Source organism: Lepus europaeus, chromosome 17 (genome assembly GCF_033115175.1).
Source record: "Lepus europaeus isolate LE1 chromosome 17, mLepTim1.pri, whole genome shotgun sequence".
Lineage (NCBI taxonomy): Eukaryota > Metazoa > Chordata > Mammalia > Lagomorpha > Leporidae > Lepus > Lepus europaeus.
This window is the reverse complement of record NC_084843.1, coordinates 77,142,082-77,383,594: the sequence shown is the minus strand read 5'-3', so window position 1 is coordinate 77,383,594 and position 241,513 is coordinate 77,142,082. Positions and strand designations below refer to the sequence as shown.

General features: G+C 46.1%; 4 protein-coding genes, 1 non-coding gene and 1 pseudogene across 8 annotated transcripts; 3 read left to right on the top strand and 3 right to left on the bottom strand.

The window, feature by feature from the left end:
* The first annotated feature begins 24,956 nt into the window (after positions 1–24,956).
* Positions 24,957–25,185, top strand: LOC133776471 (small nucleolar RNA U3; annotated as a pseudogene).
* A 5,694-nt stretch (positions 25,186–30,879) lies between these two features.
* PARG (poly(ADP-ribose) glycohydrolase) lies at positions 30,880–156,474 on the bottom strand. 3 transcript variants are annotated; one of them, XM_062215170.1, is made up of 18 exons: positions 156,394–156,474; positions 148,112–148,178; positions 145,990–146,976; positions 144,637–144,820; positions 137,638–137,760; positions 137,433–137,516; positions 131,839–131,913; positions 99,135–99,227; positions 96,051–96,208; positions 79,273–79,352; positions 75,101–75,161; positions 71,622–71,697; positions 66,796–66,943; positions 55,546–55,624; positions 53,976–54,084; positions 44,034–44,139; positions 33,417–33,545; positions 30,880–32,863 (listed from the first exon to the last, which is right to left on the bottom strand). In XM_062215170.1, exons 2-18 carry the CDS (start codon positions 148,147–148,149, stop codon positions 32,709–32,711), a joined length of 2,685 nt encoding a protein of 894 aa, XP_062071154.1. In that variant the 5' UTR covers positions 148,150–148,178; positions 156,394–156,474; the 3' UTR covers positions 30,880–32,708. The 3 variants fall into 3 exon arrangements, with proteins under 3 accessions (XP_062071154.1, XP_062071152.1, XP_062071153.1); XM_062215168.1 differs by having other exon boundaries at positions 155,975–156,452; XM_062215169.1 differs by having other exon boundaries at positions 156,255–156,451.
* Positions 156,475–156,532: 58 nt separating this feature from the next.
* On the top strand, positions 156,533–176,738 carry LOC133776325 (mitochondrial import inner membrane translocase subunit Tim23). The gene is made up of 7 exons (XM_062215174.1): positions 156,533–156,760; positions 158,978–159,036; positions 165,126–165,219; positions 165,739–165,823; positions 167,980–168,038; positions 169,761–169,871; positions 176,275–176,738. Exons 1-7 carry the CDS (start codon positions 156,655–156,657, stop codon positions 176,388–176,390), a joined length of 630 nt encoding a protein of 209 aa, XP_062071158.1. The 5' UTR covers positions 156,533–156,654; the 3' UTR covers positions 176,391–176,738.
* Positions 167,300–167,506, top strand: LOC133776428 (small nucleolar RNA SNORA74). The gene has a single exon (XR_009868376.1). It is a non-coding gene; the product is annotated as a small nucleolar RNA SNORA74 (small nucleolar RNA).
* A 464-nt stretch (positions 176,739–177,202) lies between the features above and the next one.
* Positions 177,203–201,531, bottom strand: NCOA4 (nuclear receptor coactivator 4). Of its 2 annotated transcripts, none has more exons than XM_062215171.1 (10): positions 201,423–201,531; positions 186,337–186,491; positions 184,063–184,203; positions 183,791–183,879; positions 183,422–183,530; positions 182,797–182,886; positions 182,188–182,331; positions 179,570–180,568; positions 179,123–179,263; positions 177,203–178,835 (listed from the first exon to the last, which is right to left on the bottom strand). In XM_062215171.1, exons 2-10 carry the CDS (start codon positions 186,475–186,477, stop codon positions 178,830–178,832), a joined length of 1,860 nt encoding a protein of 619 aa, XP_062071155.1. In that variant the 5' UTR covers positions 186,478–186,491; positions 201,423–201,531; the 3' UTR covers positions 177,203–178,829. The 2 variants fall into 2 exon arrangements, with proteins under 2 accessions (XP_062071155.1, XP_062071156.1); XM_062215172.1 differs by lacking the exon at positions 201,423–201,531 and adding an exon at positions 193,171–193,261.
* A 2,085-nt stretch (positions 201,532–203,616) lies between these two features.
* MSMB (microseminoprotein beta) lies at positions 203,617–214,345 on the bottom strand. Its single transcript, XM_062215175.1, has 3 exons — positions 214,278–214,345; positions 211,803–211,908; positions 203,617–203,830 (listed from the first exon to the last, which is right to left on the bottom strand). Exons 1-3 carry the CDS (start codon positions 214,339–214,341, stop codon positions 203,701–203,703), a joined length of 300 nt encoding a protein of 99 aa, XP_062071159.1. The 5' UTR covers positions 214,342–214,345; the 3' UTR covers positions 203,617–203,700.
* Positions 214,346–241,513: the final 27,168 nt, after the last annotated feature.

Genomic DNA, 241,513 nt, shown 5'->3' with positions numbered 1-241,513 from the left:
AAATGCCGCTGGGAGCCGAATGGCTGGGGTCGGGTCCCTGTGTGACTGATGTGACTCAGCGGCTGGATTGTCGCTCCACTCTGTCCTATTAACAGTGCAAGAGTATGTGCAAGTCCTTCTGTCTCACCCAGCACTTGGCAGTGTCTGCACCCTGATGTCTGCCAAAATAGCAGATGCCATGGCCTGTTGTTTTTATTTATTTACACTTACTTATTTGAGAGGCAGAGGCACAGGGAGAGAGAGACCGGAGACAGACGGAGAGGGAGTCCTTCCACCCACTGGTTCACTCCCCGGATGCCCATGATGCTGGGCAAGCTGGAGCTTGGAGCCAGGAACTGAATCCAGGTCTCCAAAGTGGGCGGCAGGGGCCTAGCTATGCAAACTGTAACGCTGCCTCCCAGGGTTAGCACATTGGTGGGAGGCCGGGATCCCGAGTGGAATCAGCCATGAACAGAACCCAGGCACTCCAACGTAGGATGTGGGTGTGTTGGTACCACTTGGCCAAACACCACCACACCCCAGTTAATCTGCGCTTTTCTGATCATCAAAGATTTAAATCACAGAGTATCCCGCTGTTGTTTGTCAATTTTTCTACTGGCTTTTGTCCTCAAGCATATGCAAGAGTTCCCGGTAAAGGAACATAACACAGCGATGGTTCAAACCACCATCAACTCTCCCCCAGGATGATTGCACAGGCGCCTGCCTGCCCTTGCTGCTTCCATACTTGCACCCCTGAGTTCGAATCTCAACACAGCAGCCAGACCTACTCTAAAATACTTCAGGCATGCTTACCGTGTTGAATGAAGACAAATAGAAAACCGAAAGAACTATACAGTGCACAATGTGTGGCCATTAAAAACACATGCCCACAAGACGACAATGTGCATTTCACAGTAGCAACCACGTGAGTGTGATTGCCTGTGGGAAGAAGAGGATGAGAGATGTGGCTCCAAGGTAATCAATTATCCAGATCAAAGCTGATAGGGTTCCCATGAACACGGGAGTGTAATTAACTCCACTCTCTCTACCTAAGGTCCCCAAAAAGTTTATTTGGAGATACTTTGGGGTTCACCTGGTTAAGAACCATAGTTGTTTCATTTAATATTGTATTTTGTCAGCACTTACCACAAAGCCCAGTTCTTAGTATTTTTCAGTAAATATTGGTTAGATGAATGAATGAATCAATAAATGGACACGTGATTGGGTCTGAAGGAAGAGGCTGTTTGTTGGTTGCAGAGAGCAGTGGGGATTTCTTTGGTTGCCAGCACCAAAATGAGCCATCATGCCTAAGCTTAAAAAGCAGGTGAATGTGAACACTGCATGTGAAGAAACTCAAAGGATGAGAGGAAGCTTAAGAATCAGTCTTGGGGCTGGTGCTGTGGCATAGCAGGTGGGGCCACCGCCTGCAGTGCCGGCATCCCATGTGGGCATGGTTTTGGTCCCAGCTGCTCCACTTCCGATCCAGCTCTCTGCTACGGCCTGGGAAAGCAGTAGAAGATGGCCCAAGTCCTTGGGCCCATGCACCCACACAGGAGACCCAGAAGAAGGTCCTGGCTCCTGGCTTTGGATTTGACTTTCAAACAAATAAATCTTTTAAAAACAACAACAACAACAACAACAAAGAGTCTCACAAAGCAGGGCTGAGCCCAGAGAGGATCTGCCTCTTTAAGGCCTGGTGATATTCAAACTCCAAGTTCTGGGAAGAGAGAAGTCAATGATTTGGCTTGGCCTGAAGTGGCTGGAGAGGCCACGAGTCAGCCACGTGTGCCACACGTGGAGTGACAGGCAAGGCCAGTGGGACCGCAGAAGTGGGCGTGGATGCTGGGAGGAGAAGTCGGCTTGCACACCCAAGGCCCCCACAGGCAAGGCAGAGCGGCATGAAGGGCTGCAATGGCAGTGGTCAGGAGGCCTGCAGGGGCTGGATACTGGGGTTGGGAGCCTGGGGCTTTTGCACATCAGGTTAGGGGATTTGGACTCACTGGGGTTCGGGTAATGGTACAGGTCTCAGGAGCAAAGTTGCATTGCGATTTCCGGCACTCCTGTCTCCCAGCCCTCATTCTTCCGCAAGCCAGTCCAGAGAAGCAAGAATTCCTCTTCCCCAAGGCCGGCCCTACCCATGGATAATGCTTCCTGGGTCTTCGAGTTTTCATCTGAGTCCTCGAGCCCACATAAGACTGTGATCAAGTGGATTTATTATGCTTTTCGCTTGTTCATCCGTCTTCTGTCATGGAAGTGCTCACCATGAACCTTATTATGAATAAGAAACTGATTAACCTCCTCTCTCCCCTGCACTCAGCCGGCCGAGAGGCCCCAGCAGTGTTTTAAGCTGTGAACATAGGAGACCTGATTCTCTTTCTCTGGCAAGTGCAGGGAAGATGGAGTGCTAAGAGGTGAGAAAGCAAGTCTCTGCAGGTGAGAGGTAGGAGAGACGGCGTAAGGGAGACGGGTGCGAGCGGCATCCGGGAGCCAGCTCCCAGGGCTCGGTGGCTGTGACTGGGTATTGGTGGGGGGATCAAGGATAACCCCGTGTGGCCTCAGTGGAGTGCTCCTGGGAGCCGGGAAGCAGCAGGCGATGCAGCCTGGGGCAGACAGCAGAGACAAACAGCTCAAGGAAGATGAAGAGAGACGTGGAGCGGCGGTCAGGAGCAAGCCCTGGCACATCACAGGTTGCAGTCTCAGGAGGAGCCAGGGGGCCACAGAGGGAGCAGGAGAGACCCATTTCCTGCAGGGAAGCTGAGTGGGGACACACAGAGCAGCCAAGGACAGAGCCACCGCCGCCAGCGCTGCCAGCGCGGGAGCCCGCGGGGGCTCCCAGCCTTCCAGTAATTGATGCTCTGCTAATTACATTGATTAAAGTAAACATTTTGGGCAATCAAGGCTCCCATGGGGGTGGCTGTTATTTTCGGGCGCCTGCCAGGGAGGACCTGAAGCAGCGGGCGTGGGCTCTGCAGACTGCTGGATGCGCCCACCCACCTGTCCTCCGGGCCCTTGTGCGCCTGTGCGCGACGCGATGGAGCGTTTTTTTTTCCTGTGGCTGTAAACAATTTAAGGGGTACAAGGGATCTTGAGAAAGCTCCCAGAGAAATGGACGCGATGGGACGTCGTGCGTGCCCGTTGAGGTGTTTTGGAGCTAAAATGAATTTATCTTTGCATTCCGTTTCCCAAGAGTTGTTCACAGGCCTTGGTACTGGAAGCTACGGAGCACCTTTTCCCTCACCTTTTCCCTTCTCCAGAGACGACGGCTAGTGCAAAGAACAGTACAGACTGTTCACGGACTTACGTACCACTGATTGTGCAAATACACGCTCACAATACATGAGACGCCGGGAACGCAGCCCTGGCGCTGGCTTTTTCCCCCTTGTCTTGAAATCTGTATATTTAATCTCAGTATGTGTAGCACTGCCTCTTTTTTTTAAAGGGCATGTTGTATTCATGGAAGTGGTGTATAGTAACTATAATTCACTTCTCTCCCATTGGGTGATAATTTTTATATTGACACCAAGAAAGTCCCTCTAAATGTGTTCTTTTTGCATGGGCACAGTTGTTTTAGTAACATTAATTGCTAGAGTAAGTTTAACACTAAATCAAAAAATGTAAGTGCTTTGGGGCCGGCACTGTGGGGTAGCGGATAAAGCTGCCGCCTGCAGTGCTGGCATCCCATATGGGCACCGATTCGAGTCCTGGCTGCTCTACTTCCAATCCAGCTCTCTGCTATGGCCTGGGAAAGCAGTGGAAGATGGCCCAAGTCCCTGGGCCCTTGCACCCATGTGGGAGACCCAGAAGAGGCTCCTGGCTCCTGGCTTTGGATTGGTGCAGCTCCAGCCATTGCAGCTATTTGGGGTATGAACCAGCAGATGGAAGACCTCTCTCTCTCTCTCTCTCTCTCTCTCTCTCTCCCTCTCCTTCTGCCTCTCTGTAATCCTGCCTTTCAAATAAATAAATAAATCTTTTTTTTTTAAAATGTAAGTATTTTATTATTTAATACGGACACTCTTCATTAAAATGTATGCTTCCCTGTTAGTCATGTGAATTTCCACTTCCTTATATCCTTGCAGAGTCAAAAATTTTTTTAAAGCTTTATTTATTTATTTGAGAGGCAGAGTTACAGACAGAGAGAGGGAGAGACAGACAGAGAGAAGTCTTCCATCTGCTGGTTCACTCCCCCAAATGGCTGCACCAATCCAAAGGCAGGAGCCAGGAGCTTCTTCCTGGTCTCCCACATGGGTGCAGGGGCTCGAGCACTTGGGCCATCCTCTACTGCTTTCCCAGGCCATGAGCAGGGAGCTGAATCAGAAATGGAACAGCCAGGACATGAACCAGTGCCCATATGGGATGCTGGAGTCACAGGCAGAGACTTAATCCCTACTATGCCAGAGTGCTGGCTCGGCAGAGATGATATTATCAGTGCCATCTGATGGGTGACCCAGGTGCTTGGGCCCTGCACTTGCATGGGAGACCAGGAGGAAGCACCTGGCTCTTGGCTTCGGATCGCCGGCATAGTGGCCATTTGGGGGGGTGAACCAATGGAAGGAAGACCTTTCTCTCTGTCTCTCTCTCTCACTGTCTAACTCTACCTGTCAAAAAAAAAATCTCATTTAGTTTTAGTTTGGACAAAACTGACACATTATATGGCACCCCCTAAATATGTACAATTTTTCTAATGAGGAGCTTGTTCTTTATTATTCTTATGGAGAGAGAGAGAGAGAGAACGCACCATCGCACCATCACCCATCTGCCTCGCACCCCAATTCCACAGAGGCCAGGACTGGATCAGGCCAAAACCGGGAGCTGGGAACTCCATCCAGGTCTCCCATGTGGGTGGTAGGGACCCAACCACTTTTGAGTCACCACCCCACCTCCTTTGGTACACAGCAACAGGAAGCTGGAGTCCAGAGCCAGAGCCAGGAACTGACCCCAGGCACACCAATCTGGGGTACAGGTGTTCCACACAGTGTCTTCAATGCCAAACCGGACGCCTGTCTCAATCTGTACAGTTTGTATGTGTCAATGTAAAAAACCCAGATAGCTGAAGTTGGAGATCTTATTAGATTATGATTTGGTGGAGTTTAAAAAACTTCTTCTTGATAGTCTTGGTCCATTTTTCTGTTGAGCTGTTTGCATTTTTCTTGTGTATTCGGAGTAAATCTGTTTATATTCTGGATGAGAATACTTTTGGGGCATTTAGCCTAGCTCACAAGGTGCCCGTCAGAATGCCCGAGTTTGATTTTCAGCTCCAGCTCCTGGGCTACAGCCTTCTACTGATGCGGAGAGGTGGGAGGCAGTGGCGCTGACTCAGTGGGTAACTGGATCCTGGCCACACAAGTAAAAGACCTGGACTGAGTTCCAGGCCTCAGACTCAGCCCCGTCCTGACTGTAGGCATTTGGGGTATGAGAGAGCCAGCGATGGGAATCTCTCTCTCTCTCTCTCTCTCCACCTACATATAATATATAAATGAATAAATACAATCCTTTGCTTGTTATAAATGTTGCAAACATTCCTCCCAGCCTGTCCCTGTCTCCCTCAGCCCCAAGATTCATTTATTTATTTGAAAGTCAGAGTTACACAGGGAGCAGGAGCGGGAGACGGGGGGGGGGGGGCGGAGAGAGAGAGAGAGAGAGGAGAGAGAGAGAGGTCTTTCATCCTCTGGTTCACTCCCCAGATGGCCACAATAGCCAGGGCTGGGTTAGGCGGAAGCCAGCAGCTAGGAGCCAAGAGCTTCTTCCGGGTCTCCCACATGGGTGGCAGGGGCCTAAGCACTTGGGCCATTTTCTTCATCTTTTCCCAAGCCATTAGCAGGGAGCTGGATTGGAAGAGGAGCCGCCTGGACAAGAACCGGCTGGTGTGGCGAGTAGCGGCTTTACCTTCTACACCACAATGCCGGCCCCACATGTCCCTCTCTCTTTGTGTAGGGGCACGTTGGTCATGTATTAATTTATGCTGGTTATGGGCTGAGTTGTATCCCTCCCCCGCCCAGCTGTCCTGTGTCGCTAGCCCACTCCCAGTACCTTGGAATGCAACAGTATTTGGAGAATGAGATCTTTAGGGTGGCCCTGAGCTAGGAGCGCATGTCTCCTTATGTGAAGAGGCGAGCAGGACACAGGGAAGACACAGGGAGAAGACAACCACCTGTCAGCCCAGCAGAGAGAAACCTCTGGAGAAACCCGCCCTGCAGGCGTCCCAGTCCCAGACTTCTAGACGGTGAGAAATGCGGTCGTTGGAGGCAGCCAGTCGGCTGTGCTTGGTGCAAGGCTCGTTCCCTCCCTTGAGACCCCTGTAGCACCCGGGCTTTCCACTCAGCCTGCACTGCCCCTTTCTCCTGGGTTAGGGCTACGGTGGGCTGCGCGAGGGTTCAGCCTCAGGGGGCAGGGATGGTTTTCCTCTCGGAAGGCTCCCACGGAAGTCTCCTTGCTGTTTACGGGTGCACTTCTGGGGCTGCCTTTCTCCATCCTCTCATTATGTTATTATGTCTAGGGGAGCTATCAGAGGAAGAGGTCACCACCCAGAGATGAGGTGGAGGTGATGTTTTAATCAACAGGATAACCGCAGCTGGAATGTCGGCACGAGGACCAGCGTCTGGTGTGTCTCTTCCAGGCGGACTTCTTCCCAGTCCCAACGTGGGCTGTGCTGACTGTGGTCTCTGGCCAGGCCCCACACCACTGCTGCTCATGTTTCTCCCAGGACTCCCTGTCCTGCCAGGCTATGGGCTGAGATCCACCCAGATGTCCCTCATTTAATCTTCGCCATCTTCAGGGATGCTGAGGTCACCGGGACACTCGCAGGGGCAATGTCGTTGTCTGAACCAGTGAAGGAGTACCAGAGTGAACTCTGAGACTTCCAGCTCCAGTCCCAGCCCCCAGTAAGGCCGCTGGGAGCTGGGCTCCCATCGAGGCCCTGGTAGGTGCACCAGGTCACGGGACACGGTCAGGTGCAGAGACAGGATGCTCCCAGCACAGGAAGGCCTCCCGTTACCTTTGCATTGCTGCACCTGTTTCGCCGGCTTTACTTCCCCACCGGCCATCCGTCAGTTCTCCGTCACCTCATCATTCCAGACTGCGATCTGTAAACGGTCCCCTCCAGCGGGTCACCTTTGGGATTGGCTGTCTCCCCGATCATTATGCCCCCCGGAGGTCTCTGCAGGCTGCCGTGTGCCATCAGTTGTCCGTGCCTCATTTCTGCTGAGCAGTACCGTGTGCAAGGGATGCATCACAGAGTGTTTTCCCGTTCACTCGGCGAAGGGCATCTGGTTGGCTTCCAAGCCGGGCTAGCATCAACAGATGCAGCGGGAATATTTATGCACCGGCTTTTGCATGAACTTAAGATTTCATTTCTCATCTCACTGCCTACGAAGGCAACCACTCACCCATATGGTGGTTGCACGTTTAGCTTTTGAAGAAGCCTGCCATACTCTGGACCAGGCTACATTCCCAGCAGCGGTAAATGCACCAGGCATCCGGGTTCTCTGCAGTGTCGCGAGCACGTGGTGCTGTCACTCTTTTCTTGTGTGTTGTCCATCCCCCCGGGTATGTAGCACTGTCCCACTGCACGTCCCTGTCTGCTATCGTTGCCCCGTGTAAGAATTTTTCACCTCCCCCTAAACCCTGAAGATGTGCTTTTTTTCTTCTTAAAATTTGTGTTGTTCGATGCTTCGCATTGAAATCTGTCGTCCACTTGGAGTTAACGTTTGAGGCGTGAGACTGCGGTTGGGATTCCAGTCGTTGCACGTGGGCTGCCAATCACTCTGGCACCATCTGTCTAAAAATGTTCTTCCTCCTCCACTGAATTGCTTTCACCCTTGTGGCAAAAATCATTTGGGTGTATGTGGGTGGTTGTCTCTGGGGTGAGCTTGGTCGAGATCTAATTTACCTGCAATACATTTCTCTTGTTTTCGCACCCACATAACCTCGTGCAACCATCAGCACAATTTTACATTTCATCACCTCCAATGGCACCTTAAGCCACCTTAAGAAAACCAAGCCTACTAAACAGCAGCTGTGGGGGAGGCGTTGTGGTGCAGCCACCTTGCCACACCAGCATCCCACATACGCTCTAGTTCGTGTCCCGGCTGCTCCGCTTCCGATCCAGCTCCCTGCTGATGACCTGGGAAAAGCAGCGGACACCCGTTCTGACCCCTAGAGCTCGGAGAGCCTCGCGGGGTGCGGCGGGAAGAGGGGTCTTTGGGCTGGGGTCCTGGACGTGGAGAGTGTCCCCAGCACGAGCTAGAACCAGCCCCTTCCCAGGTGTGCAGCGTACAAGGCGCTTCCTCGACAGCGGCGTCCAGAGGATAGAGGGCGGGGAGCAGAGGTCAAGCGGACAGAAGCGGGGGTGCGCGGGGCGGGGACACAGCGACCTCCTCCCTTTCCCCCTTCCCAGGCCGCACGCAACCTGAGCCCTGGCAGCTCTCCCGGGCCGGCCTCGGGCGTCCCCTGGCGGGGACACGTGGTAGCGCGCACGGGTGCCGCGGGCGGCCCAGAGGCTTACGACCCCGTCCCGCTGCCGCCAGCTTGGCCCTCACCGCTGGGTCAGCTGCGCCTCGCCTGGGAGGAGGTGGTGGCGGGAGGGCTCCGGGGAGACCGGGCCAGCCCACCCCTGGGAGCATCCCCGGGGTTCCCATTGTGGCCCCCAAGGTGGAGAGGCTTGGCCGGCCAGGGGGAAAGCTGGGGTCTCTGTGAAAGGGTCGGGTGGGGACTGAGTTTCCTGAGATGTGAAGGCACGTGGTCACTTGGGGACAGGGTCCGAGGCAGGGCCAGTTAGCCAGACCCTCACTCCTGGGGCCTGGGGGTGCCGGCGGATGTGTCAAGGAGGGCTGCCTGGATCTGGGGACAAGGAGGCTGGTCACCACTCTGACTCCTGCGGGTCTCTTGCAGCTTTAACATCCTTGTTGGGAGGTCTGGCCCCATCAGGTACCACGTGGCAAGATCGGCTTTCCTGGAGCGTCAGTGCCCCTGCTCCAATGCCCCCTTCCGGCCTAGGCTGGGGAAACCGGTGGGGGCCCTGGTGCTCCAGGGCGGGACACAGAGCTGTTTGAGCATCCTGGAGGCTCTGCAGGATTTTTTTTGACAGGCAGAGTGGATAGTGAGAGAGACAGAGAGAAAGGTCTTCCTTTTTGCTGTTGGTTCACCCGCCAATGGCCGCTGCGGTCAGCGCATCCTGCTGGTCCGAAGCCAGGAGCCAGGTGCTTCTCCTGGTCTCCCATGGGGTACAGGGCCCAAGCACTTGGGCCATCCTCCACTGCACTCCCGGGCCATAGCAGAGAGCTGGCCTGGAAGAGGGGCAACCGGGACAGAATCCGGTGCCCCGACCGGGACTAGAACCCGGTGTGCCGGTGCCTCAAGGCGGAGGATTAGCCTGTTAAGCCACGGCGCCAGCCTCTGTAGGGTTTAAGTAGGAGACACAGCCCGATTCTGTTGCAAACAGTCTTTGCGGGTAGCAAGCAAGGCAGAGAGGCCAGGAGGGAGGTCCCCCAAAGCTGGGGAGAGGGCAACACCCAGGAGGCGCAAGGGGCCCCGTTCCCACCTCCTGGGAGGCTGTGCCTCTCGCAGTGCTGGGCGCTGATGTGTTTCTGAGACCAAGAGAAACGTTTTCTCATTACCCAGGCCGCTGAGCTCCCCGGGGAGAGCCACCGCAGAAGCTGCTGCCTGGGTGATACTTCTGGAGCGCCATCACTTCTGCAGGTGCAGGGGGGCCCCCAGCCCTGAACAGACGGAGAGGGCCAGACAGGCAGCCCGGAAGCATCACACAGAAAGACAGGGGCGTAGCGAGTGCATCAGGGAGAAGGCAGCGTCTTCCCAGAGTCATTTTTCAGAGACTGTGGTTTTTTCCTAAATTGCAGCATGGACATGTGCTCATTAGAGAAAAAGTTAAAAAGCGCACAAAATCCGAACCTTTCCGCAGCGCCTTTCAAACTTCTAACAGAACGTGGTTCTGCCGGCTTCACAATCTGCAAAGGCCCTCTGGTTTAAGATCGTCTCAAAAGCATTTGCTGTCACGTGCTAAGCTCCCAGGTCAGCTTACATGTCAAGCTGTTGAATGGGTCGCCCCAATCCTGGCCTGCCGGGTTCAGCCAGTGCTGACCCACAAAATGCAGCCATTGACAAATGGTGAATTGCAAACACTGCTTGGTGGTCTACTTGCCTTTGGCAGGAGTTTAGCAAACGGGCCTCCTGACACACGCTCATTTTATTCTGTTCTGGAAAAGCTTTAGGCAACTGTAAGACTACGACTCCCTGGCAGGATGACTGATTTCCGGGGGAAGCAAGGAGGAAGTGTGGGCTGAGGTTAGTGCATCAGGTCCAGAAAGGCGCCTGTGTTGTGTGAAGACTGTGGGCTGGAGCCAAGAGCCTTCTGGAAAAATCAGTGCCTTTGTTGGTTGGGTTGATAAGGAAGAACTGAGATCCCAAACATCAGAGAGACATTGCATCATCGTTGTTGTTGTTGTTGTTATTTTGAAAGACACAGAGAGAAACGGGCAGGGAGAGCTTCCATCCAATGGTTCACTCCCCCAACGCTTGCCACGGCCAGGGCCATGGAAGCCAGGAACACGATCCGGATCTTGCGCGTGGGTGGCAGGAGCCCAGCTACCCTCGCTGCCTCCCAGGGTGCACATTAGCAGGACGCTAGAGGCAGGGATAAAGCCCAGGCCCTCGGTTGTGGGACTTGGGCATCTTAACTCCTAGGTGAAACGCCCAGCCCCATCGCATTATTTAAACCGCACCAAGGAGGAGTTTGTGACACTTATCCTCAGTGGTTGGCTAAGGAGAGGAAAGGGGGTATTTGCCGTTCTCCACACCATACATCAGAGCTAGAAAAGGTGTCCTGGTTGAACCCTTAGGCAAGAGGCCATTTGGTCTGAGCACAGACCCAGCAGCAGTGTGCCCAAGACCTTCCAGGAGCCGCCTCTATCCTTATTCTTCAGGTTGTGATCCCCAAACCTAGACGCCTCAGCGTCACCTGGGAGCTTGGTAGCAACACAGCATCTCTGGCCCCACCCCAGGCCGACCAATCAGAATCAGGATTTAAAATAGCATCCCCAAGTGATGTGGCCGCTAATGTGAGACGCGCTGCTATCTGTAGCCTCAAGAACCCTTCAGCCCTTCAGAGAGAAAGCGTGCCCCAGGCATGGCTAGCCACAGAAAAGATGCCACACACCCTCACGTAAAGGCTTGGTGTTCAGTGAGTCCATAGATTAAACCCAAACTCCTTCCTGAATATTTTTTAAAATTTGACAGATAGAGTTAGACAGTGAGAGAGAGAGAGAGAGAGAAAGGTCTTCCTTCCATTGGTTCACCCCTCAAATGGCCGCTACGGCTGGAGCTGTGCCAATCCGAAGCCAGGAGCCAGGTGCTTCCTCCTGGTCTCCCATGCGGGTGCATGGGCCCAAGCACTTGGGCCATCCTCCACTGCCTTCCTGGGCCACAGCAGAGAGCTGCACTGGAAGAGGAGCCACCGGGACTAGAACCTGGCGCCCAAATGGGATGCCGGCGCCGCAGGCAGAAGATTAACCAAGTGAGCCATGGTGCTGGCCCCCTTCTTGAATATTAATACTTTGAAGAATCTCAGCCTTGGGGCTGGCACCGTGTCGTAGTAGGTTAAGCCTCCACCATGGCATTCCATATGGGTGCTAGTTTGAGTCCCGGCTGCTTCTCTTCCAATCCAGCTACCTGCTAATGCACCTGGGAAAGCAGTGGAAGATGGTCTTGGCACCCACGTGGGAGACCTGGAAGAAGCTCCTGGCTCCTGGCTTCAGATCAGCCCAGCTTGCTTGCTTGCTCTCTCTAACTCTGCCTCGCAAATAAATAAATCGATCTTTAAAAAAAGTAGGATCTCAATCTTTGGGAATCCCTTTTTCCCACTTCCCAGGAGGCAACTAGTTGTCTCCCAAGTGTCACTAGGGAGTATCGCCACCATGCCTTGTATGGATCACCACGGGGATATGAAAGGCTCTTCCCTGTGTGTGACTCACGGGCCGACCATTTCTTCTTAGGAAGGTTTGCATTGCGTGAACATAGGCTTTTTATGTTTTATTTTTAAAGACTTTAGCTATTTATCTGAAAGACAGAGGGAGACACACACACACACACACAGAGAGAGAGAGAGAGAGAGAGAGAGAGAGAGAGAGAATCTTCCATCTCCTGGCTCACTCCCCAAAGAACTGAAACAGCTAGGGCTGGGCCAGGCTGAAGCAAGGAACCAGGAGCTCCATCTGGGTCTCCCACAATGGATGGCAAGGGCCCAAGCGTTGGAGTCATCCTCTAGGGCTTCCCAGGGGCGCATTAGCAGGGAGCTGAATTGGAAGCGGAGCAGCGTTTTGACTCAAACCAGCAATCTGCTAAGTGGCGGCTTACCTCACTGCACCACATCCGCCCTCCTTCTCACTCTGGAGTGCTCACGATGCAAGAGGCACGCGAGCCCAAGCTGGACCGCTGGACCTGCACAAACTTCCCCTTTCTTCCACCGCCCTTGGAATCCAACATCAAAAACCAGGACATGTGGGTTAGCTGGTGTGTGATGCAGATAAAATCTGGGCCTCCACTCAATAAGCAGACTCTCACACACGGGAAACCCTGAAGGCACTTAGGAGCAGGTAGTTGCTGGCTGTTCTCTTAAGTACCTGTTTCCTGGCATTAAAAGCAACCAGCAACCTGTGTCTGCCTTCGGAAGTAAAGTGATTGCCCATAATAAAGGAGCTACCGTGAAGAAAATAAAAACATAACAGCTTGGGGCCAGCACTGGGGTGCAGTGGGTTAAAGTCCTGGCCTGAGGGGCTGGCATCCCATATGGGTGCTGGTTCGAGTCCCGGCTGCTCCTGTTCCGACCCAGCTCTCTGCTGTGGGCTGGGAAAGCAGTACAAGATGGCCCAAGTCCTTGGGCCTCTGCACCCACGTGGAAGACCCGGAAGACGCTCCTGGCTCCTGGCTCCTGGCTTCGGATCGGCGCAGCTCTGGCTGTTGCGGCCATCTGGGGAGTGAACCAGTAGATGGAAGACCTCTCTCTCTGTCTCTACCTCTCTCTGTAACTCTGTCTTTCAAATAAATAAAATTAAATCTTTTAAAAAATAAAGATAACAGCTTGGCCCAGTTCTGGCTGCTGCAGCCATTTGGGAGTGAAGCAGCAGGTGGAAGATCCTTCCTCCCTCTCTCTCTTTTTTGAATTAATAAAAAATAATAAATAATTTTTTAAAAAGAAAAGAAAAAGGGGTAAAAACAGCACCAGAAAAAAAAAACTCCTTTTCTCCTGGCACATTAGCAAGAGCAGTGCAAAACACGTGCAACTGAATTTCAGGGACTGGAAAAAGAATGGAGGCTGGGGAGCCAGCGTGAGTGAGGGTGACAGGAAATGAGTCCCCGTTCCTAGGTAGGGTGCTGCTGTGTGCTCAGTGCTGGGGACGCCGCGATGAAGCCAGCGCCGCCCTGCTGAGCAGGACGGTCAAACATGACACACACACAAGAGCGAGACTCCCAGCTCGGGACTCCGGATCCTGAGCCCTCAGAGCAGTGCCAGGCACAGGAGCAGTGTCGCCCCCTGGGAGCTCACTAGCAGGCTCGGGACAGGATCTGCCCGCTCCAAGGAACCCCAGTGTTTCAGCAGCCCAGCTCCAGTGTGGTGTGGGCTGGGGGCAGCAAGGCTGTGGGTGGGGGGGCGGGCCTTGGAGCTGACTGGCATCTCGGCAGCAGGGAAGGCTTCCTGGAGGAAGTCACAACCAGCCGGGTCTTCAGAGATGAGACAGAAGCTTCTGATTTGTTAAGAGGGGGAAGGGAATCGCACGGAGAGGAGGGGGAGGAGGAGCGGGTGGCAGCCTGCACAGAGGAAGCTGAACTGGAAACACAGGCTGGCATCTGAGCATTGGAGGGCCTGTTTTGTTTGTTTGCCCGAGGACGGAAAACAAGCAGGGCAGGAGGACATCTTCCCAGTGCTGATGGTGGTCAGCGGCTAGGTGTGCACGGCCTGAGCCGCAGCGGCACTGGGTCTTCGGGAGAAACCATCAGGGAAGACTGGGGTGCCTTGGGTGCTGCTCACCCGCGGTGGGAGGGCTCGTGACCGAAAAAAAAAAAAAAATCCCATCTGAGGACATTTCTTTTTCAAAGGCAATTAAGGCAAGGGAATGATTAACTTCATTAATTAAAGCCAAAGCCAGAGGGAGCCAAAAACAGCAACTGTTGAATCTTTCAAACAACCTCATAGGAGCCAAAGCAGTGGGTGGGTGTTGGGCACAGCAGCTCAGCCACTCCCTGGGATGCCCCCAGCCCGTATCTGAGTTCCTGGTTTGAGTTCCGACCCCTCTGCACGCGATCCAGCTCCCTGCTAATAACACCCCCCCTAAGAGGCAGCAGGGGATGGCCCAAGGACTTGGGTCCCTGCCACGCACACGGGAGTCCTGGACCCAGTTCCAGCCTCCTGGCTATGGCCTGACCCAGTCCTGGCTGTTGCAGGCGTTCGGGGAGCGAAGGAACTGGCACGGCAGATCTGTCTGTCCGTCTCTTTGCCTTTCCTTCCTCCCTCCCTCCCTCCTCTCCCCTCCCCCCTCCCTCCCTCCCTCCCTCCCTCCCTCCCTCCCTCCTTCCTTCCTTCCTTCCTTCCTTCCTTCCTTCCTTCCTTCCTTCCTTCCTTCCTTCCTTTTCTTCCTTTTCTTTCGATTGATTTATTTGAAAGGCAGAGTTACACAGAGGCAGAGAAATAGACAGAGAGGTCTTCCATCCGCTGGTTCACTCCCCAGTTGGTCGCAACAGCCGGAGCTGCATTGATCCAAAGCCAGGAGCCAGGAGCTTCTTCCGGGTCTCCCAAGCAGGTACAGGAGCCTAAACACCTGGGCCATCTTCCACTGCTTTCCCAGGCCATAGTAGAGAGCTGGATCGGAAGTAGAGCAGCCAGTACTTGAACTGACGCCCACAGCACTGGCCCCTCTTTGCCTTTCAAAAAAAAGAAGATGAAAGAAAAGAAATTTTTAAAAATTTTTGAAAAGCCAAAGCAGACAGAGCAGGCTGCCTCCCTCTGGCTGGTTTCTAACACCTGCTGCAGTGCATAGCGGGCCCCTGAGCCCTGTGCCAATGTGCAGGTTTCCGGGGGCAGGGCCCTGGCTGCAGGTGTGACCACCCTCCCCTTGCAGGCCTGGGTGGCTGGATCATCTCGTGGTGAGCAAGGGGCAAAGGGGAAGCCACGAGGCTTTTCAACATGGAGAGGACATTTGCCATGCTGCGCCCTAAGAAGGATGATGGATTGGTTTAAGTGGTCCTGGGTGTGTGGCACGATGACACAGCCCGATCTAGCATGGACGATTCAGGCAGCTCCCTCTTTTAGAGACCGCATCTCTGGCATCTGAAGGTGGCTTATAGTCGCAAGGTCCTCGGGCCACTGGGACTGTTGACTGTGTAGGGGGTGTGGTGCAGAATATGTGAGAAGCAAACAACAGCTAGGTCTGAATTATACTGCAGTGTACAAAAGTGGGAAAAAAATCTCTGGAATCTTTTTAAAAAAATATTTATTTATTTATTTGAAAGGCAGAGTTATAGAGAGACAGAGGCAGAGAGAGAGAAAGAGATTCCATCTGCTGGTTTGCTCCCCAAATGGCCACAATGGCTGGAGCTGGGCTGATCTGTATCCAGGAGCCAGGGGCTTCTTCTGGGTCTCCCACGTGAGTACAGGGCACAAACACTTGGGTCATCTTCTGCTGCTTTTCCCAGGCGCCTTAGCAGGGAGCTGGGTCAGAAGTGGAACAGCCAGGACTCGAACTGGTGTCCACATGGACAAAGCTGGCACCACAAGCTTTACCCGCCATGCCACAGTGCTGGCCCCGCCCTGGAGTCTTCTACTACAACAGCCCGCTGGATGCTGGTCCTCTGATGAAGCCTGCCAGCACTCTGTCCTGATTTGCTCCATAGTTGTATGGGATTGCTGTCATTGGCCCCAGGTTCAGCCGAGGACCCTGAGCCCAGTGAGAGGGTGGTTCTGAGGGGTCCCCAGCCAGGTCGTGTAGAGCTGGGATCCAATCCCCGGGCAGCCTCGTGGTTGACTCCAGCCCATCCCCAGGTTCCCCAATGCCTGGGGGGCGCTGCCCTGCTGTTCAGAAGTCCCCAAGAGACTTCAGGTTTGCAGGAGGTTGTCCCGCCTTCAGAGAAGTCACGTGACAGGCAGAAAAAAAAACCAAAATCACACAGGCAAAACAGATTAATAGAATAATGACTGCTAAATAAACTTTGTAAATCATATATAATCACATGTAACGGTTTAAAAAGTTTTTTGGAAGACACACACACACACACAGAGAGAGAGAGAGAGAGAGAGAGAGAGCGCTTCAATCTGCTAATTCACTCCCCAAAGGGTTGCAATGGCCAGGGTTGGGCTGGGCCAAAGTCAGGAGCCAGGAACACAATCCAAGTCTCCTTTGGGGTGGCGGGAATCCAATTACTTGATTCATCACTGCCTCCTGTGTGATGTGTCTTAGCTGTTAGGTTAAAGGCCTGTTCCCAACAATGAATTTTTTGCTTAAAGAGCTTTGCTGTACAAAAGACTTCATTCAACACAGGTTTCCTATGCCTACTTTCTAGATGTACTTACAGTCATCTGTCATTTGTAGTTTTCTGGAACATAGCTTTCATGCCCATGTTTTACAGAGAATTTCCCATAAACCCGAATCTGTGGGTCCATTTGATTCCTTGAGGCATTAGTCATGGCAAATCAATAAACATGCTCGCAGCGCTTCCTCCTGCAGACAGTGAGCTGAATCCTGGCAGGCAGACAATGCATGGGGAGGGGACGCAGCTCGGAGGGGTCTCAGCTACAGGGGGAGACAGATCCAACAGCAGGGCTGGGCTATAGAGGCGTGAGCCCCACAACAGAGTACTGGGTTCCGGCCCCAGCTCTGGCTCCCGACCCCAGCTTCCTGCTAATGTACACCCTGGGAGGCAGCACGGACGGCTCAAGTAACCGGGTTCCTGCCACCCACAGGGGACACCTGGACTCAGTTCCTGGCTCCCGCCTTCGGTCTCAGCTGGGGCCTCCTGGGGGCATCTGGGGGGAGTGAAACAACGGACACAAGCCCCCTCTCTCTGCCTCTCAAATAAATAACAACATTCAGAAATCTAACGAGTGGAGAATCAAGTAAAAGAAGTTCGCTGCTGGGGCTGGCGTGTGTTGCAGTCCCAGCTGCCAGGGGCGCCTGCACGCCGCATCTGAGCGCTGGCTCCAGCCCGTTCGTCTGCTCCCACCCAGCTTCCTGCTGATGTGGGTGGGAAAGCAGCAGATGAGGGCCAAGCACCTGGGGTCCTGCTACCCATGAGGATGAAGCTCCTGGCTCCTGGCTTCAGCCTGGCCCAGCCCTGGCTGTTGCAGCCATCTGGGGGAGTGAACCAGTGGATGGATGATCTCTGTGTCTCTCTCTCTCTCCCCCTCCCTCCCTCCCTCCTTTTCTCTCTCTGTCTCTCCCTCTCTGTCATTCTGCCATTCAAATAAATACATGTTTTTAAAAAAAGAAGTTTTGGGGCTGATGCTGTGGCATAGCAGGTAAAGCCGCCGCCTGCAGTGCTGGCATCCCATATGGGCGCTGGTTTGAGTCCTGGCTGCTCCACTTCCAATCCAGCTCTCTGCTACGGCCTGGGAGAGCAGAAGAGGATGACCTAAGTACTTGGGCTTCTGTGCCTGCATGGAAGACCCCAGGGAGGCTCCTGGCTGCACTCGGATCGGTGCAGCTCTGGCTGTTGTGGCCATCTGGGGAGTGAACCAGTGGATGGAAGACCTCTCTCTCTCTTTCTGCCTCTGTCTCCCAGTAACTTTGACTTTCAAGTAAAAACAAACACAAAATTTTAAAAAATTAAAAATAAAAAGTTTGTTGCTGGTATTTAAATTTTTAATTAAAATAATGACAATTGTACACATGTGTGGCATAGGAAGTGACATTTCTATGCATCTATGCGATGTGTAATAATCAGACACGGCACCTGACCTATCCAACACCTCGTGCATTTCCCATCTCTTTGTGTCGGGAGCATCCAAAGGCCTCTGCACTAGCTGTTTGGAAGTACACAATGAATTGCTGTCAATCACAGTTATCCTCCCGTGGTAGAGAGGAGAAGCGAGGGTTATTCCTCCTCTCCAACGGCCATTCCTTTTAATGTTAATGACAGAAGAAAACAGAGGGAGAGACAGGTTTTCCTGGACACTCAGAGGATGCTCAAGCCAGGGACCTGGGACGGAGGACTGGGACGCTGGGTTTAAGGGGGCCGGGAAAGCTTCACACAGCCAAGACTCCTTGCTGGATTGAGAAGGGGGATAAGAAAGTGTCTTTATCAGGCCCCAGAGGAAGATGCAGGAAGGGAAGGGGGCTAATTTGAATTTAAAGGCACATTTGCAAATACTCTTAGGAGAATGAAGCCAGGAGAGGAAGACTGGAACCATGCTATGCAGAAAGTCCTGGAAGACCCAGGTGGCAGCTGGGACAGGCTCATGAGGCGTGACAACCACCAAAGGCTTTCCTCTGTTTAAAAATTGTCCTTCTGGGGCCAGTGTTGCCGTGACGCGGGTTAAGCCACCGGTTGCAAAGCCGGCACCCCATGTGGATGCTGGTTCGATTCTTGGCTGCTCCACTTTCCATCCAGCTCCCTGCTAATGTGCCTGGAAAGGCAGCAGAAGGTCTTTGGGCCCCTGCCACTCTCGTGAGAGACCCAGATGCAGCTCCAGCCATTGTCCCCATTTGGGAGTAAACCAGTGGACAAAAGATCTCTCTCTCTCTCTATTTCTCTCTCTCTCTCTGTCTCTGCAAGCCTGTCTTTCATATAAATAAATACATCTTTTTTTAAAAAAATAAACAAACAAAAATTAAACTCACCCCTCCGTTCCAGTGGATGGTGCTGGGACAAGTGGACATCCACCTGCAGAAGAATGAACTTCATGGCCGGCGCCGTGGCTCAACAGGCTAATCCTCCACCTTGCGGCGCTGGCACACTGGGTTCTAGTCCCGGTCGGAGCGCCAGATTCTATCCCGGTTGCCCCTCTTCCAGGCCAGCTCTCTGCTATGGCCTGGGAAGGCAGTGGAGGATGGCCCAAGTGCTTGGGCCCTGCACCCGCATGGGAGACCAGGAAAAGCACCTGGCTCCTGGCTTCGGATCAGCACAATGCGCCGGCCGCAGTGGCCATTGGAGGGTGAACCAACGGCAAAAAGGAAGACATTTCTCTCTGTCTCTCTCTCTCACTATCCACTCTGCCTGTCAAAAAAAAAAAAAAAAAAAAAAAAAAAAGAAAAGAAAAGAAAACTCTTTACACTTAACATTAAAAAAAAAAGAAGAAGAAGAAGAAGAATGAACTTCAAACCCCTTACCGCACACCATAATTTCCTAGGTGAACTTTGGTGAAGCAACTTTCATAACCACAGCACCAAAAGCACAAGTGACAAGAGGAAAATCGATGAATTGAATTTTGTCAAAAATTTTAAATTTGCCCTTCAAACAAGATCACCAGGAGATAGAAAGGACAACCTACAGAGGGGAGAAAATATCTGCACAACATATACCCAACCAGGGATTTACCGGCAGAATCTTTCTTCAAAAACTCTCTTGCAGTGGGCATTTGCTCTAGCAATGTGTTCCTCCTTGGAGCGCCTGGGTCTGACCCTGAGCCAGCTCCTGATTCCAGGTGCAGCCCAGGCCCGTGTAGGTATCTGGGGGAGTCAACCAGCAGGTGGAAGCCTTGATCTGCCTCCCTCTCCAGCTGTTTCTGTTTGTGTGTGTGTTTTCTGCCTCTCAACAAAACACTCTTACAGCTTAATAAGACAAAACATTTAATAACGGGCAAAAGATTTGGACAGACATTTCTCCCTCCCCCCCCCCAAAAAAAAAAGAAAATGTCCAGTAAGCACATGAAATGACGCTCAATATCATTAGTCATTACAGAACCACAACCAGGGAGACCCCACTTCGTTCCCACTAGTGGCTGCAACAAGGGACAGAGAGTTATAAGAGTTGACAAAGCTGGAGAGAAATCACAGCCCCCATGCACTGCTGGCGGGGTTGTGAAGTGGTGTGGAGGGCTTTGGAAAACAATTGAGCCTCAAAAGTGTCAAGCATATATTTTCCGAGTGACAGAGCACTTCCTCACTCTAAGACTTGAGCATGAATGTTTGCAATGGCATCACAAAAGCCATGATGGGTGGGTAAACGCAGAATGGTTTATGTAAACACAGTATGGTTTCTTTCTTTTTTTTTTTTTTTTTTTTTTGACAGGCAGAGTGGACAGTGAGAGAGAGACAGAGAGAAAGGTCTTCCTTTTGCCGTTGGTTCACCCTCCAATGGCCGCCGCGGTAGCGCGCTGCGGCCGGCGCACCGCGCTGTTCCAATGGCAGGAGCCAGGTGCTTCTCCTGGTCTCCCATGGGGTGCAGAGCCCAAACACTTGGGCCATCCTCCACTGCACTCCCTGGCTGGCCTGGAAGAGGGGCAACCGGGACAGGATCGGTGCCCCGACCGGGACTAGAACCCGGTGTGCCAGCGCCGCAAGGCGGAGGATTAGCCTGTTGAGCCACGGCGCCGGCCCACAGTATGGTTTCTAACTATGCAATGGAATACTATCAATCCTTGAAGGCTGACTTATTTACGCCACAACATGGATAAACTTCAGAACCCTGTGCACAAGGTGAGAAGCCAGACATGGAACACCACATAAAGTATGATCCCATGTTTATCAAATGTTCAGAAAAGGCCCCCATACAGAGATGAAGGACTGGGGGTGAGATGGGAGTGAGTGAACATGAAGTGTCTCCTTGGGATAATAGAGTTATTCTAAGGTTAGATTAGATGGTTGGACAACTCTGTACATAAACTGGAAATCATTAAAATCGGCACCTAGAATAGGTGAATTTTCATGGCATGTCAACTAGATGCCAATGAGGCTTCCTTCTTCTCTCCCTCTCTCTCTCTATTTATTTATTTATTTAACAGGTAGTGTCACAGACAATGAGAGGGAGAGACAGAGCAAAAGGTCTTCCATCTGCTGGTTCACTCCCCAAATGGCTGCAATGGCCAGAGCTGGGGCGATCCAAAGCCAGGAGCTTCCGGGTCTCCCATGCTTTCCTGGGCATGGCAGAGAGCTGGATTGGAAGAGGAGCAGCCAGGACTTGAACCGGCACCCATACAGGTTGCCGGTGCCACAGGTGAAGGATTACCCTCCTGCGCCATGGCGCCAGCCACCTCTCTTTTTACCTCATTCTCTGTGCAACTCTTAGGTACAGGTGAGCACTGCAAACATCAATTTCGAGGAAGCATGGAGGTTACCACTCCTCGGGCCAGTCAATTGTGTATTTCCAGCTTCCCCCGAAGGCTCCGCCACACATCCAGTTCCTGTTCCCAGTCACAGCCCCTCTTTCTCTAAGCACCAGCTGTGCTGGTGTTTGTGGTGGCCTCTCTCTCTCACCTCTATAGTTTTCCACTAGCATGCATCCCTAAACCCATAATTCACTTTGCTTGTATATACATGTATAGGCATAGCTATTCACCCACTACACACATGTCTATGACTGACTTTTGTCATTCAAAATAATGTAGGAATGGAGTCTAAAATAGGGGCAGGTGTTTGGCACACAGGCGAAGTCGCTGCTTCAGGTACCCACATCCTAGGTCAGAGTGCCTGTCAGAGTCCTGGCTCCTCTGCTTCTGACCCAACTTCCTCATGCATGTGAATCGGGACCTCCATCCGGGTCTCCCACAAGGGTGGCAGGGGCCATCACGTGCTGCTTTCTCAGGTGCACTAGCAGGGAGCTGGGTAAGTGGAGCAGCCAGGACTCATCTGGGATGCGCGTGTCACAGGTGGTGACTTTACCCGCTGCGCCACAACGCCAGCCACTCCTGATTTTAATTTGTGTTTTCCTGATAACTAATGTTATCCGGCACCTTTCCTTAGTGTATTGGCCATTTTGATTTACCCTTTTATCATTGCCTGTTAGAACTGGTTGCTCAATTTCCTACCAGGTTTTGTCTGTCTCTTTCTGATCGGTAATACGTTGCTCTTTGTATTCTGAGTATGATTGATTTCACCTATTAGATGTGTTGTAAACATCTGCTCAGGGCCTGGACTTTTCACCTGCAATTGATGTATTTCTGATGAAGCTACAACTATAGGTTTAATGCAGTCCAAATCATCACTCTTTTCCTTCATGTTTGGTGCTTTGGGGCATCTTGCTTAAGACGTTTTCATCTAACTTGAGGTCAGGAAGATGTACTCTTTTTGGGATTCTAGAAGCTTCGTTCTTTTGATCATAAAAGCTGTACTTATGATCCACCTTAAGTTTATTTTTCTGTATAATGTGAGGTTAGGTGTAAGATTAGTTTTTATCCATATGAATAGTCAATTATCCAAACACCCTTTTTAAAATTCATTTATTTATTTATTTATTTATTTTTTAAATTTTTTTTGACAGGCAGAGTGGACAATGAGAGAGAGAGAGAGAGAGAGAGAAAGGTCTTCCTTTTGCCGTTGGTTCACCCTCCAATGGCCGCCGCGGTAGCGCGCTGCGGCCGGCGCACCGCGCTGTTCCGATGGCAGGAGCCAGGTGCTTCTCCTGGTCTCCCATGGGGTGCAGGGCCCAAGCACCTGGGCCATCCTCCACTGCACTCCCTGGCCACAGCAGAGAGCTGGCCTGGAAGAGGGGCAACCGGGACAGGATCAGTGCCCCGACCGGGACTAGAACCCGGTGTGCCAGCGCCGCAAGGCGGAGGATTAGCCTGTTGAGCCACGGCGCCGGCCTAAAATTTATTTTAAAAAAATCTCTTCCCCTTTGCTTCATAAAATATTGTTGCATTGAGTCTGATGCCATCTAACTTTCTTGCTCTTATAACTTACTTGGCTTTTAGGTCCGGAGGCTCTGAGATTTTTCATCTTTTAAATCTAATACTGTTACCACACTATGTCTTGGAGCTGATCATTGTAATTGGGTGCTCACTAGGTTTTTCCTATACGTAGACCTAAGTTTTCATGTACCTTTGGAATAATTTCTTGGGTTATAGTTTTAAATCATCTTAGTTCTGTTCCACTGTTCCATTTTCTTTAGATTCCTAATACTTGTGTATGTGTGTTGTATCTTCTTTACCAGTCAATCACTTTCTTTATGACACCCCCCCCCTTTTTACTTTCTTAATCTCATTTAAAATGTTTTCTTGGATATTTTCCCAATTTTCTTTTTGAAGATTTATTTGAAAGGCAGAGAGCCAGAGAGCGAGAGAGCGAGAGAGAGAGAGAGAGAGAGGCTCTTTAGTCTGCTGGTTCCTTTCCCAAGTGCCCACAACAGCTTTCTGTATGCATTAGACATTGCCCCTTAAATACTTTGTCATCCAGGTCATTAAACAGAGCTTAATATTTCCTTACAGTTTGAAATGTAAAATCTACATACCAGGAAATGCATACATTGGGCTGCATGTGATCTATTTTGACCTTTGCATACATCTGTGAAACTCCAACCCTTATCCTGATATAGGAAATCACCATCATCCCAGATGGTTTCTTACACCCCCTTCCCAGTAAATCCTCTATGCTAAATTTTGCTTCATTTGTCCCTGTGGATTGGTTACGATTACTCTAGAATTTTATCTGAACAGTAACATACGGCATACATTCCTGTGTAGGCTTATTTAAGATTCACCCATTTTTTTTTTTTTTTTTGACAGGCAGAGTGGACAGTGAGAGAGAGAGACAGAGAGAAAGGTCTTCCTTTTGCCGTTGGTTCACCCTCCAATGGCCGCCGCGGTAGCGCGCTGCGGCCGGCGCACCGCGCTGTTCCGATGGCAGGAGCCAGGTGCTTATCCTGGTCTCCCATGGGGTGCAGAGCCCAAACACTTGGGCTATCCTCCACTGCACTCCCTGGCCACAGCAGAGAGCTGGCCTGGAAGAGGGGCAACCGGGAGATTCACCCATTTTTAAAATTATTTATTTGAAAGGCAGACACACACACACACAAACTTCCATCCACTGGTTCACTCCCTGAGATGGCCTTAATGGCTGGGGCTGGGCCAAGTCGAAGGCAGGAGCCAGGAGCTTCATCCAGGTCTCCCATGTGGGTGCAGGGGAGCAAACGCTTGGGCCTTCTCCTGTTGCATTAGCAGGGAGCAGGATTTGGAAGTAGAGCAGCCAGGACTCCAACAGGCATCCATATGGGATGTTGCTGTGGCCAATGCCGGCCCCATCCGTGTTGTTTATACTTCCTCAGTAACGCATTATTTTTTTATTCCTGAGTGGTAAGCCTGAGCTATGGATTGCTCCTTTATTCTCCAGCTCACGGGCATTTGCACAGTTTCCAATTTGAGGCTCTTAGGAAGAAGCTGTGGGCCCGTCCACCCCCACCGTTGCTGACGACCCCTTATGCGAGGGTCCCAGCTCCTCGTGGGATTTCAGGCAAACCAGGAGGGGGCCTGGGAAGGGAAAGGAATGTCCTGGTCTCCCCCAGCTTCCCGGAGGAAACAGAACCCAGCACAGGTAGGGGCTGCGGAGCAGGCTCTGCCCGTCCTCTTTGATCTCTCCCTGTGGCTTTCGTTCAGAAAAGCAAACACTGGCCCTGCAACCCCCAGCCCCCCAGCCCACTCGCGGCAGCTGTGGGGCGCCCCCTTCCACTGCCCTGCAGGAGCTGGCACCCAGGCTGCTTCCTGTCGCTCTGCTTTCAGCTGGGGGAAGGCACTGCATGCCGGCCTTCTGCTTCCGGCCTCATCGCCTGAGCCTGCTTGGACCTCCTGTCTCATCTCCGGGGCCCCCTGCCCCAGGGTTCCTGGGGAAGCAGCATTGCAGGTGCCTTCTGTCCTCCCAGCACAGGCCCACCAGCACTCTGTCCGGGATGTTCCCAAGGCCAGTGAATTCTAGAACTCCAGGACATGGAACAAGTGCATGTTGAATTGACTTACTAATAAAAAATTTCTTATCGATGCATCCAGGTCCACAGAACCAGCTTCCTTAGACTAGTGGGAACGTCTCGTGAGCCTCGCCATTAAGAGGTCCAGAAAGACGGCACTTCCTGGGATCATTTCCATAACCCGTTAACCAGAGAAGCTGCTTTGAATGTGTGGAGCGCCTGAAGCCAGGTGGAGGAGGTGCCGCGTGGCCTGCCGGGAGCCACGACGGCTCCGGGTGCCTGAGTGTGACTTTGTGCAACTGCCATTTGTCACAGACGATCCACTGATGCTTGTTCTCTGTTCTCAGGAGAGGAGGGGGTGTATGCAGTCTGAGTCGTCTCTGTCTACTAGGATTCATTAGTCAAGAAAAGAAGCCCAGGGGCCGGTGTTGTGGTGCAAGGGAGTCTCTATCCCTGACACCAGCATCCCATATGGATGCCTGCTGGAGTCCTGGCTGCTCTACTTCCAAATCCTGCTCCCTGCTAACGCACCTGGAAAAGCAGCAGAAGGAGGTCCAAGTGTTTGCACCCCTGCCACCGACATGGGAGACCCAGCTGAAGCTCCTGGCTCCTGGCTTCGACTTGGCCCAGCCTGGGGTTCAATTCCCAGCTGTTCTGCCTCTGATCCAGCTCCCTGCTAATGTGCTGGGCAGGCAGCGAAAGATGCCTGGGCCCCTGCCACCCACCTAGGAGACCTGGATGGAGTTCTAGGCTCCTGGCTTTGGCCTGACCAGCAGAGGGAAGATCTTTTTCTCTCTCTCTCCCTCCCTGTCACTCTGCCCTTCAAATAAATAAATCTTTTTAAAGAAGGCCAGGTTCTCCCTTGTTCAGTGCCAGCTCAAAGCCGAGAAGTGTGGCCCCATAATCAGTTAATACGGCTCTCCATCTCTCTCATTTTTATTATGCAGAGTTTTGAAAATTTTGTGTAATGACTTAGCAATTTTGGGTTTACCAAACAGTTGAGCAGACAGTACTGAGTTTCCCTGTACCCCTTCTTTCAGCTTTCCCAATTGTTATTACCTTGCATTAGCTTTGTAGGCTGAGCCAAATTTGATATACTCTTACTAACTCCCTTGGTCTTATTAGGGGTCCAGTTTGCCTTGCACAGGCCCCCAGAGTTGGCAAGTGCATAAGTCACGTATCCCCCAATTACAGTGTCCTACAGAGTGCTCTCACCGTCCTGAAAACCCGGTGGCCCAGTTCTCACCCCTCCCCACCTCTCTCCCCACCCTAACCCCCTGGCAATTACTAAGTTTATTGTTTTGCTGTTTCCAGAAGTCCTGTAGTTTAAAAGCGTAGCAGGTAGCATTTTCAGATTGATTTCTTTCACTCAGTAATGTGCATTCCACCATGCATTTTCAGGGCTGGGTAGCTCATTTCCTTCTTTTGCTGAATAATAATCTGTTGGATGTATCCATTTATGCATCCATTCACCTACAGAACATTCTGGTTGCTTCCAGATTTTGGCAATGGTAGACAGAGCTGCTGTAACTGTGCGCAGGTTTTGTGTGGACGCTTTCAATTCATTTACATAAACACTAAGGAGTGTGAATGCTGGATCATATGGTAGGAGGATGTTTAGTTTTGTAAGAAACTGTCAAACTGTTTTCCAAACTGGCTATGCCATTTCGCAGTCCTGCCAGTAAAGAATGAAACACTTGGAATACTCGGTGTTGCTAGCGTTTTGGATTTAGACCATTTGTATTATTTTTTTTTTATTTGACAGGTAGAGTCATAGACAGTGAGAGAGACAGAGAGAAAGGTCTTCCTTCCGTTGGTTCACTCCCCAAATGGCTGCTACAGCTGGCCCTGTGCCAATCTGAAGCCAGGAACCAGGTGCTTCCTCCTGGTCACCCATGCGGGTGCAGGGCCCAAGAACTTGGGCCATCCTCCACTGCCCTCCTGGGCCACAGCAGAGATTTGGACTGGAAGAGGAGCAACCAAGACTAGAACTCGGCACTCATATGGGATGCCGGCGCCGCAGGGCAGGCGGAGGATTAACCTACTGAGCCATGGCGCCGGCCCCTAGATTTAGGCCATTTTTGAAAAAGATTTATGTATTTATTTATTTGAAAGTCAGAGTTAGAGAGAGAGGGAGAGATAGAGATCTCCTATCTTCTGGTTCACTCCCCAAATGCCCACAAAACCAGGGCATGGATAGGAAAAAGCCAGGATCCATGAATTCCATCTGGGTCTCCCATGTGGGTGGCAGGGATTCAACTATTTGGCCTCCCAGTGTGCATCAGCAGGAAGCTGGAATCAGAAGTGGAGCCAGGACTTTAATCTATATATTCCCAAGCAGTGTTTTAACTGCTACCTAAAACACATGCCCCAACCATCTCTTCTTTTCCTTCATTAAAGATATTTATTTAAAAGGCAGAGTTAACAGAGAGAGAAAGAGAGAGGGAGAGACAGAGTGAAAAAGATCTTCCATCTACTGGTTCACTCTCCAAATGATCACAATAGCTGAATCTGGGCCAGGCTGAAGCCAGGAGCCTGGAATTCCATCTGGGTGCCCCATGTGGGTGGCAGGGGCCCAGGCAGGCACACTAGCAGGGAGCTGGATGGAAAGTGGAGCAGCCGTGCTCGTGTGAGATGCCAGCATTGCAGGCAGCAGCTTAACCCACTGCATCACAATGCTGGCCCCTGTGTCTTTAATTTCTAATTCTACTTGTCCATTGCTGGTATACTGGGAAGTGACTGGCTTGTACACACTAACATTGTATCCTTCGACTTTGCTATCATCTATCAGTTTCCACTTTTTGAGTCAATTCTTTTGGATTTTTCTATATAGATGATTGTCCTTTATGAAGAACAGTTATATATTTTTTCCCTTCCCAATCCATGTCACTTCAATTTCCTTTTCTGGCCTTATGGTATTAGCTAGAACTTCCAGTAGGTTAATAGACATGGTGAGAGGGGATAGCCTTGCTCTGCTCCTAATTTCTCACCAGTCAGTATGATGTTAACAGTAGAGCTCTTTATCAAGTGAAGGAGGTTCTCCTATCGCTAGTTTACTGGATTTTCTTTAAGAAATCATTAAGTGGCTACTAGATTTTGTCATCTACGGATATGATCATGTATGATCATTAGCCTATTGATGTGATGGATTACGCGAACTGATTTTTGAATGCTGAACCAGTCCGAGAAAGGGGGCGGGAAGAGAAGAAGAGAGAGAGAAATTAAAGTTGATTCCATCCACTGGTTCATTCCCCAATGCTCACAAGTCAGGAGCTGGGAACTCAACCCAGCTCTGCCATGCTGGTGGTAGGGACCCAAGCACTCAAGCCATCACCTGCTGTCTCCTAGGGTCTGCACTGGCAGGCAGCTGGAATTGGGGAAAAAAACCACTTGGTTTTTCTGCCGTGTCTTCTGTTTGTTTCAATGTGTTCATTTTCTTTTCTTGGATTTCTTCTGGGTTAACTGACGTGCCCTCCCCACCCCCCCTTTTTGAGAATTCCATTTTGATAAACGTATGTTAGTTTTGATTTCTGTTGTGCAGCCTTCCTAGGGGTTGCTCGATGTAATATGCTGTCTATGCAAAGCTGAGCCATCTGCAGGTGTCCCCAGAGCAGCTTGTGTGAAGACCTCTTCCTTTCCCGTGAGCCCCTCACTGTCCCAGAGGTAGCTGTCAACCATCTCCTCCACACACGCTGAGAAGCACAGGCAGTTCAGTTTCCTTTCCACACACCTCACTCAGTAACTGGAAGCGACGTAGAGCCTACGCCTATTGCATTTACCCATGTTTTTTGTTTTTCCTCCCCAGATTCCTTCTTTCACCATTTCCTTTGTTTCAGAACTTCCATTAGCCATTCTTTTAGTCTGTGGGCAGTAAGTGCTCTTGGTTTTCTCTAAGAAAGTTTTGATTTCCTCATTATCTCTGCAGTGTTATGTTGTTGTTGTTGTTTAATTACAGGCAGAGTGGATAGTGAGAGACAGAGAGAAAGGTCTTCCTTTTTGCCGTTGGTTCACCCTCCAATGGCCGCCGCGGCTGGCGCATCACACTGATCCGAAGCCGGGAGCCAGATGCTTCCTCCTGGTCTCCCATGCAGGTGCAGGGCCTAAGCACTTGGGCCATCCTCCACTGCACTCCCAGGCGATAGCAGAGAGCTGGCCTGGAAGAGGAGCAACCGGGACAGAATCCAGTGCCCCGACTGGGACTAGAACCCGGTGTGCCGGCGCCACAAGGCGGAGGATTAGCCTATTGAGCCGCAGCGCCGGCCTGCAGTGTTCTGTTTGCTGGATACAGAACTCGGCGTTGACAGAAACACTGTTGGGGCTTCATTCTAGCCTTCCTGAAGTCTGATATCTGTTGCTATCTCAATTGTGTTTGTCCTATAATCTGTCATTTTCCCCTCCTCACACTTTAAAGATTTTTTTTCTGTAGTTTTCAGAAATTTGGATATGATATGTTATGGTATGTAATTTTTAGGGTTCAGTCTTTTGGAATTCACTCAGCTTCTTCTATCTGTAGGTTTGTGCCTTTTGCCAAATTTGGGAAATTTTAAAAAATTGTTTCCTTGAACAATGCTTCAGTCCCCATGTTCTTTCTCTTCTCCTTTCAACATGAAGGTTTTATTACTTCATTGCAAAGACAGAGTAACAGAGAGAGACAGAGAGACCGTCCAGCTACTGGTTCACTTCCCCAAATGCTCACAACAGCAGGAGCCTGGAACTCCTTCTGGGACCCCCACCCCCAACAGAGGCGGCAGGCACCCAAGGACTTGAGTTATCACCTGCCACCTTCCACGGTACACATCACTAGGAAGCTAGGTCAGCAGCACAGGTGGACTCAAACGAAGGCACTCCAGTACAGGACGGCCGAGTCCTAAGCAGTGGCTTAAGCACCATGCCGGTGCCACCAAGCCCACCCTGGGAACAACTGCTGGACCTCTAGTGGCAGGTGCTGGTTCTCAGCTCCCTTATGAAGTATGGAAAGGACATCTGGTCGACCCATCGTGTTACGAGTTAGGATACTTGTTTATACGACACTCCCCAGAGAAGGTCGTGGAGGGGAGTCCAACACTGGTGGTGCTGTTCAAGCTTCTGAACCACTAGCCTAAACATGCAACTCACTTCTGCAGGCTGAGTACAGGGACGTCAAGAGAAAATGCTATGAGTGGGCTTCAGTTCTCAGAACCTTCAGGGTCGATTTGGGCTCTCTGGAGGGAAGATGGAATTAGGAAAAGGAAACAACACCAGGACCTCGGAAGCTGGCAAAGATATGGTGCCTTGTCTGCACACCTCACATCGAACGGGGATCAGTACATCCACACACAAAAGCTCCCCACCCTGCCCTGAGGGTCTCAGACACACTCTGAATGTTGTGACTGAGCACCTGTGCAAACATCTCAAATGGAAAGTGGCTTCATGGGGGCCGCTACGGTGCAGCGAGCTGGGCCACTGCTTGCTGTGCCTGCCTGCCTGCTTGTGATTCGAGTCCTGACAGCTCCACTTCAGATCCAACTCCCTGCTAATGGCCTGGGAACGCAGTGGAGGATGGCCCTGCCACCCACCTGGGAGACCCGAATGGAACTCCAGGCCCCTGGCTTCCGCATGGCCTAGCTCCAGCCATTGTGGGATCCCTGACACCCACTTGGGAGACCCAGATGGAGTTCCAGGCTCCTGGCTTTGGCCTGACCCACACCCTGACCGTTGCTACCATTACCATTTGGGGAGTCAACCAGCAGTTGGAAGATCTGTCTCTCCCTCTAACTCTGCTTTTCAAATAAATACAATAAATCTTAAAAAGCAAAAAAAGTGAGCTGGGAGTGTGTGGTGGCATTTGAGCCTAGCTTCCCTGACTGAAAACCTCATGCCCTTTCCACGACTGCCCACTGCTCTGTAAACTGTCACTGTATCTGTGGGAGTGGGACAGGATCAAATAGGAAACCCAAGAGTATCAAACCGAGAGCATCCTCTCACGCCTTGGTACACTAAGGAGGGGAGGAGTCAGCAACATGAAATAAAACAATAAACTCAGATGACAGAGAGCAAGAGGCTATTAAACACCTCAGAACAGAGACACAAGGGTTAATTAGATGTTTGATTCTTTTATTTTTGCAGAAGGCATTTAAGGACAAAGTAACGAGTCCTCTCCACTTTCTCCCCCGCCAAGTTCTGTCCATGTCCCCACCTGCATCAGCTGTCTCTCTGCCAGAACAACTGGATTCCTCTCAGGAACCCTTGACAGCAAGGAGGCGGTGGGGTCGACGGCCCGGCCACTCACCCTGCGCAGCACCAGGGGCAGTCTTGGCTTCTGTGTTCTGGAATGGTAGGCTCAGGGCTCTGCCAACCTAAATTTAGTGATTTCTCTACCATGAAACCCATCCACTCTGTTCAGGAAACATCTTAAAGAACTGTTCCCTTGGTCTTATGGTTAGACGAGCAGAGCATAGGGATGGCAAAAAACGTGGAAAGGAAATACACCCACGAATGCTTACCCAAGGCATAGAGTGGGCTGGGAAGGACAGAGACATGAGTGCTGGCAGGGGAACGGCAGAATCTGCACGATGATGGGATATCTTAGCCTGGTAAGAGCTCCATCGGTGACAAGCGGCTGCTTCAGGAGCCAGATCTTTACACAGAGAGAGTTAGGGACCCTGGCTGAGGACCCCCTCTCCCTGCTGCGCTGACAGTGGGAATGCAGACCACCTGCTGAGGCGCCTCCTGGGTAGCCCTGCGTAAAGCGTGGGGACTGCTCTGGAAATCTAAGTGCGCGCTTCTGTAAGGCAGCTCTGCTTCACTTTAACAAGTGAAAAAGCATCATCAGTTACGCTCGGTGCCAGCCTCAAACGGACACAACTGTCAACGAGGAAAGCCTCAGCCTGTCGTCCGTCACTACTCCAGTTTTACTTGGAGTTTATCTGCTCACATGTCGACACACTGAAGTGGACATGTTCATGTATACATAAAGCACAGATGATACGGGGGTTTCTGATAAATGATTTCTCAATGAATCTGTTAGCTACATAGCCTGTGAACAGCACAGAAACTCCAAGAGGCGCAGATCAGCGTGAAGTTTCCAGTTCCCAAACTTTGGTTGTGAGAATGTACCTAAAGCACCACAGAGCAAACGTGGAACCTGACTTTTACAAAGGAAAAGAATCTCAAGAAACAAAACCTCCCTCAATCTGATTTCTTACACCATCGGAGGAAAGCCCTCTTTTACTCCACATTTCCTTTCATCTCAGTCAGTCCCCAGAACCAGTCATCAACAACACTCATCAGGGGACAAGGACTGAGAAACCTTACAGGTAAAGGGCTCCAAGGAACCATTTCTGGATATTATCCTGTCATAAATAAAGAACTGTTTTAACCTAGAAGGCCTGCATTATGCCAAATGTATGAAAAAACCTCCAATTCTTAATTTTCAAAATTCAAACAGTGCAAGCATAACAAAAGCTGGGGTGAAAGGCTCACAGGGAGATTTTTAGCAAACCCAGTGAAACAGATTCCTGGATTTCGACTTCTTCCCTGGCATGGCTGGCATCCGCTGGCTACAGAAGCAATCTGTAAAATATATGAGCTCATATAGGCATGGAGACAGAGACAGGCTGGGAACAACCCGTTGTGGCTTTCCACAAGAAATGAGATGGGTGAGAGAAAGAAGATTCAGAGAATGAAGATTGAAATACAAGAAAATGGAAAGAAAACACAACTAGGCCCACCTTAATCAGGATGGAGTGGCGCTTAGACTGACAAGCCGACCGCCACACACGTGGGAGGGACACCACGTCCTGGATTACAAATGTGGATTATATACATATTTATATTAACTTGAGTCAGTTCATCCATTCCCCTGACAATTCAAACAGCAAGTCTCTGGAGAGAGGCCGGAGGAGGTTCTCTTTGTTGGCTCATCAGGTCGCTGGCCTTTGCCCGGCTGGGTCGGGGGTCTCTGTGCAGGACTCAGCTGCATGGTATATGAAGGGGTACAGCTTGACGTGCGGCCCGGGGGCGGGGCAGTTTCTGCACTCTTCGTTATAATACCGCAGCAGCAGCTGATACACTTCTCCTGGAGGGCAGAGGCCAGAGCAATTCAACATTAACGTTTGTCAATGGAAAAAAGTTCAAAAGAACACTTCAGTTTCTCCTTGACCTAAATGAAGGATGATCAGACTTGGGCTTTTGAAAATACAGCATGAACTTTATATGTTTAGAGGGTTTCCCAACATAAACCTAAAAACTTTAAAACCACCTTTAAGAAACTACTGGTGCACACAGGATCTCAGCAGGCACTGACTTGGGAGCTCACACGGCATCCCAGCTCCAGGGGCATGCCCACATATCTGCTGATTGGACCGGGGGGCCTCTCGGTCTCCCCCATCTTTATTTTCCAGAATGGGCACTAACTTGGGCTTCTTGGCCTGCTGTTAATAAGATGACATACTCAAGACTGCAGATGAACCTGCCAGAGATAAAGATGGCAAATGCTGCCACTGAGAAGCCTTGTCCTCCCCCGTCAAAGCCGTCTTCCCCACCGCGATCCATCTGGGTTCAGCAAGTGCTCCTCCTGGACGCGGGGCGATCCATCTCGATAGCGACTGTCAAGCCCAGCTGCTACTTACCAACAGTCAGTTTCCTCTCAGTGAGGAAAGTGTGCATGCTGTAAATGTCTCTCATCAATTCCGAGTCCCCGAAGGTGAAATAAACCACGTCTCGCTCGGCTGCAGCAGCTGCCAGGATCTGAAGTAAGGCTGTGGCCAAGAGAAAAGACACAGCTACGTTACGGCACCCCCCGGCTAGATGCCCTCAGCTCCCTCAACCAGCTACATGACAGCTGGTGTGGCTACAGCTTTATCACAAACCAAAGATGTGTCAGTCTAGTATGCGTTATTAGAAATGGTGACTGCAAGGGCCATGGACTCAGCTAACTGGTGCGTGCCTGCCCCTCGCGGCAGCCGGCTCCAGTGGACAGCAAAGGTACCACTGCCCAGCTGGCCCAGCTGCTCTCAGGCCTCATTGGGGGGCAGAGGTGGTGCAGGAGTGCACACAAGGAAGTCAGTTCCCAACACTGCCCAAGTGTTCCACGGAGGCCTGGCCACTGGGGTGGACGCATGCTCTCAGACTTCGGCTGTCCTCTTTATCTGACACACGAAGCACCAGAGTGGAAGAGACCAGGCTTATCTTCCCAGACTGGGGTCTGGAGTTAAGGACCAGGTGCACTCCAACCACTAGGCAGAAAAAGATCCTTCTTGTTCTTCTTTCTTTTTTAAAAATTATTTGAAAGGCAAAGACAGAGATCTCCCATTGGCTGATTCACTCCCCAGATGCCCACAACAGCCAGAGCTGAGCCAGGTGGCAGTCAATCTGGGTCTTCCATGCCAGTGCTAGGGACCCAAGTGCTTGAGCCATCACCTGCTGTCTCCATGGGTGTGCACTAGCAGAAAGCCGGGATTCAATCCCCAGCACAGAATGTGGGGATCCTAAGTGGCGTCCTCACATCTGCGCCAAACATCTACCCCAAGGTTCTTCCTATGCCAATGTGCTCTGGAGCTTGGGATGGGCCAGGGTACCCAGAATGTGTAAGTGTGCTAGATTTTGCTCTCCAAATAAAGTGAAAAGGAAGAGGAAGAAAAACCAAAACCAAAAGACAAGCAATGGTGATTACAAGATGGGTATATTATCTAGCCATGCGACTCCAGAGCTGCTGCTGCGAATACTGTTAAACTGCAGAATCCCCACACTGGTGTCTTTCTGGATCACCAACAGAGGAAAGTACTTTTAAAGCTCAAAACAAGGCACGAAGGTGGGATTTATATTCACTTCTATTAATCTGGAGCTAAAAGTTTGGTGTTTGTTGCTTGATTTGATTATTTTGTCATATTACGTGGCTGCTGGTCTTTTGCATCACAGGCCTATCTGGGAGGGATTAATTCTCTCATTAACCACACTGCAGTCTCAAAGTGCGCTCCTCCTGTGCTCCCATCTGCACCTGAGCCCTGTAGCAAGGAGTCAGTGTCACTGGAGGCACTGGGCAGTAACTCTCTGGTGTGCTGGGACAGCAAAGTGGAGCCACTACCTCCAGGACCAAAGTCACAAATCACTGAGCCTCAAGCATCTTTCCAAAAATGAAGCTCCTTTATAATTTTTTAAAAAAAGTTATTTGAAAGAGTTTCAGACAGAGACAGAGAGCGACATCTTCAATCTGCTAGTTCACTCCCCAAATGGCCATAATGGCGAGGGCTGGACCAGGCTAAAGCCAGGAACCAGGAGTTTCCTCTGGATCTCCCAGCTGGGTGCAGGAGCACAAGACTTGGGCCATCTTCTGCTGTTTTGCCAGGCACATTAGCAGAGAGCTGGATTGGAAGTGGAGCAGCTGGGACTTGAACCAGCATCCGTATGGGATGCTGCAGCTGCAGATGGTGGCTTAACCCACTGCACCACACTATCAGCTCCTAGAATTTTAATCTTGATAAAATTTATTTTGAATAACAAAACTGAACATAGTTACAACAAATGTCCTTTATTAAGCTATGTTATCTTTTACTCCCTAAAATGGAAAATGGGAACTAAATATAGTCTTGATTTGTAAGATCATGTGACACACTTGTACACACTCAAGAAATAAAAACAGTAAGAATGGGAATAGGGGAAGGAACTAAAAAGTGACAGTAAACTAAAACAAAGAAATCTGATTTTAGTTCAAACAGTACAGCTACACTGAAGGGTAATGAATGAAAAAGAAAAGGAAGGAGTAGTGCCAGTAGCTTATGAATACGTATTTGACTACATTCTCTCATCTCAGGCAAGGAGGGAGGAATGCCAACACATCCCCAACTGCTTTTACTAGGGCTGTTTGCCATAGTAGCACAGGTGACAAAGCATTCTTTTTTTGAAAGATTATTTGAGAGGCAGAGTTACAGACAAGGAGAGTGAGAGACAGAGAAGTCTTCCATCCCCTAGTTCACTCCCCAATTGGCCGTAATGGCCAGAGCTGGGCTGATCTGAAGTCAGGAGCCAGGAGCTTCTTCCACGTCTCCCACATGGGTGCAGGGGCCCAAGCACCTGGCCCATCCTCTACTGCTTTCCCAGGCCATAGCAGGGATGCTAGATCAGAAGTGGAGCAGCCGGGACTTGAACCAGCGCCCATTAGGATTCTGGCGCTGCAGGTGGAGGCTTAACCCACTGTGCCACAGTGCCGCGCTGACAAAGCAGTCCTGAAGCGACTACACAGTATACTAGAGGACTAAGCGAATGAGCAAATATGCTGCTGTTGTTGGGAGCAAGTGGTTTCACTAGGGAAGAATCAACACACAAACGTGGAATGGGGGAAGACGAAAGGAACTCTGTGGGGTGGGCAGATGTGGAGGTACCAGTGTGCACGCAGGATGTCTAAGTATGTCTGTTGGCGTGAGGATTTCCTCTGTCTGCTGAAAGGGCCAAATGCCAGACACCACTGCGGCAATGAGCACACTCAGTGTCCAGATCTCCCTCTCTAATTCCATTCCTCCTGAGAGGAACAGGACTCCTGGTGGAAAAGCCTGATGCCAAGGGAGGGACAAGAAAGGTACACAATGAGCCAGAACATTTTGTTACAGCAGAAAGTAAAGAAGTGCTCAAAGACAAGATGGAGGGAAAACTGGAAGGAGTTTATCCCCAGAAAATGGGAGCCGGCTCGAAGGAACGCCCTCCTTCCCACATCTGGTCGAGCAAAGCATCTCAACAGTAAGTGAGGAGTTACCAACCACTGTGAAAAATGAACCTGAGTCTGTCTGATGATACAGAGATAAGCAGAGGAGAGAAGCGGGGCTACTGCTCCTAACAGAGTTCCAGACTCATGGCCAAGTTGGAGGGAGTTTCAGAATGGCAACATGCTCTTTGCAGCCACCACGGTAAAGACTGGGGGAGGCAGGAATCACGAACAGGTACTCCATCCAGGGGAATGTTTGTCTCAAAGTGTCTTCCTATAGATGGCTTATTAGTTACAGGGAGGAAAAAAAATCTCAGCAACTACGCAGTGCAGAAAAGGGGTAACACTCTGCGTGATGGAAATGCTGATCACCAATGATGTCAGACGGCCTTCAAGTGCCTCCCGACAGGACCAAGAACGCGGCGCTCTGACTGAGAACGCGTGACCTCAACCTCGTCTGGAGGAAGCAGTCGCCGAGCTCAATGTGCATACTTGCAACTTGTCAATGTCATAGAAGACAAAGAAAGGCTGTGAAAACTGTCTGGATTCAAAGGGAGGCTCAAAGACATGACAAGTAAATGCAGTACTGGCTCTAGACTGTGTGCCCGAAAGGAAAAAGGCCAAGAAAGGGCTTTATTAGGTCATCTGACAAGATGAGAAAGAGTAGATAAAAATACAAACGTACATTTCCTGCTTATATATAAGAATATTTTTCCTTAGGAAATACACATTGAAGTACTGAGGAAGGAGGGCGTATGTGTGTAACTTATGCTCAAATGGTTGAGAAAAACAACTGTCCATGTGTATACATAAATACATCTACACACATAGAAGTTTATTATTTTTACTTTTGGTAAATCAAATAATTCTTAAATAAAAAGTTTTAAAAATTATGTAGGAAAGAAAAAAATTTGAAGTAATAAAATTTGATATAGCTGAGTATTCTCAAATTTGGGAAAGAATTTATGACATTGTAATATGTGTGAGATTCTAAAATACATCAAAGTATGCCCTAACTTCCAAACTAATATTTATTGAGTATCCACAACATGGGAGGTGGTATGACTAGGTCTCATTAATTTCAAGAGTGCTGAAAGTAATTAATTTCAAAACAGAGGTAAGTTTTAATTAAAATTGCTCAACCAACTTATGCTCACATTAAAGCTTCAGTACACACAATTTTAAAAGGTTCCTAATTAACCTAAACTACATATAAAAATGGAAACTAATGAATTGTCATCTTCCTCTACTCAGAGGTATCACTTCTTAACTTTTAGTGAAAATGAAAATTTGGCTGTGTTTCCTCTTGAAAAAAAGAGAGACCGAAAGAAAAAGGCTTTTTAGTCCTATTTGCTACTAGGTCACTGGTCATTTGTCATTTGGGAAAATGAGGTATTAATTAAAAACACTTAAAATAGAGTTTCTTGTAGGATGTATTTATTGTTCAAATGTTCTGTAGGTCACTTTGCCACTGTAGACAGGCAATTGGCGCTAAACTTGACAGAACTACCCCTGAGAGGGCTGGATCCTAATAAGAGAAAGGAAGTGAAACCAGTGCACATGACGTCGATGACCTCACACCCACTTCTGTTTGCGTCCACACCGTAAGAGGGGTGAGTTGGGCCAGTCAGGGCCAGCAGACAGAAGGCCCACATGCAGTCCCCCTCATCTACAGCTATTTGCTCTGTAACTCAGCCAGTCATTATCTCTCTTGGCCTTGTTTTCTCTCAGCTACACGACGAAGGGGTACAGCCAATCCCTAAGGATCTTTTCAAACTTCAGAATTCCATAACCATTGTTACAATTTTTCTATCTGTATCAGATGTAAGACTGTAAGTGCACAAATGACATTTCCAGAGAGATAAATTAATGTTGACCTTACCCACACCAGTAATCACTGACAAAGACGTTCTCACGCAGTACTGTTTTCAGACCTCCTGTTTATGAGACGCTCCAGAACTCTGCAAACCTCGAGGATTGTGCCTCATGATTTAATTGAACTCTCTTGCACCAAAAGTCAGATGCGAATCAATCACAAATCTAATAGGATGTGTGGACTGTTTCCAAGTATGATATAAAAGCATCAAATTCTAACTTCAAGCACAACTAGGTGCCAAAATAATCACTTAAATTGACCTGCAGGGAGCTTGGTTTTAATTTTCTTTTTTGGCATCAATGTGAAGCTATGAAGAGAATGCAAATAGGTATGAACAACATTAAAAAAAAAAACAAAAAAACCCACACAATTCCTAGTGTCCTGTTGCAACAAATGAACCAAGCAGCATATGGGTTAGAAGACAGAACTCATACCACAGAGTGGTCTGAAGCCACCAACACGTAACATTGGAAACAACTGCTAACACAGAGCTCTCCCAGCACCACAGGAGAGGGCTGGTTGCATAGTGCTAGCCCAGCAAAAGACCCAAATTCACAATTCCAAGTATAGTTTCCACTGATTAACACCATAGCCAAGTTGAAAAATACTAAGCTGGACCACTTGAAGTCAGGGACAACTTGAAAGAAGCTCCAGAAATAAGGAGGGTTCACATTCACTCAAAGTGCTTTCCCAGGGCCAGCACTGTGGCACATCAAGTTAAGCTTCCAGTTTGCAACTCTGGCATCCCATATGAGCACCAGCTCCCTGCTAATGTGTCTGGGAAAGCAGTGGAAGATGGACCAAGTCCTTGGGGTCCCTGGCTCCCACGTGGGAGACCCAGATGGAGTTCCCAGTTCCTGGCTTCCATTTGCCCCACCATGGATGTTGTGGCCATTTGGGGAGTGGACCAGTGGATGGAAGATCTCTCTCTCTCTCTGCCTGGAGTCTCACAGGGAGCTCGGAAAGAAGGGGCTAGGCTCAAAGTCCCTCGGCCTCCCAGAGTCCTCTCTCTCCTGCCCTCTGTGTCTTACTGGTTGCCTGGGCCTCAAAGTTGTGAACAAATGTCTGCAGAATGGAACGACATGAAAAAACTCCTGACAGTTGTCACAATAATGTACACTTATATTATTTCAAAATTAAATCAGTGCAAGCTGCTGAACTCATGAATAACTACATAAGAAGAACATTACAGAACACTCAGCTCTATTTCTGATAAGAAAAAATACCTCTTTAGGGATTTACAAATTACCATGTCCCCCTTGTGTGAACACTTTTATCAAAAGTTTTTGTTGGGGCCGGTGCCATGGCGCAGTAGGTTAATCCTCCGCCTGCTGTGCCGGCAACCCATATGGGTGCTGGTTCTAGTCCCGGCTGCTCCTCTTCCAATCCAGCTCCCTGCTGTGGCCTGGGAAAGCAGTACAAGATGGTCCAAGTCCTTGGGCCCCCGCACCCACGTGGGAGACCCAGAAGAAGCTCCTGGCTCCTGGCTTCGGATCCGCGCAGCTCCAGCCATTGCGGCCACTTGGGGAGTGAGCCAACAGATGGAAGACCTTTCTCTTTGTCTCTCCCTCTCACTGTCTGTAACTCTACCTCTCAAATAAATAAATAAATAAAATCTTTTTTTTTAAAAAAAGTTTTTGTTGGGGCCACTGCTGTGGTGTAGTAGTAGGTTAAGCATTCACCTGTGGCACTGGCATCCTATATGGCTGCCAGTTCCAGTCCTGACTGCTCCACTTCTGATCCAGCTCCTTGCTAACGCACTTGGGAAAGCAGTAGAAGATGGCCCAAGTGCTTGAAGCCCTATAGCCACATGGGAGACCAGGAAGAAGCTCCTGCCTCCTGGCTTTGGATGGGCCCAGCTCCGGTGTTGTGGCCATTTGTGGAATGAACCTGTGGATATAAGATATCTTTCTCTCTTTGTTTCTACCTGTGTCTTTCAAATAAACAGAGAGATATGTTCCATCTGCTGGTTTACTCCCTCAATGGCCGCAATAGCCAGGTTTAGGCCTGGTTGAAGCTAGAAGCAAGGAACTCAAGCCTGGTGTCCTGTGTGGGTGGCAGGAGCCCAAGTACTTGGGCCATTATCCACTGCTTTCCTAGGCACTTTAGGATGTAGCTAAGCGCAAGTGGAGCAGCCAAGACTCAAACCAGCACCCCAATATGGTGCTGCCAGTGTTGCAGGCAGCAACTTAACTTGCTGTGCCACAGTGTCAGCCCTGTCATCTAACTTTTAAAATGGCTTTCGCAGCACATCCACATTTCCCTCTGACTTCACAATACTCCAAACATGTCTTTCCATGTCAACAGACATTTCCATAATGGTTCTTAGTGGCTACATATTTCTTTTCTTTTTAAATTTTTGACAGGCAGAGTGGACAGTGAGAGAGAGACAGAGAGAAAGGTCTTCCTTTTGCCGTTGGTTCACCCTCCAATGGCCGCCGCGGTAGCGCGCTGCGGCCGGCGCACCGCGCTGTTCCGATGGCAGGAGCCAGGTGCTTATCCTGGTCTCCCATGGGGTGCAGAGCCCAAACACTTGGGCCATCCTCCACTGCACTCCCTGGCCACAGCAGAGAGCTGGCCTGAAAGAGGGGCAACCGGGACAGGATCGGTGCCCCGACCGGGACTAGAACCTGGTGTGCCGGCGCCGCAAGGCGGGCTACATATTTCATTACATAGATGGACTATATTTCTTTTCAAGAATCAGTTTCAGAAACCAATCCCCCATGGAAAGACATTCCGACTACTTCTAATTTTTAAACAATTATTCCAGTGAATGCAGGAGTTATCAAGCTATTCCATAGCTGAGATCTCAATAACAGAGAAAATGAATTACACAATGGAAATCTCTGAACACCACACTTGATCACTGGAGCAAGGAAAGCCACGGTCCAAGAGAAAGGCTTTTAAGACACAAAGAGAGGAAAAGAAATGAACACATTTATAAAGCTTTCCAAATTGTCCAGCACAAATGACCACAGTTTACAGTTTGTGGCATACCTGGTCCCTGGATTGATGGCATGAATCTGGTCATTCATTTTATTTAAGAGAAAAACAAAACAAAAAAAAAGTGTCTGTCATAAGATCAATAAGCTCAGAATGAAAAACAGCTTTCCTCAAGCAAATTCAGAATGATGAAGAATTTCACAAAATAAAAACTGGAAAAAAAATCACCATCTTGTTTTTGTCTTTGAAGAAAATGTGGGTGAAGATGTATAGAATTAGGGACTAGAGATGATTTTTCTAAGCACAAATTAACTCAGTATAGCAAAAGCCTAATAGGTTGAGATAAATGAAAAGCTGAGGAAAATCTATGACAAACAATTAATGCTTCTTAATATACAAATGGTTATTACTAGCCAATGAAAAATCAAAACTAATCCCAAAGAGATAAATGGGCAGAGGGCATGACAAAGCAATTCACAGAGTAAAGAAAAAATATCAAATAAACACATAAGATTGTTGAACCTCAGATAAATTTAAAGGACTGTCACAATCCACCTTGGTGAGGCTGCTCATATAAATTGGTATACCCTTTCAGAGAGCAACTGAACCCATATCAAAATATAAGTACACATATTCTCTGAATCATTAATCTTCTAAAAAACTTTCCTAAGAAGGTAATTATATATAACTTATTTATAAGGTAAGTAGTATTGCTTGTTATGTAAGAAAATAAACCAACTAACTGTGGATGCGGAATCTGTAAAATAAATTATGGCAGGTATGTACAAACAACAGACTACTCTATAGCAATTTTACCACACTAACTGTTGGGGAGGGCATTTGGCAGTGCAGTCAAAACGCTGGTTGGGATGTCTGCATCCTTTATCACAGTTCCTGGGCTGGAGTTCCGGCTCTGTTCCTGGTCCCAGCTTCTTGCCAATACAGCCCTGAGAAGTAGCTCAAGTGGTTGGGTCCCTGTCACTCATGTGGGAGACCCAGATTGAGTTCCTGGTTCCTGGTTCCTGCTCTAGCCCAGTCTCAGTCACTGTGGGAATTTGAGGAATAAACTAGCCAGATGGGAGCTCTCTGTCTCTCTGATAAAATAAATAATATGCCAACAGTAGATCTATGTTTCTTGGTGTTGAAAAGTATCTGTGAGATTGCAGGATTTTCAGAGAGAGGTTAGAGAACAGAATATATGTCTTGTTACTATTCAATGTTTTGTTACACAGAGATGTGTGAAAGGACAGCTGCCAAAAGGCTCATGATGAATTCTGGTTATTTTTACATAATTCATGGTATTTTTCTGAACCCTCAAGAAAAAAGTCATTTTTATAAAAATAATAATAAACATTTTATTGTTGGGAGGCAGGATGGTTACATTATGACAGTCTCGATTGTTCTATTCCCAAAGAGATGGAGTTCATATCTAGTTTGGTCTAACAAGGGCAGCTGGCTGTTTTGCTTGCCTTTATTGTTACCTTGATAACTGTGATATAGCAAAGAATTTATATAGTCTTTGTCCTGGGTTTCTAGCCAGACTTTCAAACGCCCTTTGTTACACTAACAAGGTGACTCAGAGCCAGGCTCCAACCTCCTGGGAGGAGGAGGAGCAGCGCTAGAGATAGGGCTCACACCTGCATGGCCAGTGAGCTGATCAATCACGCCTACCTAACGAGGCCCCCGTGAAGACTGAACACTAAAGGTCAGGCAACGTCCTGGTGAACACCTTGACAAGCCAGGTTAGTGAGGTACCCTGACACCGGGTGTGTCGTTTATAACAAAACTACAACCGGAAGGACAGGACTCCTGGCAATCTACTGCACTCCAGCCGGCGGGTCAGAAGCGGCGCTGGCCTGGCTCTTGTAGCTGCAGTCTGAATGGGCCGCCCCAAGGGAGTGGGCGGGGTGCTAACTCTAGCACATCGTGAGTGGGGTGGAGCCACTGGGATGACACAGGAGCAGTGACCATGCTCATGATGCTTGGATAATATGATTTTCTCTAACAGACACTTTCAAAAGTAACACAGCAAAACAGACAAAAAACACACAAAAGTAAAACTAATGTCACAGTCTGATAAAGGCCAGTGTTTGGCTGATTGGATTGTGTGATTTTTCTACGGCTGGCAATAAAACACAGGAAACATTTATCCTTCTTGGGCACCAAACACCTCCTTGCTGGGACCATTTATGCAGCCCTCCCAAGCTGTACTCACAGCACTGGGTACCTCTGCCACAGCGCTTGTTACTCTCTACAGCACTGTGCCCCAGCCGCCGTGCCTCTCTCCTAGGCTGCTCTGTGAAGTCCAAAGAGGGGCGCATCTGATTAATCTCTGCTGAGAACATGGCAGATGCCCCTCAAGTTTACTGGACGACCGAATGAGTCAATCAAATAGAGCCACGTGTAAAAATCACTCCAGCGAGGAAAAGCACGAGAGTGGGTGCTTTAGTTTGAAACCTCACAGTCATTCTGGACTCTTCCCTCCCCTGACGTCTTCATATTCAACCACACACTGTGTATGGTAGCTCAGATAAACCGGTGGCCTTTACAGGGAGACGGTGAATGAAACAGAGAATTTCTTTAAGCAAAGCTTCAGAAAAGAAGAGTGTCAAGTGGTCTTTTTCCTTTGCTCAGATTGCTGTGGTCTCGTACCAAGCGAAATCTGGCCTGAAGGACAAACTGATTTTCCCCTGGTCAGAATACTCTTGTCCTTCTCGACAACGGTTTACGCACCTTTCAGCCGAGCATCGCCCCCGAAGGCACCACAGCCCCAGTTTCCCGTGGCCACTGCAGAAAGATTCTCTGAAGAAACTCCAGGGCGGAGAAATCCACAGTAAGCCTGCAGGATGAAAGAAATATCAGCACATGAGTGACTCGCCACCGGGAGTGTTTCTGACTGATGTCCTGGGATCAATTTCCATGATCAAGCTTATGTTCTCTGGCACTCTTTTTTTCTTAGGGACCAAAGCAGAAGGAAAAACAAAGAAAGAGAAAAGCCTGGGTTTTCTATAAGGAAGACAGTAAGAAATGATTAGATTCTAACATTTATTTGTTTTGGCGCTGGACAAATCAAATCCTTTAAACAAGTCCCGGTTTCTTTTTTGGATTCAAGCAAACAGAAATGGAAATACCAAAGGTATTTTAAAAACTGATGGAGTCCCAATGACAAACTGCCAGGGACTAAAACTAGCAGAGAAGGCACTTCTTAAAACACCCTTGCTTTGGAGGCTTCGGGCTAGCATGTTTTCATCAAGGCAGGGCTACCTGTCACACTTCCTCAGCACCTTCTCCCTGACACATGAGGACTACATCAGAATAGGAATAGGCATTTAAACATGCTTCCAGCCACTCCCATGGCTTAACAGAGAGCAAGCTACTGTCCAAAAGAGGAATGTCTACACCTTTAAAAAAAAAAAATTATTTATTTAGTTTGAAAGTCATAGTTAGAGAGAGAGAGGAATCTTCCATTTGCTGGTTCACTCCCCGGATGGCTGCAATGGCCAGCACTGGGCCAGCCAGGAGCCAAGAGCTCCATCTGGATCTCCCACGAGGGTGGCAGGGAAGGAAGCATTTGGGCCTTCCCCCACTGCTTTCCCAGGCTCTTAGCAGGGAGCTGGATCGGAAGTAGAGTGGCTGAGACACAAACCTGCACCCACATGGGAATCTGGTGGCATCACACGTGGCGGCTTTACTTGTGGCACCACAGTGCCGGCTCTGGGCTTCCTACACTTGACGATCTTTCAAGATGACCTCTCAGATCTCTTTTAGCCCTAGAATTCCTGTTTCACAGCTGTTAAGTTTGAATATAAAAAAATTTGCAAGAAATCTGAGAAAAGTACAATCTATTCCGGGGATGTTGGCTAAGTAGTAATTAAATGAGTGACTCATTTTGTTTATGAGAAGGCTACAGTTGAAGGTTCTAGAGTTTCTGATTTCCATTCCTTTTGCTGGCAGCCTAGTTGGTCTTTCTGCCTCCTAAGGCTTCTTAGTTTCCTGAAACTATCAGACTATATTAAGAGGTTTAATATAATAGCTAAGCAGATCTCCCCTAGCTTCTCTCAAGTACCAATCAAAGGCTAAAATACAGCCTATGTACAATAGTAAATAAAATTAAAAGAATGATCTGTGACAAATGTTCCCAGAGAAAAACCGAGGATAAAGAAAGATGCTTCTGTGAAACCCACACATAGAAATATAGTAAATTGCTCTCTGAAGCTTCCACAAAGGCATAAAAATTTATTTTACACACTGTCTGGATGGATTAACAAGGCTGTTCCTTCCACCCCATCCTAGACTGTAAATTCTGACGGATATTAATTACAAGTTGCTGCCAGACCATTATTCAACACCGTGGAACCGACTGACACAGAACTCACAGATCACCCATATAATCAGATGCATGGAGCTTCTGAAAATCTCTTTCGGGTCAAAAATATCAGGAAGTCAGAGAGCACCATTTTTTTAGGAGTGGATTCTTGAAAGATAGAGTCTGTGTCATTATACTAACAAGGGGAAAATAACCCGTATCAGAATAAACCTAACTCTGCCACTTTGCTTCCTGGATCAGAACAGGGTCAGCAGGCCTCTGAGAACACGGCTCTGTTTTACACGACCAGAATGGTGCTGGTATCTTCCTCTCTGCTACCTCTAAGTAACAGGGCTAGCCTGACCTCAGTGAGCAAACACCGCCTAGGGAGGCTAAGGCCTGACAATGGAGAATTTGAAACGTTTGAATTGTCTGAGGAAAAGTCTAAGACACAAGCACTAACCCATATTCTTGAAAACTGGCCCTAACAAAAAGAAACCATGAAACTAACATTAAACTGCATTTAGTGATTTTTAACAGGTAATATCAGATGGAATTTTAAAAAATTAACCAGCAGGTAAAGCTGCCACCTGCAGGGCTGGCATCCCATATGGGCACCAATTCGAGTCCCAGCTGCTCCATTTCCGGTCCAGCTCTCTGCTATGGCCTGGGAAAGCAGTAGAGGATGGCCCAAGTTCTTGGGCCCCTGCACCCGCTTGGGAGACTTGGAGGAAGCTCCTGGCTCTTGGCTTTGGATTGGCCCAGCTCAGCCACTGCGGCTATTTGGGGAGTAAACCAGTGAATGAAGACCTCTCTCTCTCTCTCTCTGCCTTTCAAATAATCTTAAAAAAAGAAAAGTGAACCAGGGGCCAGGGTTGTGGTACAGTGGGTTAAGCCACCAACTGGATGTAAGGCATCCTGTATTGGAATGCCAGCTTGAGTCCTGGGTACTCTTACTTCTAAGCCACTTGCTGGTGCTGCACCTGGGAAGGCAGCAAAGGAATTTCCATGTACTTGGGTCCCTGCTGCCCAAGTAGGAGACCAAGATGGAGTTCTGGGGCTCCTGGCTTCGACCTGGCCCAACCCTGGCTGTTGTGGCCATGTAGGGAGTGAATGAGCAAAGGAAGACCTGTCTGTCTCCCTGTGTCCCCTTCTATCGTGGCTTTGCTTTTCAAATAAATAAATAAATCTTAAAAAAAAAAAAAAAGATTTTGTGGCTCTGCCCTGGTCTCCAGCATTTCAGGAATCCTCTTCTTAGAGTAGGGAGAAGACTAGGCTGACCCATTTTCGGGGACTCAGGGAAGTTTACTGCAACCAACCCTTCCTGTCTTTGGGTTCTGCACCAGTGATTCAACTGAAAGCAGATCAAAAATATTAGAAAAAAATTTTTGTACTGAATCTGTATGGACTTTTCCTTTTTCATTATTCCCTAAACACATGGGTGCAGGGCCCAAGCATTTGGACCATCTTCTGCTGCCTTTTCAGCTGCATTAGCAGGGAGCTGGTTCGGAAGTGGAGCAGCTGTGCCACCATGCTGGCCCGGAGAACCTTCCCTTTTACAGTAGGAATTGAGTTTGCAAGAAGGAAACAAAGGTCAGACAAGGACAGAGACCCTGGTCCACTCCACAGGGACAGGTGCTGGGAGTTCGCAAGAGCTCCATGTTGGCAAGTACCTTCTCTTCTCCAGGCAGAGCCAGGGTACCTGAGATTCATCAGAGTGACAACAGTGGAAGAAAGCCAGCTCCAACTCTGGCACACCCTGACCTGGTATTCAGCCATGACAGAGCAATGGCTTTTACTAACAGCTTAACAGGAAGCATTCATGCCTCAGGATAAGAAGAAGAAAATACCGATGACTGCCCACCCCCACCCCATGTCAGAACCTGATGAGAAGGGAAGAGAGGGAAGAGAAAAGAAACTTTGAAGGTCAAATGTTAAAGAAGTAAGAGGAAAATATTAGAACCCAGAGTTAAAAATTAGAGACTGGCTAGGAAGTGGTGAAGACAGAGATGTAGAAAGGGAATACAATGGCAAAAGAGACCAAGGACAACAGGTGTGACAGCCCAGGGCTCAGAACTGCATACAGGAGATGGTACTCAGGGTAAGGTCTGGCACACAGTCACTTCAGGAAGAATTCTGGCTTCAGCGTCAATTTTAGCAGGCCCTAAGCATATACAGTTAACGCCCTTCACTATTGTGTAAATACATTATACTGCTTGCCAGATAAATAATTTAGGAATTATTGTTCATGAAGTCCATCTAGCACATGTTAACTAAAATTAACACATGGTTGATGAGATACTGACTTCCTGAGTGCTTTTTTAAGTATTTTGTGATATAAAACATGATATAAAGACCCTTAAGGATCTTCCTAAATAGAATGAATATTAATCAAGAGTCATATTATCTCAGACATAGTAATAACATTTCTATAAATTTCTTCTAAATAAACAGCACCTATAAAAAGATGCATATTCCCATTTTAGATATAATTGAGAAAAACCTGGAAATACCTAATTGTTCAAAAATAGGACAGTAGTTTAAAAGCACAGTCTATCTATTAATCCAACCAATATTACTAAATATTTTATTATGGAGATTATTAGAAACTATATATAGTTAAATGTGATAGTAATTATAAATAACTTGAGCAATTATATGAAACTGAATTTTCTGTGGAAAGGCCTATAAAAATGTAAACATCTGTTTGAAAGGTAGCATTTTGGATAACATATCTTGTCTTTAAAATAACTGCCGTATTAGTACACAGTCCTTGCTATTTGAAAATGCAAAACAAGGGGCAGGTGTGTGGCAGAGCAGTTAAACTGCTGCTTCAGATGCCTGCATACCATGTTGGAGAGCCTGGTTCAAGTCCTGGCTACTCCACGTCTTTCTTTTTTAGAATTTATTTATTTTTTGAAAGGCAGAGTTACGGGGTAAGGGTGGAGAGGGGGAGGGCAAAGAAATCTTCCATGTTCTGTACTTCCCAAATGGTTGCAGAGGCCAGGGCAGGGCCAAGCTGAAGCCAGGAGCCTGGAACTCCATCCAGATCTCCCACGTGGGTGCAGGGGCCCAGGGACTTCGACTATCTTCCACTGCTTTCCCAGGACCATTAGCAGGGAACTGGACTGGAAGTAGAGCAGCTGAGACTTGAACCAGTGCCCATCTGCAGATGGCACCTTAACCTACTGCACCACAACTTGGGCCCTGGCAACTCCACTTCTGATTCCTACTAACGTGTACTCTAGAAAACAGCACATGATGGTGTGAATACTTGGGTCCCTGCCACCCATTTGGGAGGCCTGACTGAGTTCCAGGCTGGCTTCTGTCTTTGGCCTGCCCCAGCCCTGGATGTCAAGGGCATTTGGAGAGTGAACCAGTGGATGCAAGATCTGATTTTTTTTTTTTTAAATGTTATTAATTTGAGAGGTAGAGCTACAGAGAGAAAGGTCTTCCATTCACTGGTTCATTCCCCAAATGGCCACAGTGGCCAGAGCTGGGCTCATCTGAAGCCAGGAGCCAGCAGCTTCCTCCAGGTCTCCCATGCAGGTGCAAGGGCCCAAGCACTTGGGTCATCTTCCACTGCTTTCCCAGGCCACAGCAGAAAGCCAAGGTTTCTGTTTCTGTGTCTGTCTCTCAAATGAAATGAAAATAAAGAAAAATTAAAGAAAACAAAGTGCAATATAAAAAGAAGTCTGCAGCCCTGTTTTCTCAGGTGTAAAACCGAAGGCTGAATTAAGTCTCCATGACTACTCTGATTCTATATATTAAGAAATTTTAAGAGAAAACTCATAGAAATGACATTTTGAAAAAAAATTTCATTTATTTCATATTTATTTATTTGAAAAGCAGAGAGAGAGAGGGAGAGAGGAGAGAGAGAGAGGAGAGAAGGAAGAAGAGAGGGGAAAGGGAGAGAGGGATATCTTTTTCATTTGCTGGCTCACTCCCTATTACGCCAGGGCTGGGCCACGCCAAGGCCAGGGGCCTAGAACTCAGTCTGGGTCTCCCACATGAGCAGCAGGGACCCGAGTACTTGCATCATCACACTGCCTCCTAGGGTGCACAATGGCAGGAAGCTCGGTTTAGTCCGAGACACTCGGGATAGGATGATGGTGTCCCAAGTGTCACCTTAATCAAACACCTGTGTCAAACATCTGCCCCAGAAAGGATACATTTTGAACTAAGATTACTGAAAAGTAACAAACACTTCAGAAAAAGATCATACATGAATAGATACTGAACTTAAAAATACCAGTGGCAAGTACTGACTGGTTTGTTATCCCCTATTCCAAACTTGGTGTTGGACAATAACAACATTAAACACATTAAATTAATTAAGAAAAAAGTCCAACAGTGATGATTCAGTTTGTCTAACTTCTGCTCCAGAAGGTTCCACAAAATATATTCTTCATTTACTCTAACCTAAACAAGTCAAATGTGGCTACACACAACTTCTCACAGGCGATGTCTTCCTTCCCGTACAGAGAGCTATTTGCTACTTGTACAACTTGGAGTCATAAATCTTGCCAGTGCCAAAGCTAATTCTCCTCTGGCACGTCACCCAGCTGATCCCCCACAGAACTAAACACTGCCTCGTGGTATCAGTCAGATCAAGCCATCAAGCGAGAAGGATTCCTTCCTTGTAAAAACAACTCTGCCCTCAGGTCAGGAGGAGACCTGACAGGCTAGGCGGAGCCTGGCTGGAGCAGGCCTCTCCAGAGCTGATGGAGCACTTTGTGGGATTGCTCTTTCAGAGTTTTCTGGTGAGCAGTGCCTGAAAGTAGCAGGCAGGCCCCTACAGCTCAGAGAGCCACACTACATTCTGATGGTGACAACTGCTCTTATGTTTTGCAACTTCATTTAGGAAAAAAATATTAATTTTTCTATTCCTCTCTAGTGTCCTTTTGGCATGTGAAAACAAAACAACACAAAACAGAAAAAAAGTCCTCTCTTAGGTGATTTAATACAGGCTCTGTTTCAAGCTTAACATAAGGGAATGTAACAGTGCGTCAAATATTTTCTCCATGTGTGCTTCCAGTTTTGAAAAAAAGCGGTCTAATAGACATCAGGGAAGTCTGGACTTAAGCCCTGGCTTGATCACTGCCCGTCTGTGTGACCAGAGTCAGTCACGGGGTTTCCTGAGGCTCGGGGCCGCTATATCTAAAGGGAAGATAAGAACAGTTATCTATTCTTCCTTGGATGGTTGGGATTAAATCAGAAAATGCATTTGAAGTGCCTGGCACACAGTAAGCAATCAATTAATTGCTTCACTATTTTTTTTTCTTTAAGGTTTATTTATTTGAAAGGGGGAGGAGGGGGAAAAGAGAGAGAGAGAGAGAAAGAGAGAAAATCTTCCATATGCTGGTTTACTCCCCAAGTGGCCACCATGGCCAGGGCTAAGGCAGGCCAAAGCCAGGAGCCAGGAGCTTCATCTGGGTCTCCCCCATGGGTAGCAGGGGCCCAAACACTTGGACCATCTTCCCTTGCTTTTCCCAGGCCATCTGCAGGGAGCCGGCTTGGAAGCAGCGCAGCCAAGACATGAACTGGTATCCATATGGGACGCCAATGTCACAGGAGGTAGCTCTACCTGCTATATCAAAACACCGGCCCTGCTTTCACTATTTTTAATTATATTATGTAGGAAAAAAATTTCTGTCCGTTCTTGACAGAAAAGAATCTTTAATGAGTTGGAAATTGAACTGAACTGCATACTGACATAAATAACAGCAGGTTGAAAGAGAACACAGAACTGAATTACTATGTTACAAGTCAACCACTGCTTTATGTGCATCATCTATCTGTTCTGTACTTGGTCTGATGCTGGATTTACTAGGTTTCACTCAGCATTTGAAGAATATTCAGGAAATCTTTAACAATCTGTCATATTTTGAGTGATTTGAAATAATGTACTTATCTACTTTCCAAAATCTTAACCTCTATCAGCATTGTCCAATCCATCACTGACCAGGTCATTTAACAGATTATTTCTAAGACACTCTCATCAGGCCGGTAGTGTGCTCAGCACTGATTGACTAGAAAGTACTTACAACTACTGTAACCTGCCTGTATCTCTATCTGAGGGCAGGCAAACTGAAGGCTACTGGTACAAAAGTAAATGTACAGAGCATCACTGGCCATGGAGACTTCTGAAAAAGACTGATTTATGCCCCAAGGCTGCCCTTTAAAAAGATCACAATTACTGATAATTTCTGAAAGTGAAATATATAGGTCCCACAAGAAAGTGCCTGTGGAAACATAAAGTTTATCCACAAAGAAAGGGGACCCTTCCATTTGTGTTAATATCCTTTGTATCCATGGATAAACACATTTTGGTTTTATTTTCCTTTTCATCTATTTCTCTCCAAATCACCTTCTACTTAGAACAATGCCTTCCAGTTTCAGTGACCATGTGACAAATTCCCATACACATGTTTAAGTAACACCTGACGAAAACCTAAAAATAAATCTTACTTTACTTGATATGCCAATCATAACCGCATCATCAGAGGTAACAGCTTTTATGCAAGAGCGTGGAGCAGAGAAAGCAGGCCTACATTACAATGTACCAACAGAAGCAAAACACGCTCTTGAGCACAGGCAATCCCTGTTGAGAGCTGGGTAGGAGAGAAATGTAGAACTACTAATATACCGAAGACCAGCCTTTCTGGATAGCCTTCCTGAAGAATTCCTTTTTCTTTTCACTCCTCACATGCCCACAACAGCCAGGCTGTGCCAGGGAGAAGCCAAGGGCCAAGAAGTACACCCAGGTCTCCCATGTGGGTGGCAGAGACCCAAATACTTGAGCTACTACCATTTCCTGCTTTCCAGGGTACATATCAGCAGAAAGCTGTATTGGAAGTGGAGGCGGGACTTGATCCCTGCCACTCCAACATGAGATGCAGGTATCCCAAGAAGCAGTTTAACTCTGTGTTATAATGCCCACCCCAAGAATTACCTTTTCTTAGGAAAAAAAAAATTAAATAAAGATGTCAGTCATGCAAATTCAACTTCAGAAAGTAGTGTTATTCTTAAAACTTCTTACTAGATCAATTCATAAACTCTAAACATTAAACTAAACTAATAAATTATATATCCACAAACATGTTTAATAATAAATTAGATTCTCAAATGGAACAGGATGTAAGCTAATATATCCAACTATACTCGGACTATCTACTAGGTTGTTAAGGTTGTTAGCAAGAGCCTTCCTGGTTGCTTATACCCAGTCTGCTATTATCAGAAGTCTTTAGGCAGGGACTAGCACCTGTAGCCATGCAAAATCTCAAAGCTCTTTATCTGTTTTTAAAAATTGTATTTATTTATTTGAAAGGCAGAGGAGAGAGAGAGAGAGAGAGAGAAAATGAATTTTCTATTTGCTGGTTTACTCCCCAAATGGCCACAATAGCCAGAGCTGGGCTGGTCTGAAGCCAGGAGCCAGGAGCTTCTTTGGGTCTCCCATGCAGTGCAGGACCCAAGCACTTGGGCCATCGTCCACTGCTTTCCTAGGCACATTAGCAGGGAGTGGGATCAAAGTGGAGCAGCTAGGACTCCAACTGGTGCTTATATGGGATGCTGGCATGCAGGCAGTGGCTTTACCCACTAAGCCACAGTGCTGATCCCAAGGCTCATTATTTTAATAAATAATCTCATAATCAATCCTACTTGTGGGAGTTAAACAAAGGTTTTCAGAATTGGTCAGTCTTCTTGGCTGTGAGGGTAACTTGAGGAACTACAGAAAATTTGAGCTTTTTTGGTAAGGCCCCAAATCTATATAGAGAGAGCAGAACTGAAAGTATTATGGAGTTTATTTCCTACGATTAACAGGATTGCAAATTTGAACAATTGCTATGGCTCATTTTTATCTTCGTAATATAGTGAAAAAGAAGAAAATTATTAAAGCAGCACGAAGCATTACAGAAAGTCAACCATTTCATTATTACCTAATGTGAATCTTACCTATAATGAAACTATAATTAACAAGACTTTTTTGGTTAATCTGCTTTAATCCCTGATAGGACACCTTGCAGAGAGGTCACCAGGCAGGTCTGAAAAAAACCTGCAGGGCTCACTTGTTTCTCCACGGTGCTACATGATGATGTTCCGAAGCGGCTGCGAGTACTTGACGAGATAAATGCATGTGTGGGGCTTAACACCGAGCAATCGTCTATCTGGCAACCTCGGCCAGTAATCAAACAATTATGGAATGGAAAGTACATCTTGTACAAGCTGACACAGCCATTAAATCAGGAGAGCTGTGGGCAGACGTACTGACACTGCAAGAATTACCAGAAAGCATTAATTTCAGCATTAATAAAATGGCAGTAAATAGATGACAGCTGCCAGATGAACTAAGCAATAAGGTTACTGGCCTTGTTAAGCTCCCGTCTCATTTTCTCAGGCACAAACTGATCGAGGTAGCGTCTGAAGTGAAGGGCGTCGATGGCAACGATCTCAGTGTGGCGCCGCTGCCAGTCGTCCCTGGGATGGGACAGAATGGGGAGAGAGAGAAACAACAAGTAGTCACTCAAATAAAACCTGGAGGGGCCTTGCTGCTGAGGCTGTGACAATGCTAAAGTATTAAAAGCAAACAAACAGATCAACCAGTGTCTGCAGCAACGCAGGAGGGTGGAAACCCATTTTATTTTTAGGTTTCAAGGCTTAGACACAGTGCACTGTCAGGCAATAAGCAGTGAGATGAAAAATGATCAAGAGACAGCACAGTATGACATATTGTAAACAAGTGCACCATTTACAATGAATCTCAGAGGCTAATGGATTTGGGGACAAACAAAAGGAATTTAATTCTTTGTTTTCCTTTCACACTAAGACATGGCTTCTATTTCGACAAGGGCTCATTCCTTCCGTGCTTTCAGAGAGCTGCTCTAAATCATTGGGTTTATAACATCACCACATATTGTCCAGGAAATAATCCTAAGAAGCGTTAGGAAAAATGTGTAATAACTCAGCGCAACATTCTGCCTACTGCGCTCAATTGCAGACCCCGAGAAACGATTTCTGAAAGGACAACGACATCAGAGCAGACGGTGACACACTACCTGTGGAAACAAGAAGGGCCAGCTAACATAATCTTAGAAACACGTAAAACCCCAAATATTTCACCTCTTTATAAACTTGCATACACTGACATGAGGAGTAATAAAAGAAAACTTTCATGTTTGTCTGCAAATAATCAGGGAGAAAGGTCCACACAGAAAACTGCTTTAACCTCACATTTCAAACAAAATAAAGGGAAACAAACTAGAGGTTGGCCTTGAGATATTTCAAAGAATAAGTTCATGGCACAGATAGGGCGACATGGGCAACAGCTGCCCAGCGGCTTTCTTATTAAAAAACAAGATGGAAAAATGTCCACAAACTCTCAGGAGGCACTGCCGCAGCCTTTCCTCTGGGAAACCACACACCGTCGTGGGGAAGCAAGGATGTCAGAGTATGAAAATGTATTTTATGAAGACACGGGAGACAGCAGCAGCGAAGCTCACGGCAGGTTCTGCTGTCCAGTGGTCTGTGGCACCCGGCAGGCTGTCCCGACACAGGTTTCCCTCTCTGTTTAATCTCACAGAGAAGCTCAGGCTAACTGTAAACAAGCTGGTCAAAGGCTTGATGCTCTACTCAGCACCTGTGCTAAACAAGCACCGCTTGGAAGCTGCCCTCCACCGCTCCTGACTGACACGTTAGAGACTTCCTTGCTTCTGCTTTGGAGTTTTGGTTTTTATCTTTTCTCTTCTTCCATCTGGTACAGGAAAATCATAACAGCGGTTTAACTGCCAACGAACTTGTGATGCTGAATTTAAAATGAGGTCCAAGTTGCTGAAATAGGAGTCAGAGGGATGGAGGGACGGGGTGGTTGGAGGGAACATCAGGGTCAAGCCGACGTTTCTTCGATTCTAGCCTTGTGATACAGAAGTCTGAAATACTCACCTTTCACTCCCATCCTCATGGCTCCGGGCCCAGCGATACGTTTCAGCGTAGCCTGTGTATTCACTGTACTGTTCAGAACCTGAAACAAATCATCTGTTATTAATGACTTCACACTCAACAGCAGACATTCTACCCAAGGTCAGAAGAAGGCAAGCACTGCCACTCTCATCACTTCTCAGCAATGTCCTGAGGGTCCCCCACCAGTGCAGTCAGGCAAGAAAAGAGGTGACAGGAATAAAGAGTGTGAAAGAAAGTTCAAACTGGCCATATCTGCAGATGTCGTAATTGTTCACACAGAAAACCCTAAGGAACCACTGAACAAGAGTAGAAATAAAAAAACAAAAATGATTATAACTTAGTACGATAAAAAGTTTATCAGTATATTAGCTACAACCAATAGGAAAATAAAACTTCTCAAGAATCCATGCATCATGTCAAAAAATAGAAAATACCCAGGAGTAAGCGTAACCAAGAACACAGAAGATAGCACTGAGAAAAATGAGAGAAGACTTAAGTCACGGAGACATATGCTCTTGGAATGGTAGAAGACTCAGCATTTGGCCAACTGGTTTTCAACACAAGTGCCATAAGAATCCACAGGTGAAAGGCTATTATTGCTGGAATAAGTAGGTGCTCACAACAAAAAACTAATCTTCACTATGACTCATACTATGAGTAAAAATTACTTTGAAATAGAGCCCAGACATCAAAATAAAACATAAATGTAAGACTTTAGAATGAAACACAAATTGCTTTATCATACTGGGGGTAAGGGAAAATGTTTCAGACTGGATAAAGAAAGCAGTGACAACATTTACAACAATAAATCCCAAAGAGAAACTAGACCAGGCCAAAAGTAAACACTTTCGCTCAGAGAAATATCTTTAGGAAAATGCTTAGGCAAGACTGGAGGAAAAATATTTACAAAACAACTATCTGAAAAAGGACCTATATTCGGAATATTTGAAGAATTCTAAGGAGACAATAAAAATAATCCAATTTAGAAAAACAGGCATAAGACTTGAACATAAATTTCACAAAAGAGGATATACAATTGGCTACCAATCAAAGGCCATCAGAGAAATGCAATTAAAACCAGCATGACATCACTAAACAGCCAAAAGAATCCATGCCTGGATTGTTTGTAACACATTTTCCATGAGCTTTCTGAAGTACCCTAGTATATGAAGGACCTGGTGTGGGCCATTTTCCACAATAAAAAGTCAAAAGATTGAAAATTCACCTCAAAGTTCAGTCTATTATTTTGCATGCTTTTTTTTTTTTTTTTTTTTTTTTTTTTTTTTTGTGGACAGGCAGAGTGGACAGTGAGAGAGAGACAGAGAGAAAGGTCTTCCTTTTCCGTTGGTTCACCCCACAATGGCCGCTGTGGCCGGCGCATCGTGCTGATCCAAAGCCAGGAGCCAGGTGCTTCTCCTGGTCTCCCATGCAAGTGCAGGGCCGAAGGACTTGGGCCATCCTCCACTGACCTCCCGGGCCACAGCAGAGAGCTGGACTGGAAGAGAAGCAACCAGGACAGAATCTGGCTCCCCGACCGGGACTAGAAACCAGGCCGGCGCCACAGGCGGAGGATTAGCCTAGTGAGCCGCAGCGCCGGCCAGCATGCTTGTTCTTAAACATAATCCATACTTTAATTCCTGTAAGTGCATCTAGAATTTCAGGAAGACCCTTGATACATACTATGTATCAAGGAAGTAAGTATAAAATACACGCTGTTCTTGACACTGTAAGTAGAGCTGCTGGCCCCACCCACCCTGTGCTCCCATGGTACTTTGCACATAGATAGTATCAATACAGCTCTTCACTGTAATGTCATGATAAATGTAATCTGAAAATCAACTGTATTTCCACAGAGTAGCAACAAATAATCGGGAGTAAATTTAAAAAAAAAAATCACAGTAGCAAAACAACAAATACTTAGGGATATACCTGACAAAAATGTGGAAGACGTATATCATGAAAACCATAAAATAGTAGTAGGAAAAACAAACTTAACTTTTAAAGCTGTTTTTAAAAATATAATCTGATTCCCTCACTAGATTATAAACTGCTCAAGGGCCACAATTATAAAATACTAACATTTTGTCTGCACTGCGATGCACCAACATGAAAGCAGGTGAGGGGGCAGATGCTTAGCCTGGAAGTTAAGATGCCTGTATCCCACAACACAGTGCCTGAGTTTACTTCTTGACTCTGGCCCCCGACATCGGGTTCCTATCAGCCATGTGGAGACCTGGATTAAGTTCTTGGCTCCTTGCTCTGACCCCAGCTTAGTCCTGGCTACTGCAGGCACTTAGGAAGGGGACCAGCAGAAGGGAGCTCCCCGCCCCCATTTTTTCTCTTTATTTTTGCCTCTCAAATAAAAAGAAAAAAATGAAAAGTAGGTGAGTACTGGCCTAACACACAGAAAAAGCACTGTACTGAACTGGAAGGTACTGTGTGATTGACCTATAAAAGAAACATCTACAAAGGCAGTACAGCACGGTGGAATGAGCACCACAGAGACAGGAGACGTATGAAATCCATGACTCTTTACTAGTCACCTGATCTTGAGTAGTCTAACTTCACTGGACTTCATTTCATCACCTGAAATTCAGTGTCATTAATTATATTCATCCTGCTTCCCTTAGAGAATTGGTTGGAAACCAGGTAAGTTAAAAGTCTTTCAGGGGCCGGCACTGTGGTGTATGCAATAAATATGTGGCGCTGGCATCCCATGTTGGTGTTGGTTTGTGTCCCGGCTGCTCCTTTCTATCCAGCTCTCTGTGGATAGCCCAGGAAAGCAGTGCAAGTACCCGCGTGGGAGACTCTGAGGAAGCTCCTGGCTGCTGGCTTCCAACTGGCCCTGCTCCAGCCATTGTGGCCATTTGGGGAATGAACTAGCTAGCGGATGTCTCTCCCTGTCTAACTCTACCTCTCAAATAAATAAATCAAATCTTTCAAAACCATAAAGTGGTCAGTATTGGTGTGGCTGGACTTCGTAACAGGGTAGACAAAACAGACAGATGACTCTTCATCTGGGGGTTCAAACTGGGTCTACAGGTCTGAAAGGAACCAAGACAGCCAGGAATACTCCTGTTCTTTCCTGTTTTCTGCCCGGCAGTGGATAAGCCTCATTATTCTTGTTCCTTAAAAAAAAACAATCTACTCTGACCTCTTAACTATGAAGACAAACATCTCATCTGTCTTTTGGAAAACACAGCAGCTGAAAAATATAAAATATCAATGATCATGTTTCTACAACTAGGACGGCGTCACTCTTCTTTCCTGAAAAGAGCAAGGTTAGATTTGCTTCCTTAGGGTTTGAGAAATCCAAAAGGCCACCTACGGATGCTTTTGCTTTAAGCAAATTAAATTATGGGTTTTCCTCAGTCACCTTTCAAAATTCTGTTGACTGTCTGCTTGAAAAATGGATGCCTTTAACTTGTTTAAATTCAAATTTATTAATGAACTATGATGAAAATGCAAAGGTAAAGAGTAACAGCAGCAAATGAGACAGAGACTGATTGGCCTTTGTGACAGCTGTCTCTAGAGATGGCCTGTAAAGCTTCACAAAGACCTTCACTTAAGGAAAAAACAAGAAGAAACCAATTAAAATCTTAACAAGAATTCATGACAGCTTTATGAGTTCTTAGATCTAGTAGTAAGAAATAATCTTATTTCTCATTACATTTTCTCATTACAATCAAAGTTTGCAATGGACAAGGAATTAAAAACACTTGGAGATTTAAAAAATTCTATTTACTAATGGCCTGTGTGCCTGGAAAGGTGGACAGGGAAGTCACCCCTCCAGATTTTTCTAGCATCACTTATACAATGGTGATTATGCAATAGATATAACTTTTGTCTTTGAATTCTCATGAAACGTTTGATTTCCAAATACGTTTTTGGAACACTCTGATTCTGCATCTTTCTCTGTGAGCTGGGGGTCAGCACTGGGCTGTTTCTGCAGTGGCAGGCACCTGCAGCACTGTTAACTCTGTAAGAAGATGGTACCAGGATGCTAAGCAATGGTGCCTATGCAGTCATTTCTGTCAGTTCTGCTGACACTTAGAAAAGAGGCAAGGGCTTGTGTTATCTGGGACAATCCGATGTACCACAGGGAAGGTTCTATGTGAGACACACGAATACTCTGCTCTCTAAGTTTTGTGTCTGAGCATCTGTTTTATGTGCTCTCTGCACAAAAACAAAACAACTACCAAAGCCACTCAGCAACCTTTGGTTTGGAAGTTATTTGCTGATGTTGTAGAGAAGACAGGAGTTTGGATTCTTTCCCCCACCCAAACTTCCTGAAAGGTTTTAACTCATGGTGCCCCGGGCAGGATCACAGCAAGCATGGGGCTAACACTGTCTGGATAAAAGTATTTGCCTGGTTGCATGACCTGTTTCATATCCATTTAAAAGTCTGATACCGACCAGATGTCCCACAATGCTGAAAAATTTAATTTATTTCCAATTTCTCAAACTCTTCTACAGATTCAGGCAGCATAGTCCCAGCCATTAGCGCACGAAGCCTGGATACATCATTGAAGGAATGGAACAGATCAAGCAGACAGATTGCAGTACATGGCTAAGAGTCTCCTAAGAAGGGATGGCAGAAATCCAGACATCAAATAGATGATGAAATGGCCATTTCCATTAAGGGAACATCACATCACAGATATTAATTAGGAGGCACTATAATAAAGTTAAGTGGATGTGGGAAAAATGCTGAGTTAAAAGTCACCCCAAATGTCCTTTGCCTGAGGTAATTCCAGATCCGCAGGTGAGTCATGGATGTGCAATTTTCCACTCATTTTACAATGGCCACCGGTAAATCAGACAACAGACATGATACCTGAGTAATCTTTTTTTAGATGGGGGACAAACTATTGTTAAAAAAAATAGCAAATACTCTGTTAGTGGAAATGACATCTTTTACTTAGAGTAACATTAATGGCAGATGACATGAGACTTACTCCTGTCTGAGTACAAGAGAAATGAAGCAAGTGAAACAGATTAGCACTGAGTTGCAATGCCTAGGATTTTACTAAGTTTTTTTTGTTTTGTTTTGTTACTTCAAGGATGTAAACCCATCTTCAAAACTGATGGTCCCGGAAGGCGCCGTGGCTCACTTGGCTAATCCTCCACATGCGATGCTGGCACCCCGGGTTCTAGTCCTGGTTGCTCCTCTCCCAGTCCAGCTCTCTGCTGTGGCCCAGGAGGGCAGCAGAGGATGTCCCAAGTCCTTGGGCCCTGCACCCGCATGGGAGACCGAGAGGAAGCACCTGGCTCCTGGTTTCAGATTGGCGCAGCGCTGGCCGTAGCAGCCATTAGGGGAGTGAACCAACGGAAGGAAGACCTTACTCTCAGTCTCTCACTGTCTATAACTCTACCTGTCGAATAAAAAAAAAAAAAAAAAAAAAAAAAAAAAAACAAAAACAAAACCTGATGGTCCCAATGGAAAGAAGTAGCCATCAAAGATGTACTCTTCTCTAAAGGGAGGAGGGAGAGAATTTCCACTTTGCTTATGGTCTTGTCTGAATACTGACAGTTTGTGAATTCAAAAGGCTTCCACAGTCTAGACAGCTCATGTCAAGAGCCTTGGGTGGTCACTGACGTCATACATAAGAGTATTAATTGTTAAATTAACAACAGGAGTCACTGTGTACTAACTCTCCATGCAGGACCTCTGTCTTCATTGAGTTATATTATGAGAGGTAACTGTGATAACTTGTTCTCAAACAGTCTGTGTGTGTGTATGTGTGTGCAAATTGTTGAAATCTTTACTTAGTATAGAGTTGGTCTTCGGTTAATTGAAAATGAACCTTGGAGCTGGTGCTGTGGCACAGTGGGTTAACACCCTGGCCTGAAGTGCCGACATCCCATATGGGCGCCGGTTCTAGCCCTGGCTGCTCCTCTTCCAACCCAGCTCTCTGCTATGGTCTGGGAAAGCAGTGTAAGACGGCCCAAGTCCTTGGGCCCCTGCACTGCGTGGGAGACCCGAAGAGTCTCCTGCCTCCTGGCTTCGGATCGGCACAGCTCTGGCCGTTGTGTCCATCTGGGAAGTGAACCACTGGATGGAAGACCTCTCTCTCTCTCTCTGCCTCTCCTCTCTCTATGTAACTCTGACTTTCAAATAAATAAATAAATCTTTAAAAAAAAATGAATCTTAATAGAGAATGGTACTGGGAAGGGGAGAGGGAGGAGAAAAGGGGGGGTAGGAGTGTGGGTGGGAGGGCAGGTATGGTGGGAAGAATAGCTATATTCCTTAAGTTGTACATATGCAATTTTATTCCTTAAAAATAAATTAATTAAAAAAAAACCTGATGGGACACTTTGTCCTAAGTCTCCAGGTCAAGCAAGTACAGCTTAAGTGATAAAAATTGAAAGTATTTTAAATTATGGTTTGCTACATGATTTGCTATATCTACTACAGTATGGGTTTAATCACATCCCAGACCTTCAGACCTACATAAAATAGGATGAGACCAATATCCAAATTATTTAGTTGTTGTAATTCCTCACATGTTCACCTCCTCAGGACCTCCCAACTGACTCCTCCCTATGTACCTATGTGATAACTATCAAACACAGACAGGCGGCCGATATGGGAGTTGAGGCCATGTTGAGAAGAAAAGGGGTTTATTTTTCCATTTCAGTACAATTTGGATAACAACTTCAGAATTCTAGGTGAAATGTTTCAAGTCTTTAATTTCAAATACCTAACTAAGGGTCTACCCAAGAAGAAACTCCTTTGTTGAGGTTCCAGTCTCAACTTCCTACATTGTCAGATAATTAACAAGTTTTATTCTTTGCCTGACCTCACCAAAACAGCAGTATCAGAGGGAAAAGAATTAGTACAGGATGTCCAAATGGTGCGGAACAGCTCATTGAAAACATTTTTCCAATGGGTGTTCACAAAGGTAAGGATACCAGCAAAAACACTGGAGTGCAAAAACCTGAAAATTTCTTCCTCCAGGAAACCAAGAAGAACACTGTGAGAAACAAGTTCATGCAGGAATCTAGGGGGCGTGTATTCACAAAAAACAGCTGAATATTGGTAATAAATCGAGCAAGCTTGGTGTTTTAATTTGCCCTAATTCTATCTCACTTCCCCAAGCTCTGTGGTAGCCTAAGAAAAACCACAACTGTCTGGATGGTTCGCGGTGAGGACCAGAGAGGGCTGCTAGCACAGGGGCAGGAGAGGACGAGGCTCTTTCCAAGCCCCCTTCTGAGCAGTCATTTTCTGACCTGTCTCGTACTCCCCTGGGAGACCTCACTTGACAGCTGTCTTTATTTGCCCAGATGTGGAGCATGCCCACTGTGAAAAACCTAATCCCAAGGGTGCTGGGTGAAAACAATTAACAGGCAAATTTTAAAATAGTTTTCTTAAATTAAATATTTATTTGGAAGTCAGTTACAAAGAGGGAAGGAGACACAGAGAGAAAGAGAGAGAGAGAGAGAGAGAGAGAGAGAGAGAGAGAGAGAGAGAGAGAGAGTCTTCCATTCATTGGTTCACTCCCCAGATAGCCACAACAGCCAGGGCTGGGTCAGGCCAAAACTAGGAGCCAGGAGTTTCTGCCAGGTCTCTCACATGGGTGGCAGGGACCCAGGGACTTGGGCCACCTTCTGCTGCTTTCCCAGGCCATTAACAGGGAGCTGGATCAGAAGTAGAATAGCCAGGACATGAACTGACACCCATGGGTGACGCTGGCGACACAGGCGGCGGCTTCGGTGGCTTTACCTGCTTTGCCACAATATGGCCCCAACAAGCAAGTTTCAACTCTGAGGCTACCCAAGGTGGTAGGTAATCGTTGGGGCGAACAATTAGGCTAATTAAAATGCATCAAAGGAAAAGCTGAGGAATGAGATGTCCCTAAGGGGTTTCGAAAAGTTCTAACTATTCCTGGGAATCTAAAAGGCCACCCGAATGCTCAGATGTGCAAATGCAGATGAAAAACATCCGCACCCGCATCCCATCTGCCTGACCTGAAAGCTCTGTGAAGTTGGAAGGGGACCTAAGGTAGTTAAAGGTAAGTCCCAGCAGGCAGAAAGAGCTGTTCAGCAAAGACTGAAGACTCACTGGTTGTAGGCATTAATGGACATTGCTCAACCATTAGCAGACTAGGAACTCACTAAACACACCTCAGTGGCCATATGGGAAAGAATACAGACTTTAAAGAATTGATTTAGGAATGTCATTAAACAAACAACGAATAGCAGCAATCTCCAATAAAGGGAAAGTATTGCTACAGAATGTTATTTAAAATGTCCAGTTTTCAACAAACTGTGATGTGGAAAGAAATGAGAAATTATGTCTCATGCTCAGAAAAAAACAAAACAAACCACTCAATATTAACTGTCCCTGTGAAGCCCAGATGTTGGACTCACTAGACAAAGACTTTGTATCGGGACCGGCACCATGGCTCACTTGGTTAATCCTCCACCTGCGGCAGTGGCATCCCATATGGACACCAGTTTTAGTCCCGGTTGCTCCTCTTCCAGTCCAGCTCTCTGCTGTGGCCCGGGAGGGCAGTGGAGGATGGCCCAAGTGCCTGGGCCCTGCACCCGCACGGGAGACCAGGAGAAGCACCTGGCTCCTGGCTTTGGATCGGCGCAATGCTGGCCGTAGCAGCCATTTAGGGAAGGAAGACCTTTCTCTCTGTCTCTCTCACTGTCTATAACTGTCAAAAAAAAAAAAAAAAAGACAAAAAAAAAAAGACTTTGTATCAGCTATTCTAAATATGTCCAAAGAAATAAAGTATGAGAATGACATCTCTCAAGTAGAGAGCATTAACAGAGAGCTGGAAATGATTTTTTTTTTTAGAAAAAGGAACCAAATAGAAACTCTGAAGTTGAAAATCTCATAACTGAGATACAGAATTCACTGGAGGGATTCAAAAGAGATGGGAATAAAGAATCTGTGTACTTGAAGCTAGGTCAACTGAGATTATCTGATCTGAGGTTCAGAAAGAATAAAGAATGAAAATATAATCAGTTCCAGAGATCAGTAGGACATTATCAAGTGTAACAACATATACATAATTTGGAAGCCCCATAAGGAGAGGAAAGAAAGGGGCAGAAAGAATAACTGAAGAAACTAGTAGTTTCTTAATGACACATATTAGTCTAAAAATTCAAGAAACTTGGGACCAGAGCTGTGGTGCAGAGAGTTAAGCCACCGTCTTCAGTACCACCATCCCACATGGGTGCTGGTTTGAGTCCTGGCTGCTCTGCTTCTGACCCAGCTCCCTGCTAATGTACCTGGGAAAGCAGTGGAAGATGGCTCAAGTGCTTGGGCCACTGCACCCAGGTGGGAGACCAGTATGAAGCTCCTGGCTTCAACCTGGCCCAGCTTTGGCCATTGCAGCCATTTGGGGAGTGAACCAGAGGATGGAAGGTCTCTCTCTCTCTCTCTAATTCTTTCAAATAAATAAATCTTCAAAAGTAAAAATTCAAGAAGTTCAATGAATTGCAAGATAAGATAAAATCAAAGATATCCACATAATCATAATCACACTGCTGGAAGACAAAAAGAGAGAAACTAAGAGAACAAAGCTTAGATTTTTCTCTAAAGGATGCCTAAAAGTGTACCTGAGATAAGCAGGGTGGCTTCCAGATCAGAATTAGGAGTCCTCTGTCATGTACATCTCTGAATGTAACTTAGCTAAGCACACATTTCATGGAACTCCATGATCTCTGAGAATAACAATAAGCCAACTTGTCTACCACAGGTGAGTGCTTAGTCTTTAGTACTCAAGGCAGTTATAGGGTCCAAGCTGAAATAAGAAATCCACTTTGCAGGAAAAAAACCAGAAGCACCAACAATTGATAATGCATTATGGCCTTTACGTGGGAATGCTCTTTTAGGTACTCAAATAAAATGTTCACCTTACATGCAGTGGCTGATTAAGAGTTTCTTAAGATCTATGAAGTGATCAATATTTTGTAGCTCATTCGCAACAAAATAAATGGTGATGTGATATTTCAGTCAAAAGAAATTTAAAAATTTTTTTAGTTTCTTCCACAGACATAAAGTATAAATTTGACTAAGTAATTTAGCCCCATTCTTCCTACCTTATTAACTTAAATCCCTGTGAGTCACTATTATAATAACACTCATTTGAGAATTAGAAATTAGGGCAAACATAAGGTTACTGATTTATTTCTCCCCCAGTAAAGGTCACCACTGCATTGACTGTCCAAATACTGTAACTGTGCTTTTTATATTTACATAATGTCTTTACACTAAGGTATAACAAATTACTTTAAGAATCATTTTAAAAACTTTTGAGAGGTGGAGAGACAGAGATCAATGCAGGGGGTCAGGGAGAGAGAAAGAGAAAGATGAGAGAGAGAGAAACCTGACTCACTCCCTGCAACAGGAAGCTGGGAACTCACTCCAAGTCTCCTGAGTGGGCAGCAGGGATTCAACCACTTGATTCGTCACCTACTGCCTCCATCAGGGTGTACATTAGCAGGAAGCTGGGATCAGAAGCAGAGCCAGAACTTGAACCCAGGCACCCTGAGACACGGGATGTGGGTATCCAGTCAGTGACTTAACCACTAGATCAAATGCCCACACTACTTATGTATTTATTTTTTAAAGATTTATTTATTTGAAAGGTAGAGCTACAGAGAGATAATCTTCCATCCACTGGTTCACTCTCCAAATGGCTGCAATGGCTGGAGCTGGGCTGATAGGAAGCCAGGAGTCAGGAGCCTCCCTCAGGATACAGTGGCCCAAATACATGGGCCATCTCCCACTGCTCTCCCAGGTGCACCAGCAGGGAGCTAGATCTGAGGTGGAGCAGCTGGGTCTGAATTGGCGCCCACTAGGCACAGCGGCTTTACCTGCTATGCCACAATGCAGACCTCACAATTTATTTTTAATGTAAACAGATCAAATACAGTGGAAGAATAAGTGTACAACACATATTTAAAGGTATATCATATTATTGTCATTTGAAGAACATTATTATATCATAAAATTTTAAGCTAGAGGGAAACTGAATAGCTTTTATTCCTGATCCTCAGATGAAGATGCCAAAAGTACACTAAAATGTCTTGCTCAGGGGTAGGAAAGTTAAGACTGCAAAATTCCAAAACGCAAACATAAATTACTGAATAAAAAAATGACGGGACTCGTGCCCAAGGAAGGGAAAAGCTCCATCTAGGTGGCCTCTTATCTGTGTGACAGATATCCAAAATGGGGAAAACTGCCCCTCGACCAGACTTCCCCAAACTAACCTGTGATAATAAGACATTCATTGTGATCCAGCACCTCAGTGAAGAGCCGTGAAACAATCAATTCGGGATTGATTAAAAAGCGGATTTCTTCTTGCACAAGTCCTGCACTGGTTACACCACCTCCAACAAAACGATTTGCAAAATCCACCTATTTGGGAAAATGTGGCATGTTAAGTGATGGTCTCACATACCTGCATATACAACAAAGAAGCACACGCCCTCAGCTCTAAGCTCTTCCTTACTATGAAAATCAATCCCCAGATTCATAATGTTCCCAAGAACAGATGACTCTTCCTTGTATCCTTTCCATCTCATTGCACGCGGCCATCTCTGCATCTTTCTATGGATCCTAAGCCTTCGAAAGAATGCACAAAATGGAGCTCTTAGGCCAACTAGGTATTATTTAGACTCATGAGTATAAACTTTGTGCCCCAAGGGCCACAAATCCAAGTGAGAACTTTATTTTCAGATTTCAAAGTCATTTCCCCACACTGACCAATTTTCCTTCACATTTACATGACTTTAATATAGTTATCCCTTTCTTGCACGATATGGCAACAAAATACTTGTGCTGAACACCTGGAAAGTTTGGTAACTGACTATATATATGTATCTTTTTCTTCTGTGAAAGAATAAAGGGATGGAACTTTTGTTGTAAATTAAAACTCACACTCCAAACTGCAAACCACATGAACATTACAAACTATTTTTAAAAAAAGAAACCTAAGGAAAAAAAGAAATGAATTCCAATAGAACAACTAAATCAGTAACTCCAATTTACTTTGAAATTACATGTAAGTTTTATGTGGAATACTATGATGGAGTCCTCAAGCTCCTACTGAGCTACATAATCCTCAAGAGAAAGCAAGCTCCATCTGCCACCATTATTTCAGTCTGTCTTAAACTTACTAAGCACTACAATATGTCAACACTATGCTAAGCTCTATGGCTCACTATGTAAGAAACGGTATTTATCTTATTCTGAGAGGTTAGATCATACACAAACACACACACACAAATGTGTGTAAATACACAGTCACACATAATACAAGTAAAACAGAATTTACCAAGTACTGTAAGAGAGGCTGTTATATTTCCAAACTATTGTAAAATTAAAGATTTCTTATAACTTGTTTGAGGGGCCAGTACTCTGGCATAGCAAGCAGGGCCGCTGCCTGCAGTGCCGGCATCCCATATGGAAATGGCTGCTCTGCTTCCAATCCAGCTCTCTGCTATGGTCTGGGAAGGCAGCGAAAGATGGCCCAAGTGCTTGGGTCCCTGCACTTGTGTGCAAAGACCCAAAGGAAGCTCCTGGCTCCTGGTTTTGGATCAGCATAGCCAACTGGGGAGTAAACCAGTGGATGGAAGACCTCTCTCTCTCTCTGCCTCTCCTTCTTTCTCTGCCTCTCCTTCTCTCTCTGAGAAACTCTGACTTTCAAATAAGTAAATCTTTAAAAAAAAACAAAAAACTTCCTTGTGTTCTCTAGAGCAACTGATACTTAATGATAATGTGAAGCCTATTTTGAAGAATAAAATAAGCCTTTTGATATGTGAAAATATATGTGAAAAGACAGACGTTAATAGAAGGGAAAGTAGTCTTCTCTTCTCAGACAGGAGAGCTTAGAAAACAGTGAAGCACACCACTGACAAGTTCCCACAGAGAATCATATATTTGGCTCTGTAGTCTGGAGTACTAAAATCAATAGTAAACAACTAGAGTAACTATATTTATATATTATAATTTTGGTGAGACTAGTTTGTAGGTTAGAATTAGTTACCTACTACTGAGTGATTCATAGTTTCAACTATTCAATTTAACAAATATTTACTGAGTAGTGTGCCAGGACTCATGTGATACCAAGATGAACCAGGTTTGTCATTCCTGGCCTCACAGCACTCATAATCTAGATGACAGTCAGACACTTAAGCAGAATAACATGACTATGTAAGAATCGATCAGTATGCATTTGGTATTTCCTAAATAATACAGTTAAATAAAACTGGATGGAGCCGGCATTGTAGCATAGCAGGAAAAGCTGCTGCCTGCAATGCTGGCATCCCATATGGGCCTCAGTTCATGTCGCAGCTACTCCACTTTCAACACAGCTCCTGGCAATGGCCTGGGAAAGCAGCAGAAGATGGCCTAAGTGCTTTGGTCCCTGCACCCATGTGGATCTGGAAAAAGCACCAGGTTCCCGGCCTGGCCCGGCCCCAGCCACTGTGGCCATCTGGGGAGTGAACCAGCAGATGGAAGCTTGCTTGCTCACTCTCTCTCTCTCTGTAACTCCAAGCTTCAAATAAACAAATAGAAATAAACAAATAGAAAAAATAAAAACCGAATCATGGGAGGAAGATGGAGAGCTTTAACAGGACAGGCATTATCCGATCCATGGTTAGCAGATATGCAGCCTGTGGGAACAGCTTCCACAAGACAATGGCAAACACCTAATGCTGCATGAGTGGCGTGGAAAACAGACGCTCAGGGTCACCTGCAGTGTGGTTTGTGGAGGGTGATGGTGGCCTGAGGTCTAGGCAAGTCTAACTCAATTTTGAAGATCCTGGGAAAGACTCATGTAACAACTGGATATAATGAGGTGGACAATTCAGGCTGGTGTTTAAAGAATAAATTGGAGAAGTAGAAAACCAAAAGCAAAGAGGCTGGTTAGGTGACTCCTGAATAGTTTTGGGGCCCACTACTAGGGTCTCGAATAGGACAGTGGCAAAGTCAAAGACGAGAGACTCAGAAAGGAAGTAAAATGGATAGCCCTGAAAATTCAGAATACGGCGGAGTGCCTACAAGTACAACAGCACTGTGAATACAAATGAGAGGCAGAGGCCTGAGACTGGCCTAACTGAATTTCTACTGGAGGAGGGTACGTGACATAAATAACAGATAAGCTCTGTCCAACTTATGTACTCCTTAATAATGACCATGCAATAGACTCAATGCTCATGCCATTGTTCACCCTTTGAATAAAAGGCCAACAACAGTTATACTTGAAAGATGTACATAGAAATAAATACACTAAACACAGTGTCTCTCAAGACAGGAAGTCTTTTAGAAAAATCAAAGTTTCTACTACTTAAAAAAAAGTTCTTGATGAAAGACTCTGTATAACAAGTGAGAAATCTGGTCCTGTACCTGGCAACAAGTATGAGTGATTATTTTTAACCTGTCATTTCCCAAGTCTCTTGACTTTAAAGCTGCTTGTTCAGATTACTCAGCTTCTGAATTAGAACTTGATGAAAAGAGAAATGATAACACTCCTCAAAGAGGTTTTGTTGTTGCATTCAGCATAATGTAATTTACATGCTATACAAGGAGCTCTGTGGCACTGCAATACAATATTCCCCCATCTCCTGGGGGGACGTGGCAGGGGTAGGGAGAGCAATTAATAGTGCCAGAAGCTTTTACAGTATTCTTTTAATCTACTGAGGTCTCACATTTCATCTATAATATATTCTAGCAAGGGGGAGAATCTCGACCTTGACTGTGGTTAAATAATTCTTGGTGGAAGTGCATTGTAGCGAAAGGTCAGCATTCCTGCTGTGCTAACTAGCGGCGGCTTTGTTCAGTTCGTGAGTATTACGACTCCTTCAGCTTATCCAAGACTTTAATGTAGGTAAAAACTTCGTTGAAAAGGAAATGTGGGAGGAAATGTGACATTCATCTGAAACAATTTTTAAGTACATTTAACTTTTTTAAGTTGAAGAAGTATATGATTAAGCACAAATTAAACAGGACAAATATTCATTCAATTATCCTAAGGATTTGGGTTTATAAGCTCAAGTAGTAATTGCAAGAAGCGATTTAAAACAAAACACGGTTTGTCTCTGAAGATTTTAATCACAAATACGTTCAAATGCAACACCATTCTAAAAAGAATTTTATTAATCAGAGAACATATGTATGTAATAACTAGCCACATATAAATCAGTCTAGTGACATTACAATAAGCATTGTTATTCAAACAAATCAGTCCACGTTTAGGCAACTGCTTTGTTTAGCTCCTGACCTAATATAAGCATCAAAGATCTAAGGGGAAAGATTAGCTATTCCCAGTTCACATTTAGATGATGTACAGCTTCTTTCAAAGAAAACTAAATTCACAATGCTCTTATAAGTAGGATAAAAACACAAAACAGTAACATTTTGTCCTTGATTACTGAATTTTAAAAATCGCTACAAATCAAAAGGAATATACGAGCTCAGGGTAGGTGTTAAGAATATTTTAAAGCTAGATACATGTAGTGTTTTGTTAACCCATTTTCCAAAAACATTGGAAACATGAAGTTAGCTAACAGATTACTACCAAAGACTGAGGGTAGACAGAGAGTCACTGCTCTTTAAGAGGGAATGACATCAGCAATCACTGTTAGCTCACGTGCCTACACCTGCCACATATGGCAAAGAGGCCTTTCTGAGAAGCCTAGACTCAACAAGGCTGCTGATGGCAAAAGGACATCTCAAGGTGGTCATCACTTGGACCAGAGCAAGATCTTTTCTAGACAAGAATAACGCTGCGTGGTGACCGCTTGGCAAGACCATACCCTGGGCACCTCCTCCACTGTCAATCTGCAATCAACGTCTGAACTGAGAGGACCGACGCTGTCCAGATCTGGCGATCTCCCGTCAAAGGCTGTTTCACAGAGGCACACGTAGGCAGAGCACCTGCTGCCAGTGACAGCCCTGCCCAGACTGTCAGAGTCAGCTGCTTGCTGTTCTCCATCCTGCCATCAAGTTTCTTTGCATTAAGTCAGTTTAGGAGACAAACAAGCAGCTTCTCGAATTCCCCAGACGCGACTAAATCGCAGAGCTGGCCTACCTGTAGCATGCCGCGACCGTTGCCTTCTATGGTGCCCTCGTGAGTGACGTGCAGTCGTGTCAGGGGTTTCTCGGACCTACGGTATAGATATGATGTATGCATTTTTTAATGATAAGTAATTAATTTTGAATAAAAATGAAAATAAAGATCAGTACACACAACTGAGATCATCCCAAGTCTCTTGCAAAACACATGCCTAATGTTAACATTATTGGTATTCGACCTCTCACACTTTTTCTTGTTCAAATATGTAAATATACACGCTTCAATCACAATGAAGTTTTGAAGCCTGCCTTTTCTGTACACATCATCAAAAGACAACTAAAAAGCTTCTCAAAATGTAAAAAATTAAATCTATGGATTTTTTTTTTAAAGATTTATTTATTTGAAAGTCAGAATTACACAGGGAAAGAAGGAGAGGCAGGAGACAGACAGAGGTCTTCCATCTCCTCATTCACTCCCCAGTTGGCTGCAATGGCTGGAGCTGCACCGATCTGAAGTCAGGAGCCAGGAGCTTCCACTGGGTCTCCCATGTGGGTGCAAGGCCCAAGCACTTGGGCCACCTTCCACTGCTTTCTCAGGCCATAGCAGAGAGCTGGATTGGAAGTGGAGCAGCCAGGACACGAACCAGTGCCCATATGGGATGCCAGCACTATAGGCAGCAGCTTTACCCACTACGCCACAGCGCTGGCCCCAAGATCTATGAATTTTATTATTGTGTCAGAGTTAGTAACATATCAAAAAATATACAGACATTTGGCAATAAATCATGATTCTCAGATGGGCTCTTTGTTTAAAGACTTATTTATCTGAAAGAATTACAGAGAGAGAGGTACATCCCCACCCCCACAGAGACAGAGGGAGAGAAAAGAGAAAGAATTGTCCATCTGCCAGTACACTCTCCAGATGGCTGCAACAGCCAGGGCTGGGCCAGGCTGAAGCCAGGAGCCAGGAGCTTCATTTGGGTCTCCCACATGGGTAGCAGAGGCCCAAACCCTTGGGCCACCATCCACTGCTTTTCCAAGGACGTTCACAGGGAGCTGGATTGGAAGGTGAGGAGCCAGGACAGGAACTTGTGCCATGTGGGATGCCAGTGTTGTAGGTGGCAGCTTTACCCATTATGCCACAATGCTGGCCCAACGGATGGCTCTTATTTCACTAGTTCATTACTGTGTGTGTGTGTATAATCATCTTGATTAAAATATATGCCACAGGGACCGGCACTATGGTGCAGTAGGCTAAGCCTCTGCCTGCAGTGCTGGCATCCCATATGGGCGCTGGTTCATGTCCCAGCTGCTCCACTTCCGATCCAACTCTCTGCTATGGCCTGGGAAAGAAGTGGAATATGGCCCAAGTCCTTGGTGTGCTTCACCCATGGGGGAGACCCGGAAGAAGCTCCTGGCTCCTGGCTTCGGATCTGCCCAGCTCCGGCCGTTGCAGCCATTTGTGGAGTGAACCAGTGGATGGAAGACGACAGACTTGTTTCCTTTTTCTGAATCCTTCTTCTTTAGCCACTTTATATTTAGAGGGAGAACACAGTAGGGATACGATCGAAAAGATTAAGAAATAGGATACAGAATTCTCTGGGCTACTTATTAGTCAGGAATTCAAAACAGAAACTCCATCTTTTGTCAACTAGTCTCCATGAATGAAGCTGGCACACTTTACAGCTTAAGTTTTCAGTAAAATTAAGAAATTATTAGAAACTGACTTTTTGTCTGTTTTACACATCCTGCAACTCCTTGATAGGTCTCCCCTTTTGATGTCAGTAATCCCAGCCCCTGAAGCCAGGCTGAGGGATTTTCTGATCCTCAGGGCTAATGATAAGATGCCAGAAACTGGGAATGCAGAAAAGCCTCTGCCTTCCCGGTGCCATCACAGTCCCACCCTTGGGAGCATCAGTGATGTTCAGTTCTTCACCCACCTTTAAGTGCATGCATGTTTCTGGTTCTGCAGTCTAGGAAGAGGATTTTAAGTATACTCAAAATCACAAAGCAGCTCCAACAAAAGAGATAAACAAAATAAGCCAGAAAAGAGATCAAGTTAAACTCTACAGTTCCAAGTTAAGGGGACAATCCTGGTACTTCCTGAGGCAGTTACTGGCTCCGTGACAGCAGCTTTGCCCGTCTGTGCATTTCGACCTGTCCCTTTCCTCCCCCCTGGCAGTGTCCAGATGGGCGTCCTGTCACATGTGGAGTAGAAATCCTGGGGCTGAATTGAAAATAAACCCCTTAAAAGATCTGTAAAATCTAACAGAAGAATGAAGAAACAATCTTCTGTACGTGCATTGGGCCAGATGGTCAGCAAAGCAGAACCCTTAGTTCTGAGCACTCAAGTGACCAACAAATGTAGGTGCATCAAGAGGTTTAGGATCCAGGATTTGTGTGCAGCGCTAGAAGTGACAGCAGGCGCCGACCTTGTGGAGCAGCAGGCTAAACAACACTGCTGCAATGCCGGCATCACATATGGGCACCAGTTCCAGCTGCTCCACTTGAATCCAGCTCCCTGCATGTGCCCAGGAAGGCAGCGGAACACCACCCAAGTGCTTGGGCCCCGCAGCCATGGGGGAGACCTGATGAAGCTCCTGGGTTGGGACTTCAGCCTGGCCCAGCCCCAACTGTGGCAGCCAGCTAGGGAGTGAAGCAGCGGATGGAAGATTTCTCTCTATCTCCCTCTCTCTTTCTCTGTAACTCTGCCTTTCAAATAAACAAAAATAAATCTTTAAAAAAACCACAAAAAGTGACAACACGTCAAGCAAGCATTTTTAAGATACAGCATGGAGGGCTGAATATGAATATTAAAGAAAATTTGAAACTGAAAGGAAGAATCAGGAATGGGGAAGGGGAGGGATTCTTTAGAAGACAAGATATTTAAGCAAATAAAAGGGTTAGCTAATAACCCAACAATGGAACAGACCAAGATGAACTTTCCATCCCTGAAGCTGCCCTGTCTCCCTCTGTTGCAGGTACTACAGAGTGACTGATATGACTTCCTGGGGTCCCTTTCATCTCTAATATGTCACGATTCCAAAATGCTATCTATGTTCTCTCCCTTTTCTACATAATATCTCTTTAAATTTGTTTAATACAAAACAAATAAAAGAATGACAAAATCTCCTCCCAGACTTTTCCTCTAGAAAGAAAAGCCATAAAACACAAACACTAACCAAAAATGGGAATGAGGAGGCACACCTGAATTTTAGGGTTCATTTAGTATTCGTGTTTTCACACACAAAACAACTTAATTCTACACAGGACTTTGCTCAGAAGAAAAATCTAAGGCAAAATGGTAAAACTCAGAGTTGGAGGTATACTTAAAAGGCATCGCTTTTCTAATGATGGGAGCTATCAATGCATCTTTCATGAGAAGAAACTCCTTAGCAGCAGGGCAACGAGAGGCTGGAAACCATCTTTCCAAAGGCTGTAAGATAAGAGTCCTTCTAATTCTAAGGGCCCAGGATGGCTTTTTATTATCATTACCTCTCCCAGTCGGGAAAATCTTCAAGACTCTGTCTTGTGAATGTCACCAACCCAGTAGGCTCTATAAAAGCAAAAAAAGAAAAACATACTCAAAATAAGTTTTAATTTTGAAATGATTATGTACACGTATGTGGATGCGTGCGCGCGCTCTCTCTCCCTTTCTCTTTCTCAGTAGAAGGATGAGTCTAACAGTGGCTGTAAAATCAGTCCACAAAGTCCCAGCCTAGTGTTGAAATAGAGGTGTCCCTCAGTAATCCACAGGTGATTAGTCCCAGGACAAGCCCCCCTACCAGGATCAAAACCTGAGATGCTCAAATTTTTCACATAAAATGGTGTACTGTTTGCATATAACATACTGACATCCTTCTGTGTACTTTAAATCAGTTCTCAATAACGTGTAATACTTAATACAATGAAATGCTATGTAGACAGCTGTAGTACTGTATTCCTCAGGGAATTTTTTTCCCCCAAATATTTTTGATGTGAGATTGGCTGAATCCACAGATACAGAACCCATGAATACAGAAGACTGACTGGTTTTAAGTAGTATTAACTTTACATTAGAAAGTTCTTTTATAAAATAATAAGTCCACAGTGAAAAAAAAAAAAACTATACAAAAAATAGCACAATAGTAGGATTTGAGTGCTGGTACTTTCTGGTACAGTTTTTTAAACTGAACACATTTTATTAAAAAAAAGCATTAAAAAGGTGTATAATTGGTATAACTTAAATGCAATAAAAACAAAGTCCTTTTCAAAGAGAAGGTTTAACAGCACACTCAAAGACTGGTAAACAGACATACATCCATATACTTTATGGTCAAGTGAAATGTCTGAAGTTTAAAAGGAAGCACATCTTTCGGAGTCAGCACAGCGAAATCTCTGGCCTAGCTGACAGGCAACTGTTCTACTGATAAGGTGCACCTTAGGTAGGGAGGAATGTGGTTTTCTAAGTTTAGAGATGACAACACATTTTTAAAGAAGTAATAGATTTGAAAGGATTCAAATGAAATCTTAACACAGACAATAATTTTAGAAGATAAAATCTTTTTTTGTTACTTTTTTTTTTTAAATAAAAGCCAGTGGCAAAAGCAACAAATAAATCAGTGGGCCAGAAATAATCTGTCTGATTCAAATCAAACAACAAACTAAAAAGGCCATGCCATTTCTGTTTTCTTCTGTAAAGAAAAAGAAAAGCTCTTAAGCAAAGAAAGAGATGTCAGGAACTATTAGTGCTGGTGTCATGGAGTCCACTGCAGGCTTGGCAACCACTCCACTCCTACAGACAACACCGCATTTCTTTGCTCTCAGTCACAAGCAGTGACAACTCAAAAACCAAGAGGAAGAGTTGTCTAAGGAATGGAATATTCTGTCAATGTGAGTCTGAAAGTAATTTTAGATATCAAAGTCCAAGATAAATGGGCATCATATTCAAAATTCACAAGAAAGAAGTCAAACAACTCAAACATCAGACGTGTAACTCTTTTAATAGAAAACTAACATTCGTCTTTTCGTTTCACAATTTGGCAGAGAAGTCAGAACATTAATCGCCCTTCGACTTTCAAATAAATAAATCTTTAAAAAAAAGATATTGAGAGAAATTCATAATCGCCATGAGCAGGTTAAGAAACTGTCTGCTTCCACATAAGAAAGCAGCCTTCATCTCAGAGCACAGTATTTTGGTTACCAAATAGTTTCCTTCATAAAAGCACAATATATACTTTACTGAGCTGATCAATGTTTAAACATCTGATCTATAAGATACTTTATCTGAAAATACACTATGGTGAAAATGATTTAATTGTGGGTGATTTTTAAACTTTCAGTCTCAGGATCCTCAGAAACACAAGCATAAAATGTGGATGTTTAACCACACTGAAAAGTTGGTTTTGATGGAATTACATTTTATCAATTCTACAAAGTAGGCTTTTTCACATGTTAAATTTCTGAAACGGGACTACATTTTTTTTTTTTTTAAAAGATTTAGAAAGGCAGAGTTAGAAAGAGACAGAAAGACCTTCTATCCACTGGTTCACTCCCCAAATGGCTGCAATGGCTGGAGCTAAGCTGATATGAAGCTAGGAGCCAGGAGCTTCTTCTGGGTCTCCCACACGGGTGGCAGGGGCCCAAGCACTTGGGCTACCTTCTGCTGCTTCCCTAGGTACATTAGCAGGGAGCTGGATTAGAAGTAGAGCAGCCGGGACTCAGATTGGCAACCAAAGGGGATGCCAGCACCATAGGCAGTGGCTTTAGCAGCTATGCCACAGCGCTGGTCCCTGGACCACTTTTTTTTTTTTTTTTTTTTTTTTTAACAGATAATGGCGATGCCTTGCTGGGTCTGCTGCAAGTCCAATATTCCCTGAAAAGATACATCTCTGCTTATGCCTTCCACAGTCTGAGTCACATCCTCTGTGGCAGGCCTTTATGGGCCGCACGGTCTGACTCCAGACTCCACACCTGGGGCTTGTGTCTCAAATTCTCAATGGAGATTTCCTGCCCTCTCTGTTCAGTGTCAAGGTGGAGATTTGCAAGTTTCTTTACTGTCCTGTTTCTGCAAAGCCAGGTTACTTTCTCCTTTATGCTTAGTCTGAGAGTACAGACTTTAGTGTACCAGCCTCGTGTGACAGGTTTCCCGTTAGACTCCTCATCCTTCTGAGAGGTATGCAGTGTGCTGGCACTTCCAGCCACCTGTGATGGCTCAGATGCAACAGATTTAAATAGATTACTGCAAAACCTCTTTATTCCCCTAGTGTTTCCTCCTAAAGTCATTAGCTTAACATCCTGAAAACCTACAGCAATGTTTCCCCGTATTTCTACAAAGAACTAAGTTACCATGCATAGTAAAAAAGCCTAGAAATCAAATATTTAAATATTTTTATGTCTTGAATCTAATTCCAAATACTCATGATGACTTATATACTTCTAGTTGAAAAACCAAACTTCTAGTTTTTGAAATCCTAAAATTTAGAACAGCAAGCTAGCTTTCAGAGAAGATATATATAATTTGACCCCAGGATGAAAAGTAAACTCTGAATTATTTGGTTATAGTAATTCTATTTAGACATAGAGTAGCAAAAAATAGTCAAACTCTAATTTCATTTTAAATCTCATCAGCTTGAATGATCGGTATTCTCCTTAACACTTCATTTGGTATAAGCTGTCAAAAACAATAATCCTCCATCAAAGATGCATATGATTTTTCCCTTTTATACCAAAATCCTGACAAATGATTCTTTCCAAAACTTTGAACAATGTCCAACAACTAAAAATTTTAGGGGAAAAACATGAAGGATAATATAATGCAAAATTAAAAAGAAGGAAATTAGAAAAATGACCTTAAAACTATACAAAGACATGTTTTAAGACAATTCCACAAGCTGAATGAGAACAATGGAAAAGAACCCATTTCTCCTGACTTGACCTTATCAGCCAAAGGAAACTTTTCAAATGTCCATGTTTGCTTTACAACTTTTGGGGAAAAGACTACCTGTTGATAGTGGCTAATAACAATCACTCAGCATATACCTTCCTGCTTATAGCTGATAAATATAAATAGCCAGTGAGGTAACTATTATTATGACTTTACTTCACAGATAAGAAAATGGGAGCTTACAGGTATTAAGAAACTTGATCATGGTCATTCAGCTCCTAGGGTAAGAGTAGCTACACTCCATTCTCAAGAGGTTCTCTCCAACACTGACTCAGGGTGCTACATTACGTCCTGGGAAAGCCCACAAGAGGAGGGCACATGTGTAAGCACTAACTCCAGCACAGTTGTACAAGAACTCTAGAGAGGGCTTGGGGCACAGAAGAGGAGTGCACAGCAAAATAGGGAATTAATCGACCTGAGCAAACACACTTCAGCTAGTTCTGTAAGTGAAGAGCATCCAAAGCGTATTTCCTGGTTAACACACTTTCTTTTGAAAGTATCAGTTTACTGGTTTTACTCATGTAGATGCTTTGATAGATATCACAGATTTCAAAGTATATGGGGCTGATGTCAGAGTATATACCCCCCCCCCCCCCAATACATTCACAACACATCATCGCTATTTCATTCAAAGTAGTTTGGGCAGAAAGGTGTACTTTAAACATGAAATGCTTCTCACATGTCACTTGATTTGAAATATCCTATCAGCATGAAAATTACAGTAAAAATGAAAGGAATTTACTTCTCTCCGTGACTCTTCTAAAGTAGCAGAAGAGCGTTTTAAGTTTCTCTGGTTTCCTTGGTGAACGTCCTTCAAACAACCTGAAAGAGACCAAAAATACAAGTGGGTGGAGGATGATTAAAAAGGCCTTAATAATTCACAAAACACTAAAGCTGGTTGTTACCAAGTAATAAAAAGAAATTCCGTACAGAGAGCTAGAAACTGGATTGGATGCGAGGGCCTCTGGAGAGGACGGAAACCAACTAAAACAGGTTCCCTGGAGCTGCTCAGTCAGGGACACTCTCCACCCACTACTGCTGCTGCTGCTGCTGCTGCTGCTGCTGCCTTTTTTTTTTTTTTTAAAAGATTTTATTTATTTGAAAGTAAGAGTTACAGATAGAGGAGGAGTGAGAGAGAGATAGAGGGAGATCTTTCATCTGCTGGTTCACTCCTGAGATGGCTACAACGGCCAGTGCTGGGCCAGGTTGAAACCAGGAGCCTGGAGCTTCCTCCAGGTCTCCCATGAGCATAGCAGGAGCCAAACATCTGGGCCATCTTCCATTGCTTTCTCAGACCATTAGCAGGGAGCTGGACCAGAAGTGGCCGGGAAACACATGGGATGCTGGTGTCGCAGACAGCGGCTGTTAACTGCTACCCTTACTTCTTCCCCACATTACGTCTTCCCTCCAGGGAGAAGGTAGCATCTTGTGCCCCAAAGTCCATCAGGGTCAGTCCCTTAATGCACAGCTGGCTTCCCAGTGGTAGATACTATTTATAATTCATAATATTACTAAGCAGTTACATAACTAACAAAACCGGTATCAAAAAACTCCACATTTGTATGTTTGTGGTAGAGTGGGGGTGGGGGGAGACAAGCAGGTATGACAAGATAGCAGGGGCCATGCAATCCTTGGAAATTAGGCGAAGCAATCTTGTTATGGACCAAATGTTTGTGACTTCTCAAAATTCCTACACTGAAAGCCCCATGCAACTATACTTGGAACAATAATGGTTAGATGAGGTCTTAGATTAGGGTGGGCCCTAACTGGACAGGATTGGTGTTCTTTCCATTTTTTTAAAAGGTTTATTTATTCACTTGAAAGGCAGTTACACAGACGGAGAGAGAGACAGAGAGATCTTCCATTGATTGGTTCACTCCCCAAATGGCCACGATGACCAGGACTAGGCTAGGTCATAGCCAGGGAGCTGGATGTGGAGCAGTCAGGTCTCCAACTGGCTCCAATATGGGATGCTGGCATTGTAGGCAATGGCTTTGCCCCCAGGCCTCTCCTGATCATCTTATAAGGGCACCACTCCTAAGGCCAGTTTTGGGGTGTAGTGGGTTCAACCACCACCTGCAATACTGGCATCCCATAAGGGTACTGGTTCAAGTCCTGGCTGCTCCACTGTCAATCCAGCTCCCTGCTAATGTGCCTGGGAAAGCAGAAGTGCTTGGGGCCCTGCCACCCATGTGGGAGATCCAGATGAAGCTCCTGACTTCAGATAGGCCCAGCTTCAGCCATAGCGGTTGCTTGGGGAGTGAACCAGCAGATGGAAGACCTTCCTCTCTGTCTCTCCCTCTCTCTATAAACGCTGGCTTTCAAATAAATAAATCTTATACATAAAATACAGAAGAGGACGAGACACTGGAGGGCCCTCTGGGCCATGAGAGGACACACTGAGGAGACTAGGAGAGAGCACTCATCTGGAACCAGACTGGCCAGCACCCTGAAATGTGACTTCCAGCCTCCAAAGCTGTGAGAAAGGAAGTTCTGGATGTTTAGGACACCCAAGCTGACTAATACAGATCCTTTGCGTGGTAACCTCAACAGCCTCGTCCAGGTTTCCAGCAACTGGACTTGTACTACATAATTTGGTTTTCTTTGAAATGATGTGGCATTGTTGCTGGTAACATATAATTCAATTTATCCTAAGGGGAGAACAGCAGGGCTTTGGAAGCCTGTGACCCGAGTAAGTCACTGAAAGAGTGAACACAAAAGCCTGCTTTCGGGCTGCAGAGCTGGCTTTCCAAAGGCATTTACAAGACCCAGGAAGATTCAGTGGCTGCAAATGAAGAGGTTCATCTGCCTCTAGTCATGCACTTGGACTCTGAAAACCAGAAACCCTTCAAGCCAAAGTCCACTTCAGTAAGTGCTGAAATGGGTAACATTTTTCATGATTAGAAGAACAAGCCTTTGAAACTATGTAGGGAAGTTAATTCCATGAGAAAATCCTATTGAGCCACTCTGAAATGAATTAGAAAAAGGAAAGGAAACGCAGATTTCAAATGACCCTGTTTTCAATGATCTGAAATCTGTATTCAGAGCCAACTTCCGAAAACACAATTTATGTGAATATTTATTTTCTAAAAAAACCACTGATGTTGGATATTATTTTAACCTAATCTATTTTAAAAAACTGTTTAAGAATGCATGTACTACAATTTTTATTCAATTAAAGAACATATGTTTCTTTTTTATTTTATTTTTAATCGAAAACTTTAATAAATATAAATTTAGAAAGTACAACTTTTGGATTATAGCAGTTCTCCCCATAACCACCCTCCCACCTGCAAACCATCCCATCTCCTACTCCCTCTCCCATCCCATTCTTCATTAAGATTCATTTTAGCTTCATATACTATAGAAGATATAGATATAGAAGATCAACTCTATACTAAGTAAAGATTTCAACAGTTTGCACCCACACAGACACACAAAGTATAAAGTACTATTTGAAGATTAGTGTTACCATTAATTCTCATAGTACAACACATTAAGGACAGAACCCCTACATAGGGAACAAGTACACAGTGACTCCTGTTGTTGATTTAACAATCGACACTTTTTTTTTTTTTTTTTTTTTTTTTTTTACTTTTTGACAGGCAGAGTGGACAGTGAGAGAGAGAGACAGAGAGAAAGGTCTTCCTTTGCCGTTGGTTCACCCTCCAATGGCCGGCGCGGTAGGCGCGCTGCGGCCGGCGCACCGCGCTGATCCGATGGCAGGAGCCAGGTGCTTCTCCTGGTCTCCCATGGGGTGCAGGGCCCAAGGACTTGGGCCATCCTCCACTGCACTCCCTGGCCACAGCAGAGAGCTGGCCTGGAAGAGGGGCAACCGGGACAGGATCGGTGCCCCGACCGGGACTAGAACCCGGTGTGCCGGCGCCGCAAGGCGGAGGATTAGCCTAGTGAGCCGCGGCGACGGCCGACAATCGACACTCTTATTTATGATGTCAGTAATCACCCGAGGCTCTTGTCATGAGCTGCCAAGGCTATGGAAGCCTCTTGAGTCCACAAACTCTGTCAGTATTTAGACAGGGCCATAATCAAAGTGGAAGTTCTCTCCTCCCTTCAAGCAAGGTACCTCCTTCTTTGATGGCTCTTTCTTTCCACCGGGATCTCACTCACAGAGATCTTTCATTTAAGTCATTTTTGCCACAGTGCCTTGGCTTTCCACACCTGAGATACTATCATAGGCTTTTTAGCCAGATCTGAATGCCTTCAGGGCTGATTCTGAGGCCAGACTGCTATTTAGGGCATTTATCATTCTATGAGTCTGCTATGTATCCTGCTTCCCATGTTGGATCGTTTCCTCCTTTTTAATTCTATCAATTATTATTAGCAGACACTTGTCTTTATGTGATCCCTTTGACACTTATTCCTATATTTATGATCAGTTATGAACTTAAACTGATTACTCTAACTAGTAAGATGGCATTGGTACCTGCCAACTTAATGGGATTTGGAGTCCCATGGCAAGTTTTTAGGTTTACCCTTAGGGGTGAGTCTGAGGGAGTATGTGCCAAACTATACATCTCTTCCCCCTCTTATTCCCACTCTTATTCTTGACAGGGATCAATTTTCAGTTGGATTTAAACACCTAAGAGTAATTCTGTGAGAAAAAAAGAATAATTCTGTGTTAATTAATGAATTCAACCAGTGGTATTAAGATGAAAAACAAAATAATAAAAAGAATAAAATAGTAAGCTAGAACATATGTTTCTAAAAAAATTTTTTTTAAAGATTTATTTCATTTATTTGAAAGGCAGAGTAACAGAAAAAGAAAGGGACAGACAGAGCAGAGAGAGAGAGAGAGAGAGAGAGATCTTCCATCTGCTTGCTCATTTCCCAAAAGGCTGAGGCAGGGCCAGGCCTGAGCCAGGAGCCAGGAGCTTCATTTGGGTTTCCCACGTGGGTGACAGAGATCCAAGCATTTGGGCCATTCTCTACTGCTTTCCCAAGTGCATTAGCAGGGAGCTGGACTGGAAGTGGAGTAGCCAGGACACAAAATGGCACCCATATGGGATGCCAGCATTGCAGGCAGTGACTTTACCTGCTATACCATGACACTAGGCCCTCTAAAATATTCAATATATACTCTTAAAATCAATCTGCCAGCTGAAAGAAAAGCTCCTTGAAGGTACAGGTTTCAGCTTAGTTTCTTCTGCAACACGTCAACCAGAATGGTTTGTTTAAATGCAATGACAGCCAACGTCAAGAAGTTGTTTGGTGCTTTAAACGTTGTTATCAGTAAGTATGATTCACTCAATGAACACCATGGGCTCTGCTGCAAAACCCCTTTCCAGGCATACCACTCAGTCGAGGAAAGCAGTCTGAGTGTATAAACCAGCACCACCTTCTTCTGGAGATAAACTGCCTATTACACAATTCAATCTACGGGACAGAAGCTCCCCTTCAATACAACTGCTGCAGAGGGAGAAGGCTGCAGCTTACAGACTAAGTTCCCAAAGCAAAAAAGAAACAGCAACCCCAGCTTCTTAACATGGTCGGCTGCTTGTACAACTGTATAAAAGTTCACCTATTTCATAGCCTTGATGACAAATGATTAATCTAGGAACCTCGTGGGCCTACAGATTTATTACCCTAGCGATACAGACTTTCCTGGAAGATTCTATGGCTGTTATTATCACTCACTACAAATGAGCACCATGTTTTATTTAGCAGGTCCAAATCTTAAAGGTAGAAATGAAGCAGCCTCTTGGTGTCTGGTTATTCACTGCTCCAAGCCTAATTTCACACCACTGTATAACTAAATATACCCTACCTTCCTTGTACGCAGTGGGGAGTACATACAAAGTTCAGGGAGATGAAGCAAGTTAAAAAACCTGTGACATTTCTCAGACTTGGCTGTTGTGAAATTTTAAATTATATGAATAGCCATCTAAATAAAATGAATTAGCCTGGTGGGGAAGCATGAAAAACACAGAAATACAAAGGCAAACAGCATGAACTAGTTATCAGGAGAGTGTCACATAATCTGAGGGACAGTTTTAGGGCAGGGCGGGGAGACAAAGGCCCTGAGGATGGAGAACAAGAATGGGACGGGAGGGAGTCAGGGAATGTGGGTGGAGAGAGGCTGGACCCCAGGCACAGGAGGAGGTCACCACCCTTAGCTATAGGCAGCCCTTAAAGTTCCTAGGGCTGAGGGCCAGGCACCCTGTGGCCACAAAGCCTCTCTCAGAGTTAAGAAAGAAAGGGGGAAGCAAGTATTCAGCTCAGTGGTTAAGATGCCACCTGGGACTCCCACATGCCATAGTGACTTTCAGGTCTGCTCAGACTCCAGCTGCCTGCTAGTGCAGACCCTGGGAGGCAGCAGTGATGGCTCAAGGAATCCAGTCTCTGCCACCCACATTGGAGACCTGGACTGAGTTCCTGGCTCCTGACTTCAGCCTGGTCTAACCCTGGGCTCCAGTCATTGTGGGCATTTGGTTAGGGACCCATTGAATGGGAACTCTGTCTCACTGCGTTTCAAATATATACAAAAATAAAGATTTTAAAAAGAAAAAAAAAAAAAAAGAAATGAGGTTGAAGACAGAGGGAGGATCTGAGAGACACACAGACTCAGAATGAGACCTCATAATAACCAGGCATCATTCTATTGTTTTAAACTTCCCAGTATTTTTTTTTTTTTAATTTAGATTTTTCCGGTTCTGAGTAGGTATATCTGAAAGTGTATTTTCAGTCAGCAGTGCACAACATAAATTTGTACATAAACTAGGCCACAATCTCTTTATATGCAGGGAAGACATTTTGGTATTTACATGAGTGATAATCACAGATACTAAAGAGAGCAAACAGAAAACACCGTCAGGCAACCTCATTTTGTTCTAAACAAACTGTTTGTATCTTCAAGGGAAAAGTCAATCAAGGGTCAGATACCTATTAACTGATGCTTTTCTTTCCCTAGTTATAAAGAGAAACACAGTTTAATAAAATCTTTCCCGTGAATGGAATATTGATAACATTACTGGAATTGGATTCTAGACACACACACTCTCTCTCTCTCTCCCTCATGCAATTTCAAGTTAAGTATTCATCTCATTAGGATATAGTAAATCAAGCCCAAAGCACTATAACCCCTACTTTAAAACAGAAGCAAGTGATAATGCAGAACCCAGCCAGAAGTCCTGGCTGACTCTTCCGCGAGGCACTCTGCCATATGGCCCCGGCAGCATTTTCAATCCAGGGAAGAGGCAGATGTAAAAGCCTCCTGGGCTGACCACTGCTGAGACCCACAATTTATCTCTGACCATCTAGTTTCCATGCAATCTCAGAAGCATCAATGCTAATCACATTGGAAGCCTTTATATGGATGTTTAGGCCCTGAAAGGCAAGCAGGGGAAAAGGTCAGGGGTATTTAACATAACTAAGCAGGTCTGGAAGAACACAACCATAAATAAAAAAGGAAGACTTATTCAATTTATTGACGTCAGCCTCCCACCACATACTCTTAGCATTTTTCTTATTCAATCAACTAGGTAGCCATACCTCATTTGAGATTAAGTACACTCACATCCACAACTCCCAACTGCCAGATACTATAATCACAAATAAAAGTATGCAAAAAAGGAAACATAACAACAAATGCTACATAATCAGCTTATCAAAGGGCGCATCAGAGTAGGCACTTGATCTCGCAGAAGCCACAATGCAGAAAGGGCGACTTCGAGTTGTTTTCCTTGTCTGGAGCACCCAGAGCAAGCATTCTGCTCAAAAGACAGTGTTTAAGGCCCAGAGCTGCAGCCAAGTCCCGGACTCCCCTCTCATCTCTTTAGTACAGAAGCATCCCTATGAAGAACGTCCAGAGATGGTCAAAGTGAGTGGCCAGTAGACAACAGCCAGCCAGGCCTTGTTCTTGTTGCTTAAAACACAGAAGCATCTTCACAAAGTTCATGGAAAATGTGTCTAATCAAAAAACTGAATTTCAAAATTTTAGCACTAAAATGAACTTATCTTTTCATTCAATTTTCCATGAACTTTCTGAAATACCCTCATCATACCACCTCGTCAGGAGAGGCAACTCAGATATCCTGGCTGCTGAGGACTCTATCACAATGTGGAGTCTGTCATAGGCTTACCCGCTTTAATTCATTTTTAATGCACTGCTATTCAAAAACCAACCAGGAGGCTGGTTAAAATCCAACAGACCAACTTAAACTTTTAACTTGGCGAAATGCTATTTACTGCAAGCTTAAATCCCTCATGGTCTCTCTGGAGTTACAAATATTCAGTTCGCTTAAGTAGATCAAGAATGATTTCTTTTCTTTCTTTTTTTTATTTGACAGGTAGAGTTATAGACAGTGAGAGAGAGAGAGAAAGGTCTTCCTTTTTCCGTTGGTTCACTCCCCAAATGACCGCTACAGCCAGTGCTGCGCCGATCCAAAGCCAGAAGCAAGGTGCTTCCCCTCCTGATCTCCCACGCGGGTGCAGGGCCCAAGCACTTGGGCCATCCTCCACTGCCCTCCCAGGCCACAGCAGAGAGCTGGACTGGAAGAGGAGCAACCGGGACTAGAAGCCGGCACCCATATGGGATGCCGGCACCCATATGGGATGCCGGCGCTGCAGGCGGAGGATTAACCAAGTGAGCCACAGCGCTGGCTCCCTCTTCTTTTGCCTTTATAAAAGATTTATCTATTTGAAAAAAGTCAGAGTTAGAGAGAGGGAGAGACAGAGAGATCTTCAACCCACTAGTTCATTCCACAAAAGGCTGCAACAGCCAGGACTGGGCCAGGAGTCAGGAGCTTTATCTGGGTCTTCCAGTTGGGTGGCAGGGACCCAAACACTTGGGTCATTTTCTGCTACTTTTCCCAGGCTGTTAGCAGGGAGCTGGATAGGAAGCGGAGCAGCTGGAACATAAACTGGTGCTCAATGGGAAGCTGGAGTTGCACACGGCAGCTTTACCCGCTATACTGGTCCCAAGAATTACTTTTTATTTTTTTAATTTTTTTTTTTATTTTTGACAGGCAGAGTGGACAGTGAGAGAGAGAGAGAGACAAGAGAGAAAGGTCTTCCTTTTGCCGTTGGTTCACCCTCCAATGGCCGCCGCGGTAGGCGCGCTGCGGCCGGCGCACCGCGCTGATCCAATGGCAGGAGCCAGGCGCCTATCCTGGTCTCCCATGGGGTGCAGGGCCCAAGGACTTGGGCCATCCTCCACTGCACTCCCTGGCCACAGCAGAGAGCTGGCCTGGAAGAGGGGCAACCGGGACAGGATCGGTGCCCCGACCGGGACTAGAACCCGGTGTGCCGGCGCCGCAAGGCGGAGGATTAGCCTAGTGAGCCGCGGCGCTGGCCCCCAAGAATTACTTTTAAGAACAGTTCTGGGGGCCGGCGCCACGGCTCACTTGGCTAATCCTCTGCCTGCGGCGCCGGCACCCCGGGTTCTAGTCCCGGTTGCTCCTCTTCCAGTCCAGCTCTCTGCTGTGGCCCAGGAGGGCAGTGGATGATGGCCCAAGTGCTCGGGCCCTGCACCCGCATGGGAGACCAGGAGGAAGCATCTGGCTCCTGGCTTCAGATAGGCGCAGCATGCCGGCTGTAGCGGCTATTTGGGGGGTGAACCAACGGTAAAGGAAGACCTTTCTCTCTGTCACTCTCTCTCACTGTCTAACTCTGCCTGTAAAAAACAAACAAACAAACAAAAAAAAAACAGTTCTAATTTCTGATTACCTAGAAGGTAGGAAGTATTAATCCAGTTCATTCAAAGGCAGGCTGTGTAGCAGCACAGGTCAGAACACATTTCTAGAAGCAGACTGCATTTCTAGTTGCTCCCTGTGTAAACTAGGCCAAATAATCTATCCTCTTAAAATCTCCATCTCCTCTTCTGAGAATGGGAATAACAATACCTCATCAGTAGCTAATTTATACAGTTGATGTGAAGATTAAATATACAGTAATTCGAGGCAGGCATTTAGTACAGGGATTAAGAAGCTGTCTGGGACACCTGCATCCTACATCAGTGTCTGTGTTCAAATCACAGCTCCACTTCTGAACCCAGCTCTTGGTAACATACATCCTGGGAGGCAGCAGGTGCTTTGGTCCCTGCACTGTACTTGGGGGACCCAGACTGAGTTCCAGGCTCCTGGCTTTGGCCTAGCTTAGCCTGGCTGTTGTGGGTCCTGAGGGAGTAAAACAGTGGATGGAAGATTTCTGTCCATCCATCTGTGTCTATTTTTGCTTTCAAATAAAAATAAACAAATGAAAAAAAAATTAATTTAGTAGTGACTGGCACATGGCAAGTGATTAATAAATATTGGCAACTGTTATTAAGAGACATTCTCGCATGTCGAAAAAAAAAAATTGCAGGGGCTGGTGTTGTTAAGCTGCCATCTACTATACCTGAACCCCATGGGATGCCTGGTTCAAATCCCAGCAACTCCACTTCTCATCCAGCTTCCTTCTAATGCACCTAGAAGGCAGTAAATGATGACAAGTGCTTGGGTTCCTGTCACCCACAAGGGGTACCCAGATAGTTCTTGGCTCCTGGCTTCAGCCTGGCTCAGACCCAGCTGTTGCTGGTATTTGGGGATTTAACCAGAGAATGGAAGATCTCTGTTTCTTCCCTCCCCTCTCTGTCACTCTGCCTGTCAAATATATAAGTAAATCTATTAAAAAAAAAATCTCTTTTTCATATAATTCTAAGTAAGTGGAGATAGCTGAGTTAAAATAAGGTACAGAATATTTAACCCCCAGAAAAGTTGTTTACAAAAAGTGCTTGAAGGCTTCCTGAAACTTCTTGCCTTTTGCCCACCAGCCATCCCAGATCTGTGGCTCTTTCCTGTTAAGAAAAGAAGACTACTGGCCAGCACAGCGGGCTCCCAGCCATCAGGGCACTTGTGGACTGTATTTCTTCTACATGCTGAATAGAAAGGTTAGTGTCTCTACAGAGGAACAGCCAGGAAGAAGGTACACCTATTAGCTTTCTGGACAAGGCTTAAGCAGGTGATAAATCAAGTACTTGGGTTCCTGCCTCCCAAGGTAGGAGACCCAGACTGAGTGCTGGGCTTCTGGTTTTGACCTGGTCAAGCCCCAGCTGTTGTAAGCATTTGGGGAGTGAACCAGGAGATCAAAGATCTATGTCTGTCTTTGCCTTTCAAATACAATGAAAATAAAATAAATAAAATGATTTTTAGACATCTGGGGGATTTCATCCTCAAAATTAAATCTCAAAAATCATTCAATCTTCTTATTAACTTCATCTTCTGCTCATTTTCTGCTCACTGACCTGTTCTCCTTCTTATGTAGCTATCTTTTGAATATAAAATATATGCTCATTGTATACAATGTAAAAAAATATGGAAAAGAACAAAGTAAATGTGTTAAATGCATTGTGTTTAGCTCATCACCCAAGAGTATTCACATTTTGATTCATTTTCTTGTCAGTTCATTGCCTATGTTCCTACACCTATATGCATGGATATAAGCAGATGTATAGATATAGATACACACATTTTAAGATAACTGAGATTATATACACTTTTTATTTCTTGTTAAAATTTATACTTGTTGATTCTAATCATGCTTAGCCGTCTCTCTTTCTTGTGCTTTTTCCTTGGTTAATTGATGGGGAATGTTATTCACAGAAAGCCTTCAGCATTTCTGAGGAAAAGGCTATATATATTTAGCCAACTTGTGAGGAGTTTAAATGCTGGATTCCTTTTTTGTTGTTGTTTTTAACATTTGTTTGAAAATCAGAATTAGTGGGAAAGACAGAGAAGGAGAGAGTGAAAGCGAGAGAGCTCCTCCATCCACTGGTTTACTCTCCAAATGGATGCAAAAGCCGGGGTTGGGGCAGACTGTATCCAGGAGCCAGGAATTCCATCTGGGTCTTCCACATGGCTGGTAGGGGCCCAGGTACTTGGGCCATCTTACACTGGTTTCTCAGATGCATTAGCAGCTAGATAGGAAGTGGAGTAGCCTGGACTGGAACCAGCATAAATATGGAACGCTGGCATCACAGGCAGTAGCTTAATCCACTATGCCACAATGCTGGCCCTGTTTTTTTTTTTTTTTTTTTTTTTTAATATTGTTTGTTTCTTTTCATCTACTTGAAAGGCACAGCAGAGCCAGAGCCAGAGCCAGAGAGAGAGATCTTCCATCCACAATCCATTCCCTGAATGCCCTAGAACAGCCAGGGTTGGACCAAGTCAAAGTCAGGAGCCTGGAACTCCATCCAGTCTCCCACATGGGTGGCAGGAACCAAAGTACTTGAGCCATCATCTGCTACCTCCCAGGATGTGTTCATCTGCAGAAAGTTGGATCAGAAGCACAGCAGCTGGGACTCAAACTGGCATTCTGATATGGAATGCAGGTGTCGTAAGCAGCAGTTTAACTCACTGCACGACAATGTCTGCCCCAAATACTGAATTCCTTTAAATAAATTAGAAAGAGAGAAAGAGAGAAAGAGAGAGAGAGAGAGATTTATTTGAAAGGCAGAGGGACAGACACACACACTCCTGCCATTCATGGGCTGACTTCCCAAATGGGCATGCTGGCCAAGGCTGAGCCAGGCTGAAGCCAGCAGCCCAGAACTCCATCTGGGTCTTCCACATGAATGGCAGCGGCCCGAATACTTGGGACCATCATCTGCTGCCTTTCTAGGCACATTAGCAGGGAGCTGAATCTGAAGCAGAGTAGCCAGGGTTTGAAAGATGTCACAAGCAACAGCTTAACCCGTTGTGGCTCAACACTGGCCCTTCCAAAACGGAATTTATTTTTTCAGATTTATTTATTTATTTGAAAGTCAGAGTTAGAGAGAGAAAAGAGACGGAGAGAGAAAGCAAGAGATCTTCCATCCACTAGTTCACTCCTTAAATGGCCAAAATAGCTAGAGGTGGGCCAGCCTGAAGTCAGAAGCCAAGAGCTTTATCTGTCTCCTATGTGGGTGCAGGGACCCAAGGACTTGGGCCGTCTTCCACTGCTTTTCCAGGTGCACCACCAGAGAGTGCAGCAGCTAAACTCAAATCAGGGCCCATATGGGATACCAGGACTGCAGGCTGTGGATTTACCTGCTAGGCCTCAATGTCACCCCCACTCCCTGCCAGTACTGAATTCTTAATGTGTAAAACCAAATGTCTGGGGAATTTGCTTTCCAATATTCTAGCTGGGGACGGTGCTGAAACGCAGTGTTCCAAATTAGAGTGCTTGATTGAGTCCCCGCTGCTCTGCTTCCAATTCTGTTCCCTGGGGAAGCAGTGGAAGGTGGCCAAGTACTTGGGCCCCTGACACCCATGTGGGAGACAGGGATGGAGTTGGGCTTCTGGCTTCGGTCTGTCCTAGTCCTGGCCATTGGGGCCATTTGGGGAGTGAACCAGCAAATAGAAGTTCTCTGTCTGTCCCTCACTCTCTCTGTCATTTTGCCTTTCAAGGAACTAAAATGAATCTTTTCAATCTGGCTCTCTGCTATGGCCTGGGAAAGCAGTGGGAGATGGCCCAAGTGTTTGGGCCCCTGCACGCGTGCGGGAGACCGGGAGGAAGCTCCTGGCTCCGGGTGGGCCCAGCTCACTGCTGTTGTATGGCCTACCAGGCCCGGCCTAGTGTGATCTCACACTCCTGCAGCCTCGCATTTCTCCATGGTCCTTCTCACTGTGTGCTGCAGCCACACTGGTGTTCTCTCAGCCCTGGGGTATGTCAGAGGCTTCTCACTGCAGTGCTTCTGCATATGCCATGCCTCCTGCCAAGGACACAATCAGCTCTCCTTTCCTCCTTGGCCAAAACTCCTACTCACTTGTTTTATGTTTTAGAGATTTATCTATTTATTTGAGAGGTGTAGTGAGGGAGAGAGGGAGAGAGAGAAAACCATCTGCTGGTTCACTCCCCAAATGGCCACAATGGCAGAGGTGGGCAGATCTAAAGCCAGGAGGCAGAAGTTTCTTTCATGTCTCCCACGTGGGTGCAGGGGCCCAAGCACTTGGGCCATCTTCTACTGTTTTCCCAGGCCATTAGCAGAGAGCTGGATCAGAAGCACAGCAGCTGAGATTCGAACTGGCACCCATATGAGATACCTGCGCTGCAGGCATTACACCACAGTACTGGCGCCCCTACTCACTTTTTTTTTTTGACAGGCAGAGTTAGATAGTGAGAGAGAGAAACAGAGAGAAAGGTCTTTCTTTACTGTTGGTTTACCACCCAAAGTGGCCGCTACAGCTGGTGTGTTGCGGCTGGCGTGCTGCGCCGATCCGAAGCCAGGAGCCAGGTACTTCCTCCTGGTCTCCCATGCGGGTGTAGAGCCCGAGCACTTGGGCCATCCTCTGCTGCCCTCCCGGGCCACAGCAGAGAGCTATACTGGAAGAGGAGCAAACGGGACAGAATTCAGCACCCCTACCGGGACTAGAACCCGGGGTGCCGGCGCCGCAGGCGGAGGATTAGCCTAGTGAGCTGCAGCGCCAGCCCCTACTCACTCTTTCTTTTCTTTTCTTTTTCTTTTTTGACAGGCAGAGTGGATAGTGAGATAGAGACAGAGAGAAAGGTCTTCCTATTTGCAGTTGGTTCACTCTCCAATGGCCGCTGCGGCCAGTGCATCGTATTGATCTGAAGCCAGGAGCCAGGTGCTTCTCCTGGTCTCCCATGTGGGTGCAGGGCCCAAGCACTTGGGCCATCCTCCACTGCCTTCTCGGGCCACAGCAGAGAGCTGGCCTGGAAGAGGGGCAACCGGGATAGAATCCGGCACCCCAAACGGGACTAGAATCCGGTGTGCCGGCGCCGCAAGACGGAGGATTAATTAGCCTGTTAAGCCACGGCGCCGGCCCCTACTCACTCTTTCGTACTTAGCTCAAACACTATTTCCTCAAGAAAAATTTCCTTTATTAAATTATGTCCTTTTCTAATAGATCATTACAAATTTTTTGGTAAGATTTATTTATTTTATTTGACGGTCAGAATTGGAGAGAGAGAGAAAGGTCTTCCATCTACTGGTTCACTCCTCAGATGTCCACAACAGCCAGAGTTGGGCCAGGCTAAAGCCAGGAGCCAGGCGCTTCATCTGTGTTTCCCCCACATGGATGGCAGGGCCCAAACACTTGGGCCATTTGCTGCTTCTCCTGGGCATTAGCAGGGAGGTGGATCGGAAGTGGAGCAGCCATGACACGAATCTGTGCCCCCTGGGATACTGGCATTGCAGGAGGCAGTTTTACCTGCTATACCACAATGCCAGCCCTGTCATTAAAATTGTATTAGATACTAACCAGCTGAATTCTAGCATTTGTCTCCTCTCCAGAGAGGCATTATACACAATTTAAGAGGTTAAATATAAGGCTTTGGGGGCTAACACTGCATGACATCAGTGAGAACTATAAATCTACTTCTCTAATTCTGCACATATAGAGTAAGGCGCACTAGAAAAAAATGGCATTCTGGCAGAAATGAGCACACTTGCCAGCCAGATCTTGGTCTCTAACTAAAAGAAACCAAGGCAAGACTGGGGAATGAAAATATAAGAGCAGCTGAGAATGTGTTGTAATTCCAGAAAGGAAGAAAAGCCCCTCCAAAATACAGGGGCTTGTCAAAGGCACACAGGAGCCAGGCCAAAGGAGCCCTGCTGGTCAAAGCTAGAACATTCTGAGCAGCAAAATAATTACAGTATTAAATGTTAACTCGCACAGTAAAGATCCATGAGTCCATTCTGATCTTAGAAAAATCAGAGAAGGGAAAGCTCTTCCTTAAAATAGAATTAAATAGAATTCTAATTAATAAATGGAGAAGAGGGAAAAAGAAAAATCAATACTCGTGGCGAGGCAGGCCAAAGTCAGGAGCCCGGGACTCAGTCTGGGTCTCCCACTTGGCTAGCATGGTCCTAAGCGTCTGAGTCATCATCTGCTGCCTCCCAGATGCGCTCTAGCAGGAAGCTGGAGCACAAGTGGAGCTGGGACTCGAACCCAGGCACTCGGGACGCAGGCTTCTTAACCACATGCCAATGGCAGCCTCTACTTAGTGTTTTATCTCCCCTAAGATATGCATTAATCCCAATGAGAAAGACAGTAACATTAAAGTCAGAAGACACATCAGCCAGGAATCAGCCCACTAGCAGGACACCCCAAAGCCCAGGATCATGTCTGCGGTATTTCTGCCAAAAATGCATGACCTATTCCAACCATGAAAACACATCTGGCAAACCCAAATTGAAAACATTCTACAAAAAAACTGATGAGTAATCTTCAAAAGAGTCAAGTCATGTAAGGAAAGAAAAAAAAAGTTTTGATTTTTTAAATAAATAACATTAAAAAAGGCAAATGAAGGGCAGGGGCCTGGCAGAGCAGTTAAGATACTGGCTGGGATGCCTGCATCCCGTAGTGAGGGCCTGGGTTCACGCACTGGCCTTCACTCCCAAATCCAGCTTCCTGCTAACGTGCACTTGGGGAGGCAGCAGGGGATGCCTCAAGGACTTGGATCCCTGCCACCCACACGGGAGACTTGGACTGAGTTCTTGACTCCTGGCTTTGGCCTGTTCTAGCTCTCACAAGTCAATTGGTTACTTTAAAAAAAGAAAAAAGCAAATAAATGGTTTTACCACACCGCTTCACTTTGAAGACAAAAACGGTATGGCAAATAATATGCTTTTTGTTTGTTTGCTATGTGACTCCATCTCGTGTTCTGCACGCCATTCTCACTGACCCACCTGCAGGGGCAGGAGAGCACGGAGGGAGGAAGTGGAGCAGGGGATTACACACAACATACTTGGAAAGAGGAGCACTTATTCTGACAATCTTCTGAACATTTGGCTCCTGACATTCGGCCAGAAAATTCACATTCTACTCAGGGGTTCCAGAAAGATCATTATCCAATGAAGAAAAAAGTAAACAGAGGTCAAAGATAAGGGAGTGGGGAGTGGAACGGAGGGGAAAAATGACATTCATTTGCCAAGGAGATTTCTTGACAAGACTTTTGTTTGTATAGATGACAGAGAGAGTATTCACTTGGGAAAAGGGCTGAAATATACAACTTCAACACTTTCACAATGTGTTAATTTCATCAAATAATCTGAGCATCCCTTTATCTTCCTTTCAAAAACAAAATGTTACACTGATAAATTAATCATGTCTTCAAAAAGTCAAAGTCACTTTTCACGTTTTATCTTAAGTATATTTTTCAAGATTCATAAGACAACCCCACTCCAGCTTTATTTCAGCTTATGAGGAATATTAGGGAATACCAGATGTTCTTGCAAACGAAACCAAGGAGGCCCGTGGAAGCCAGAGCCCTCGGGCAGGAGGACTAGCTGAGAGGATGGACAGGACCTGGGCACCACAGTAGGACAGACCTGAGACAAAGCCTCAGATCTCTAACTTACTGGCTCTCACGTCCCAAGCAAGTTCTTCAACATTTATGAACTCTAACTACCTTGCTTGCAAAACATTAAAAACAACACTTAACTCACAATACTGCAAAGATTAAATGGGAAAATTGTACATAAACTGTTCGGTTCATGGCAAATCACTCAAAAAAAAAAAAAAAAGTTCCTTGCACCCTTCTCTATTTCCACTGTTAAAAAGGTGTTCTCTGAAAACATACCGATTGAAGTTAATGTCTGGGTAGCTAGAATATTCTGATTTCATCTTAGCATTTCGTCGTGGAAATGTGCAGAAGAAAGCATTAGCTAAAAGACTGGCAATCTGCTCCTGTGACATTGTGATGGAATGATTCATCTTCTGCTTCAGGAGTGGTATTGGCTGATAGAGGAAACAAAAAATACAGACGAGAAGAGCAATAATTAGTTTAGCAATTTCGAAGGCAGAGGCACCAAATTGCATTTGCTAAATTAAGGCAGGAATAATTTCAGGCCACTCCTGAATCCTTAAATCAGCAATACTGTTAGAGTCAAGGGCAGTTTATCAGGGATGATTGAAAAAATGTACTGCTTGACAAACTGCAGATTTCCAATCAATGACAGTGAAAAGAGCATAAAACACTACTTTATTAGCGAAAAACAAGATTGCTTTAGCAAGTAAATAAAAACACATTACCCATGAAATGAAAAATTAAAACAAAAGATGAAACGAAATACAACACTGAGTTTAACTATTATTGCTTGTGCAAAATTTCATTCCTCCTTATATTAAAAATCACTGGAAAGAACAATTTTCCTATCTTAGTCCCTAATAAAATGACCTAAAGAAAATAATTCTGTAGATAAGTCTTTTTCCTCTTATCCTGAATCACACACTGACAATTTCTGTATAAGATCCAGATCTAATTTCATTAAAGCAATTAATGGAACATGTGAAAACCATCACACAGGTTTATGAATAACTCATAATAAGACAGGCATTTCCCACCTAATCAAACATCCCAAGCCAAGGAAGATGCAAGACATTTTTCTTTCAAATCTTTTACGTCTAAAATGTCTTCTGGCTGTACTCAACCCAACTTCACTGAACTTACTTTGTCAGTATAATTGGTAAGACACAAGCATCACGTTTGGTGGATTTTATTCTATTCTAAAAGCTAAACTATGTTTTTATTGACATTCTGCTAAAACTAAAGAGCAACCACCGGTCTCCCCCTCAGTGGTTAAGTTTCAAAATGCCCTATATCACGTGGAAGATGCTTTTCCCTTTCCCTCAGATCTAGGGGTCCTGAGTACCCACACGTATCTCCAACCAGGTGCCTAGGCAGGGCTGCTCTGCCAGTGCCAGATAACACCTAAATGGACCCAATGAAGATCCAAAAAGACAATTTCAACTACAGTGCGGCAACAATTAACTATTTTCTAGGTAATAGGAAACATACATCATTGCTAAATGAAGAGTTCACTAGAAAAAAAGGAAAAAAAGGTAAAAAAAACACATGAAAGGCAAAGACTTTCTTTTTCCTATGCTGTGCTAACCCCTCCCTTTCAGTTCTTAGCAATCACCGTTTCTAAGAAACAGGAAATAGCTCACATTGATCTCCATGGCCCATCCTCAGCATTTATTCATAACCCAGCCGTGAGTTCAGAAAAAGTGACAGCGTGCCAATGGCTTAGAGCAAACTATTACTTGATTTTAGTGAGAAATGAGCCTTTAACTACCATTTCCTAAGTTACCCAGAAAAATGATTGTAAAACTAAATGGTGAATATTTTAAGCTTAATGGACTTTAAACACAAACATTTCTTGTCCCCTAAATAAACAAATAGTGTAATTTTAAATACAGTAAATGCTTTCTGCTCTCTTGCTGAGGGGTAATGCCTAAAAAGTAATTTCATGGACAGGGAGGATGTAAATCACAACGCCAAGCATTGAGCTGGAAGAAATGAGGGTGGTTACTAGGAACCAAGACACTAAAAAAGTTCCTGTTCAGAATGTGTTTAATTTCCTTGATACAGATGTAAATTTACCTTTCAGACTTGGCCCGCACTGCGATAAGCCACTAAATACCCATACGCGCCGAAAGGTGTATTTCCACCTCCAGCTGAATCTAACTTACACCGCAGCGGCCGACTTCCCAGTGGAGGACAGAGCACGGGATCAGGTGCCCTCCCCAGCAGCAGAGCAGGAAAGCCGTTCTAAGCCAGGACAAAAAGGCTGGGGAATCATTCAGCCTGATTTCAGTGCCACCAAAGACCTGTAAAGTTAGATGCTTCTCAATAATAAATTATCCCATTAAGTAAGGTACGGAAACGCTCTCTCCTAAGAATGAGGGGAAACCGACGCGACCCATGAGTAATGGCTGTATACTGTCAATTATGAACTACACAGGGATTCAAGAGGATTTAATTAAAGAACCACACAAAAGCCCTGAGAGACTCTGAGCCACAACCAACCAGCAAAGCTGCTCCCAAACTCCTGACCAACAGAAACTGTGAGATAATAAGTATTCATTAAGTGACTACATTCTGGGGCTGGCATTGTGGCACAGTTGCCTGCAACACCAGCATCCTGTTTGAGCTCTGCTTCCAGTCCAGGCTGCACTGCTTCTGATCCAGCTTCCTGCCTGTTTGGCTGGGAAGGCAGCGGAAGATGGCCCAAGTGTCTGGGCCCCTGCCATGCACATGAGAGACCTGGCTCCTGCCTTCGGCAGGGACTACCCCAAGCTGTTTTGGCCATTTGGGGAGCAAACCAGTTTAAAGATCTCTGTAACTCTGGCTTTCAAATAAATATTAAATGAATCTTTAAAACACATTTTCCAAAAAAGTAACCACATTTTGAGGTAATTTGTTAGATACACATATAGAGTAAAGGCATTCCATATAAAATGAAATAATACCAGCTTCTCTTATTTTTTAAAAGCTAAGAAAATAACACGAACTCACTTGGGGGAAGATATTAAGCCATTTTGAAAATAAAATATTCTAAATCCATTAATATGTTTTGAAATAATGATTACATTTTTTGAAGTCAGAGAATGTTAAACAAAAAGAAAAAAGTCTGCGCATACAAACATCAACAGTGTAAACTGAAGCTCAGAAATTGAATGCTGCATTTTTAATGCTCTTTTGTAGCACTCTCTCTAGCCTCTAACCTTTTCCATTATATAGCAAAATTACCGTACTCTGGCCAAAACCTCCCTTTCTCTTTCTTTCTCTTTCTCCCCCTATCATGTTGGCCACCACAGTTTAAAGTAAATTCAACTGTGAGTCTCAGGCAAACTACTGAGGAAGTGTACATCCACTAACCTGGGTGCAAATATTTGGCAGGCAGAGTGCAATTTTTACCATGTCGGGCAAAATGGACTGACACAGATGTTGAGCTTCTGCTTCTTCAAGTACCTGAAAACCAATAAAACATGTTATATGAATAACAACAAACGGACAAATCTTTGTTTAAAGTCCAGTTACATATCTGCCTGTCACAGAATCTCACGCTGAGGTATATCATCAGTATCACCCACATGTGTGAAAGTATGCCAACAGGTGCAGCAATAAGCTTACAACTTCACGTCCAAATGTATAAAGTTCAGCTTAATGCTCTCTAAAGACAAATTAGGAACCCAAATAGCAAATATCTCTCACATCAACATTCACAATTAAATAAAATAGTTGCAAGCAAGAACCACGACATTCTAACCTTGGTACATATCAACTCAACACCCAAGGACTCCCAGAAACCTTCAACAGACTACAATTTAATGAAATCATCTTACAAGCAATACCAACTACTTCAAAGTATACTGTATGTGTCAAATCTAACCTATTAGGCAAGAAACAAGGTTTTAAGATCATAGGATTTTCCAGTTCTACGCTCCCTTGGGAAGTTAAAACCACAACTCTCATCACAATTTGAAGCACAACAAAGACAACATTCGTGGTACATTTCTTGTCTTTAGAATTTCTAATGATACGGCTTTACACATTACTCCAGGCCTTTGAATCCAACTTCTTTCTACGCATGAGAGTACTTCTTTAGGATTCCTAAAAACGATACCACTCTTAATTTAGATATTCTACATAAACCATCAGGACTGCAGTAAATAACTTAGGTACCTGAGTTACACTTTAACAGAAGAGGGCTCAGTTATAACCCAGTCAGTCCAACCTTGCCAGGGTGACAGACCATCAGGACTGCAGTAAATAACTTAGGTACCTGAGTTACACTTTAACAGAAGAGGGCTCAGTTATAACCCAGTCAGTCCAACCTTGCCAGGGTGACAGAGACAAGAACACTGAGGCCAAGATATTACCAGATCATCCTAGACTGAGGAGGTCAATTAGCAACTAAATCAGACCAAGAACTCAAGTGTTCAGTCCCTGCTCCCCACTTCCCTCTGCTGTGACCTATGTTTCGAACTGCTGAGCATACAGACTCTTCACAAATACCTACAGACTGTCACCGCTACGGGAACTCAGCTGAAATAACAGTAAAATTACGCACTCATCTGTGGCTCCACAGCATATGGATATAAACAGAGAAGATGACAAAGATAATTTATATTTGCTTTTGTTTTGGAGGTAAATTCTAACACCAAGAATTTTCTTTATCCCTAAGCTACGAAACCCACCTTCTGCTTACCTTGGGAAAACTGATATTCAGAAAGATATATGCAATCTGGGGAGTCTGGGATTTAATCAAACACAACTGTCTAGAAGACAATTATTAATTCTGGGAAAAACAAGAGAAGAAAAGCACTGATACCCCAGATATATTGTTTATACCCCAGAGGAAGAGAGTATAGACATAAATGAAATATGACAATAATAAGAAAATGGAAAGGCAATAAAAAGGGGTGAGTATGCATAAGTGTGCATAAGCAAGTGGCGTGGGAAGTGAGAACAGCTAAATCCTGAAGTGGGAAGTCAACTTGTGGAAAAAAAAAAAAAAAAAGTACAGAGTTAAATGGCTACCTCTTCAAAATAAACCTCTTTAAACTCTGATAAAAAATAAATTAAAAAATGAATCATTCATATAAAGCATTCTATTTTATAGGTACACATTGAAGATATTTTCATATAACTGAAAATAAATAAAATACATCAATGCACTTGCTTAAGATATTCAAACACTTCTTGCTTATAATGTATAATTTTGCTTTCAAAATTATTTATTTTGAAATAATTACAGGTTCATAGGACACTGTAAAAATCAGAGCAGTACAGTATACCTTTTCACTCAGTTTCTCTCAATGGATGCAGTTTACATAACTACAGAATGCTATGAAGACCAGAAAATTAATCCAGGTACACCATGTACCATTCTCTTCCATTTTATCACACGTTCACTTGCATCACACCCACCAAGATACAGGACTGTTCCACTGCAAGGAAGAGCTCACGCTACTCCTACATGCTTGCACTCACTTCCTTCTTCCCTCTACCCTAAACCCCTAGCGATCACTAACCTGCTACCCTTCTCTATAGTTTTAACTTTTTATATAAAAGTAAGTGCCCCTTTCAAACTGATTTTTCTTTCACACAATGTAATGCCCTTGAGTTTGACTTAAGATACTGCAAGGATCAAGGGATCATTGTTTCCCATTAATGAGCAGTATTCCGTGTTGTGAATATTCTCTGGTTTGTTTAGACATTCACCTACTGAGGGGCATCCGGTTGTTTTCATGTTTGGCTATTACCAATACTACCTTTTACTCTCAATCTGCCTATATCACTGTCTAAAGTGACTTCCTGTAAACATCACAGCAAGTAATTTTCAAAAACCTGTCCTGTAAATCCCTTTTAGTAGGTGAATTTAGACCATTTACATTTCATGAAATCACTGGTATATTAGGGCTTAAGTCTACCATTTCATTTCTTATTTCTTCTCTCTTTCTTCTTACGGGTTATTGGAACACAGTTGAGAACTCTACTTTTATCTAAAGTGTTTTGATCACAACTCAGTAAACACACACACCCACAAGTGTCCATACCTGTGCACATGAGGGTGTTTCAGAGATTTTATGGAAAATGGGATGAAAAGTTTATTCTGGTGCAAAAAAACTTGGAATCCATGCATGCACAGCTTAGTGGCTGCTCTAGGCACTGCATTACTGATGTCAACATTTTCCAGTTTCAGTAAAATGTAGAGACTCTGTTTTCCTTTAAGTACCCTTTCCCTTTCCTATTTACAGTATAAATATCTTTAATATTTACTTCCCATACATGAGAACCACATTAGAGTGCTTCATACTTTTGAATAAACAAAGGTAAAACACAATTCTGAGCATTTAAAAGGAGAAAACAAGCCTTATTATATTTACTATATCTTTCTTCCTTCCTGATGCTCCAAGATTCCTACTTTTATCACTTTCTCTGCTTGATGAAATTCTTCAGGCATTTTTTGTTTTTTGGACAGAGTTAGACAGTGAGAGAGAGGGAGAGACAGAGAGAAAGGTCTTCCTCCGTTGGTTCACCCCCCAAATGGCCGCTATGGCCGGAGATACAGCGATATGAAGCCAGAGCCAGGTGCTTCCTCCTGGTCTCCCACACAGGTGCAGGGCCCAAGCACCTGGGCCATTCTCCACTGCCTTCCCGGGTCACAGCAGAGAGCTGGACTGGAAGAGGAGCAACCAGGACTAGAAGCCGGCGCCCATATGGGATGCCGGCACCACAGGCAGAGGATTAAGCAAGTGAGCCGGGGCGCTGGGCCCCTCAGGCATTTTTTAAAGATGGGTTTTGTTGATGACAAGTTGTACTCCTTTTCTTTGATCTGAGAATAGCTTGGCTTCCCCTTCCTTCCTGAAGAATACTCACTGGATACAGAATTCCGGGTTGTCAGTTCCCTCCTCGGTCCTTCCAGGGATCTGCGCCCCTTGGTTCTGGCGTGTTCCCTGAGGAGAGATCCACTGTCTTTAGGAACCTGCTCTTCCCTACAGACCAAGGTGTCATTTTGCTTGCTGCTCTCAAGGACTTATTTTTTCTTTGCCTTTAGTTTAAGCGAGGATTTCTTTCGGTGTATCCTATCAGAAGGTCACTCCAAATCCGGGAAGTTTTCAGTCATTCCTTCAAGTATGTTTTTGTTCCTGCTGGTTTTCCCCTCTTTCTGGTACTCCAACAGAGGAATATCAAATCTTTTATTATGTCCCACAGATCGCTAAATTCTGTTTTCATTTTTGTAAGCTATTTTCTCTCTGCTGTTCAGATTGAGAAAATATCTTTATCTTTTCCAATTTTATCAGTTCTTCTGTTACCCTCATTCTCCACTGAATCCATTCACTGAATTCTTAAAAAAATTCAGGCATGATTTTTTTTTAGTTCTAAAATTTCCTTGGTTATCTATAGCTTCTATTTCTTTGCTAATACTGTTATTCATTTCTTTCAATCATGCATATAATTGTTCATTGAAGCCTTTTTGTGATGGCTGCTTTAAAATGTTTGTCACATAATTCTGCCTTCCATGCTATCCTAGAGTTGGCGTCTGTGGACTCGCTCTCCTCATATTTCAGCAGAGGTTTTCCAGGTTCTTAGTGATGTGACTTTTTGAGTCTGATGAGGTTTTAGACTGTGTTTGAATCTTCTCTGTGGCTGACTCGGGGCCATCAGGGGAGAGGGTTGAGCGGCTCTGTCACTATCAGTTGGAGGTATAAACCCAGGTAGGGCAGGCAGCCTTTACTGCCCAGAGTGGAGGCGGGGAGAGGAACCCAGGCTCCCCTCCCAGCTCCTCCCAGGTCCCACAATCCCTCGCTGATCAGTCCTCTTCTCTCCACTTTTTACTCTTCTGTCTGCATTGTTCACATTGTCCAGTGACTTTAGGGTCAGGGAGAAGTGCCTATCCAGACATTTTAAGCCAAAAGACTTAACCTCAAGTGCTCAAACGTCTTAACAGACTGACAGCTTGTTCTCCTTTGGGCACCTGTCCTTGTCTTTTAAAACTGCTGCTATCCTCTGCTGACAAGCTTTACCATATCACTTATTTATCTGGTAAAGCATTATTGCACTGTATTTCTTCAGAACTGTCAACACTCCAGACCTATGTGTAATGCTGCTCAGAAAACAAATGAACACATAAAAAAATGTCACTTCGAAACATAAGCAACTCAACTATTATTTGAGATAGAATGCATAATCTAAACAACCAGCAAGACCTAATGCCTGCTCACTTATTAGTACCTTCATTTACAAATTACCTTTTATTTAAGTACTTATTTATCTGTATAATTTATTAATCTGTAGAGTATAATCTGGAATGCACAAAGGGACAATTTTTTAAATGTAAATCATTTCTTTACTTCACAAGAAGCAAGAGCTTTTTGTCAAATACTCTAACAATTGCAGAAAAAAAAGTTATTACTTAACATGATTATACAGAAGATAAATTTATATGATGGTAAAAAGGAAAGCTTTATTAAATTCTCCCACAAGTAAAGGCCTGCCCTCTACTGGGTAGTGTAGATAATTACATGCACAGACACACACTTGTGTGCAGGTGTGTGTCTATGTACGACACGGGCACACGTGTCAACTTTTTATTCTAGTCCCACAAACTGTTCATGTTTATGTTTAACTCAGAACTGATTTAACGAAGCTTGAAATCATAACGTTATTCTGCCCACCTCTTTTAAGATTATAGGTCTGCTCATTGCTTCAGTTTGATGGTGACAAGAACTTCTCTATTTTAGTAGAAAACAAACATTTCTCCATTTTAGTAAAAATCAAATTTGTCAAATCTGAGTTCATTACAGATGATTTACACCTCCACAAACATATGAACAGAAAGGAGATATTTATTTACTTACTTCTTAGACTATAAATCTCAACCAAATCTGTTAACTGTGCTCTAATATTTATTAAAGATCTTTTCACACATGGCTAAGTACATCTGAAACACAGAAATGCTGCCTCCTCAACTTTGAATAAGTGAAATTTGTAGCTGATAAAATCAGAACATCCATTTCATTTCAACAAGGAGAAATTTCTACACTTCTTCAAACAGTTCATAACAGTTATTAACAAGTCAGCAGTCATAAAGCAAAGAATACAAGAAACATCACAAGTCATTTCATTGACCCATTGCACTAAACCTTCAGAAATTGTGAAATTACTAATTTTCATTAGTGAAAAATATTAAACTTCCATAAAAGGTCTAGGATGTCAAATTGTATTAAATAATTTACAAATATAAATAGCATATCATCCTAAAATTCAAATGGAGAACAGGAGCTGGCACTATGACTTAGGAGGATAAGCCTTTGTCTGCAGCACTGGCATCCCAGATAGATGCTGGTTCCTGTCCCAGCTGCTCCTCTTCTGATCCAGCTCTCTGCTGTGGCCTGGGAAAGCAGAAGATGGCCCAAGTGCTTGGGACCCTGCACCCGCAGGAGAGACCCAGAAAAAACTCCTGGCTCCTGATCAGCCTAGCTCTGGCCAATTGCAGCAATTTGGGGAGTGAGCCAGCAGATGGAAGACCTCTCTCTCTGTCTCGTTCCCTGTCTAGAATTCTAGCTTTCAAGTAAATAAATAAAATCTTAAGGGGCTGGTGCTGTGGCGCAGCAGGTTAATGCCCTGGCCTGAAGTGCCAGCATGCCATATGGGCACCGGTTCGAGACCCAGCTGCTCCACTTCTGATCCAGCTCTCTGCTGTGGCCTGGGAAAGCAGTGGAGGATGGTCCAAGTCCTTGGGCCCTTGCACCCACGTGCGAGACCCGGAGGAAGCTCTTGGCTCCTGGCTTCAGATCAGTGCAGCTCTGGTCGTTGTGGTCAATTAGGGAGTGAGCCATCGGATGGAAGACCTCTCTTTCTCTCTCTCTCTCTCTCTCTGCTTCTCCTCTCTCTGTTTAACTCTGACTTTCAAATAAATAAATAATCTTTAAAAAAATTAAAATCTTAAAAAAAAATAGAGAACAGGAAAAAAAATCATAATCCTATGATCCTAATGTTAACACGATCACTATTTATCTATATCTAAGAGCTTCTGCTTACATAGGTGCATTTATTAATGGAAATTATGTTGCTCAATTTATTTTTTGACCTTATGACAACAAAATCATCTTCCACACTGCTATACAGTCCTTATAAGCATCACTAAAAACCAGATTTTTTAATTTAAAGTAATTTATTTTCACTGTAGAAAAATTAACATAATTAAAAGAAAATAAAAATCACCAGTAAGCTCACTGCTAAAATGTCCCACAGGGGCAGGCTTTTGGCCTAATGTTTAAGACATCTGAGTCCTACTGGACTCAGCAGTCAGCTCTGTTCCCAATCCCAGTGTCTTGTCAATGCAGGCCCTGGTAGACAGCAGTGACAGCTCATGTAATTGGGTTCCTGTCGCCCACATGGGAGACCCATATCAAACTCCTAGCTCCCAGCAAGCATTTGGAGAATAAATTAGCAGATGGGCGCTCTAGCTTTCTCTGTCAGTGCCACCCCCCCCGCCCCCCGAATCCACTGCTAACATTCTGGAATATATCCTTCTAAGTGACTATTAAAGTCTGCATTTTGTTTCAGCTTAGCATGGCGGACATTTCCCCACATAAACAAATTTAACCAACCCTGTATCACCAACTATTTATCTATTTATTTAAAAAGTCTTATTCATTTTCATTTTATTTGAGACTAGGGAGAGACTGAGCTCCATCAACTGGTTTACTCCCCAAAAGCCCCCAACAACCAAGGCTGAGTCAGGCCAAAGCTAGGAGCCCAGAAATCAATTCAGGTCTCCCAACACAGGTGGTAGGGAACTAAGTACTTGATCCATCATCTGCTGCCTCCGAAGGTGTACATTAGAAGGAAGCTGTAACATACATGGAGCAGCCAGTATTCAGATATGGGATGCAGGCGTCCCGAGCAGTGACTTAACCATTATGCCAAACGTCTGCTCCTGTCATTTTAAAGGCACATATTTTATTCTCTTTATTTGTTTATTCTAGAGGCAGAGAAACAGAAAGCAGGCTCCCGTCCACTGGTTCATTCCCTTGAACTCTGGCAATAGCCAGTGCTAGCATAATGAAGCCTGCAGCTGAGAACTCAATCCAGGTCTCCCCCATGAGTGGAAGGAATATAATTACTTGAGCTGTATAAAAAAAGTACCCAACTCCATACCTCTCATACTGTGCGTTTTCCTAGCTTGTTATCTTTGCAATTTGATGGGCTAAAATGACACTTCACCATCATTTTATGTTTCCTTGGTTACTAATAATGTTACACTTTTTATCCCTAAGTATATACAAGTCCCTCTCTGAGAAACGCTTCAACTTTCTTATATTTAATATGTGAATGTATTTTTGCCTTGAGTACCAAAAATTCAGATACAGCCAAAGCTTTCATCACAAATCCCCAATTTCAAACTACTTCTGAGACATAAAAAGATGCATGTCTCCTCAAACTTCTAAGGACTTATTTATATATGTACATAAATATTTAGCTTTTTAAAATCTGTATTTTTCAACAACTTGTTTTTGCCTTAAAAGACTTTTCATGAAATACAAGTAGAATGATAAGTGCCACAGAGTATTCTACAACACAGGTAAAAAATGACAACTTTCGTAAACATTTCTCATTAGCTGTAATTATTTTATTCAGCACTGCAAAAGATTTCCAAAGGACAATAGTTACAAGTAAATACACTATAACACTCAAATACTATTTAGTTTCTATAATTAACATTTTAAATATAACTGGCATTTCTCCAATGACAAAAAATGAGCACCTTTAATGAGCTTACTGGCCACTTGCATACCTTCCTGTGAAGTATCTTTAATATATTTTGCTCATTTTTAAAATGTTTTGCTTTTAAATTGTAGTCATTTATGTACCTTAGACATAAATATTTTGTCAGATAAACATTTTGCAAGTATTTTCTCCCTTCTTTCAATCTGCCTATTTATTTTTCTGTGTCCTGTGATGACAAGTATTTATGGAATTTTTTCTATATGCATAATATTATCTATGATCTGAGAAATCTTTTCTTTCTAAAATATATTTTCATTACATTTCATTTGAAAGCAAAGAGAGAAACAGAGAGAGATCTTTCATCTATTGTATCTCTTCCCAAATGCCTGCAACAGCCAGGACTAAGGCCAAAGCCAGGAGCATAGAACTCAATCTGGGTCTCTCACATGGGTGGCAGGGGCCTAAGTACTTGGAACATCACCTGTGTATATTAGCTGGAAACAGAGGAGCTGGAACTCAACCAGGCACTAAAATAAGTGGAGAGGTGAGAGAGGAGGGGTGGAGAGTGGAAAGACAGAGAGAGAAAGATCTCTGAGTGCTGGACCCTTCCTGAAATGCCCACAGCAGCCAGGGCTGGGCCACTGGCAGAATCAGGAGCTGGGAACACGGTCGGTCTCCCAGGTGGACAGCAGGAACTCAAGTACTCGAGGCACCACCTGCTGCTCCCCAGGGTGTGCACTACCAGGAAGCTGGAGTCAGGAGTCCGGAGAGCCAGAGCCGGGACTTGAACCCAGGCACTCTGATATGGAATGCAGACACCCAAGCAGTTTAAGTGCAGTGCTGAACACCCATCCCTCAGGTCTTAATTTCTCTCAGCACAATGTTTTAGTCATTAAGGTAGAGGTCTTACATATTTCTTGTTAGATTTATTTCTGAGTATTTTGTTTCTTAACGGAAGTTTTTAAAATTCCATTTTTCATTTACTGCTAGTATATAAACATAATGATTTTTGTAGACTGACTTTATACCTTGCTAAATACCCTTATTAGTTCCAGTAATGGTTTTCTAGAATCATTAGATTTTTTTCTATGTGAATAAATATGTCCGCTGTAAATAGGAACATTTTACTTCTTCCTGATTTTCACACATTTTATTTCTATTTCTTAACTTACTACATTAGTTAGAATTTCGAGTATAATGTTAAAAACAGCGCAGAAAATGGATGCCCTCATTTTCTCCCAGTCCTTGGGAAGTACATACAATATTTTACTTTTAAGTACAATTTTAGCCTAGGTTTTTTTATAGATACCCTTTAGCAGGTTAACAACCTGCTAGCTTGGTATCAATTCTTTATGGTGAATGGGTACTAAGTTCTGTTAACTGTCTATTCTGTATCTACTGAAATACTCTTACGACTTGTCAAATATGAAACCTTGCATTTCTGGGCTAAGTCTCACTTGGTGATACTGCATTAACCATTTCACATATTGTTGGGTTCAATTTTCTAATGTCTTGTGAAATTTTTGTCATATAGTAGTATCAGAGGTAGGCTGACTTTATACACGACTTGGATACTGTGCCCTATTCTATTTTCTCAGAGCTCCTGTAAAACTAGCATTATATCTTTTTTAAATGTCCAAAACCATTGATCAATAAAAAAAGGGGGCCTACAAAGTCACGTGTTTTTAATTAAGCACATTTTACTGGGTATCGTTTGTTTCCCAGGCAGTTAAATATTCTTCTCTGTCAGTAAGCCACTAGTTGTTTCACTATCTTTGTTACTATCTAGAATACACAGAACACTTGTAGCTCTGAAACACTGACTCTGCCAGTTTGGGCTTCACACATCTGTCACTTGTGTGCTGCTACACTCCAGTGTTACAGAACTCTCTGCTGCTGCTCCCTACTGTAGCATATCCTTAGAACCTCTTACGGCCCTGCAAGCAGGGACTCTGCCTGCCGCTCAAACAGAATGGAGCCCCGCTTCAGAGATGACCTCCTCAGTTATGGTGACCGAGTCACAGCCTCTTTGAACCGCTTTTCTCACCCATCAAATGAACATTCCTGTCTTGATATGGTCAAAGTCAGTACCTTTTCAATAAGTACGAGTTATTATCATGCTGCTGCTACATGATTTTCACCCTCTGCCTTACACTGTACTACCATTAATCCACTAATTATGCTTCGAGTCTTAGCTCACATCTCCCCATGAAGCCCTCCTTGACTGGCCTAATTGTTCCTTCCTCTGCAGCTCTCTAAGCCAAATGAGCAGGCCTTATTAGAGCACCAACGACAGTCATAAATACTTATTTACACCTGCTTCTCCTCTTCTGTCATTTGTGAAACACTGAATGTGCGAGAACCTAAACACCTTGTTTGCCTAGTACCAAGCATAATGTTGTACTCATTATTATGTGCTGAATAAAGACATGGTGAAAATTGAACATTATATTTTCATCTGAAAGTATACCCGCAAGATAGAAAAGGGTATCTAGAGAAACTAAAGCTCACAGGTGGTAAAGCAATTTGCTCACATTCATAAACGTAGTGGCACACATCAGCACTAGATGCCATGTTCACAAGGATAGATATTTTATTTATTTTTAAGTTTTTATTTACTTACTTATCTGAGAGATACAGAGAGAGTGAGACTGATAGAGAACAAGCAAGCTCCCATCCACTGGTTACTTTTCAAATGCCTGCCATGGCCTTGGGCCAGGGGCAGAAGCTGGTAGCTGAGAACCTAATCCAGGTCACTCACATACATGGTAGAGCTCAATTACTTAAGCCACGGGGCCGCCTCTGTGGCATAGAGGTTAAGTCATGGACTTCAGTGCCAGGATCCCATATGGGTGCTGGCTTGAGATCCAGCTGCTCCACTTCCTATTCAGCTCCCTGCTAATGCACTTAGAGAAGCAGAGGAAGATGGCCCAAGTCTCTTGGGCCCCTGCAGCCACATGGGAGACCAGATGAAGCTCCTGGCTTCGGCCTGGCTCAACCCCGGCTGTTGCGGCCATTTGGGGAGTGAACCAGCGGATGGAAGATCTCTGTCTCTCCTCTCTCCCTCTGTTAACTCTACCTTTAAATAAATAAATAAAATTTAAAAAAAAAATTACTTAAGGGGCCGGCGCCATGGCTCACTTGGTTAATCCTCGGCCTGCAGTGCCGGCATCCCATATGGGCACCAGGTTCTAGTCCCGGTTGCTCCTCTTCCAGTCCAGCTCTCTGCTGTGGCCCGGGAGGGCAGCAGAGAATGGCCCAAGTACTTGGGTGCCTGAACCCACATGGGAGACCAGGAAAGAAGCACCTGGCGCCCGGCTTCGGATCGGCATAGCTCCGGCTGTAGCAGCCATTTGGGGGTTGAACCAATGGAAGGAAGACCTTTCTCTCACTGTCTATCACTATCTGTCAAAAACAAAAAAACAAAAAAAAAAACAAAAAAACAAAAAACTTAAGCCATCACTGCTGTCTCCCAGGGTCCACATTAGCAGGAAGCCTAGAGTCAGGAGAAGGAGGTGGGCATCCAACTTAGGTGAGCATCTCAACCAGCATCTTAGCTGCTAAAAAGAAGGCCTGCACAGGAGGGGTATTTTAGAGAAGAGACTCTGGCCAAGAAACTGGAGACTGAGGCAGACAAAGGTCCAGATCTGCATTTACTCTCTACGTTCTTTAATTTCCTCCTTCATAACAAGGCTAATCCCACTGCAACTGTTTAACTTAGATCACAAAGGCTCAGACAGCAGTGTTCCAGGAAAGCTAAAGCTCCTAACACAAATGCAAAGTTCTAGTAGCTAATGGGGAGTAATTCACAGCCTTTCTGGAGCTGCCTCCTTTATCACCCCCACAGCAATTAACTGCCAAGCCCTACAGATGGATCAGCAGGCCCTGCCACACTCATTACCTCCTCTTAAGCTGCTTTAACTGGGCCCCCCATCCAGTCTCACCAGATCGCAACAATCACCTAACTGCTGCCCCGCTGCTAGCGCACCTTCCGTTTCTGCCCGAGTACGCACTGGTGGGTCCCTGCTCCACTTGAAAGCTTTCAAGGGCTTTTTGCTTCATTTCCAATACAGCACGAACTCCCTGAACTGCACGCCAAGCTATCTCGCCCTAGACACTTTCCTGGTTTCATTTAGCATAAATTTAGTGCCTTCTGTGCATCTCACGTAACAGCCAACTCAACTATTCACTCTTGTGTGGCACCTACTTGCGCTTCCACAGATACACTGTAATGTTTCCGTGGAATACTTTTCCTCCTTAATTCTAACACTTACTTACCCTTTTGATACCTTCCTCAAAGAACAGTTTGCTTCATAGGCTATCCAAATTGCCTCTCGAGCCAGGAGGTAACTCTGCCTCTTGTAATTTATCTGTATTTTCCCCCCCAAGGCTTTCTGCTTTATGTTGTAGTTATTTATGCACATGCTTTCTAGCCCTTACTAGAAGATTTATGGTTGAGTCACCATGCCTAGAACATTGATGTTCATATGTTAACAGTGATAATAAAAACAGTTTTTTAATTAAGCGACATTTTCTATCAGGGTTAACTGATTTTACAAAGCTTATCTTCCTCCTCTCCACTGTCTTCTAGAATCTCTACTGCTTGGCAAAAATCATATTTTTTTAAAGGTTAATTAAACCATATATGGTCTCGGCTTTCTATGCTGTACTTGAAGCTTGCTAGAGCTTCCTCTAAGGTTTCCCAAGTCTGAGAGAGAGGTTCATGCTTTAAAAGTTAAAAGAGGGGCCAGCGTGATGGCATAGCGGGTGATGCTGCCATCTGCAGTGCCGGCATCCCATATGGGCACTGGTTGTAGTCCCGGCTGCTCTGCTCCAATCCAGCTCTCTGCTATGGCCTGGGAAAGCAGGAGAAGATGGTCCAAGTCCTTGAGCCCCTGCACCCACGTGGGAGACCGGGAAGAAGCTCTTGGCTTTGGATTGGTGTGGCTCCGGCCGTAGCGGCCAATTGGGGAGTGAACCAACAGATGGAAGACCTCTCTCTCTGTCTTTCCTTCTCTCTCTGTGTAAGTTTGACTTTCAAAAATCTTAAAAAAAAAAAAAGGTTAAAAGAAATAACATTATCTTTCTGATTCACTTATTCTGCAGGCATGTTTTTAGACTACAAAAATTCAGGGGAAGAAAAGGAAAGTTATAAAAAATTATACCACTGAATTACATAAGAATAAAAAATCAACTAGAGAAAGTGAATGTTTCTAACATTTCTCTGTGCATGATTCAGGCTGACACTTTGAAGAGAAGAATGTGACAGCTTACAAGAAAACAAACTCACTCATTCCCCTTAATTTCTGAAGGCTCATGAACGTCTGACAGGCCAGCCACAGGGTGATCTCTCATGTGTATCACCCATGACAATTATGGCTTCAATAAAAATGTTCTCCAAATTTTAATAATGTCCAACTGGCTTTCAGGAAATAGCTAGCCTGATACTTTCCTATTTAAGAAGGTGTATTTCACATACTAACAGGTGAGTGATCCGTGGATCTAAATAAGCCTGTTTAAAAATTTTGTCTCGTGGCATCAAAAGTTGCACTAAATGCATACGGTGGCAAAGGGGGGAGGAGATGCACAAGGCCAGAGGGTCCCAGGGTCTACAGAGGTGGCTCAGGGAGAGGGCTCACCGACAGTCACCTTGTCCCCTTTATGTTTTGGGGTCTGGTTTGGTGTTCCTCTTCAAATATCTGTTAAGAGTTTCCCCCTGAATTTTGAAAGTGCTAAGGCTCACATGGGAAAAATGCTTATAAAAGTCACAGCTCACATAAGCATCTCAAATGATCTGTTCTAAGGGAAGACACATGAGGCACAGAGTCTTTAAGGTGTCCTATAACCCACACAGGAAATAATCTGCATTTGTTCTTGTATTAACTGGGCAGTCATTTAATATGGAATAAGTCAGGCTTCCACAAACACCGCTGTTTCCTCCCCATCAATGGCTGCTCCAAGGAAGGGAGGGGGAAGATGGGAAAAAAGTCTCCACTGCCATAGGCAACCTCTTCTCAGCAGGTAGAGCACAGGATCAAGGGGAAGGAGGAACGCAGGGTACAGAACCCTCCATGGAGTCTGGCCTGGTCAGAGCTCTCTTTCCAACAACAGAGCTCTGCACTTCCTCACTTCAGAAAACAGGCCACTGGGCTTAAGGTTCACAGGCTTTTATGGATGGGGTGGAAATTTCACCACCATCAACTCCTAATTCCAAATAATTAACAACTAATTTGGGAACACAAACAGTTTAGGAAGTGTATCATCATACAGTTCTTGAGGCAAAACATGCTTCTAATCAAAAACAGTCACACTATTTCCTACACAAATTTCATTAGATTACATATGAAGAATGGAACTGCGTAAGTTTGTGAAATACGAAGGAAACTTTAAACAGAATTTAACCTACAAACACTATGTTTTTCATGCTAATAATAAAATGCAGAGTACTGTTACAGCAGAAAGGATCAAACATAATCATACACCTTCAGTACCCTCTGTCTCCAAAGGAGAATTTACTTCTCAATACCATTCTGGTGAATGATTACTCCTTGGGGAACAATCCTGCACTGGCACAAGATGCTCTGATGGGTCTTTCCCATCTCTCACTTCTATTACTGTATGACTACATGGCCATATCCATCAATCACTTCCACAAACACCACCAAACCACAGTGCTATTACACACAAGCCAACAGATATTTTCAATACCATGTAGGCACACCAGTATCCATCTTTTATAGACAGGCCATCAAGCTCAACATGACAAGGTTTCAGAGAAACAGCTAATGGTAATATATGTTTTCTAGTCCTACAAGCAAAATGGATTTATTCGTCCAAGACACACAGGTGGGCAATAATTTCAACCTTTTACCATAGTTTACACTTTTAAATAATAATAAGGCTTTTTGAGCCATAAGAAGTACTTTGAAAGTACTTATTTTTCTTTTGATTTTCAAGATAGCTCAATGATAGCTTATCATACACTACTAGTAAAAAGAATTTGCCTTACAAATCAAGTAATGTGCACAGCACATATGATAGTACTTAATCCTTCACGTCATCCTCAAATTACCCACTATGAATAATCAATATATGATAATCGAATCTTCACGCTTATTAGTTGAAAACTAATTTCCCAAAAGGTTTGAGAGCGCCCCCTGGTGGCAGATTCTTTGGAGGACTAAAAATACAAATGCACTAGTAGAAACAAATGCTAATATAATGAAATATATTTTTAAAAATTTCTTCTGGAAATAATTTTGGTTACAGAGACTATGTAGGCCTGAAAGCACCTGAGGACTGGTGCAGAATTTAATTATACTAAATAAAACAGATTAAGAGCTCGGGCTCAATTTATTGTCTAGGGCATTCATTCTTTTCTTGCATATAGAGAAGCAAACCGGTCCCTGAAGTGAGGATTGGCTAAGCTCAGGAATCCGAAAGTGAAGAGTTCGATAGGTCCAGCCTCTCCCTTCTGCTTAACTCCTATGTTGCTGCTTAGTCCAAACACACAAGAATATTGATATTGAGCATTCATTTTGTCTGGGACACCAGATTTAGCTGTGAGGAATAAACACTGAGATAAACGATGCAATATCTCTGTCCTCTGGAAACTTAGACTTTCTTAGGGTAAAAGATGCTTCATACCAACTATAAGGGTCATGTGCCTCACCTTCTCTACCACTAGCTAACCCCAGAGTGTCCACTGTCACTTTGCACAAGTAATTCCTAAATCCCTCAGGAAGAGACTGTGGCTCAAGACTCCCACTTCTGTGTACTGGACTAATCTCCAATATCTTCAACAAAGTTCAAGAAGCAGTTACTGAATACAACCCTAGCTAGGGCACACAGGTGCCCTGGTGAAGCCCGGCATCATGGAGGAAGCAAACATTTTGTAGACAGGTCATGTCCATGAAGCAAGGGCACAGGTACCACTGTGAGCACACAGAGGAGTTTTTTTTTAGAAGGCTTTTATTTAATAAATATAAATTTCATAGGTACAGCTTTTGGATTATAGCGGTTCTTAACCATAACCACCCTTCCACCGGCAAACTATCCCATCTCCTACCCCCTCCCCCATGCCATTCTTCATTAAGATTCATTTTTAATTATTTTATATACAGAAGAGCAACTCTATACTAAGTAAAAATTTCAACAGTGCAGCCACACAGACACACAAAGTATAAAGTGCTGTTTGAAGTTTTACCGTTAATTCTCATAGTACAACACATTAAGGACAAAGGTACTACATGGGGAGTAAGTGCACAGTGACTCCTGTTGTTGATTTAACAATTGACACTTTTATGTATTATGTCAGTGATCACCTGAGGCTCTTGACATGAGCTGCCTAGGCTATGGTAGCCTTTTGAGTCCACAAACTCTGTCAGTATTTAGACAGGGCCATAATCAAAGTGGAAGTTCTCTCCTCCCTTCAGAGAAAGGTACCCTCTTCTTTGATGGCCCCCTTTTTCTACTGGGATCTCACAGAGATCTTTCATTAAGGTCATTTTTTGCCACAGTGCTGTGGCTTTCCATACATGAAATGCTCTCATGGGCTTTTCAGCAAGATCCAAATGCCTTAAAGGCTGATTCTGAGGCCAGAGTGCTATGGAGGGCATTTGTCATTCTATGAGTATGCTGTGTGGCCTGCTTCCCATGTTGGATCATTCTCTCCCTCTTATCTATTATTATTAGCAGACACTTGGTCTTATTTATATGATCCCTTTGACACTTATTCCTATCTTTATGATCAGTTATGCACTTAAACTGATCCCTTTAACTAGTAAGATGGCATTGGTACCTGCCAACTTAATGGGATTTGGAGTCCCATGGCAAGTTTTAAGCTTTACCCTCAGGTAAAGCTTCTCTTATTCCCACTCTTATTTTTTAACAGGGATCAATTTTCAACTGGATTTAAACACCTAAGAATAATTCTGTGTTAAATAAAGAGTTCAACCAATGGTGTTAAATAGAAAAAGAAAATACTTAAAAGAATAAAATAATAAGCTGTTCCTCGACAGTCAGTACAAGGGCTGATCAAGTCATTGCTTCTCATAGTGTCAATTTCACTTTCACAGGATTCCTTTTAGGTGCTCAGTTAGTTGTCACAGATCAGGGAGAACATATGATATTTGTCCCTCTGCAACTGGCTTATTTCACTAAGTATGATGTTTTCCAGATTCCCATAGAGGAGTTTTTAATAGAGGCCATGAAAGCAGAAAAGGGTATCCAGGATGAAACCAAGATTGACCTGAAGTTTGAAGGATGAATTAAGAGCGAGTAAACGACGTGAGGTAATATCACAAGCAATTCAGAGTCATTAGACCATCAGGTTTAGAGCAAAAAAAGGGGCATAAAATGATGCTGGAGAGCTCTCTGCTGCGGCCCAGGAGGGCAGTGGAGGATGGCCCAAGTCCTTGGGCTCTGCACCCACATGGGAGACCAGGAGGAAGCACCTGGCTCCCAGCTTTGGATCAGCGCGGTGCACCGGCCGCAGCGGCCATTGGAGGGTGAACCAACGGTAAAGGAAGAACTTTCTCTCTGTCTCTCACTGTCCACTCTGCCTGTCAAAAATAAAAAAATAAAAAAGAAAGACCTCTCTCTCCCTCTCTCTCTCCTTTCTATGTGTAACTCTGACTCTCAAGTAAAAAATAAAAATAAAATATTCAAAAAAAAATGATGCTGGAGAGATGGGCAGAACGAAGGTCACGGAATGCCATAAATATCACCCACTAGAGCTGAGAATAGATGAGGTGGCACAGAAGGTTCTAAGATATATGTTCCAGAGAGTGCACTGCGTGTGAGTGGCATGAAGGATGGGTTTGAAGTAAGTGACCCTTACACAGGGTTCAACTGGATGACTGCTATAATGCACAGGCTGAGTCATAATGATGGTATGGATGAGACAAGTGTACTAGAAACGGAGGAAAGACTCAAATGTTGAGTACCTCACTGTGAGAAGAAGGACTGGTGGATTAGCAGGAAGAAGGGGCTGACACAGGATAAGATGGCTAAGAGGAACAAATTCCAGCTTGAGTGAATGAATGGATACTTGGTGGAACCATGCAGACACAGAGTGTGGAGTAAGAATGGTCACAGGGCTAGTTTTAGGGACTGACGGGAAATCCAGGTGGAAAAATTCAATAAAGAATTAGAGGTGGCAGAGAGAAAGAGCTAAAGACTTAAGGGTCACCAGCATTCAGGGGATTTTAAGTTCTTGGCACTATAGTAAGTGCTGAGGGATATAACAAAACCAAATCACAGCCTCTGCAAGGAAGAGCATAGAGGATGATGACGAAGCCAATCACAGGAGGTCAGGGGATAATGATGTGTCCATGTAAGCTCCCCAGTTTTAACAAATGCAGCACTCTGGTGGGGGGCGGGGGTGAAGGTTGGGCATGTGTCGAGCGGACAATGAAGAGGAAATGTCTTCTAAAAAAAAAAAAAAAATCTAATGAAAAAAGTCTTTTTGTTTTTTTAAAGTCAATTACTGAAGTGACCACCACGGTGAACACTAAAGCTCAAGCAGGTGTTAAGCAGACATCAGGGAAGAGGGATGAGGCCAGAAATGACACAGTGACACGTATTCTAACGTACAATTCTCTTCTGAACTGGCTGTCTGATGCGTGGAATAAGGGGAGCTCTTCCTTTAAGAATAAAGGACACTGAAATCTTTAACATGAAAGAACTGAAAGACTTCATGTTTTGGTCGGTCTTGGCTGCTCTGCCTCCAATCCAGCTTCCGAAGACACCTGGTAAGCAGAGGAAGATGGCCCAAGTACTTGGACCCCTGCCACCTACCTGGGAGACCTGGATGAAGTTCTTGGCTTCAGCCTGGCCCAGTGGCAATGGCCGAAGTACTTGAGTCCCTGCAACCACGTGGGACACCCAAACTGAGTTCCTGATTCCTGGCTCCAGCCTGGCTCAGCTGTAGTGGTTGCAAGCACTTGGGACGTGAACCAGAGAATGGAAGATCTCTGTCTCTGTCTGGTTTCCAAGAAAATTCAAGACTCAAGAAAAAAAAAAAAAAAAAGAAAGAAAAATACTCTAGAAAAAGATGGCCTTAGTGGCCCATGTCCTTAGGCACCTAATGCCTGCCCCTCTAGAGGATGTTTCTAAGCTGCTTTTCTTTCTACTTTTATAATTATAATCTTTGAACTTATGGGGTCTCACTAGCCTTAAATGGTTTCCCTAACCATGTCCCACTGACCTAATGTCTAGGCAGTACATTTAAACCATCTAGTTTCTTTCCTAGGTGTTATGTCAAAGACCAACTGCGACAACTCAACATGACAATCCACAAATAAAACATGACATGCCATTTAGTTAGCTAAACTCTCCAAGCCTTGATTTTTAGTAATTCATTTTTATAAGGGAAATATTAATAGTATCTACCTAATAGGGTGACTTTGAGAATGAGATGAGACAAAGCATCCTGCTTATACTGTACATGGTACACAGTCTCAATAATTAACACCATTGCCGATAACCAAATAAAATGTTCCAGAAAACACAGAGGAGATACCCACAAGGGGAATCTTGCAGAAGTGGTTATCTTAGAGGAAACAGGGCGAAGTCTGATATAGTTTCTGAGAGAACTGAAGCTGCAACGGTTTGAGACTTAAGCAGTAGGCACAGAAGAAGGGAAGGATTATAAAGGGAGATGGAACTCTGCTCTCAGGAAGGAGGGTGTGTATGTGGCTACTTTACCCAGAGGGCAGTGACAGTAAGCACTTTCTTTTTTTCTTTTTCTTTTTTTGACAGGCAGAATGGACAGTGAGAGAGAGACAGAGAGAAAGGTCTTCCTTTACAGTTGGTTCACCCTCCAATGGCCGCTGCGGCTGGCGCACCGCGCTGATCCAAAGCCAGGAGCTTCTCCTGGTCTCCCATGCGGGTGCAGGGCCCAAGCACTTGGGCCATCCTCCACTGCACTCCTGGACCACAGCAGAGAGCTGGACTAGAAGAGGGGCAACAGGGACAGAATCCGGCGCCCCAACCGGGACTAGAACCCGGTGTGCCGGTGCCGCAGGCGAAGGATTAGCCTATTGAGTGGCGGCGCCGGCCGACAGTAAGCACTTTCAACACTCCTCTCCCAGTGAAAATCCTACTTATTTACCTCAGAGCTGGGCTTCCCAAAGCTGAAGCAGATTAGACCAAAGCAAGGATTACCTAAATACACATATATCACTTTGGAGTTCATTTGAAAATAGTCCTTCTCTCTCCATGCTGGAAATGGTTCTTTTGGAGAAAATGTCTTTTTATGGGGCTGGGGCTGTGGCAGAGCAGGTAAAGCCACCGCCTACAGTGCCGACATCCCATGTGGGCGCCAGTTCGAGTACTGGCTGCTCCACTTCCGATCCAGCTCTCTGCTGTGGCTTGGGAAAACAGTACAAGATGGCCTAAGTCCTTGGGCCCCAGCACTCACGTGGCAGACCCGGTAGAAGCTCCTGGCTCCTGCCTTCAGATTGGCTTAGCTCTGCCTGTTGTGGTCATTTGGGGAGTAAACCAGCAGATGGAAGACCTCTCTCTTTCTCTGCCTCTCCTCCTCTCTGTTTAACTCTTTCAAATAAATAAAAAAGTCTTTTTTTTAAAAAAAAGAAAATGTCTTTTTATAGTGCTTTCCATGTAAATAAAGAACATCTGTGGTGACAAGGTACCCACTGTCACTCAGCTGACTAACTCCCAACACTGTAAATAATAATGGTGCAGCCTGCTGAGAGTCTGACAGCCTTAAGCAGTTCATTGCCTGTCAGCAGTGGGGCAGTAACTCAGTGTTAAGTACTTTTTCCTACGAGCACCAGTCCTAACATCAAGAGAAAGACCACTGGCTCGGTTCTTGGCCAACCATGTTTCTTCCTAAAGAAGAGGCAGATGGGCTTGCTTACTCTTCACAATCAAGTTTGTTGCTCATTTGCAAAGATTATACATTCAAACAGTATGTAAATCTGAAAAACAGATCTAACATTCTGTATTTATTTATTATTTTAATCTTCAGATGATATATACTACAATAGTCCTTCCAAGCTAAGACATGAGATGTTACACATAAAGAAGGGTATATGGGGTTTATTCAAAAGGAATGGAATTTATTTTTCATGAGCAGGAACATAAAAACAATAAATGTAAATTAACTTAGCAGGAATTATAAATCAAGGTATCATGTCAAACTGTAAAAATAAAATATACCCCTTCCTAATAAAAAACACGAGCACCCCAAGGCTAGTGATAGAGAGATGAATTATGGGAGAGATTAAATATGGAATTATCGCCACCGTTCTAATGGAGATTTCTGGATAGTGAAAGCAAACATTTCAAAGGACTAGTTTCTATTGCTATTTGCATCAAGTGAGTAAATAAAAGGCTGGCGTTATAGGTCCGTAACGTACTGGCTTTACTTCATTATTAGAATCCAGGATGACGTCTATTGAATGGATGTCCACTTTTGAGAATCAGTAACTTCTAAGCTCCTTGTCCTCCACGTACTGGTAAACCTATCTGATCCAGACAGTGCTTCACAAACACAAAACAAGTAATTTCATCAGTGACACTAACGCATGAGGGCTCAATTACAGCTGATCTTCCAAAATAACTCAGCAAATATATCAAAGCAAAGTGCCTCTTCCAACTGTAAGGAATTCGACCTACGGGAAATGCACTATTTAAGACAAATCATGAATATGAGGCCCTCAACACATACCCCAATCTAAAAGAAAATATTAATCAAACTGGGGGAAATTTCACGTATTTCATACAAATCTACAAGTCACAATTCATCTGCTTTAACAATGAAGTGACTCTGATTAGCTCCCTTTTGGCTCCTACAGTTCTCATGAATTAGATTAAGTTGAGCTGTAAAGTAATGCAGACCTTATTGATTCCAGAGACTGTGAGTCACCAAGGGAAGAAGTCCAAAAAGGTTAAATTTCCACTGAACTCCAAATCAGAGGTTCGAAAGCTAGAGAGATAAAGACATTAGTTGTAGTCTTGTGAAACATTCAAGGCTGCTTTCATTTGATTAGGAATTTGCTACAGGCTCTTTACCACAATTCTAACAAGGACACTTTGAATTTTTTTAAGCTTTGAAGAAAGATCCAGAAAATGGATTATCTATGAAGAGTCCTAAATTAGAGGCTAAGGAATAATGCGTTTTATATACATTAGGAAGCTTACTTCTTTATTATCAAAAATCCAAAAGGTTTTAAGGTCACATTCTTTACTGGTTATTAGATAAAGAGATCTGTTCTACTTTGAAACAGTAGTTACAGAGGCCACTGCTTTAGGTCAGTTTTTCCCAAACTATTTTATTTTATTTTTTAATATTTTAAAATTTATTTGAAAGGCAAAGTTACAGAGAGGCAGAGGCAGAGGCAGAGGCAGAGGCAGAGAGAGAGAGAGAGAGAGAGAGAGACATCTTCTAACCACTGGTTCACTCCCCAAATGGCAGCAACTGCTGGAGCTGGGCCAAACCTGAAGCCAGGAGCCAGGAGCTTCTTCCAAGTCTCCCTTGTGAGTGCAGAGGCCTAAGGACCTGGGCCATCTTCCACTGCTTTCCCAGGCCACAGCAGAAAGCTGGATCGGAAGTGGAACAGCCGGGACTTGAACCAGCGCTCAGATGGGATGCCAGAACTGCAGGTGGTGGCTTTACCTGCTATGCCACAGCACCAGCCCCTTCCCAAACTATTTTAAAGAACACTAACATTCAGCAAAATGTTTACAGAAATTCCAGGGTGGTGACGGATAGAGAGGGAGAAAAAAAAGAGAAATAATTTTGTACTAAAATTTTCAATATATAAAAACTACTAAGTATAATTCATATGGTTTTAATTGTTATGAGAAGAGCTACCTAGAACACTATGCCACACCCTGGCAGGCCATGGAAGCCATAAAACACCCCACCTGTGTTTCTCACTCCAGTGGAGCACCGCACACAGCCACTGTGTTTTCTGCTACTGAATGACACTGAGTTATGCTATGATTAGTCTAGTAACTCCAACTTACTATATTTTAACTTTTCATAACATAAATACCATGCGAATTAAAGCTTAATTTCTTTTGGCCATTCATATGTAATATAACTTTTTCAGTAATCTATTTTAATAGAAGTTTATTTTTTGTGTGTGCTGTTTCAAATGATGTACTGCCAATACTTTTTAATTTCTGAAGTTTTTCATGGTCACATCAGTTCAAAAAATATTATGCTAGTTAAATACAGGTGTAATATAGTACATGCCTCAATTTGGGGGACAATGAATTACGCTGGGCCTATTTATAAAATGTAATGCATAACTCTGAAGAAAAAGATGACCCAGGCATAATAATTTTCTTAACATAATACAAATTCTTCAAAACTCAGTATGACCTCCACTTACCTTTTAAAATTAAGTAGCACATAAACAAGAATGCAAATTCATTACTAATAGATTTATGCACTAGTCATAGAAAAAGAGAGCCTACAAATAAAGTTAAACACAGAAAGCAAGATGAAATACTAAAATCCTCAGGTTTCCTTTCCACATCTAATCTACTTCCTCAAGTGTGCTATACAAAGCTATTTTCGCATTTAAAGCTCTAAATAATTTAATGCTTTACACTTATTGCACAATTTATATTCAAAAAGTCCATAAAACGTGGATGTGCAGTCGAATGAGTAACTGTGGGGCAGTAACTGTGGAGCAACAGCCTGGTTCTGATGAGCATCCAAGTCCAGAAACAGAAGCCAGTGCCGTACAGACCGCAGAAACCAGGCCCACACAGCCCTCCTGCGCCCCTCCTCAGTCCCTGTGGCTTCAGCGTACTCTGTACATTTCACAGCCTAATTCATTAACAATGAACTAAAATAGTGCCACGGGCATTAGGAAATCAAGGTATTTAAAATTCCTCTAAAATGTATTAAATAGAGAACCTTTTCTAACACATGTGCAGGACATTCTGTTAAACTTCCCTGTGAAAAACGCCTGGAGTAAGTATATGGATTCATTTAGAACATAAATTATTGAAGGGCTTGAATTTAATTTTGTGGAACACCACACTGGAGGGCCATAAAACACAGATTATTTGTTCCTAGCACTTTTCACAGCTGGCAGTGAGGAAGACCAATATTAGCACTCAAGAAGCAGAAAACACTAAATGGCCAGTTCAATTCAGTAGCACCCAAAAACATGACTATGAAGTATAAATTCACAGATTGACCTTGTGATCTTTGCAGGGTTTTGACTAAAAAGTCAAAGCAGCAGTATTCTCCACTTCTACTCCAATAGGGGATACACACAGAGCAGGTTTAGAAGGATTCTGGGTCCCTTGCTTTTGTACTAGATACCAGCAATATGGAATTACATCAAGTGACTGTTGCTATTAACTTATCCTATTGTTCTAAGGTAGTTTGGGTTACAAAATCCATTATTCACAGAATTAACCAACAAAGGGCTTTAAGGAAATAAATATCAACAGCCTCAAAAAAAAAGTGAACTGCAAATTAATTTTGACAATGATGTTAAATTTGAACTCTGTTTTTCTTTAGCAAAGCATGCTACTCGAGTTCAATGTGTCATTTTAGGAAAGAATTCTCAAATTCTATTAATAAAGTTTATAAATCTTTTATTAAAAAAACAAACAAACAAACCACTCCTAATCCAGACTGCAGACACAGATAACACAAAGTAAATGTAATTCATTTATAATGTAAAGCCTAGCCAAACAACTGTTTCTCCTGCACTGAAGATCTTATCCTCCTGCATCAATCCTACCCATACCTGTGTGACACTCGCTGCTTCCCAAAAACATCACTGCAAGCCTAAGCAACGAGGTCCCCGATGGCTCCCGACTTGGCAGAGTTACATATTAGTCTTTGGAGCTATGACTGATAGAAAACATGCAACTGTTTTGAATATCAACATCTGTTAAGTACACCGACAATAACAGATATTAACAAGGAAACAGTCACAGGGAAAAACACCTTTGAATCCCTGGATATGCGTTATACAGATTATTTAAAATCTCAAACACTGGAAGGCTAAGCAAATGATTTATCAATTAGATGGCATATTATATAACCATCCAGGCTACAAATTATAAAGCCATAACAAAGGTTATCTAATATAGCATAAAGTATTTAAAATATACTATTACGTCAAGTTGTAACTATAAGAATTATGAACAAAGATTTGAAGAAGAAAATAAGAAATACTTGGTATAGTTTCCAGGACTCCTTCAATCCCTTGCATCTTTATGAAGTAAATAAAAATCAGGCCCAAAACGCAACACCTCCTCTCTCTAAAGAACTGTAAATCCACCATCAGCACCTTGGCGATCACCCAATATTTATGACCTATGCTAAATACACCAAAACTTGCTATATGTTACCCTTTCAGACGTCTTCTGGGCAAGGCCACCAGACAAAGGGGAAACAAGGTCGTGTCTGAGTACTCTGATTAGGAAGAGGGGGGAAAAGGACAACTTTACCTCATGGCACAGTGACAGAGGCATGTTTTACTACCGGTCAGGAATCAAATTCAGTCTTACTTCTTACCTAAATTAACCTCTCTGTCCAATTTAAGCCCAGAAAATTATAAAATCAAATTTCGTGTTATGATAAGTGAAAAAAAGAGATTATATCAGCTTGGTCAAGTTTTCATTGCATCAGAAATTACATCCCTGTAAGAATGAGATATACTCAGATTCAGGGATAGGGATATTTTGAGATACCCCATTTCCTTCATAGGGATAAGGCTTCCATTGTGACCAAAGGTCAAAAAGCTAACCCTGAACTTACTGGTACTACCTGGAGATGCAGAATTACACTAACACGATTGTAGACAGTGCTCTTCACAGCTAGTTTTCTTGGCAGATACTAATGAATCCTAAGACTCACGAATCCTAAGACTCACACTGAAACGTAAAGGTTTCTGAAGAGCCGAAGCAAACTGCAAAAAGAACCAAGTTGGAAGACTCCCATTTCTTGATTCTGAAACTTACTACTACTACAATAATCAAAACCGTGTGGTACTAGCATAACACTAAAAATTCAGGTCAACAGAATACAACTGAGAGACTACAATTAAACTTCATGCTTATAATAAATTGGTTTTTGAAAAGGGTGCCAAAACAATTCAACACACGGTGCTGGGAGAACTGGATATCTACATGCAAAACAATGAAACTGGATCCCTACCTCACTCTAGATATGCAAGCTGACACAAAATGGATATTCAAAGGCAGTCCTATGGTACAGTGGGCTAAGCTGTCACTTGGGATGCCAACATCTCATATCAGGCTTCCAGTTTTAGTCCTGACTCCTCTGCATCCTATCCAGCTTCCTGCTAACACACCTGAGAGACAGAGGATGATGGCCCAAGTACTTGAATTCCTGACACCCATGTGGGAGACCTGGCTAGAGCTCTTCCTGGCTCCTGGTTTCAGCTTGGCCCAGCTCTGGTTGTTGCAGCCATTTGAGGTGTGAACAAGTAGACAGAAGATCTCTCCCTCTTTCTCTATCACCTTGCCTTTTAAATAAATAAATGTTTTTAAAAAGACTTTCAAGGGGCTGGCAAAGTGGCATGGCTGGTAAAAGCCATTGCATGCAACACCAGCATCCCATATGGATGCCGGTTCGAGATCCAAATGTTCCACTTCTGATCCAGCTCTCTGCTTATGGCTTGAGAAAGCAGTGGAAGATGGCCCAAGTGCTTGGGCACTTGAGCCCATGTGGGAGACCCGCAAGAAGCTCCTGGCTCCTGACTTTGGTCTGGCCCAGCCTCGGCCATGGCAGCTATTTGGGGAGCAAATCAGCAGATGGAAGATTTCTGTCTGTCTCTTCCTCTCTCTCTGCCTTTCAAATAAATAAATAAATCTCAAAAAAGAAAAGTTTAAAAATGGATATTCATATGGACTAAAACAGGACCCCTAACTCACCACATATACAAAAATTAATGCAAAATAGGTAACAGACATAAGTATAAGAGCTAAATCCGGGACTGGCACTGTGGCTCACTTGGTTGGTCCTCCACCTGCAGCACCGGCATCCCATATGGGTACCAGGTTCTAGTCCCAGTTACCCTTCTTCCAGTCCAGCTCTCTGCCGTGGCCCGGGAAGGCACTGGAGGATGGCCCGAGTGCTTGGGCCCCTGTGCCCACATGGGAGACCAGGAAGAGGCACCTGGCTCCTGATCGGCACAGCGCCGGCCATGGCGGCCATTTGGGGAGTGGGCCAACGGAGGGAAGACCTTTCTCTCTATCTCTCTCTCTCTGTCTGTAACTCTGTCAAATAAAAAAAAAAAAAAAGCTAAATCTATAAAATTCTTAGAATATAGGAGTAATCTTTATGACCCTGGATTAATTTCCTACATTTGCACCAAACTAGAAGTAACAAAAAATGTAGATAAATTAGACTTTATTGAAATTAAAAACTTTTTTGCTTAAAAGGACATCATTAAGAAAATTTAAAAAACCATACAATAGGAAAAAATATCATATATAGGGGTGTGTGTATGTATATATGTATATATATATATATACATTATCCTTATCAGACATATAAATGTCTGATAAGAAATTGCATCTGTAATATAATTGTTTACAACCCAATAACAAAAAAATGCAAAAGATTTGAATATGTACTTCTCCAAAGACATCCAAATGGCCAATAAACTCATGAAAAGATAATCAATATCAGTCATAATAGAAGAGGAACTAGAACTACAATGAGATATTATTACATACTGACCAAAATAAAAAGGACACACATAAATATTGATGAATATGTGAAGAAACTGGAATCCCGGTACAATGATGGAGGAATTAAAAACTGATATAGCCACTTTGGAAAACAGTTTGGCAGTCCCCTAAGATATTAAAGAGTTACCATATAACTCAGCAATTCTATTTCTAGGTACATACTTAAGAGAAATGAACACAAATGACCACACAAAAAACTATTCACAAATGTTCACCGCAGCATTACTGATAATAGCTAAAAAGTAGAACAATCCAAATGTCCATCAACTGATGAATGGATAAATGAGGTATATGCAAACACTGGAGCATTATTATTCAGCATTAAAAAGGTAAATTCATACATGGTTCTATACATGCGAACTTTGAAAATATTATGCAAATCCAAGAAGCCAGCACATTCAACAGCTGTTTAGGGGGTGGATTTTGTGGTGCAGTGGGTCAAGCTACTACTTGGGATGCCTATATCCCATATGGGAAGTGCCTAGTTTGATTTCCAACTATTTGGTACTTCCAATCCAGGTTCCTGAGAGGCAGATGGTGGTCCAAAGTATTTGGGTTCCTGCCACCCATGTGAGAAATGTGCATGGAGTTCCTGGTTTCAGTCTGGCACAGTCCTGGCTATTTCAAAAATTCTGGGGGAGTGAATCAGCAGATGGAAGATATCTCTTTCCACCTATTTCTCTGTCACTCTGCTTTTCAAATAAGTAAATCCTTTTTTAAAAACTGCTACTTAAAGAATTAATTTCCTTTAACTATTTCTCCTTTACACTCCTAACCACCCAAGCATTGTGTCCTGTACAACACACGTCCAATGACCAAAATAACAGCCATCTGCTCTTCTGCAGACCACGAGGCTGTATGAAAGCACATCTACTCTAATTACTGTAATCTTTCATGGACATGGCATGTCCTCTGGTTTCTTATGATAAGTCTGTCAATCAATTTTGTAAGTTTTTGTGGTACAGCCTTATATACAGGGAAACGGACACATTGAAAAGGTCATAGGCATTGGAGTCTAATACTCCTTTATGTACCCACAAATAATCATTGGTCACCTGTTTGTGCAGGAACTGAACTGAACTCAAATCTAGACTTCTATCTAGATTTTACATACAAAATGTTGAAAAACATTGCTTACTCTCTCTAAATCTAATTATATTTTCATCTCTAAATTTAATATGAGGTTTAAATATAGTAAAATATTCCTTTTGACATACATACAATCTCAATGAATATTATTTCCTTTTTATTGCTTTCCTTTGAGTAACTGAACAATTTTCATTAGGTCTGTGAAAAACGTAGTATTCAGAGGATATACTCGAGAGAAAGATGATCCCAAAACTCTACAGCAAGTTAAATGTACAATTTACATGATGAATCCTGCATTTTATTATTAAAATTATTTTGCAGATTCTGAGAAATAACACCACTTAAATAAGAGCATTCTCGTATCTCACACTGGTATCACAACAGCTGCTAGAAAATTACTTTATCTTGACCACGGAAAACTAAGGAAAAGTTACTGTGGTGACAGAAAAAGGAAAATGTGCATCAGAAGAGAGAATCTCAACAGAAAAGCAGAGGGAGGGGGCGTATCTGTCTCTTATTACAGACAAAACGGGCAGCAGGCAGACAGAAAGGATGTGTGGAGAGGGAAACCAAATCATGACCACATGCAACTCTGAGAAGAACACTGATCAGGTTAGATTTCCCTGCCAGAAAGAAAACATGTCACTTTGGCTGAGCAAATCCACCTCCCAATCACAAGGTATGTGGCACTGTAACTTACATACAGCAAGTGATCCGTAAATATTTATGGAATTGATTTCAACACATCAGATAGCCATATGGGTTTGCAGGGTTACCAAGGTCAGAAGATTATTATCTAGAAGTAACAGTCTGAATTAATAGAAACTAGCATTTTTCTGATTTCTGTCCCAGCTGTCCATTTCAAAAATTACATTGTTAATATTATGACTAAATGAAGCACAAATAATTTGGATGGCTCAAAATAACATTACAAGAGCAGAAGAATCAAGTTGTAAAAAATTTTAAAAAGAGATTGTACATGGGGCTAGTGCTGTGATATAGTAGGTAAGACTGCCCCATGCGACATCCGCATTCCATGTGGGCGCCAGTTGGTGTCCTGGCCATTCCATTTCCAATCCAGCTCCCTCCTAAAGGCCTGTGAAAAGCAGTGGAAGATGGCCCAACTGCTTGGGCCTTTCCACCCATGTGGGAGACTCAGATGAAGCTCCCAGTGGATGTTAGGTCTCTCTCACTGCAACTCTTTCAAATAAATAAATCTCAAAAAAAGAAAAAAGAAAAACAAAACAAAACAAAACAAAACAAAGATGTGCATAAAAGTATCTTTTTTGGTAAGGAAAGTTAACCTACCAAAAGGATATTGGCAGGGCTGGTGTTGTGGCATAGTGGGTTAAAGCCATATCCTGCACCCCATATAGATGCCTGTTTAAGTCCCAGCTGTTCCACTTCTAACCCAGCTCCCTGCTAATGGCCTAGGAAAAGCAACATAAGATGGCCCAGGTGTTTAGGCTCCTGCCACCCATGTGGGAGACCAGGATGAAGCTCCTGGCTCTGGCCTGGCCCAGTGCTGGCCGTGTGGCTATCTGGGGAGTGAACCAGCAGATGAAGATCTCTCTGTCTTGAACTCTGATTTTCAAGATAAATTTTTTTTCAAGATTTATTTTTTATTGGAAAGGCAGAGTACAGAGAGGGAGAGACAGAGCTTCCATCTGCTGGTTCACTCCCCCAAACAGCTGCAACAGGTAGAACTGAACCAGGCCAAAGCCAGGAGTCAGGAGCTTCTTCTTGGTCTCCCATGTGGGTGCTAGGGCCCAAGAACTTGGGCTGTCCTCCACTGCTTTCCCAAGATGCATTAGCAGGGAACTAGATCAGAAGTGGAGCAGCTGGGACTTGAACGGGCACCCATAGAAGATGCCAATGTCAGAGGCGGCAGCTTTACCTGCTACACCACAGACCAGTCCCCAAAATAAATCTTTATACAAAACAATATATTGCCATGTTTGGTACAGTTCGTCTGACAGTTTGGCAGTTTCTTTTAAAAGTAAGGTTAAGATGCTGCTGTGACACTGGCATCCCATGTTGCAGGTTTGAGTCCCAGCTGCTCTACTTCCTTTATTTTTTTTTAAAGATTTTTATTTACTTATTTGAGAGGTGGAGTTACAGTGAAAGGAAGAGACAGACAGAATGATCTTCCATCCACTGGTTCACTCTCCAAATGGCCGGAGCTGAGTCAGTCCAAAGCCAGGAGCCAGGAGCTTCTTCTGGGTCTCCCACACAGGTGCAGCGGCCCAAGGACTTGGGCCATCTTCTACTGCTTTCCCAGGCCATAGCAGAGAGCTGGATCAGAAGTGGAGCAGCCAGGACTTGAACACGTGCCCATATGGGATGCTGGCACTGCAGGTGGAGGATTAACATACTGCACCACATCGTGCTCTACTCCTGATCCAGCTCCCCACTGATGCTCCTAGGAAAGCAGCAGAAAATGGCCCAAAAACTTGGGCACCTGCCACCCACGTGGTTGGAGTTCCAGGCTTCTGGCTTCAGCCTGGCCCAGCCCCAGCCATTGCAGCTAATTGGTGGCTGAACTGGTGGATAGGAGATGTCTCTGTCTGGCTGTCTTTCTCTCTGTAACTTTGCCTTTCAAATAAACAAATCTTAAAAAAAAAAAAAAAGTAAAAATATACTAATCAAACTCAGCAAACCTGCAAAAACCTGGAAGTTCATAGCTCTGTTAAAAGAACCCCAAACTGGAAATAACCCAAATGTTCTTAAATGACACTATCATTAAAACAAATTATGAGCTATTTCAAACATAGAATACTACTCAGCAATAAAAATGGAAAAAAATTGACACATTTGAATGGACCGCAAGGGAATTATGTGAAGTGAGGAAAGACAATTCGAAAAGTTATATACCACAATCCCTTTGAAATTAAAAAAAATTATGAAAATGGAGAACAGATGAGTGGTTGCCAGGAGTGAAGAAGGAACAAGGGTGGCTATTAAAGGGCAGTGCCAATGAGCCCTGTGGTGACAGAGCGTTCTGTGAATTAAATGGTTAAATAAACATGATGCCCACTGTGCTACTGGTCCTATGTAAGTGGTAATGCTTTCATCACTGGAGGAACAGTTCATGGCTATAATTCCCTGCAGAACATGATTTCCCAGTGTACGTACAGAGCCATCAAAGTCTGTGCCCTTTGACCTAGACACCAAATTTCTAGAAATCACATAAAGAAACAGTTTCAAGTATGGGAAACACACAGATGTTACCATAGCATAATCCAGTACAGGTAAGACTGAGTCCAGTCTAAAAGTCTGGATGTAAATCACTGAATACACAAAATCTAGGCATGGAATACAATGCATCCACTGAAAATGGTATTACAACGCAATAGAAAACATCAGAATAAAACAAAATTCAATGTTAACTTCTTTTTATATCTACCTCAAATATGCATAACAGAAAATTAAGATAATAATTATGTTAATATGGCAGAATTTTGGCTATTGTTCTCAAACCTTCTTATATATTATTCTCCTAAAGAAATAAGCACAAATTTACCTTATCCCAGAAATCAACCAAAGCCGTAAAGTCCCATTTCTTAGAATATGCCACATTGTATTTCAGAATAGCATCCTATGGAGAAAGCAGAAACAACACCAACCTCATGATACAGCCCGGTGAAGCTATCTATGAATAGCCCAACTTTCATGAACATTTCCAGTAAATTTCTTAATGCTGGACAAGCTTCCTCCTACCATTAGCTATTCCACATCAGTAGCTAAGGACAAACAGAATGCACATTAACTTATTATTCATTTAAGAAAAATGAGATTAGAAAGGTCAAGTGATAGGGGAAAACATAATTACCTTAAAGCATGCATTCTAAATAGGGGTGACAAACTCCAATGGACAAATATGAAATGTCAGAGGATACAAAACATGCTCAGATATCACAATGGTTTGCCACCCTTGAAAGGACTGTCATGACCAGATACAGAAAATAATCATAGTGTTAAAATATCCTGGGGGTGTGGAGATTAGGGGGAAAAAAAGAGGTTTAAAAAGGATCATAGGATGAAAGTGATCATGAAAAAAATAGTGGAAACACTGTCCTGAAACACAAAATGGTCCTTTTCACACTCTTCTCATCTATTTGTTTATTTTATAATTTTTTAAAAGATCTATTTATTTTTTGAAAGGCAGAGTTACAGAAAGAGAGAGGCAGAGAAAAAAAAGAGAGAGAGAGAGAGAGAGACAGAGAGAGAGGTCTTCCATCTGCTGGTTCACTCCCCAGATGGCTGCAAGGGCCGGAGCTGCGCCAATCCGAAGCCAGGAGCCAGGAGCTTCTTCCAGGTCTCCCAAGAGAGTGCAGGAGCCCAATCATTGGGGCCATCTTCTGCTGGTTTCCCAGGATCATTAGCAGAAAGCTGGATTGGAAGGGGGCAGCCAGGACACGAACCGGTGTCCACATGTGATGCCGGCACTGCAGGCGGAAGCTTAGCCTACTATGCCACAGTGCTGACCCCTCATCTATTTTTATTAGCTACACATAAAAGGTTATCTTCTCTCAGAAATTCACATAAATCACATATCTACATAGAATGAAAAGTCAAGATATTGTGCCATCTACTGGTATAACTTTTTGTAAAGATGTGTATGTTTGAAAGAGTTAGAGGGGGAAAGATAGGGAGAGAAGGAGAGGGGGAGAAGTGAGGAGAGAGGGAGGGAGGAGAAGAGAGGGAAAGAGACAGACAGATAACAGAGATCTTCCATCTGCTGACTCACTCCTCAGATGGCCACAGTGGCCAGGACTGGGCCAGGCCAAAGCCTGGAGCTTCATCCAGGTCTCTCACACAGGTGGCAGGGGCCAAGCACTTGGGCCATATTCCACTCCTTTTCCCAGGCCATTAGCAGGAAATTGGATTGGAAGTGGGGCAGCCGAGACACGAAGCAGTGTGGATATGGGATGTTGGAATTGCTATGCCACAACACCTGCTCCTGTTATGACTTAACGATCTGGTTTCTAGGGTTGGGTAAGTCCCAGACAATCCATCAGCTGTGCAGAAAAACTACTACATGCAACTACATTTTGATTTATCCCATTTTAATACCCATTCATTATGCTTTATAATATACGTATTACATTAATAAAATAAATATGCAGAATTTATTAACTAATTACACTAATACATATCCTTTTTTTTTTTACTGAAAGAATATACAGGTCTGAAAACCACTATGTTAGATTATTACAAGGAATCTTTCAAATTTCTTTATCACTGAGGAAGTTTTAAATAGTTACTATTTTGCCAAAGAGTGTACTAAAAAATTATACTGCATGCCATACCATTACAAGGCATCTGGGTTTGAAAATAAGCCAAAAAATATATTTTACTTATTTGAAATTAGGGTATATCCAAGTATCTTCAGAAAAGTAAAGAAAAAAATCAATCGTAAGAGGCTTAGCAGGTTAAAGCAACTACCTGCAACACCAGCATCCCATATAAGGGGAGTGCTGGTTCCAGTCCCAGGTACTGCACATTCAATATGGCTTCCTCCTAATAATGTGTCTGGGAGGGTGGCGGATGATCCCATATAAGGGGAGTGCTGGTTCCAGTCCCAGGTACTGCACATTCAATATGGCTTCCTCCTAATGTGTCTGGGAGGGTGGCGGATGATGGCCCAAGTGCTCGTGTCCCCTGCCACCCTTATGGGACTACCTGGCGCCTGGATTTGGCCACTGTGGCTGTTTGGGGGGTGAACCAGCAGATGCAAGAGCGCTTTCCCTCTGTCCCTTGCTCTGACTTTGCGTCTTGAATAAATAAATAAATAAATAAATCTTTGAAAGGAAATAAGAACAAAAGTTTAAAAAAAGAGAACTTCTATTTTTACCTCACAACCCATAAATTAAAATTTCCCATTCAGAATATTAAAATTTTGGGGCCAGTGTTGTGGCACAGTGGGTTAAGCCGCTGCCTGTGATGCCAGCATCCCATATGGGTACCAGTGTGAGTCCCTGCTGCTCCACTTTTGATCCAGCTCCCTGATAACGTGTCTGGGAAAGCAGCAGAAGGTGGCCCAAGTCCTCAGTTCCCTGCACCCACATGGGAGACCTGGATGGAGCTCCTGGCTCCAGCCCGGCCCAGCTCTGGCAGTTGCGGCCATTTAGAGATTGAACCAGCAGATGGAAGATTGTTCTCTTTCTCTCTCTGAGACTCTGCCTTTCAAATAAGCAAACAAATCTTTAACGACAGGTATTTCAGAACTTCACAGAAAGTGTTAAATAGCACTATCTATCAACAAGTAAAATGGACAAACACTGTAAACATTATAGCACACATGCTATGTGATTCCACTTATGTAAAATGCACACTCATCTACTGTGAAAAAGAACAGTTCGACAGTTGTCTGGGGCCACAGCTGCCACTGGAATCAGCCGCAGAGGGGCAGGAGTCATCTTTGGGGCAGCAGGGGTGGGTGTCCTGTTAACTTGTCTGTCATGGGGGTTTTACCAGTACACCCAAATGTCGACACTCATCAAATTACATGCTTCAAAAGGATGCACTTTCTTCTGCATATATTCCTCCAAACTGGTAAGGAAAAACATTTCAAGTAGTCTTCGCACTCTACTAAAGTAATGTATTAAAAGTATGAAAGTAGTGAATTAAAATTCACTAATGACATTTTATAATTAGTATTAGCTCCTAATATTTACTTTATATCAGCCTTTAAGTTTCAAAATGAGGTCTCTTATCATTAGAAAAACCGGATGCTTTTCCGTAGTCCTTCCTAATTCATGTTAAGTACAAAGAAGTCCCTTCTGGGCAAATTATCAGGCACATTGTTTATAGAAACATTACTGTGCAAATCAACTTCTGAGGACGCTGTTCCTTTTTTAAACTTTGAATGTCTCTAATCCCTCATGGCCTATAAATAGCAAAGAAGAGCATTATATTGAATCAGAGGGACTTAATGTCTCCCCTTCCTCTCTCGTAGCATTCTTCCAGCGAAGGAAACAATTACCATAAGCAGGCAGAGAAAATCTCTATGGATTACTGTGCTCTGATGAATTTATCCAAAGATAAACAAGAAAGGGAAATTCAGATTACAGCAATTACCCCTTTCTAAAGTAATCACGGTACACTAAGGAACTGCTAGACAGGTGAGCAGACCTGTAACCTAGAACACTATGATCATTGTGTGTTTATGTTTGAAAAAAAATATGAACACTTATTAAAAAATAGCTCTGGATATAAAAGTCCATAAAGAATCTAACACGGTGATTCTTTGAATGGTGTTCCAGGATAGTCTGCTCCTGTGTTTGAGTTTAAAATTTCCAATTTTGCAAACAAAGGCCAAGTGACAATACAAATATTTCTGTGCAACAAAAGGGAAAATTGATTACAAATTGTTTTCACTGTGATAAATCAAATGATGGTTTGCCATGATTAAAATGGAAAACCCGATCAACTGATATAGCTATTTAAGCAATACAGTTATTAGAAACTTATATTTAGCTTTATATTTGTACATATTTAATTAACATTAAAAAGTTTTCCATTTAAAAGGAATCTATTTGAAAAAATCATTATGACATTGAGAAATATTGTCCCTAAGGAATAAAATTTTCAAAATATACTAGGGATGATAACTCAATGTTTTTCATGTAAATAAAGAAAAACCTGGGATGCAAAGAAATATACAGAAAATTTAAGAATAATTTGAAAGCTGGCGCCGTGGCTCAACAGGCTAATCCTCCGCCTAGCGGCACCGGCACACTAGGTTCTAGTCCCGGTCGGGGCGCCGGATTCTGTCCTGGTTGCCCCCCTTCCAGGCCAGCTCTTTGCTATGGCCTGGGAGTGCAGTGGAGGATGGCCCAAGTACTTGGGCCCTGCACCCCATGGGAGACCAGGAGAAGCACCTGGCTCCTGGCTTCGGATCAGCGCGGTGCGATGGCAGCAGCGCGCCGGCTGCGGTGGCCATTGGAGGGTGAACCAACGGCAAAGGAAGACCTTTCTCTCTGTTTCTCTCTCTCACTGTCCACTCTGCCCGTCAAAAATTAAAAACAAAAAACAAACAAAAAAGAATAATTTGAAAGTATAAATGAAAACAATAAAACTATAAACAACAAAATAAATGTCTAACAAAAATAAGACCTATTTTCATGGAAGTACAGGAAATTCTGTCATTATGTATATTTATAAAAACATTGAAAGTTGGAGCTGGCACTGTGACATAGTGGGCTAAGCCTCTGCCTGCGGCACCAGAATCCCATATGGGCACAAGCTTGGACCTGGCTGCTGCTCTTCTGATCCAGCTCTCTGCTTGTAGCCTAAGGCAGTGGAAGACTGTCCAAGTACTTGGGGCCCTGGTACCCACATAGGAGACCCAGAAGAAGCTTCTGACTCCAGATTGGCCCAGCTACGGCCATTACAGCCATTTGGGGAGTGGCCATGTCCACTCCCATTTCCAACACAAGAAAGACCTTTCTGTTTCGCCCTCTCCCTGTCTGTAACTCTGCCTCTAAAATAAATAAATAAAATCTTTAAAAAAAAAATTTAAAAGTTTCCATGCTCCCCTCCTAAATATATATATGTAAATATAATCACTTATATTTATATATACTGATATATATATAATCACTGAAATTTTAGATATTAGAAAGTCTAATGCTTGCCATTAGTTGCACATGAAATATTTTAAAAAATAAATTATTGCCAAATGTTAAGACTAATAAATAAATTAACAGCATTAAAAAATAGAATATGTAATGTGTATTGTAATCATTAGGAAACTCAAGATTCCTTTGGGCAAATATTGCTGAAGTCATAATAATTCTTTCTTGATTTACTTTTAGAGGCATTTCAGAAACATGATAATTTTAAAGCAGAAAATAAAAGAGAAACTTGAACTGAAGGAAATTGGATGGGGAATCCAGAAACAGAGGTCTTATTTCTGGTTGTCCAAATTATTCGGTGTGGCTTCAGGCAAGTCATTTGCAACTCTCCATTTTTACACTCATTTCCTGGAGAGGCACTTGAAACCAGGAAGGTTCTAAGGAGCTTTTCTTAGTGTTAGGAATCCAGCTCTTTGCATACAAGGATCGCTGTTCCCTGAGTTTGTTGCAAGATGAGAGTGGTCCAGGAACTCACCTTTAGGTTCTGAGGTCGTGAGAATCTGTTGAGAAGTGCAGTCTGAATGAGCTCCCATCGACTCCCTGCTGTTCGCTCCCCATTCTTTTAAGAAAAAAAATTCATGAAGCAATTACTCGAATTCTTTTGCATAATAAAACCGTATGTCAAAGAAGTAAGTATTACACCACGTCTCAGATGAAAAGAACCTCAGTTTTGTTCTCACCTCATCTTCCACAGGGTAGAGGTTTTGTTCAGAACAAGGCATTTTAACATGCTTGTTATCCCACAAATCTTTATAATGTGTTGGAAATGGTTTAGGAACTTCTCCTGCTCGCAAGAGATCTACCTGAAATAGAGGGTAAACAGGAAAACTGTAAGTACGAACAAACCAAGCGTATCTTCTGTAAAACAACACTAAGAAGGGAGCCAAAGCAAGGCTACAAAACAGACGCCAGCTCCCAGGCAAGAAATCACAGTTCTCTTCAGCGTTGCCACTTCTCACCTCCTTTCCCATCAGCTTTCAAGTCACCACATTCTACTCTGAACATCTATTCCTGTCCTATATAGGCCCTGCCAGGCCTCTGCCATTCTTTGCGGAATTTGTCAACAGCCTTCTACTCCTCTCCCTAACTCCAACTGCTTCGAAACACATTCTCCACTTCCCCCACCACAAACCCCGTCCCCATGAAAAACTCTAAAGTCTCTGCCTTGAAACTGCATTAACTTTCTAAGTATTCCCAGCCTTCTAATCCTGTAATGCACACACTGATTCCAAATGTCATTGTTTTTCACATACTCTATTACCCAAATACTATTTATTCTAGATAAGCCAGCAGACTTATTCCTTATACATAGCAAATCCACTTTCATGTCTGTATGCTTGTATATACACCATCTCTCTTTCTCTCTCTCCCTCTCAATTTTTTTTTTTAAGATTTTATTTATTTTACTTGAAAGTCAGAGTTACACAGAGAGAGAAGGAGAGGCAGAGAGAGACAGAGAGGTCTTCCATCCACAGGCTTACTCCCCAATTGGCTGCAACGGCAGGAGCTGCGCCGATCTGAAGCTAGGAGCCAAGAGCTTCATCCAAGTCTCCCACATGGGTGCAAGGGCCCAAGGACTTGGGCTATCTTTCACTGCTTTCCCAGGCCAGAGCAGAGAGCTGGATCGGAAGTGGAGCAGCCGGGACTCAAACTGGCGCCCTATGGGGTGCCGGCACTGCAGGCAGCAGCATTACAGCTATGCCACAGCGTCGGCCTCTCTCTCCCTTTTTAAACACCAATCCTACCAACTGCCATATCCCTACAGTCTCTTTGTCTGGTTAATCCTCTGCTCTCACCTTCACTTCTATGAGGTCTTCAGAAACCTTCCTAGGAGACTATTTCCCTTGTTTTATTAGATCATAATTGTACTAGAGCACATTCACGTTTCATACCCTCACTAGGCACTGAATTTCTTGGGAATAACAATATTAGGGGACAGAGCTTGGTGCAGCTGTCAAGCTGCCACTTGGGATACCTGCATCCCACATTGGAGGGCTTGGTTCGAGTCCCAGCTCCTCTGATAAAAAAATTTTAATTAAAAAAATTTTAAAAATTTTAATAACTTAAAAACTAGCTATGTTAACTTAAAAATTAGCTATGTTAACAGAGCTGGGCCAATCTGGAGTCAGAAGCTTCTTCTGGGTCTCCTATGTGGGTACTAGGGCCCCAAGAACCTGGCATATGTGTATTTATAAGTACAAATGTGATGTAAGCATACACATACTACTGTAACAAACCTTACATAAATGTTTGAGGAAGCAGCATATAATTAAAACCATAAAAGTTTGGTTTTGCCTATTCACATGCAAAGAATCATAATGTGGTTTTCTACGTGTGGCCTCTTTCGCCTAATTTTTTCAAAGCTCATCCATGTGGTATATGTATCAGCAACTCACTGCTGTGCATCAAATATGTATTACCACATAAATAAAGATTTCAATCTTACTAGGCTACGGAGGAGGGGTTCACATGTTACAAGAACCTATTCTATACACACTGAATTCATCCAGTGGGCTTAAGGAAGACCTCCTTGAGGAAGTGGCAATTGAAGAAAGTTCTAAAGAATCAAAAGAAGTTAACTGGGCAAAGAGGGAAAACAAGGTTGTTTCTCAAAAAGGAAATGGCTTATGAAAAGGAAGACTGTTAAACATCAGTTTTATAAAAACACCTGCAACTTACAAGAAATACATTTGCAATCCCTCTGTATAGGTGACCATTAAAACCACAGGGTAAATGAGACCATCCACAGAGCGACAGCGAGAGCAGAAAGGACCTCAGAAAAGTCCCTGAGGAGCTCCAACAACACTTAGTGGCCACATATGGAAGAAGAGCCTAAAAGGAACATAAGAATGTGGTGTCATGTCAGCCAAAGGCTGAAAATATTCCAGGAAGGAAGGAAAGGTCTAGAGTCAAATGTGACTGAGTCAGCCATTCTGCTGAAAGCATTTTCACCTCCTTACGCTGGCCTAGGCAACACTGTAAACATGCTCCACATCATCTGGGGAAAACAACAGCACCAGTCGATATGCCTGCGTGCATGTGCTGGTGTGTATGCCCAAGTGTTCACAGACATGCCCATGAAATTTCAGATCACCTTACATCTCTAACACTGAATACTGGCTTCATTTTATTACTTCAAATTCTGTAACTGTTAGTGTCTGGTGTCCCAGGAATACAATGAAGGATTGTTTATTAAATAACTAGTAATTACATACATATGGGGCTGGCACTGTGACATAGTGGGAAAAGCTGCCACCTACAGCGCTGACACACCACATGGGTGCCAGTTCAAGTCCTGGCTGCTCTACTGCTGATCCAGCTCTCTGCTGTGGCCTGGGAAAGCAGTAGAAGATGGCCCAAGTGCTTGGGCCCCTGCACCTGCATGGGAGACCTGGAAGAAGCTTCTGGCTCCTGGCTTCGGATAGGCCCAGCTCCAACCATTGCAGCTAACAGAGGAGTGAACCAGCAGATGGAAAATCTCTCTCTCTGTCTCTCCTTCTCTCTCTGTGTAACTCTGACTTTCCAATAAATAAATAAATCTTTAAAAAATTACATACATATCACATTATTATTTTGAGAGTCTAGGAGAAGAACAAGAGGATTATTAAACTCTGCGAACTGCCTAAGAGAGACTTAGGTTTTTCTGAGTTACATACTTCATGTAACCGCTGCATTTTTCCAGTGATGCTGTTCTTTTTTTTTTTTTTTTTTTTTTTTTTTTTTTTTTTTTTGACAGAGTGGACAGTGAGAGAGAGAGAGACAGAGAGAAAGGTCTTCCTTTACCGTTGGTTCACCCTCCAATGGCCACTGCAGCCGGAGTGCTGCAGCCAGTGCACTGCGCTGATCCGAAGCCTGCAGCCAGGTGCTTCTCCTGGTCTCCCATGGGGTGCAGGGTCCAAGCACTTGGGCCATCCTCCACTGCACTCCCGGGCCACAGCAGAGAGCTGGCCTGGAAGAGGGGCAACCGGAACAGAATCCGGCACCCCGACCGGGACTAGAACCCGGTGTGCCAGCGCCGCAGGCGGAGGATTAGCCTATTGAGCCGTGGCGCCAGCCTGTACTACTTTCATAATAAATAATATTTTATTTTTCTTTTAACTCAAAGGCCTTAGAGTCTCCAAAAAATAGTAATTATACAGATTAAATACTGATAGCATAGGATGCTTCTGAGTTTTCTTTGTGGGGAATGGAAAAGTGAGGAAGGAGAAAAGTTAAAATATAATTTAACTCCCTCAATCTTCTTTCCAAATCTTCACCATTCTTAACAGCTCAGCCAGCCAAAGAAATTTAATTTTACACACATTACCAACTCCTCTACTTCCTTCATCACCTATATTTAAAATTTACCATTTCCCATTAATTTTAATTTAAAAAAAATGCAACCTTCTCTTTTCTTTCCTTTAGCCCCATAATTATCACCCTACGTCAGGGATTGTCAAACTTTTTGTGGGAGAACTCTTTTCTTCCTCTGAGAAATCTGTTAAGAAATCTTTTATATTTCCAATAAAAGCTCTTTTTATAAAGATAGTTTTTATAGTAACTTTTACTTACTCTAACATGAATAAGTGACAATGAGGTAGTTTCGTGTGATGCAAATTTGAAATTAAGAGTTAGAGATAACAGCTAAAGTGTACACCAGTCTATTATTTATGTTTACAGCTCTTACTCAATATGAAAAAAACTCCTGGGGCAGGTATTTGCCTAGTTGTTAAGATGCCCACATTCCATTGTATAAAACTTGGATTTGAGTCTCAGTTCTGTGCTCAATTCCAGCTTCTTGATAACGTGCACGCTGGCACACAGCAGGTCATGACTGAAGTATGTGGGTCCCTGGCACCCACACAGGAGACTTGGACTGAATTCCTGGCTCCTGGCTCAGCCCTCGCTCGGCCCAGTCATTGAAGGCATTTGGGGAGTGAACCAGCATACAGAAGCTCTGACTGTCTCCGTCCCTATGCCACTCAAATGATAAAGAGAAAGAGAAAAAGAAAATGCTGACTCCCACACCTAAGTGCAAATGGTAACATTTTTTAAACTGTTGTTTTGACATTTAAGCAAATTCTTAAATGTTAAGCAGCAGTAGCAAGAGTTATCCTGGCAAAATCTGCTGGTTAAAATATGGTATTAAGCATCTTCAAATGTTGAATGTGCTTGTTATTTCTTTGATTACAGGTTTTTCAGTTAGAAAAATGTAATTTAGAAAATAAACTTGAGTTACACCCCTGGAGCACCTCCATGCCGCACACGTGTTACCAGTATCTCCTTTCTGAGGGCCACATTACCGCTCCCTGCTTGGATGAGCCTATCCTACTTCCCTCCCATGCAGCCATCTGACTGATCGTACAACCATCGCCTGGGTCCTGACACCGGAAGCCATCTGAGATATGGATCCCATTCACTTTTCAAGTCTTCTCTTCCATCATTCTTCACCAAAATTCTAAACTCTAAGCAACATGACTGTTTCCACTTCTAAAACAAACAGGTTTCAATACATAGCCTTGTCTCAGAAAGCTCACATATCTATTTGGAATTCTCTTAACTTCCTAACCCCACCTCAGAAATTTCTACTCATCTTTAAGAGCTCAGCTCAAGCCCACAACCCTGGTCAGTATCATTTCCATCTCTAAACATGCTACAGAATTCGAATTTCAAAATATTTGGTCACATCTAGACCAAGCTATATGATAAATGAGGTGTCTCGATTGTCTAGTCTCTGTGAAATCTAGAGTGACTAAAACGGAGATGAAGATTTGAAACTGTCTAATGAGCAATACACTTGCCAACACTTGGTAATGATTGCACAGTTCAGTAGATTAAGTATACAGAGTTAAGCACGTAAAATGGGTTAGCTTGTTCGGTGTTGTGATACAGCAGGTAAAGCACTTGTCTATGATACCAGCAGCCCACATGGGTGCTGGTTTGAGTCCCAGGTGCTTCATTTCCCATCCAGCTCCATGCTAATGGCCTGAGAAAGTGGCAGAAGACAGCCCAAAGGCTTGGGGCCCTGCATGCACCCATCTGGGAGTCATGGATGAAGCTCCAGGCCCAATTCTAGCCATTGTGACCATCTTGGGAGTGAACCAGCGGATGGAAAACCTCACCCCTTCCTGTAACTCTTTTCAAATAAATAAATAAATCTTTTTTGAAAATAGGTTAACTTTATGTACCTCAAAAAAGTCACTCTTAAAAAAAAAACAGAACCTACAGAAAGTACAAGAGAGATGAGAATGAGAGGTTACTGCTGAACAGATTCACAACATTTTGAATGTACTTAATGCCACTGAATTGCACACTTAAAAATTGATAAAACAGAAAATTTTACATTATGTATATTTAGCATAAAAAAAGGAGGGGGCAGCACTGTGCATAGTGGCTAAAGCCGCTGCCTGCAATGCTGGCATTCCATATGTGTGCCGGTTCGAGTCCTGGCTGCTCCACTTCCGATCCAGTTCTCTGCTATGGCCTGGGAGAGTAGCAGCAGATGGCCCAAGTGCTTGGGCCCCTGTACCTGCATGGGAGGCCCAGCTCTGGCCGTTGTGGCCATTTGGGGAGTGAACCAGCAGACAGAGGACCTCTCTCCTTGCCTCTGCCTTTCTGTAACTCTTCCTTTCAAATAAATACCTAAATCTTTAAAAAGAAAATAAACAAAACAAAAAAAAAAAAGGAGGCGTAGGCATTTAGCATAGTGGTTAAGATGCCCAACATCCATGTAAGACTGGGTTTGGGTGGGTGTTGCGTCACAGCAGTTTAAGTCTCTGCTCAGGACTCCCGCATCCCATAACCCAGGGCAGATTTGAGTCTCAGCTACTGACCTTCTGATGCAGCTTCCAGCTAATGCATTCTCAGAGGCAGCAGACGATGGCTCAAATATTTGGGGCCCTCCCACCTAGACAGAGTTCCAGGCTCATGGTTTCAGCTTGGCTCAGCCCAGGCTGTTGCAGACATTTGGGAATGAATCAATGGATGGGAGATCATTCTCTGAAAACAGATAACCATTTAAAAAACCTGATAAAGAGTGCCTGAGTTTGATTCCTAGCTCTGGCTCTTGATTTCTAGCTTCCTGCTAATGAGACGCTGGGAGGCAACAGCAATGGCTCAAGCAATTAGGTTCCTGATACCCACATGAGAGACCTAGACTGCATTTCTGGTTCCTGACCCTGGCCCTTGCCCAGAACTGGCTACTGTGTGCATTTAGGGTATGAACCAAGAGTTATCTTTCACTGCCTAGCGGAAAAGAGAAAAAAGTAAAAAAGGAAGATGAGATTGGATTCAGACATGTTTGAGATACCAGGGAGGCAGTCAAAATGACATACAGGAGAATCTAAAGCTCAGAAAACATGGCAAAAGAGAATGACTTAAGGGTACTGAACCACAAATACAACCTTGAGTTTTAGCGACTAAAACACACCTAACATGTGTTGGGAGCTCAAAAATACGAGGTTTCTTAAAAATGAAAAATTCAATTTCATCACCAGCCGACAATGATTCACCTTGCTTATTTGTCAGGTACCGTATTCAGGAATAAGCTATCATTTATTTCTCCATTCCGTAGACAGCTCAGTATTTTATATATGCAGTAAAAAGAACCTTCCATGCATTGCTCTAGTGTTCACTTCAATAAATATCACAACGATCCAGGATTTGCAGGCCTCTCTTCATAGGGAAGAGGTGATACCCACCCGCACAGTTACTGTGTGATTGGCAGACGGTCTCAAGGGGGGCAGCCGGATCCCACACCGAGGCATTCTTCTCATTTCCTCTATGGGCGTTCCAAGCCACTTCTTATCTGGAGAAAGGTGAGGTGGAATGTATTTAGGGGTCTTCCTTTCTGTTCTTTGATGTTTGATTTCACATTGTTCTTTTCTAAGGTCGAGACAGTCACAAATTATTCACTGTTGCATTTCCCTGGGATACACAAGCACAAAACTTACCCAGAACATGACTGTTTAAAGTGCACCAATCTTCTCTCACTTCAGTTGTTTCATTTTTACAATCAAACGTTATAAAGCTTATGTTAAAACCCAAGAATAATATTTTCAACAGTCTGTGGAAAGAATTTCCAAATATATATAAAGGACCTTCTGAAAACAGAACTGAGGTATGGTTCACAGAATCTGCGACTTCTAGGGTCCCTTCAGAGTAATTTTCAGTGAAGTAAACTTACTATCACAGAAACTACTGAGTGGGCTTTAAGATTCCATGTGAAAATACCAAATTATGAGCTTTATACAGTAAGACACAAATGGATTTAAATCCCAGTATTACCACCGACAAGCCACATTTCGGCTATAACCGTAGCTCAAGTCTGTTTTCCATTTATAAAGTGAGTACAATACCACTTGCCTGACAGAGCATTACAGAAACTCTAATAAACAACTGCCTAGAAAAATGGTTAAAAATGGGGCTGGCACTGTGGTATAGCGGGTAAAGCCACTGCCTGCAGTGCCGGCATCCCATATGGGTACCGGTTCAAGTCCCAGCTGCTCCACTTCTGATCCAGCTCTCTGCTATGGCCTGGGAAGGCAGCAGAAGATGGCCCAAGTTCTTGGGCCCCTGCACCCTCGTGGGAGACCTGGAAGAACCTCCTGGCTCCTGGCTTCGGATCGGCAAAGCTCCGGCTGTTGTGGCCAACTGGGGAGTGAACCAGCAGACGGAAGACCTCTCTGTCTCTCTCTGCCTCTCCTCTCCCTGAGTTACTCTTTCAAATAAATAAATAAATCTTTAAAAAAAAGAGGAATTATTATCAAATAATTTTCGTGTTCTAATGATTCCCATAAATTCCAGAAGGAAGTTCATGAAACTACCAGAAGGAAGTTCATGAAATACTGATTTACAGTATTTTTTCCACTTGTTTTCTGTTCCTGATATTTCTAGAATTTGAACTTTGACAGCTAGGTTTACATTTAGCACACATAGTTAAGAAGGAACAACTATTTCTTTGCTTTACTATAAATCTTAACTTGTTAAACCCTCTTACAAAATCATAAAACATACTACACCATTGGAGAGACAGCCCTGACGGGAAACATTACCTTCTGTCCTCTGTTTTGGGCATTCTCATGAAGTGGTCTGTGATTTTAGAATCCTTCTTCCCATGTTGTTTGGAATTTCTGCATTCCACATTCAGGCTAGAAGTGTTTCCAAGAAGCTTGGCATTCAAATCATTCATTCCTGCATGGCTCTCTCCTCCTTCAAACTGGAAATGCGATCTACCTTCACCTCCCTTAGCAGAACACCGCTTCCTGAACTCGGTGTCGGCTTCTTTAGCTTGGAACCTTGGAAGTTTATTAGCTGTCTGGGAGGAGCGGCCGTCTTCTTGTTCATCAAAGCTGGGACTCGTCTCTTCCTCTGCTTCCGAGTCTTGACAGCTGTTTTTGGAGTTATCTACATCCATGGGTGAGTCAGGTTCACTTTCCTTCTCAAACGGAGGAGAACTTCTCAGGCTCCCCTCTCGCGCGCTCAGTCTGTTGTCATTGCTCAGTCCAGTACCAGCATCCTCAGAGCCGACGTCTGACAATGGGCTCTCTGGCACCACGTCTGCTTCCTCCTGCTGACAACCTGCACAGCCTTCCACGCAATGGCAAGACTTGCCGCACTTCTGGTGGCTTCTGGCTTCTCTGGCCTGCTCGTCTTCTGTAGTCTGCTTTGCATTTGCAAGCTTTACAGGTGTCAAAAATTGTTGATTATCTCTATCTTCGTCGTCGTCTGTGTCACTGGGATCCTCAGTTTGGGGTGACTGCTCCGTGTTAGCATTACTGAACTGCTCTGATAGCAGAGTGACTGTGGGAGGCTCACCGTCCAAATGCTGCTCCGTCTGTTTGCCTTCATGCTGCCACTTACACACAGCTGCAGTCTGCTGCTGGTTCAGATACTGTGTACTTTTCTCAACAGCTGGTTTATCAAGACTTCGCTGAGAGACATTTTCCAATTTTTCCAAGTTATGCTGGTAAAAGTTATCTTTTTGTACAGAACTCATCATGGATTCTATATTTGTATTGTTGTTTTCTTTACTATGCAAACTATAAGAGAAAAGAAAGAACTAAAGGTAACTTGTGATAAAGTCATTTATCTGGCTACACTGCACCATTTCACAGCAATAGTTATACTCCTTGTGGTTCCTTGAGCACACAGCATGCTGTTTCCCGACTCCATCTTTGTACGTGCGCTGTGATGCCCTTCCCCCAGCTGTGTCCCCTGCAAGTGTCTGCTTTTCCTTCAAGTCTTTTTTTTTTTTTTATGGATATTTTAGTACTGAATCTAATAATTCGTGTGTTTTTTTTTGTTTTTTTTTGGACAGGCAGAATGGATAGTGAGAGAGAGAGACAGAGAGAAAGGTCTTCCTTTTTGCCATTGGTTCACCCTCCAATGGCCGCTGCGGCCGGCGCATCTCGCTGATCCGAAGCCAGGAGCCAGGTGCTTCTCCTGGTCTCCCATGCGGGTACAGGGCCCAAGCACTTGGGCCATCCTCCACTGCCTTCTCGGGCCATAGCAGAGAGCTGGCCTGGAAGAGGGGCAACCGGGATAGAACCCGGTGTGCCGGTGCTGCAAGGCGGAGGATTAGCCTGTTAAGCCACAGCGCCGGCCACCTTCAAGTCTTAAACCTAAATCTCACTCACTCCTCACACATCCTCATGGCCCACAGGTAAAGGCCATCATTGGTTTCTTTTCTATGCAACCACCACTGCACCTTGCTCATGCCTTTACTGCTGCACTTCTCACACCAAGCAGCAATTGCATGTTCTTGTGTCTCTCTCTAGTGCTACACTATCGCTAACTTAAAGACAAGCCCAGACAGCTTAGCAGGTTAAGCCTCCGCCTGCAGAACCAGCATCCCATATGGGTTCTGGTTCTGTCCTGGCTGCTCCACTTCCAATCTAGCTCTCTGCTATGGCAGAGAGAATGGCCCAAGTGCTTGGGGCCCTGAAACCACATGGTAGACCTGGAGGAAGCTCCTGGCCTCACATCAGACCAGCTCCAGCTGTTGTGGCCATTTGGGGAATGAACCAGCAGATGGAAGACCTTTCTTTCTGTCTCTCCCTCTCTCTGCCTGTAACTCTACCTCTCAAATAAATAAATAAATAAAATCTTAAAAGAAAAAAAAAAAAAAGACAGGCCTTGCTGCTCTTTCATCTCTATATAAGCAGGTTTCTATACCTCTCTGGTTCAGCTGTCTTGATTCCTTTGGTGTCCATCCAACTGGTAATGGTCTTCTGTTTGAAAACTATAAAAAAGAATAATTAATGTACATGCATTCATTCCTTCAAATTAAAAAAAAAAGCACATACAGGTATATTCTGTGATTAAACAAATATAATTTCTTCCATCCTAAGCAGTTAAGAATTAAGATGCGAACACAAATACTACTACTTATTGGGGCTGGCACTGTGGTATAGAAGGCTAAGCCTCTGCCTGCAGTGCCAGCATCCCATATGGGCACTGGTTTGAATCCTGGTTGCTCCACTTTGGATCCAGCTCCCTGCTAATGCACCTGCGAAAACAGCAGAAGATGGCCCAAGTGCTTGGGTCCCTGCACTCACATGGGAGACCGGGAAGAAGCTCCTGGCTCCTGGTTTCAGATAAGCCCAACTCCAGCCATTGCAGCCATCTGGGGAGTGAACCAGCAAATGAAAGCGACCTCTGTGTGTGTGTGTAACTTTCAAATAAGTAAATAAATAAATCTTTAAAAAAAAAAGTTAGTACTCCGGGCACAGGGCAGAAAGTGGCTGACACACAAAGGAGATGGAATGGCCTAATAGATGAGAGCACAGGCTCTGAAATGAGAGCACCTGGATCCAAATCGCATCTCTCCCACGGGCTTCCCACGTGACTCTGTGAAGGGTCATCTGTCTGTCTCAGATTCCTTATCTGTAAGACACGCACAATAACAGTACCTCTTGGGGTTCATGTGCAGCTTAAGGTAACTTTCTTAGGATCCAAGTAAAGCATTACGGCACTATCTGGTGTATGTTCAGTAAACTCTAGCTCTTAATTATCTTTACTATTAAAAGAGGTCCTGATAGGGAATTAAGGTATTTCTAAGGAAAAGATTACTTTAGGGACAGGAGTAAGTGGAGATAATGGGTTAAGAACTTCTTATAAGAGGCAGTGCTTGAGTTGTACCTTTAATAATACACATGCAGTCACATAAAGGGAAAATCATAAAAGGCACCATGGCAAAGAAGTAACAGAACTTAAAAAGAAAGCAACAGGAGGCCAGTGTTGTAACAGATAAGCTGCCACCCGCGACCCACATATCCCATATGGGCGCTGGTTCGAGACCTGGCTCTTCACTTCTGATCCAGCTCCCTGCTAACGTGCCTGGGAAAATAGCAGAAGAGGGCCCAAGTGCTTGGACCCCTGCACCCACGTAGGAGACTTGAAAGAAGTTCCGGGTTCCTGGCCATTTGAGGAGTGAACCAGCGGATGAAGAGAGCTAGCCCTCTCTAACTCCGCCTTTCAAATATGTAAATTAAAAAAAAAAAAAAAGCAACAGAAAACATGGCTGAAAAGTCAGCCATGAGAATATCTTAGTGATCCTTGAATGATCCACAAAAAGAGGTACAAAGGTGTTGAGCAGGCATTTAGCCCAGATAACATCAGAGTGCCCAGGTTCAGTTCCCAGCTCCAGCCCCGACTCCAGCATCTTGCCAGTGCAGACTCTGGGGGCAGCAGTGATGGCTCAAGTACTTGGCTTCTGTCAGCCACATGGGAGGTCTGGACTGTGTTCCTGGCTCCCAGCTGCAGCCCCAATGCAGCCACAGTAGTTGCAGGCAACTGGAGAATGACCCAGTAGATGGGAGTGCTCTATGTATCTCTGCCTCTCTAATTAAAAAACAAAACAAAACATGGCAAGTTAACACTCAGGGTGGAATTCCAGAACTCAAGTCTAGAAGGCTCACAGTCGGCATGACTAAATGCATAGAAGACAAACCTGAGGAGCAAAAAGAGCCTACTGGCAGAAATCAGCGAGGAAGCTACCGTTGCAATGAGCTCCATGATCTCCAAATGATCCAGCAGTAAGTGGATCCCAGAGCCAGCCTCCACACCCACTGAGTCAGAATCTATACTTGAGTATAAAGTAAGTGTGCTGCCCACATTTAATATCCTGGATTCCAATGTGAGAATGTATATGCCTTCAGCCACGCACTCACGTCCCCTCAAACAACGTATATGAGCAAAACAGGTACAGGCTCAAATTATTACAATAAACAGTTTATTTATTACTGAGATAATAGCATAATTAAAATACATTCCAGATTTGAGATTTTTATATTCAAATATTCAAATGCAATATGACAGCTCAACTACTAAAAAACTTTGATTAGTATTTTTTTAAAGATTTTATTTATTTATTTGAGAGGTACAGTTACAGAAAGGTCTTCCACCCACTGGCTTACTCTCCAACTGGCCGCAATGGCTGGAGCTGTGCCGATCCGAAGCCAGGAGCCAGGTGGTTCCTCCCGGTCTCCCACGTGGGTACAGGGGCCCAAAGACTTGGGCCATCTTCTACTGCTTTCCCAGGCTACAGCAGAGAGCTAGATTGGAAGAGGGGCAGCACTGGGATGCCAGTGCCACAAGCAGAGGATTAACCTACTGCGCCATGGTGCCGGCCCCCTGATTAGTATTTTTAAAATAGTTTCACCACAAGGAAGTAATTATATATATAGTTGATATTTTTGGTTAAACACCATTATTTAATGATTTTATTATTTCTGCAGCAAAGCATGCTTCAAAGAAAATAACAGCTTGGTCAGGAGGGAGTAAGAGGATGAGCCAAGGGCACAGCTGTGTTAAAGCCCTTGCCTGAAGTGCCGACATCCCATATGGGTGCCGGTTCGAGACTCTGCTGTTCCCCTTCTGATCCAGCTCTCTGCCATGGCCTGTGAAAGCAGTGGAAGATGGCCCAAGTCCTTGGACCCTGCACCCGAGTGGGAGACCCAGAAGCTCCTGGCTCCTGGCTTCGGATCGGCATAGCTCCGGCTGTTGCAGCCATCTGGGGAGTGAACCATCAGATGGAAGCCCTCTCTCTCTCTCTCTCTCTCTCTCTCTCTGCCTCTCCTCTCTCTATGTAACTCTGACTTTCAAATAAATAAATAAATCCTTAAAAAAAAGACAATGAACCATTTGATTCTGAGATTTTTTTTTTTATTTCCTACTGAAACACCCCAAAATCAGTAACTTTTTGAGCGTCACATTGGTGTTCAAAAAGTTTCAGAAGTGAAAGCATTTCAGATTCCAGATCTTCGGATTAAGGGTGTTCAATCAGTGAAGTCTGTGCAAATATTCCGAAGTTTGCCAACTCCAAAATGTGAAAAACATCTGGTCCCAGGCATTTCAGATAATGGATATTCAATCGACAGCAAACACAGCAAGGCCAGTTCAGAAAATTCTCCACTGGCCAACGAGCAGTTAAAACACTCTTTCCCATACTGGTAACATTCTGTGTCAGGATCAGGGGCTGGTCTCCTCCAGTGTACACGAAACACAATGCTATCCTGTAAGCCTAAGGGACCTACGGGCCGCCTCACACCACTTCACGAAAAGCCACGGGAAGAGCTGCAGTGACGCGTTCTCTCCTGCTGCCCGACACCAAGGATGTGTTTCTGGCACCAGGCTTCGGGTGATGATTCCTGAAGCCTGAGAGAGGAGGAACCAAAACCCCCTGCTTATTAAGCATTTCTCGGCCCTCTGGAGGGCCTGCCTACTTCTCTGTCCCATACCACCACTCTGGCTTCCCGAGGCTTCTTTCCCAATACATCCACCTGCCTGCTTCGGCACTTTCATCCCCCATACTCCTGACGCAAGCATAAAATGATGCCCCCCCACATTTCCTGGGAATTTCTTTAACTAGAAGTAATCACGGCAAACAAAGGGTAGTAAGAAATGAAAAAGATACAAGATCTAGAGGTAAACAATGCCGACAGAGATCTGTGCTCAGGCACCTACCTTGGCCAAATCATTGAACTTCTTTGAGTCTATATTCTCATCAAGAAAATGGAATTAGGCCGGCGCCGTGGCTTAACAGGCTAATCCTCCGCCTTGTGGCGCCGGCACACCAGGTTCTAGTCCCGGTTGGGGCGCCGGATTCTATCCCGGTTGCCCCTCTTCCAGGCCAGCTCTCTGCTATGGCCCGGGAAGGCAGTGGAGGATGGCCCAAGTGCTTGGGCCCTGCACCCGCATGGGAGACCAGGAGAAGCACCTGGCTCCTGGCTTCAGATCTGCGAGATGCGCTGGCCGCAGCGGCCATTGGAGGGTGAACCAACGGCAAAAAGGTAGACCTTTCTCTCTGTCTCTCTCTCTCTCACTATCCACTCTGCCTGTCAAAAAAAAAAAAGAAAGAAAAAAGAAAAGAAAATGAAATTAATAACAGGTCCTTCCAAGGGTTTTGTGGATGAAATTATTATCCAGGCTCACAAAGCAGATACTCAACAAACATACTGTCTCCCGACCCTTCTACTCATCTTTCCCGTTGTTTCACTGGGCTTTATGGCGACTTCGAGCCATCACACTTACTCTCCTTAGTAGCCAGTGTGTTTCAGCGAGGTCGTACCATTAGCAGGTGCAGACACAGAATTCAGTGACATTCTGCATAGTAAAGGAATACCTGACCTCCACAAAAAGCCTCCTACAGCAACACAACTGGAATAGCCACTTCACGTAGGAACATGAGTTGCACACAGAGTTCTGCCGGCAGGCAGATGTCCACAGGAAGACAGGCAATACAAAATTTAAAAATACTGAGTAGGGGCGGGCATTTGACCTAGTGGCTAAGATGCCCGCATCCCATATTCCCAGCTCTGCTGATTTTAGCTTTCAGCTAACTGCAGAAGTAGCAGGTGTGGCTCAAGTGGATAGGTCCCCGCCACCCACACGAAGACCTGTATAGAGGCTCCTGGCTTCTATAAGGATTTGGGGAGCAAACCAGCAGATGGGAATCTTCTGTCTTCCTGCCTCTCAAAGAAAAAGATCCATAATAAATATCCATTTCTCCACCTCTCCTCCCAGTGCCTCTCAAATAATTTTTAAAAAAATATTAAATATCCATTTCACTACCTCTCCTACTTCTCTCAGGATAACTATATACTGTGCATAAAATTTTAAATATCAAGTTCCTTAAAAAAAAAAACTCCAAAATTTGAAACAACAATTTTTTAACACAAATTTCGACTTCAAACACTGGGTTAACTGGTGTCCTATACCAGACACACAGCGGACATTTCCAATGCGAAGGGCAGCCAAATACAAACTTGGCTCTTCTGCAGAAAACACAATATCCAACCAGTGAATACTGTCAGCCCCACCTGCAACCACTCCTCCTCTACATGCAAATAAAGTCGAAAAGACCACAACATATCAAATCACACAAGATAGGTACAGAACCTAAAATTCACCCCCAGTTCTCCTTCCCCCAACCTTCTTTCAAATCCACACTCTAAATTTTAAATCCATCTCTTAAACACAACACCCACTGAACACTGTGTTTCCTGCAACTGGTATCTAGGTCTACAATCTTGACTTTCTCTACTCCAGTGTTTTACAAACTACAAATGACCTTTTTTTTTTTTTTTAAGATTTTATTTTTATTTGAGAGTCAGAGTTACAGACAGAAAGAGAGAAATACAGAAAGAAAGGTCTTCCATCTGCTAGTTCACTCCCCAGATGGCCACAACAGCTGGAGTTGGGCCAATGTGAAGCCAGGAGCGACTTCTGGGTGTCCCATGTAGGTACAGGGGCCCAAGCACTTACTTGGGCCATCTTCCACTGCTTTCCCAGGCCATCGCAGAGAGCTGGCTCGGAAGTGGAGCAGCTGGGACCCAAACTGGCATCCATATGGGATGCCAGTGCCAGAGATGGAGGCTTCGCACAGGGCCTGCCCCCTATTTTTTTTTTTTTAATGAAATAATACAACATAAGAATGTGTCTGACATGGTAAATAAAAGTATTACTTCATGAAACATGCTTCAGTTATAAATATGGCGTGTTTCCCAGGTTGTACTCGTATATACCATACAACTGCAAAATTTCTCTGCACCAAAATAAATTTATCTTTTTAATTCCATGTTCCCACAAACTCTCTGAAGTACACTGCACTGCTTACTCCGTGCACCAAATAAACTTACACGGGGTGTTATACTCAGAGAAGTCCAAAAGTCACTGCTTAAATAATCTTTCCTAAAAGAATTCCCCTCCTTAAAAGCTTTTCAGCAGTTTCCCACTAACACAGAATGAAGCTCAAACTCCTTAAAACAGCCTCCGGTTTGCCCAGGAGAAGCACATCGGACACTCCCACGGCCTGTACATTTCAGTCCTACCAGTTTCTGCATGTGCTGTTTCCTCTCACTGACTTTTCAAGCTTATATGATCTAAATTATGCCCACAGAACCCATTGTCATAGTTTATGATATGAAAGCCCCAATCTCTTTGTCTAGCACAGACATACTTAAAATTCTTTGGTACAAACCCAGGTATTGCACTGTGTCCTGAATCCACATACTTCTCGGCTTTCCTACTGTCTGCATCCAACGCTAAGCCACTACTATCTCCCACCTAAACTAACTCCTTACCTAGTCTTGGGTCTCTAGTGTGAGCCCTTTCTTTTTTTAAAAAAATTTATTTATTTGAAAGAGTTACAAAAAGAGATAGAGAGAACTTCCATCTGCTGGTTCACTCCCAATATGCCAGCTACAGCCAAGAGCTTCTTCTGGGTTCCCATGTGGGTGCAGGGGCCCAAGCACTTGGGCCATCTTCTACTGCCTTTCCAAGCCATAGCAGGGAGCTGGATCAGAAGTGCAGCAGTTGGGACTCCAACCGGTGCCCATACGGGATGCCAGCACTGCGGGCTGTGGCTAAACCCACTAGGCCACAGCGCTGGCTTCATTCTTCTTCCTTTCAATCCATTCTTTACTTTCTACACATTAGCCACAGGCACTTTTAAGCAAACAAAACATAACCTAATCAAGTCTCTCTACTGAGAACTCCTAACAGGCTGGGCATTCCTGGTCGAAAAAAAAATTCAAACTCCAAAATGCTTCAAAATCCGAAACCTTTTGTACACCAACGTGAGGCCACGGGTGGGAAACTCCTTCCCTGATCTCAAGTGGTGCCTGCACTTCAAAACGCTGGTGCAGTAAAAAAATGCTCTATAAAGTTGATCTTCGGGCTGTGCATAAGGGGTATGTGAAACTGACGTGAATTTCCTACTGAGCTGCCCTTGCATGTGTGCGAACATGCCACAAAACAATAAAGCACTTCTGGTTCCAAGCGTTCTGGGTGAGGGATTCTCCATTGGAGTTGTGTCTCGTGGCCCTGCAAAGGTCAAAGTCCTTGTCTACACACCCCAGTGCCATCTCCTCCTACCCCTGGGCAGCCCCACTCTGTCACTACTCTCTGTCGCTCTAGGCCCTGTAGCCTCTCCCCGCAATACTTCTTGGCCTTCTCTTCCCCAGGCTAACCTCAACGCATTGCTCAGTCCCCAGGACAAGCATCTCCCCTACCGGAGGACCAGTTTTAATCCCCTAAACAAGTTTAAGCAGAACGACCAGTCCCGCACCCCGGCAGAACATCCGTTCTTAGAGCGACGTGTGCCATTCTCCTTCATTCATTCTCTCTCTCGAGGAATTTTAGGTTAGGAAGGCAAGAGGCCAAGCCCCTCTGGTTCAAACACTGGATGCCGGGATAAGGGCACTGCCAACTAAACAGCTCCGTGGGGCCGCGAACCTGCCCCGGTGACGTGGTAACAGCCCGCTCTGTCCACCCAGACGCACACAAAGGGATTCACAAACGACTACGGACAATTTCCCAATCCAAGCGAGGAAAGCAAACAGGTGGCCTCTCCCGCCATTTCCAGCCGGGGGCTGTCCCACTACCAAGCGCACGGCGGCGAACCGGCCCCTCCGCGGCCGCACGAGGGGCCGCAGCGCGGGTGCACCCCCGCCCCGGGCCCACGAACTGAGACCAGGACGAGAGGGTCGGGCCGAGACGAAGAACACAAGACTTTCACTCCCCCCCGCCACGTACCAAGCGAGGTGGCGCCGCCTCTGTGCGGTCCCGCCCGCCCCGGGACGCAGCCGGGCGAGGGCGGTGGGAGCCTGAACCGCACCGGGGCGTCCTTGGGGTCGAGGACGCGCCTCTGCCTGTCGGGGAAGCTCCGGGCGTCCGAGGCGGCCGGCGGAGAACTTGCGGCGGTGCCCCAGCGGGGTCGCTTGCTGCAGGGCTCACAGCCGGGGCCCGCGCTCATGCTGGGACCCGGAGCGCGCAGTCCCCGGGCCGGCCCGGGCAGAGAGCCTCATTCACTAACCCTGAGCCGGACAGACTGCGCCTCGTTCTCGGCGCCTCCCCGCACCATTCCCTCTCTGCCGCTGCCTGCTTCCGGAGCTGCGGAGCCGCCAGTCAGGCCCTAGGCATCGCCTGCCTTCCCTCTTCCTCAGACACCCCACCTGGATGCGCCGCTTTGATTCCGGCTCCGTTCACTTTCCCACCACCGGAAAGCTGCCGTCAAGCGACCCCGACTTCCGGGACGCACACTGCCGCAAAACGGAAGTGTGGCGCTTAGCGGGAGCCGGCGCCCGGAAGGTCAGCGTGTGAAGGAGGCAGTGGCATCGTGGGGCTCCCTGCTGTGACTGAGGAGCCACTGCCGAGCCGGGGGCTGCCGGCCGGAGCCAGCGGCGGGAAGCACACGAGAGGTTGGCAGCGACAACATGGAGGGCGGCGGAGGAAGCGGCAACAAAACCACAGGGGGCTTGGCTGGCTTTTTCGGAGCCGGCGGAGCAGGTTACTCGCACGCAGACCTGGCCGGCGTCCCGCGTGAGTATCGGGTCCTGAGTCCACGCCGCGCGCCCTGCTGTTTTTTTTTTTTTAATTAATTTATTTTTGGGTGGTCTGCCCAGGCTTCACTGTTAGCAGTTGGCTTGGTGCACCTGCAGGCCGCCCTTTTCAAAATGGCCCGAGCTTTTAGGACCGCGCGCTCTGCATCACGGAGCTGGGCTCTGAGAGGGACACGTGTTTTTTTTTTTTGTCTATATCCGGGCCTCGCGTTCCTTTAGTGCCATCCATCACGGTCCCGAGGGTTGGCCCCGGGTACAGAGGAGCACCGGGCTCTGGGAGTCACCGTGTCAGGCTGGGAAGCCCCGAAGTTCGCTTTTACTCACTTAAATTCTGAATCGTAAAGCGATTACACGTAAAAAATTCAGAAATAAGAGAGGAGCTGGGGAGTCAGCTCGGAGGCTGTCTTGGAGGAGCCGGGAAGTGGGCTGAACCTGACTGGTGCTTTGTAAACGTGGGGTGGGTGGGGGAGCCGGGAGAGAATTAGGGGACGGGGGATAATGTGACATCTAAGATGCGGAGGCGCGAACGCCCTGCGCGTGGCTGGCCTCGACCCGATCCTTGGGACCTCGGCTCGTACTATTTCTGTAAGTCCGTCACCACCGATGCCGAGAATACAGCTCCTTCCTAAACCCCGGGCCCTGGCAGAGCGTCCTGAGGTTGACTGGAGGTGAATTAGGCGCCTGAGGATGCACTCCTTTGGAAGAAGTGGGACATGGGACAGGGCGGCGCCGACTTTGCTGGGCGCAGGGCTTGGCGGCGGCTTCAACAGAAAGAGGACTGCCCTCTCTGCCGACGCTTGCATGAGTTAAAATCCTGCAGGTCGTGCTCATCCGGGCAAGGGAATAGGTGTAGAACAGGATTGTGGGACGGTACCGCTCGAGAAAGCAGCAGCCTAAGAGCTTGCAAAAGAGGTAACATTCTGGGGTCTTTAAAGATAATGAAGTTTCTAAAAGGAGAGAAGGGAGGAAGGGGGAAAAAGCAGAAAACACCTTCCAGAAGCAGTAACTTGGAGCAGCCCCTGTCTGGTCTGTTGAGGAGCTGTTTTCTTTGTTTTTTCATTTCATTTTATTTTGTTTTCTTTTTCTTTCTTGGACTAAACAGGAAAGAGGAAGAGGGGTGGGAGAGTGGGTAGGAAGGTGGGTACAGTGGGAAGAATTACTGTGTTCCAGATGTTGTATTGTGAGATACATACAAATAAAAAAAGAAAAAAGCAACAGGAGATCACTCCCCTGACAGTAATAGTGGGGCCTAGAAGGGAAGTGCCCAAAACACAGCGTCTTGGAGTGTGCGAGCAGCTGTTTGGCCAGCGGGGTAGAAAGTGATGAGGACCAGGTAGCCCTGTTTGGATTGATGACAGGGGAGCCCCAAGGCTGCTTTCCCTTTGAGGAAGTTCCTCTAGTAGCCATGCAGAGAGTGAATTGAAGGAGTGAGGGGGAAGGGACAGGAAGGTTGTTTCTGAGAGATTCGATGGTTGGACTAGGATGTTAAATAACAAAATTCAAATTAGATACTGAAAACGGAAATAATAGGACTTTCAGATTAATGATGAGAGTAGTGGGTAATGAACAGCCATCCGAGACAGAGAGGATCCAAAGCTTCAATTTAAAATTTGGTAAAGTTGACTTTTCTTGATAGATTTTTTTTTTTTTTTTTTTTTTTTTTTGCTTGCCTGTTGTCAAAGTTGGTGGAATTCAAGTCTGCATCAAGTTTGCATTTGCTTTGGAACTAACTCATTCCTGTAGTCGTGGCCCGAGAATTCTATGCCTTGCCACACTAAGTCATTAAGCCCCGAGTGAGTGACTTGAAGTATTTATACACATATCGCACAGAAACCAAACCCAGCCACTTTTTCACGTGGAATTGAGTGCTCTTTAGTCAAGCTTTCTTGTTAGTAAGTTGAGAAAAATAATGTCTTTGTAATTGGTCTGTGCCATGTTTCCCTGCTAATTTGTTGATTTGATCTGTCTTATTGCCAGTATCTTACTGGTTTGAGATCTTAAGCCACCAGGCCAAGACTTCCTATGGGATTAGGGGCCCAAGGACCCAAACTGATAGAACAAAATCAAATGGAAACATTTTCCAGTTTCAGTGAGCTTGTAAATCAAAATAGCAAAATATATTATAATCAGGAGCTGAATTAACTCAAAATAATGTTAGAGAATTTTGTTGCAATGTGACATTTTGTTTTCTCTCTAGTAACTGGAATGAATCCTCTGTCTCCTTATTTAAATGTGGATCCACGGTATCTTGTGCAGGTAAGGTTAACATTTTACTAGATTGGTACCTTATCTTACCATGTAAAAAAAGCCAAATACTTCAACTATCATTTATACAAAATCTCTAGTCTCCAGGCACCGTTTTTTTTTTTTTTTTTCTCATAAGCCCTATGACCTTGGTTTGCATTTCTCCCTGAAACCAGTTAACTCCCTTCAAAAGTTCACTTTTCAAAACCAACAAGAAAATAATTACAAGCACACAATTAAAAGTATGGGAGTAGATAGTTGGGAGATTTGTGTGTAAAGCTCAGTTTGCAGTTCCAGGGTGCTGTGCTAGACATCAGAGCTATGATGCTTAGCGTGGTGGTTGGAGGCCTCGGGAAAGCAGCATTGAGTAACATCTGAAAACCAGTCAACACACTGTGTCCTCAGGAAAGAATACCGGACATAAAGCTCATGGTTTTCTCAACAGCTGCAGAAAGTACGATAATGATAGCCAGCCGCCTTCATGATTGAAGACATACTCAAACTAGAACTAGAAGGGATTTCTTCAGCTTACTAAATGGCATCTACAGAATATCCAAAGCTATGCACAGAATAGAGAGATCGAATACAGTCCTCCTGGGTTTACAAGTATGTCTACTCTCCTCACTTCTATTTAACAGTGTCTAGCCAGCGCAGTTAGCAAGAGAATGAAATGGCATCCAGACTAAAAAGGAAGAAATGAAACTGCAAATTACATGAATTTGTCTGTAGACAATCACAGAAAACCACATACACAAAAGTGTTAGAACCAGTAAATGAACTCATAAATCAGATAAATTTCTATGCAGTAGCAATGAAAACTGCAAAAATTCAGTTATAAAAACAATTCCATTACCAAAAGCATCAAAAAGATTAAAATGCTTAGAAATAAACTTAACAGAAGTACAAAAATTATCCTCTGTAGTTTAAAACCCACAAAACATTGAAAAAAAAAAAACCAAAAATTAAATAAATGGAAAGCCATCCTTGTTCTTAGAAAATTTAATATAGTTAAAAATACTGTCCAAATTGTTCTAAAAATTCAGTATAGTGACAAAAAACCCAGTTGGCTTTTGCAGAAATTAATAAACTGTCCCTAAAATTTATATGGAAAGTTAGGGGACACAGAGTAGCCCAACAATCTTCAACAACAAACAATTTGGAGGACTTAAACTTCGCAGTTCCAAGATTTACTACAAAGCTACGGTGATCAAAAAGTTGTGGTGCTGGCATAAGTATATATCTATAGATCAATTAAATTCAACCCAGAAAAATAAACTAGCATTCTTTACAGTCACTAGTTTTCAACAAGGGTACCAAGACAATTAAGTAGGAAAAAAAATACTCTTTTCAACAATTGATGCTGGGGTGACTTGAATTCATATTCCAAAGAATGATGAGATGGACAGCAGTTGATGCCAATTGGATGTCTGAATCCCATGTCAGAGTATCTGGGTTCAAGTCCTGCCACTGCTTCCAATTCCAGTTTCTTAGATTTCCGGAAGCATGACTGGTGGAAAGAAATATTGATCAGTTTGATCTAAATTTCTGTGCTTTATATAATACCATCAAGGAAGGGAAAAGACAGCTTACACACTGGGAGAAAATACTTGTAAATCACTTACCTGGGCTGGTGCCGTGGCTCAACAGGCTAATCCTCCGCCTAGCGGTGCCGGCACACCGGGTTCTGTCCCGGTTGCCCCTCTTCCAGGCCAGCTCTCTGCTATGGCCCGGGAAGGCAGTGGAGGATGGCCCAAGTGCTTGGGCCCTGCACCCCATGGGAGACCAGGATAAGTACCTGGCTCCTGGCTTCAGATCAGCACGGTGCGCCGGCCGCAGTGCGGCAGCCATTGGAGGATGAACCAACAGAAAAGGAAGACCTTTCTCTCTGTTTCTCTCTCACTGTCCACTCTGCCTGTCAAAAAAAAAAAAAAAAAATCACTTACCTGATAAAGGATTTAAATCTAAAATAATATTTGAAAACCCAGTTATAAAATGGGGATGGATCTCAGTATGGTTCTCCATGAGAGTCAGTTTCCAATAGTCGCATGAAGGCTCTCTGATGGCATTAATTTGAGAAACACAGATCACAAAATCACAATGAGAAACCACTTCCTATCCACTAGAATGACTGCAGTCAGACAACAAACAAGTATTTGTGAGGCTGTGGAGAACTGGGCCTTCTTTATATACAGCGAGTGGGAATGTAAAGTGATATGACTGCTTTGGAAATAGTCTGACAGCTTCTCAAAATATTAAAAATAGAGTTACCTTGTGACCTGGCACTTCCCTCTTAGGTAAGAGTGTATGCCTAAAAGGATTGAAAGCATGTTCAGGGACAAGTGGCACATGAATATTCATAGTAGCATTATTCATAATAGCCAAGAAGTGGAAACAAACCAGATGTCTACCAACTAATGAGTGGGTAAGCTAAATGTGTTAATACTGAAACAATGGAATATTTTGCAGTAAAAAAGAATGAATTACTGATCCATGGTTCGGCATGGATGAACCTTGAAAACTTGGTTAAATGAAAGAGGCCAGTCACAAACAAGCACATATTGCTTGATTCTATTTATATGAAATGTAGGCAGATACATTGACAAAAAGTAGAGCAGGCACTATGGAGGTTTGGTTGTAGGGATGACTGGAAAATTATGGGGATGGAGTTCTTTAGGTGATGCTCTAAAACTGATTGTACTTCGTTGCACAATTCTGAAGATTCTGAAAACCATTGAATTGTTTACTTTAAATAGGTGGATTACATGGTATATAAGCTGCATATAGTAATGGGGTTTTTGTGATGGCTTCTGTGTTTCTTGTTAGGGTTAAGTGTTCAGGTGGAAGCAAGTTGATGGTTAGGACCTTGCCAGTTAAAACTTGTGTTGTTTTTAAGGGAGTTGTTATCTTCTAACCCAGGGTGCATTGATTTTTTACTCTAAAAGAACCCCTGTATCAGTTGTTTGCCCCTAATTTTAAAATAAATTACATTGTTTTGATTAAATGTTGGATCTGATGTTGAAGACTGTGCTAGACTCCAGATACAGGTACAGTGCCATTGTGGCTGCACATTGCTAGCGTGGGTCTTGTTAAGCTCAGACATGAAGACTTTGTATCTAAAAAAATTGTGATTTCTTCATCACAAACAGTTATACTGCTATCTTCTATTAGAATTAGAGAAGGATTTCAGAATTGAAAAACCTGTTTTCTAAACCTCATTGTCTCATTATTATAAATAACCAAGGAAAACATAAATTTAAAGACAATACCTTAATAATTCATACTGTAGAGCCTTTTTCTTAATCTTGAATAGTTCACATCAGCTCATAATATGGTGGTTTATTTGTGCCACAGCTTCTGTCTGGGCACTCTTTGTGATTTCTCTTGCTGGTGCTTTTTATTGTCACTGCTCCATCCTCACTGAAATGTTTTTGTAAAAAAAGCTGAAGCAGTAAATTTTTCTCCTGTTAGTCCAGATGATTATCGGGTATAGAAACAATGTAAATATTTCCAACATTGACCGGGTCCACTGCATGTGATCTCAGCCTTCTGTTTCCTCGTGTCCACTGCCGCGCATTCTTGAACTTGTTGCTCTTCTGTATTAGCAAACGCTGGCACTTAGGGTATTTAGTGACATGGGTTCCCTAGAGTGTCAGCAGTCCAAGTTTAATGAGAACTTTCCCACATGTCTTCCCTAGATTCAGTACTGTGAGGTCAGCCTTGTTTGTGTGGGATTTGCTTCAGCTCTTGTGACTTCTCATTGTGGTCGACACTACCTTTTTTTTTTTTTTTTTGACAGGCAGAGTTAGACAGTGAGAGAGAGAGAGAGACAGAGAGAAAGGTCTTCCTTCCATTGGTTCACCCTCCCCAAATGGCTGTCACAGCTGGCGCGCTGCGCTGATCTGAAGCCAGGAGCCAGGTGCTTCCTCCTGGTCTCCCATGCGGGTGCAGGGCCCAGGCACTTGGGCCATCCTCCACTGCCTTCCCGGACCATAGCAGAGAGCTGGACTGGAAGAGGAGCAGCTGGGACAGAATCCGGTGCCCCAACTGGGACTAGCCAGGGGTGCTGGCGCCACAGGCAGAGGATTAGCCAAGTGAGCCGCAGGGCCGGCAACACTAGCTTAACACTAGCACTTACTCTTGCTGGATGACAGTCATTACAGCCATTTTAAAAAAAAATTTTCTGTGTTTACTCCGTGGTGTGTTTCTGGGTTGAAGGATAATTATTTACCTTATGTGATTAAATATAACATTTCTAAAAATCTCAAACAAGAACATTTGGTACGACAGTGAAGAAGGACACTGCTGGCAGTAACCGCATCCCGTGTCGGAGTGCCTGGGTTTGCGTGTCAGCTCTGCTTCTGGGTCCAGCTTCCTGCTGGTGTGCACTCTGAAATGCAGCGTTTAATGGTTCAGTACTTGGATCCTTGCCACCTTGTGGGAGACCCGGATTGAGTTCTGGGCTCCCAACTGGCCTGGTTCAGCACCAGTTGTGAGGATTTGGAAAACGAACCAGCAGATAGGAGCTCCCCCCCCCCATGTGTGTGTGTGTGTCTGTCTGCTTTAAAAGTCAAAAATCCCCCCAAATTGATAATATGATGTACAGTGTATCATAACAAGGAACCTACCCAGCTTACTTATTGACACCCAACAGATCATTTTTGTGTGATAAAACTAGATATGCTTGTTTATTTATTTTTAAATATTTTATTTTTATTTATTTGAGAGGAAGATTTACAGACAGTGAGGGGGAGAAAGGTCTTCCATCCGCTGGTTCACCCCCCAAATGGCTGCAACAGCTGGAGCAAGCCGATCTGAAGCCAGGAACCAGGAGTGTCTTCTGGGTCTTCCACACGGGTGCAGGGGCCCAAGTGCTCAGGCCATCTTCTGTTTCCCCAGGCCATAGAGAGCTGGATTGAAGTACAGCAACTGAAACTAGAACTGGTGCCTGTATGGGATGCGGGCACTGTAGGTGGAGGATTAACCTACTGCGCCACAGCGCCGGCCCCAGTATGCTTATTTATTGTGTGGGTTTGGTGAGGATGTGTGCACGTGCTTAAAATCAGAAATCAGCATCAGGAATGCGTTTACCAAAGGTCAGTGTTTCTTGTTAGTGGTCTCTACTATGTTAATTGTGGCACTTTTGTTGGCCATTTTTGCATAAAAAGCTTGGCAAAGAGTTGAATGTGATCTTCAAGGTCAGTCATTTTGTTGTGCTCAGCAGGGTTTTAGATGACCTTCCAGGGACTTCTGCCAAGTTTTTGTGTGCATTTACTGGAAAGAGGGCCTGCTGTTTTCCAGGATAACCAAACTCTGACATGTCTTCAGACTCTGAAGAATTGTTAAGGGAGTAGTTGAGTTTTAATGGTCTTAGCTCATTTTTATGATCATGTGGTCGTAAACACAGCAAGATTGTGCTCACTGTGAAAAGTGAAAGTTACTGTCTCCTTCCAGATGGGTAGTCAGCCAGCTGCTTCTCCTGGTTTTCAGTCTACCATCTTCTAGAACTGTCCTTTTTAAACTGCTTAACGCTGTTGCTTTAAATGTTTCGCTTAGTAAGGCAGATGACAGCCACATTTACATTAGGAAGGAAACACAATGATTTATTCTTTTCTTTTCAAAAAGTTTGAGAGGAGTTCTTCCATCCACTGATTTACTTGCTAAAAGCCAACAGCTGGGGCTAAACCATGCCAGCATCAGGAGCCCAGAACTCAGTCTAGGTCTCTCACGTGAGCGGCAAAAACCCTGGCAGCGTGGAGCCATGGCCCGCTGCCTCTCAGGGTGCACATTAGCAGGCGCGAGGTCGAGACTCAGACCCAGGCGTTCTGATGTGGAGTGAAGGATTCCCGAGTGGTGTCTGCACCGTTGGGCCCCTCAGCCTGCAAACAATTCTACAGGAGACTCTCGTGAGAACTGAGCGTGTGTTGTGCTATTTCATTTCACTTTAAGTATTGCTCTAATTGCAGAAAGGTTTTTGTTTGACTACATATAGTTGAGTTTGAACTAATTTAAAGTTTTTGCTTTTTGCAAAAAACTGCTTTGCAAAGTTTATAACGCAGGTCTTGAGGGGGCACTCAGCTTGGTTCCTGTTATTACTTTTGCAGGATACAGATGAGTTTATTTTACCAACGGGAGCTAATAAAACCCGGGGCAGATTCGAACTGGCCTTCTTTACCATTGGAGGCTGTTGCATGACAGGTGAGTGTAATAATTTTTCTTTCTTTCTTAATTAATTAATTAATTTGAGAGGCAGAGTTACAGAGAAACAGAGAGAAAGGTCTTCCATCTGCTGGTTCACTCCCTAGATGGTCGCAGTGGCTGGAGCTGGGCTGATCCAGAGCCAGGAGCTTCTTCCAGGTCTCCCACGTGGGTGCAGGGGCCCAAGGACTTGGGCCATCTTCCACTGCTTTTCCAAGCCAAGGAAGAGAGCTGGGTCAGAAGAGCAGCAGCCGGGACTCCAACCAATGCCCATGTGGGATGCTGGTGCTGCAGGCAGAGGCTTAGCTCACTATGGCACAATGCTGGCCCCAATAATTTTTTTCTTAAGTGTCCTCTGTTCAAGTAGTTGATGGAATTTTAAAAAGCAATTAGAATACTAGATTCAGGGTTTTTTTTTGAAAAATTATCTTTTTCTTATTAAAATCTTAAAAAGAGTCAGAAGTGCTGTTTTTAAATATAATGCTGCATCATTTGGCTGAATTATTTATGATTTACTAGGGGCTGCATTTGGGGCAGTGAATGGTCTTCGGCTAGGATTGAAGGAAACCCAGAACATGGCCTGGTCCAAACCAAGAAACGTACAGTAAGTCTTGTACCCATCTGATGTGGTGGTGCCAGGATAGCAGTATCTGCTTTGTTGGTTTGATGGGTATAACCTTGCAAATATATGAGCTTTACAAATGTTTGCAGTGTTTGTTAGGTTTTTTTTTTTTTATTCCCCCCATTTGTAAATCCTAACTGAAATAAAAAGCAAAAAGAAGATCAGATACATGAGTGCAAGTTGGTGTCTCCCAGGCAGCCGCTGCTCCCCTAGCCTGACTTCCCTTGGCCCACAGGACACGCTCGTCAAGTTGCTGATTGCTGATGAGAAATGCGTGGGCCAGGGCCGTAGGAGGGGACATGAGCAGCACGTGAGCGTGACGCTAGGTCTGCCGTCCTTGAGCTCGCTGACTTCACTCCCGGCCTGAGGTGGAGCGCCTCAGAAACTAATGCCATTCCTGGACCCCAGGGGCAGTTGCACAAGGAGAGGGCAGTCTTGGGTGGGGAACTGCACAGTTCATGGGCAAGGGAAAATGCCATTAGAAGGGTTGGCCTAAGAAGTAGAGAGGCCCGAGTCCCGGATGGTAGTGTATCATGCAGTTTTGCATGTTTTTGTACTGCATGTAAGTGGAATTGCATAGCAGGTGTTCTTCGATGGCTCATGGTTCAGTTGCTGGGATTCTGAACTCTTAACTTCGTTACATACTGTTCAGCCAGCAGATGGCAGCAGGTGTACTAGAATTAAACTTGGGAAACCAACAGGCCTGTCAAGTTCTTCATATTCCTGTCACTGTGTGGATTGCTGTACTTAACAATATCAACGCAGAATCTTCAATTTTAGCTTTTTGTATTACGGGGCATTTTAAATATATTCAAGATTAGGCATATATATAGATTCAAAAATATATTCAAAAGTTGGTATAATGAACACATGAATCATAGCCAGTCCTCAACAGCTATCAGCCATTACCAGTTGGGTCCCATTGCCTTCTCACTCCTAATATTTGAAACAAATCTTTAAACATTTAAATATGGATTCGGCAGTAGAAGGTATCCCGGAAAAAATAACCTTCACTTTTTTAAACAATAGTAGTTACATAATTAATTAATCCATTCTCCTTACGTGGGGAGATAGCATTTAATAATGGAAAAAAGGTGGGATTTAGAGCCACGCACACGCAGGCAGCTGCAGAATCCTAGTTTCATTACTTACTGCTTTGTGATCTAGGCTAAGCTTTCTGTACTTTCTGCCTTTAAGAATTGAAAGATGAGAAGTAGGTAAGGACTTCATAAGTACAAGTAAGTTACCAAGTCATACCCCAAGGAGTTTTGCCAGTACAGTGCCACTAGCAGTACAATAATGAAATTGGCTTTAAAACTTATTACAAAGGGGAAAACAGTGTGGTGAACTTACAATATTTATTAGTGAGTAAGTAACATAGTTAATAATCTTTTAGAAGTAGTTCCACATTTATTAGGGTAGAACATTAATTAAATGAGTAGTTTTACTTCCGTAATTTCCAGCAGTAGTCAGCTGTCCGGACAGATCCGTTCCTGTGACGGTGTTACACTGCTGGGAGAGCAATGTCTTGCCTTCTTCATCCAGTTGCCTCCCTCGCCGTTCTGGTGGCGGGTGGCACTGGTGCGGGGCAGAACTGTGCTTCCTTGAGAGTGTGCTAAGCATTTGGTTTTTTGGCTGCTTAGTTCTAGTTTGGGAGCAGACACAGAATGCTTCTCTATGTATTCTACTGAGACAGCTCTTTGCTTTTCTTTAATTCTACTTTGTCATTCCTTAATACTAATTAGTATTCTAAGTATATACTCCTCTCCCAAAAAGAGAGGGTAGTTTGTCATAATTACAGTGATATTTTTTACAGAAGTCAGTTTCTATATGCTTCTTTATGAAATCTGTTCCAGGCGGTTCCATGAAGCTTTGCATATTTGGTATGTGTTTTATATATTTAATGAAAGAGTTTTCCTCAGTGATTGCTCACACTGTTGAATGTTTTACCCTAACTTCATTGGAATATAGCCATCATAAAGGTGACATCTGAGAAGGTATTAAAAAACAACTTAAATTTAGAAAACTTTGAGACTTAAGTTACTGGCATTTGGAATAGCTCCTGTTACAGTTTTGGAAGATTAGTAAGAAATAATGATTCTCAATGCAGATTCTTTCTCCTTGTTCTCCCCTGGTAGGATTTTGAATATGGTGACTAGGCAAGGTGCACTTTGGGCTAATACTCTAGGATCTCTGGGTAAGTAGAGCTCTCCTTTGATAATAAATTGTTAATGTAAAGAAAGAATGTGCAAGTATCATGAACAGTTTGATCAACCAGAATTCTGGTCTTAGCATATGAAACGACTGTTTAGATCTACTGTGGTGAACAGTGTAGATCCAACTTAGGGAAAGACCATGAACTATAACACAAAAACTCAGATGCTGAGACCTTTCTAGATATCATTTTGAATGTTTTAAATCTTTAAAAATCCTGTATACTTTCCTGTCCAAGCGGGATACCGCATAAAATCATGTGTTCACACTAAATGTAATCCAGGTATTTAGGTACAAGGCAAAGGGCTTTGTGTGTGAGGAAGGGTGCAAAGTCCTGTCATGGGGCCTGAGAGATTAACCCAGCCTTCCTACTATGTTTTCTTAATAGCCTGTTCAGTCTGTTCCCTGAGTAGATTCTGAGGCCCTAATGGGTTCTTTGTAGATAATAGAAACATTTGCAGTTGTAGGCAAGGGGTAGTGTGTAGTGATGCCTAGTCAGAACTAGATGCCTGTCACACCATATTGCGTGTGAGTGATTGGCTCTCCTGATTATAATGACTTACAATAGACCTACTTGGGGCACTTACGCCCTGACAGTCAAGGTTTTCATAATGTATTAATGTGGTTGAAAGTCCAAATACCTTTTAATTGTGGTAGATTAAGTAAGGCAGAGTGTAGATAATTTAAAGATAGGAAAAGCCTCTGTTGTGACTGTGTAAGACCCCTGCCGGTCGTGGGGTATGGAAACTGTATGTTTCACACCCTGAAATCAGATTGGAGTATTAGATCTTCAGTGGCTACTTCATATGCACCTGCATTCCTCTGACCCCCTTCACATATCACCCCACTCTGTGGTTTTAATTACTTGTACACCTAGAGTAGCCAGGGAATTTTTCCATCTTGGCACTGCGGAGTCCCTCATTCCAGGAACTTGTCCCATCCTCTGCATAGTGGTATGGCTCATTGCACCCCTGTTCCCTTGTAATGTGACCGGGCCCAGTGTTCTGTTCGTGTTCAGTTTCAGGTAAGTTTGAGTGTGAAGATGATCGTCTGTAGCAGTATAAAAATACCACCACAGAGGCTGAGCTTGAGGAAGTGTTGGAAGGGTCTCGTGTAGCTAGAGTTTTGGGAAAGGGTAAGAAGGCTTAATATGTTCATGTCTGGGAAGAACCTGCGAAGGCATGGAGGGAGGGTGATTCGGGGACTGATCTTTAAAGCTAAATGGTGCTTGTGTTATGGTTTTTATACACATGGGAATCAAACCCCACATTTTTTAAAATTGTGTTTTTTCTTACAATAGAAAGGGAGTGTGTGAAATCCGAAGTAGAGCTGTTATGGGTGACATACGAGTGAAAATTTAAAATATCCTTGGGATTCCCCAGTGGTGCTTCCAGAAATAGCTTCTAGTTTTGAATCTTTCCAGGCATCCCTGCTACTCAGAGTCATGCTCCAGCGCACGTGTGCTTGAGCGTGTGACGGTGAATACAGCTCGCCCTGTGTTTGCTGAAGTGACTCCATAGTCTGACACTGTGTGGGAAGTCCCTTTCTGGATCAGTGCAGCTGGTGTCAGTGCTCTTGATGGCCATTTTATTTGTTGTTAGAAGCCGTGTTTCTACTTTTGGATAGATGTACTTAAGTGTAGTGGCCATACAGACCTTTTAATTACATTTGCATCACTACGCTCTTCCATTTATTTTCCCTTTAGCTTTGCTCTATAGTGCATTTGGTGTCGTCATTGAGAAAACTCGCGGGGCAGAAGATGACCTGAACACAGTAGCAGCCGGAACCATGACGGGCGTGTTGTATAAATGCACAGGTACTATTGATTGAGAGCTATCTTACTCCGCTTGAAGTGTGCTTTTATCTATGCTGTAAGTTCAAAAGCGTGAAATGTATTGACATTGTTATGCAACCAGTTCCCAGAACGTTCTCATCTTACAAAACAGATACTCTGTATCCGTGAAACAGCAACTCCCCATTAACCGCCTGCCCCCAGCTCCTGGCCATCTTGTACTTTCTGTGTGATTAGTACTGTGCCACTAAAGAGCTGTGTGAGCAAGTAGCAGTAACTTCTCTGAATTTCAGTGCAATAAATAATAATAATAAAGACTGAAAAATCAAGAATAGTAATAGTTACTTAGACACATGAAGATAAAGATCAAAAGAATTAGGCACAGGTATGTGGCCGAGTGGTTAAGACACCTACATCCAGCATCAGAGTATCTGAGTCCTATTCCTGGCTCTGCTCCTGACTCCAGCTTCCTGTAATGCAGACTCTCAGGCAGTCGTGAGGGCTTCCTGCCACCCACACAGACCTGGGCTGAGCACAGAGCCTGTTCCCTTTCTCATGGTACCCAGTTGCCCCCAGGGAAATTTCGAGAAAAGGGAACGGTGGGAACGGTAAGCTAGGCTTTGAGAATAGGCTGCATTTCAAATTACGGGAGGGGAAAGTCCAGAAAAAGAGTTTAGGCTTCAGGCGTGGAAAGCCAGGGTGAGAAATTCAGATTTGGACCAGAAGGCTGCGTGTGTCTCATCATCAGAGGTTTTTGGACAGGGAGTGTTAGAATCATATATGAGGAAGATTAACGTAGAAATAGTAGGTGGATAAAATGAACTAGTGGCAGAAATCTGAAGGAGGTTTATTTTGGTTTCCCAGCTTTGCATAGTCATGGGGTGGTCTCCAGTGAGCTGAGCACTTCTCCTCTGGCCCACATAGTCGGATTAAATTCCCCCCTTCTTGGCACCATCCAATGTATGACCTTGAGATTTGATCATCTGAATAAGTTTGGGAGCCACATCCTATTCAAACCGTAGCATAGCCTAAAGTCAGATGGTCAAACAAAAATAGTACTGGGGCTGGCACTGTGGCGCAGTGGATAAAGCCACCGCCTGCAGGGCCGGCATCCTGTATGGGCGCTAGTTCGAGTCCTGGCTACTCCACTTCAGATCTAGCTCTCTGCTATGGGCTATGGCCTGGGAAAGCAGTAGAAGATGGTTCAAGTCCTTGGGCCCCTGCACCCACTTGGGAGACCCAGAGGAAGCTCCTGGATCCTGGCTCCTGATCGGCACAGCTCCGGCTGTTGCAGCCATCTGGGGAGTGAACCAGCAGATGGAAGACCTCTCTCTCTCTCTCTCTCTCTCTCTCTGCACCTCTGCCTCTGCTTCTGCCTCTCTGTAACTCTGCCTGCAAATAAGTAAATCTTTAAAAGAAAAAATAGAAAAATCATACTAGAGAAGTAAGGGACTTTTGTGATGAGGGCTTCGGCTTGGGTGACGGTGGCAAGCTTCACAGCTGGTGAAGGGGGGCTGCTGAGGGAGAGGTGGAGGTGGACGTGCATTGGGTCCCCAGAAGCCTGTTTCCTGCTCCATTATTTTCCTGTGTTGCTGTGGAGAAGCCGTGTGCATGGCTCTGAAGGCACAGCTCGCTGGCTGGGCTTCCTCGCCGCTCCTTGTCCACCCCTTCATGCAGTCCCGTCCAGGCAGGGCTGAGCTCAGTAGCGAGGTCAGTTTAATTCCCCACGGTACTGTGCCCTTGAGGACTGTTTTCTGTCGCCAGTAGCTGGTCATTCGGGCTTGCCTGTCTGTGGGCGAGAGGAGTCTTTATCCCACACTCCTGTGAGGGTTTTACTGTCGTTCGGGCTGGCCCTGCCAAGGCAGCTGCAGGTGGGTATCAGTCCAGTAAGTCTGGAGCAGGCTCACGTTTAAGTTGGTATTCTGTGTGGCCCACGGATGGTATGGTAAACATCCCGTGGCCCTTGGCAGAGCAGAGGCTCCCCACCCCATTTCAGAGGGCCACACCCGCAGCTGACGTTCCCTGGTGTGGAGTCTTCTAAGCAGAAGGTCAGAGTTCTGCTGCACGTTGTGATAAGCCCTTTGAGGCCCAGACGTGACTGGAAATGCGAAGTCTGGAAAGCCCGATGCCCCGCGTGGCCTGCCGGGCTGTGTGTGATTGTCTCGGCCATCACTGGCTCCAGATCCTATCACTCTTCCTTGTGCCTTTAACGCCTGCTCTTGGGCCTTTGTTCTTGGGTTATCTGCTGAGAATGCTCCGTCCAGACATGCAGCTCAGCTGCGTCACCCTCTGAAGCCTCTCGGGAACTGCTTTGCACCTGTGCCTTGGTTCGCTCTGGCGTAAGATTCCTTGCTGAGAGGACTTACATATTTAGAATGTTAGGAATGATGCCAAATCGTCTTTCCAAGTACTTGCTTACAGTGGCTAGTGTTAAGCATCAGCTACCTTTGCTTCTTCTTTTTTTTTTTTTTTTAGTAAAGATTTATTTATTTATTTAAAAGTCAGAGTTAGAGAAGGAGAGGCAGAGAGTCTTTCATCCACTGGTTCACTCACCAGATGGCTGCAATAGCCGGAGCTGCGCTGATCTGAAGCCAGGAGCCAGGAGCTTCTTCTGGGTCTCCCACGCAGGTGCAGGGACCCAAGGACCTTGGCCATCTTCCACTGCTTTCCCAGTCCAAAGCAGAGAGCTGGACTGGAAGTGGAGCAGCTGGGTCTCAAACTGGCGCCCATATGGGATGCTGGCACCACAGGTGGCTTTACCTGTTACGCCACAGCACCATCCTCACCTTTGCATTTTTTATACCTGTTGGTGAAAGATATCACCTTAATATTTGTTTCACTCTGCTTTTCCCTGGTTGCATGTGAGATTGAAGAGTTGTTTAGTAGTCATTTTCTTTCTTCCTTGAAGTGCTTTGTCATATCCATTCTCTGTTTTTTCTTGGGTTGTCAGTTTTCAGCTAACTGGGTTTTTTTTATATGTTGGGGCATTCTTTCCCTTTACCTATTGTATATGTCACATGGATTCTTAGTTACTGGAAAAGTGTTGATGCCAGTGGTAGGAAAAACAAAGTTATCATGAGATTCCTTTGGGGATGTGAAAATTTGCTTTGGAAGATGCAACATGTTGATAGCAGCATCATTCACATTAGCCAGAAGCTGGCGTCAGCTCCGGTGTCCATTGATGGATGAGTGGATACGCAAAACACAGTGTTCACGTCAGACTAGGATATTTCCTGGCCTTAGGAAGGAAGTTCTGATACCTGCTCCTGCACAGGTGGACCTTGGGGACCTCGCGTGGCGTGGAATGAGCCAGTCTCAAAAGGACAAGTATGGCGTGATTCTGCATTTATGCAGTACTTAGAATAGCCAGAGTCATGCAGTGCAGAGTAGTATGGTGTGGGCCAAGAGCTGTTATGGACACACAGTGACTCAGTTTTGCAGGATGGACAGGCTTGTCTGGAGGTGAATGTTGGTCACAGTAGCAGTGCAGATGTACCTACTGCCTCTGAACCGAACGTGTGAAAATGGTTAGTCGGGCAAGTTTTGTGTTACATGCATCATACCACAATTTGAAGAAGCATTTAAACAACGTGGAACAGTTCAAGGGTCCCTTCAAGAACGGCATTTGTAGGTAGATAAGTCTGTCCCGAATCGGGGCACCAGCTCCTACTGGCAGCTGCCTGCCCAGTCACACTGTCTGAAGGCTAAGAATGTGTTTGATGTTTTTTAATAGGTAAAGTTAAGATGCTTACCTAAGTACCTGCAAATAGTCTTTGACCCTTAAAGCCTAACGCACTTGGTCTCTGTCCCTTTTAACAAAGACTTGCTGATCTCTGCTCTGATGTAATTGTCGTTTGAATAAGGTAGCTGAGCTCTGCGTCCCCAGTCAAGGTACTGGAACTGTCCAGGCCTTGTTTCCCGTGCTTGGAGGAGCTGAGTCTGCGCTCTGCAGGGTTGTGGAAGGATGCAGCAGATAGGAGCGAAAGCCGCTCATGCAGCCAGGCTTGTTTGCTTTGGAGAGTGACTGTTGGGCCTGTGTGCTTGCTCTGTGTTCAGAGCACTAGATTTGCTGAATAATTTCCTGTGCTGCGCCTAGCTGGGCAAAAGTTGTTTGATTATAGAAAGCCTAAGACTAGGCCCTTAAACTTTGTAACCAGCGGACAAGTTGGGAAACCCTGGAATTAGTGGAACAAGATAAAATGTGGCTGGTTGGTGATGAAAGGCTGGCCTTGAGTCAGGAGTAGCAATTCGAGTGAAGACCACCTGTGTTCTGTGTCTTCAGGCAGTAACTTTTCTCTGAGCTTGAAAGAAGGAATTTCAGTGATTTAAACTAAGTTAAAAGTTATTTGGTCTGAAAATAGAAGGCTTCCTGAGACATTGTATTAATTTATAAAGGACATAGAATATGCCACTGATGTCACAAAGATTAGCCTTTTAGAGCCCATTGTTGCTATGCTTAAAAGAAAATTAAAAGAAATTCCCAGAGAAGCTTATTTCATAGCCAAGAAGTATGAGAGTACTACAGAAGTGTGGGAAATGGAATTAAAGGTAGGTTTATTTAGGAGCAAAAAAAAAATTTTTTTTTGTTTTTTGAGATCCATGCATAGGAGGGATCTTCAAGGAGTTCATAGGAAATGCAAGTTGTGAAAAATCTGTGTGTGGTTTTCAAAAATGTTTTTGCACCAGAATGAATCTCTTTGGTAATCCCACTCTTGGAAGGGCCGTTTCGGTGAGAGCAGTCTTCCTCAAGGGCCAGGTAGAAGCCACGTGCTAAGCAGCGGCTTGTGGGTCTTCAGACCAGCAGGCCGGCCGACTGCCGCCCCGAGGACTGGAGCCTGCTGGGCTGGGCGCAAGTGCCAGGCTGGGCTGTGGCAGCGTCTGTGAACTGAATGGGCTTTCAGCCATCTTCCTCACACACCGGCAGGCCCCTGGCCTTTGTTTCCTGCTGATTCAGGTGGAGTTGAGAGGATTACGTATCTGTTAACTGCCTCATTCAAGTTTAGGTCTCATAATGGAGCCGAAGTAACGTTGTTGCAGGTAATCCTTAGCATTTTTCCTCCTGTTCCTTGGAGCTATTTTCCATTTTAGGAATTTGGTTTATAGTCGCGTTTAAATTAATAAATGGTGTATATTTCCATTTTAGGAATTTGGTTTATTATTCAGCTTTTTATTGCCTTGTCAGAGACACAGTGTAGCCTTTAAGGAGCTGCCTCCCACTTGCTTTGATTAGTGGTTTTTCTGTTTTCACCGTCTGCCGCACAGTGGACAGCTGGTAGAGACGATGTCTGCAGCTTGTTTGGGTCTGCTTGCGAGAGATAAGTGTGGCACTCGCGGTGGACGCGTCAGGGGAACCTAGGCAGCTCAGCTATCGGCAGTCTTCAGACTGGAGAGATTGCTGGAGGGAGTGGCCCGCGCGCTATCAGCGGAAGCCATGTGCTAGGACACTCGTTGCAGAAGTGGTCAGTTTTGAGGTGTTCACTCAGCGGCATCGCCCGGTTTCACAGAACTGACCAGCATGGAGCGCAGAGGCCTCTGCTGAGGGAACCACCGTGCCACGGGCCCACTCGAGCTGTGTGTTCCTGACACGCCTCAGGACACACACCTTGCCGGTGCAGTGTAGGCCGGGGAAGCGTGTGATCCTGCTTGGTGGTGGAACTGCACCAGAATAGCACTTTTTTAGAAGCTCCTTTGGACATCCCCATTCCTGTGGAGTTTCTTAATTTGGTTTCTCTACCATGTGAAGTGTTGGGGCATTTTCTATTCTGAGAAATTTGTAGCTTCCTCTTATTAGACTTGAAGACTATTCGAAAGCAAAAGTATTTTTGTTCATTTTAAGTGAAATGCCCATTGCTCATCTTTTTCCACATAAAAAATTGCTGAGAGCAGTTCAAATTCTTGAACTTTTCAGCTAGTACGGGTTGTGTACCTCCGACACACCAGTGCAGGAATAGGGAGTACAGGGTGGGGAGCACCTAACCCGAGGCCTGAGTGCAGCCATCAGTTATCACTGCTGTTTCTGGAGCCTTCAGAGTCTGCATCTGGAGGGCCTGTCTGGAGTCAGGGCTGTTACAGGGCATCACCTTGTCTACAGCCTTAAATTCATCCACGGCGCTAGTGAGGTTGGCTACATGACTAACAGCAGTGGCTGATTTGTTTGCAACTTTGATAACTTCAGTAGGGGTGAGGTTTGTCCAGAAGTGCTCTAGGGACAATCTGGATTTAGAGAAATAAGCAGTTAATGCTGGTGACCTTAAGCATAAGTTAGGCAGCTAAAAGTTACGAGACTAGGTATTACACGTGGTTGTGAAAATTTAACTCCTAGGCCTAAGTGTTGATTTCTTGTATCTCTTGTAAGCTTTTTATCCCCCTGCGTCTTGCCACCTGGTGGAAGGGCACTGCTTCACCTTCTTTCCTCCTTCTTGCCCAGGTGGTCTCCGAGGGGCAGCACGAGGCGGCCTGGCAGGACTCACTCTCACCGGCCTCTACGCGCTCTACAACAACTGGGAGCACATGAAAGGCTCCCTGCTGCAGCAGTCGCTCTGAGGGCGCCGCCGCCGCCGCCCAGGTCAGCTTAGCAGGAGCTGCTCTGCCTACAGTTTGCTACGGAAATTGGAGACTGATTGGCTCTGACGAAGATTATGGATGGTTGACCAGGACTGGCACTCCTTGCCCTTAGTGAGCTGCAGCCAAAACCCTCGGTGGGCTCACTGAGTAGTGTGGGTCTCTTCTCTGGAGATGTTGCACCAGTTTTCTCTCCGCTCCTGAACGAGAAAGCCACTTATTCCCAGAATTCAGGTCCTTGCTGTAATACCCTGTGTATCACCAAGTGTGTTCACTTCATGATCCAAACGCTAATGATGCCCTGTATTCCAAATAAAGGGTGAAAACAGAGCCAAAGGTCTAACTCCACGTACAGGGGGTGTCTGCACTAGAATGTAAGTTACTCTTGGCCTTTTCTGCCCCAGCCAGGCCAAAACGAGATTTTCCTGTTGGTGTTGATATGAAAGGCTACTGGTGGTATTAAGAGGTAGGGTAAGTTTACAGCAGTTTGGCACAAACTGATACTACACCGCACCGTGTTTCGTGTTAACCATTGAAGTAGTGGACTAGAATACTGTGTCTAGCAATCATGTGTAAGCCTTTATCCTTTATGTTACTGGGGATAATTATAAGACTCCTTTCAAGGAAGCCTTGGAAATAAGGACAAGTTTTTTAAATTTAATATTCGTAAGACATCTTAGTAAATAAATTATTTATTTATGTGTTCAAGTGGTTTCTCAGCCATATTCCTAACTAGATTATCCCACATGTAAACAACAAATAGTTTTACAAATACACACAACAGGGACAAAAAGTGGTGATTATGCTTTTAATGAAGGGAGGTAAAAACAGATCAACACAAAAGAGATGTTTTATAAATTCATTAGCACAGTGATAGATATAAATTACATTTGGGTATGTATAGTGTGTTAGATTTTGAAAAAGGACACAATTTCCTGCAACCTAAGACATTGGAAAGTTGTTTTTATCCACCACCTGTATTGCAATACTTTTACATGGTACCTGGGGGATTAATATGAGGGCTTTTTCAGCTGTGTGTAATCTGAAGCACTCCAGTGAAGCTACACAGCAGTGACACTGTGGGACCAGGAAATCTTATGAGTGTCCCACAGAGAAACTTTAAAGCATGGATGTGACTTTAAGGATGTTAACAAAATACCAAATAGTTTTCATAAAGCGTCAATAAACACCCCAAGGCACAAGTGTTGAAGTGGCCTGTTCACGTCGGTGTCACCGCATTGTACTGTGGAGAACAGGAGTGCTGCGCTTGTGGGCAGGGGCTGTTGACTTTGTCCCTAGTTAGAAGCACCAGGTATCACGCTCAGCTTCCACTGACACAGGATGCACCAGTAATCCGCAGGGTAGTGAATGGTTCAAGTTTCACAATGTGCCTTGCCTTTTTGCTCTTGGGCCTGTGGGTCTGCAGAATATTTTTGGAGAGGCAAAGACTACCCTGAAAATGACCCTGAACAATGCAGAGCCGTTTTAAAAGCATTTTAATAACGGAGAAAGAAACAAAGAAAAATTTGCTCAATTTCAAGTGAAGAAACAACATAGGGCTTATAACATAGGTTAAAATATTTGGTAGTTAACGTCAAAAACTGCCCAAGATGGGCCGGCTCCGTGGCTTAACAGGCTAATCCTCCGCCTTGCGGTGCTGGCACACCGGGTTCTAGTCCTGGTTGGGGTGTCGGATTCTATCCCGGTTGCCCCTCTTCCAGGCCAGCTCTCTGCTATGGCCCGGGAAGGCAGTGGAGGATGGCCCGGCCCGCATGGAAGACCAGGAGAAGCTCCTGGCTTTGGATCAGTGAGATGGCGCTGGCCGCAGCAGCCATTGGAGGGTGAACCAATGGGAAAAAGGAAGACCTTTCTCTCTCTCACTATCCACTCTGTCAAAAAAAAAAAAAAAACAAAAAAAAAACAAAAAAAAAAACTGCCAAGATGAACACATAGTTTGGGAGATAAAAACCCACTATATTGGCAAGGCTCATTATTTGAGGCCATTGATAGAAGAAAACCCACAGGGCAGGGAAGGTAGCTAGCTTTAGAACAGATCAACACAGTTGATTCCAGAAAGGTCTCATTTTCCAGTGACAGGGTTTTAATGTACTTCTCGCGACAACCCAAGCTAAGCAGCCAAGGAAGCTTGTGCGGGCCTATCCACCAGCGCTGCCGCTCCAGTGTGGGGGCGAGTCAATCCTTCTGTAAGAAGGAGCGGCATCCTCTCAGCATCGACCAACAGCCTTCTTTTACGCGGGAACGTGGAATCTGATGACTTGTTTGTCTTCGCTAGTTCAAAATCAGGCAGGAAAGGAACTAAGCTGACAGTTCAGACCGAGAAATGATTTGGCAAGCTGCAGTCACTCAGCGCATGGGGTGTGACCACCTGCAGGGAAGCTGCTTGTGGAGCCGGCCATTCCTTCACATCTGCAGAGAGACCCACAGGGACAAGTCACTTGTCTGGAGAACAAAAGCAAATCCCTCACCTTCAAACTGACTCATTTCTCAGTATCAGGATGGATTCCATAGATCTGAGAATTCTAGACTTACACCCTGAAAGGTCACTTTCAAATACGCGCTTTCTTAAGCAAGTCCAACTGAGACATCCGAGCCCCCTCCCCGCATCCGCAGTGGACAAAGTACAGATTCACGAGTAAGACACGTTTCTGTCCTAAGAGCTGCGACACTGCAGGACACTGGTGGCCCGTGCCTACCTGCAGAGGAGTTCGATACAGCCACTTTTCCTTGTCAACTTTAAGCTGCATACAGGCAAAGAGATCACAGACTGCTGGGAGGCCGTAACGGTCTGGGCTGAAGGGTCGCTCCTCCCGTAGGGGTGAAGTAAGTAAGACTTCCTGCAAGAAAATGAGACAGGTATGCTGCCGTGGGACCGCTGGGAGCCCCGAGACCAACGCCTCCCCAACACTCTGTCTGCAAAGACCAGAACCAAGACCAAAGATGACAGAAGTCTTTTTCCTTAAATAGTAAAGCGAGTTGCAGTTTTCTGGCACAAACCATTCGTTCTGAATAATCCCACATTTCCCATTCAGTTGCCAACTAGCCACCAAACTGAATGTCTTAGCCAAATTTAGCACTTAACACATTTAAGGATCTGGCCTCTTTCCAGAACTCGACTTCCCTTTGCTGACATCTGTGCTCACCTGAGCCTTCTTCCGCAGGAGCCACTTATCTTCCCCAGAGGCTAGCTGGCTGAGGTCACCCGTCTTCTTTCTGGGCAGGACCCAGTCAGCAGCGTTAAAGGGACAGCAAGATGTGGCCGCCTGGTTTGTGAGCTTTTGCTGGCCAGGCCCGTCTGCAGTACCAGGCTCTCTGCGGGAGGGCCTCATGAGCCACTCTGACAGGGGACTGTTCTTTATGACTTGGAAGGAACCGGTGACTCTGGACGGAGCCGCGGCCTTTGGTGCCGTAGCCTGTGCCGCCTCCTTTCCGGAGGGGCAGAGCCACATGCTCAGGGAACCTTTACAGGCCCCAGGGGCAGGGGCGGCCTTGAGCTCCACAGGCACCCCATTCTTATCCTTTCCTTCCTTCTTCAGAAGCCACTGACACAGCGCCTCCTTCTCACAATTCTCCTCACACACGCACTCTGCGAAGCTTGCGCAGGGCTCGTTGGCTCTGCACACCTCTTCCACTTTATACGGGTCCTGACGCTTCTGGACGAGCCAGTCCTCCGTGATCATGCTGGGGGTGGACAAAGGCTTCTTGGCCTCCAGGTGGTCGTTCAGGCACTTGAGGCTGCCCAGGTTTTCAATCTCCACGCCTTTGGGCTGGTTGCCTCCACAGTTGGAACAGGAGTCGGGCTTGGCAAGCCAATCATTCACACTGTAGGGCTGCTGGAAGACCTGGACCAAGCGCTTCGCCTTCTCGCTGGCTTCCCAGCTGCCACTCTCAGGCTTCTGCAGCGTGGGCGATGCCTGGGGAGTCAGCAGCCAGTCAGACAGGTCCATGTCCTCCGGACCAAGCAGCTCCCCATCTTCCACCTTTCCGACTTCCGCGGAGACGGTGCTGCCAGCAGGAGGGCTGTGGCGCTTTTGGAAACTTGGCTTCTCGGGAATTTCCTGCCGACTCTTGAGGAGCCAGTTTTCTAAGCCCTTCACGTCGCCCCAGACGTTACTGAAGGAATGGCAGGCTCTGGCGGGCGTCTACACGGAAGCACACAGCATTAGTGCGTCAGGACAACGCGGACGGCTTTGGGGACTCTGCGTTCACTGCCTCGCCTAACGTTTCTAATTTAAATATAAAGCCAAGGGGCAATGGATTTCTGTGTAGGTATTAAAAAACATGTGCTACATAAACTATTTTCTGCAGTCTGTAAAAAACAAGAATGGAAGAGGCAAACGATGACAAAGTAGTCGTGGCCCGTGTGACAGAAAAGCGGCCGGTAGCCACGAGACCATGAATAAAGATGACAAAAAAGGGCAAGCACTACGATCTAGGGAATCATCACAAAAACCTCACAAACGTGAACACGCACAACCACCTTAGAAGCAAAGGCACCCAGCAAAAAAAGCAAAATCACTATGCCACGTCAAACTCAGGAAAAAACTTGCAAGTTATCAGTGAGGTTTCTGCTGGTGGAAATGCAAATGTTCTCAACTTCCTGGAAAGCCAGACTGGCAGTCTTCAAAGGCACACAGAACAGTAATCTAGGAACGCAGTTTCTCAGCGTTCATTCCTAAGGAACTAATCAAGAGTGTACACAACTGGCTTTAACCTTTGTTATAGCTAGAAAAACTAGGATTTAAGTTATAGCCAATCAATATTATATACTACTACAGACTTTATGTGAGAAATTAAATGACAGAGGAATATATTTTGTGCTATACTGGTGAAAAAAATATTTTTTTTGGACAGGCAGAGTTAGACAGTGAGAGAGAGAGAGAGAAAGGTCTTCCTTCTGTTGGTTCACCCCCCCCCCCCAAATGGCCGCTACGGCCGGCGCTGTGCCGATCCGAAGCCAGGAGCCAGGTGCTTCCTCCTGGTCTCCCGTGCGGGTGCAGGGCCCAAACACTTGGGCTATCCTCCACCGCCTTCCTGGGCCACAGCAGAGAGCTGGACTGGAAGAGGAGCAACTGGGACAGAACCGGCACCCCAACCGGGACTAGAACCTGGGGTGCTGGTGCCGCAGGTGGAGGATTAGCCTAGTGAGCTGCGGCACTGGCCAAAAAAATCTTAACAAGACTTATAGATGTGGTTTTTTTAGAACTATATTTAGGCCGGCGCCATGGCTTAACAGGCGCCTTGTGACGCTGGCACACCGGGTTCTAGTCCCGGTTGGGGCGCCGGATTCTATCTCTGCTATGGCCCGGGAAGGCAGTGGAGGATGGCCCAAGTGCTTGGGCCCTGTACCCGCAAGGGAGACCAGGAGAATCACCTGGCTCCTGGCTTCGGATCAGTGAGATGCGCCGGCTGCAGTGCCATTGGAGGGTGAACCAACGGCAAAAAGGAAGACCTTTCTCTGTTGCTCTCTCTCACTATCCACTCTGCCTGTCAAAAAAAAAAAAAAAAAGAACTATATTTAAAAGCATACCAATGCATAGGAAAATGAAGTTCATAAACAAAAATGCTTTTGTCTTCATATTGGGATTGTGGGTTTGTGGTTCTTTTAAATATAAAGTCCTTTATTTCCTAACTTTCTAACTGTAAGAAAGCAATCTCAATATCGTAATTAAAGTTATTAATAAGTGTATTGCCAGACTAAAAAAGTAGCTACCCCCACCGGCTACTCCATGCACCAGACAGGATGAAGGCAGCGACAAACCTGACTGTTCTCCACGCTCTGCTTTTGGCTAAGCCAGTCCTGGAGGTTGGTGCTGGGTATGTAAGGAACTTGACAGCCACCAGCAGGTTTGCTTCCAAGGAGCCAGTCACTGAGAGGGACAGCTGCGGTGCGGGATGCAGCCTTCTGTCAATCAGACAATATTTTGACGTCAATGCAGTAGAAAGTTCCCCTGGAGAACAGCAGCCTCAAGCTCTCTAATCTGGGCTGGCCACTGACCGGAGAGGCACATGCCTCGGCCATGGCTCCATTTCTACTCCTATGAACTGAGGAGCACAGCGGAACTCCAGGATTCTTTAGTCACACTGCCTTTAGAGGTAGATCGCAAAGAGTGAACCCCCAGCAGTAGGAAAGCTAATGGTAATTTCCCATGAATCGGTTAACAACAACTGCTTTCTCTGTTATTCAACACCTATTGGACAGATTAATTTCTACTTGACATTCAATCTCAAGGGAAGTAGTCAACTGCACAAACTGGTGGCTTTTTGCAAATAAACAGCAGAAAACAAAATCCAGGGATGATTTACTCAAAACCGAAAGGGACTGTAAGCCAAGCAATGATTCAGTTATCAAAAAGAAAATGATTTTTACCTGCTCTGGCATTGGGATGTGGCCTCTGTTCTCCTGGAGGAAACCAGTGTTTGATGAACTAGCATGAGCCGTCAGGTGCTCAGGTATTTGCTATAAAAGTTAAGGCAATTTAGTCACCCTGTTTATGCTTCCACACCAAGAAGAGAAAAGGAAAATCACAGTATAATTTCTCAAAGTGAAAGTACTGAGCAAAGAATTGCCACTGCACTACTACTGTTCATACTATATCCAATAGCCTACAACACAGCTGTAACATCCGAGTTCTATTCACTACATAACTATCGTCAGGTCAGAAATCTTCACCAGAATTGGGATGTTACTACTCTTAACGTGACCTGAATGAGAGACCATGTTTGATTTTTCACTAAAGGCCAGTCAAGCCATAGATTTCCTAAGAAATATGCCAAAAGCATTAACAGAGATACAGAATCAGCTACAAAGATGACCAGTGATTCAATCACCAGACTCTGAGAACTACCAGCCTAAGAGTCTATTAACTTTATCGGAGTACGAACTTTCTGAGAAGAGAAAGTCACTACTCCAATTTTATTTTTTTTAAAATGACTATCTGTGGAAGGCCACGGGCTACAGGCCCCCTGCAGCATGTGCGGTCAGCACTACTCACCATGGTCTTGAGCGATCCAAAAGAAGTGATGTTCTGGCGCAGGGCGCTTGTGTCTGCTTCAAAAAGCAGGACAGTCGAATCTTCAGGCTTAAGGGTCAAACTGCCCAGTCTGGGGGGAAATAAATAAACAAAAAATCTAAGGAATGCCTGTTCCAACATCAAAACAGAAGTTAAATTCTAATTTTAAATGACTGCATGTTTCTAAGAAACTCAAACACTGAATACTAAATTAGGTATCACCAAGTGTCATAATAAAGTAGGTTGATCTTATAACAAGAATAGAGAATGTGGTGCAAACACAGTAACTCACAAAACTGACTTTACTGTATCAAAATCAAGGACATAGAAAACAAGCCACAGCGTCCTCACCTCTCCAGACACACGGAGACTTGATTGGCTAGATCTTTGCTTTGGGTGCACTCCAGCTGATGAATGAGACAATTGAACTGGCCCAGTAACTAGAAGAAAAATGAAGTCACATAGCCACAATGAAACTCAAAGCACCAGGTATAGCCCAGTTCACAAACAGCACTTGAAATTGAACATGTAGGTAACGTGCACTGACAGTGCATTGTGAGGAAGACATTCTCTGGAAACCAGACACCATGCTCAAACCAACCGCAGCCATGCAGTCCCCTTACCCAATACAGCTGCTGGGCCTGCTGCTGAAGCGTCTCCTCTTTAAGCTGATAGATGAGGTCTACCTGTTCATACAGCCACACCTCGCGGCTTCGAAGACATTCCAGGTGACGGCTGATGCAACTGTGGATCTGAGCCTTGACCTGGGATAAACACACACGTGTCAGCTTCACTGGGGTCATAAAGCCAAAGGATGCTATTTTTCCACAGAACTATGAGGGTCTTACACTTTCTGCGATCACAAATCCTTTGGATTAATCAATGATAGCTATAGTGCATCTCCCCAGGAAAAAGGCATATACTCAATTTTGACTGTAATTTTTAAGATCTGTTGTCCCAAAGGCAACCCACAGACCCACCAAAGCCTTATAGACCCTACTTTTAAAGAATCCCAGGCCAAAACATGGAACTGAACCATAAGATCCTCCCCCGGTATCCCTGCCCCCTCAGAGGATCAGGTTAATTTTGGGTGTCCTACAGCAAGCAAGATAAAATACAAAGATGGGCCCTCCAGGAGACACTGAACCTCGTCAACTTTCCATATAGTTTTAAACCCTTTCGTCAGGATGCTAGCTAAATAGCCGGCCCTCATCTCCTCCCATCCCACAAAATGAACAGTCCTCGTACAGTAAGCCAACTTAGTAAAAAGAGCTGCCAACACACGTCAATGGCTAACGTCCACAGTGTGGAAAGTTTAAGGACAATTAAAAATTTATGTTTCTGAAAGCATAAACATTGATTCCAATGGGAGCTAAATATAGATGTCCAAGGGGAAAAATCAAAACAGCTGTAAATGATCCATGAGAGTAAGAAACTCTGTATTTTGAAAGTTTTATCTTAGAGACACACACACACACAGCTCCCACCCATCTGCTGCCTCACTCCTCAAATACCCACAATGGGTGGGGCTTGGCCAGGGCCAAAGTTGGGAGCTGGGAACCCAATCCAGGTTTCCCAAGTGGGTGGTAGGAATCCAATCACTTGAACCATCAGTGCTGCCTCCCAGGCTAGAGTCAGAACATGAAAGCAAGCATTGAACCCTGGCACTTTAATATGGAACACGGGCCTCTTAACCAGCACCCTAACCATGGGGCTAAACATCCACCCCAAAAACTGTATTTTAAAAAATATTTTGGGACCAGTGTTGTAGCACAGTGGGTTAATGCCCTGGCCTGAAGCACTGGCATCCCATATGGGCGCTGGTTCTAGTCCCAGCTGCTCCTCTTTCTAATCCAGCTCTCTGCTATGGCCTGGGAAAGCAGTGGAAGATGGCCCAAGTCCTTGGACTCCTGCAACCACGTAGGAGACCTGGAGGAAGCTCCTGGCTCCTGGCTTCAGATCGGCACAGCTCCAGCCATTGCAACCAACTGGGGAGTGAACTAGCAGATGGAAGACCTCTCTCTCTAACTCTTTCAAATAAATAAATCTTTAAAAAAGTAAATAAATAAATAAAAAACATCTTGTCATGTGTAATAAAGTTGTGTTTCAAGATCAAGTTATACTTGTTCTATACACCTACTGAAGAATACCACTGGAACTAACGGATTTCATTCTGACCTGCCCCAACAAGGGAAGTCATTTAGGGGAGCCATGCCACCAACAAGTTAGATGATGGCGGCATGCTGAAGGCCATCCTGTATCCATTCCTGTATCCATCAAGAGGATGCAAACCAACAGCACACAGCTCACTGACTTCATTCATTTTGTGTTGATGACCATGCCTGGCACAGGGACCACACGATGAGCAATCACAAACGCATGCTGGGGGCAGGCACTTTAGCCTAGTGGTTACTACATCAGCGACCTGAGTTCAATATCTGGCTCTAACTCCTGACGCTAGACTTCTTGCTAATGCAGACCATGGGATGGCTCAAATAATTGGGTTCCTGCTACTTTCGTGAGAGACCTAGACTGAGTTCCCACATTCCAGTTTTGGCCTGGCCCAGACCCAGCCATTGGAAGCATTTGGCGAGTGAATCACCAGATGCAAGCTCTCTGTGTCTGCTCTCTATCTCTCAAATAAATAAATCATTCTTAAAAAGTACATATTGAACAGAGTGCTCGAGAGTAAGGCTTTCAACTCCTCTAGGAGCTGCCTTATTTTCCCTTGGGATCAAAGGCACCAAGGTACCAGGTAGCTGACTAGGATTAAGCAGACCACACAAGGTATGGGGTACAACTTCTTGGCTGGCACGCAGCAGCCAAGTCCTTGACAATGCTCTAACCAGCCTTGTGCTACCAGCCCAGACAAAGGAGGAGAAAAGCACATGTCACACCTCGCGCAAGTTCTCTTTAATTTGCTGTTCAGCTCGGAGAACGCCACCAATGGCAAGTTCCAGGTCCCTCCGTGCATCACTACACCTCAAAAGGGGTTCTCTATTACTGGAGCAGCCACTCTGGTCCTGTGGGGTATTCATTCTGCTCACTGTTCCTTTAAAAGAAAGAAAAAAGCCAAATATCATAATTACAACCAAAACCCACCTTTCAGTCACCCCGTAAGTGATCATCCCAACCAGCGCCCATTACTAACTGCTTTCATTACTTCCAACACAAGGCCAGGCACACGGCATACTCCAAAACTACAGCTCTTGTCCTCTACCCCTCCCCTGCTGCCATAAAATTCTACAAATCAGCGACACTCTACGAGTAAACAGGTGTTTCTAAATCCTACACACTGTGTGACTGACAGGGCACGGGGTCTAAAGACGCAGGCAGACCATGAGAGCCAAAGTTTCCAAAATCACAAAGTCCTGTGAGGCCTGTGTTCCCCTCTGAAGATGTAGAGATGGAGGAGCCAGAAAACACTGGGAAAATAAGCTGCAAAGCAGATACAGGTTTCCAACACTGCTGAGAACAGCCGCGGCCTGTTTACTGGGAAGAGCAGATTTCTGGTTTTCTCTTTTAGGGTTTTCCTTTTCATTTAGAAGCACCTAGCAATGACTTTCAGAGCTAGAAAGCACTCAAGCGCATAAATGACAAAGTCGCTTCAGATGATTCTGATATAAAGGAGGCCCTGAGACAAACTGGCTTGGGGAAGTGCAGAGTTCTCTCACACACTCAAGTACATGGGAGATGAGAAACAGAAACAGAGCAGCATGGAGTGCCGCCCATCTTGAAACTGGTGCACAAAAGTGTCCGTAAAGCAATGAAGGAAAGCAGGACCAAAGCTGCGGGAAGCCCAAGTTCACGGTTATTCCAGCTAGATCTAGAACCCAGGCCAGCAGAGTCCACTGTGGCCCAGCTGGGGTCTCCACGCCCTGTAACACCAAAGTTACTTCCTTCTGGACACCACGTCTCTGGACAGTAGGAATCTGTGGTAGGAATGGCATGCTATCTTTGTGGACAAAGGGATACTTTTTACATAGCAGTCAACGTGTGTAGTGGCATGTCCAGTTTTCCCTAATTACTTGCATGAAAACACAGAAGTCAGACATTGTGTGTGGAGGGAACATGGCACTGTGACACAAACAGATCACAAAACAGTTTCTATAGGAGCTGTTAAATCATATAAAAGGCAAACTTTCTGCATTAGAATGGGAGGAGACTAGGCAGCAGAACAAAATGTTTTTAAAGGATGAAATCCTTAATTGAAAGGCAGCTCCATGAGAGTTAGCAGTGAGCTAGGTCTGAGGGCAAAATAATGCACATGCCATCTGAGTGCTCTTACTGAAGTGTGGCATTTGCCACAGGCCCAATCTGTTCTGTTTATTACATTAAATGTTTTTGTTTTGTTTTTTGACAGGCAGAGTGGACAGTGAGAGAGACAGAGAGAAAGGTCTTCCTTTTCCATTGGTTCACCCCGCAATGGCCACTGCGGCTGGCACACCACGCTGATCCGAAGCCAGGAGCCAGGTGCTTCTCCTGGTCTCCTGTGTGGGTGCAGGGCCCAAGCACTTGGGCCATCCTCCACTGCACTCCCAGGCCACAGCACTGAGCTGGACTGGAAGAGAAGCAACCAGGACACAATCCGGCGCCCCGATCAGGACTAGAACCCACGGTGCCGGCGCCGCAGGCAGAGGATTAGCCTATTGAGCCGCGGCACCGGCCATACATTAAGTTTTAAACTTAGTTCTGAGCAGCACTCTGGAGAAGAGGGGACTAGAGAAGGGAAGGAGGCCTCCGAACCCAGAGAAACTTCACCAGCACCAGTCTGTGCGCCGAGATAAGAGACATTTCTGGGAGGACATGATTACTGTTCTCAAACTCACTGAGCTGTCAAATACAAGGGTTAGATTTGCTCAGAAAGGGACTAACAGAAGACATTGTAGGCACTGTATGGAAGAACTTCCTAGTAACCCTGAAGACAATGACCGCAGAACAGCCAGCGGCTGAGGGCCCCTAGGGACAAAGTGGACTCTGCGCCTGGCCACACCTTCAAGATGAGGAGCAGGTGCCCAGGTCAAAGCTGGGACAAGGACACAGCAGTGACCAGTCCCAGCATCAGAACCAAACAGGAAGCAGCAACTCAACAGGCTTTCTTTCCACCGCCTCAGCGAAACATTCAAAACCAGGAACTGGGGAGCTCCCAGAGACACCAAGACAATGAAGACTCAGGACTTTGTAACTTCCCCTCCTGAGTTCTGTGCCCTCAGCTTGTTTGCTCAGAAGGTCTATGGAGGACGGGGTTCCCTAGTCGGCTCTGCTGGAAGCCCTGTGGAAATGTTTTCCAACCCCGGGCCGCCCACACCAGCTGGGTGACTCGGCAGCTTCCTTTTTCACACTGTCAGTGCCTGTTTTAAGCAGAAGGTGTTGCATGGGTGTGCACTGGGCACACTGCAGGGAGTCTAAACACCACCTGCACGACACAGGTGAGAGGCAGCCTCTGAGGTGCAGCAGGAGGGTCACCTCCTTAGAGCAAGCTGCTTCCCCCTGCACTCGCATCAGCCATGCAAGCTATGTCTAGCATGGGTCAAACATGTGAGCCAACCTTCTCCATCTACGACAGATTTCCCTTTCTCAGGTCTTCAGCATCTATGTGGAATGCCACAGAGGCTGACAGTGCAACATTAACCAACAAAATCCAAGTGCTGCTTCACAATGTCAAGAAACCCAACACATGGGGCCGGTGCTGTGGTGTAGTGGGAAAGCTGCCGCCGGCAGTGCCAGCATCCCATATGGGCGCCGGTTCTAGTCCCGGCTGCTCCACTTCTGATCCAGCTCTCTGCTATGGCCTGGGAAAGCAGTGGAAGGTGGCCCAGGTCCTTCCCTGCACGTACACGGGAGACCCAGAAGAGGCTCCTGGCTTTGTAACGGCGCAGTTCTGGCCACTGTGTCCAACTGGGGAGTGAACCAGCAGATGGAAGACCTGTGTGTGTAACTCTGACCTTCAAGGAAATAAATAAATCTTAAAAAAAAAAGATCCCCAGAGCTGTAGTATGGGAGCCAACAGGTGTACAGTGCCTATGCATTTCCAGGTCCCCAAAGCAGCCCTCTCCAATCACGGGAACTCCACACTGGGAAGGGTAGAACACGGCACACACACTGGATTTCTCCCTTATCAGCTATGGACAGAATGTAGGAGGAGATGCTGTGTGTACAGAGGCTGGCCCTCCTGTCCTGTGATGAGGAGGAAGCCTTCAGAGCTGGAGGCAAGAACCCCATCACACAGAAAAACTCCCGGGACAATGAGCTGCAGCTGAGTCCCTCTATCAAGGAACCGGTTCACGTGACTGTTTGCGGCAGGCTCACAGCCAGCATGGCAGGCCTGGTCGTCAAGAGACCACTCTGGAGTCTGATAAGCCTGAGTTCTGTCTACGTCTGCAAGCTCGAGACTCCCTGAGCCAGTCAATTAACCTCTCTGGACCTCAACTTCTTCTGAACAATGGAGACAAGAGTAGTGCCAAAGGACCAAATTAGAACCATTTGAAGACCTTAATTAGATTCAGGCACCACTTCATCACATAAAGTGGAAGCTCTCTGATGGGCTGAGCAGAAGAGGTTGGTTTTATGGGCTGGGAAAGGCTGAGGACAGCAAAACGAAAAGAAAGGACTGATCATTTCCAAGTTACTTTCCTTGTAGAAAAGGCGAGAGAGATACGCCAGCAAGAAAACAATGGTTAGTTAACACCAGATTATTTCAGGTTACCTCTCTGGTCTAAGGATCAAAGCAGAGGGAACTTCACTACTGAACCAAAGAAAACCGGTCCATTTGGATGTTCCCTAACTCTCATTTCTTGGCAGGCCAAGCAACTTCCTTTCAGCTTGAGAACATGGAACTTTAGCAGGGATGACTACATGTTGATTTTTGGCCTCGTCTGTTGTGGCCTAGTGCCGGAGACTGGTCAAAAACAATGGCCTCCAGTGACTTGGACACAGAGGGCTGCAGGGAGGGTGACGTGAGCCACTCCCCATCTAGGAGCACTTCGCCCAGCCTCTGAACACTGAGGGTTTGGGTCAACGATGGCTGCTTAGGAATTCCCCCTCAGGAGTATAAAACACAGCATAGAAACTGGGGGCAGGAGGTCAGGGGGTCTGAAACGAGAAGGCCCTGAGTTAGCATCCTTTAGTCACTACTCAGAGCTCTGACGTTAGACTACTATTTGCTCCTGTTGATCCTAACTTCCGAATCCGTTCAGTGAGGATATTAATATAGACTCACAGACTTAGGGGGAAGACGTGGTGCTTTGATAAATATCAGCTTTTTCTCCATTTAACAATAAAAAACTCAACAGTCTAAAACACTCTAATATAACCAAGTATACATACTTTTGCCAGTTCTGTTACCCGTAAAATGGGACCAAATTCTATCTGAAAAACTCAAATCAATAAAAACTTACTCAAAGTTCTACTTCACATTTATAATCCAAACTACTCAGGGCCGGCACTGTGTTATAGTGGGTAAAGCCGCTACCTGCAGTGCCAGCATCCTATATGGGTGCCGATTCAAGTCCCAGCTGCTCCACTTCCGAGCCAGCTCTCTGCTATGGCCTGGGAAAGCAGTAGAAGATGGCCCAAGTCCTTGAGCCTCTGCACCCATGTGGGAGACCAGGAAGAAGCTCCTGGCTCCAGATCAGCCCAGCTCCAGCCATTGCAGCCAATTGGGGAGTGAACCAGCAGATGGAAGACCTCTCTCTGCCTCTCCTTCTCTATGTAACTCTTTCAAATAAATAAATAAATCTTTAAAAAAATAATAATCCAAACTACTGCCTACCACCTCCAAGTGAGGGTTGTCTTAAATGTTTATTTTTTTAGATGAAATTAGAAAGTTTAGCACTTTCTAAAACTTCCCTGCCTCTAATTTCAGTGTGGGGCAGGGGGTGGTTGTTAAAAGGAGGGAGAGATAACTCTGCCTGTCCAAAAAAAAAAAAAAAAAAAAAAAAAAAAGAAAAAAGCACACACCCTCAAACAGAACCTAATGTCTCCTCAAAGAGGAGTTCTACAAACAACATATACCATACTTATACTATGGTTTGCATGAATACAATTCCGAAGTTCAAAGATCATGGAACCAAAATTGAGCAATTAACCACAAAGCAAGCTAAGTTATTATCATATGGTTTAACCAGAAAATTTCCAAAGAGCTCTAACCGCGTGTGACCCACATGCACCATAATTTGAAATTGAAAACCAGAGTATCGGTTGATTGCAGCACCCTCATTTCGTAAATGAAGCCACAAAGGCCCACACAGTTTAACTGACCGTTCTAAAGGGCCAGAGCTGCCACGGGTAACACTGGGGCTTTGAACTAAGGCTCCCAATGTCTAGTCCCAGATTCTGTACCCAAGAGCAGCGTGGTCTTCCTGTACTGTATTAATAAATTTTCAGTTGCCAACACTCCATCTTAAAATGAACATTCTAATGGAGTAACTCCCCTGAAGATCCTCAGTCCACATTCACACTCCTCAATAACTCACAAAGGATCAGAACCTTCTGCCTTGGATAACTCTAACAAGGGCCATGAGCACCATGATAGGCTCAGAGAAAGGAACCATTGCCATTTACCAGTGCCAAGTGGTTAGGACAGGCGCAGGAGCCCACGATCCAATATCGGCACCATGGAATGAAGGCTTGGACTAGGTCGTCTGTAGCTCCACCTTCCAGCTCTCACACTCTTTGCTGTCTGCTCCCTCCCCACCAGCACCCCCCTCCGAGATCTCCAATCTGTACTTTTCCTGGAATCCAACTTACTGGTAAAAGGCCAAGCTGGTCAGAATCAATCTAGGACTTAGTAAACTCAAAATACTGTCAATTTGGTTTTCTTTCATGCAACAACCTACATTAGGCGGTTTATACAAATCTTCAGTAAAAGGAATTGTAAATTGGGACCAGTGTTGTGGCAAAGCAGTTAAAACACAGCCAGCTGCTCCACTTCTGAGCCAGCTCCCGGCTAATGTGCCTGGGAAAGCCATCCGGAGGATGGTCCAAGTGCTTGGGTCCCAGCACAGGCATACAAGACCAGGTAGCAGCTCTGGGCTTGGGCTTCCATCTGGCCCAGATCAGGCCACTGTGGCCATATGGGAGTGAACCAGTGGATGGAATCTCTCTCTCTCCCTCTCTGTAGCTCTGCCTTTCGAATAAAATAAATCTTCATTAAAAACGTTATAAATGAAAAAGACAGTAATAAATTGCGATTTCTTGAGACTTTTTTTTATCCCCCCCCCCCTTAAAGGACGGTTGTTTCTGATACCATAATGCATTAATTCAAGGATCATATGGCTCTTACCCTAGCCCCGGACACCTTTAAATTCATCAAAACAAGCAGTTTCCAAAATCCAGACCTAGTTCTCTAGTAACTCTTTAAAAGCCACACAAACAGACGTTATGGATCAGAGATCAGATGCGGGAGCACCTTCGCCGTCGGCCGTTTCGGGGTGCTCTGACACTGCGGGCCTTACTGCGCCCCGCTGAGTCTGCCTCCGTGGAAGCTGACCGCAGAACTGCAGCTCGGCCTCCCCGGTTCTAGGACCTAGAGAACGGCTGGCTGGCCCAAGCCAGGCGCCCCACCGTGCTGGCGGCACTCAGCGGCTTTGCAGGCGCCCGCCACGCCGCTCCCAGCCCCCGGCCCTGCGCTCTCAGAACTCGCAGCCGACCCTCGCCCTCCCTGGCCCGCCCCTCCGACACGGGGAGCCGGCCCGCGGGCTCGGCTGCGGCCGCTGCGCAGCCCGTCCTACCTCTCAGGTCGGGTCCCGGCCGTACCAGCAGCCCGGCCAGCCACAGGACGCCGTATTTATCCCGAAGCCGGGTGCGGAAGGCCCAGCCCTCCGCGCGCCCACGGCGGCCGCCGGCGGGAGCGCGCACGCCGGGGGCGGGGCGGGAGGCTCCGCCTACAGGACCGCCCGGCTGCCTCCCCAGCCCCCTCCCGGCCGCTCAGCCCACCTGCTGCAGCGCATCCGCGCCCTAGGGCTCTGCTGCGACTCACTGGGGCAGTGAGGAGGCTCCTGAACGTTCCTAGCTGCGATTGTCCAAGAGTACCACTGTCAGCCAGCGGGGGCTCAGCCCTCGGCTTTTCTCAGAGGCATGACGCCCCCTCGCTTCTGTGACGTGTCTACCCGCACCCCACGTGTGTGCGTCAGGCTCACACGCAACCCACGGCGGGGGGGGGGGGGGGGCCCTCTGCCCTGTGCCGTCTTGAACGCCCCCTGGATGCTGTTCATGCAGCAGGCGTTGACTGAGAGCCCCCCCCCCCATGCCAGCGGAAGCACCGTGAACACGCAGGGCGACCTTCACGGGCTCGCACCCAGATGTGCGGACAGGCTGCCATCTGAGGGCTGCAGCGCGCAGGGCAATCCTATGGCCTGCAGATCTTCGCAGGCTACAGGGTGCTTACCCGTCAACTTCTTAAAGTTTACTTAACTGAATGGCAGAGCCTGGGGAGGGGGGGCGGGCGGGAATATATCTATTCCATATGCTGGTTCCCTCCCACAAATGCGCGCCAACACCTAGGACTAGGCCAGGCTGAAGCCAGGAGCCAGGAACTCAATCCCGGGCTCCCACATGGGTGGCAGGGACCCAAGTACTGGAGCCATCAGCACTGGCCCCCAGGATGCTCATTACCAGGAAGATGGGTCGGAAGTGGAAGAGGGAGGCAACCCCTGGTATGGGGAGGTGGGACGGGAGTGCCCCAAGCAGCAGTTTAACCCACTGCATCACAACACTTGTCCCTCAGACAAGTTTCCAAAGGTCAGATACGTATTCCTGCAGCTGCATCCAACGCTGTTTCCTAAATTTCAAGAGTACAGCAAAGCCACAGAAGTAGCAGAAGGGAACACAAAGGGCCGTCACCACAGCTGAGCACCCCTCAGATTTTGAGTGAACAGAGCTGGTCAAGGCACCTGCTTTGTCTGTGATGTACACTGTTATCGGGGATTCCAATTCAGGCATTCATTATCAAAAATAATGAGGAAACAATTTCTGATTCCAAATCCTCCTTGGATTACGCATTGTGTGAAGATACAAATGAATGATTTAATTCAACAGTACACAGGGCCAGCAATGTGGTGCACCACACTAAACCACCGCCTGTAATGCCGGCATCCCATATGGGTGCCCATTAAGTCCCAGCTGCTCCACTTCCGATCCAGCTCCAGGTTGGTGCACCTGGGAAAGCAGCAGAAGATGGCTCAAGTTCCTGAGTCTCTGTCAATCATGTGAGAGACCCGGATGGAGTTCCAGACTCCTGGCTGCAGCCTGGCCCAGTCCCAGTCATTGCAGCTATTTGGGGAATGAACTAGCAGAAGCTAGTTTTTTTTTCTTTTTTTAAAAAAAGATTCATTTATTTATTTTAAAGGCAGAGTTACAGAGAGGCAGAGGCAGAGAGAGAGGGAGGTAGAGAGAGAAGTACAGAGAAGGAGAGAGAGAGAGAGAGGGGTAGGTTTTCCATCTGCTGGTTCACTCCCCAGATGGCTGCAACAGCCAGAGCTGCACCAATCTGAACCCAGGAGCCTGGAGCTTCTTCCAGGTCTTCCATGCAGGTGCAGTGGCCCAAGCACTTGAGACATCTTCTACTGCGTTCCCAGGCCATAGCAGAGAGCAGGATCGGAAGTGGAGTGGCCAGAACTAGAACCTGTACCCATGTGGGATGCCGGCACTGCAGGCGATGGCTTTACCCACTACCCCACAGCATTGGCCCCATAAATAAATCTTAACAAAAAAACAAAGGATAGGTGATGAAAATTAAAATGTTATGGTGCTTTGTACTTTATGTCAATAGCTAGAAGGAATTAATTCTTAGTCTTAAATATAACTGACACAAAAAATTTCATCTTTTTTATGTGCCCTTTAAAATGGTCACAGTGTAAATACAAAAGCAACCTTGGTCATCACCTCCTTATGCAATGGTCTCTATTGCCACTCTCCAGGATCCTGACCTCTACCCCAGCACACCAAGGCTCTGGTTATATCACCACTTAAATCCCACTGACTTAAGAGTTTCTGAGTCATCTGCGTTTGTTCTCAAGTAGCTCACATTATCTTAATGATCTGAGTCATCAAATATCACACAAACACAAAAAGATTAGAGAGGAAAAAAAACACAAAAATCTATAATTATGCACTCAGACCATTTTTCACGTATCTTTTGTTCCCTTAAGCGTCATTATTTTTCCTTGTGTCATTATGAGACAAGTTCTAAAGGGAAAAAATCTAAAGCATTTTCTCTCTGTTCTGCTTGAAGAAGTGCTATTATGCCATCTCAAAACAAGACACATCTATTCCCAGCCCACATCTAAAGGGGCTCTCCAGCGCCTCTCTGCTGCCTACAGAATAAAGCGCACACTTCTTACAAAGGCAGTAAGGCCTTGAGTTTCCTGAATTCAGCCTGACTCTGCTGCTGTCTCCCAGAGCAGCTCCTCACCCTGACCTGTCGGCCAGTTGTTCCAGGCAGAGTCGAGCGGGGCTCATCTTGCCCAGCTTCCAGCTTCACTCACCGTTCTCTTTGAAAGAGAGTCAGAGAGAGATCTTCCATCCACTGGTTCACCCCCAAATGGTCATGATGGTCAAGGCTGGGCCAGGCTGAAGCCTGGAGCTAAGAACTCCACCTGGGTCTCCCACGTGGGTGGCAGGGGCCCAGTACCTGAGCCATTTCCCATTGCTTTCCCCATGTGCATTAGTAGGGAGCTACAAGCACTCACAGTGCCGCTGTGCCACACAACACCTGTGCTACCTGTTCACTTTCCAAGACAGCAAGCACCACTCTGAAGTCTCTCGTGACCTAGCACTTCCCTCTCAAGGTTTTGGCCAAGAGAGCTGAGCTGCTGTCTCCTCATGCCCACTGTAATCTGTACAGGTTTCCAGTGTGACCCCTGTAACTCAAGCTACCCTTCCTGTCACATGCCTGCTCCCTTCACCTAAGAGCTCCCCCAGAGAAGAGATCACATCTTATTTGGCTTTGCACACTCTACTGCTGAAAAAACAGCCTGGCGTGGGTGCCTGGGCTTTACCAATCCCCTTCACATCCTGTGTGTGTCACCAGATCAACTTCAAGAGAACGACATCCCTGGCGTTCTACAACGCTTGGCCCCAAATTCAACAGAGGCTTCACACATGTGTGGTAAATGGGTGGATGAACACATGATAAATGAATACTCAAGCTCACCCACGGTAAGTACAGTACATTCTGCTATAAACACCACAGATAATCAACTTGATGTCCAACTAAGGCCTGTGCTAACTCAAGAAGGCTTTCAGAGGAGGAAAATGGTTCTTACACAACTATTCCCTTTTTTTTTCCAAACAAGACAAACCTGGCAAGGATGTTGCCATTGAAACCATGATCCCAAGATAGGTTCTGCTAAGTGTTTTTCAGGCTGCCTGACCCACAAGGCTAAGCTCCATGGATTCACAAGCAGCAGCAGGTTTATGAGTTACAGGGGAAACAGTTACTATATTTACAGGAAACTCTTGGCTTTGCAGTGCCACAGAAACTCCAAGGGACATCAACAAAACTGAGCCTACACCCCAGCTTCAACTTGAAGCTTCTCTTCACAATGGCGAGGATGTTACTTATCCACCGTCATAGGAATATTATTTTATCTCTGATTTTACATGGCAAATATCTTGAGGTTTTTCCCAACAGAGGCAAACAAGTGATAAAATATTTTCCCTCCTCCAACGCCTGGGGGACCGGCAATAATGCAAAATGAAACTCAAAACATAACTGACATTATGTTCTTTTCAAAGCTGTAATCAATAAAGTATTTAAAGACTTAACTTCTTATCTGCGTCCAGACTGGCAAACAGAAACCTTTTAACCTCTGTTGTTAGTTATCTACTCTGGTGTACATGCAAAATCCCAAGTTCTATATCACTGGTTCATGGATTAATGGTTGGAGGATTAAGGGTGGAGGCTTGATCCGACCCCAGTGCCTGAGGCGGGGCCTCTGGGAAGTGGCTTGGGATTCAGTTGCTAGGCTGGAGTTGCCACCATCAGTGATGATGGCTCTATCAAGGACGGACCACCCACGGGAGGATGAAGTATATGTCCCCTGCCTCTCAGCTTCCTGTCGTCATTCCTCTGCGCTTGTTCCTCCTTGGCCATCCTTCAGCAGATTCCACACTAATGGGAACTTGGACTGTGGCCCTCCAAACTCTAAGCCGATAAAAGTCGTCTTCTCTGCTGAGTGGTTCCTCTCAGGCATTTAAAGCAACAAAAAGCTAAGTAATTCAGTATCTTTTTGGAAAGAGTGGATGATTCATTTATGTAAAGCACTTGGGATAGTAGCTGACATGCAGTAAGAGCTATATGTGCGTTTACTACGTTAATATGCTTTATTATTCTCCACGGTATTTATCATAATCCGACCTGTGAAAGCCATGCATTTCTGAACCTCCCTGCAGAAAACACACTAGGTTTATAAGTTCTACATCTAGTTGACTATGTGCCCATTTTTTTTAATATGGTATATATCATGTAGTCCTCACAAACCTTAAAGGTACCATCATGATCAGTTAAAAAACCCACCACTGAGGCCTTACAAGGTTAAAGACATCAGGTACAGCCGCACGTTTCCAGGCTCATCCTGAGAGCCCCACACTGTCGGGATGGCGGGGCGGAGACAGTCTCGGTGACCGTGTCCATTTACTAGCAGTTAGGCACCAGCTTTTACTTGGCAGGCAGAGGGGAGTAGCTCCCTCAGGGTAGCAACGCTAATTCTATAGGAGAAAGCAGATACCCAGAAGCCTTACAGGTGTGCTTATGGGGCTGGGCCACACCTGGAGCTGTTTACCTAGTTGACAATTACAAGTCCCCTCATCAGGAAGTGTGCCCTGGGTGGGGGGGGGACTCTGCTGTCTGCCTGCAGTCAAGTCATATATGGGGGTCTCAGCATGCTGAGCCCTTGACCTGGGTTTCTCCCATGGGACATGGTGTGCCATGCCCTCTTAACCTGCAGCCGGCGCATCTCACTGATCCGAAGCCAGGAGCCAGGTGCTTCTCCTGGTCTCCCTTGCGGGTACAGGGCCCAAGCACTTGGGCCATCCTCCACTGCCTTCCCGGGCCATAGCAGAGAGCTGGCCTGGAAGAGGGGCAACCGGGATAGAATCCGGCGCCCCAACCGGGACTAGAACCCAGTGTGCCGGCGTCGCAAGGAGGAGGATTAGCCTGTTAAGCCACGGCGCCAGCCTAAATATAGTTCTACAAAAACCACATCTATAAGTCTTGTTAAGATTTTTTTTGGCCAGTGCCGCAGCTCACTAGGCTAATCCTCTTAACCCTCTGCATGGGCTAGGCAGGCACAGGATCACCCACATCTCCCCCTCTGTTTTAGGGCAGATGATATGGCCAAAATCTCAGCCAGTAGAGCAGCCTTTCTGCTTAGCATGAAAAAAAAAAAACCACGATCAATAAGCCACAACCCGCAATAATCAATGCTTCGGGATGTAAGCAAAACTTCATGGGTCCCCACCAGTCATCACCCAGGCCCTGTGTAAAGGTGGTGACTACCAGGGCAGAAACGCGGGTAGCGTCAAGCTTTAGAATTTGTTGGGTTAAACTGAAGAAAACTGCCCATCCAAGAGCCCCGACACAGGCTGACAAGGTATGGGACCAAGTTTCCCAGTCTAAGACAGGCACGCTGGCTGTGAAGCCAACGTCACACTGGGGGTGCACGGTGTGCCAAAGCAGTTCAATCTGTTTCTGATGTGACTCCAACCCCTGTTCTAAGGCCAGGATCACTGTTTTGATCTGACCGGTGGCTTGGTTTTGGGTAAACAGGGGAGTGGCCGTTAGCTGAGTTCACCGGTGCAGCTGTTTGAGCACTCTGGACGAGGGAAACGGTGGCGACAGCCGCACCAGCTACTGCAGTGACAATGGGTATAACAGAGCGATGATCAGTCCAAGGGTCCTCTTAGTCCGCTCTACCAGCTGCCTGACCGCATCCTTGAAGGGCTGGTCCCAGGGTCCGGTCCAGTTACTGTGTGCCCGGACAGAAAGCCAGATCACTGAGGCCATCCTGGAACCCAGCCTGGTCACCGGCAGCCTGAGAGTTTAACGTCAGGGCTGCACAGATCAGCACCACCAGCAGCGGGCCCATTGGACTGGGGGGCGGGGACAGGCATTGGGCTTGGTCCACCAGACCCCTGAGGTCCTCCATGTCACCCGATGTTGGGAGGAGGCAGGCCTCTTCCTTGTCTCTTCATGGGTGGCTTGTTTAGGGAAAGGTGCTGAGTTGGCTGTTAGAGGGTTGGCCTTTGGAGACTGGGGTCCAGGGTTTGACATTTCGGGCCAGTATACACACAGGCTGAGGAGCGATCTCTGGAAAGACACAAGTGAAACCTCTTCCCATTGTTATAAGGGGATCCGGTCCCCTCCATTGTTGGGTGGGCGGGTCCTTCCATTGGACCTGGGGCAACTGGGTTGGTGAGAGGTCTCCAGTGTCTCACCACTGGTGGCTCTCCAGAGGGTGAGACTTGTTAGAAATTTAAGGTGGAGAGAGCAAAAGTTAATGGGCTTGCCAAGAATTAATCACAGAGCCGAGTCAAAAGCTCCTAGCCGCACGCACCACGTATCAATGACTCACTGAAGCGCTAAGGTTTTATGTCATTCAAATTATCGAGTGTTTAAGCTCCAGACTGACTGACTGTGACAGCCTCTGAGAATACAATGGTGTGACCTTGCCAGCTAGAGGAGAAGCTATTCACCAAGGATAGAGCAAAAAGTAACCAATTATTTGGAATAAGGGCCTGGGCGTTACCAGTCCAGGTGCAACACCAACGACCAGTGCAGAGGGTCCTCCGACATGCCAGAGGAAAGCTCTAGAATATACTAAGAGACTCTCAAAGGGGGAAGGCGCTCAAGTCGGGAGAACCCAGAGTGTTTTGAACCCCTCCCCCAGCCTTTTGAGACTGCAGCGCAGCTGATTCAATACAACGGGAAAGGTGTGGAGAGTGCTACCTAATTCCACCTCTTCTCTGCCTGACCCCACCCAACGTTCTACTTACAAACACCTGTTCGCCCAAAGGCAATGCAAAACCAGAGAGATTCGCTGAGACACAAACCATCATACAACTTGAAATACCAAGGATTTTTTTTTCCCCCCACCCTGATACTTGGCCAAGGACAAAGGCGCAGCCACAGAAGAGTCGGGGCGGAAGTCAACCGTGCTAGTCTCTGCCTCTCTCTCACACTCAAATCAACAAATCCGCAACCTGGCAATCGCCAAACGAGCCAACCAAGGAGCCTGCCTGAGCCCCAAGGCAGGAAAGGAACCTCAAACAGTGCTGGCTTCCGATTTCCAAATGACCAAGCAGGCTTCCCAAAGTCAGTGACCCGCGGTGACGCTCCCCGGATTGGAAAGTAACACGGAAAGTCACTCCGCGCTACGCTTCACGGCCCCCGTGCCTCCCTCCACGGTCCGAGGCCGCGCACGGAGCTGTGACTGCTCCCGACACAGGAATCTGGCTGTCCGGTTCTCTTCGCTGCTGGTAACCTCTCCACCCAGAACATTCCGGGCCCTGAAGAAATGATTCTCCACGGCATGAATCAGAGTGCGCACGCCCTGCTCCTCGGCTGTGACACGGACCGAGGTCACCCCGCTATGTGGGGGAGAAGCAAAGGAGACGGCCCCGAAACCAGTTTTTTTTTTTTTTTTTTTTTTTGCATTTCCACCTGACGAGCTAGGCTCACGTGAACAGGCTCTGGGCCAGAGCCCCAGGCCCGAGCGACCGGGAACTAGGGGCTGTCACCGCAGGGGCTGGCCGTGAGGGTGGCTGGGGGTACGGGGCCAGGCCTGAGCGACCGGTAGCCCCAGGGAGGGCGCGTCAAGGGCCAGCGAGGCCAGGCCAGGCCCCGCCGGTGGCCTCGGGCCGGAGACGTCGCCCGGAGTCGGAAGCCAGGCCCGGGCCGGCGGCGGGCAGGAGGCCCAGCCCGGCAAGCCAGCGGTCACCGCACCCCCGGCGCTCCCGCCCCGCCGGCCACTCCCGTACTTACCAGCTGCGAGCGCCTTTTCGGGGGATCCGACGCGAGCTTGGGTTGACGGAGACGCGGCTCCACAGAAGCCGAGGGCTGAAAAGACAGAATTCTCGCGAGAACGCCACTTTACTCCCACGCCTCTCGCCGCCCGTCTGACACTCTCGCGAGAACTCTGCCCGAAGCCCTTGGCTGCCCTCTAGGGGCCGCAGAGCGCAGATGCACCCTTGCTGCCTGCCCTTAGAGTGTCCTTTGACTTCTTCGCCGAATAAATCAAATTAAATGACGCCAAGGTTTCTTGTTTTTGAAGGCAAATGCTGCACCCTGCATGGGATCCTAAGTGGTTCTCTCTCACCAGATGTCCTCACAGGCTTTCTCATTGAGATGCAAAAGTGTGAGAAGACACAAAAGGCGGACGGTTGTGTAATTCCACTCCCATGCAGAGACCAGAGCAAATTCCTAGAGCCGGAAAGCAGCATGGCATGGTGGTTGCCAGGGGCTCCAGGAGGCAGAGCGTGGGGAGCTATCGTGTGAGGGGCATAGGGTAAATAGCTAATGTCAGCCCAGATCCCAGCCCCCTGGAACCACTCCCAAGGCGCGCTTAGCTGCTCCCTAAGGGCCATCTTGCACACCCTGTGTTAGGTGTTATCTATATACCCTGATTTACATCCCAAGCTCTAGCCCCTGCCACCATTGCTGAAAGCCAGGTGGCCACATGGCCCAACCTCTGTGGTCAAGCTCCACCCCCATCCTAACGGGATTCCCTGCTCCTGCTCCCCTGCCCGCCCTCGGGCAAAGTTTTAAAAGGGCATGTTCCTTTCTCTAGCCTCCTCCTCTGGTCTCTTGGTTCTCTCCTGCCTGCTCTCCTCTTGGCTCTTCTCCTCCTCTCGTCTCTTCTCCCTCCTCTCTGTCTCTCTCTTATAGTCTCCCCCTCTCTTTCCCTTCGCTGCCCCTTCACTCCGGACTGTTGGATGTTCCCCAATAAACCCTTTCCCTAATTCCTGCATTCGGTGTGTTTTGTGATGGCTAACAATATATAACACCCTGCCTCCCAGGCTGAAGCCAGGAGCCTGGAGCTTCTGGGTCTCCCATGCGGGTGCAGGGGCCCAAGCACTTGGGCCATCTTCTACTGCTTTCCCAGGACATATAAGAGAGCTGGATAGGAAGTGCAGCAGCCGGGACTCGAACCGGCGCACCACAATTATGGCCCCCAAAAGGGGGTTTCATGGGTCCCACTCAAGGGCGGCTCCTACAAGGGGCAAGGCAGCCCAAGTAGAAAACGGCGGAGGCACCAGCGGGGATACAGAAGGGGAGCTGCGAAGAAGGGCGCAGTCGGGGAATGTTCCAGAGGCCCACAGCATTCCCTGGGGAGGTCAGCAGCCATGGCGGCTGTGCCGTGATGCAGGCACGGGGTCTGCAGGGAGGCTTGGACATAACCGAAGTCACTATCTAGAGTGGACAAAGACGCCGAGGGGCCCGGCTGCACTGCTCAGCGCGTCCGCGCGACCTGTTTGCACAGATGGGGCAGGGCCAGAGGGGAGAGAACGCTCTTTATCAGCTGCCCACACGCTGTGAGGCTGATGGCCAGTGGCTTGTTGGTGACCTGTCACGTACACCCAGCCAGTGACCCTTCACCACCTGGCCCAACTTAACAGAAGTTGACAGTGCGGTTTTCAGCGGTCTGCGAGCAGGGCTGGCCGCCCCAGGCCACGCCCCTCCAACCCTGGCTCCCCCAGGCCACACCCCTCAGCCTTGGCTCCCTCAAGGCCACGTCCTCAGCCCCAGCTCCCCAGGCCACGCCCCTTCAGCCCTGGCTCCCTCAGGCCACACCCTCTCAGCCTTGGCCTCTTCCACCCTGTGCTGCACCAGGTCCCGGACACTTCTCCCGGCTGCCTTGCTCTGACCTGCTCTATCCTCAGGCAACCACAGCAGCCCGTGGGGAGCCACAGCACAGAGAGGCCCTCACCCATGAAGGGGAAGGGGGGATAAACACGAACACCCCCCAAACAGGGAAAGGACCCATCTCATTGCAAAGACGCATAGATTGTGTTCATTGCCCAGTGGACAGCAGGCCGCAGGCAGAAACCACAGGAGTGGCTTGGTGCTGGGATGGGGGACACTGCGTGTGGGCACATGGGCATAACCTTTATTCCACTTTTCATCTCTTCAGTTTGCATGCTTTAAAATGCGCAATCAACGCATACACAGCCGAGTGATTGCTCCACACATGCTTTACTGATAAGCAGGGCTGTACATCGGGCTGTCCGGGCCCGCGGGAGGACCTGGGCCCACTAGCTCTTCACAGGATCCACGAGCTGACTGGACATTCCTTGTCTGGGTTCTCCAGCTCCACCACAGAGTAGCTGCAATTGTCCTTGTGGAAGATCTTCTTGCACTTTGTGGTATCAAAACCTCCGGGGATGGCAGCACTGTCATCGAGAAAAACCAAGCCCTGTTAGACAGGAAAAGACCCCCCCATGCCACCCCCACCCCAGCCCAGCCAGGGCCACACTGCAGTGGATCCTCTCCCGCCACCTTGCAACCGCCATCATCAACGGGAAGGCACCCTTTTTTGCTGTCAGCCCCACAGCGTGGCCCCCGGGCACCTGCACCTGCCCACTCTGCAGAGTCACACGGACTTTCCCTGCCGTCCATCGCGTAGCCTGTCTGGCCCACCCAAGACAGCCAGGAGTTCTGATAGCCCCAGAGGCAGGCCTGAGCTGCTCTGGGGCCAGGCAGGTGGCTCCAGCCTGGCTGTCCCTGGTGTCCCTGTTCAGGAAGTGGTCAGGAGAGGGGGAAGGGGGAGGTTGTCCCAAGCTTGGCAGGAAGGAAGTTAGAAGAGGAGCTATCTCAACCCACAGGAGCAAAGAGAGCCACTCCAGGCTGGGGTCATGGGGCCCAGGCAGGAGCTGATGACGACTGGGGACCACCTCCCTCAGAATATTCACCCCCATATTCAGTGGGACAAATAATTCGGGGGTCCATTGGTCCCTTGAAGCTCATGCATAAACCCTAAATTTAAACTGTCTCTGCCCAAAAGGTGCATACACACAGCCACTCCCCACCGCCCTCTGTGACAAAAGATGACCCTTCACTTTCCTTTCAACTGGCCACCAACAAAGCCAGGGCCTTCCTTCGATCTCAACTGCCTGACTCCTCCCAAGACACCTGAGGATGGCGCTCCGTCCGGGCCAGTGGTGGCAGGGCACTCGCACACCAATCTCCTGCTGGCTCGTGCTGCACGCGAGTGGAAGCAAACGCTGCAGACTTGACTTCAGCGCTGGGGTGCAGCACTGAATCTGTTTGAAGACTAAGGAATGGCTAGGTTGAAGTATAGGAGAATGTTTGCAAGAGTTTCGATGAGGTGCGAGAGGGTTAATGCTAGACTATTGAGTGGAAAACCCAGACTGCACAATTGCAACCTAGAGTTTGGTATCTGTCATGTAAAAAAAAATGTGTAGAAAGGAGTTGGGGGGCTGGCGTTGTGGCATAGCAGGTAAGGCCACCACCCGCAGGGCTGGCATCCCATATGGGTGCCAGTTTGAGACCCGGCTGCTCCTCTTCCCATCCAGCTCTCTGCTATGGCCTAGGAAAGCACTACAAGATGGCCCAAGTCCTTGAGCCCCTGCACCCATGTGGGAGACGAGGAAGAAGCTCCCGGCTTCGGATCCGTGCAGCTGCGGCCGTTGTGGCCATCTGGTGAGTGAACCAGCAGATGGAAGACCTCTCTCTCTCCCTCTTTCTCTTTCCCCTCTCCTCCCACCTGCCTCTCTGTGACTCTGTCTTTCACATGAGTAAATAAATCTTTAAAAACAAAAAAGGGAGTTGGAAGGAAATCAGGATAAAATACTAATCGTTATTACCTTCAAGCAGTGGGATTATAACTTTTTTTTATTCCTATGCTTTCCAATAGTGCTGTAATTACTATGTTTTATACTGAAAACTTGGGAAATTATTACTGAAACTTTTAATGTTAAAAATGGTTGTTTGGGCACCAGTGTTGTGGTATAGAGGGTTAAACAGCTACCTGTGATGCCAGTATTCCATGTGGGCACCAGTTCAAAGTCCTGGCTGCTCCACTTCCAATCCAGCTTTCTTCTAACACACTTGGGAAAGCAGTGAAAGATGACCCGAGAGCTGAAAGAAGCTCCTGGTTCCTGGCTTTGGTCTGGCCCAGCCTGGCTGTTGTCGCCATTTGGGGAGTGAACCACTGGATGGAAGATCTCTCTTGCTCTCTCTCCCTCTCTCTCTGTAACTCTGCCTTTCAAATACATAAATCACTTTTTTAAAAGAACGCTTACTGATAAAATTGAATCCAAGAATATTTTAAGTTAAAAAATATGGTTGCTTACGGGAGGGAATGTGAATGTTGTGACTGCTGTGGAAAACAGATGGGCAGTTTCTCAAAAAGTTAAAAAAAAATACACTCTATGAGACCCTGCCTCTCCACCCCAGGTATACGCCCCCGAAGTGACAGCAGGGACTCAACCATACTGTAGAGCAGCACCCACTATAGCCAAGAGGTGCAGGCAACCCACAGGTCCGTCAGCACAGGAACGGAAGTAAAATAGGCTATTCCGATAACACAGAATATTTTTCAGGCTTCAAAAGGAAAGGATTACTGAAAGAGGCTGCAACACGGCTGAACCCTGCAAACATGACGCTGAACGAAATACACAGAGTGCAAAAAGATAAAAGTTGTGCAATTCCATTTCCAAGAAAGATCTCCACTAGGCACATCCACAGGGACAGTAGATTAGTTGTTCTCAGGACTGGGGGAGGAGGAAGGGGAGGTAGGGCTGCATGCATGGGGAGTTTCAGTTTGGAGTCCCGGGAAAGTTCCAGAAATGGCAGTGATGGGTGCCTCTGGCTGTGCATGAACTTAACCGCCCTGAATTGTACACTTTGAAGTGGTGAAACTGGCAAATGTTTGGTCATATAGATTTTACCACAATAAAAAAATATTAAAAAGGAAAGTGGTTGTTGTTCAAGAGATATTCTTATTTTTTTAAAGTCTGTTGGTTTTCATCTACTTAAAAGGCAGAGCAACAGAGAGAGAATGTTCCATCTGCCGATTCACTGCCCCAGAAGCCCCCACAACCAGATTTGGGCCAGACCAAAGCCAGGGGCCTGGAACTCCATTTGGGTCTCCCACGTGGGAGTCAGGACCCCAAGCACTTGCTCTATTATCTGCTCTCTCCCAAGTGTGTTGGAACTAGAGCAGCCAGGACTGGAAACTGCACCCCAGTATGAAATGTGGGTGTCCCAAGTGGCAGTTTAACCTGCTGCACCTCAATGCTGGCCCCTAGGTGAGATTTTTTTTTTTTTTACAAGTTTTCAGTAGGAAATGAAATTGTGTAAATCTGTTGTCTGTGTGCAGGTACAGTTGCAGGGCAAAGGGCATATTACTGGATGCATATTTTCATTTAAATCTGACCCAATTCTGTAACTGAAACAGCTAAAGAGAGAATGAGAAGGGAAAACTGGAACATTAGGGGTACCCAGCGCTGGGGGATGGATGACCTTGGACCTTTGCCTCCACAGCTCACTCCCTCGCTGCAGTCAGAGAGCAGGGGCTGGGAGGTGGGGAGGCCAGGAGATCTCCCACCCCCTGATGGGGGCAGCCTCTGCCTGGGCCTCCAGCCCCAGGCTCCACTGCTACTGCCACTTGGAAATCTACCTGTGTCTCAAGTAAGGTGCAAGGATCCAGGAAATTTTCCCAAAGAAAGTTTCATCAAAATCTGTATTTTGCTCTGGTCAGGAGAGAGAGAGGAGTTCATGAGAAAAACAAACTTGGTAAGCAATGGAGCAATTCCAGGGAAGGGGTTGATTCTGAGCAGCAGGGAGAAGTGAGCATACTTCCTGTGGACAGGCAACATACCAGCAGAGAGGGAGAGGGCACCCTCACCCCAACCACGTGCTAGTTGCCATTCCAGGCTCAGGGCGCTCAGAACTGGCACAGAGAAGGCCTGACGTGTTTGCTGAGCAAATTGATTTTTATCTTTGGAGAGGCAGAGATGGGGGGGAGGGAGAGATTCCACCCGCTGGTTCACTTCCCAAATGCATGCAACAAGCCAGAGCTGAGTAAGCCCAAAGCCTGAAGCCAGGAACTCCGGGTGTCCACGGGGGCAGCAAGGACCCAAGCTCTGCCCTGCTGCTTCTCAGAACCCCTATTAGCAGGAAGCTGAAATCAGGAGTGTAGCCGGGATTTGAACCCAGGTACTCTACTGTGGGTTATGGGCATCCTAACCCAGGTCATCATGTTGCAGGAATTCTGGTGTCTGTGTTGCTAACGAGGTATTCCACGTGGACCAATCAGGGAAATGATGTTGGAGTAGCCTGTTTTGCACTGAAATTCAGAGTGCTCGACATGGTGTCTGTTCCTCCCTTCACCCCTCCCTCAGGGCCCCTGGAGGGTTACATCATGTATGTTTCTTCCTTTCTTGCCAAAGCCAATGGCTAACCCAGGTAAAGGATTTATGTGCAGGATCTCATTTAATTCTCACATCCACCTGTTTTACAGAGAGGCCTCTGAGACTCAGAGTCAGAACCTCCCCTGGGACCTCACAATGAGCACACAAAGGACTGGAGACTTGGGCTCAGCTCACTGTGACGCCCGCATCGAGGCTCTTCCCACCTCACCGCCTGGGGCAGCCCTGGCTGCTTTCTACCCGTGGTCCACGGGAACCTTAGGAGAGGGTCCCATGGAAGGGACGTGATGATACAGCACTGATGGGATGGGGATGCCAACACGGAGGTGCCCTCGGTGGGAGTAAGGCACAGTTCACCAGCCCTTAACCCAGCCAGGCACACCAGGGTCCTGCTGACACTCGACACAAGGGCGAATTCAAGGTTCTGGAGCCACAACATCAAGATTCAACTGGAACACACAGTGCCCCAGCCAGTGGATGCCTGGGAGCCTGCTCTGGGCGGGCAGCCAGCCAGAGGCCCGTTCCATATGCCTTTTGTTCCATTACGTACTTAGCATTGGCACCTGCTTCACAAATGTGAGTGGCACTTGCCAGCCATGCGAACTTCAATGAGATTCAAGTGTTCTGGTTTGGGTCATAAGATCACTCCCCTACTCCCTGGAGTTGTCATCAGATTCTTGGAGGCCCTGGTTAAAATGCAGGTTCCTGGGCTAACGCTGCAGCATGGTAGGCTAAATCTCTGCCTGTGGCACCAGCATCCCATATGGGCACCAGTTCAAGTCCCTGCTGCTCCACTTCTGATCCAGTTCCCTACTAATATGCCTGGAAAAGCAGCAGAGGATGGCCCAAGTGCTTGGACCCATGAACCTGTGTGGGAGACCTGGAAGAAGCTCCTGCCTCCTGCTTCGGATAGGCCCAACCCTGGCCATTGCGGCCATCTGGGGAGTGAAGATGGAAGATGGAAGATGGAAGACCTTTCTCTCTGTCTGTCCCTCTCTGTAACTCCACCTCTCAAATAAATAAATAAATAATTAAAAAAAAAAAATTCAGGTTCCGTGGTCCCTCCCCTATGGATTCTGATCAGAGGTCTGGGGTAAGGCCCAGGAATCTGCATTTCACCAGGCCTCCCAGAGGACTCTGTGACCAGCAAGCCTGGGGAAATCTGCTTTACACGCGTGCTCCCGTCAAGGCCACTCACGTGATTGTGGAACACCACAGGCCAGAGCTGATGTGGACGGCAGATGCATTGGGGCGGGGGCTAGGAGTAGGGTGGCTGGTGTGGACAGATCTGTGGGTATTTTGTGTTCTCTCCTCCCCAATACTAGACTTTGGTGTCTACAGCAATCCAGCAGAAAACATTTGCATGACCTTTGAGCTGACGTGGGTAGAACTCTCAGCAGCACAACATAGGGTTGACAGCACAAGGTACACACGCTGCTTCCTCATTCCTTACAGCTCACATCCAGCACCACCTGCTCCTCCTAGTGGCCAAGGCCAAGACTGCACCGATGGCTGGGCCAGCTTCTCCAGTAACATCGACCACTGCATAAGCTTTCCTGTCTCCAAGAACCCCTCCAGACACAGAGATTTAAGGCTAATGATACTGTGGCCAGTGCTGTGCTGCAGCAGGGAAAAGTGACACCTGTGGCACCGACATCCCATATGGGCGCCGGTTTAAGTCCCGGCTGCTCCTCTTCCCATCCAGCCCTCTGCTAATGGCCTAGGAAAGCAGTAGAAGATGACCTGAGCGCTTGGGAGACCCAGATGAAGTTCCAGGCCCCTGGTTTTGGCCTGGCCCAGCACTTGGTATTGTAACCATTTGAGGAGTGAACCAAGGGATGAAAGATTCTCTCTCTTCCCTGCCCTCTGTAACTCTGCCTCTCAAGTAAATAAATAAATATAATAATGGGAAAGACAGAGAGATCTTCCATCCACTGGTTCACTCCCCAAATGGCTGTAATGGCTGGAGCTGGGCCAGTCCGAAGCCAGGAGCCAGAAGCTTCCTCCAGGTCTCTCATGTGGGTGCAGGGGTCAAGTACATGAGTCATCCTCCACTGTTTTCCCTGGCCGTTAGCAGGGAGCTGGGATGGAAGTGCAATAGCTGGGACTTGAACTGGCACCCATATAGAATGCCAGCATGGCAGGTTGAGACTTAACCTACTACACCACAGCGTCAGCCCCAATAAATAAATCTTCTAAACAAAGAATAAGGAAACTGGGGTGGGCATTTGGGGGCTTAGAGGCTAAGCTGCTGGCTGAGTGGCCGCATCGCACATTTGAGTAGTGGGTTGAAGCCCAGCTCTGCTCTCAAGTCCAGCTTCCTGAGAATGCACACCCTGGGAGATAGCAGTGGTGGCTCAAGTGGCTGAGCCTTGCCACCAACATGGATTGGTTCCCACTCCCAGCATCTGTTGGCCTAACCCCAGACATAGCAGACATCTGGGGAGTGAACCAGCAGGTGGCAGCTCGCTCTGCCTGTCTGTCTCTCAAATAAATGAAACAAATACTTTTTAAAGAGAAGGTATTGACCAAGTTCCAAAAGCAACATAAAGGAAATAAAACTGAAGCAGCCAAGTGTACAGCAGCAGACGGATGGCTAAGCAAAATACGCAGAATGAAGTGTTAGTCCACCTTTGAATAGGAAGGAACTTCTGATACCGGCTACAACGTGGGTGAATTCGGAGGACGCTACCCTCTGTGAAGCAGCCAGTCGCAAGAGGACAGACACGTGCATGATCCCACTTACATGTGGAGCCTGGAACAGTCACATTCATAGAGACAGATGGTGTTTGCCAAGCCCCAAGGGCAGTGTTTTTGTTTTTTAATTTAAGATTTATTTTATTTATTTGAAAGACAGAGTTACAGAGAGAGGTAGAGACAGAGAGAGAGATCTTCCATCCACTGGTTCACTCCCCTGATGGCCACAACGGCTGGAGCTGGGCCTATCTGAAGCCAGGAGCCAGGATCCTCCTTTGGGTCTCCCACATGGGTGCAGGACCCCAAGGACTTGGGCCATCTTCTACTGCTCTCCCAGGCCATAGCAGAGAGCTGGATTGGAAGAGGAGCAGCCGGGACTAAAACCGGTGCCTATATGGGATTCCAGGGCTTCAGGCCAGGGTGTTAACCCACTGCAGCACAGCACGGGCCCCTGCGAGGGCAGTGTTAACTGGGTGCAGAATCCCAGTTCTGCAGGATGAAGGGCACTGGGGGGGGGGGGGATGGCAGCACAACACAGTGAATTTATTTGACGCCACTGAAGTGTATACTTACAAATGGCTGAAACGGTACGTTTAATGTGCTACGTATTCCACCACAAGCCAAAGAAGGGAGAGAGGAGTGAGCATTCAGCCTAGTGGTTAAGATACCCCTGGGGTTGCCTGCATTCCATGTTGGAGTCCCTGGGTTGGGGTTCCAGTTCAAGAGTCCAGCTTCTTGCTAATGCACACCCCGGGAAACAGCAAGTGAGAGCTCAAGTCCTTGGGTCCCTGCCACCCATATGGGAGTCTGGCAGACCTGGATTCAGTTCCTGGCTCCCTGACCCAGTCTTGGCAGGAAGGCATTTGGGGAGTGAACTGACACGAGGGAGATCTCTCTGTGTGTGTGTCTCTCTGTATGTGTGTAATTAATTACATAAAGAATAAAAGAAATAGGACTGGAAACAACTTCCACCCCTCAACCCCCGCCACCACATCAAGAGCGAATGTGAACTGTGGCCATTGGGTGACGAGGATGAGTCCCTGTGAGGTCGGTACCCAATGCACCGCTGGTGGAAGACACTGCTGACAGGGACTGTGCATGTATGGGGCAGAGGTGTGTGAGAAATCGCTCCAGCTCTGCTCAACTTTGCTGGGAATCTAAGAGGCTCTTAAAAAAAAGCATATTTAAAACAAACAAGGACCCCCCAGATTAACAGGGTTTCCAAAGAAGGAGCGGTGCTGCTCCTCTCTCCGCCACCACCCGCGAGACTCACGTGTTGCAGCAATGAATCCCAGTCGCGTCACAACTACATGTGTAACAGTTCTCGGTCTTCCACGCCACGTTCAGCTTGTGTGTGACTCCATCGAGGTCCCTGCATTCTAAGACAACACACGCGGCATCATCGGGAGCATTGGCAGGAGCAGGGCACACGAGGACAGGGAGGCCAGCCCCCTGCCATGTGACCATGGTGTCCGGGAAAGGTGCTGCTGTGCTCACCACGGCTGCCGTGCAGCACCTGCCGTTGGTGATGTTTTGTCACAAAGCTTGAATCCCTGCAGGTTTTATTTCCGGACAGACATTTGGAGATACAAAGCCCTCCTCTTTAATCAGACAGCTAGGCCAAGCATGGGGCTCTGTGGGGCCAAGTTCTCTCCTGCTGGCTTCTCTCTGCAGAAATACCTCAGCACACCACCCCCCTTTGTTTTGCATCGGTGGTCCCTAACCCTGGGTGAACATGTGACACATACTGGGCACTTCAAAGCCACCTACAGGGACCTGTGAGAGGCCGGCATCCCATATGGGTGTTGAGTCCCAGCTGCTCTACTTCCTACCCAGCACCCTCCTAATGTGCTTGGAGAAGCAGTGGAAGATGGCTCAATTAGTTGGGCCCCTGGCAGTCAACATGGGGAAACTCAGATAGAGAAGTAAACCAGTGGGTGGAAGCGATCTCTCGCCCCACTCTCACCCTTTCTCTCTGTCCCTTCCTCTCTTTCTGTAACTCTGCCTTTAAAATACATAAGATAATTTTTTTAAAAAAATCGAACACTTGGAGGTGGGCATTTGGGCTCTCTCAGGAGTGGACCAGTCAGGGTTTGGAAGCTCACTGTTTCTGTCACTTTCTCTCCCTGTTCCATTGCCTATCAAATAAATAAAATAGATAATGGAAAATTTGAAATAAAAAAAAAGCATTTACAACTGGGACCCACCCTAGAACAAGGGAATCAGAGTCTCTGGGTGTGAAGCCCAGGCCACCACATGTTTAAGAAAATCCCCAGGGCCGCCACTGTGGTGCTGTTAATGCCCTGGCCTGTAGCGGGTTAATGCCCTGGCCTGCAGTGCCGGCATCCCATATGGGCACCAGTTTGAGACCCGGCTGCTGCACTTTTGATCCAGTTCTCTGCTATGGCCTGGGAAAGCAGTAGAAGACGACCCAAGTTTTTGGGCCCCTGCACCCATGTGGGAGACCTGGAAGAAGCTCCTGGCTCCTGACTTCGGATCAGTGCAGCTCTGGCCGTTGCAGCCATCTGGGTAGTGAATCAACAAATGGAAGACTATCTCTCTCTCTCTCTCTCTCTCTCTCTCTCTCTCCTCTCTCTGTGTAACTCTTTCAAATAAAATAAATAAATCTTTAAAAAAAGGAAAGAAACTCCCCAAGAATTCAAATGTTTAACCAAGGGTATGATCCTCTGCTTTGCATCCATGTGGTCCCAGTGTCCTGGAACGACCAGCTGCAACATCACCTGGGGTGGCATGAGACGTGCAGACTCCCACATCTGCCAGCAGAGCCACTAACCCAGGGCTGTGCCCCACTTCACAGTCAAACAAGGAGCTTTTATTCTATTTTATTTTTGAGCGACATATGGTGCTCCCATCTGCTGATGCACTCCCAAAGGCCCACCGCAACCTTGGTGTGGCCCAGGGCCAAAGCTGGGAGCCCAGAACTCCATCCAGGTCTCCCACATGGGCTGCAAGGATCCAATGAATTGAGCCATCACGTGCTGCCTCCCAGGATGCACAACAGACTTGAACCCAGGCACTTTAGTATGGGATACAGGGTCCCAAGCCACAGTGTAACTATTAAGCCAAATGCTCACCCCATCAAGGAGCTTTTTTTTTCTTTTTTCTTCTTCTTTTTTTTTTTGACAGGCAGAGTGGACAGTGAGAGAAAGAGAGAGACAGAGAGAAAGGTCTTCCTTTTTCTGTTGGTTCACCCTCCAATGGCCACTGCAGCCGGCTCGCTGTGGCCAGCGCACCACGCTGATCCGAAGGCAGGAGCCAGGTGCCTCCTCCTGGTCTCCCATGTGGGTCCAAGGCCCGACTTGGGCCATTCTCCACTGCCCTCCTGGGCCACAGCAGAGAGCTGGCCTGGAAGAGGGGCAACCAAGACAGAATCTGGTGCCCCGACCGGGACTAGAACCCAGTGTGCCGGCGCTGCAGGAGGAGGATTAGCCTATTGAGCCGCGGCGCCGGCCCCATCAAGGAGCTTTTAATGTGCAGCTCAGACCCCAGCGATTCTCATTTGCCTACCTGGTCTTATATTGGATGGGACTTGAGCGCTCGTGAATTTCAAAAGAAGAAAAAAGTCAACTCTCACCCAGCTAGGGTTAAGTTGGGATCCTTTTGACACCATTTCTGTATTTGCCCTGACCCTCTTTCATATGCAGATTCAAAGGTGTTCAGCACCAGCACACAGGTCACATCTCCCAGGCTGCAGTGACATGATCAACACTGGAGAATGGGGACTCACCATCAGGGGGATCCTCCGGGTTCTTGTCGTAGAGTTCGACATAGCACTGCGTGTTGCACAACATCAAGAGGCTGGCGAAGACCACAAGGCTGCCCAGCAGAGTGTTCTGTAACATGAAGAGGAGTGAGGATGGAGCATGAATGAATCCAGGGGGTTGGGTCCTGGCAGGTGTACGAAGGTGGAGCTGCCACCCTCATGGAGCAAGACCTGTGCAAGTCTGGAGCATGAGCCAAAGAAAGACTGAGTTGTGAGCTCAAGGTCCCGGAGCTATGATGCCCATGTGCTACTTATCACAGAAGTGGTCGGGGAAGCCTTTCTGGATAGGGTCGTTTTTAGCAAGAATCTGCAAGAGTGAAGGGGTGGAAGAGTTTCAGGAAGAGATAAAGGGGAAGAAAATCTGGCTGGGGGCTTTCTGGGGCCAGCTGGGTCAGCCGGGGGTCCCAGAGGAAAGACAGATGCAAGCAAAGCTGCGAGCATGAGGATCTGATGATTTTTTTCATTTTCTAGATGACAAAGGCATCGCTGGCGACCGTATGAACAGACCAACCGATCTAGGCTGAAATCAAGGCAAGGAGAAGAATCAGGTTACTCTTGTCATCTTTCCTGGATAAACTACACAAACTAACTTTAAAATGGGAATTTCCAGGAATCTTCTAAAACAAAGATGGGGTGAGAGTACTTAAGAATATTTATTTGAAAGACAGAGTGAGAGAGAGAGAGAGAGAGAGAGAGAGAGAGAGAGATAGGGAGAGATCTTCCATCTGCTGGTTCACTCCTCACATGGCCCCAACAGCAGAGGCTGGGCCAGGCTGAAGCCAGGAGCCAGGAACTCCACCTGGGTCTCCCATATAGGTGACAGGAGCCCAAGTACCTGATCCACCTTCCACTGCCTTCCCAGGAGCATTAGCAGGGAGCTGGGGCAGAAGCAGAGCAGCCTGGACCCAAGCCAGCACTGGACACAGGATGCTAGCCTGGTAATCCACAGTTGAATCCTCTGTGCCACAACTCCCACCTCGTACTATCTCTTTTTGCACTAAAGTTATGTGTTTTAAAGGCTTTATATGTAATGTTCACACATAAAAAAACTTGAAGTGCTTTTCTCTAATTGAAAAATGCAAAGAATTCAAAAATAAGGCTTTCAATATTTGAAAACAGTACAGATTGACAAAAATGTCTGTAGTCTGTCATGAGAACTACACCAACAAATACAAACAGGATACATGACAGATTTATCCTGCAATAACTTAGGTTACAAAGTACATTGACTAAAATGCACAAACTTTTGTACATTCTAAACTACAGGATTTTTCTTCTTTTTTTTTTTTGTTGTTTCTGCAGAATCCTTAAAACCTGCAACACTTAAAAGTTGTTAGCCTGTGGCTGGCTCTGTGGCATAGCAGGTAAAGCCACCGCCTGCAGTGCTGGCATCCCGTATAGGGGCTGATTTGAGTGCCAGCTGCTCCACTTCCGATCCAGCTCTCTGCTGTGGCCTGGGAAAGCAGTACAAGATGGCCCATGTCCTTGGGTCCCTGCACCCACGTGAGAGACCTGGAAGAAGCTCCTGGTTCCTGGCTTCAGATCTGCCCAGTTCCAGCTGTTGCAGCCTTTTGGGGGGTGCACCAGTGGATAAAAGACCCTCTCTCCCTCTGACTGTCTGTAACTTCCACCTCTCAAATAAATAAGTACATCTTTAAAAAATAAGGCATTTCACACCCATGCATAGACACAAAGAAACATGATGAGCAAGCATGAGAAAAAGTTCAACTTACTGAAAACAAACAAACAAAAAATGTAAAATGCGTATAAAATAGAACCATAATGGTATGGCGAGAATAACCATTTAATTTATAACACCCAGAGGGAAACAGATGCATGGGTGAGACGTGAGAGGCACAAGGGCTGGTCGGCTGGAACAGTGGTTAGGGCACGCAATTTGAGAGCGTGCTTCAAACTCCTTAACACCGTTTACAACGCCAATCTTCACTTCTTCACTTCCCAGACTTGATCTTTAGAACAGACTCCTCCCCGCAGCAGTGGGAAATGGAAAAACACCACTCGCCCAAGAACAGAGCTGGTTAAGAACCAGGGGTGATTCAGAAAAGCACCTGGCAAGTGGGCGGGGCCAGTGGTAGCAGGACCTGAGCGAAGGGCTCCCTGGGGCACTCAGGGAGATGAAGACTTCACTGGATGTGACTCCTGGGGGCGCTGGAGATGCACGAGACTGAATGACAGTGACCCACGGGAGATCACCATACTAAGAGGGTGCATTACCCAGGCGACAGTGTCTCAGAAACAGCCTGCTCCCCTGCCGCACCCAAAAGTTACAGAGTTTGTCTTGCATGCAAGCTATGCTTTGAATGCCGTCACCCAAACTCCTGTAAAAATTCAATCCACGTGGGAAGGCACTAACAGGTGGGACACCCACCCCCCCCCAGAGGTGATTAGCTCATGTGAGTGGAGCATTCATGAGTTCACGGACTAAGGGATCTGGGGGCTGGCACTGTGATGCAGTAAGTTAAGGTATTATTTGGGACATCCTCTATCAGAGTGCTGGTTCGAGTCCCAGCTGCTCCACTTTTGATTCACCTCCCTGCAATTGTGCCTGGGTTCCTGCCACCCACATGGGTAGACCTAGATGAAGCTCCAGCTCCTGGCTTCGCCTGGCCCAGTCTTGGCTGTTGCAGATATTTGGAGAGTGAGCCAATGGATGGAAGAGCTCTTTTTGTCTCTCCCCTTCTCTCTGTCACTCTGCCTTTCAAATTAATAAGATAGGAGCCGGTATTGTGGTGCAGGGGGTTAAGCCTCCACCTGCAATACTGGCATCACATAGGGGCATGGTTTGAATCCCAGCTGCTCCACTTCCAATCCAGCTCCCTGCTAATGTGCCTGGGAAAGCAGCAGAGGGTGGCCCTTCAAGTAGTTGGGCACCCGCTGCTCACATGGGAAAGCCAGATGGAGTTCCAGGCTTCTGGCTTCAGCCTAGCCCAGTCCCTTTGGGGAGTGAAACAGCAGATGAAAGATTCTCTCTCTCTCTTCTCTCTCTTCCTCCTCCTCCTCCTCTCTCTGTAGCTCTGCCTTTCAAATAAGTAAATAAATGTTAAAAAACAAAAACCCTGTTCTCACTGCAGACCAATCACATCCGAGCGTCTGGGAGCTCCTGTCAGTATTTTTCAAGGTTTCCCAGGTGATCCTGCTGCAGAGAGCAACCCCTGGCTTTGCACTCAGCTCCCCTATAGGCTTGCAGTCTCTTCCAGTCCCCAGGCTCAGTTTATCTATAAAATGGTGCAATGATTGGTCCAGCATTGCATTCCATCTCATCAGTCACTCAAATAGGCCCCAAGAATCAGAGACACATGAGACCTCACTGAACCCCAGCGTTTCTAGAGCGACTCAGATCTTAGGGAACTCGTTAGGATTTCCCAGAGTCCCCAGACCCTTTTTCTACTCTACATGTTGAATTGCAAGTCACATGCAGAAGATTCCTAACTAGGTCCACTCACCATTAAATGCATCCCGTGTGCTCCAGTACAAGTAGAAATGAAATAAGGAAGACACTTCCCCCCTCCTTTCTGGTATCTATGTATGCACTCAGTTACCTACCATTGCGGTGAGCAGAGTTCCTTACAGACAGGTGCATCCAGGACAAGTCACGCCACACTTTTATACAGGAAGGGACAATTACACACACACACACACACACCTGCCGCCCCGCCACCAGCAGCACAAAACATCATTCAAGAAAGTAACACGCCAAGAACACCTCAAGTGTTTGCAGAGGGCTGCGCTCAGCTGAGTTACGATGATTCATAAAGCAAGCCTCCACCCCAAATAAGTGTTTACCTTTGTCCCCACCCCAACTGCATTTCCCCTTGACCTGAAAGGGTGGGGGAGGAGAGCACTCCCTTCACAGAGCCATCACTCTGCGCTGGGCATGTGACACCTTCTTACTTGAATTTCTTATTTAATTTATTTTTTTGAGAGGCAGAGTTAGTGAGAGAGAGAGACAGAGAGAAAGGTCTTCCTTTTTCCATTGGTTCACCCCTCAAATGGCTGCTACTGCTGACGCACTGTGCTGATCCAAAGCCAGGAGCCAGGTGCTTATTCTGGTCTCCCATGCGGGTGCAGGGCCCAAGCACTGGGCCATCCCCCACTGCACTCCCAGGCCACAGCAGAGAGCTGGACTGGAAGAGGAGCAACTGGGACAGAATCCGGCACCCCGACCGGTACTAGAACCCGGGGTGCCGGCGCCGCAGGCGGAGGATTAGCCTATTGAGCCGCGGTGCCGGCCCTTACTTCATTTTATGCACAAAGAAATGGAAGTCCAGAAATGCCAGCCCCGACAGCCAGGTCATGAAGCCGGGTTTTGTGGAGGAGTAAGAACAGTCCAAGGGATCAACCCCGCCCCCCGCCCTGGCCTACCAGGCCTGGAGCTGTGGCCCAGCTGGCACCACCTTTAGAGTGTGGCAGGAGAGAGCAGCAGTGTTCCAATCCATCACCCTTGGCCTGGGAGCACAGCTTCCCCTTGACAAGCCACGTGGCTCTGTCCACTTGACCTTGACCTTTCTAAAGTCAAGGTTTCTAAAGTCCACTTGAACTTTCTAAAGCTTTTTTTTTTTTTTGGACAGGCAGAGTGGACAGTGAGAGAGAGAGAGAGACAGAAAAAAGGTCTTCTTTTTGCCGTTGGTTCACCCTCCAATGGCCGCCACGGCCGGCGTGCTGCGGCCGGTGGACCGCGCTGATCCAAAGGCAGGAGCCAGGTGCTTCTCCTGGTCTCCCATGGGGTGCAGGGCCCAAGCACTTGGGCCATCCTCCACTGCCTTCCCGGGCCACAGCAGAGAGCTGGCCTGGAAGAGGGGCAACGGGGACAGAATCCGGCGCCCTGACCAGGACTAGAACCCAGTGTGCCGGCGCCACAAGGCAGAGGATTAGCCTGTTGAGCCACGGCACTGGTCTCTAAAGCTCTTGTTGAGTCTTCTTTTTTAAAAAAAAAATTATTATTTTTCATTTATTTGAAAAGCAGAGTTACAGAGGAGAAAGAGATTTTCCATGTGCTGGTTCACTCCCTGAGATGATCACACAATCGGGACTGGGCCAGGTCAAAGCCAGGAGCCTAGAACTCCATTTGGGCCTCCTGCACGGGTGGCAGGGGCCTAGCCCTTTCCCAGGTGCATTAGCAAGGAGCTGGACCAGAAGTGGAGAAGCTGGGATTTGAACCAGCGCCCCTATGTGATGCTGGCGTCACAGGCAGCAGCTTTGATGCTGAGCCACAATGCTGGCCCAGTCTTCAGTCTTGGCTCCCTGCTGTGTCAACCCGGCCTTCTTTCGCGCTGCTCAAGAATGATCTCCTTAAAGGAATCCCTGCTCACCCTCAGGATGGCCTTTCAGGGTGGCGACAGGCAGAACCACCTGGTGTGTTAGCTATGCATTTGCTCAGGCTGCCGGACAGAACAGAACAGACTGGGCGGCTTGCACAGTCATTTATTTGCTCATGGTTTTGGGGACTGGAAATCAATCCAGAGTCAGGCAGTGAGGCAGATGCGGGTCCTTCAGGGGCCTCTGTTCTTGGTTTGCAGAGGCTCGCCCTCTTGCGGTCTCTTCCCATGGTACCCATTCCCTCTTCCTATAGCAACCCTGGTCCTATCGAATTAGGGCCCACCCTGACTATCTCATCGCTCCTTAATCACCTGCTTAGAGGCAGCCATATGTCCAATGCAATCATATTCTGAGGTCCTGAGGGCTAGTTTTCAATCCATGGATTTTGGGTGGACACAGTGGAGGCCATAACACCGTGGGATCCCCCCCACCCCTGGAGCTCCCTAGTGTCTGAGATTCAATCACTGGTTCCCCTCTGCCCACAGATGAGAGCTCAGACTCAGCCAGTGGCTCCACAGAGCTCTGTAGAGCTGGCCAGGGGATCTGTCCCAGTGCCAGCCTCAACTACCCCCAAATCCAGCCTCAGCACCCAATGCAGGGTAGGTTCACTCCCTGCTCTCATGCAGAGCTGCAGAGCTGGCTGCCTCTGAGAGAGAGAGAGAGAGAGAGAGAGAGAGAGAGAGAGAGAGAGAGAGAGAATGGAGAGGCGGCGAGGGGAGGAGAGGGGAGGGGGGCCGGTTGCCTCTGTAAAGATGGAAGTTGAGATAGGATCAAAACTAAACATGAGTAGAGCGCTGGCTCCTTGGACAGGGGGTTTCTGGCACTCAGTTCATTTGTGGGAGTCCAATGACGGACATGGTAGCAGGGTTGTACCACCACAGCCGTGTGGCTGTGGGGTTTCGGTGATCTACCCAGCCTTCTGGCAACCAAACCAGGGTCTCCGGCCTTTCTCAGAGCCTGTGAGCTCCCTGGCATTCTTTAATAAAATTCCAGCAGGTTCTGTTGTGTGCAACTCTGTGACCATCAAGTTCTTCTCGCTGGTGTCCCTCCAGTAATTGACACCTTGCCCAGCGAAGCACAGCTGTGCGGGATAGGCTCCCATCTGGGTTAGTACAGAGGTTCTCAAGCAGGAGATGTCTCCGTGGTACCAGCCCCATAGCCTTGCTACAAGGAGCCTCTCTGCCTCTCAGCGGGCACTGGCAGGAAGGCAGTGGCCAGCTGCCCCAGAGCAGCCCAGGCAGGCACTTGTGAAGGGAGACGGGTGTTGGAGCAGGGGTGTGCAGGTGCCCATGCAGGGAGGGAGGCAGGAAGATGGAATGAGGACCACCGCCCAGTGTATGGCGGCCAGCTCTGCCTGATTGATGTTCAGCTTTTATCCCATCTCCACTGTCATCTTTACAAATAGACCAGGCCTTATTTTTCCCATGAGTATATTCATGTATCCATACATGTTTGTATGTATTGGCTAATGTTTAAGAAACTTAGCACCCACCCCAACCAATCCACCTTCATTGTAGAAAAAAAAAGGAACATGCAAAGAGGCAAAGAAAAAATACCATGGTCGGACTGTTTCAAGAGAGCTACTGTTAGCATTGTGGAGAATTTTCTTCGAGAGTGTTCTGGGTATGTTTGCATTCAGGAGAGGTGGAAGTCGAGCGCCCTCTCTCCAAACGCGGGGTCTCACCATGTGCTGTTGTACAGTCTGCTCTTCCCATTCAGAAAAGCTCCTGGGGGCGGACATTTGGCATCATAGTTAAGACACAGGTTAAGAAGCCCACATCCCACGTTGGAGTGCCTGGGTTCGATTCCCAGCTCCAGTTCCTGATTCCAGCTTCCTGCCAGCAGCAACCCTGGGAGGCAGCAGGGATGGCTCAAGTCACTGGGTTCCTGCCACCCATGGGGGAGATCTGGATTGAGTTCCTGGCTCCCGACTTCCGCCTTGGCCCAGCCCATCACCTGTCATTCTGATAGGCGGACACTATTTTGTTCTAGTAACTTTTCTTTGGTGATTGGCAAGGTTTAGACAGTTTTGAACACTTATTAACCAACTTTCGCAAGTTGCCTGTTTGTTGGTATTCATTACCCGTTCTTCCGTTAGCAGGAAGCTGGAGTCAGGAGTTGGAGTGGCTGGATACTCAGACAGGCCTGCTCTTCCACCAACTCCTGGATGTACCCTCTTTTACATGCCTGTGCTCTTTGCAAGACAGCCCCTAGCACGATGCCCATGGTTCTGCACTTGCTCTCTCCACTGTACTCCATCCTAGCTGCTCTAGGCCACTTTGCTGTCCCGAGAGAGCCAAGTTGTCCCAGAGTCATTTCCTCTGCATGGGTAGACCTTTCCCCAAGCCTCGGCCAGCATCACTCCCTTGCTCCCCCAAGCTGCTACTGCAATGCCATCTTCACAATATGTCCTGCCATGAATGACCTGAACAACCTCTCACTATGCACCTGCTCTCACAGTTCTTGCTTCCTATTCTCTTTGCTTTTTTTTTTTTCCCTCTCTCTCTCAAGACATTAACCGGGGCCTCACTGGAGGCACAGCTCCTGTTCATTGTCTGCCTTCCCTTGACTACAATATCAGCTCTTTTAGGACAGGGACCTGTCTGTTTTCTTCTGGACTTTATTCCAGAAAGTGCTGGACCCATGGATGAGTCGTGACATATACAGTTACCACAATGTCCCAGGCAGCGATGGACCACACAAAGACAGCAGTCCCACAAGGCTATAATGGAGCTGAGCTATTCCTATCCCCTAGTGTCATGGTAGCTGTTGCAACAGCACAGCACAGCACAGTTTACACATGTGTGTGGCGATGCTGGTATAAGCCAAGCCTCCGCCTGCATTGCAGGCATCCTGTGTGGGTGCTGATTCAAGTCTCAGCTGCTCTTCTTCCAATCTGGCTCTCTACTGTGGCCTGGGAAAGCAGTGGAAGATGGCCCAAGTGGCTGGGCCCCTGCACCTGCGTGGGAGACCTGGAGGAGGCTCCTGGCTCCTGGCTTCGGATTGGCCCAGCTCCAGACATTGCAGTCATTTAGGGAGTGACCCAGCGGATGGAAGAGTCTAACTCTGCCTCTCAAGTGAATAAATAAAATCTTTAAAATAAAAAAAACTACACTGCATATAATTATGCACAGTACATAATACTTGATAATAAAATCAACACCTATGTTCCTGGTTTAGTGTTTACCATACTGACACGTCAGCCTTCTTTTACAGTGTACTCCTTCTCCTTATGTAAAAGTTCACCATAAACCAGCGTTCTGTGTGTAACGCTGGCAGCAAACCTCATCCATCCAGTGTCTGCTGTGTCTCTTGGTCCCCTCAAAGGATCCCATCAGTGACTGAGCCACACCATCCAGGTTCATGGACGTGCACAGCATCATGTTTGCACACGGATGAAACGGACCAACGATGTGTCCTCATGATGGTCCTTGTTGAAGGAATGAATGAGGGCGCCAAAAAGTGCTTCACACAGTTCCTGACACCCAACACGGGATCCATGGGTGGGAGCAGCGGTTCTGCTGCTGTTTAAGAAGAGAATAGGGGCGGGGCTGTGGCTGCCACCTGCAGTTGTTTCATTGTATCAAGTGCTATTAACCAGGTTAAATGGCAACTGGGAAGCAAGCATCAGGTGCAGCTTGGGACACCCGTACCTGAATCAGAGTGCCTGGGTTGGAATCCCAGCTCCGATCTCGATTCCAGCTTCCTGCTGATGCACAACCCTGGGAGGCAGCAGGTGATGGCTCAAGTACTTGGGTTCCTGCCACCCAGATACGGACCTGGGTGGGGTTCTGGGCTCCTTGCATTGAATCCAGCTGTCTGCCAGGGTTTGCATTAGCAGGAAGCTGGCATCAGAAGCCAGAGCAGAGCACGGAGCCCAGGCACTCTGATGTGAGATGCTAGACCAAACACCTACCCCTGATTTTTAATCTCTTGGGATAAGCCATGCCGGAAATGGGGAAATTCTGTTTCCAGCAAAAACTTGATTTTGCTGACTCATCAGGCAGCTGTGGAGGTGAATATGCCATCCTCCGTCACAGTCTTCAGAGGACAAAATAAGGGGCCGGTGTTGTGGTGCAGGGGGTTAAATTGTTACTTGCAATGCCTGTATCCCATATCGGAGTGCCGGTTCAAGTCTTGAATACTCCACTTCTGATCCAGCTCCTTGATAAAGCACCTGGGAAACAGCAGATGATAACCAAGTTGCTGGGCCCCCTGCCATCCATGTGTGAGACCCAGATGGAGTTCCTGGCCCCTGGCTTTGGCCTGGCCCAGCCCCAGCCATTGAGGCCATTTGGAGAGTGAACCAACAGGTGGAAGTTCTCTCTCTGTGTCTCCTCACTCTATCAGTATCTTTCAAATAAGTAAATATGTCTTTGAAAAAGGAAACTAAGTTCAAATGAGAAAACACAAAAGGCAGAGTTAAGTGCAGTGGTGAACTGGCTTCTGGATGCAGGGGCTCCGACTGTGCCAGGCAGAAACCAGAAAGCCAGGGGCTGTCCCTGCTTGGCTTGCAGATCTGTTTAGGCGTCTTTCAGAGACCCAGGTGTTAAAGGCTTGGTCCCCAGGGTGCTCTTGGGAGGTGGTAGGACCTCTAAGAGGTGGGCCCCAGTGGGAGGGTCTTAGGTCTGCCCTAGAAAGGAGGTTCTCATGTGGCCTCTGGAGCCCTGGAAAGCAGGTTGTCATAAAGGCCTGAGTTTGGGCCCAGCTACTCTCTTCGCTTCCTGACTCACCACATGATCCTCCTGCACACATGCTCCACTGGCCTCACCAGCTGCCCATGGGACTTTGGGGAGGTGACCGGATTGCTCTGGGACATTAGTGTGGAGCCCCCATGATTAAAACCAGATTGCTTTGCAAGAGAGACCACGTGGCCACGGACACATGCTCCGTGTCCCTTGCTCTGGGACACTCTGTGCTGCCTCGGGACTCTGTCAGCAGGAAGGCCAGGTGCCGAGCCAACGGGCTCACCCAGTCTTGGACTATGAAGCCCCCAGAACCATGAGCCCAACCAAACCTCTCTCCTTTCTCCAGCCTGTTGTTATAGGACTGAAAAGCTGACTGCTACAGCCGCCATCCACGTGTTCATTTCTGCACGACTACTCCCGTTTCCTTATAAAATACACGACAAATTCACTTCCATGTGCCAAAGACACAGCAGAGGTCCTTCATGCAACAAGAGGCAGGCAGCCGGAGGAGATCCCTCACTTCCAGAAAGCGACAGTACACAGCATGGACCGTGCTGGGTGTGGGTTCCTGGTCTCCCCAGGGACACTGTGCACAGCTGAGCCACGTCTGCTGTGGGCAAGGTGCCTGAAGACAGCTGATGGACCGGGTGCCAGGAAGAGTGCGGGTGTATAATGCGGGTGTATAACCTCGCTGCTTTTCTGTAAGGCAACTGGAAGGCTTCTTCAGAAGAGCAGGTAAACGACACTGAAACTGCAACCAAGAGGGAGAGCTAAGCAAGCACAGCCTACGTGAAACACGGAGAAACCAGAGAAACCGAGCCAGCCTTTGTCCCTGGGGAAAGGAATTCCCAGGAATTCCCCGGAGGCCCAGGTGTTTTATCAAGTAGATTTAAGACTATTTGTTCAAGGGTGGTGTGCACACAGCTTAGGGCAGCTGTACAAAGAGCCGGAAATAGCCGCTCCCTAACTTTGGTGGGAGTTGCCCTAGAATTCACCCTCTTAAAATAGTTATTTATTTATTTGAAAGGCAGAGCAAAAGAGAGAGGGAGAGATATGAGAGAGAGAGAGAGAGAGAGAGAGAGACAGAGAGAGAAAGAGAGAGAGACAGAGACAAACAGAATCTCCCATCCTCTGGTTCACTCCTCCGAATGATTGCAACAGCCATGGCTGGTCCAGGTGGAAACCAGGAGCCAGGAACTCAATCCAGGTGTCCCAGGTGGGTGGCAGAGGCCCAAGTACTCACTGCCTTTGCAGGGACATTAGCAGGAAGTTGGACTGGGAGCGGAGCAGGTGGGACTGATCTGGGATGCTGGTGGCACCAGCGGCAGCTGAACCTGCTGCACCACAACGGCAACCCCAGAATTCACCATTTGTGGAACTGATGCCTGCCGTGTTTCTGATATAAAGCCAGGGCAATAAGGTTTTGGCGACAGGTGGTTTGTTTCTTATTTCTGGAGTGCTATCCAAAATGTTTAAGCACCACGGTTGAACACTGGCCCACCTGCAGTTGTCCGTAGTACAGCGTGGGGGGCCGTTGCTGTGCCAGGCACTGTCACTTCTGCTTTTGGACCCAGGCAAGGTCTGGAGGGACCAGGAGACCCAGCACGGTGAGTGAGGGCTGATACACAGCGACCTCACCAGCCCTGGAGCTGCACAAAGTAAACGTGGCCGCCCAAACCCGAGGGAAGAACACCAGGTGGTGACTTTCCCAGTCTCATGAAGGGCAGTGCCTCCCAGAACCACCTTAGGGACGAGGGTGGAGGTGAAGAGGTAGGAGTGGAATGGGAGCCCTCAATCAGGCCTTTCCTCACTGTCTGCCTGTATTATTATCTCTCCAGCCTACCCTGAGTGCAGGGAGACCCTGGGGGCTGCCATAGCCAATGCGCTTCAGCTCCAGGCTGTGGGGGTTTTCATGCAGTGTCTCCTGGATCACATCTGCAAGGGAGATGCAGAAGATCTGGCCAACTCCCCAAAGAGTTCCTTAGGGGAAGCGGATGTCACTCTCAGTCACTGAGCCTTTCTGACAGCTAACAGGGCATTCCCATGAAACCTGTGTTGATCTAGAGCAAGAGAGAGAGAGAGAGAGAAGGGGTGTGGATTTACACAAGCCTGGCAATGAAGAGGTGAAAAGTCTGCCTCCTCGGAGCCCCCAGAGAGAGTCCAGTGTCCCAGGAAGCCAGCAGAGACCAGCCTGGCCCTCGTGTTGAATGTCAAGGTGACCCAGCTCAGCATGGTGCAATTCTCATTTCTGGTCCAAGCAAAAACAGTAAGTCAGCTTAGCAAGGTTCAGGATACAAAACCAATAAATAAAATCAATGAACAATATGAAAATATAATCAAGGAAACAATTCTATTCGCTTAGGGATGACTTTAGCAAAATAAGGGCAGGACTTGACTCTGAAAACTACAAAACTTTGCTGAAGGAGATTAAAGAAGACCTTAATCAGGACAGCAAACTACAGACCCTGGGACTAATCTGGCCCCCTGCGTACTTTGTAAATAAAGTTTTATTGGAACATAGCTATACTCACTTATTTGCATATTACTTACAATGGTAGACATGAATGGTTCAGGAAGCCAAAAATATTTATCCTCTGACCCTTCATAGAAACTTTGCCAACCCTTAATCTAAATAAACCCATGTTCACTTTATAGTGCTAACATGACAGTTCTTCCCAAATTTAGCCACAAATCCAATGCCATTCCTAAAGAAAAGTCATTTGTAAAGGAAGAGTGCATCAGACTTAGAGAAATTGGCAAACCTCGGCTAGCGTTTATATACAAATATACAAATACAAGCAATCTGGAATAGCCAAAATACTTTCTAAACAGGACAAGGTGAATGAGGTTACACCGGCCAATTTCAAAAGTTAAATTCTGGGGCCAGCACTCTGGCTTAGCCGGTAAAGCTGCCGCCTACAGTGCTGGCATCCCATATGGCCACAGGTTCAAGTCCTGGCTTGTCCACTTCCAATCCAGCTCTCTGCTATGGCCTGGGAAAGGAGTAGAAGATGGCCCAAGTGCTTGGGCCCCTGCACCCAAGTGAGAGACCCAGAAAAAGCTCCTGGCTCCTGGCTTCAGATTGGCGCAGCTCCAGCCATTGCGGCCAATCGGGGAGTGAACCAGTGAATGGAAGACCTCTCTCTCTTTCTCTCTGCCTTTCCTTCTCTCTTTGTGCAACTCTTTCAAATCAATCAATCAATCAATCAATCAATTTTGAAAAAAAAGTTAAATTCTGTCCCAGACACTTGTTAAAAAATGTCAAAGACAGGGGCCGGCGCTGTAGCTCAGCAGGTTAACATCGTAGCCTGAAGTGCTGGCATCCCATATGGACGCCGGTTCTAGTCCCAGTTGTTCCTCTTCTGATCCAGCTCTCTGCAATTACCTGGGAAAGCAGTAGAAAATGGCCCAAGTCCTTGGGCCCCTACACCTGCATGGGAGACCTGGAAGAAGCTCCTGGTTCCTGGCTTCGGATTGGCGCAGCTCCAGCTGTTGCAGCCACCTGGGAAGTGAACCATCGGACGGAAGACCTCTCTCTCTGCCTCTCTTCTCTGTGTAACTCTTTCAAATAAAAAAGAAATCTTTAAAAAAATTTTCAAAGACAGGTTGTATTCAGACTACCGGTGGCTGGAGAGGGACCCTGTGGTCTGAACTGGGCTCCACTCCACCAAAAGCAGGAGACGTTTTAAGTGCCAAGCCGTGCCAAGGGAAGCGTGTTCGAGGACACTCTCTAGGGGGAGGCTGGGTAAAGATGATCTTGGTATTTGGGTTTGGTAACTGGATGGGGTCCCACCCTCCTAACAAGGGCTGGAAGATTGAGGGATGATTGCTTTTCTATTTTATTTGACAGATAGAGTTAGGTAGTGAGAGAGACAGAGAGAAAGGTCTTCTTTCCATTGGTTCACCCCCCAAATGGCCACCACGGCTGGAGCCACGCCAATCTGAAGCCAGGAGCCAAGCACCCCCTCCTGGTCTCCCACATGGGTGCAGGCGCCCAAGCACTTGGGCCATCCTCCATCCTCCACTGCCTTCCTGGGCCGCAGCAGAGAGCTGGACTGGAAGAGGAGCAACCGGGACTAGAATCCAGTGCCCTAATGGGATTCTGGCACCACAGGCGGAGGATTAACCAAGTGAGCATGGCGCCGGCCTGGATGATTGCTTTTAAAAGGGATGCATCCAGCTCTGTATTGGCACGAACACATTTCAGAGAGACAAAGAAAGGAGACACAAGGATGAGTTTTCTAAGAACTGAGGGGAGGTTCGGGGGCCGTGCTCCATGGCATTGAGCTCTCGTGGGCAGGGCCTTTACGGTGCTGAGGTCAGCATACAGCTAATCATCCTGAGTTCATGGCCACAAGCTGGGAGAAGCTAGGCTAGTGTTTGTTGAAGTTTCTCTCTCTGTGTGTGTGTGTGTGTGTGTAGGGGGAGCTTGGTGGTGGCCTTTTCACGCCCACTTCAAAACCTCTTGCTGTCAATTGTCTGCAGAACAGCCAGCACAGTCACCATGACCCCCATACACAGAGCAGGTGCACCTTTGTCATCCCCACCCCGCCCCCACCCACAGCTGCACACCACACTTGTAGAACAAAGCCCTCACCAAACTCTCGGGGAGCTGGCCTCCTGCTTACGCCCCACGTCCTGCTATGTCTAGGTCCTAACATTGTCCCCTTCATTACTCAGAGAGGGTCACTTTGTCCTTCTTGCTATTCCTCACCACACCAGGAAAATCCTCCTACCCTCGCTGGTGCACCCGCAGATATCTGAGTGTCTGCAGATTGAGAGGTTCATTCCCCACTCCAGGCCATCGCTCAGAGCAGCATCCACGCCCACACTCCCTTCCTTCCTGTTGCTTCTTACTCACAGCATTTGTCATCCCCCAAATTACTGTCCATATAGCAGGTGCCCCGTTTCCACAGGGGATCTCTTCCAAGATCCCTCAGCAGAGCCCTGAAACTGGAGATAATGACAAACCCTGTGGGCACTTTTTCTTCCTATACATATCTATGATGAAGTGTACCAGGCACAGTAGGAGATTTACAGCAATAACTTCACAACACAATAGAATGACTATGACTGTATAAAGTAATAAAAGTTATGCGAATGTGGCCTCTCCCTCTCCCTCCCTCCCTCTAATTGCACCACACTCAGCCTTCTTGGACTAATGTGAGATAATGCCCCATTGTGAGGAGATGAGAGAAGGTTGAATGATGTAACTCCCTCTCTCTCTAACTCCGCCTCTTGAGTAAATAATAAATCTTAGAAAAAAATGAACAAATAAAGCCCCCACCTCTCTGTGCTCCAGCTCTCCTCTCCCCAGTGGAGCTGCTGTTACTGTTCATTCATTCGTTCACCTACTGTGTGCTGGGCACTGGTCAGGGACTGGTTAGGTGCACTGCCCCCCCGCCCCCAGCACAGGCTGCTTGCTCGGCCTTGATTTGCAGCCAGCTGGAAAGGTTGTGGCTTTCTCTCCCCAGAGCCTCCCCATGGCCAAATTGCTGTGCAGGTTGGAGATGATTATGTGCAGGTCCTGCTGCAGTTGGAGCTCCTGACACACTTTGAATTCCTTTCAAGCAGTCACCAGGCCAGTGAGGAGTGGGCTGAGGAAGGGGAGGGGGTGATGCCCTTCTGTCCTTGGGGTTCAGCCTCAGGGTGGCGGCTTCGTAGCCCCAGTAAATGAGCAGATCCCTAACTGGGGCACTAATCTTCCTGCAGAGCCCTTGACATTTTCCAGAACTTTCTTTTTAAATATTTATTTATTTATTAATTGAAAGTCAGATTTACAGAGAGGCAGAGGCAGAGAGAGAGAGAGGTCTTCCATCCACCTGTTCACTCCCCAAATGGCTGTGACAGCTAGAGCTGGGCCAATCTGAAGCCGGCAGCCAGGAGCTTCTCCCAGGGGCTGAAGGACGTGAGCCATCTTCCACTGCTTTCCCAGGCCATAACAGAGAGCTGGATCAGAAATGGAGCAGCCAGGACTTGAACTGGTGCCCACATGGGATGCCAGCACTGCAGGTGGTGGCTTTACCCGCTATGCCACAGCGCTGCCTCCAGAACTTTCTCTTAGCTACCCAGAACAGTCAAACCTGCTCCCTCCTCCCAATCCAGTTTCTGACCTCGGAATTAATGCCCTTAAAAGAGGACCCCTTGGGGTCCAGTGCTGTGGCATAGCAGATAAAGCTGTCGCCTGTGACAGGGGCATCCCATAGGGGCCCTGGTTGGGGTCCTGGCTACTCCACTTCTGATTGCGCTCCCTGCTAATGCACCTGGGAAAGCAGTAGAAGATGGTCCAAATGTGATTAGGCCTCTGCCACCCATGTGGGACACCTGGAAGGAGCACCTGGCTTTGGCCTGGCCAACCGTAGCCATTGCAGCCACTTGGGGAGTGAACCAGAGGATGGAAGGTCTCTGGGTGTGTGTGGGTCCCTCTGTAAACTCTGCCTTTCAAAAAAATAAACAAATCTTAAAAAAGAGGCGTCATCAAACACCCTGGGAAACAGCAGGTGCTGGCGTTAGTGCCTGGATCCCTGCCACCCATGTGGGAACCCTGGATGGAGTTCCTGGCTCCTGCCTTCAGTCTGGCCCAGCCCTGGCTGTTGTGGGCATTTGGGGAGTGAAACAGCAGATGGGAGACCTCTGTCTCTTTCTCTGTGTGTCTCTTTCAAATACTTAAATCGCCACTACAGCTAGAGCTGAGCCAATCCAAAGCCAGGAGCCAAGAGCTTTTTTCTGGTCTCCCATGCAGGTGCAGGGACCCAAGCACTTGGGCCATCTTCTACTGCTTTCCCAGCCCATAAGCAGAGAGCTGGCTGGGAAGAGGAGCAGCCAGGACTTGAATCAGTGCCTATATGGAATGCCAGCACCACAGACGGAGGCTTAGCCTACTATGCCACAGTGCCGACCCCCTGCCTGCTATTTTCATGAGGAAGCTCTGTGAACACACAGGGAGGTGGCACTCACCATCTACAAACCCAGAGGAGGGACCTTAGGTGGAGCGGCCCCCTGGAGCCCCTTGATCGGAGACTCAGCCTTGGAGGCTGCCCGTGTTCACTGTACTTGGCCCTGGTGACCCCAGCACACACTATCACCACCACCAGGGAGAACACACCTCCCAGCCACACCAGTCCCCTAGCATCTGCAGGAAGTGGACAGACAAGCTTCTGGACCATTACTGCATCCGGCACGGCCAGCTTTTAGGATCCCAAGGCGGGTTTACTTATGCCTGCTGACAACCATGCAGCTTTCCTTTGTAGAGCACTTCCGACTTTCCCCCTGGATAGCACGAAAATGGCACAGAGGGCGAGTGGCCGCTTCTGATGGACACCTGGGTGGAGTCTCCCTTGCTCCTGGTCTAGGGCTGGTGAGTTAGTGATGGAAACTTATGCTTAGCTTCCTGGGCTTTCAGTATTCTGAGTCCTCAGCGGGCAGGAGCGAGCCGCAGTGTGGAACTTGAGGACAAATGCTTTCTGGTCCAGGACATTTGCTTTATAGCATTTTCTTTTATGGAAACTCTTTTTTTTTTTACAGAATTGTTTATTTTTAATTTTATGTGAAAGGCAGAGAGCGAGAGCGAGAGAGCGAGAGAGATTCTCCATCTACTTGTTCATTCCTCAAATGGCTGCAACAGCTTCTTCCAGGTCTCCCTCATGGGCTCAAGGGACAAGCACCTGGTCCATCATCCCCTGCTTTCCCAGGAGCATTAGCGGGGAGCTGAATTGGAAGCAGAGCCTCTTGGTACTTGAACCATTCCCCCCACCCCATGGGAGGCTGGCACTGCTGGCAACAGCAGCTCACCCTGCTACACCACAGTGCCAGCCCCCAGCAGGGCGATTTCAATGAAAATATAGACCAATTTCAACAATGGGAGGAAGAGGCACCCCTGACACCCCTGTAATCCAGCCCTTCAAGCTCCAGGCTGCATAAAGGAGACAGCAGACAGATGTTTGCCAAGTTAATGAGGCATTCATTTCTTTTTTTTTTTTTTTTAAGATTTATTTATTTGAAAGGCAGAGTTACAGAGAGGCAGAGGCAGAGAGAGAGAGAGAGAGAGAGGTCTTTCATCTGCTGGTTCACTCCACAGATGGCCGCAATGGCCGGAGCTGTGTGAAGAATTCATTTCTGCCACACTGGTTTGTCTGTGTTCCCCAAAGGCTCAAGGGTTGAAATTTGATGCCCTTTGTCAGGTGTTAGGAGGGTGGAAATTCAATTTGACCCTGATATTTAAAGGTCAGATCTTTGGAAGGTGACTAGGATTAACCAAAATCATAGAGCTACTAGGACTAAAATACTGGTGGATAATTGGGGGGGAGGAGAAGGAAATGGAGGGGGAGAGGGAGAGGGAGAGGGAAGAAATAGAGAGGGGTGGAGAGGGAGAGGGAGAGGAAGGGGGAGAGGCACAAGGAGGCAGCAGGTGCAGGTGCAGACATTCAGGTCTCCCTGCCTGGAAGAAATCTGTCACCAGACACAGGCCCTTGAACTTCTACACCTGTGAGCTAAATAACCCCTTTCCTTTATAAAGTTATCCAGCCTTGGGTATTTTGTGATAGTAAGCAAAATAGACCAATATATGACATAATCCAGTTTTCTCTCTTGTGTCTTAGAATTTCTTTGGATCCAGTAGATCCTGGGAATCCTCTGGGGGAGCATAATTAGAGACCCTGTGTGTTGCTTTCACATAAACCTGACTCATTTGAGTCTCATATTGAAATGATTGCATTGGAGCGAAGGTATTACTGTTTTTTTTTTTTTTAAAGATTTATTTTTTATTTATTTTGAAAGAGTTACAGGGAGAGAGGGAAAGAGAGAGTCTTCCATCTGCTAATTCACTCCCCAAATGGCAGCAAAAGTCAGGGCTGCACCAGGCCAAAGCTAGGAACCAGGAATTTCTTCTGGGTCTCCCATGTGGATACAGGGCCCAAGCACTTGGGCCATCTTCCTCTGCTTCCCCAGGCACATTAGCAGGTAGCTGGATCAGAAGTGGAGTATCCAGGACTTGAACCAGAGCCCATATGGGATGCTGGTGCCACAGGCAGAGGCTTAACCCACTACGCCACAGCACCAGCCCTAGGTATTACTATTTTTGTAAAAAAAATAGAGAGAAAATACAGCTTACTCTAAGTTTAGATGTCTAGCTGGTCAGAATTCAGAAGCTTAAAGAAAATGGCCCAGGTTCAATAGACACAACTGGGATCAAAGTTCTTTTTGGGGGATGAACTGTCTCTTTTATTAATTTTTTAATGTTTTTTTTTTCTTTTTATTTGAAAGAGTGACAGAGAGGGGTGCGTGAGCGCACACACACCACACACACACACACAGATCTTCCATTCACTGGGTTATTCCTCAAATGCTATGCATGGACCAGGCCAAAGCCAGGAGCCAGGAACTCCATCCGGGTCTCCTACGTAAGCGGCAGGAACCCAAGTACTTCAGCCATCATCTACTGCCTTCTCAGGCACACATAGCAGGATCTGGATCAAAAGCAGAGGTGGAGGCCAGTGCTATGGCATAGAAAGTTAATATTCTGCCTGCGGTACCCACATCCCAGGTGGGCACCATTTCGAGTCCCAGCTGCTCCACTTCTGATCCAGCTCCTTGCTATGGCCTAGGAAAGCAGTGGAAGATGGCCCAAGTCCTTGGGCCCCTGCACCCGTGTGGGAGACCTGGAAGAAGCTACCGGCTCCATTCTGCTGCTGACCTTGGACTGTGCCAAGCCACTGAGGGATTCCTGGGCAGCTGTCCTTTCTCCAGAATCAGACTTGCTTCGGCCGAGTACCATCCTGCTTCTCACCTGCTACACCCGGGTGCCTGGAGATCGCTTTCCGCGTACTGCACGGAGCCGTGTCTCCAATCTCACTGTGCAAAAGTGAAGCCACCACAGTGGCTAGGACACAGCCCGCACACCGGGGGTCTCTGAGACCGACCCACAGCATGCTGGGAGAAGCACAAATGGTGTTGGAAAGGAAACTTTGTCCGCTCAGAGACCAGCTCTCTGTTGCATCTTCAACAACCCTAGGTTGAGGTGAAGGTTAGACATGGCCCCCTCCCCTACCCCTACCCCGTTAACTTCACGCGGCCCAGCCAGCACCTGCACCATCCCCCACACTGCCCGGAACATACCTTCCCTTCCCTGAAGCCCATGTGCACACCCCAGGACAGGATCGAAGCTCCTACACCCTCTCCAATCATCTTGACCTTGTCTTTGTCTCCCTTCTCACCTGCTGCACTACCAAAAACAATCAGATAAAAAAATCAACAAGGACCTGCCCTTATCTTGTTTGTCTTAAATTCAAAAGGATGAAGGATTAAGGTAGACAAATATTTAATTTGCCTGATGGCCAAAACAGGGGAGACCAATTTAAAGAAATACTTAATAGATATTTAACCTGTCCTGTTTTCAAAGGAAGAGTGATTAAGGTAGATAAAGAATGATAACATTTAAGGTAGGTCAACATTAAGTTCTGTTTTTTTTTTTTTTTTTTAAGATGTATTATTTATTTGAGAGTTAGAATAACACAGAGAGGGAGAGACAGAAAGAAAGGTCTTCCATCCGCTGGTTCACTCCCCAGATGGCCACAATGACTGGAGCTGGGCCGATCTGCAGCCAGGAGCCTCCTCTGGGCCTCCCACATGGTGCAGGGGCCCAAGGACTTGGGCCATCTCCTGCTACTTTCCCAGGCCATAGCAGAGAGCTGGATCGGAAGTGGAGCGGCCAGAACTTGAACCAGTGCCCATATGGGATGCTGGGCCACGTTCTGTGTTTTTTTCTTCCCAAATCACCTGTCGGACCATGGGAAGGCATTGGTAAGTATTAGCTGGGGAGGTGTGTTTCTCCCCCACCTTCCTCTTCTGCCTGTTACTCTGGGCTGAGGGATGGGGTTTTCTACAGCCATTCAGTAAGAAAGGACTCAAGGCTCAGCCTTTAATTTCAAAAAGACTTTTCCCAGCTCATGGCAGGGGTGGCAGCTTTCGAAGAAGATGGCATGAAAGAACAGCCACCACTCAGCCAGACTCGACATCCAGCCCAGGGCCAGGACAAAGGAGAGGCGGCTGGGGCAGTGGGTCCCAGAGACACAGCACATGCCCTGCCTGTGACCACACCAGGGTGGCACCCCAGGAAAGGGGGCAGGCAACAGAACCCCCAGGTAAGTAGGGGGGTCGTCGAGCGAGGGAAAGGACCCTGTGCTCCCTTCTTGCAGTGCCCAGGAAAGTGACATCTCTGCAGGTCCCCCCACTGCCCACAGCTCACCGTGACAGCAACAGAGGAGACACCAGCGCTGTCTCCTGGGCTCCCAGGGGTACCTGTGTCTGAGAGGAAGGAGACCAAGTCCCTTAAGATTAGAGTGATGCATGTCTGGTTATGTATGTAGTCCTGAATTATGATTTAAATGTGTGTGCCCCCGTGGAGACCCAGAAGAAGCTCCTGGATCCTGGTTTCCGATCAGCACAGCTCTGGTCATTGTGGCCAATTGGGGAGTGAACCAGCGGATGGAAGACCTCTCTGTCTCTCTCTCTCTCTGTCTCTCCTCCTCTTTCTGTGTAACTCTGACTTTCAAGTAAATAAATAATTTTTTAAAAGTGTTTGCCCTTTTCAACCTGGCTCTACACATTTGCGAAAACTCATCTAAGAGACACTTGGGTGAATTTTCTTCCATGGAACTCGTACCTCAGTGCTGATTTAAACACACACACACACACACACTCACACACACTATGCTGAACCTAGTGATAAGAAAAAGAGAGAGAGACACCTTCCATCTCCTGATTCTCTTCTCAAATATCCACATCAGCCAGGGCTGGACCAGGCCAAAGCTAAGAGCCTGTCACTCCATCTGGGTGTCCCACATGGTGGCAGGGACTCCAGTATTTCAGCCGTCGTCTGCTTCTTCCCAGGAGCATTAGCAGGGAGCTGGATCAAAGCCGAGCAGCCAGAGGGGTACTGTGGGGTTGGAGGCAGGGATCCCAAGCAGCAGCTGAACTCACTGCACCGCAGCACCCACCCCCCAAACTTCTTATTGCCTACAATAATTTTTTTGTATTGGCTTTTGTCCTGGCTGCTTAACCCCTCAACCCATAGGCCGCACCTTAGCCAAGTGACAGAGCTGATCACCAATGATGGGGCAGGAATGAGTCCCTGCCCACCATGCCTGGGAAGCACCTGTTTTGTCTGTTGTCCTGAGTGTTAAACACATGTGCTTTAATAGAGCCCCAGGGAAAAGCAGGCAAACTCTCCCAAACTGTCACGAAACAGCAGGCAACTTTTCTACCAAATCACGGTGCGAACTCTCCAGGACAGGCAAGGCCGTGCACCTGCTGAGGATGGGGTGAATGCTGTGGCGCTGCAGGTTACAGCGCCGCCCAGCACTCCCGCCTCCCATATCAGAGTGCCGACTTGAGTCCCGTCTCCTTGGCTCCCAATCCAGCCCCCTGCCAGTGCGTCTGGGAGACAGCAGACAATGGCCCATGGGGGAGGTCCCGATGGAGTTCTGGGGTCCTGGCTTTGGCCTGGTCCAGCTTGGCAGTTGCAGCCATTTGGGGAGTGAACCCGTGGATAGCAGCTCTTTCTGTCTCTTTCTCTGTCCTTTGATCTCGCAAATAAATAAATAATATTTCAAAAAATAATAAAGATGATTAAGGAAATCTGATGAGCACGCTGTGGGTCTAGAATATGGGGACAATTGATAAAGTCTGAACACAGATTGGATACTACTGGTTATCAATGTCGTATGTTCTGATTTTGAGAAGTGTACTAAAATTATGTGAAAAGAATCCGTGTTCTCAGAAAATATATGCCAAAGTATTCGTGGATAAAGGGACATGATGAGTCCAGTTATTTTCAGATTATTAAAAAAAAATGTGTGTGTGTGTGTGTGTGTCTGGATGAGTGTAGAGAAAGACAAAGACCAGAGAGAGGGAAAAGGGAGAGAATACGAATGGGAATGCAACTCCAATAGGGCAAATGTTAATGCCTGGTGAGTCTGAGTGAAGGAACTACAGGACTTTTTCAAACTATTCTGTAACTTCTCTGTAAGTACAAAAACTATATCATAATCAAAAGGTTTTAAAGAGCCTTCTTGCTAGCTGGTAAGCGCATGAAGAACTGTCCAGCACCATCAGACATTAGGGAAATGCAAAGCACAACGAGACACCCTGTTAGAAGTCCATTGCCAAAAATATAGACAACCCTTGTCGATATGGTCTTGGAGAGACTGGACCTGCACGGCAGTTTCTTAAGAAGGTAGGCCCCAAGTTATCATTTATACCAGCAATTCCGCTCCTAAATATACACCTATGAGAACTGAAAACAGATACCAAGCACAGCCTTCTGAAACACAAATGTTTACACTAGCATTCTTCATATTAAGTAAAAGGTAGAAGCTAACCAGATGTCCATGGATGGCTAGGCAAAGTGCAACATATTCACACACTGTGGTATTCAGCAATAAAGAGAAGCACTGACACATTGCACAGCACAGGCACACTTTGGAAACACCTCTGTAAGAAAGAAGCCAGCGACCGGCATTGTGGAGTAGCAGGCAAAGCCACCGCCTGCAGTGCACACATCCCATGCGCACACTGGCTTGAGTCATGACTGCTCCACTTCCTATCCAGCTTTCTGCTATGGCTTGGGAAAGCAGTGAAGGATGGCCTAAGTCCTTGGGCCCCTGCACCCACATGGGAGACCCAGAAGAAGCTCCAGGCTCCTGGCTTTGGATCGGAGCAGCTCTGGCCATTGTGGCCAACTGGGGAGTGAACCAGTGGATGGAAGACCTCTCTCTCTCTTTCTCTGTGTAACTCTGATTTTCAAATAAATAAATCAATCTTCCAAAAAATATCGGATGAGACCAGGCTGTGGTCCCTGGTGGCAGCACCTATGTATTCACCTACATCATCCAGAAACCCTCCCCACCATCAACACACACCCTGAAATAATGTCCAGTAAGCTATCTAGTCAACCTTATCCAGCCTGAATGTCCACCAAAATTACACATCACAATCACATTTATATTGACATGTTTTTCATATTTTTATATTGACATCTTTTTCATACTCTGAAATTATGGGTGATCTTCAAGGAATGGTAGGGACAAGTCCTGATCACTTCATGTGGGGAAATTTTCCTGTGTATGACAAAATCACGCTGACACTGCTCGCCTCTTTGATAATCTGAAGTTTGGTAGTGTTTGTCCAGCAAATAATATCTAGAAGGTGTAGCAGGAGGGAGCTAAGACGTTCTGGCTGCACTCAGACACCAATGAGAACAGCTATTCCTATACCACACCACAGGAGCTAAGGAAGCAGGTGAGTGACCACAGTGCCTGGCATGAGAACAAGAAGAAAAGACACTCTGAGGAATGCAGGAAGAAAAGAGGACAGCCATACCCACCTCTCAGATCCAAGTAGCAGGGAAAGGGGTGTCTGGTTTCTGCTTGGAGGAGAGAGGAGGAATTACACCCAGACCTTTGATGTCAAACCCAGTACCAGGCTCACTACTATGAAACATGGTGCCAGACAGGGCCCCAGGGCCATTGCTCCCAGGCCAGTGGCTACAGACTGAGCCCAAGTGTCCTCTTTAGCGAGGTGTCAAGGGGACTGCCTCAGCCATCCCTTTCTCAGTCTTGGAAAGAATACAGAACAAGACCCCAGCCACTGAGAAACAATGTGATTTCAGGATTGTGTCCTGTGACTCAGTGCCCATCTGATAAATACCTGGCACTGTTCCTATCCCAACATTTCCCTTCCCCCAGCCCCTGCTTCTATTCTGACCCCAGTGCCAGGAGTGCCAGGTGGAGACCTGTGCCCCACGTTAACCAGACTTACATTCCAAACAGCATCACTGACGGATGATGGAAGTGAGTCCACTTCCGGACCAGAAGCATGCGTCTTGGGCTCCAGATGTGATTGCCACTTTGGCACTGATGGCATGGTACTTGGCATCTGGCTCAGCACCAGGAACAGGACTACAATGATAGACTACCCCTACTTAGGCACTTCCTCAGTTAACTTTGAACAAAACACCAACTGCAGTATTAGGACAAATCTGGGCTTGGTGCACTCTCTAGTGCTAAAACAGTGACAACACATCACCAGCAGACTTACGTTGCGATCTAGAGCTGAAACAGCCCAAGTGTCCATATGCTCTGAAAATAGACTGCTTGGGATTTCTGGAAGGAAAGTCAAAAACAAAGCCACAATTTGAAGGCTCGAGGAAACACTTAATCCCTCAAGTTGAAGATGATGTAGTGTGCCTACAAGCATCAAGAACTTTCAAGTTAAGGAACAAAGTAAGTTTTCAGAGGCCAGATGGATAGCAACTGACATGTGCAGATTCTCAGAAGAAGAATTAAAAATAGCTGCTGTATTGCAACTCACTAAGCTTCAAGAGAACATGGCAGAACTATTCAATACTCAGAGGAGGAGGCTTACTAGAGATGAAGGTAATTTTCTTTTTTAAAAAACATTTATTTATTTGAGAGGCAGAGTTACTGATAGTGAGAGGGAGAGAGAGAGAGAAAGGTCTTCTTTCATTGGTCACTCACCAAATGGTTGCAATGGTGGGGCTGTGCTGATCTGAAGCCAGGAATCAGGAACTTCTTCCAGGTCTCCCTTGCAGATGCAGGGGCCCAAGGATTTGGGCCATCTTCTACTGCTTTCGCAGGCCCTAGCAGAGAGCTGGATGGGAAGAGGAGAAGCCAGGACTAGAACCGGTGCCCATATGGGATGCCAGCGCCTCAGGCAGAGAATTAAACTACTGCACCACAGTGCCGGCCCTCAAGAAATGAAGGTAATTTTCAAAAACCAAACAGAAATCTTTAAGCTAAAATTATACTAACTGAAATTTAGAATATAATAGAATGTATCAATGGGAAACTATATCAAACAGAAGGAACAGTAAACTCAAATATAGGCTATTTGAAAATGAACATATGGAGGAACAAAAAATAAAAAAAATCCAACAAGTATGAAAAGGCTTACATGTATTTTAGGATTCTTTGAAAGGTACACACATCTGGTGTATCTATTCGGTGCAGTAGTTAAGACACTGGTGAGGATGCTCACATTTCATATTGAAGTGCCTGGGTTTGAGCACTAGCTCTGCTTCTGAATCCAATTTCCTGATAGTTCACACCCTGGGAGGTGTCAGATGATGGCTGAAGTATTTGTGTCCTTGTCACCTATGTGAGATACCTGGATTGAGCTCTGGGCTCCTGGCTTTCACTTGTATCAGCTCCAGCTGTGTGGGCATCTGCAGAGTGGACCAGTTGATAAAAGATCTCTCTACCTTCAAATAATAAAAACAAATATCTGCATTATTGGGGTTCAAGAGGAACTGAGAATATTAAAGTGGTAGTCAGTACACACAACTAGATAATACAAAACAATCCTAAAGTCTGGAGAAAGGTACAGTGATCCAAGTGACATGAAGGCATGGGGTCACCAATTAGATTTGATTCAACCAAGTCCATCCCAGGATGTATTAAAACCAAATCTGTCTCCAGGGAAAAGATGAGTCTCAACATTGCAAGAGAAAGGAAGCGAATGACGCATCAGACTGTCCCAGTTCACTTCTAGAGCGATCGGGCAGGATTTACAGATGGCACGAAAAGGGATGTGATTCTCACAATGTTCTTGGAGAACCTGCTGACCAGGGATATTGGATCTAGCAAAGTCATCATTCTGTTATGGAGGATAGATAATGTTATTCTCTGAAAAACAAGAGGTGAGAGAGGTTATTGTCTTGTAGAGCTGTCCAACAAGAAAGGAAGTTTTTTTAAACTGGAAGAAAGAGATGCTAATGAGTAAGAAAAAAATACTAGAATGTGGAAAACTCACTGGTACAAGTCACTAAATACACAAATTCAGAATGCTCCCATATTGTAAACAAGGACGTCCACAATCCATATGTTTAGTATGAATAACAAGCAAAAGAATTAAGAATAATAATTCCACTAAAAAATAATAGAGGATATAGATTTAAAAGTAGACATCAAAAATTCAAAATGTAGGAAGGAAAGGAGTGTAATTTTAGCGTTCTTTATTAGTATATATCTCGTTTTTTTTCTTTTTTTTAAGATTTTATTTATTCGAGAGGTAGAGTAAAAGACAGAGGAAGAGACAGAGGGAAAAGTCTTCACTCCCCAATGGCTGCACTGCCAGAGCTGTGCCGATCTGAAGGCAGGA

Excerpts from the sequence above, each read along its gene's own strand:
- PARG (XM_062215168.1), bottom strand. The coding sequence starts at position 156,194 with ATGAGCGCGGGCCCCGGCTGTGAGCCCTGCAGCAAGCGACCCCGCTGG. Across the intron at positions 148,179-155,974 it reads AGGCGGCGCCACCTCGCTTG|TTTTCAAACAGAAGACCATT; the intron begins GTACGTGGCGGG and ends TCTTTTTTATAG. Across the intron at positions 66,944-71,621 it reads ACGGTCGCGGCATGCTACAG|GTGGATTTTGCAAATCGTTT; the intron begins GTAGGCCAGCTC and ends TTTCCCAAATAG.
- LOC133776325 (XM_062215174.1), top strand. The coding sequence starts at position 156,655 with ATGGAGGGCGGCGGAGGAAGCGGCAACAAAACCACAGGGGGCTTGGCT. Across the intron at positions 156,761-158,977 it reads AGACCTGGCCGGCGTCCCGC|TAACTGGAATGAATCCTCTG; the intron begins GTGAGTATCGGG and ends TTTTCTCTCTAG. Across the intron at positions 168,039-169,760 it reads TAATACTCTAGGATCTCTGG|CTTTGCTCTATAGTGCATTT; the intron begins GTAAGTAGAGCT and ends TTTTCCCTTTAG.
- NCOA4 (XM_062215171.1), bottom strand. The coding sequence starts at position 186,477 with ATGAATACCCCACAGGACCAGAGTGGCTGCTCCAGTAATAGAGAACCC. Across the intron at positions 182,332-182,796 it reads ACATCCCAATGCCAGAGCAG|AAGGCTGCATCCCGCACCGC; the intron begins GTAAAAATCATT and ends TCTGATTGACAG. Across the intron at positions 179,264-179,569 it reads TCCTGCGGAAGAAGGCTCAG|GAAGTCTTACTTACTTCACC; the intron begins GTGAGCACAGAT and ends ATTTTCTTGCAG.
- MSMB (XM_062215175.1), bottom strand. The coding sequence starts at position 214,341 with ATGTTGTGCAACACGCAGTGCTATGTCGAACTCTACGACAAGAACCCG. Across the intron at positions 211,909-214,277 it reads CCCGGAGGATCCCCCTGATG|AATGCAGGGACCTCGATGGA; the intron begins GTGAGTCCCCAT and ends GTGTTGTCTTAG. Across the intron at positions 203,831-211,802 it reads GGGATTCATTGCTGCAACAC|TGCTGCCATCCCCGGAGGTT; the intron begins GTGAGTCTCGCG and ends TCTCGATGACAG.